A 247415-nucleotide genomic window follows, 5' to 3' on the forward strand; every position below is an offset into this window, starting at 1 on the left:
AATATAAACCATACATGTATTTGCTTACATATATAAAATATATAATATTTATAATGTGATATAAACTATACATTTTTCTGAATATAAATATATATATTTCTCCTCACTAGTAGCTTAAATTTTTGGAAAAAATTCTCTGTACATTATATATAATATTTATGGTTAATTGTTACACATCAATGAGAAATTAGTAAATTTTTCAATAAAAAGTCCTAAAAATATTTATGGTTAATTGTTACACATTCATATAAGATCAATGAGAAATTAGTAAATTTTTCAATAAATAGTCCTAAAAATATTTTCGAGGACGATGCCTCCGAACCCCTACCAACTTTTCCCCCCCTCAGAAAAATTACTGGCTTCGCTTCTACCATTTAAATCAACATGTAAACATATATACTACTTTTAAAATTCTACTCCAAACAAATCCCATAGTAAGTTCAAGTAATATTAAGAGACTATTTGGTAGAGCGTAAAGATTGATTTTCAATGCTAGTAGAAAAGATATGAAAAAAAGCTGAACTTAAAGTTGCGTGATATGTTGTGAGGTGTTTGACGAACTAAAAACTGACGCTAGAGGAAAAACTATTAAATTAAAGTATTATAATTTAGATATTATGATTTTTATATTAAATTTTGTTATTAAATTTAATATTAGATTTAGGGTGCGTTTGGTATGGGGGTAAGAATTTAGAGGTATAATTTGTTACCCATGTAAATGTTACAAGGGTAATAATAATTATGGAGAATAAGTGTTACCCTTGTTTAGTAAAGAAGGGTAAAATTTACCCTAGTATTCATTACTCTTATTTGTTACGATTATACATGACTGGTGTAATACCATTACCCTTGTTTGTTATTGTTGTAATGAACCAAACTAGAAAAAAGTGAGATTATGTTATTTTTTTATTGTTACGGCTATCATGTACCAAAATTTTAAAAATATAGATACATATGCATATATATACACACACAGCCAGACATATATATATAATAACAATTGTTAACAATTTCAACAAAATAATCTGATAACATTCAAATCCATGACAAAGATGCAACACAAGAGTAGGGGTCACCATTTGGCTCGCGGGCCTAGGTCCGAGCCCGGCCAGGCCCGACCCCTTAGGCGGGCATGGGCTCCATTTTTGGGTTGGGCGCGACCTGAAGCCCGACACCTCGGGCCAATTTTGGCCCAGCCCGAGCCCGACCCAAGCCCGACATTATATATATATATATATATATATATATATATATATATATATATATAAACAGACAGTGCATGCACTATCTGTGTATATGTATACTATATATATATATAATATATAATATTTATTTTTATATATATATAAAATATGTTTATATATATATATATGTATGTATAATACACACACATACACAGACAATGCATGCACTGTCTATGTATATGTATATATATATACCCAATATATATATATATATATATAACTTACGGGCTTTTAAAATTTTTTATTTAAAGGGGTAATAGGTTGGAATAAAACTTCTTATTACTTTTTATTACCCAGGTCCCCCACTAGTAAACTTTATGTATAAAAAATAAGCTCAATTACTAAAATTTATTACAGGAGTAAAAGTCATACTGACATAACAAACACAACTAAACTTAAAATTTAATTACCCTTGTAACTATTACACCGCTTTACCCCTGTACCAAACGCACCATTAGTATAAATTTCAGGCACAATAATTTTTATTAATAAATTTAATAAAATAATAATTTTTATTTTTATGATTTATAATAATTTTTTCATAATGTGTTAAATAATATTTAAGTAAAAAAATGTTCAGTCAAAACGTGAGCCCTATGTATTATTAATAATGTTTATAATAATAAAAAATGTTAAGATATAAGAATTATTAAATTTATAAGTATAATAATTAATTTACAGTAAATACTAGTTGGGCCCCATCATTTTTAATAAAGTCTTAACTGTAAAGCAGCTTTTACAGGTGGAGCTCAGTGAAAAAAATTAAAAAAAATATATAAATAAAAGGGCTGACGCCTGACGCCCTGGAAATAGGAGGGGGAAGCCAAACATGGCAGCTGGTTCTCCAATGTTTTTGAATGCTTGGCTGTCATTCTACCTGAATTGATATAAGTCGGCCTAAAAATATATGTCTAATAGTGAGACACGTAAGCCACGTTAGAATCCACAATGATTTTTTTATTGGGATTATCAGTAATATGTGAGTATTTGTGTTTTTTTATATGATTATATTAATGATAATGCTAGAGATCCCTAAAATTTGATCCCCAAAAATTTCTCAAATTTATGTGACATTAAAATAGCCATTGATTAAAAACATTGATATGATGGGGGTATTTTGTGGTCACTTTTTAGGGGTCTCAAGCATTATTCTTATATTAAGGGATGAGTTTTGTTGTTGTGATTGGGCCAACAAAATATATTGATATGATGTAAATTTATTGACTTTATTTTTTATGTAACAGAAATGAAACATAATATTAATTTTGATGTAAATATATTGTTATAAAGTAAAATGAAACCCAAACAAACCAATATATAAGTATGACAACCCCCACACCATATCAATTGGCCGAATAAAAATGTGGTGTTGTAGAATCATTTTTTTTATTTATCCATCAAGACCCACTTTTACACCATCCTGCCCCCATAAATGCAATCCATTTGCAATGCAATCCAGTGTCAGTGCTGTAATTATTATTTGAACGACTCTAACTAGAGTTGTATTTCAAAGGTTTTTTAGGGTTCTGTCAGTGTGTGTCGTATCTCATGTAGGTAAGTTAAAACACACAAAGCTGGAGAAAAAAAGAGAGTCAAAAACGTCTCCTGACGTGACAGAGTGTGGTGGGGCTCTCTGCAATTAATGGACAAATGTCGCGCCATCTCTAATGTTATTTGCAACGATGAAGCCGAAATTGATTGTCCTTTCCAATATTTAATAATTCACGATTCACGTGTAGTATAAGTGCACATTAACTTTTCAAAAAGACAAAAATAAAAAAGTGCACATCAACTGTTCGAGTTTTTGCCCGACCGAAACACAACAGAGTCAATATTCGATACCCATAACCAATCACGCAGTTTTCGCATTCGATTTCTATACCCATTCCGTGGCTTTCAAGTTGGTGGAGCACAAAATGGCTTTTTCATCTACATATTTTCCGTACACGAAAGTTGAAACTCTCATTCATCGTCCCTTCCTCATCCTTTTCTTTGCCGGGTTATTGTCTTTTGCCGATCTTGGAAAGGTGAACAACCATTGCATCGCTGTCATTGCTGTGACGTGTGCAGTGATGTCTTGTCATGGCCACAAGTTGATCCGCACACTTTTGTCATTGTGTATGTGCTTCAAATTGCATCATAATAAAAGAATAAACCAGCGTTTTCGAGTATGCTTCTTGGCCCTTTTATTCGAATCTTTGTTAAGTCCTGCATAAGGATTTGATTTGGTAGAGGAAGAGACTAGAGAGCTACCAAACATGGCACAGGAGAGCAGCAAGAAGCCGCTGTTGGAGAAACATTACTATGAGAATTGCCCTGGCTGTAAGACTGATCTACTCAAGCAATCAAGAACAGGCTTACCTATTCGAGAGCTTTTTTCAATATGGATTGTTGTGCTTTGCACTGGTATGTTGTCCACAAATATTAAGATATTGTGGTTAGGACGTAGTTTTCAAGTGCTTATGTGTGTTTATTGAAATCGGTGGCGAGAAAATTATTTTATGTTAAAAACCACTAGAATGTAATCGGAAGATTGGAGATTTTGTGCAAATGGTTTATACATTATTCGGAGATTCATCTTAAATTGTGTATATAAGTATATTTGTTCTGTGATCGTAAAAAAGTGCTGATTTTTGTATTGATTCTCTATGTGTATTGGACTGCTTGTATGACTTGCAAATTTACTTTGCCTTATCATGTTATTATTTCCATGCAAACTAACTTTGATATCTACACTATGTCAAAATTTTGCAGCTCTTCCAATATCATCTCTCTTCCCATTTCTTTATTTCATGGTGAGTATAAGCAAATTGAATTTCTGACCTTTTACCAGCCATATTGTTCTGAATGTTAAAGGTCAAGATGTACGCAAAGCCAAGTTTAATATGTACTGGAGTTTGTGCTTCTTTCTTACATTTGGTGCTGAGCATGATTAAAAACTTAGTGTTGGTTAATATTCTGTATACACAGGCTCTTCAAATTTGAAGAGTTGCATTCTCTATTGCTAGTACAAAATCTGTGTTCTGTACTTCCACCACTAAACTAAAAACTAGTTGCAGCAGTTCATGCAGAATAGCTGAGATGCTGAGAAGTGCGGGTTTCAATAGTTAGCGATACAATCATACAACACTCTTTGTGAAACATTGAAGACTGATTTATTAATATATTTTTATTTTATAAGGTGGAACTTTGCTACCGGGTTCAAAAGTGTGAAAGATAAACTCTTAATGCATACCCATTTACACTTATTATCACTTTTACATAATGAACTAATCGGAAATGGATGGGAAACAGCTTCCTAGCTTGATGGACCAGCAGTGGTTATCTAAGCGACATTCCACCCAATAATGGTTACCCATTGTTTCACATTCGTGCTTCTTCCCAAGTGGGGTGATTAGGAATCCCTTATTATATTTCTTTGTTTCATGGTGAGTATCAGCACATTAAATTCTGACTTTTTACCAGCCATATTGTTCTGAAATTTAAAGGTGAAGATGTATGCAAAGCCAAGTTTCATATGTACTAGATTTGTGCTTCTTTCTTACCCTTGGTGCAGAGCATGAGTGTTGGTTAATGTTCTGGATACACGGGCTCTTGAGGCCGAGTATGAAGAGTTGCGCTATGAATCCCTTTTTATACGCCTCTGAATTAATAACCTCTATGGGATTTAGGATTTGCCTTCCACATTTTTTTTCAGTCAGGCTTTTAAAGGGCATCATGCCTACTGTTAACTTGAAGCCCTTCCAACAATACTAGTGTGTCTATCTTAATGTATCTTTCTCTATTTCTCTTTTCAAAGAATTCATGGTAGGATTGTCTTTTGTTTATCCTTTTGTGGAAAGAAGAAGCAAATGTTAGATTGGACATTTGATGAGTGTGCTTGTCCTTGTCTCTTGTCTCCTATCCCTCTTCATTCTTGTTCCATTTTTAGTTCTCTTATATCAATAGGTTATGTCTTGAACGGAGGTCATGAACAGTATAATTTGGGATATTTTCATTTACCTAACCAAATTTAATTTTAGCAGCTTAATTCTTGTCATCTTATCTAAAGAATATTTTCTTTACAAATTTCACTCAATTCTACCTATTTTATTGCTTAGTTAATAACGGCACATCCTTTTATGGGGTTTAATACTGCGTTCTCCCTCTTATTAGTAACCTTACACAATTGAAACAGTAACCTCTTATATAGCAGGTTGCATTGCTTTCTCATGGAATCCCTCTGTCAGTGCTTTGATCAAATGAGAAATTGACTACACCCTTTCTACAGTATTTTCCATGCTTAAAACATCTAGCATAGCTCATAAGCTGGAATTTATGTTGAGCTGTTGGATAAATCTCATGTGCATCCTCAATTGGGAACATAAAACTTTTTGAATCGAAGAGTTGCATCCTTGAAAAAGACCACCAATTAGTTATACAACTTGAATTATGCTGACCACTTTTTGGGATTCTTTTTAGTGTAATGGGTATAGGTCAAACCTCTGTTTTTGTTCTTTATAGTATAATGGGTATAGATTAAACCTCATTCCTGTCACTTGATTCTTTCTGGGTTTGTTATGTTTCTCTTGCGGTACACAGTATCCAAGACCTTAGACCCTCCTTTAAGTAAACCTTTTTGTGACTAGCAAATCTCGGGATTCAATAGATAATATTTTCTGATTAATATTTCAGACAGTGATGTGCTCATCAGTTGTATGTTGTAAAAAAATCATCAAAGGCCGTGGGTGTAATGGTAACTAAAAGGGTACAGAATATAAGCATGATATTATCTTTTTCTTTCCTGTTTACAAAACATAGCTCTAGGTTTCTGCTTCTTTTCTTTTCCTTATTTATTTATGTCGATGTTATAACCTTTTCTTGTGAAATGTATCACATAGTAGTAAGAGTTGGGAAGTGATAAATATATCATTTTTGTTCTTTTTGAATGGAAAGAGAATCTAAAGCACGAAGAAGGAGCAAAGAAGAACTACTAGGAGACTAGGCGAATGGCATCTTAAAAGTTTAAAGTTGTCACAAAGAGAAGGCCAAACTTTTAAAATTCAGCTATAACTTTTGATCAAGATCAACAATTATGGAAATTTGGATTAGTTGGATGATTATTTTTTTGCATTAGTAAGTGGTTGGAGAAAGATATATTTTTCAAGCCTAATTGTTTATTCTTTGGTCTACATTCTTTTCTGAGTACAAAAAATATCAAACCCTGATTTGACTACCCAGTTACAATAAAGAATTTCATTCGATGTACTTGCATAATACCTTTAAATTATGCATTGCATATTCTTTCTCATAAAGTTAACAATTTCTTGTCAATAATTTATACTTACAGATAAGGGATTTCCAAATTGCAAAAAGGGAGGAAGATATAGGTTACTATGCGGGCTATGTGGGTGAGCTTATTTTTTCTACATAATACTTTTTCAAGCAACCTTAAAATTTTTGCTCAAGCAGTGATCCTATGTCCTAACAAATCCCTTCTTATCTTGAAGGATCATCATTTATGTTTGGCAGAGCATTGACATCTCTATTTTGGGGTGTCGTTGCGGACCGCTATGGTCGTAAACCTGTAATAATTATGGGAACTCTCTCAGTGTGAGTTACTACTTCTTACGGATTTTATGTTAATTCTTCTGAAATCAAGTTTGGATGTTATATATAGTTTTTCTTAATTATTTGAATCATTGATTGGTGTCAGGACTATTTTCAACGATCTCTTTGGCCTTAGCCTTAACTTTTGGATTAGCTAATTATCTGAATCATTGTTTGGTGACAGGGTTATTTTCAACACTCTCTTTGGCTTTAGTCTTAACTATTGGATGGCTATTGGTACACGGTTTCTTCTTGGGAGTTGTAATGGTTTACTTGGTCCAATAAAGGTACTGTTTTGTACCAAATGTCATAAACATCATAATCATCATCCTTTGAGGATTTGGCGGAAAATATGCAAAGCATCTAATATTCTTGTTTCTTATGCTTTCTTTTGCTCCACTTGAACTGATATATCAAAGAGAATATTATTTATTCGATGACCAGGCTTATGCAGTTGAGATTTTCCGTGAAGAACATCAAGCTTTAGGAATCTCGACGGTGAGGTTACTTATATCTGAAAGCTCTTTGAATTGTTCTGCAGCATCAGAATTGAGTATTCTGAATTAATTTCAGGTCAGTACATCTTGGGGTATTGGCCTGATCATTGGTCCGGCACTAGGAGGGTTCTTGGCCCAGGTAATCTTTTTTTGGCATCTTAAGCTCGGAATATACAAGGACAACTTCCTCATCGTAGTGTTTGAACATGGCCATAAAAGTTTCTTATATTGTGTCAAATTTTTGGGCCGTTGCTTTGATATGTTAGAACATCCAACAAATTTTATTACAAAAGGCATAATATATTCTTCCATCGACCTTGATGGAACTGCATCCACACTAGTGGAATGCACGATATTCTTATTGGGGGAGGTGTCAAAAAAGTTGTATTGCATATGCATGAATAGTTTGGTATAACAAATTATGTCAAATCTTTAAATTGCTTTATTAATGAAACTTTGAATTTTATTAATTTTTTACTCAAGTACATGGTTTGACATGGTAAAGGGGTGGTAGCTTCAAAATTCTTTGTTCTCGCCTTTATATGTGTGTGTGTGTTGAACTATTTTTTTTTTCAATAGATACAAAATATGAATATACTCGACTAGCCTGCTTTCAGGTCTTCAAGGTCGGACAAAAATGTAATCTCTGTACCTTAGATATCTTTATTTGTATATTGTTTTGTCAATTCTCATAAAGACTTGATATTTGGTTTCTGCTGGCTTATCTGTATTTTGAGGAGTTTTGTTGTTGTTTTCTTACAATCTTAGACACACCATACGAACTATGTCTGTGGGAATTCTATTTTGTTACAAGTGAATGTCGGATATTTCTTGATGGGTTGTTTGCTTGTAAATTTTGCTAGTTTAATGAGTTCTAGGGTTTGCTTTTTGATATGTACTTCAGTATACTACAATACCTCTTGTATTCATATAATGGCATAGATATCTGATATTTAAAATACAGGGGAGTAAATCCTTGGTAAAACTTGAGGTAGAACAACGACCTAGTCTCATATGTAAAATATAAAGAAATTATGGCAGCTACTCGTGTAGGATTAACTGCAGTGGTTGGAGAAACATATATATGTCATCTTTAGCTTCAAGCAGTAATCAAAGGTTAATGATGGGCTTGTTTGCAACTTTCATGCTAAATTATATAATTTTCAAAGTTGAATCTGAAAACTTTTGCAAATGCATTCACATTCAGAGATTTTTCTCTTCAGATAGTTTACAGATATCATGTCTCTCTCTCTCTCTCTTTCCTATCTTTTAACATTTTTTGGATGATTTGGTATCTCAGCCAGCAGATAAATATCCAAGTATATTCTCTAAAGAATCTTTGTTTGGGAGGTAGGTTGGCTTTTACTGGTTAAATTTGGATTGTTTTGTGGCTTGAGTATCATACATTTGTATTTTTTGTTAGCACTAAAATTATGATGGTTTCCAAATCTCAAAATCAATGCAGGTTTCCATACTTATTACCGTGTTTGTGCATCTCACTCTTTGCGTTGGGAGTAACCATTGCTTCCTGTTGGCTGCCGGTATATATTTTACTTACTTTGGGAATGATGCAATTCTTTTTACTCTTTTGAATGACTTTGATTATGTAATCAACATTATCTTTAGTTTGCTGCTAGTTCTTTGTGGGTACTAACTGTCATCAACGGAGTACAACGTCTAACATTTCATTTTAAGCATTATAGCAATGATCTATCTCCCTTGTTTTCACATAATGACAAATTTATCCTTGTAGAGTGCTATTTCTATGAAAAGACATGGCAAAACTACAACACTACATTATCATGGTTTGTCTGTCGAGCCGACTTAACCATGTAAATTGAAATTAGTACATGACTATTGCCAAATAGGGAAAGAAAGTCACATCTATTTTAAATCGGATTTACAAAATTAAACCAGTGATTTTTGGATCAGTACTCTTTAGGTAGAGTTGCAGGGGTGCAACCTATAAGTTACAGGTTCAATTTTGGAAAACAATCTCTCCATATATTATGTGGGGGTAAGGTATGCGTATATCATGCTTGTCCACAACCTCGCCCACTGCCATAGCCTTGTACACATGAGTTGTTTACCTTTTTACAAGTGAACATGCTAGTGGTTAAGTTGTGGAGGTGCAACTTAGAGATCACGGGTCCAAACCCCGGAAACAGCCTCTTTGCATATTATGCGAGGAGAAAATTGCGTACATCTTGCCAGTCCCGATCCTGCCCACTGTGGGAGCTATATGCATGAGAGTTGTTTACCTTTTTTTTTCCCTCAAACTAACGACATTATGCGAATAGATACAGTATTCCTGGAACAGAATATGCCAATGGAACTCAAAGGTTTTTTTTTTTTTCCACGCATTAAATCATTGATATACTGTAATCTAAATACACTTACACACTTGTCTATTGTTCACTTAGATTTTAAGGGATCAAAGGGACCTGTAGTGGCAAAGCTCTGCAGGACTGTATAGTATTTAAATGAGCGGTTTAAAACTTTTTACTTTATGTTGTCCCCCAAAGAATTCAAAAAAATTTCACCACCATCCAAGAGCTAAATAGGCACTACCTCCTGTAGTCCAATACAAGCCTCCCATCTGATTTTATGTTTCTCCTGCCTCTGTTACTGGGTTATCCTATGTTATCCTATTGTGGTTACCTTTTGTTTTTAGAATTTCATTTGATAATTAATCTATCCATGTACCGAGTTCCCTTAGCACACTTTTTTCTTCTAGTTTAGTAAGTTCAAAAGTAACTCTAAGCATCCTGATGGGATGATGGAGTTTTTATTAAAGGAATATATGACATTACCGTAGATGTTGTGTTCTTTCATTATTATTTTGATATGTGTGAGCATGGGAGCATATGTAATGCTTTCTTTGGTTATTTACTGCAATTTTTGGTGCCCAAAATTTTCATTTCAATCATTCCAGGAAACATTGCACATTCACAATGAAAGCAAGATGTCTCAGGACGATTTATGTGCTGATCTGGAAACTTCATCACATTGGAGTAATGAAAATGAGAAAGATGATGAAATTGAAAATAATGAATCAATGTCCAAAGGGAGTCTCATAAGAAATTGGCCGCTGATGTCATCTATCATTGTTTATTGTGTTTTCTCGCTCCATGATATGGCGTACACAGAGGTACATTCTGTATATAATTTTGAATTCTTTTAGTTTATATTTTACTGTATTATTTTATATAGATTAATATGTTTTGAGTAGATTAATTTTGAATCCTTTAATTTACATTTTTCTGTATGCTTTAAATATGTTTTAGTGTACATTTCCTAAAAAACTTTCCGCCGGCATTTTTCTTTGCGATGATCATAATCTTAGTGTCTCCAAAGTCTACTGCTGAGCAATTTCCTTTTTGCAAGTTACTATTACAAAGACGACCAGGTTGGAAAACATACTAAATCAACAATCGAGAGGAGACACTAATGAAATAGATCCCTCTTATGACATTAAGAATTGAATAAGTGAAGATATTTTCACAATTTCTCCCAATTCATGGCGTAGTTGTCCTATGTTACATATAGTATGTGACTTACGCATGTAATTTATTATTCCCTGTGTATATGCTAATACATGAACCTAAGTGTGTGATTCAATATTTTTCACTAAATGAATTTATTTATTACTCCTATAATTATTATGTAGTTGGAGAAAAAATGGAACTTGTGAAATCATGGTCTGTGCTTTATATCAAATTTTATCAATAATCTGCAAAATCAAAATATCAAATTTGTAGTTTGAGCTATAAGAATAATACATGAGTGGTGCACTCTTTTCCCAGATCTGTTGTCCTGGTCAAGCAACAACCTCAAGGGAAAGTTGGATTTATTGAGTCTTTTGCGTAAATGTGACAACTATATATTTCGTTTGATCATAAAGCCCTCAACTAAATTTCCTTTGCTTTGACTAAGTTAATTTGAATTGCTATGACATACAGAGGCAACTTGATTTTATTTTTGACATTTATGATTGTTCTATTTTCTACTAATCTAATTGGCAATTTATAACGCAATCAAATTTATTTTATTTGTTCAGATATTTTCTTTATGGGCCGAGAGTCCTAAGAAGTTTGGGGGTTTGAGCTATTCGACTGAAAATGTCGGACAAGTCCTTGCAATATCAGGTACAAAGTAGATTCTTACATTGTTATGTATATACCTAATGATTTTAACCATGCTATGCATTTTAAAATTGTCTTGTTTATATCTATCAATGCTCTTTCTAAAGCTTCTGAACCGCATTCTTTGATAAATGAGTTCTTTATAAGCATATGGCAACTGACTGCAGGGAATTCTCTTTCTTATTCTTTCTTTAGTTCAGATCTATAGAACAAATAAACGATATAGACTTTGTTAGATTAAATATGCAGATAAAGATTTGCCATTCATAGCAGCTTTAGCTTTAGGAAAAGTTGTTGGTTTACAACATGGTATCAATGCTTTAGGCAAATATACCATTGTCACACAGCCAATTGAGTTATAAAAAACTGATTATTATTATATTGAGAGGCTTGAGATGGCTTTCCAGAATTTACAACAAGTCCTTTAGGAGGATTGTCTGGTTGCTTCATGACGGTAGATAACATTGATAAAGCTACTGTCTACTGAGGGTGGAAACCACCATCTTGCCCACTCAACCTTACTATTTTGACTACCTCCCGTGGAATGTAAACAGCTAAATCTAAGCCAAGCTCTACCATGTTCAAGCTTTTCAATAAGAAACTTGTTTAGCGCAAGCTGTTATTGAGATTTGGAAATCCTATTCAAGATCTTTTGTTGAGAATTAATTGAGATCTAGCTCGTTTGTGGGCGCAAGTTTCTTATCAAGCCTCGAACGCTTAATAAACTCATTTTTATCACCCGTTGTAAAACACTCGCTCTCTATTTCAACATTCTGAGGATTGATGCAGTTGATGATAGAGGATGCTCTTATGTGACCAGATGATGCTCTGTGTATTGGTTTTATAATTGATCTTTCATTAAAATATTGGTTCTATCTTCCTTTTCTTTTACTTTTTTCGAATTTTAAAGAAGAAGGGCACCTTAAGAATTAATAAATATTAGTTGGTTTAGTGCGGCTTCACTTCTCCCACCAGCAAAGGAATATGCTTATATTTGGAAATCCTGGGCAGCTGGGCTCTACTAATAACTGGGGAAACTTTTTTTCCGGCACTGAATGCTTGTTAAGATTGTAAAAATTGTCTGATCTAAATAAGATGAATCCATACATTATGTTCTTATCCATATCTGCAGTCTGCATTTTTAGTATAGACAGGTTATGCTTATAGTTTAAATAAAACTTTTATTAGGCTTATCCTTTCTCCTAAATTGATTACTTGTTTTTTCTTTATTTTTTTATTCTCTAGCGATGAGCATTTTTTCATTTTCTTTGCTTAAACAATGTCAATTATTGTTCAAATGAATAAACCTATTAACATAATTCATTCCATGAAGAATTTCTTAACTCGGCTTTCTTATAGGATTGAGGCGATGTTGCGTGTTATAGTATTAAAGTCAATTGACATAATCATCTCCTTTTCGTTTCCTCAACTCATTCAAGAAAATTCAATTTGATTTTTACCAAAGTATAGTATGAGTTGTTGTGATAATTTTTTCTGAGAGTGAATCTTTTGCGATTATTCACATCACTCGCGAAATATGCTAGCACTGAACAATCATTCAACTATTAGGTTTCAGCCTTCTTGTCTTTCAATTTTCGCTATATCCATACGTGGAGAGGATTCTGGGCCCATTAGTGGTATCTCGCATAGCAGGGGTAAAATTCAACTCTTGATACTTCAATGGTCTTTCTATTCCACATATATGTATATATACATATTGTTCTGTTTGATTACTCACTTCTCTTTATGCAGATTTTATCCATCCCATTGCTGACAAGTTACCCGCTCTTAGCCATGTTGTCGGGGTTCAGCCTTGCCCTGCTGTTAAATTGTGTATCAGCGATTAAGAATGTTTTGTCAGTAAGTTCATATCACTTTAAAGTTGTTTTTAAATTATGGAACTGTGCGCAGGAATGTTCTACTCGTAAGTAATTATCAGTCCTGTGCTTTTTTTTAAAAAAAAAAAAAAAAAACTGGTTCTGACATGTAATTGCATGGTTTGTAAGTTGAATGCTAAATATTATGGTTCTCTTGTATCTGATATCTAATAACCTAGTATAGACATTCGCGATTATCCAGAAGAAAACCGTGATGAAATCAATTTTTATGGCATGACAATTTTTTTTCGTGTTTGTGCTTAGAAAGAAGCTATTCCTTAATGTTCCGATTTATCTTTTGTATGTTGCATCACTTTTTATACTTATGCATTAACACTATACAAAAATTGCAGATTATGGACCATGATGCATTGGTTTTAGTAAATCTTGTGGGGATGTACATTTATAGGTAGTCGATTACAATTAATATTATCCCCAAATCTTAGTAGATTAAATTTCTCTATTTGTTTTTTGGTTCTCATTGTCTTGTGTCTTTCTTTCTTTCTTTTTTTGTCTTGCTTTTGACTTGCTACTGAGGTTCAGATGATGAGAAGCAACACAGATTCCTATTGTCACTTTCTTAACTGTTTTTCAACTTGCAGTTCTTGTTTTGGGATTAGGATTTTGTTGGGTAGGACTTGTTCACTTTCATTATTCCTTGTGGCTAGTGGGAAACGAGCCATTGGCTATTGATGTTGTTGCATGATAATAAAGTGACAACCTTAGAAACTGTTTTCCATATGTTCTACTGTATGACTATTTCAACACTTATTTTCTTTTGTATCTACGAGTGTCGAAAAATCTGCCACTAACATAAAATTCATACATCAAGCAGTACTTCTGGGATTTATGTTCTTTAGAAAGAAGTATAAGTTAGTTTATATTTTAACTGTTGTAATTCATTCACACGCCATATTTTGTAAACCATAGTCTTCATAGCATATTTTCTGGATTATAATTTCTCCTGATTAATGTATTTTTCCTTAATTAGGTGTCTATAATAACTGGAATGTTCATTCTGCAAAACAACGCGGTGGTAAATTTCTTTTCCTGGACCACTTTGTATGATTTCCCTTTTTACTTCTTTCCGTCCGTTTTTTTCCCTCTCCGTAGATCATGAACTCATCATTCTTCAATTAAGTAATTCTTAACTAATTTAATTGAACATGGAATAACAGGAGCAACACCAAAGAGGAGCTGCCAATGGCATTGCTATGACTGCAATGTCTTTGTTCAAAGCAGCTGGTCCTGCCGGCGGAGGCGCCATGTAAGTATTTTCTTGATCTCCATATTTTTTTTCTTCATTTAAGATGGTTTGAATTGAAGATATCACAGTAGGCATTAATCAAATGAGTGCTAGGGTTATGATGAATTGAAACTCCAAAGTACAATTACACTGATATGAAGAGTAGCCAATTCTACTGTTGTACTTGTACCTCTCTTTCTTTTTGGTTATAAACATCAATAAGTAAACATTTCCACTTTCCACTTTCTATATTTTCTTTGGAAACTACCCCTTATACATCTTCTCTATTTTAATCTTAATACTTAAATGCTTTCAAGTACTACTGTGGCAATAATGGCATTAAATTTCCACATACGTTGCTAATGGGTGGAGGATTTCTAACTGTGTTCACCTACAACCGAGGCTTTTGTACCTTGCCCTTTGAGGTGATGATATGTCAATGGAGTGAACCCAAAAATGGGAGTGGCAAATTAACATGCTACATTTGTAGGAATTTTGCAATTGTATAGCAGCGAGTATGAGTGTCTCAAAGATTTAGGTATTGTCCTTGTGAAAGAAGTTTTATTGATTTTTGTTGAACATTCATGGATCTACTACTAATTTTCAATGAAAAAGGGCCAGGCTGTGCGGGCTCCTAGGCTCGATGAAAATATTGGGGATCACTTTTGATATGGGTCATTGAGAATGATATTGTTCTTGTTTGAGTTTATTGATGGTGGAAGCTAATGCGCTCTTGCATGGCCTATCAATTTATATTGCTCTGCCAACACTTGCCAAATGATTTTTTTAATGCTCATAATGATGCGAACGAAAGATAGATTGGCTCCTTATACTACTGGCCTAGAGTTTCGAAGCATATGTAATGATGCTGTGGTTAGCAGTATCACTATTATAAACCACATGAAATGAAAACAAAGAAAGATTTTACATATGGACACAATTTTTGTAACAGCTTACCCTATTTTATGCTTTGATTCTTATTGAAGTTCTATATTCTGGCATTATGACTGGGCTTTGCAGATTTTCTTGGGCACAAAAGCGTCAAGATGCTGCCTTTCTTCCAGGTAGGATCTTCACCTACATTTGTTATTCTAGGTGTACATTGGCTCGACTATAAATGTAGAAATATATTCCAATGTTTGGTTTTTCTGGATATGTCTGTATCATTCAATCAGTCTGTAGTATGGATTTATAGTACTAAGGTAAAGGGAAAAGAGCCTCGTTTTAAAATGTTAGATTACTATACAATAGCAAAAAACGCTATAAATTCCTTTTATGATTGACTCATGTTGTTGATCTTGTGTTGGGGGCAACACTGTTATGTTAGGACGATATTTATCTGTGAGACCTGAAATTAAATCCCTTTGGAATAAGAGAGTAGGGTTTGTTAGATGGGGCCCAAGCTGTAAAGTCTCTGGCTGGTAGACTTCTGTATGGAAAAACTATATGGTATAAAACGTAGTTTGAATCTCAGAAAACCAGTTGGACAAATATTTATTGTTTCTTTGCAGCATGCAAGCTAGGAAACTTAATCATGTGGATGCTACAAATGTATTGAGAACCAATTTACGCCCAGTGCCATTTTGCACTCTCTTGTTTTTTTGAGTACTTAAGATGGGTTTTAAGGGATGAAGTCTTCTTATGTAGGCTTTGAGGCTTTCCAACTGTCTTTATTTTCATTAGATCTTGAACTAGGGCATATCGAAAGGATACTAAGCTACAAGCTCAAGAATCACACTAATTTTCTTTAAACAATGCCTACCAGTTGGAGGTGTAAAATGCCATATTAACACATCAAAGAGAAAATGTTTCATAAGGCACTGAAAATTTCAGAAAATGGACTAAGATTCAGAAAGCATTCTTGTTTTCCTCTTCTTTTTTTCAAATTTGAAGCTGTTTTCGTGTTGTCATCATAGTTTCAAGAGTTCACAGCCCTAAACAGTTAACTTGTATTATTTCCCAAAACAGTTGAAGTTCTTTAGCTCTTCTGATTTTAGCCAATAATAAAAAAAAATGCTATGATTTATCTGTGATTTCAAATATGAAAATTGCCTTCAAAAGACTAGCCCTCAAATAGTGAACTTTACTCTTATATTATAGTTGAGAATATACTTGGTGAGATGAAACTTGAAAGCATCATATTGCATGGAGATGAATATGTGGTGATATGAAATTGAATAATTCATGGGTATTATGTATGCCTTCTCTTTATTTATCTATGTGTGTACTTGTGTTTTTTGACTTGATTGTTCTCTTTATTTATCTATGTGTGTACTTACGTTTTTTTTAACTTGATTGTCATGATTGTTGTGAATATACTTGGTTAAGCGTTTGGATCGAGAAGTACCGAAATAAATTAGTAATCAATGCCTCACAAGTTCTACCATAGAGGAATTTTTTGGCAGATCAGCACATTTATTCACAGATTGTTCATATATATGCACTTCCTTTTATAAGGGTAATACGATTGAAAGTATTCATATGACAATTCTAGTTGATTCTATTTAGGGTTTGAGAGTGGAAAACCAGCAGCCTCCTTTTTGAATTAGCTGCTTTTTATCATTGTGAGTTTGTGATATGTTCTTTAACTCAAATGATTAAAAAATGTGTGTACTGAGTGTTATCTTGGAGTTTAAGAACCTCTGATGCATGATCTTAGGTTCACATGTTGAATCTTGGTATATGCTGGACAACCACTTACGTTCTTCTTGTGGTTATTTATGGTCAAAAGTTCATTACTGAAATCCAGTGTGACGTACATAGGCCCAGAAACTCTGGTTTTCACCCTTTTTTATTTTATTTGAAAGTGAACTCGCCTTTTTCCTTATATTTAACTTCCTCAGTTCTGGTTTCAATAATGTATGTGCAATCACCAAATTTTATCTTCCATCATCGTTATTAGTTCAGCCTTTACTTGTATACTTTTTATTACGTATTGTTTCTAAGTTTGTTTCTGCCAAACCTATTCGTATATTTGCAACGCGCAGAAAGGAATTATTAGGACAATTGTGGAGCCTCCACAATACTCTTTTGTTGTGATTGCTTAACATAACGGAGATTGAAGACAAATAAGAATAATAACACTAAAAGGGCAGCTGGATAGTGTTTTTGGATGAAGAAGACATTTTGTGAGATGCAGAAACTTAGCAGCTACTGTTTTTGTAAATGCAGGTGACCATATGGTTTTCTTCATCCTGAACGTGGTCGAAGCCATTGGAGTGTTGGTGACTTTCAAACCATTTTTAAGGCAACGGCACAAGTAGAGAAGATGGATTGAATTGTTGTATTGCAAAAGCCGAGACATGTAATGTAACCTCGTCATTCTTTCCTGAGCAGAGCCTACATATAGCATTATGCATAAGAGGAGTTGAGTTAATTTGCTCTGTATTCAGGTCCATTGTTAGTGATCATCATATTATTCAATAAGAGAATTTCCGGGATAGCTTTTGTTGCTCCATTGAATTGGCAAATTAGAATATAGCTTATTTTCTTTTCTTTTCTTTTCTTTGTCGCGAGAATTTTTAGTTATTGGTCTTTTGATTTTACACTGAATAAACTCTTTTAGCGTTTTTAAAAAATATATTTTAGTTGAAATTGTTAATCAGTGGAATCTTGAAAAAGTAGAATTGAAAAATCAGAATTGGACCAAATAAGTAGATGGTGGTCATGACTCATTCTTAGTCAGCTGGACTTGTAATTCTGAGTCTCTTATAATTTTCTATTTCTTTTTCGTTGTAATTAATTTTATTTTTATTTGTTTGCTTAGTTTTTTTTATTAGCATATGTTGATTATAATGTGTGTTAATTTAGCTTGTGTAAGATTTGAATACTTAAGCTGCACAAAATTCTAAAGAGTGGCTACCGTTTGTTTATTCTGTTAGGAGCCAAAAAGACAAAGGAAAAGTAGTGATTTGAAGAAAATTTTTATTTCCTTGGGTTATTTGGAGGCGAAGTGTTATAGAATCACTTTAGATAGTGGAGCCTTAAAAGTGTTTTTGGTTCACTAGTATTAATTAGAGGCAGTATGAGAAACAATTTGTATCCTCTAATCAAATGAGGAAGCAGGAATCGCGATAGCAGGTCTGTCACTCGAGCGAGTTATGGAGCCACTTGAGTGACCCATGCAATGTGTCATCGCCTAGAGACCAATGAGCTTGTCGCTCAAGCGAACACGCGTGCTGATGACAGACCTGAGACTAGAGAGATTGTTGCTCAAGATAAATCGTAATTAGCGTGAATTTCAGGGCTGTTATGGATAGAAGTTGTGAGGGTTTCTTTTTGTAGTGGAATTCGATCTATGCTGCTCGTGGACACAAACCATTGTCGAACCGTATAAATCTCTTATATTCTTTACCATGTTTGCTTGATTTTATATTTTATATTTGTCTTGATATTTGATTTCATTTAGTCAATCGATATTGGGCTTCATATGTGGATTGATTTGAGCATAACAATCTTGTGTTCTCGAAGTAGTATGCATGAACTCTGCCAGTGGCGGAGCCACATGGGGACCAAAGGGCCTAGGCTCCCCTGATTTTTAAAAAATGATGTATAATATTAAGTCATTTACATTAATATAAGGTATACCATAATATCAAAGTAGCTCAAAGGCCAAAGGCCTAGCTCAAGCCTAGAGATATATATATCTAGTGTCCCTATCAAATCTACTCTGTCAGTCGCCATTGCTATATGTCGAACAAGAACAAAACGAGGGTATTCGGGAGAAGAAATGAGAAGCAGGGATTCGATTGGATTTGTTTGTCATTATTCAATTGCGTTTATGTTTTTAATGTCTTATTCATTTCTAAAGCATCTGGTTCTTTGTTCTAAAGTATATACTCTTTTATGTTATGAATTTGTTCTTTGTTCATTCGTTATCCGCTATTCCCAATTAATCTCTCAATTCATGTTGTAAAAACTTCAATATATGAATTAAGTTACTTGGATATTATTTTGTTACATATCCTCGAGATATAAGCTTTTACATGATAGTTTGGTAGTGTATATTGAGAAGAACAACTAAATGAAATAAGTAATGAAAGTATTGCTCCACGTTTTGAGAAAATGAAAAGACATCGTGCGTAGTAGTAAAATTAACTCAAATAAATTGAACTTTCACATTTTTCTTATTAAGTCAAGTTTTGTGCTGTTCGATTTTACTCTTTTTGTTTATGTCTAACACTTTATGAATTATTTCTGCAGGTACATGATGTGGATCAATGCATTCAAAATATCATGTGTGTAGTATAAACCATATGGTGGTTATGTATTTCTTGTAAGTACATGCTCTTTTATGCATTTAGTGACACTGATACTTTTGTTTTTTCACTTTGATTTTGCTATAATCAATGAGAACTTGGATAATTTTTCATTAAATAGCACTAAAAATTTTTACAAGGGCAGAACCCTGTCAACCTTTAGTCCCTTCTCATATGAATTCTTGGCTCCGTTCCAAAGTAGTTTTGATTTTGATCAGTCTCTTGAGTTGCATCCAAACTTGTGTTAAGCCAAGTAGAGACTAGAATATAATCTTCGGTTAGAGTAAAGCTACCACCTAGTTGGGACTTGTTTCAACTTGGATTGGCCAAATTTCATGAATGGCTGAGATGGAGAGTCTTCCAAGACTAATTGTTTCCCAAAATATCGACAATTAATGCTTCCCATTCGATTTCAAAACGTTGACTATGAATGCTTTTGCGACATGTTCGTCGCAATTAAGATTGTTCATTATTATCTTTGTTACTCCCACTCGGATCAAGATTCATTCCCATTGACTGATGGCTCAATCAAAAGATATAAGACTCTGCCTTGTGGCGGAAAGATATTCTGAACATGAAAGAATTGATTATGAGGAAGCCTTTTGTCCTATAGTGGATTTACTTTGATTAGCCTAATTCTGACTATAATTGAAAGTTTGGAAATTTGGGGCCGTTTAGTTGACAATTTCTGTCAACAATATATTGTTATTGAATCACAAGTTGTTGATACCAACCAAACATCAATTTTCTATCCCAAAAACCAAGACAATAAAATTATTTCAAGAGATCATTCAAATAAATTATTTTCTCTTACATAAGAGCGAATATCAAGAAAATTCTTGAAAGATTTCTATGCAAGATTGTAAAATCGTAGACAATCCTATTGCAAAAACGAAGGGTTAAGATATCGATTGTGTCCAAAGACTCCACAAGAACAAGAGCAAATGAAAATAGTTACATACTCTAATGCAGCTGGAAGCTTAATGTATGCAATAATGTGTACAAGGTTTGATTGTGCTACCAATGAATAATCCGTATTTTAAAGGGTATATCGACAATGACTAGGGAGGAGATTCTGGAGTCCACCTGTCAATTATACAATTATTTTGGTGTTTTTCACTCACACTCAAACAATCTCTCACCCACTTATACATTTGATCTAACACTCAAGAATACGAGAGAGCACAATATGAAACGGAAACATGAAGCTCAATCAATGATCTTGTATTTTTTTCTCAATAGCTTCAATGATGATCTTGAAGAGACACTTGTGGTATTTATACAAAATCCTGTTTTCCAGGTATAATATTATTGAGAAAATAATGTGTTTATCAATAAGTCAATCTCATCAATACCAAATTTGGTTAATCTCTTGGTAAACAATCATTCACCATACCTAAGTGATAAGCTTTATCTGAGATAAAGATGACCATCAATAGGAGATTAAATCAAATAGAAACACAACCTAACTTATTGACTTACACATCCTAAGCCAATAATCATCCACATGATAATTTAGACCTCACATAGTTGATAACACAGTCATATCTCATAGATAAGATGAATGTAGAATGAGATGATAATAATTAAATTAATCTTATCGATTGGTTTGTTAAATCTCATGATAATGATCATTGATTTTTTTTTTTCATTTGTCAAATACCAAGTGATAAATATATCTGTCTATGATAAATCCATTTATCTTTTGGTGAGATAATAATGACAAACCTGTAAATAAGAGATAAGAAAATGAAAACATTTGTTTCATGTTTTATCCAAATGACTAAATACTTCCATGCACAACAATTTAGACAAAATCTGATTGATCATGCAAATGTCATAATCACAAAGATTAAAAATTCTACATTTTTTTTTTAAAATTTTGGATACGGCATAGTATGGCTGTGATACTTCTAAAATACTCCTGGGCCAATAACTTTTAAAGTTTTTTTTAATAAATTTGGGCTGAAACAGTTAAGAGAATATGCTATGTACCCATTTAACACTTAATTAAAAGACACAAAGCCCATACCCATTCAAATAAGGGCTTCGTCATCTTCACTGCAAGATAGACAGAGAGAGTTAGCGGACAGACGCTAAATTCTTTCATTCACCTTTGCTGCCGCCGGAGGCGCTACTCTCCTGTCGTCCGACACTCCTGTCTGGTCGGATACGACTCCCCGACGCCGTCTCCAGCTCTCCACCCTCCCCTCCAATCTTCACTCCATTCTCAAGGGTATTGATTTCCCTAACTCGACTCTATTACAGTGAACCGATGATGCTTTTGTTGAATGTATGTATATAAATATATAAAAAATATATTTATATAGGCTGTATCCAGCTGCACCCGTATCCTAGTTTTTGGAAGAAATGACAAATGTCTCGTATCGAGTATCCCCGCACGGCCGCACCTGTATTGGTGCTTCTTAGATAAGAACTGTAAACGTGTATGCTTGATTATTATCATTGTTAAGTGTGAACAAAGTTTTCCAACTGCCATTCAACCTGTTAGATTGCTCAAGAGATCAAAACTTGTAAATATATGTTAAAACTGGTTCTGCATACGTAAGTGAAATACACTCATGCCATGCGTTTTTCTTGAACAGGATGAACCACCCTGTTTATAGTAAATCGCCTGGGCTTTATTATGGTACCAAAATCTTGAGTGAGTCCTTGATCTTGAACCTTATGCCAAAAACACCATTATTTATTATAGATAAAAATACTGTCATCTTTTGTAAAAATAGAGAGCCCTTTCTAGCTGAATTGCCAGAGGCCTCTATATTTTGTCATAATTTCAAAAATATTTACCCAATTCTCAACCAAAAAGTACATATCCAGATTGCCTTCCTCAATCCCTGTTACTGTCCTGAACGAATTCATTGCACTATTGAAAATTGTTACTGCAGACCGAGAGCTTCAAAGGGTATGTAACGAAAGTTTTGATAATTTGATGGATGGGTTTTTTGCTGTTAAAGGGAGACAGGAAATATGATATTGAATTAATGCAAGTGTCTCTCAATCTCTTTTGAAACGACCATTTTTTTTTTGTAATATTTGGGCTTGTCTTGGTTAAGTTTGTGCATTTAGAATCCTCATCTCTTCTCTGAACTTTTCGTTTGTGTATTTGTTGAGCCTCATAATTCCATTTATTTTTGTTTAAAATTACGTAATTTATAATAATAATTGGTTAGTAATTCAGGCAGGGTAGTACATATACCGCTAAAAGCTTTTGTTCTGATTCAATTTGTTTTGGTAGCCATTATTGGAGAATTACATGTTGCGAACTTGTGTTTTCCTGTTACCATTTTTTAAATTTTATTTTTGCTACATTCATTATGTCATTGTATTCCAATTATCTTTTTTCTGTTGAAACATGAAAATATAATTTGTGTTCATTCCTGGATAAACATTTTTGTAGCTTTGTCATTGGGGATTGGAATTGCTGTCTTATGTCATGGGAACTGAAGAATCAAAAGATCCATTGAAAGGGGTTGATTGGAAAACCATTGGTGGTGAATTGCAGAAAGACCCCAGTGCAGGCAGTAAACCAGTTATAAGGAAGCGGCTTCCCAAAAAAATTAGGGACATTCCTGATTTTTATTTTCTTCCTCGAAAATCCCTTCCCTATAACATTGCCTTCTTTGGAGCATGTATTGCTGGTGGAGTTGGTGCTGGGATGCTGACAGAGATATGGATAAACAAGAAAGTTAGAGGTATACCCTTGACCTTCTGAGTTTTTTTCTTTTTGTTATGGAGTAGGAATTAGAGAACGTCCCACCTACGTGGTGTTAAGAATTGATGGTTGGTTACTAATAACAAAAAAAACGCATTTAACTACGTCCCCAAAATACGTCAATTCTTAACACCATGCGGGACATTCTCTAATTCTTGCTCCATAGGACCATAACACAAAGAAATAAACTCGGGATTATTAGACTCATGGATCACACTTTTAAGTACATGCCTATTTTATTTCAGTAAATCTTATATTTACTTGCAATCTGAACTGCATTCAGGATTTTCTTTAGTAACTTGTATCTGAAAAGCAAAAAGCATATTGCTACCACATGGTGGTAACATCATTGTAACAATGCCCGTCTATCTCTATGAGATGGGCACTCGTAGCTTGATAGCAAGTTTCTTGACCCCCTGACTAAGCTACCTTTACTTTGGTATTTCAGAGGATGGAGGTATCATTTGGGAGTTTGACAAATAGAGCCTGATCGCAGTTGGTGGTTTATTTGGAATCATATATGCTTTAGATGAAGCTTGTAAAGAATCTGAAGACATCCTTGTTGCTCTTTGTTTTAACTTTCTTTTATGGGCTCCCCCCCAAATCATCTTTAGGCAAGTAAAACTGAAAGTATGCAACTAATAATGTTCGTCCATAATTTTTTGGATGTGGTTCCACATTCTGTTGGTAGATTTCGGGAAGTTATGATCAAATAAGCAGTCTGCATAGTGATTGCTCTGTTCTGCTAATTTCTCCTTTGGATAGCTCTGTTCTGCTAATTTCTTGCATTGAGGAGGAGAGCCAAGTCTTGCGTGTTGTTTGACTGTGTCTCGTTGTTCTCCCCTCCCATCTTATATGTTAAACTATGATTGCCATGCATCTCTCTCATGTGGAAAGGAATTCCTGATTTGCCATTTGTAGAAATATACATGGATTTGGAAGGTTTCAGGAGTTCCAGAAAGAATCTAATGGCAGCCTTAACTTGAAATATAAGAGAACCCTCTTGATAGATTAGTACCAAGTGTTTGGAAGCAGTAGCAGAGTATCTCCCTATTTGATTTATTTTTTTATTTTTAGCAGTCGATACATGGCAAGTGTGACTGTTCCGGTGGAGCCCTATGCCAATGGAATCAATTAAAATATTCGGGTTCGACTCTTGATAGTGGAGAATAGAAAATCTTAAAAATAAAAATACAATATAAAAAATCGTAAATATAAAATAGGAGAATATAAACTAAATAGATAAAGAATAACAAAAAAAGGGAGAGCAGAAAATCGAGAGATAAATTTAAAATGAGCAGACTATAAAAATAAGAGAGAGAAATTATTATAGTAATCTTAACTAGGGATGAAAATGGGCCGGGCTGGGCCGAGCCGGGCTTTGACAGGCCCTAGGCTCGGCCCGTTCCCATTAAATAAGGCCCGAGCTCTGCCCGAGCCTTAAAGGGCTCCAAAAACTCGAGCTCGGACTCGGCTCGTTAGAAAAGAGCTCGGCCCTAGGCTCGGCCCGTCGAGCCCGGCCCGTTTGTAGGCTTAATCATAAATATAAAAAAAAAAACCTGTAAAAATGCCTTAAATAAAATCCAACATTAATACAAGTAAAATTATTACAATAGCAGTCAACATTACATAAAATCCGTAAGTAAACTCTAAAATAATATACGAGTCAAATACTTCATAAACAATATTGCTCCAAATCCATAGTCATACCCACGGGCTGTTCTTCTGTGGTAATCACACCATCAACTTCCATCCTGAAATGGAAGAGTATCAAAAAATAGCTAGGCAAATGGCCAAGGAAGAGCTATACAAAAGAAAATAACTAATAGTCTAACATGAACAAATAGTTGCAACTTTTTTTAGTCATTCGTTAAGTACTATGAGGATGCAAAAGAAAATTATAACTAACATGAGCAATATTGTCATCACAATCTGAAAGATTAAAATAGTATAGAAACATGGAATCACAACTAAAACAGGTATAAAAAGAGCAATGGAAAGAGAGAAACTATTTGTTAGCTTCTTAAGCTTATAATTGAGCGAGTATGAAAGGCCAATAGGCCATATACATGTCGCTTCAGACCAGCATGTGTTCCTTCAATGGAGTAGCGAAACAGATCGAGTCAAATACAAGTGATAAGCACAGTTAGCAAGGATTGCATGTTCAAAAAATAAACCCAGCCTAAAACAAAATTAAACCACCCCCAATAAGCCATCAAGAGAAGAGATCACAACACACAAAAAGAATGATTAAGCAAAATTAATCAATAGCAATTTCTGGAAATCCTCTTAGGAGATCAAAGCCCTATTGAACAATGTAAAGAAAGTAAATGAAGTGCTGCAAGTAGAGTAAAATGCTCGGTCAACAGACTCAACACATGCAATGACTCACCTTGCACTTCCCTCAGAATGTAGAAAAGCAAGATAAGAACCTCTTTCATACTAATGTTATATGAAGTTCTATGTAATTTTTTTGTAGAATTATCTATAAACTATCTTTCCTGCTACTACTTGATAGCTTTAAGCGCTTAAGTATGTAAGCTGAAAGAGGCTTGGGGTGATGACTACAATGACATTAAGGGATAATTTTAAGCCGTGGGTTAATATTATTTCCAGTCATTCTTAAATGTATATAAGCAGAAACCAACGATATCGCATATATAAAATCTATAACTACAATTATTTCAGGCAAGAAAACCATAACACGTCTTTTTCCACATAGAAAAGTAGCAAACAATATTATCACTCCAATATAAAAGCATTTTAGGCATTATAAAAAGCAGTAATCAAAATAATCACCCTTCCTTTGTTTACTTTAGGGTCCTAATCAAGGGTTTATAAAGTGAACACTCTTCGCCACCATCCCTAAGACCTAGAGCTGCTTGGAAATCAAAATTCCACCTTCGTTTCCTACTCTCGGATTCTAGGAATTTTTGTTCAACGCAAAAGTACCAAAATTAAAAAACGGATTTAAGATCGAGAGAAAAAATACCTGATAAAAGGCGAGAAATGAGAGCTCAAAACTACTAATAGATGCAGATGATGATCATGCTAGTTCTTCTGGTATGGCCGCTTCTCTGCCCATTAGAGAAGACTCACAAAAGCAACGTTTCAGGAAGAAAATCGAGACTCAAGAAGACGTTTTAGGGTTCCTTTGCTCTCTCGGCTCTCGTTCTCTCTGCTACAATTTTTCCGTATAGGAGCAAGGTAAAGAGATTATGGATTTAGGGAATTAGGGCTTCTTGAATGGGCTTAAACAATGAGGAGTCTATTTGGGTTGAATATAGGATATATAAATATACATATGTGTATATACATACATGCCCGAGGGCCTACGGGCCGGACTTCTCCAAGCTCTGGCTTGGCCCTAAATATCAAATGAGCTTCCCATTAGGCCCGAGCTCGGCCCCTTCCTCTTAAGTAATGGTAGAAACGGTTATCCAAATGTAGAAAATCACTAGGGTTATGCAAAATAGGTACACAGATAATCTGATTAATGTGAAGACTATATGTTTTTGACTAATTCTCTATATCTGTTCTCGAAAATAGATAGGGTTTATCATGGATCAGTTTTATCGATCAACCGACTCATTACCAACCAACAGATAATCCACTATCAACAGATCCATACAGTCGGGTCGATAATTTCATCTAACCCAAAAGTCAATAATTATCGGCCAATTGATTTTCATAATTAAACAAGGTTGCAAAAATCTCTAGTCGGTCGTTAGGCGGTTCACGGGGACTAGGGATTAATCGAATTAATGGGGGACTAGTCGGGGATTAATCGGATTAATCGTTTTGAGTTTTTTTAATTAATATATATATGTATATCATATATAAATGTGTAAAAAAGTAAAAAAACAATATAAATGAATCAACCAAGTGCTCTTCATTGTTTCAGTTTTGTATATAATTAAATTTAGATATAATAAACTGCATCAAAGCAACCCGATGACAGTTAGCCTAGCCATGCAATCCAAGCAAAAATCCATTCATCGGACTCAAAAATCATCACAAATAAATTGCAATCCAAGCAAAAATAAACTGCATCAAAGCAAAGATCCATTCAATCCATTCAATTAGTGTAAGACTAAATCATAATCAAAAATCCATTCAAATCCAATAGTACACACACAAATTACAAAAACAAAAGGAGAAACATCACTCATCAATAATCATTCTCAAAAATATCATCTTGCTCCTCCACTAGAGGCACATCTACTCAAAGTCATATCCATCATCTTCTTCGGACGACTCCTCCGAGACAAACTCTTCCTCATCAAGTTCTCTTATATTCCTAGTGCTCCTCTAGGTTGAAATCATCCGCTTGAAGGACATCTTTATCATTACTCACTCTTTGCTTCTTGCAGAGAAGTTTTGCATTGAATTGAACATACACCAAGTTGTTCAATCTTTTTGAGTCAAGTCTGTTTCTCTTTTTAGTGTGCACCTACAAGATAATGCGATTGCCAATTAGATGAAAAAAATACCAAAAACAATTATATAAAAAAAGGTCAAAGTTGCTTACCCCTTCAAATGTACTCCAATTCCTCTCACAACCTGATGAATTTGTGGTCAATGAGAGAATCCTAATTGTTATCTTCTTCGAGTTTGATGTACTACCACCATAGTTACTCCACCACCCAACTAACATTCATTATGATAAAAAAAATAATACTAATCAATTCTCCTTTATGAAGAAAAAATTTAAAAAATGATCTAGGAGTTTAGGAGTTAAGACTTACCGGGATTGAACTCATTGGCACCTTTTCTTTCATAAGAAAAAAGGGCTTGTTTTCTTCCAAACTTTCCCTCTAATTTCTTATACCTGATCAATTCATCATCATACACTATCCCTTCAGTGGTCAAATCATCGGAGAAGAACTTCTCTACACAATAAAGAAATGCTTCCATTATAGTTGCATCATCTCCTATATTTACCCTATTCTTTGCAAAGTGGTACGGATTAAGCAAGTAACCCACCAAGTGCAAAGAGGAATCAAGTCTTCCTTTGGATTTACTCTCAATTATGTCAATTATCGGTTTATAATTCTTTTCAAGTCCACTAGATACGTCTTCCTTGATCTCTCTTATCACCGCTTGAAGTTCTCCATACAACCATGGCATAGATGGTCTGTCACTATCAACAAACTGAAGTACTTTCACCAATGGACGAAAAATGAGCAAGTACGAGTTCACGGACTTCCAAAAGGAGATGCTAACAACTGTCGCATATGCCACTTTTCCCTTCGCACTCTTAGAATGTGAATTCCGGGCCCATTCTTCTGAAGCAAACATAAGTCTTAGTTGCTCATTTTTCTCCACTAAGCTTTGCAAACAAAGGTAATTAGTAGCAAAGCGTGTAACACCCGGCCGTACTATGTCACGCTTCTTCGTCATCTTTCTCATCATGCTTAGGGTTGAGTGATGTGCATATATGAATCTGGTTAAAGCCCTTGCCTTATCAATTGCATTCTTGAACCTTGGAAGTTTACCAATTGCCTCAAGCATAAGATTCACCATATGTGTGGCACAAGAAGTCCAAAATAAATTGGGTCTCTTCTTTTCCATCAAACTTGCAGCTGCCATGTTATTAGAAGCGTTATCCGTCACAACTTGCACTACCTTTTTTGGTCCTACATCTTCAATGCATTTGTCGACATAGTCAAATATGTAGGTTCCCGTATGGGATGCATCAGAATCCTCCATTGAGGAAATGAAAGAGATCCCTTCCCTACAATGAACACACAAGTTCATAATGCTCATTCTTTTACGGTCAGCCCAAGCATCAGTCCTAATGGAACAACCAGATATGACCCACTCATCTTCATGCTTCTTTAGGGCTCACAACCTCTACTTTCAAACATGGACCACCCAAGCGATATCGATTCGGTGTAGGTAGTCTTGGACCAAACTGCCTAATAACCTCTATCATTAGCTTGAAACTGTCACTTTGAATGACATTGAAAGCAATATCATTCTCAATGGCCCACCGTGCTATGTATTATTGCGTATCAATCACCTTCTTCTTGTCCATTAATGCAACCAAACTAGCTTACTTTGTAAACTTTGTAGAATCAGTGTTTGGTTGTGAATTAATCTCCACAAATCTACCCATAAGCTCGTGATCACATTTTCTTCTCCTTGATCCCATGACTTCCATATCCTCATCCATCTCCGTAGCTCCACCAGATATCGAAACTTCATTTCTAAGTTCAGACTCTTCAATTTGCTTCTCGGTCTTTTTCTTCTTCTTACCATCTAGTGCCTCAACAAGTTCCTTTATTGCCTCTTTACTGGCCTTATGACAAGCCCTCACATTGCTTGACCTACCGGCTACATGACATTTGAGTCGATAGATGCCTTCGGACATAACTTTCGAACAGAACTTGCATTTGATTTAATCTAATGCACTAACATCAACAAGTTCACCAAACTCCCAACCAATATCACCGGATGCAAGTTTCAATGCATTTTGAATGTTCACATCATTTGTGGCTTCATTCACCAACATTGGAATTAGAAGCGGCTAATGAAGTAGCCATATCCCTAAAAAATAAAAATAGACAACCAGAATAGCAAAACCAAAAAAATCTATCAATTCAGATTATCAGACTTCAATATATTTTGCTTCAGTTCACATAAAAAGTTAAAAACCGTTCTTCATTCAATTCAGTTTTGAGTAAAATATATGCAATTGCACTATGTAATAAATTCCCTAATATCAAGGCACAACTAGCATAAAAGCAACAAAATGACAGATTGTACACTTACCCTTGCATCATACCTTTCTTCGACAAAATTAAACAAAGGCCGATTAAAACAACATGTAAATGTAATTGACATATGCTATATTATGAACTCAATGGTCGAGATACCTGATTGAAGACGAAAATTGGAGCACTCAGAAGATGCCGTGACCTTGTTGAAGATTCAATCGAGCACTGGGAGCTAGTGCTCGCTATCTATCTACGAATTACTGCATTTATCTCATCGGAAATGTTTGATACTTGTTGGGGCTTCTTTGGCAATCGTGGCATGAAGTCACTGGATGAAATTACCGATGACGAAAATTAGGGTCTGTGTTGCTGTTGCAGATAGCAGCGTTTGATGTCAGGGATGGCCTTCTGCAATTGCATATATTTTTTAAAACAAATCTCACCAAAACGACGTCGTTTTGGTGGAGCTCAGGCAAAAAAAAATCGACTAGCGCCGATTTGGCCGATTAGTCGGTGCATAATCGGGTCACCGATTATGTGACCCGATTAGGCCCTAATCGAAGCGGCCACCTCTGCTTGGCGACTAGTCACCGACTAGGCCGCTTTTTACAACATTGTAATTAAATATTAAAGTATTTGCTAATTGTTAACAACTATGGACCCAAACTAGGCTAAGCCCAAAGATTTACCCACCCGAAAACCCAAACCCAAATTAGGCTAACTCTCAAGAAGACCCAAACCCAAATATTTACACATCCCAAAGCCCAAATCAACTAATCAAGGTAAAGTGGGTAATAAATAAAAAGGTTGGGTGTACCCATCACCCGACCCATAAACCAACCAACAATGTCGATTGGCAACCATTACCCCGACCCATAAAGTTGGGTAAGGTAATGGTTTTGCATTTTAATCAAAGTCGGTTGGTTAGATATTATCGGCCGATAATCAATCGACCCGACCCATGGTAAACCCTAAAAATAGGGGAAGGAAAGAATCATGTCTAACTAATCTGATGTGAGTGGTCTAAATAGTAACTCGTGACTGGAAGGTAAAGAAAATATGTAACAATTCTTCATGAAGGGATTAAAAAATGTTTAATGTGAAGTTTTTGGACATAAATATTTTTGTGCCTACCGTTTTGAAATTTGACAGTCAATCCCTTTACTTTTCAAATCTCCAATTGACACCACTAGCAATATATCATTAGTTGACAAATAGAATTTGTGTATGACGTGCATTTTTCCTTTCTCATGTGTAAGCAGGGCATTCACATGCCATATACTAGGTAAAAGAACCATAATATAACATACTAGAATGCTGACACATGGCACGGAGGAAACATAAGTGATATGAGGAGTCAAGCTAATTCGAGGTACGAAGGAGGCACTTATTGAGCTACCAAACGAGGCACTGTAGAGGTGCCAAACCAAGCAATGGTATTAAAAGTAACACCAGACAACATGACATAATTAATCTGATTCAATCACAGGAGCATTTCACCCAACTATTGCAACAGGTGCAGGCCTTGGTGGAAAGGCCGAATGATCCTCCATAGCAACAACCTCTATAGGAGAGAATCCAACTCCTCTCAATGGGAATGAAGAAAGACACTCCTATTTAGGAAGCTCAAAACCAGATGCCCGAGGTGACATTCAAGATAAGATCTTGATTAGGAGCACTCGGAGAGACCACCTTTGAAGACAAGTAATCTCATTTTCCATGTATGCTAGTTGTGCAGAAAGGTGTAAACTAACCGTGTCAGGTTTCATTATAAATGAGTTTTCTCTCTTGGTCAGGGAGTCCTCAAATAGTGTCATTTGGGTGGTAGCCAAGTAAGATACCTCCTTTTAAAATGAAATCAAAAGGAAGAATGATGGATGATATGATCTTTTAAAGTGTAGACAATTGTAGGGTAATATCTTCTTTGTTTCCCCTTCTCTACCGTCAAAATTTATGTCCATCATTGCTAAGACATCCATAAAAGCAAAATTTGAATTTTTTTCACTCATGTTAAGTATCTCCAACAATAGCTAGGAGAACTCTTCTCACATATTCCTAAAGAATACCTATACAAGTAAGGTGAAGTAACTTACCTCGTGCCTCATCTTCGACATTCTCCCATGACAAAGTTCTTAATTGCTTCTTAATTTTCACCTTGAAATTGTTTGACATGTCGAGGGTACAACTACGCCATGACAACGTAGCAATTTCTTAAAGATAAAGTGGAATGGTTCGATGAAAAGCTAAACCGTCCCTCAAACCCACAGTGTCGAAGTAGAGCTCCAGGTTTCATGAGAAGTGACCAACCTCCATAGCAGACTCTGAACTAAGACTTCTCTTTGCTACGCCAACCTTCACACTTGGTTGCAAACAACGCATCATCTCTCTCGTGCAACTCTCCCGCGATGGAGTTCAAGGTCGTCAGCATCTCTCTAAGAAACTCACTGGACCCCTCCATCTTCTTTATGTTTTCCTCTTGATGCCACCCTGTCACTTGTTATGGGCTCAAGGTGAACAGCTCCCAATATGTCGTGAACCATAAGCTACCTAACTTATCCTTGCAACCTTGGATAACTAAGTTCAACATTCACTCTGGTTGAACACTTGAACTAAAAGAACTAGCAACAACACCAAAAGAATACAATAATGCTCGGAGAATGGAGGAATAACCTCTATATATACGTCTCAAACTTCATCCAATGGTAGAGATTAATCCAATTGGATGGCTAAGATCAACTCTCCAAAATCTTCCTAAGGAATATCTATAAAATATTCTCCTAGTATTCTACAATACTCTATAAGACTTCACAAGGTTCTAGAATTCTATGAAATGCTCTGTCATGCAAGCGCCATTAAACCTTTGATGGGGCAGCTCGTGATACTAGCCACCATTGCACGTTCGTTGGCAATGGCGTGACTTGGCCTAGGCACCACTGCGCATCCAACAACCATGCGTGGGATGGCCAACATTCATGGCTTGACCTATGCGCCACTATACGTCCAACAATCATTACTTGGCTAAGGTAGCGTGGCTTGGCTTAGTGTCACAGCCTACCAAATTAAGGCTTACTGAATGCCAAATTTGCGCTTGCAAGGCATGGAGCATTCATTATGTAGGATTTTGATAAACACAGTGTAATACCCCATCTCTATAAAAGAAGGAAAAAATTAATAATAATAAAAATAAAAATAAAATGAATAAATGAGACTTAGTTGTCAAAAGAATAAAAAAATTGTGTGATGAAATTGGATTGTCATATGGGCCGAAAAGAAATTGTGAAATAATCTTGCGTCAAAGTAAGAAAAAGGAAAAGAAAAGAAAGATTTTAAAAAAAATAATACTAGAAGAGAAGGGTGTCGGCATCACCCGATTCTTTTTTTTTTCAAAAAGAAAAAAAAGATTGACTTTCCCTTTTCTCTCCAAACACATACCCATAATCGACAGCCACTATTCCAGCAAGTTTCCCGTGAAGCTCCGACCGACAAGGGTCCTTCTTAGGTGGAGTCACACACATACTTTAAATTTTCTACAAGAAAAGAGAAGGATTAAGGTAAATTCTTGGCTCTAGGGTTTGTGGGTTTTGGGTATTTTGATTCAATGAGAATTTTATTTGTCCAATAACACAAAATTAGGTTCTAATCTTCTAATATTGCTAGATTCAAGTGTGGTCCTCAAGCCAATTCAAGAGGAGACTTTACTTTCTTGATTTGGTGGCACTAACAAGTTTCAAGGTATGGTTTATTGACTCAAATTGTTTTAATTAAGGTTGGGTTGTGATAAGCTCATATATTCTCTCATTTTAGTACTCTCTAAACTTGATTTTTGTTAGAGGATTGGCTTTAAAAAGGACTTATTACTTTGTTTTCCTCATTTTCAGTTTTCTCGAGCACTTGGATGGTTTTTGATGAAAAAATGTATATTTTGAGTATTTTTGAAGAACCATCAATTGGAGAATAAAGCTAAGACCTTGACGAATGTTGGAGAATATTTTGGGAATTTTTGGTGAAGCCAATTGACCCAGATGTTGAAGACAAGTTGAGCTAAAATATGATCTCTGCAGAACTGCGCTATCTGTGAAGAAGTGGTCTAGAAGATTCTACAGAATTTTGCTAGATAAGTGTGAGATGGCCCTGGAAAGCTAAGAGATCAAGCTTCAATTTACATATTTTTGGAGATTTTTATGAAGGGCAGAACATGGGAAAACGTCCAAGACATCCAGCAGTGCAGTTTCCTAATCATAGAAGAAGTCAACCTCTTCCCTTTTTGTTGGGTTTATTGTTTTGAAAACCAAGGGTAAATTTCCTTGGAATTTTAGTATTTGTTGTAGAGGAAGTCTAGGGTTTGAGAGAGCTATTAAGGAGGACTTCATAGGATTCTGAGGAACTTTCGAAGGTTCAAACACTCAGATATTCAGTCAACTTTTCTAGGGTGTTCTCCAACCTTTCTTGTGGTTTTCATTCTTGACTATGTGTAACTAAACGCTTTTGCTAGGGCGTGATGAAATCTTCATATGATTCTCTAGTTTGTTTATTATTCTTATCTTTGATTGCCCTTTTGATGTTGGATTTCTAATCACTGTGCTATATACTTGTTTGATTGCTTGGATGATTGACCAACAACTAAGTTTTCAACTAAGTAATTTGATGCAATTTCACGTAGATACCATACGGGGTTTGGGACCAGCTTCTTGTGATTAGGAATTGGGAACGCCTAGGGTAGATACAATACTCCTAGGGTTTACATGGCATGTTAATGAATTCTTGAACTTAAGGACATCTTGCATGTTCATATTTGAGTTAGATACTATAACCAAATTGCATGTTAAGATAAAGGAATTAGCCTAGATACCATAGATAATTCATGCCTTAGTGGATTCGCCAACAACATCGATTGAGTGGATTAAAGGTGAGGTAATCAACAACTAGAGAGGATTATTAAGATGGATTCATTGTCCTAGTGCTTTCAGAAATTTGCTTTCACAACCAAAATCAACAAGTTTGTGTTTTCTTTACTTCGTTGCTTTAATTTCGTTGCTTGCTATCCAAAATCAATCATCTCCTAATAATTATTTCTTTTGCTAAGTTTAGTATAGTAGTTAATCGTATTGTTTATCCAATCCTTGTGGTTCGACCTCGTTCTTGCATAACCTATTCTACTATGGTCTTGTGCGCTTGCGAGTATTTTAATTTGGGATTTTTGTTTGCTTATTTTAAGGGATCGAAAATTGCTATCAGGTTGGGATGAAAAATAATATTGTGATAGGATTTTTATTGTTTAACCTTAGAGAATTAAGATAGAGAATTGCGAGTTCAAGTGTGGAGTAGACGTTGCTTTCTTGGTGAGAATTACAAGTTCACTTCGAGGTAAAGATTTCTTATCCTTCTATTTCGAAACACTTTCAAGCCATCAAATTGCTCGAATAGTAAACTTTGGTTTCCGCCTTGATTTATTCCGAGGGGAAATACGCTTTGATAGTTTACCATTATTTCTTCTATCATTTTTGTTTATGTTGTGATTCTATTGTACAAAAGAATGACCCTTGGAAAGCTTGGTCAAAAACCGAGCTTTGTATGACTCTTCATGCATCTTGATGTGTGTTTGTATATACATATATTTTTGTTGCACTTATGGCATGTTTCTTTTAAAGATTGCATAATATATGCATGGTACATTCCAAGTATGGACTTGGGGCTTATGTTAGGGGGTGGATGTTATTTGGGCACATGCCTTGATGATGGATATGAGCCTTGTGATGGTCCTAGTCCATAGGATTCTTGTAGCGGTATTTATTACTGCACGCTGGCTAGCTCTCCCATGCTAGGTCAAGCGTGACAGGTTGAGATATCACTGTTGGGCCAGTAGTAAGTGGTTGCAACCACATATGTGTTGACCTTCTCTCTAATGGTTTGAGATTGATGTTGATGGGATGATTGATGTTCGTTTCTTGGTATTGGTTGGATGCTAGAGAGAGGTAGCGCAGGTGGATTCTCATCGGCTTATCGTCGTAGGGTGGGAATCTGATCCATCGACTTGGGTGTCATTAGAGGTAGATATAGAGGTTCAGTTGGATAGATCGGGTGCATTTGTTATATTGCATTGCATATTGTTACATCGATTACACGTTGTTACTATTTCAGCCTTATTATTCTTTACTTGTGCTCTACTATTTTGTCCCTACTGAGCCTTCTGCTCATCCTATCTACTTTCTCATTCGTACATGTGAGAAGGATCTAGTGCATAGACTACGGATCAACAGGAGAGCGTGTGATGGTGGTGGCCTAGATGACTATTTTATTGTGTGTCTAAATATGTATATAGATAAATATGGATGTATGTGTCTGACTTGTTGGTTGCATGCCACCGTTGTGTGAATACGTTGTTGTTACGGGGAGTTTTGTTTATGCTTTGGATATGGATTGTGTTTGGTTGGCCAGGAGTGGTGTCTCGTGACTACTGTGTGTCAGATCACTATGATGGGATATGTGCTTGACTGTGGACCCTGAGGGTCAGTTGACTTTTAATAGTGTTAGATGTTATTCGGCTTGTTGTGTGTTCTGTTTACAAGTTGGGTTCCCCAATTTATAGGGAGATGTTGCTGAAATTTTGAATGAAATCATAATGGGTTGTGATGTACATATGAGGTGCACATTTGTGTTGTCCTTTTCTTCAGTCTCTGCGAATCGGGGTGTGACACATAAAATATATTTAATAGAAACAAGATGGAAACAGAGATATATTCAAATATTCTTGGTGATATTACTGATTCAGAGAACGATCTCATACAACTGGAAATAAGGGAAACATGTCAAAAGGAAAGATAAACCCTAGTATTCGAGGGACTAAAACCTCCCACCCTCTTTGCAGAGAAACTCAGCAATAACCAAGATGTCTTTCACCTCTACAGCCTACACCTATAAGTAACACAATTTACAAAGGATAACCAATAGAGTCACAACACATGGACCACTCAAACACTGACACGTGTCCACTTCTTTTATTCTTACACTACTTTACCATTGGTCCATCAGACCAAGTACTCAAAACTTCAAGCAACCCATGAACTCCATCATTAAGCTGACATGCCATTACAATATATAAAAATAGAATACACCCTCACTGGGTGTAACCTACCGGTAGGATACAATTAAAATCATAACCTACCGGTAGGATAGGTTGGTCTCTTTGATATGTTTTACAGGTGCCTAGGATAAAAAGTTCAGGGTTCGTGAACCCTTGACCGTAGCACTTTAGTTATCATACAATATATAAAAATAGAATACACCCTTACTGGGCGTAACCTACCTGTAGGATATAGTAAAAAGCATAACCTACCGGTAGGATAGGTTGAAAAATATGTCTAATTTTTTAAAACCGGTGTCAACCTTGTAAGACACAAGCTTTATCAAAAACTAGACAATTATATTTTCTTAAAAGCCATAATTGTATGTGATTCGAACGTGAATATCCTTCAAATGACCGTGGCACTTTAGTTATCATGCAATATATAGAAATAGAATACACCCTCACTGGGCGTAACCTATCGGTAGGATACAGTTAAAATAATAACCTACCTATAGGATAGGTTGAAAAATATGTCTGAGACTTTCTGCAACGACAAGATTGTTGGTCTCTTTGATATGTTTTACAGGTGCCTAGGGTAAAAAGTTCAGGGTTTGTGAAGCCTTGACCGTGGCACTTTAGTTATCATACAATATATAAAAATAGAATGCACCCTCACTGGGCGTATCCTACTGATAGGATACAATTAAAATCATAACCTACCGGTAGGATAGGTTGAAAAATATGTCTAATTTTTCAAAACCGGTGTCAACCTTGTAAAACACAATCTTTATCAAAAATTGGGCAATTATATTTTCTTAAAAGCCATAATTGTTTGTGATTCGAACCTGAATATCCTTTAAATGACCGTGGCACTTTAGTTATCATACAATATATAAAAATAGAATACACCCTCACTTGGCGTATTCTATTTTTATATATTGCATGAAAGTGCCACGGTCAAGGCTTCACAAACCATGAACTTTTTACCCTAGGCACCTGTAAAACATATCAAAGAGACCAACCATCTTGTCATTGTAGAAAGTCTCAGAAGTCTCAATACAGCCGAGCTCCAACCTTTTCGTAGGCTACCTCATTTATATCTGTTACTTCATGTAACTTCAATGCAGCCTACATTATCAGTCAGTTGCATGTAAGGCCAGTTGAAAGCCACCGATTGAGTGAAGGACAGAGAGAGAAAACTGTAGATGACACAAATGTAGTTAAGTCTTTTTGCTGGACAGCTTATCAAATAAAACCATTACATTTTCATACATTTTTTACGTGTTTCTGTTTGCATTCATGTAACCTTTCTGTAGGCTATCTCATTCATATCTATTACTTCATGTAACTTCCATGCAGCCAATATTATCAGTCAGTTGCAAGTAACGCCAGTTGAAAGTCGCAGATTGAGTGAAGGACAGAGAGAGAAACAATTGTAGATGACATAGTGTGGTTAAGTATTTTTGCTGGACTGCTTATCAAATAAAACCATCACATTTTCATACATTTTAATGTGTGTTTCTTTTTTGCATGCATGTAACCTTTCTATAAGCTACCTCATTCATATCTGTTACTTCATTTAACTTCCATGCAGCCTACATTCTTAGTCAGTTGCAGGTAAGGATAGTTGAAAGCCGTAGATTGAATGAATGACAAAGAGTGAAAAAATTGTAGATGACATAAGTGTAGTTAAGTCTTTTTGCTGGACAGCTTATCAAATATAACCACCGCATTTTCAAACATTTTTTTACGTGTTTCTGTTTGCATGCATGTAACCTTTCTGTAGGCTACCTCATGCATATCTGTTACTTCATGTAACTTCCATGCAGCCTACATTATCAATCAGTTGCAATTAAGGCCAGTTGAAAGCTGCATATTGAGTGAAGGACTGAGAGTGAAACTACTGTAGATAACATAAGTGTAGTTGAGTCTTTTTACTGGACAACTTAAGAAATAAAACCACCACATTTTCATACATTTTATTGCGTGTTTCTTTTTGCATGCATGTAACTTTTTTGTAGGCTACCTCATTCATATCTGTTACTTCATGTAACTTCCATGCTGCCTACATTCTCAGTCCGTTGCAAGTAAGGATAGTTGAAAGCCGCAAATTGAGTGAAGGACAGACAGTGAAAGAACTATAGATGGCATAAGTGTAGTTGTGTATTTTTGCTGGACAACTTATGAAATAAAACCGCCACACTTTCATACATTTTTTTGTGAGTTTATGTTTGCATGCATGTAACCTTTTTGTAGGCTACCTCATTCATATCTGTTACTTTATATGACTTTCATGCGGCTTCCATTGTCAGTCAGTTGCAATTAAGGCAAGTTGAAAGCCGTAGATTGAGTGAACGACTGAGAGTGAAACAACTGTAGATGACGTCAGTGTAGTTGTTTATTTTTGTTGGATAGCATATCAAATAAACCACCACATTTTAATACATCTTTTTACGTGTTTCTGTTTGCATGCATGTAACCTTTTTGTAGCCTACCTTAGTCATATCTGTTACTTAATGTGACTTCCATGAGGCCTACATTAGTTGAAAGCCACAGATTGAGTGAAGGACAGAGAGAAAAACAACTGTAGATAACATAAGTGTAGTTAAGTCTTTTTGCTGGACAGCTTATCAAATATAACCACCGTATTTTCAAATATTTTTTTGTGTGTTTCTGTTTGCATTCATATAACCTTTCTGTAGGCTACCTCATGCATATTTGTGACTTCATGTAACTTCCATGCAGCATACATTATCAGTCAGTTGCAATTAAGGCAAGTTGAAAGCCATAGATTGAGTGAAGGACTGAGAGTGAAACAACTGTAGATGACATAAGTGTAGTTGTGTCTTTTTGCTGGACAACTTATGAAATAAAACTACCACATTTTCATACATTTTTTTACGAGTTTATGTTTGCATGCATGTAACTTTTCTGTAAGCTACCTCATTCATATTTATTACTTCATATGACTTCTATGCAGCTTCATTAGTTGAAAGCCGCAGATTGCGTGAAGGACAGAGAGAGAAACAATTGTAGATGACATAAGTGTAGTTAAGTCTTTTTGCTGGACAACTTATCAAATAAAGCTCAATACTACTTATCTAGACCCTAACATTGATAAAAATTGTGTTTTACAAGGTTGACACCAGTTTTGAAAAATTAGACATATTTTTCAACCTATCCTACTGGTAGGTTACACCCTGTGAGGGTGTATTCTATTTTTATATATTGTATGATAACTAAAGTACCACAGTCATCTGAAAGATATTCACGTTCGAATCACATACAATTATGGCTTTTAAGAAAATATAATTGCTTAGTTTTTGATAAAGATTTTTTTTACAAGGTTGACAACGGTTTTGAAAAATTAGACATATTTTTAATCCTATCCTACCGGTAGGTTGTGATTTTACCTGTATCCTACCGGTAGGTTACGTCCAATGAGGGTGTATTCAATTTTGATATATTGTATGAAAGTGTCACAATCAAAGCTTCACAAACCCTGAACTTTTTACTCTAGGCACTTGTAAAACATATTAAAGAGACCAACCATCTTGTCGTTGCAGAAAGTCTCAGAAGTGGCAATACAGTTGAGCTCCAACCTTTTTGTAGGCTACCTCATTCATATTTGTTACTTCATGTAACTTCAGTGCAGCCTACATTATCAGTCAGTTGCAAGTAAGGCCAGTTGAAAGCCGCAGATTGAGTGAAGAACGGAGAGAGAAACAACTGTAGATGACATAAGTGTAGTTAAGTCTTTTTGCTGGACAGCTTATGAAATAAAGCCACCACATTTTCATACATGTTTTTGCGTGTTTCTGTTGGCATTCATGTAGCCTTTCTGTAGGCTACCTTATTTATATATGTTACTTCATGTGACTTCCATGCAGCCTACATTATCAGTCATTTGCAAGTAAGGCCAGTTGAAAGCCGTAAATTGAGTAAAGGACAGAGAGAGAGGGGTTTGCAGAGAGTGAAGCATAGAGAGAGGAAAGCATTTTGACATAAAACGAAAATAAAGGGCTATCCATAGAAATTGAGTATTTTTACTGGACAGCTTATCAAATAAAACCACCACATTTTCATACATTTTTTGCGTGTTTCTGTTTGCATGCATGTAACCTTTCTATAGGCTACCTCATTCATATCTGTTATTTCATGTAACTTTCATGCAGCCTATATTATCAGTCAGTTGCAAGTAAAGCCAGTTGAAAGCCGCAAATTGAGTGAAGGACTAATAGTGAAACAACTGTAGATGGCATAAGTATAGTTGAGTCTTTTTGCTGGACAGCTTATCAAATAAAACCACCACATTTTCATACATTTTTTTGCGTGTTTATGTTGGCATTTATGTAACCTTTCTGTAGCAAATCTCATTCATATCTGTTACTTCATGTGACTTCTATGCAGCCTACATAATCAGTCATTCGCAAGTAAGGCTAGTTGAAAGCCGTAAATTGAGTGAAGAACAGAGAGAGAGGGTTTTGCAGAGAGTGAAGCATAGAGAGAGGAAAGCATTTTGACATAAAACGAAAATAAAGGGCTATCTATAGAAATTGACAATGAGCAAACAAAATGAACAAAGTACCAAGTTGAAAATCAAGGCCTCGAGAACATTTTTACAATGGCCTCATCAGTTAAAATTTCTCTTAACGATGCATAACAACAAGCTTTATTAGTTTAAATTTTGATCCATTTATTAGATGAGCATTCTTCGGTTGAGGGAGAGCGAGCCACAACTTCAAATTTCCCTCCTATGCCCTCTACTCAAGGGAATTTTGTAAAAATGACGTCCTTAGAAGACATAATTTTATAAACCGGATAAATGACATAATTTTTTGTTGCAAAGACCAAATTATCCTTCGAAGACATAACCCACCATTTGGCTTTTCCCTTTCCCACGAAAACCCATTTCTTTCAAACCCATTTTGCTCGACAGATTGCTCGACATTACCAGACAACCACCGATCATCAATTTTCGGCAACAAATAAGGGATTTTCCCCCTCTGAAGTCAGTATCTTACTGGCTTAGTTTTCTGCAGATTATATGCTCGATTTTAACTTAGTATTACACGGAAAAAGTTTGCATTCCGTTACATACCTGTTGTCGGCTTGGGTTTTTGGTGAAACTCTATTTAATTGGGTGACATTGTAAGTGAAGTATTGGGTTTTTGGTGTTGCTTGCATGCAGGTGGTCGGGCATTATATAGTCTAGTATTTTGTGTAGGTCGAGCATTAGTCGAGTAGTTTTATTTAGGGGTCGGGCATTATGTGTGTTCCAGTATTATTAACTTCGTAGTCGAGCATAGCATAATTGTTGTAGTCGAGCATTATATTTAGTCGGTAATTACATGGAGGTGGAGGATGAGGTTCTAAGTGATGAGATTGAACCTCAAAAACAAGGAGTTGGAGATTTCAGAGTTGCCAGAGAAGGAGGAGGAGGTGGAGAATGTAGTCGAGCTTATGTTTTTTGTAGTCGAGCATATGTTTTTTGTAGTGAGCATTTGTTTCCTTAGTCAAGCATGTGTTTTTTGTAGTCGAAAGCATTTGTTTTTTGTAGTCGAGCATATGTTTCCTTAGTCGAGCATGTGTTTTCTGTAGTCAAAAGCATTTATTTCCTTAGTCGAGCATTTGTTTTCCATAGTTGAGCATTTGTTTTCTTTAGTTGAGCATCAATTTTTTGATATACAACTTTGTAGGTCGAGCATTCGTTTCCTTGTCGAGCATGTATTTTCTTCTATTTTTGTTGTCGAGCAATATGTTTTTAAGGAATTGATTATATGTAAATTTTATGTCTTCTTCTTTTTTTCCACTGTATATGTAAATATGTTTTCACACCTGCCCAGTTAACATGCACGAACTTCCTCACTAAAAAGCCTGCACAAACCTGCACAATTCCATACTTATACTTATTGAGAAGTGAATAAAATGAAGTCATAGATTTAGTTTAGTTTGACATACAATATAGAGTTATTATTATCAAAGCAAGAAATATAAGATACATTATGTTACATAGAAATTATTTAAGTTGTTGATGTTGGATGCAACGCTATTGGCTCCTTGCAAGTTTGACGATTATGTCCATGTTGCTTACGTCGTTCACAAAGTCTAACTACCATTGTTTCACTAGCTGATGGTATTCTTCGCTCTCTTGGTCTCCCTCTCGATCGTCTTATATCTGGTGGCAATAAAACTATATCTTAGCTTTATTATGTGTTGATTTTCAAGAGTTACTGTGTATATCGGTTCTGCATAAGCCACCATAATAGCTTCATTGGTGTAATACTGTGAACACAAAGAATGTACAACGACATTTCTAAATCGACAAGTAGCCAATGCATGAACGCACGACAATTGTTGCATTTTAAACTTCCTGCACGTGCATGTTTTGTCGTGCAAGTTCACCTTGCCATCCCGTACATAGAACTTGATATGACTTATTTGTTCAACCAACATATGCAAAGCCCTTTCATTCTGCTTTGTCATTTTTTTCTCAACATTCTTGCACAATTGGGATGTTATGGATGCCGCTTTTGTACAATGCTCATAAAATCACCTTTGAATTAAGGATCTCAATTGCTCAACCACTTATCTAATCCTGCATCCTCTAGACATTTATGTGCCTTGCCACCTTCAAAACCACGGATCTGTGTCATTAGATGCTCAAAATCTGAAATACGGCAAGCCTTTGCTGGCTTGAGAAACACGACATCATCAATTTTTTTAGCCTTCATGTTCTGTTTGATATGGTGCATGCAGTGCCCATGATAAGATTCCAAAAAGACAAGTGAAACTGCTCTCTCAATACTTGTATGCCTATTCGATATCAATGATAGTTCTGAGAAATCTTCAAGTGCAAGTGCAACTCGTAGTTTCTAGAAAAACCATTCCCAAGATGCATTATTCTCCGAATCTCCAACCCCAAAAGCCACTAAATAAATTTCTTGTTGCCATCTTGAGTAGCGGCAACAAAGAGTGTGCCCATGTACTTGCCCTTTAGGTGAGTACCATCAACGGCGATGACAGGTCGCATTGCACTCCAAAATCCTCGTAACGAAGCATTGAGAGTAATGAAAAAATATTTAAACTTATTCTCGTGATCGAACTCTATATAAGTTATCGTACCAGGATTATTCTTCTCTAACTCGGCACAATAGTGTGGCAGGTAAGAAAATGAATCTTCAAGTGTCCCTCACACTGATTCCAAGGCAGCTTCCCTAACCCTTCAAGCTTTATCATAGCTAATATTAACACCAAATTCCTGCCGCACATCCTGTATTATGTCTTTTGGCCGGTAAATATGACTAACACCATTATATTTTGACTTAATGCATTCTCCAATAACCTTTCCTAATGCTTGCCTATGACTTCGATTAATAAAGTCCAAAGAGTATTTGTGATTGTCATTAAGCCTCGTCACCTTGAACAACTTGAGATCCTTAATTCTTATCGATCGCATACGCCACTCGCACCCATTAGCAGCACATTAAATCATAAAAAGAGTTTTGGTCTACTTAATAACGTGAAATTGGAAGTTTTTGCTCATAGCATACATAGCAATATATTTTTGTAACTCTTTTTTGTCTAAATAAATCTGCCCAATCACAACTTTACCACCCCAACAGCTATTGCTACTATTACTCCCAACAAGGTTTGATGTGCCAAGCGAATTTGAGCCAATGTTATTGTTGCTAAGAGGCTCATCCACTAAGTTACCGCCCGCACATGGAGGTGGGTGTCGATGAAGTACTGAACTTTCAATCCCATTATTATCCATTTGAAAGTCATCAACCCCAATATTTTCTTGATAGTCATCAGCCCCATCATCAATACCTGCATTATCTTTATTGTATTGGCTTGCAGACTAATCGGATCGTCGTCAAAATCAACATGTGAAGGGAATTCACTGCCACAATGTCACGGCTGCTGCGTATTAGGAACAAAGCCCACATCTTATGAATGAAATTGTTCCCGCTGGGGTGGAACGAAGCTTACATCTTGAGAAACAAACTCTCTCTGATGCATTGTTACACGAAGTGGAGTTCCAGGTCTTCGAGGATCATCATTTTGCCTAAGAAAGAACTGCAAGTTACGATCGTTACATAGCACCATCGATTCCATATCAAAATGTGTATTATAAGCAAATTTCATCAACAATTCACCAACACTACAATCCATTTCAATCAACTCATATATCAAATCCATAAATTCTACAAAAGAAATTGCTTTGGACACTATTACAGCTTGGCTTTTCCCACCTTTGTATTTGTAAATCCCTCGACAAATTTCCCACTGGCCACCATAAATGATCACAAAATCAACATGTCATTCCTAAAAATAACAAAAAACCACAAAAAACGTAAGTAGGTATGAAATGAGAAAATAAAAATATGCTCGACCAACAAATTAAATAATTGCTCAACCACAATTCAAAAAACTCAACCATCAAAACCTTTGCTCGACCAAAACAACTTTGCTCGACCATAAACAACTTTGCTCGACCATAGAAACACAAATACTCGACTACATATACATTTGCTTGACTACAAACTCATTATGCTTGACTACACAGATGCTATGAGTAGAAAATGTGTTTGTTCAAAACTTCATATACAGTTGAGAAATGTATGGAACAAAATTACTCAGAATATAGATGTACTCACCTGCCAAAAGTGGTATGAAATGTTTGCCAACAGAACCTCTCTTCAGACTTGCGATAACGAAGATCACAAATAACTCAGAAGCCAATCTTGCTTTTCCAAGCTCTATAGAACAAGTTCTGACAGAAATGTTTAAGTGCAGAGAAGATGATGAGAAATAGGGTGCGCAGGAGGAAAGCCGTTAGGAGGGTTATGTGTATTCTGGTATTGTGAGTGGAAAAAAGGGTATTTTCAACTTTAGGGGTATTTGGGTCCAAAAAAAGCTAAAGTAGGTCATTTCTACGATTTTGAAAAAACTAGGTCGTTTCACTTGTTTGACTTTTTAACTAGGTCATTTTTACAAAATTCCCTCTACTCAAGGGATGCCTTCTTGCAATGTTTCTATGGACCTTTCACAAATCCTTGCAGCTCTTACAGCTATGGATACAAGACTGCACAACAGAATGGATGAAGGTGCTAGAGCAAGAGGTCAAACCTGAGTCAAAAATGACTCGTCACCAGCAAAGTTATCACAGTCCAAATAATAATAGATTTAATGATACGTGAAAAGTTCATGAGTCTTTATTTTTTCAGTGAGGAAAGAAATAATATAAAAATATAAAAATAAACAAAAAAAGGGGAGGACAATGCGGCATCATAAACACAAATAGAAGTATCTCACTTGCTATTTCTTTGTGAAGAAGATAGAAAGGTGTATAAAGCAGCACAAATTACCACCTGTGGGAAATAAAAAGCTGTCATAGCTTAGAAAGTATCACATTACCAAAGTATCACATGGAAAACAAGTTGAACTTAAAAACTAACGTAAATATCTTACCTAATGAATGATCTTGAGTGTCTGTGGACTTGAAAGAATCTACGAATATCGATGTGTGTGGCTGAGTGAGGAAATTGTGCCGACTGTTGTCGGAATTGCCCTTTGAACCCTTCAATTCGTCAAGAGAATTGAAGCTTCCGGGCTCAAAAATATTGTCTTGATCGTCAAAGAAGTTGATGTATTTGACGGTGAGTTTCTCCTCTTCAAATACAAGCTGCACAGTGTACCAAGCATCGTCCGGGTAGATTCGAAATTCCACATTGTATCCATCGAAAAAGAGTCTCCAGAGCTGGAGTTTGAGGGACAAGTTGAGGTTTCGAAAGAGAGATCAATCCTCAAACTCAAGTTCTGGACTCTTTCTCGATGGATTATGAAGTGGAATTTCGATCCTACCTAGACGATGCTTGGTATAGTGTGCGGCTTGTACTCGATGGGGAGAAACACACCGTCAAGGATAACAACATCTCTGACGATCAAGACAACATTTTTCAAGTTCAGAAGCTTCAATTTCTCGAAGAATTAAAGGAGTTTTGAAGGCAATTCTAGCCACTGTCGGCATAGCTGTAGGACAATGAGTGCAAGAAAGTGGTCAAAAGAATGGTGGTTTGCGTTGCCTACACCTTCAAACCCAATGATGTCCGCTTCTTCGATGCCGTCACCGATGAGGTACTTATTTATGATTGATTGTGTACAAAGTTTATATCGATCATTACACATACATGTTCACTTTGTGTCCATTTTGTAAGTGATCGATGGTCACCTTTACATATGAATATTGCATATTTCCAGAGAGTAACTAACAAAAATAAGAAACCAAGACTTATCATAACTAACAAAAAGTGTAAGAGAGGCAATTTTACAATAAGTGACTTTGTCGATATCTCACAAACACGCGTTGAACAACAAAAAGGAAGAAAAAAACATTCAATCGCACACCAACAAATAGAGGAACAATGCCTATGGCGATGTAGTGTAGATCGGTGAATTAGGGCGGACTTTATGTACACAGCAAAACAAAATCACCTACCCACAAGAACCATAATCATCGTATCACGGTCATAACAGTAAGAAAGAGTGAGGGAGAAGAGAAAGTGATTATGATTCTTTAGATGCATGTACCTAATAGAGTAGGCAGCACCAGACACAAATTTGTGAGTCCCCCACAAAATCAACCACCGACGGTGCGAAATCTGAAGAAAGACCCGTCGCCAACCCTTGGGAAGTATCTATAAGAGTAATTATGAGAGATTGCTGGAGTGATCGAGCCGAGGGGAAGTCGAAGGAACACAAAACGGAAAAACCAGTTACCACCGACTACGTTGGATCTTAAAATTGTTGCTTATCCTTTTTCCAATTGTTGAGAAGAAAAAGAGGGGTAGGAATACGTTTATATTATGAGATACAATTCGACGGGCCTCATTTATTGAAGAAGAGAAACAGATAGACGCAACAAGAGAGATGAAGGAGTAAATAACATACGTGAAGGCAAAATCAAAGAGTCGGAGATGAACCTAGGAAATTAGGGCAAATGACCCGATCCATTCCAAATTTGATCGGGAGATCCTTTATATTTAGTTTGATTGATGTGTGTTCTCTTAGGAGTTTGTTTCACTTGAAAATCAAGCTCTTTTGCTTAACACTTAAAGCCTTAGGGTTTAACGCCTATCCTACCGGTAGGCCACAATTGAAATCTATAATTTGCACAAAGTGCGAACCTTCTGTGTCATAACCTACCGGTAGGATAAGGTTAAAGTATGTAATTTGCACAACATAAATTATTTGAGGAAGTTTTGAATCAGGCTTGCCCTATTGCATCTTTTTCATTCTTCTGTCCATATGTTGAGTTCGCCAAAATTTTATGACTATAAAAATTCAAATTCTTGTCTGTCCTGGTTATTGTCGGTTGCCCAAATGGATGTTGTCGAACATAGTCTTGGACATTTGAAGCATTGACTAAATCTTTTAAATACATTCGAAGATCACCATTATCGCCTATATTTAACCATAGTTGACATTAAATTAGTACAATAATAAATAAAGGAATGGAAACATTACTTTAGTTAAGCTATAACTTACCTAACGAAAAATCATTGACATCCATATGGTTGTACGACTTTGGAAATATAACTGTATGTGCCTAAACCAGATCAAGAGTATAGAACAAATGTTATTCCAGAAATGGAAAGAAACAACCATGGATGAAGTTTAAAACTTACTGGATTCTTTAGCGCTTTATATGGTGAATCATCAACCAACAAGGTGTTGGTGGCATTGTATTCCTCAAAAGCATTCCACATTTCTTTTCTCTCTTTTAGAAAGAGTGGTTTATCCTCATTCTCTAATGTTTTCAATCCAGTGTTCGTACAATGAGTTTGATCTTGTGTATATTATAGAAATCATAATCTGTAAGCAACATTTCCGGATTATGAAACCTTGTAGTAAAATTATCAATATCGTAGCCAAGTGGCATTGAAGAGGGTTAAGAAATGCTTACAAAAATGAAAAGCAACTTCCCTTTAGAGTTTTTATCAAAAAGAGCATCAATAACTGACAACAAATTATGCCTATAAGGAATCAATGTGAACAAATGAGAATATACCATTCAAAGACTACTACAAAGAGAAAGAACTATAATTAATCAAAGTTTGAAGATCACCTTTTTCTACTTGACCAAACTCCTATCTCAAATGTTGCAAAGCAGAATTTGAGAAACTAAGCACAAGAGGGTCTCATGAACATTGAATATGACATTTTAAAATCAAATTAGACTTGATGTATGATAAGAGGAACAAATTCAAACATTTTAATTAGAAAAAAAAATATATATCTACAAAATCTGTTTTTACCCATTTTTTGGCCTACTATCTTTATATAGTTTTTCTTCGAAGAATGAGAAACGATGTCAGCAAGAATGCCATTGACATCAAGCACAAGAAGCTTCTTTTTAGAGGAGGCACTTTCAGGGAAATGATACACTGGTGGCAGCAAGTTTTCTTCACCTGAGGAGTAGATTTGTGCCACAGTTGACACATTGAGCAAAATAAACATAAAGATATATATATATATATATATATCAGTATATCACTCTTCTAAAGCATACCTCCGAGCTCTGAAACTTGAGAGGGGTCTTCTGAAGCTATTTCAGTGGGACCCTCCACTTGTGCCATCGAGTCCATAATCATCTACTACAAAACTTTGTGATCAGTTGCCAACAATTAAACAACTTCACTATCAACATCATTTATATATGATTCCATCGAAGAAGGAGATACCTTTTTCCCCTTCTTTTGTGGAGGTGGTGCTATGTAGCACGGACACTCTGTTTTGGTCAGATTGTCGATGTCCGACACGTGTCGGACACGGACACGTCCCGACACGCTCAAAATACGTTTGGGACACGTGAAATTGAGTATCCGATTTTATTTTATTTTTTGAATATTGGACACGTTTTTGACACTTTGAGGACACGTTGGGGGACACCTTTTTGTCTTTTATTTTTAATTTACTAAAGGATTCTTTAATTTGTTATAAGATATTTGATTTTTTAAGTACTTTAATGTGTCTTATAACATAAAACGACAATCTATCTTCTATCGTCTTCTACTCTTACCCTATTTTATAGACGACTACCCTATTTCGACGACTGCCGAAGAAGATAATCGAAGAAAACTATACCACTACGACTGTTGACAGAGATCGACGACCAAATAGAGATAGAAATGTACGACGAAGGCTGTTGTTCTACACTACAGATATCGAAGACCATCAAAGGTTAGGGTCTTTGATTTGATTTGCAGTGAACACCTACAGCTGTTAGGTTTTTGATTTGATACACCTACACTTGCTAGGTTTTCGATTTGATTTACAGTGAAGTAGTGAACACCTGCACCTATTTTCGATTTGAATGGAGAGTTTATGTTTGTATTGTAGCATACCTACCGTGACTTTCCGAAACATATCTACCGTGACTTTCCGAAACATAGTCCCTTAAATTTCAAGGCGAATGAAATTAGTGGAATAATTTTTAAAAAATAAAAGACTTGCAAATTGACAAGCATATGCCAAACTGAAATTAGAAAAGCACACTAACATGTTATTGTTATTGTCACTTGGCGAAGGCATGGTCAAGTCGTTAGCATTCTCCTGCATGATTGGCTGGTTGTTGGATGCTACAACCAAACAACAAACCATCAAAATTTTATTCAAAATTTTTCTTCCTTGCAATGGCTTCATGCAAGGTATAGGATTGTTGAGGACACTTGAAATAAAACTTAAACTTGCTGCTGCACAAGATGGCTAGAAAGCTCTGTATTTCTTATTTTTTTTAAAGCTGAATACCAATACAACTTAAATAGAGAGTTAATTTTGAATACAAAGAGCACAACCAGCACAATGCAGATTTTGTGGAACCATATCCCATGACACAACAACTTGAAACAACTTAACCATGACTCCTACAATTTAGGCATTCTCCCATAGACTAGGTCTAACTACATACCACTAACATAATTTGAAAAAATAAGCAACATAGTTAATAAACCTAACTCTTAACACCCTCCCTTAAACTGATTTCTGCAGAAAACAGTTTAAGATTAGACTTCAACTTCACTTCTGTGCGACAACATTCTCCAAGGAACAAACTCCAAGTATGCTTCTGAGCTTTTCGAATACTGGTTGTTTGAGAGGTTTTGTCATGATATCAGCAGCTTGATCTTCACTCTTACAAAATTTCAACTCAATCATACCATCCTTGCATAGATCACGCAAGAAATGGTATCTAACATCAATATGTTTACTTCTTTCGTGCATAACTGGATTCCTTGAAAGCCTGATTGCAGAAACATTATCACAATAAATTGTTGTTGAATCTTGCTGCTGGTTACCAAGAACTTCTAGCATCCTTCTTAGCCAAATAGCTTGACATGAGCACGAAGCAGCTGCCACAAACTTAGCTTCAGTTGTGGATAATGTCACAATTGGCTGCTTCTTTGAGGACCATGAAATAACACCTGAACTCATCAAAAACACATTTCCAGAAGTGCTTTTACGATCATTAATATCACCTGCATAATCACTATCAGTATAACCAAGTAAACTTGATTTTCTTCCTTTTTTATAAAGGATTCCAAAATCAGTGGTTCCCTTCAAGTAACGAAAGATTCTCTTGGCTGCCCTGAGATGCAACTCAGTAGGATTTTCCACAAATCGACTTATCACGCTCACAGATTGCATGATATCAAGCCTTGTTGAAGTCAAGTACATCAGACTTCCAACTATCTGCTTGAAATAAGTGTTGTCAACTTTCTCCCCATCAGGATCTTTACTCAATTTCAATCCTATCTCAGCTGGTGTTCCAACTATATTGCAATTCAGCATCTGAAACCTTTCCAACACATCCAGAACATATTTCTTTTGACAAATAAAAATCCCAGCAGCTGATTGTACTACTATGCCAAGAAAGTAGTGCATCAGTCCCAAATCACTCATATCAAATTCTTTCATCATAGAATTCTTAAAGTCATTAAACATATCACCATCACTTCCAGTATAAATCAGATCATCAACATAAAGACACACAATAAGCATTTTACCTTCTTTACCAACCTTAACATACAAAGTATGTTCATATGGACATTTTTGAAAGCCCTGTTTGACAAAGTATGCATCTATGCGGCTGTACCAAGCACGTGGTGCTTGCTTCAGCCCATAGAGTGCCTTCTTCAATTTGAGGACCTTTTTCTCCCGGCCTTGCTGTTCATAGCCTGGAGGTTGATCTACAAACACTTGTTCTTGCAATTCACCATGTAGGAAGGCAGATTTCACATCTAATTGAAAAATAGGCCAAGAGTTTTGAGCAGCTAGAGATATTACCAAACGAATTGTGTCTTGTCTTGCGACTGGGGCAAACACCTCTTTGTAATCAATACCATACACTTGCTTGTATCCCTTTGCTACCAAACGAGCCTTGTGTTTGTCCACCTCGCCTTTCTCATTTAGTTTGGTTTTAAAAATCCACTTCACACCAATGGTCTTCTGACCTTTAGGCAAGTCAGTTAACTCCCATGTATCATTCTTCTCAATGGACTTAATTTCAGCATCCATTGCCTCTTGCCATTTTGAGTCCTTTACTGCTTCCTCAAATGTGAGAGGAGTAGAATCTGCAAACAAAGTAAAGTGAGCAGTAGTATCATCATCAGAGAGTTCATCTCCACTTACATAATCAATCATCCAAGTTGGTCTCTTCCTTGGATGTTGATTTTGAGGTGGTTGATCATCTTCAGGTGGAATTTCTTCAAAGGATTGCTGCTGCATTTCAGTTCTACTGTCTGTTGCATCAAAATCCACTGAAATTTGCTGATGCTACTTGTCTTTTTCAGACCAATTCCATGTCTTTCCTTCATCAAAAACCACATCTCTGCTCACCTTCTCAGTAATTGGGTTAAACAACTTGTAGGCCTTGGAGTGTTCACTAACTCCAAGAAAGACACACTTTTCACCCTTATCATCTAGCTTTTTCCTCTTTTCATTTGGTATGTGTGCATATGCTATGCACCCAAACACTTTGAGGTGATCCACTGCTGGTTCTCGTCCACTCCAAGCTTCCTCAGGAGTCATGTTTTTAACAGAAAAGGTAGGACATCTGTTCAAAACATGAATGGACCACAAAACTGCTTCAGGCCAAAAACTTTTGGGAACTCCTCCCTTAACCAGCAAGCTTCTAACCATATTGAGAATTGTTCGATTCTTTCTCTCGGATACACCGTTTTGCTGGGGTGTATATGAAGCTGTGAGTTGTCTTAGAATGCCTTTCTCATCACAGAAGGCTTCAAACTCCTTTGAACAATACTCACCACCACGATCAGTTCGAAGGGTTTTGATCATTCTTCCACTTTCATTTTCAACAAGTGCCTTAAAGCTTTTAAATGCATTAAAAGCCTCTGATTTTTCCTGCAAGAAATACACCCATGCCTTTCTACTAAAGTCATCAATAAAAGAGACAAAATATTTCTTTTTACCATTTGACATTGGATTGATTGGGCCACATATATCTGAATGCACCAAATCCAGTAGATTTTGAGCTCTCCATGCTTTTCCTTTGGGAAATTGATCACGGTGTTGTTTGCTAACGACACACTCTTCACAAACTTCTGATGGAGGTGTGATCATGGGAAGGCCAGTCACCATTTGCTTCTGGTACAGTGTCCTCAAACCATTAAAATTCAAGTGGCCATATCAAAAGTGCCATAGCCACGATGAATCATCTTCCTTAGCCATCAAACAAGTCTGGACAGTCTTTATTTTCAGCGGAAATAATCTATTTTGGCTCATCTGTACCACAGCAATAGCACCTCTGACAGGATCATAAATCTCACATGTACCTTTCTGAAGAGTTATTATATAACCCTTTTCTTGCAATTGTCCAGCACTCAACAAATTAGTTTTCAAACTAGGCACATAAAACACATTCGAAATTGTTTCTACAAAATCATTCTTAGTTCTAATTTGAATATCACCCTTTCCCATCACATCCACACTTGACAAATCCCCAAAACTCACTGTAGTCTTAAAATCTTCATTTAAAGACGAAAAAGATGACTTACTTCCACTCATATGGTTGCTGCAACCTGTATCTACATACCATACTTCTGAATTGTTCTCCTCCTTGACGTGGAAAGCCATCAAAAGTGTCTCCTCATCCTTCTTTTCAGCAAAGTTGGACTTCTCTCCCTTTTCTTTGTCTTTTGGCAGCTTGGTATAGCATTCATTACGGTAATGACCATAGTTGTGGCAACGGTAACACTCGATGTTTGACTTGTCGAAGTGTTGATCACGACCTTTGTTTCTTACTTGAGAACCTGAGGAATAAAAGTCTTCATGCTTGAAACTTGGCTGTTGCCTTCCTCTATCTTGATTACCACGACCTCCTCTTCCTCTTCCTCTACCTCTACCTCGGCCTCTTCCTCTTGAGCTTGAGGATTCAGCGAAGGTAGAAGCTTTCAAAGCTTGTTCTTCGGTGTTGCTTCGTTCTGTGGTACCACGATTCAGCTGCTGTTCATGGAGTAGCAGGGAGCTTTGAAGCTCATCAATTGACATCTCCTCAGTGTTATTTGATTCCTCAATAGAGCATACAATGTAGGTGAATTTTGGAGACATAGATCTCAGAATCTTCTCTACAATGGAGCCATCATCAAGCTTGTCACCATGGATTCGCATTTTGTTTGCAATCCCCATGATCCTTCCAAAAAACTCATTGACAGACTCTCCATTTTTCATTTGAAGAGTCTCAAAGTCTCTTCTTAAGGCTTGAAGCTGTGCACGCTTCACTTTTGTTGAACCTTGGTACTTCTTTTTCATGGAGTCCCAAATATGCTTGGACGTTTCCTTTTAGAGAATGGTCTCCAAAATTGCACGATCAATGGATTGGAATAGGTAATTCTTTACCTTCAAATCCTTCAACTTTAGTTCTGCGAGCACAGTTTCACCTTCTTCTGGTATAGCATATCCTGTTTCCACAAGATCCCAATACTCTTTGGACCTTAGGAAATTTTCCATCAACATGCTCCAATGATCGTAATGACCATCGAAGCGTGGAATGGCCGGCTGAACAAAGTTCTCAACTGGTTTGTCAGTTGCCATGGATGCTTGCTGTTGCAAGAACAAAAGCTGCTGCTTCTTGGTAGGATTTTCGACTCAGGCCCAGTGGGGGCTTCGACACCAGATGTTGAGGACACTTGAAATAAAACTTAAACTTGCTGCTGCACAAGATGGCTAGAAAGCTCTGTATTTCTTTTTTTTTTTTAAAGCTGAATACCAACACAACTTAAATAGAGAGTTAATTTTGAATACAAAGAGCACAACCAGCACAATGTAGATTTTGTGGAACCATATCCCATGACACAACAACTTGAAACAACTTAACCATGACTCCTACAATTTAGGCATTCTCCCATAGACTAGGTCTAACTACATACCACTAACATAATTTGAAAAAATAGTGGTGCTTGCATCGGCAGCCAACTATTCAAGTCTTCATCTGTCCCCCCATTCACTGCACCGGTCATCAAAAATCTTAAGGCCTTGGGGATTCTTTCAACTGCAAAATACTACAAATAAACAAAATTGATGATTAATTTAATAAAACATGCAAAATTAATGATTAATTTAATTAAAAATAATAATAAGTTCAATAAAAAAAATAGTACTAACGATGAGAGGAGTAACGAAACCAGAAATATTGACTTGCTCTCTGGTCTTGCACTTTTTTAAATGCACATGCAAGTGCGCATAAAGGGCTGCCCCCCATGCATAGGAATTAATCTCTTCGACGTCATTGAGGAGAGGCAAATAATAAGCCGGCACATATGACGGTGTTGGTTCAGCAAAAATAGAAACACCAATTGTATACAAAATATATGCCCCAGCATGAATCAGTAACTGATGATCATCTGCTTCTGCAGGAACTACCTCAAATCGGGTTTTTAACCATTGGATGGCTATAGTTTTATTTTTTCCGATAAATGCACCATCACTCGTACCCAAGTAGGCTTCACACACTGCCTGTGGATCCTTATCCTCCCCCGTTACTGGTTTCCCATCTATGGGAAGACCAGTAATCACCAATATATCTTCTAAACTAAATAATAATTTAAAGTTACCAAAATAAAAAAAATGCATATCAACGTCATATAACCTAAGTAAACTATTAAGCAGAGAAAGATGACATGTCATGGGGAATTTAGCTCCCCTAAATGTACCGAAACAAGTTCGGTCAACTAAGCTTTCAACTCTCTCATCAAGAGTCCACCTAGACAATGAATTCAAATGTTCCTTTGTAGTGTGAACAAGTTTTGTCGCTAGTGCCATTTTTATAGCCAAAGAACCTGAAAATTGAACAAAAAACAAACTCTTTTGAGATATATATCATCTAACCAAATAACCGAACAAAATGACCCCCAATTCATACCGGTGGATGCGGGTTCCCGTAAATTAACAAGGACGCACCTGTCCCAGTCACAAACAGGTAGCAAGTAATCAAAATAGTTCCTGATCTCTCCTTAATCAAAATGGATTCTGGGTTCACTAAGGCATTTCAGCAAACAGATGGTAGGCAAACAAAAAAGGCTGACTGGTTTTCAGAAGTAACCCTGAACTTCAGTGCTTAATGATGGCAGGAAGCAGCCTGGAAAGAGAAGTGGGTTTGAGTTGCAGATTTGTGGTGGTGTGAGAGGTGGAGAGTCAGGGGCAGAAATGCGATATCTTACCGGCCTTCGAATTGATGGAAGACCCGTAAATTGTAGTGGGGCGAGGAAGGGAATGGAACCATGATGCCGCATTGTCCTCCCCTTTTTTTTAAAATTTTTATATTTATATTTATATTTTATTATTTTTCCTGATTGAAAAAAATAAAGCCTCATGAACTTTTCACGTATTTTTTCCCCTTCTTTTAGTTCCCACTACCCTCTGTTGTATTATATCCCCATTTAGACTAGATTGCAGAATATGATTGAGGATTTGCTTAAAATATAGGGGAGGTGATATTCCCAATAAAACCCTTTATAATTGGAGAAGGTCACGTGGCAGAACAAGTGCCAGCACGGCCTGGGTGGTAGAAGAACCGAAGGGTACAAAGCGAAGTATGCACCTCGGTACAAAAAGGAAGAAGACACTTCAATGCACAAACAGAATACCCCACCTCGATGTATAACAGAAGGGGGTACTTCAATAACAACACTATAGAAGCGAGTATATACAAGGTTCAGCCAGAGAAGAGTTCTCATAGGACGTCAATTCTCAATAGAGTCCTACTCCCTTTTGGATGAGCGCATCAAAGTAATTTACCCTCCGAAAAGCCCTCCAGAAAATCAATGAGAGAGAGTTTGACTCCTACTATAACTCAAACACTTCAAACTCATATAAAAGGGGAACCTCTGCCCTCAGGTAAGCTCTCTAACTCCTGCACTCTAAAATACTTACTCAGTAAGAGGCAACGCTCGAAGCATCGAGCCATCCTCCCAAGTTTAGTATTGTACTGACTTAAGCATCAGAGAGGTCCCCCCGAGTACACCCTCGGGGCCCTATCGAAGCTTACATTCGCTTCTTGTGCGGGAAGGAAGGGATCACATTCCAACAAAGGAGAAATAGGTTGTTCTTACTCAGTCTGACTTGACTGATTCATTTGATTGGGTGAACCTGTTTTAGATATCATCAGTTTCGCGTCGTCTGTGGGAAGGAAAATAAACTTCCCCAAAGAATAGAGGGATCATCCCCCTCTTGGGGAAGCTGGACACCAAGGGGAAGGAGCTAGAAGAACCGAACTACTGAACCCCCAGGCTAGACAGCCAGACGTATCTTGCACTCAGGCGCAGTTCCAGCAACTCTCTCAGTAGGTACAAATGTTGACAGAATTGATCTTGAATCAGCAGTCATATACTAATCAAGCTGCGGGTCGACATGAAGTACCCCCACCGAATCAGGGAGTTCGGAATAATGAGAAGGTACGAAGTTCATACTCTGGAAGCTCTTAAGGAATTGACCCAAAAAGGTAACCAGGAAGGTACTGTTGGAGAAAATACTAAGAAGGGGATAACCTATAATGAAGATGTAGGTCGTCACCGAGACGAGATGAACAAAAAGATTACCACTCTACAAGGGATAACCCCTATGGAGGGAGTATGGGACAGTACACTTACCCCCTAGCACCTGAAATTTTGGAAGTTGAAATGCCTCGTCACATCGTTGTTCCAAAATTAGAGAAGTATGAAGGGTTGACCAACCCATGTGACCACATTCAGGGTTTCAAGTCAATAATGGAGTGTCGGGGGGCAAGTGCCTTAATAATGTGTAAGATCTTCCCTTCAACTCTCTTTGGGCCAGCAAGAACTCGGTTTAATCAACTGCCAAGACACAATGTGACCAACTTCGGAGACCTATCTGAGAAGCTCGCACTTCACTTCTCCTCTGCACAAAGGAAGACGAAGACTAGTTTAGACTTGATGAACCTGGATCATGAGCTTGGAGAGTCACTTCGATCGTTCCTTGCAAGATTCAATAGAGCATGCCTTGAGATCACATATGTCCAGGTAGAAGTAGCCATTTCATCACTAGTAATAACTGTAAGAGATGAAGCGTATGTATGCTCATTAACCAAGAAACGCCCAAAGACTATGGGAGAACTCTATGTAATGGGAGATAAGTTCATGCAGTCAGAAGACATGATGAAGATCTCCCAGTTCTCTTCTTCCTCGGCCCCGGCCAAGAAAGGCTAGAGCGCCCCGGGAAGAACTAAGAGAGATCTACCTCTACTAAACAAGAAGCAAGAAAGAACTGAAGTAAGAGGTTATAGGAGAAGGGAGGAACAATCTAGTAAGAAGACTGACTAGGGTCCAATCCCTCAGTATAGTTCTTACACTACACTCAACAATTCATTGCATTATATCCTCCTAGAAGTTGGCAATAGGGATATAGTGAAGTTGCCTAAGAAAATGAGAGCCCCGGCTGCAAAACGTACTTCACATAAATACTGTCTGTTCCACAAAGACCATGGTCACGACACTGAAGATTGTAGACATCTAAAGGATGAGATTGAAGGTCTAATTAGACGAGGCTACCTAAAGCAGTTCACTTCAGATAAATGAGAGAAAAGGAGGAGAACCGATGGTGATGATAGGGATAATGACCGAAGGAGGCAGAGAAGAAGAGATAGGTCTCCTCGCCACCAGAAGGGAACCACTGGAACGATTGGAGTAATTATGGGAGGTTTGGCGACAGGAGGAGAAAGCTCCTCAGCAAGAAGGGCTCACGCCCGGATTAGTGAAGTGGTGAAGAAAGAAAGAAGGCAAGAAGGGATGAAGAGAAGATAACCTTCTCAGAATGAGATGCATAAGATATCTAAGACCCACATGATGACGCCCTTGTATTAGAGGCTGTCATCGCTAACTTCACAGTAAATAAGGTTCTGGTGGATAATGGTAGTGCGGTCGATATATTTTTCTAATATGCTTTCAAGAAGATAGATATCTCAGAGGACAAATTGAAGAACTTCTCGGTTCTTCTATATGGATTCGTCGAGGAATACATAATACCTAAAGGAGTCATATCCCTACCAGTTACTCTGGGAACCTATCCCAGAACGGTTATGCATATGATCGATCTTTTGGTGGTGGATGTGCAGTCCCCCTACAACGCTATCATCGGCCGACCATTGTTACATAAGGTTCGGGCGGTGGTCTCTACTTACCACCTCAAAATGAAGTTCACAACTCCTAATGAGATAGGAGAAGTGAAGAGGGACCAGAAGTTAGCTCAAATGATGTACTATACTGATTTGAAGTATAATAAGAAACCTCCATCTCAGTTGGAAGCCTAGATGTTCGGGAAGAAGAAAAGATACTAAAGTCAACACCGGCTGAAGTGCTTCTTCCAATAACTATGGAAAAAAAGAAAGTATTCCTTGGGTCTCAATTAAATAAAGAGTTAGCTAAGGAGGTAACCAAGCTCCTCCTTTCTAACATTAAAAACTTTGCATGGAGTGCGCACAAGATGCTAGGGATTAGCAGGGAAGTTATCTCCCACAGTTTGAGCATCATACCGGGGACTAAACCGGTCAAGCAGAAGAAACGTAACTTCACCCCAGAGAGATAAATTGCTATCAAGGAAAAAGTGGAGAAGTTACTTGAAGCTAGCTTCATTCGAGAGGTTTAGTACCCAGATTGGTTGGTCAACGTGGTCATGGTGAAGAAGGCTAATGGGAGGTGGCGTATGTGTGTTGATTTTACAACTTTAAACAAGGCCTGTCCCAAGGACAGTTATCCTTTTCCCAAGATTGATCAATTGATGGATGCAACTTTGGGCCAGGAACTCCTTAGCTTATTGGATGCTTATTCAGGGTACCACCAAATTAAGATGAACCAATGAGATGAGGAGAGTACCTCATTCATAACTCCAGAATCATCCCCCTCCTCGGTGTAGTGAGTTAGTTCCTCTACTTTAGCGAGTTCAGCGTATATCTCCTCCTTAGATTCCTCTAAACCATCATTCCCGATCAAAACCGGGCAAAGCTTGTCAAGAATACTGGGGTCTTGTCCTGCATCAATCAAAGCCCTTCGGGCCATCTTAAAGGCACCTCGATCGCTGAAGTAACCCTCTTGACAAAGAGTAAATTTGAACTCCTCTAAAGCTTTGAAGGCTTCAACCCCCAGAGCCTTGCCTTCGGCGATCGCCTTCACTCGTTCAACCTCAACAGCTTGTGAAAGCTTAGTGACCTCACCTTCAAGCCTTGATTTCTCTTTACGGTACTTCAACTCTTTGACATTAGTAGCGTTTAGAGCTTCAGTTCTTTCAGTTAGTTCGGCCCAAAATGTCTCTAGCTTGGCTTCGGCCTTCGCTTTTGCCAATGCAGCTGCTTCGGCCAACTCAATTGTCGCTGTTTCATTGTGAGCCAAGTTTGCAATATCTCCAGGCAATGTGGCAAGAACAAAAATGACCTACACAGGTAAGAAGGTGAACTTTACTACTTCGAGACCATTTCCATTCATAAAAATGGCCGAAGATAAAAAGACGGAACCGAAGTTAAATGAAATTGAACATACCTTCATAGCTGCCACGTTCAGCTCAGACACTTTGTCTGATAAAACAAAAGCCTCATATCGGCTAAATTCAACAGGAGTCGGATCCTTCGCAACCATCATACCCGCGATAGTTGGGTTATTGGCATAGTCACTCACTAGAACATCCCAATTCAGTGTATGAATGGTGAGGTCTCCTATGTCCATCCTTTGGGGGGGGTTAGGTCACTGGAAGAGGAACGTTGGCAAAATCTGGGGTCCGAGAGGGGTTGAGCCCAGTTGGGTCACCCTAACCAAATCACGAATAGTGGTAGGGGCGTTGAGTACATTTGTTGCAGCTGAAGTCTCTTTTGTTGTATTTTTTCAGGAACAATTTGGGTTCGATTTCTTTCGGTTTCCCTTACCAATGCCATGCTTCTTGCCCTTAGAAGCCCCAACACTAAACATGTTCACATAATCTTCCATGCTCGCCATATCTGCAAAGGAAGTTACTGAACTTATTAGTAAGGTAGTAACAGAAAGAAAATGAATTTTTTCTAAGTCTAAAATGGATTTACCGAAGCAGACCTCTCTGAAGAATAACTGAAGAGCAGGCGTACGCAGAGTCAACTCTACTAAAAATAGTTGGATAGAAGGGTTGGGAGGAAGGTAGGACTTCAGTCGGTCCAATAAATCCCTATCTATCTCATGCCTAAGTTCACGAGGATTATTGAAATAAAATACGTGTGGAATGTCGAAGTTTGTTCGAAAAGGGAGGTGTTCTCCAGGTTGAAGGGGTGCCTTCACAAAGAAGTAGCCCTTCTTCCAGTCCTTAATGGAAGCTTGATAACGAGGAGCTTCAATTGGTGGCCGAAATTGGAAGTAGTATAGTCCGGCCTCCCTCCCGTGACAACTTATTCTAAGAACATGTTGGATAACAAAAGAATTGAAGGGTATTTTGTACTTGGCACAAAGGTTAATAATAGTGTTAAGGAAGAGCCAGGAGTTCGGGGTAAGAAGGGCCGGACAAATACCAAAGAGGCAGAAGAAGCTGGAAAGTGCAAGTGGATAAGGAATCCTAGCACCGTATTTCAAAGAGTGCAGAGAAATGGCGAACTCTCCCTCCTTAGGATGAAGGGGGTGTTCATCTGAAGGTATGCATTGACACGGCCAAGGAATACCGTAGCCTCTCTTTATGTTGGCTACACTATGATCATCTAGGCCTGAACTAGACAGACAGGTCAGTTCATCATCATCCTCATCTCCTCCCTCTCATAGGTTCGGGGGCATCTCACTTGGATCAACAAATTCAGGATCGGCTGACTGAAGTATCGAAGTTCACTAAGGCCGTGTTAGGCGAATTGATGATGTTCACTTCGGAGTTGGAAGCAGTCCGTTCACTCGAAGTAGAGGAAGAAGACGCATCCTCCGAAGAGGAGGATGAAGTGGAGGAACTTAAAGACATAAATTTTAAAGAAGAAGGAAGTAAATACTGACCTGATGGAAATTGAGGGAACTGGAAATGAGTATGTTCAGTTGAGAGAAGTAAGGCTTTAGTCGGTCAATCGGGCGGAACACTCTCAATAGTGAAATAGACGAGTGAAAGTCGAAGAGACCAATAGATCCCCTATTTACATGAGGTGAAAAATCTGATCTAACGGTCCAAAAATTCACATCCTTCGATCTCAACCGTAAAGATGAACCGAAACATAACATTATTACACTCATACCCAGTTCCTCATTAAGGTGTCTCGGTACAAGTGTGGGGGGCAATTGATATTCCCAAAATAGCCCTTTATAATTAGAGAAGGCCACGTGGTAGAATAAGTGCCAGCAAGGCCTGGATGGTAGAAGAACCGAAGGGTACAAACCGAAGTATACACCTCGATACAAAATGGAAGAAGGCACTTCGGTGCACAAATCGAAGGCCCCACCTCGATGTATAACAGAAGGGGGTACTTCGGTAACAACACTACAGAAGCAAGTATATACAAGGTTCAGTCGGAAAGAGTCCTCATAGGACGCCAATTCTCAACAGAGTCCTAATCCCTTTTGGAGCAGGGCACATAAGTAATTTACCCTCTGAAAAGCCCTCCAGGAAACCAATGAGAGAGAGTCTGACTCCTACTACAACTCAAACACTTCAAACTCATATAAAAGGGGAACCTCTGCCCTCAGGTAAGCTCTCTAACTTCTGCACTCTAAAATACTTACTAAGCAAGAGACAACGCTGGAAGCATCGAGCCATCCTCCCAAGTTTAGTACTGTATTGACTTGAGCGTCGAAGAGGTCCCCCCGAGTACACCCTCGGGGCCCTATCGAAGCTTACGTTCGCTTCTTGCGTAGGAAGGAAGGGATCACATTCCAGCAAAGGAGAAATAGGTTGTTCTTACTCAGTCTGACTTGACTGATTCGTCTAATTGGGTGAACCTGTTTTACACATCATCAGGAGGTATTTAGTTTTATTTGTTTCAAGGAATAATTTGTGATACAAGATAAATTTTTACGTTCCTCTATTTTGCGCAAAAGTTCACAAGTTTTGGAAAAGAAAGTAGTGAAATGAAACTATTCATGACTTGAGAAGGTGACACATTGGGCCCGTTTGGGGCTCCGTTTCACACCCCAAAAATGGAGTTTGATCCAGTCGCAACGCTCCATTTCGCAGATCACGTGTTTGGCGAACAGTTTCGTCGCAACTGAACGGCAAGATTCACGTTTTCAGTCGAAGCTCGCGAGAGCTACTTCGGGTGAGACCTCCGTTCTGCAAAACAGAGTTCCACTTACAAAAACACGGAGGTCCGAGTTTTGGCGTAAAAAAAAACACTGGTAATTTCACAGTTGCCACTGATCTTCTCCAAGAAAATCTGTCTAAGAAAATCATCAGAGTTTCATCCCAAGAAAATCGTCCTCAAATCTTCTGCTCCATTGAGTTCCATGGTCGACTCATCAAACCCACCAAAATCTGTCCAAGAAAATCGTCATAAGGCTCAAAGTTTCATCCCAAGAAAATCGTCCTCAGATCTGCCCCCCCTCTGAGTTGCATGGCCGACTAGTCCAAGAAAGATCGATTTCTGGAATAGTTTTGATTTTTTTGTTTTAATTTTTCTAGTTAATCATGAGCATCTGGAAAGATCGATTTTGATTTTTTAAATTTTTTGGTTTTAATTTTTCTAGTTGATCGGGTTTTAAAATTGTTCCTATATAGAAATCAAGTTTTTTTGTTAATCAATTTTTTAAAAACTAGTATTTAGACTCGTGCGATGCACGAATAATAATTTTTTTTTTTTACATTTGCTCATAGAAGAATCAATACAAAGTAGGTTTTAGAAAAATATATGCATAATTGTTTTTGCTATAGAATATTGATTTACAAAGATATTGCTAATAAAGATTGGATTATGGGTATATACTATATAGTTTTTTTGAACACCTAACATAAAAATTTCAAGGAAAAGAAACAAAAACAAACACAAATATAGTTGTTAATATATATATATATAAATATTTGCAAATGTAAATAAATGTATAAACTTTTACGGGACAGATGTTGGGAATGAAGAGGCATAAATTGGGTAAATGAAGTTCAAATAATATATTTTTAGAATGCTACATTCAAGTTTATAGTAAAAGAATATTCCCTATAACTAAAAATAAATAATCTTAACAAAGACTTAAAACGGAAAAAAAATTTGCATGAGAAGACAAATATGTTTGAATCAACATAATACTCCATGAGGTTAATCTTATTTTGTTTCATGCAAAATATCATGTAACTTAACTTTACTTTTTTTAAGGGTATAACACATGAATCTAAATCAATAAACATGATCAATTTCTTGGCTTTGTCATATGAAGTACAATCAGATAGATATGTAGCATATAAAATAAACTCGGGCTTATAGAATGTGTATTTCCTAACCTTTTGTTAAGAACCCCAACTACAATGCCAAGTTAAAATTTGATAAACCCTTGTACAAAAACTTGCAAGTAGAGCAAAAATAAGAATTTATTGATATTGATATTGATAAAACCAATGCAAAAAAAAAAGCGAGGAGAAAAATGATCGTAATTTACCTTTTTTTTAATATATTATCATATTCTTACTAAATTCAACAAATATAATAAAGATAATTGAGTAACTTATATATAATCGTAAAAATACATATATTCAACAAAATTTTGTAGATACACTATTGACATTAACTTTAAATTTACAGTAAGAAATTGAAGTTGATGATAATAAAAAATTGACAAAAGTGTGGCATCCTATGTTTATTCTGAAACACCTTTTTGAATATTAAATTACTTTTAGTATTACGTAGTCGCTATTCATCATTAACAATCAATATCTTCAGCTCATTCATACTTTTTACCCTAGAGACTGCAACATATAGTGACCATGACTGAAAATTAGCCTTGACAAATACAAACTCATATGAGAAAGTAATTGTCCTTTACTTTTGTTTATTTTCATTGAAAACAAATAGTTAATGTATATTGTCTTCGTTGAAATTTAAATAATAACTGAGAATCTGATTGATGTCTGATCATTCAAGTAATAAATACCTTGTAACCCACCTTAATCTCTGAAATAACCTTAGCTTCTATAATGTATTTTTCCAGTTGTGTTATTATCAATATGGTTCTATTGCATAAACTAAATTCTGATCAATAATTTTAAGCAGCATGCCTGAAACGCCAATCTTCAATTTGAATTAATGGTTTGGAAGACCAAAAGACGTAATTCTAAATATTTTTCTGCGTTTCGCACAACATTAATTAATTGTCCGGTTTAAATTAATTAATTTTTGTAATTTGTATCGGAGATTGTTTCAATAGGATTATATAATTAACATTGATCATATTAATATAATATCATGTTTTGATTGAGAGATCAAATCAAATTCGTATCACAGAGCCTAGTGGAGCATTCCAAAGAGTTTATTAATAAGTTAAGAAAATCTATTGGTGCAACCAAAATCTTTCTTACTTGTTGAAATATTAAAAAAAAAAAAAAAGCTTAAGCAATATTTTTGTCCTTGATGGCTCCTCTTCGACGACTCCCCTTCATATCCTTCCTTGGCTTTGGATGTCTTTTTTGGTGAGCTTGTGAAATCAAAGTCTGAAAGGAACGCACATAGAAGGGCAATGATTACAATTTTACATTTAAATCATTTATTCAATTATGAAGTACCACAATAACAAATCAAAGGACGCTAAACCAATACCAAAAATAATTCCAAGCATTTTCGGCAGTCGAAATTGAAGTAGACATTATCATTCATTAAAAAAATATGGGATGTAAAAGAATTTATATGTGACATATAGCAAAAATAATATACAAACCACTATCGATGAACCCAACTGATTGCATAGCCGGTAAATAGGTCTGCAGACCACTATCGATATATAATAACTCACCGGACAATAAAAAATCCTTCAATTAGAACTACATAACCGGATCCATATTATTTCTCAGCAATATTATTTCTTATCCGCATAGTGTCTGTCAGCAAAAGGATCATGCACAGTAATAAGCTTCAGACCTAAACTCAGGCAATCAAAAGGCAAAGCTCATATTCAAATTCAGAAGGTTGATTAATTCCAATAATGGTAGTAATTATCACAACCAAACCACGTAAAATATTAGACATTTATTTAAGTTATACATTATAATATTATATGAGTGTGTGTGTATATATATATATATATTTTCCAATTACCTGTGTTTCAATATTAATCATGGATACTGAAGAAATCTTGGTACCAAGATAGAACGGATGTTCAATGTAGCAAAAGTTACCTTTCAAATCTGTTAATGATTTCACCAACCTGGAAAACTTATGTTCATAAGAAAAAAATTGTACGTACACTGATTTGGTCAATTTGCCATCTTTATTAAGGCAAGCAATCTTTAGTGTTCGATCACCTTCAACATTCAAACCTGCAAAAAAAGGTGAAAGTAAAAAATTAAATCCATGCCCATAGTACTTTAATGCACTACATCACAATCCATTAAACATAAAATCTATGAATCAAAGTTAATATAGATCAAATAATAAATAATCACTTTGAAATCTACATCACTATTTCTTCTGAAAGAGGAAAAAAGACGACGAAATTATGAATTATAAAAGAAAGAAAAAGAAAAAAAATCATTACCTGTCATCTCTGAGTTTATCAACATGAGAGGAAATTTGAAATCCGACGAAACCATCTTGACTGAAGCAATTTGACTCCGCTTCTCATTCTTTACCATAGGCCCTATCAGAGTTGTTTCTCTTCTCCTTTCTCTTTTCTGCCTCAACAAAGCTAAATAAAACTGTTCATGAGAAAGCTAAATATATAAATATATAGTGGGAGTAAGAGTGAGAGTAGGAGAGACAGAGAAAAGCGGGAGGTAACTTTCAAAATTACCTTGTGGTTACTATTGAGGAAAAGAAAAATAATGTTGCAGAGAAAATACATAACAGACAAACTTGCTAGGTATTTATTGTTGCTGCAACACAAATATGTTATAACTATTATCCTATTTTAAAAATTATATCTTTGAGGTGTTGATTATCTACGTTTAAATATGTTTGAATTGTTAGTTATCACAATCATTTTGAATATATTTAAATATATTTGAAAAATCTTATTGATTATCACAATCTTTTTTAGTGATAAAGGATAAAGGATAATTTTAAATGGTTGTTAGAAAAAAAAGATAAAAATTCAAAAAAAATTACGGTTATAGCTAAGAACACGTCAACAATTGTTCTATTATAATGATGATTAAAATATCAATAAATAGTAAATAAAAAAATATCTAAAACATATCTTGAAAGTTTGGGAGGGAAAAAAAAGCTTAAGTGTATCCTACTTTTATATATATATAGATTGTAGATATTATTATTAATATCTATAAAAATAGCTTAATAGTTATATTAAATACACTAATAAATCCACAAAATAATTTATAATAAAAATTTGATAAATTTGATAATTTAATATGTTCATCCAAACACTCCAAAGACTACAGACTAACTCACCTCACCACGGTTTTCTTTTTAACACGCCAAACTCTTTTTGTTAGCACAACTCATCTCACATCACCACAACTTTTTATCTAAGAGTACCACACCTCACAACACCAAAATACAAAACACTCCTATACAGACCCATTTAGAACCTGATGGTTACGTTTAATCTTTAATCTATTATTATTTGGGTTGTGATAACTGTGCTGGTGACGAGGCATTTTCGACTCAGGTATAAAACCTTTCACTAACCTGTATCTATATATAGTGGAGTCATGTTCATGGATATTGGTTTGTTGGGAACGGCGCAAGAAACAGAAGAACTATTTTATTTTGGGGTCCTAAATGCTACCTCATAATTGACCAGTACTACTAAAATTTGATTTGAATTTCTTGGCAACTCTGTGTTAGATCTGCTTATTACATGACATCTCTATCAGGATTATTTCTTGGCCACTCAAAAAATTTGACGAAGGTTACTTGTGGTTACCTTGTTGGCCAATGGTCCGACCGATCATCATAACGGTACCTTCCTAATTAGTAACGGTATGAGAAACTGCTAAAAAATACGCCCTTTAAATTTTTAATTTATTAAAATACTAGAAAACACCCACCGGGTATGAGTCAAAATAATATATATGTATAAATGTATCATAAAATATATAAAAGTAGCATACACAAGGATTTTTTTCCCTCCTCAACTTGCAAATTCTTTTTTAGGTTTATTTATTTATTCTCTTTAGGATATAGTAAAAAAGATAAATCAATCATTTTATTATTTTGAAAATAAGTTAAAGTAATCCCTCTTGCAAGTTCAATTTTAGGTATTTTTTAATTTATTCTCTCAATATTTTGAAAGTTTAGGATAAGCAAAAAGGATAAATCAATCATTTTATTATTTCGAAAATAAGTTAAAGCAATCCCTCTTGCAAGTCCAATTTTAGGTTTTTTTTTAATTTTTTCTCTCAATATTTTGAAAGTTTAGGATATAGCAAAAAGGATAAATCAATCCTTTTATTATTTTGAAAATAAGTTAAAGCAATCCCTCTTGCAACTCCTATTTTACATTTTTTTTTTATTTATTCTCTAAATATTTTGAAAGTTTAGGATATAACACAAAAGATAAAGCAATCTTTTTATTATTTTGAAAGTAAGTTAAAGCAATCCTTCTTGCAAGTTATTTTTTATTTATTTATTCTCTCAATATTTTAGAAGTTTAGGATATAATAAAAAAATAAAGCAATCCTTTTATTATTATTATTTTGTAAATAAGTTAAAGCAATCCCTTTAGTCTAACAACCTAGAATTGATAATGCCTTATCAATTTTAAAGTTTCGAAACGATTATCAAAATTTTGGAAACTATTTCAAAAAAAAAATATTACACTCCTAAAATCCTATAAACTAAAGCCTATTAATTGATAATATAATTTTAATTTTTAATCCTTTTAGCATTTTGAAAATTAGTTAAAACAATCTTTTTAGTCTTCTAATAACCTATAAATGATAATGTTTTATCAATTTTAACGTTTTGAAAATGATTATCAGAGTTTTGAAAACGATTTTAAATTTCTGGATATGATAGCATTCTCTTTAAATTGTTAAAATTATATATTCATTGATCACTTCCCATTGTCTTCATTTTCTTTCATTTCATATCTATTTTGTGCTACGAATGGCTCCAAAACTTGACATTATTGATTCTATTACTCATGAGAGACATGATTGTAAGTTGAAGGTTCGAGTTCTATGTTTATGGACGGTTCCAAACTTTGTGAGGCCTGATTAAACAAACACAATTAAGATGACCCTTATGGATGAAATCTCGATTCAAAATTTTCATTTATTATAAATTAATAATGAAATATTGATGTTTCATTTGATTGTTCATAATAGGGTGGAATGATTCATGTCTCTATAAAAACTTCTTTAATTATAAGGTTTTAAGGATCTGTTGATTGAGGGCTATGGCTATGATATGTGACCAATTTCATAGTTGGTTACAACAATGGGAAATTCATATCTACAAGACATAAGTATAAGTTGAATCTTATATTATGGCAATCACTAATGTTTCCGCACCAATAAAGTTGAACAATCCAAATGAATCTTTCCTTTTTGTTTTTTTTTTTTTTTTTTTTTTTTTTTGCTGAGATAATTTCAAAGAAGAATAAAACATTATTAATTGGTATGAAATTATGATCAATTTATCATTTTAAATTTATTTTCTATCATTGGAGTTGCGGTTGACATATCTAATTGAGTTTATTGTTTCAGATGTTATTGGCAAAATTATTGAATATGGTGATATCATTCAGAGTTTAAAGGATGAAAATTTTACTAAACGATTGGATATTGTCTTGGAAGACTTGGAGTAAGTATATAATGTAACTGACACATAATTACTAACCTGTTTCAACTATATTCTAGTATTAAATTCTCTAACATGCCATCTAAACCAACTAATTTGTACACCGTGGGGTAATTTTATTGAAGAGTTTAACTCAAATCTGTCATTCATGAACGTAGTATACTCATACTTGCAAAGTTTTGAGCAACAAGGTAAGAATCAAAGTTAAGAGAATCATATGTTCGTGTATATAAGATAGTGTTTATGATTGAAATTATATATGATCGTGTATATATATATATATATATATATACACACACACACACAGAGCAAGATTTATATATATAAGTAAAAAAATAATTAAATGATTATCTGTAAAAAAAGTTGAATGTCTTAGTTCTTTTAGTGTTTTGAAAATAATTAAAGCACATGTTTTTAATGTAAAAATATGATAATAATTAGTAGAATTTTTAGTTATGTGAATACACCTTATAAAATGATTATCCTTTATCACTTTCTAAATAATAGTCTAGCAATTTTAAACTACGATGGATATTTTAAAACTTTTCCCGAAAATATTAGTAGAATTAGTAGAATTTTTAGTTATGTGAATACACCTTATAAATCTGTCATCCTTTATCACTTTAAACTACAATGGATATTAACCGCGTTGGTCACGATTCACGAACACAACATTCTGAATTCAAATTATTTTGCCCTTTGGGTTGGTCACGAACGCACCACCTCTCCCCCTAACAAACGCTTCAAGCTTCACCATCAGTCACAGCAGAAGCAGCGCTGCAGCAACACGCCTAAGCCTTCGATCTCCACTGAGCTAGACGCGGACTACACCTCCATCAGAGCCAGGGTTGAGTATATCTATTCTCTTCTCTTTTTACTTTTATGGCATATATCTTCTCTTTTGACAACTTGGAAGGGTGGGGGGAAGTGTTGAGTTGTTAATTAGCAGTGAAACAACATTAGCAGATGTTTGAGTGTTGGTTGTTCGATTTTATTTTTATGGCATATCTCTTCTCTTTTGACAGCTAGGGTTGAGTATGGGTTGTTCGATTTTACTTTTATGGCATATCTCCTCTTTTCATTACATTTTAATCAAAAAATTATATATATATATATATATAATTAGTTAATTGCGTGGAAATCTTGCCCAGTGACTGTCTGTGAAAATCTGATGAATAATGATGTTGAATTTGAAAGGACACTAGTATTCTTAAATCTTAATTACGTGGTATTCTTAATCTGATTCCACTTATTTTGTGCAGAATATCAGAAAATATGACTTCAACCTTCACTCTGGTTGAACACTTGAACTAAAAGAACTAGCAACAACATCAAAAGAATACAATAATGCTCGAAGAATGGAGGAATACGCTCTATATTTACGTCGCAAACTTCATCCAATGGTAGAGATTAATCCAATTGGATGGCTAAGATCAACTCTCCAAAATCTTCCTAAGGAATATCTACAAAATATTCTCCTAGTATCCTACAATACTCTATAAGACTTCATAGGGTTCTAGAATCCTATGAAATGCTCTGTCATACAAGCGCCATTAAACATTTGATTGGGCGGCTCGTGACACTAGCCACCATTGCAAGTTCGTTGGCCATGGCATGACTTGGCCTAGGCACCACTGCGCATCCAGCAACCACGCGTGGGATGGCCAGCATTCGTGGCTTGACCTATGCGCCACTACACGTCCAACAATCATTACTTGGCTAAGGCAGCGTGGCTTGGCTTAGTGTCACAGCCTACCAAATTAAGGCTTATTGAACGCCAAATTGGCGCTTGCAAGGCATAGAGCATTCATTACGTAGGATTCTGATAGACAGTGTAATACCCTATCTCTATAAAAGAAGGAAAAAAAATTGATAATAATAAAAAGAAAAATAAAATGAATAAATGAGATTTAGTTGTGAAAAGAATAAAAAATTGTGGAATGAAATTGGAATATCAAATGGGCTTAAAAGAAATCGTGAAATAATCTTGGGTCAAAGTAAGAAAAAGGAAAAGAAAAGAAAGATTTAAAAAAAAAAATATTAGAAGAGAAGGGTGTCGGCATCACCCGATTCTTTTTTTTTCATAAAGGAATAAAAGATTGACTTTCCTTTTTCTCTCCAAACACATACCCATAATCGGCAGCCACTATTCGGGCAAATTTCCGAAGAAGCTTCATTCGGCAAGGGTCCTTCTTAGGTGGAGTCACACATATACTTTAACTTTTCTACAAGAAAAGAGAATGATTAAGGTAAATTCTTGGCTCTAGGGTTTGTGGGTTTTGGGGATTTTGATTCAATGAGAATTTTATTTTTCCAATAACTTAAAATTAGATTCTAATCTGCTTATATCACTAGATTCAAGTGTGGTCCTTGAACCAATTCAAGAGGAGACTTTGCTTTCTTGATTTGGTGACACTAACAAGTTTCAAGGTAAGGTTTATTGACTCAAATTGTTCTAATTACAGTTGGGTTGGGATAAAAATAATATTGTGATAGGATTTTAATTGTTTAACCATAGAGAATTAAGGTAGTATATGGATTTTGTGGAAATTGGTAGATTGTTGAGTATGGACATTTAGTGGAGTTTATTTTATTGAATAGATTAGTGAATTATTGTGGAGTAGACGTTGCTTTCTTGGTGAGAATTGCGAGTTCACTTCGAGGTAGAGATTTCTTATCGTTCTATTTCAAAACACTTTCAAGCCACTGAATTGCTCGAATAGTAAACTTTGGTTTTTGCCTTGATTTATTCGGAGGGGAAACAAGCTTTGATAGTTTACCACTATTTCTTCTATCATTTTTGCTCATGTTGTGATTCTATTGTACAAAAGAATGACTCTTGGAAAGCTGGTAAAAAACCGAGCTTTGTATGACTCTTCATGCATCTTGATGTGTGTGTTTGTATATACATATATTTTTGTTGCACTTATGGCATGTTTCTTTTAAAGATTGCATAATATATGTTGTAATACCCCGAACTTCTTTTTTCTTTTTGAAATTATGTAGGGCCAACATGTGTTGAGTATATATATATTTAAAACCATTAGAAATAAATACCGAAGGAGTTGGGAGTATACAAGTAGTTTAAAAACTGAAAATTTGGTTTGCAGGTATAACTGTCCGAACAGCTTGTTAAAACTGTTCGGACAGCCATAGTAAAATGGTGCAGATCTGCCAAATAGGCATAGGTGTCTGGACAGCCATCCAGGGTGTCCGGATACCTCTTTAAAAATCAGCCCCGTGAATTGTTTTAAAAACACTCATTTCGTGATTTCTCCTTAAATACCCGACCTAAACAAACCCTAAACCCCATTTTCTCTCAAATTTCCTCCCTTCCATCAATCTAAGATCATCAACCAAGGTAAGATTGTCCTCTTTCAAGTTGATTCAAGATGGATTAGGAATTCTCGCTCTAGATTACATATTCCTAAATTTCTCTCTTTGTTCTAATCTTTCAAGGTTTGAACCCAAACTCAAATCCATGAGTTCCTACATCATTTGAGGCCTAAAGTAAGCTTGAATCCCTTCCTTCTACTTGTCTCTACAACCTTGGTAAGTTTTCTTAAACCTAAAAGCTAGTATCTAGAGATTGGGTGATTTGGGATTCTAGGGTTTTATGGGTTTTGTAGATTTGGGGGAAAATCTTTAAATTAGATGAAATTAGTGATTTAATAGGTTGATTTAGACTTATTTATGGTCGTATTTCTAGATTCTATTGTTAATTGGAGTAGCAAGCTTGAGTAGGTGAAGTTCAAGAACTTGGAAAGTTTTGGGTAAGAGAAGGTAATGGTTTCTTGATTTATTGGGCTAGTTTGTGTGCGATATGTGAAATTGAAGTTGTATATTGATTAGACGATGGGCTTACCGAATAATAGGTTGATTGAGACAGGAGAATTCAAGGTTGAGTATTGGTTTACATAGCTAATTTTTGGAATGCGAGGTAGGGAAATTTTACCCCTTTGCTATTTTCTTTGAATATGTCCTCCTATTAAGAACGTTTATCTTTTCTCAATGTTCATTATGATTTTGTTCTCGCCTTAATTGTCCCTAAGGGAGAATAACCCCATTGTGATTACTTTATTGTATGACTTGAGTTATATTGTATACCCTACATGTTCAGTCTTTTATTGAGATGGATTATTCTTGAACATGCATCATATATTCATATAATATGTATATTTCATTACTTAACCATGTTGAGCATGCATGGTAGTTGCACAGTAGATGTTGGGTATGGACCCGTACATTTCTTAGGTTTGATTGATGTGAAATGTGGAATGTCGGTGGGCTGTTCAGGGTTCCTATGAGTATGGGAACGCCATTGGGCCGAGTTAGGATTTCACATGTACTTGAGGCACCATGCAGTGATGTCGTTGGGCTATTCAGGGTCCCGATAAGTATAGAGATACCGATAGGCCAAGTTAGGATCTTGTGTAGTGTTGTTATCTACTTGTGCTTTGGATGTACATGATGTTAGTTATCATATTGTTGCATTTATGCTTTTCCTTAATATTTCAGCCATATATTATTCATTCATTCTTTATTATTCCCTACTGAGCCTTTCGCTCACCCTTTCTTTTCCTTATTCCCTCCTCGCATGTGAGTCTAGTTCCGGTACCAGGGTTACTGATCGGGAGGAGCGTGCGTGACACGGATAGGCCCCTAGAGAGTAATAGGACTAAACGGTTCTAAAATTTGATTATGTTATTAGTATTTTGTCTTACTTGTTTTCTCGATTGAGACATGTTGTGTGATACCTTAATTAGATGGTTGGATGGACGGTTGGGAGGGTGCTCCATGTGATTGGGACTCCCGAATCGGGTTTGTGGGCTTCATGTCCTGATGATTGATTTTGCATGCAAGATTGCTCTTTACATTGGTCGTTTGATTATATATGTTATTGTGTGTGGAGAATTTATATGTGATTGTTAGGTGGCCTGACGCCCTGCCTAGATTTGAAAATTTATTGATGATATGATTTGTTAGGTGGCCTGAGGCCCTGCTTAGATTTGAGAATGTATTTGTGATATGAATTGTTAGATGGCCTGAGGCCCGACCTAGGTCTGAGGATGTAATTGTGATATTTGCTGCTTATTGACTCTAGGTTGGCATTCTCCGTACTAGGGGAGGTGCTGTCGAAATTTTCGATGATTAATGATTGAATTAATTAGTAGATTGATTAAGATGATACCAAAAGTAGCGCATTCCGGGTCGGGCCGTTACATATGCATGATACGTTCCAAGTATGGACTTGGGGCTTATGTTAGGTGGTGGATGTTATTTGGGCATGTGCGTGGATGATGGATATGAGTCTTGTGATGGTCCTAATCCATAGGATTCCCGTAGTGGTATTTATTACTGCACGCTGGCTAGTTATCCGATGCTAGGCTAGGCGTGGCAGGTTGAGATATCGCTATTGGGCCAACAGTAAGTGGTTGCAACCACATATGTGTCGACCTTTTCTCTAGTGGTTTGAGATTGACATTGATGGGATGATTGGTGTTCGTTTCTTACTATTGGTTGGATGCTAGAAAGAGAGGTAACGCAAGTGGCTTCTCATCGGCTAATCGTAGTAGGGTGGGAATCTGATCAGCCGACTTGGGTGTCATTGGAGGCGGATATGGAGGTTTAGTTGGGTTGATCGGATGCATTTGTTATATTGCATTGCTTATTGTTGCATCGATTACACGTTGTTACTATTTTAGCCTTATTATTCTTTACTTGTGCTCTACTGTTTTGTCCCTACTGAGCCTTCTGCTCACCCTATCTACTTTCTCTCCCCAACAGGTGAGAAGGATCTAGTGCACAAGCTACGGATCAGTAGGAGAGCGCGTGATGGTGGTGGCCTAGATTACTATTTTGCTGTGTGTGTCTGAATATATATATATATATATATATATATATATGGATGTATATGTATGACTTGTTGGTTGCATGCCACCGTTGTGTGAATACGTTGTTGTTATGGGGAGTTTTGTTTAGGCTTTGGATGTGGATTGTGTTTGGTTGGCCTGGAGTGGTGTCCCGTGACTATTGTGTGTCGGATGACTATGATGGTGTTAGATGTTATTTGGCTTGTTGTGTGTTCTGTTTACAAGTTGGGTTCCCCAATTTATGGGGAGATGTTGCTGAAATTTTGAGTGAAATCATAAAGGGTTGTGATGTAGCATATGAGGTGCACGTTTGTGTTGTCATTTTCTTCACGCTCCGCGAATTGGGGTGTGACACATAAAATATATTTAATAGAAACTAGATAGAAATAGAGATGTATTCAAATATTCTTAGTGATATTACTGATTCAGAGAACGATCTCATACAACTGGAAATAAGGGAAATATGACAGAAAGAAAGATAAACTCAACAATAACCAAGATGTCTTTCACCTCTACAGCGTGCACCTATAAGTAACACAATTTAGAAAAGATAACCAATAGAGCCACAACACATGGACCACTTAAGCACTATCACGTGTCCACTTCTTTTATTCTTATACTACTTTACCATGGATATATCAGACCAAGTACTCACAACTTCAAGAAACCCATGAGCTCCACCATTAAGCTAACATGCCATTACAATATATACCTTTTTTCCATCTCCCTCGAAAGCAATCTTGTCCTCAAGGTTGTAGCCTTTAAAAATATCATGAAAAAAGGCATACTTCCGTTCAAATGGAAAATGCTCGCTCACACAATGATGAAGGATAGTTAAGGAATGCACGAGCCATAAAATGCACCATTTAAGTGCAAGTAGAATGCCACTACCCAAAGTTTCATGGCCAATAACCTGCATGTAAATTTTCATATGGTCCTGTACATGATTGAATGCAAAAGAACCATTTTGGATCTGAAGTTTATGTTTTATAATGGCTTGAATTTTACTTGAGGAAGCTATTAGCATCACTACTGAGCCAACTTCCTCACAAACATACTTCTTGAAATGCACAACCCTAGGAAGAGAATTGATGAATACAAGGGCTCATATACTTAGACCTCCATTTTTCATTACCACAACCACTACTATTGACGCATCTAACTGGTATGTTTCTTTATATATACTGATTCCTCTATATCCCACCTCCTCCAAAAGCAATTTTGTCCTCAAAATTGTCGAAACAAACATGCCTAACAAACGACCTTTTCGTCTCCATTTTCATGAAACAATTCCTCAAGCAGGGTAGTCGATAAGTCATCGAAAGGTTTGTGTGAATAATGGAATGGTAAGTATTACTCATTTGAAAGTGTCCCACGGCTATTTAACATCGTTTCAAGAAAATGACGCAAGAATCCACGGTGAAGAAATAAGGAGATCTGACACTATTAGAAGCCAAGATGTTAACTATAACATGGCTTATAACAATCCCAACATATGAACATAGTACCGAGATACGCTTAAGGATGACCAAGGTGGAGTGTGACAAGTGAGTTAATTATGTTTGGATTAATACCTGGATCCCATTTCTTATCTAGATGTCCCATAGCATTCACAGAAGCAACCATTGATGATCCATAATGCACCAGAAGCAATATACATGTTGAGTGTGACATTTCATCAAACAACTTGAACACTAGCACTTCCCTAAAAATTATATCCTCCGTGACTCCGTGAGATGTCTAGAATTTTCTGGTCGGAACTCACACTTCCCCCTCGCACCACCCATCTCTGCTGGCTTCTCTATAGGACGACCATAAACGACCTTCGCCCAGTGGATGAACTTGCCATTGACTCCCTGTCGGGTAAGGAAACCCATGTTGGAGGTCTGCAGAGAAAGTTCTCTAGTGCTTTTTGGCTTATCAGGATAAAGTTCTCCAAGGCCTTTTGGCTTATCAGGCCCATGTGACTCAACTGGTAATGTGCCAAATATATACATACATTTGCACATCCTTTACACATGAGTTGATCCCATTTTGAGTTGATTAAGAGTTGATATTGCCTAAGAAAACTATATTTGCATATTGTAGGTGCCAAGGCAAGAAAGGGAGGAAAATAGTGCAAAATGAAGATTTGGAGTCCAGAACTGATTTTCGATCGATCGGAGCCATTCCCGATCGATCAGACCTGCCAAAACACTAAAAAACTTATGGAGGCAGATTGTATTTCCAATCGATCGGAAATATTCTCGATCAATCGGAGGTACTATTCACAGCACGCGCAGTTTCGCGAAAAAGTTCTGAATTCACCTGTTTTTAAGCCAAAACGACCCCAACTTGTTTTGGAAACGACATAAGAGTTTGAGGAACTATAAAAGGGGATAAAATAGGGTTTTGGGGGACTTCTTGGAGCTGGATTTCATTCTACCACCATTGGAGAGCTTGGAGGCCACCGTTAGAGCTTGGAGAAGAAGACGGTCTACAAGGGGATTTTCTCTCTCCTTTTCTATCCTAGTTTCTATGGTTGATTTCCGTTGTTTAATGATGTATTTTGCTTCCATGAGGGGCTAGATTTCTTACTAGGGTCTTAATGTAACCAAACCTTGAAGATTCAATAAACGTGGTTTCCTTAGTTCTTGATTTCTCTCTCTCTATTGATTGTCTATGGGTGTGATTAATGTTGTTGAATGTTTGGCCATCATTCAATTGATTTGCTGCCTAGATTGAGACCGGAAGGAGATATCTAGGGTTTTGCCTCAAGCCGTAGATGACATAGGGTGCATGAACCATAGGAATTTAGGTTTGTGACTTATGTAATCGTTAAATGATTTTCATAGTTTTTAATGGGTTTTTGATATATTAATCCGATTGTTAGGAATAACAGAGATTTATATTGAAAATACTTTGATGTATCTAGGAATAGAACATTGAATAGGTTGGAAAATCGATTGTCATTATAGAGAGAGGAATTAGGGATTAAGGGACCAAGGGAATTGGATTGGATAGGTGAGGTGACGTTAAGTACCCTAGTGCTTTCCATCCTTGATTTCACACTTGTGTTTGATTTGTCTTTGTTCTTTTTAATTAGTTTAGTTAAAAATCAAAATAAACCGCAAGACCTTTCCCCAATTTGCATAGTTGTTACTAGTTTGACATTGATTTCTATTGCCAACACATCCCTAGTGGAAACGATAATTTACTCACCTCTTTATTACTTGTGCGATTTGTGCGCTTGCAATTAAATCCATATCAAGTTTTTGGCGCCGTTGCCAGGGATTGAGGTAATTGTTTTTTTTGTGTCAAATTAGGTTTTCAGTTGTGTTAATTGGTTTTTATTTTTTTGCAGAAATTATTTCTCTTGTATGAGCTTGGGAAGACGTTCTATTAATCTGGAATTAATTGCTATTGATTTAGAGATTGAAATGACTCTTCACAATCTTAGACGGGAGCTTATTAATAATCAAATGGAAGGCATGGGAGCCAATCAAGGAAGGGGGAATGTTGGTGATCTTGGTGGAGCTTTAAATGTGAATGATGGTGATGGTGGAGGTGCTAATGGAAGAAATGGTGATGATGTGGTTGAAAACCCTCCTAGGCAATTTGATCCTCGCTCTCTTGAGGATTGTGCTAAGCCTACTTGGGACACAAATCCTTCAAGCATCCGCTATCCTCCTATCAATGCTACTAATTTTGAGATCAAGCCGGCTATCATCAACATTATCTCTAATTCGGTGGTTTTCTATGGTCTTTCTAATGAAGAGCCCAATGTCCATTTTCGCTCTTTCTTGCATGTGTGCACTACTTTTGGGATTAACGGAGCTTCTAAAGATGCTATCTTGTTGAGGTTATTCCCATTTTCTTTGAGGGACAAGGCTAAAGGGTGGTTGATGTCCTTGCCTCCCAATTCTATCACCACTTGGGATGAGATGGCAGAACGATTCTTGATGAAATTCTTTCCTCCGGGCAAAGCTGTGCAAATTAGGGTGGATATCATGTCCTTTGCCCAAAAGGATCTTGAATCATTTTATGAGGCTTGGGAGCGCTGTAAAGGAATTATTCGAAGTTGCCCAAATCATGGTCTTCCGGAATGGGTGGTGTACCAAGCTTTCTATAATGGGTTGTGCATGCATACTAAGGAGACTATCGATGCGGCTGCGGGAGGTTCTTTTATGACCAAAAATCAAGAGGAGACTCGGGAGTTACTTGATAAAAGTGGCCAAGACCACTAACTCTTGGTCCTCGATAAGGGGGAATCCAATGCAAGGGGGAAGTTGTAGAGATGATGAAGTTATGTCTACCTTGGCTATTATGGCAAAGAAGATTGATGCATTGACGCTAAATCAAGCTCAAGGGGTACATGCTATGCAAAACACACATTCTCATATGTCTTGTGCTTATTGTTATGGACATCATCCTACGGGGGAGTGCCTTATTGCTTCTTCCTCTAACTCTAGTGAGCAAGTGAATGCCATTAGTGGAGGCAACTTCAATCAACCCCGCAATGATCCTTATTCCAACTTCTACAATCCGGGATTTAGGAATCACCCCAACTTCTCTTGGAGCAATACTCAAAATGTGCAAAATCCTCAACATCTAGTGCAGCCCGAAGAGAAGAAGAGGGATATTGATGAGATGTTTTCAAAGCGAGTCGTAGGCCTAGATACACTTACAACTCATACCTCCCAATTTATGACAAGGACGGAGCAATACATGAGCAAAACCAATGCCACTCTACAAGCTCAAGCAAATTTGATGCAAAATTATGGAGCTTCCATTCGGAATCTTGAGGTACAATTGGGGTAAATAGCTAACAATTTGTCATTTAGAGAAAGAGGTTCATTGCCAAGCCAACCGCAATTGAATCCAAAAGGGAAGGACAAAGAGCAATGCATGGCAATCACTCTTCGGACTGGTAAGGTAGTTCAAAATGCTACTGATCTTGATGTCGAAAAGGCGAAAATTTTACAAGAGGAGGAGAAGTGCAGGAAAACAGGGGAGAACGAAGCTGAAAAATGTCCAGAGACAATTTTTGATCGATCGGAGGGGGTTCCCGATCGATCCGGCCTCTTTGATGAAATTTCACCCGAGGCTAATTCTGATCGATCGGAGCCCCAACCAATTGATCGGCCTGTTCCAGCTCCTGTGAAAGTGAAAGATGTGCAGCCACGCTATGCAATTGAGCCCGATTGGCCCGATAGTTCTCTCCCTGCACCTCCAGTCAAGCTTATGTGCCTCCAATTCCATTTCCTCATAGGTTAAAAAGCAACAAGAAGAATGATGATCAATTCTCTAAATTTTTGGAGGTATTCAAGAAGCTTCAAGTGAACATCCCCTTTGCCGAAGCTTTAGAGCAAATTCCTTGCTATGCCAAGTTTATGAAGGAGATCTTATCCAAGAAGCGGAGATTGAAGGAGCATGAAAAGATACAATTAACTGAAGAGTGTAGTGCCATTGTGCAAAGGAAGCTCCCAATTAAGTAAGATGATCCGGGAAGTTTCACAATCCCGTGTACTATAGGTAACACCTTGATTGAGAGATCTTTGTGTGATCTTGGTGCTAGCATAAATTTGATGCCATTGTCGGTTGCTAAGCAAATAGGCGTGAAAGAGATTAGTCCAACTACGGTGTCCTTTCAAATGGCGGATAGATCTATAAAGTACCCTTTTGGCATAGTGGAGGATGTATTAGTAAAGGTGGGTGAGCTCATGTTCCCGGTTGATTTTCTTATTTTGGATATGGAGGTCAACCTTACTACTCCCATAATCTTGGGAAGGCCATTCTTGAGCACCGGGAGAGCTTTGATAGATGTTGAAAAAGGGAAGCTTACTTTGAGAGGTGCGGGAGGTGATCAAATCACTTTTAAAGTATTTGGCAATACAAGTCAAGAGGAGGTTTCTCAACAATGCCTCCAAGTGAAGCATATTGGCATGGTCATCCCTGACACTCTTGAGAAAAAAGCTCCATATATTCCGGTGGAAGTTCTTCTAGGCAAAAATGCCAAGGTTGAGCATGAAGTTCTCAAGGTAGCCTCCCAAGCTGAAATTAAAGTTCAAAAGTCTCAAGTTGAAGATCCCAAGGAGAAGAAAAAGAAAAGCAAGAAAAAGAAGAAGAGGAATACCAAGAAAATGAAGAAAAATGCCTATCCTAAGGAAATGGTGGTGATGAAAGCTTATGCTCCTTGCATGGCACCTAAGCAATCAAATGTCAATCTCAAGAAGCCATCAAGGGGAGTCTACACCACAACCCTCAAGAATCCCGGTTGAATTCACAAAGGGAAGTCGGGCTGAAAACTTTAAACCAAGTGCTTTGGGGAGGCAACCCAGGTTTTATTATTCTATCTCTATCTTTTTATTTATATTTTCATCTATTCCATGCATTGAGGACATTGCATATTTTAAGTGTGGGGGTGGGAATTTAGGTTTCTAGTTTTTGTAAAAATAAAATAAAATTTTTGACTTCAAATGCCTTATGCCATGTCACTCTTGAGTGTATTTGGATGAATTTTGTGATCTTTGAAGCATTGATGGATCTTGCTATGGACATTTTTCCAATTGAGTTTTCCTATCTTGACAATTGTTTTGTCCATTGTGCTTTTGTGAATATGGAACACTTGATTGTGGGGTATGAAATATGACTTGACTTTGGAATTTGTGGTTGTCTGAGATCAATTTGATTCTAAGTAGCACTACTTGAGCAATGAAAAAGAAAAAAAATATAGAAAAGAAAAGAATAGAAAAGAGAAAAAAAAATTGTGTTTATGAATAAATGGTTTCTTTCATAAGTTTTCTGCTGAGTAACCGGACCTCTTGCCTAGCAAGCAATGAGTTTCGCGTAAAAAGGTAGGAAATGAATGTTAGAGTACCTTGGTGATTAGTTTAACCTCGTAGCCTTTTTGACTCGGGTAATCATTGGGGTGTCTTAACACCTAGTGCCCTAAGCCAACTGGATTGGGAGTCATTGGTCAAAAGCTCGTTACATGAGTCATTTAGAAAGCTTAAGGAGGTTAAACATTGCCCAAGTCACCTTTGAGAAGAAAAAGGAAAGAAAAAAAATGTGAATAAGAATGAAGTTTGAATAAATGCTCATTGTATTTGCTTTTTGATTCTTATTGTTCTTGGAAGACTTCATGGTCATTGTTTATGTCACTTTGAAGCCAAATATGAAGTGAAATCCATTATGTGCATCATTTCTTGAATTTATAAGCAAAGTGGATGAGATAAGATTCTTGAAGAAATGCTTTTATTGATTTGAATGCCCTAATGCTTGGTTTGTTAGTATGGATAGGGTTGCAATTGTGAGTTCATTTTATACTCTTGTTGATGGCATGAATTTTGGCATTGAAGTTGTTTAATGTTTGTGGGTATCATTCTGGTAAACCCTCAGGAGACACAACTCCTCCTACTAGGGGCACCTAGGGGTTTAAAGGCTTGTGACACATGCTAAGTGTCATCGTGAGCCCTACGAAAGTGGCATAGATTAGTTGCTTATTTAGAGTAGATCTTAGTTGTTTTATTTTTCATTTGAGCTTAACGGAAAATACTCTTTCCCTTCTTCATTCATTCTAAATTTGCTCGAGGACGAGCAAAGGTAAAGTGTGGGGGTGTTTGATGTGTCAAATATATACATACATTTGCACATCCTTTACACATGAGTTCATCCCATTTTGAGTTGATTAAGAGTTGATATTGCCTAAGAAAAGTATATTTGCATATTGTAGGTGCCAAGGCAAGAAAGGGTGAAAAAGAGTGAAAAATGAAGATTTGGAGTCCAGAACTGATTTTCGATCGATCAGAGCCATTCCCGATCGATCGGACCTGCCAAAACACTAAAAAACTCCATGAGGCATATTGTATTCCCGATCAATCGGAAATATTCCTGATCGATCGGAGGTACTATTCACAACACGCGCAGTTTCACGAAAATGTTTCGAATTCACCTGTTTTTAAGCCAAAACGACCCCAACTTGTTTTGGAAACGACATAAGAGTTTGGGGAAGTATAAAAGGGTATAAAATAGGGTTTTGGGGGACTTCTTGGAGCTGGATTTCATTCTACCACCATTGGAGAGCTTGGAGGCCACCATTGGAGCTTGGAGAAGAAGAGGGTCTATAAGGGGGTTTTCTCTCTCCTTTTCTATCCTAGTTTCTATGGTTGATTTCCTTTATTTAATGATGTATTTTGCTTCCATGAGTGGCTAGATTTCTTACTAGGGTCTTAATGTAACCAAACCTTGAAGATTCAATAAACTTGGTTTCCTTATTTCTTGATTTCTCTCTCTCTATTGATTGTCTATGGGTGTGATTAATGCTTTTGAATGTTTGGCCATCATTCAATTGATTTGCTGCCTAGATTGAGACCAGAAGGAGATATCTAGGGTTTTGCCTCAAGCCATAGATGACATAGGGTGCATGAACCATAGGAATATAAGTTTGTGACTTATGCAATCGTTAAATGATTTTCATAGTTCTTAATGGGTTTTTGATATATTAATCCGATTGTTAGGAATAACAGGGATTTATATTGAAAATACGTTTGATGTATCTAGGAATAGAACATTGAATAGGTTGGAAAATCGATTGCCATTATAGAGAGAGGAATTAGGGATTAATGGACCAATGGACAAGGGAATTGGATTGGATAGATGAGGTGACATTAAGTACCCTAGTGCTTTCCATCCTTGATTTCACACTTGTGTTTGATTTGTCTTTGTTCTTTTAATTAGTTTAGTTAAAAATCAAAACAAACCGCAAGACCTTTCCCCAATTTGCATAGTTGTTACTAGTTTGACATTGATTTCTATTGCCAACACATCCCTAGTGGAAACGATAATTTACTCACCTCTTTATTACTTGTGCGATTTGTGCACTTGCAATTAAATCCATATCAATTGGCCCAAGAGATATGACCCAGTTTCAGCTTTCAGCTACAACTTCTTCCAGAACCTGGGTTTCTTCTTCTTCCAGTTGCGTCATCTCCATACAACAAAATGAGATGCAGGTCATATCAAAGGTTCGCTCTCCTGTCTTTTGGAATTACCTTCACCAGCCATAGGCACCTTCTGTGCATCACTTCTTCCCTTACATTGTCTTCACATCCACTTCATCATCTCTACCAACCTCTCCTTCACCAATGCGCACATACTTTCATATTGATCATGTCCTTCTTCCATGATTCTTTACGCTCTTCTATTCTGATCTTAACCATACCGAGGATAGACCGCTCTGATACCAATGATAGACACATAATATATTTAATAGAAACAAGATGGAAATAGAGATGTATTCAAATACTATTGGCGATATTACTAATTCAGATAACGATATCTTACACTTGGAAATAAGGGAAATATGAAGAAAAGAAAGATAAATCCTAGTCTTCAAGGGACTACAACCTCCCACACTCTTTGTAGAGAAACCCAGCAATAACCTGGCTCCGATATCATTGATAGAGTCACACTAAAAATAGGAGAATTACAACCCTAATGAATATGAGATGGCAATGATGATCAATTCGACTTTGATCGGCCTCCCAGGTTCTACCATTCGAGAGGGTAGTCTCTCCTTAATTTTTTTTCTTACCAAAAAGACTGCTACCTCTCTTGATTGATCTCATACTTAACCCTAAAAGTCATTAAAATGACAAAAATATCATCCACTAATACAAGTAATAAGTAATAACATATATATCAATACCTATCTAGAAAACATCAACCTTGTCCTCAAGGTTGTATACAAGAAAAACACAATAAGTCAATTCCTACTTTCTTCATAACCAATTCCCAACCAACAGATTTCTGATCTGACATCCGCCCAAAATTTTCAGTGAACTCACATTGCATCTCTAGTTGTTGTGCATGTTCTAAGGTCAAATTGATATCCTCCAAGTGATGGGTCAAGTTTGGTGACAAAAAAGTGGGTTGTAAAGCTCCAGGTCCTTTTCTTTTAGCAGGCCCAAAGGAGTCATTAGGCCTAATAAGAGAATTGGTGACCAAAATAGAATTTTCTCTAAGCCTTTCCAGTACATATGGCGCAATCAACTTAACAAGCCCAAAAGATGTGGCCCAATTCTCACCTCTAACCCTTACTTTTTTCAGAAGCTTCTTTGTTTCTTCTTCCTCCTACTCCATCTCCATGGCACCACCAAGAGTTGCGGGAACAACAGAACTCACCATACAGACCTCAACCTGCACCTCTTTTTGACATAAACTACCTTGTCCACCGTACTTCAGTCACACCAAATCTCTCAGCTCCATCATCAGATCTTTCACCAATGCGAACTCCACCTTCATATCTACCATTTTCGTCGCGAAGGAGTCAGTAGGCTCCGCCATGCTTGTCTTGACCTTGCCAAGGATAACCTGACTCCGATACCAATGATAGACACATAATATATTAAAATACTCTTGATGATATTACTGATTCAGAGAACGATCTCTTACAACTAGAAATAAGCGAGATATGACAGAAAGAAAGATAGACCCTAGTCTTTGAGGGACTAGGATCTCCCACCCTCTTTGCAGAGAAAACCAACAATAACCAAGATGCATTTCACCTCTGTAGCCTGCACCTATAAGTAACACAAAACAGAAAAGATAACCAATAGAGACACAACACAGAAATCACTCAAGCACTGACACATGTCCGCTTCTTTTATTCTTATACTACTTTACCAAGTGTCTATCAGATTCTAAAACTATGTATAGCCTTATAGAGTATTTTTGAATATTTTGTAGTTATTCTTGTAAGAGGAATATCATGTAGATTTTCTATAGAATAATTCGGAAGGGAATAGTCTGTAGATATTCCTTAGGAATATTCTGGAGAGTTGATCACAACTACCCAAGTGGATTAATGTTCGACATTACACACCTAGAAGGGAGGATGGAAATCAAAGGCTGGATCTCAACCTCCAGTTTCTCTTTTTCCTCTGAAAGTATTGAGAATTCAGCGTCTAACGAACTGAGCTGTTTGTGTCCTTGAACCAGACTGGCATCAAGGTCAGCGGATTTGATGTTCTTTGAGCTTGAGCAGTTTCTATTAGGGTCATGGTATTAGGGACATTCTCTCCTCTCGTAGCTCTGCCAAGCGAGACATTAGATATTCTCTCAACATTCAACAGAAGGAAACTTCGAACTTCGCTATCCAACGTTGCAATGATTAGCTAGGTTGAGATCGGGGAGGAACACATCAAGAAGCTGAAGGAAGGCTCTGACAAGCTTCGTGGAGAGATGCTACAACCTTAAGGGGATGATGCGTTTGCAGACAAACTGAGGTTGTAACCAACCACATAACCAAACTTGAAGGGAGCTCAACATTTGTCGCTTTGTGCTAGCTAATTTGTGAAGGTTGATATGTCGAAGCCCAAGTCTTATTTCGGAATGTGACTGCGGAACACACTTGGGAGCTGACAATTTCCTATGGAACGTGTGGCGCTACTTCAAAGCCATGGGTTAAAGGGACGATGCAGTCAAACGACACATCGTTCCTTTACAATGTTATGGCGTAGGATGGGCAAAGAAATGCACAAGGGATCTCGCACCATCGACACGTGAGAAGATTTTAGAGGGTTCATCTCAACCATCCAATGGATTAATCTCAACCGTAGGAAAGAATTGGGGACTTTGATATATGAAGTGTGTTTCTCATTTGTATCAAGCAATTGTAATCAAACAAACGTTTTAGATCATTCGCAAGTATTGTTGTGTTCTGTGTGCATTGCTTGGCTTAAACACCACTCCACGTCCAACGATCATGTTTTGTGGGTGAAAAAGGGGCACATAACCAAGGTATGCCTTGAACAAATAGGGGATTGTACTAGAGATGAAGACAGACAATGTCTATCCATGTACGTTGCCCGTGATCATGGAAAAAATTAAAAATGGCTTTAAACTAATATCCTAGGAACAATATTGTCTTGCAAAGAGACTGCAACTGACCATATAAAGCCCCATTGTTAACTTTGAACTACCTATCAATCATACCCAAATAAATAAGAAAATGCATTTGGCCCGCTTATCTTCCAAATTCATATAAAAATTTGATAATATGAAAAACACTCTTTCATTTAAAAAAAAATAAATAACCTGCACTAGATAGAAAGTTTGAAGGATACCCGCTTAACATTAAGCTTAAATTGTTTCAAGCAAACTGTTCCTCATTCACCACGTACTGTCTTTCTTTTACATTTAAACTTACCATCTGATGTCGTTGGGCCAAAGAGACAAATACGCAAATCACCTTGGAGTAGTCGTTGGTGGAAGTAGTTTTTGTATAGGTCCCAGAATTCATCTCTGCCAAAAAGAAGACCCATTGTCAGAGGCATTCAGTTCATTAAACATGAGTATTTAAGTACCATTCAGAAAAAAAGTAAAAAAATAAAAAATAAAAAGCATAATGATGATCGATATAAATTTACTCATAGTCTCACCTGACTTGCGGTAGTGTAAACAGGGAATAACCCTTGACATCTACATGCATGTCAAGCACAATTACTGTTAATCGAGAAAGGCCCAACGCCTCAATATCAATTAGCTTCTTTATCCTGGAATTGAAATGAGATGATCTCAGAAAAATGGATCATTGACTGCATATATTCTGAACTTGAAGCAGAAAACCAAAAAAAATTGGCTACCTAAAAATTCAAAAGTAATGAAAAGATAGCACATCAAAACTAGTTTTTTTTTTTTTTCCTAGCTGCGATTAATGCTCTTCTGCCTCTTTTTTTTAGGCATATGTTATCCACACATACAAAATACAATAGAGGTGGCAAGTCATGCAAGATGAGCACACAAGGCAATTGTTTAAATGGTAGAACTAGCAATTAACATTTAGGTGGTTGTTTCCTAGCCCTGGGCGATACCCTTCAAAGCAGTGGCGAATAAAGAATGATCAAATGATAAGTTGTCCTCTCTTGCCAGTCTCTTTGTTTGATTGGTCTTAACGTCTTTGCCTTGAAAACGATAGTTCAAATGGTAAGAAAAAGTGAAAAGGAGGTGACAAGAGTCTGTTGAGCCTTTCATATTTGTTACTTGAAGCTTCAAAGTATTACCAACTTTTGAATTCAAACTTCCTCTCCAGTCCTTGTATTTCTGAAGCGGTATATCCGAAGCCAACACAGGACACATGTTTAGAGGAATTCATAGAGTCAAAATTTCATTGACTATATTTTCTTGTAACTTTTTCTCAAGTTCCAAGGACCTCTATTTCTGAAGCAGCATTCTAAGCCAACAAAGGAGACAAGTACAGTGGGATTCGTAGCAAGTCAAAATTCATTGAGAATATTTCTTTAGTTTTTGACCTATTTTCAGCTCATATATTTTCCCTCCAACTCTTTTAATATATTTTCCAGAGACCCTAGCTTCCAGCTTCGTAACCTCCTCTCATTCAATAACCTCCTCTAATACATTTTTCCCAAATTTCATTCACAAATTTTTATTTATTTATTTATTTTGAATGTTAGTAGACAGTAGAAACGCTATAGGGACACCATAATGGCAGCAAACAAATAATCAACTACTATGCAGTTAACACCCCTGCACACTCTCAACATTAAGTAATGGCCTGTCACTATCAGCAACCACTCACCAGCAAATTGATCTACCGACTTCCTTAACCTAATCAACTGACCACCACCCCCTCATTTTACCCATAACAAGGATTCTCAAAAACTCTATCCAGTTGGCCAAGCCTCTTATCTTACGGCCCATGACTCAAAGAGGTAATGGGTCCAAATCCCCCCTCTCCCACTTGCCAATAGAGAAAAAAAATTTAATTATTTTTTCAGTTAAGATCATGTCTACCTGCCAGATCCAACTAACACATGACTAGGGGAACCCAGGAAAAAAAAAGGGATAAAATCAGACTGAAATATCAAAAAACAACACTTTGCCATCTCACACCTAATATTTTAAGCAAAAGAACTAACAAAAAAAAAAAGATGAGCACTATATGCACACCATTTTTAACCAAGTACACCCCATTAACCCTTTAAAAATGCACTAGAGTGGGGTGTACTTTGTTAAAAATGGGGTGCATATAGTGCTCATCAAAAAAAATTCTTGAACATATTGCTTTCTGAAATGAAAACATTACATATTAACATACCCTCAAGGACAGAGTTCACTACATCACAGTCATGATCACTAAAAAATGATACAACCTAGGGAAATGTGTTATTTCTAAAATGAGTTCAAAAGGCATGTAACAAGTATCTGCATTTACTGCTTCAATGATTTTTGACGATTTAAAATTTTGAAATCCTCACTAAAGTAACCACTATCACATAAAATTAGTAGAAATCTTTTATCACTTTTAAGTTAAGTGATCCCAAAATTGGCCCAAGCTCTTAAATTTGAGAAAAAAATGTCCTAGGAAGGACAAAACTCTGGAATGGAATACTATATTAAACTGTCAATAATCGATAACTGACCTGCTTGGCGTGCCACTAGCAAAATTAACACGATTCTTTAATAAGGACACCTGCATCAAACATGAAAATATAAATAAACAATCACATATAAAATTCAAAGAAAAATGAAGTACACGAAATTAAGAGGTCAAGTAACTTGAATGAATGACTGGAACAGTGGAATGGTATGCAGTTCCATAAAATTGTATTTACATGCATTTCCAGGCAGAGGTCTCCATCATGGCACCATATATTCAGAAAAAGACAAATGTGTTTTTTTTTTTGTATAACAAATGTTTCTTCTTTTTTCTCCGGGACCAGGGAAACCATGTGCTTTGCAGTTTTCACAAATATACCCAATAAAATGTGAAGTAAATACAATCATAATCTTAGAGGAGACATTTAGAGCCTACTGTTGGGTGTAAAATACACCTACTTTTACGGGCTTAAAATTACTATTTTTCTATGTTGTTTAGTGCAAAATACTACCCACATTGGTGTTTTTATGCACAGGTACTGCGGGAGAATAAATTCATTACTGGACAGAATTTGTAACCTGTTTTGCAACTTGTCGCGGCCGCAGAACGTGGGAACCAGACTTGTGTTAATTAAGTTGCTGACGTGGCAAGGACAATTGGGCCAGTTTAGGGCTTGCTAAAGACTATATAAGGCGTGTTAAGCTGAGAAAAAAAGGGAGACTTTTACTCTGCGCAGCCGAAGACCAAAGATTGAGGAAGTGGGTGTCGGCAGGAAGGAGGGGAAGCAACATCAAAGCTGGGCACATCAATTCTTCAGCAAATTTCTACTCTTCCATTGATTTGAACATTGTCTATGAGTATTTATATGGTTTTAGTTATGAGCATGTGTAGCTAAACTCTTTTCTAGCTAGGGTTTGGTAATTCTTCTACCATAAACCTTGTGCACAGATTTAATTGACAATCAGACTAAGTTTAATTTTTTGTTCTCTGGATTGATTGCTTATTTCCTATTGTTATGCATGCCTGATCAACATCATAGTTTTAGGAATTGTTAGTTAAACATATTCGGCTGACCATGACCCGGTGTTTGACGAAGTAACGAGAACTTGCGTAAGATCCAAGTTTTGGGAACATAGGACATAATTGATTGGGTAATAGACCATTATCCTAAATTGTGCAACTGTCGATTTCCTAGTGCTTATGCTTGTCTTAGGAAACTCTTAGGGTAGACCAACCAAGACTCCTTTGATAAGAAAAGATCTTGCAACTGGACCAAAGTCAGGATCGTTGTTTAGGGAAATCTAATTGACTGCAGCTGGACCAAGGCCTTTCAATTGACATTGTTAAACTTTTAAATTGTGTGATTGCATATTAATTTGTGTGCACAGGTGGAGGTAGTTGGCAAGCCAAACCCAAGCTAGTTTTTCATCCATTGATATTTATCTAAATTTTATTGCTAGTTAATATTAGAAGCATCCGAATTTAATTTGCACTATTGTTAGTAGTTATAGTTGGTAATTAATACAGTCCTCGTGGATTCGACCCCTTTCACTATTATACTGTCAGTTGGCACGTACACTTGCGATTGGGATAAACCCGTCGGTGTTGAGTTGCAAGTATTTCTTGCAATAAAAAGTATCGATCAAGTTTTTGGCGCCGTTGCCGGGGACTGTTAAGTTTATTATCAGTTGTTTCTTACGGCAATAGTGTGTAGTTAAGTATTTAGTTGATTTATCCTACTGAAACTTACTTTAAAAAAAAAAAAAAAAAAAAAAAAAAATTTCTTGTGCAGGTCCAGAATTGTCTCTTACATTGTATGGTCAACACTCGTTCTCAACATCAACCATTAGAAGAATTTGACCCAGAAATTGAGAGAACAACTAGAGCTTTGAGACAAAGAAACATGGCTGAAAACCCACACAATCATGAGATTCAAATTGCTGGTGGTGCTGGGAATGCAGCGGGTAATGCAAGGATACCCATGATGAACAGATACATCCCGCAGAACATTACCCAGCCATCATGTATTACATATCAACCTACGGGAGCTGCTAATGTCAGCCTGTCACCTCAATTGCTGAACTCTGTACCACATTATGAGGGGCGGTTTGATGAAGATCCACACCAACATCTGAAGGATTTTACTGATCTTTGTCGTACTCAACACATGACAGGGATATCTACTGATAATCTGAAATTGGTGCTCTTTCCATTCACTCTTAGAGGAGGAGCCAAGATGTGGTACAACTCTATTGAAGCAGGTACTATTGGCACGTGGGAGCAGATGGCAACTAAGTTTTTAAGGGAATTTTTCCCAGCCCATAGAACTAAGCAGCTGGTGCGAGAAATTCAAAATTTTCAGCAAAAAGAAGGTGATTTATTCTATGAGGCTTGGAAAGATTTCAAGAGCCGCTTAACTCGTTGCCCAACTCATAATCTGCATAAGGATGATGTTGTGCTGCACTTTTATGAAGGGTTGAATGAGATTAATAGGATGAAGGTTGACTCAGCTTGTAATGGAGTGTTGATGCGAAAAAGTAGTGAGGAAGCGATGGAGCTATTCGAAGAATTGAGTGAAGATTCTCAACAATTTTCTACACGGGGTAGAAGCTCAACAAGGAAGCAAGGCATGTACGAAGTAAGTGCTGACACTATGGTACAAGCTGAGATGGGAAATATCAATCGAAAAATTGACATGATTGTGGAAGCCATGAAGGGAATGAATATGAAAACTTCGGTGCCAGCAAAGCCAGTTATTGTGTGTGCTATTTGTTCAAATAATGACCATGTGACTGAAGCCTGTCCATTGACTTCTATGACAGACCAAGAACAAGCCAATTACTTGGGGCAAGGAAATTTCAACATGAGAAATCAATCTTACCCATGGCGAAATCACCCAAATTTCTCGTGGAGGAATGAACAGAATTCTACTGAAACAACAGCTCCTGCACAGCAAACATCAAAGAGGAGTGACTTGAAGACCACAATGATGCAATTCATGCAGCAAACAACTCAAGCCATCCAAAAATTGGAGACTCAAGTGGGACAAATGGCTAAGGAGATGAGTGAACGAAAGAAGGGAGAATTACCTTCGCAGCCCTTGAATAACCCAGCTGGGCAACCAGAACAATTGAAAGCTATCACAACTCTCAGAAGTGGCAAGCAAATCAACAAGACAGAGCAGTTGAAAACAGAGTCTACAAATTGCAGTAAAGCTACAGACAGGGTACAAATGGGCCGCAAAACTGCACCAGTGGAGACACAGGAATGGGAAAGAGATCCTCCACCTTTCCCGCAAAGGTTTGCCAAAAAGAACACTGATTCTAAAGCAGTTGATATTTTTGAGAATTTGCGGAAGGTTGAAATTAATATTCCATTGCTTGATGCTATTAAACAAATTCCATCTTACGCTAAATTTCTTAAAGAATGTTGCACTAAAAAGAGAAAATTTGCTGCTCATGAAAAAATTGCTTTGAAAGAAGAGGTCAGTGCTGTGTTGTTAAACAAACTCCCACCAAAACTCAAAGATCCTGGTAGTTTTACTATACCATGTAAAGTGGGAAATCAATTTTTTGAAAAGGCATTGCTAGACTTAGGGGCTAGCATTAATTTGTTACCTTACTCTGTTTATGAAAAACTTGGGTTAGGAGAGCTTCAAGAGACTTCTATCACACTGCAATTAGCTGACCGTAGTGTCAAAAGACCCAAGGGGATTTTAGAGGATGTTCTGGTGACTGTAAATGACTTGATCTTGCCTGCTGATTTTGTTGTGTTGGATATGGAGGATAGTCCTAGATCAGCATCTTTGCCTATCATACTTGGACGACCTTTTATGGTTACTGCTGACATGAATATTAATGTGAGAAAAGGGACTGTAACTATGCAAGTAAATGACAAAGAATTGGAATTTCGTGTGTTTGATGCACTTAAATCTCATGATGATCATAGTGATTGTTTTAATGTTGACACTACACATGATCTTGTCAGTGAGGTTTTTCAGGTTACTAGAGTGGATCCAATTGAAGCAGTGGTGGCGTATGGTTTGAATGAGAAGACAATTTTGGAGGGAGAGTTGGAGGATGACCGTATAGAGGAGGCCATCCAAGCATTCCAGTTGGACCGGCCTTATGGTGGTAAGAATACTCCTCCATTTGAGCAACTGACGCCTACTAATGCATCTCTTGTTCCTTCCACAGTTAAAGCACCCAAGTTGGAGCTGAAGCAGCTGCCAAGTCACTTGAAATACATCTACTTGGGTGAACATAGCACTTTACCAGTGATAGTGGCTGCAAATCTAAGTTTGGGGGAGGAGGGAAAGTTGATCCGAATTTTGAGACAGCACAAAACAGCTCTTGGTTGGACCATTGCGGACATAAAAGGCATCAGCCCGTCAAGATGTATGCATCAGATTTTTCTGGAAAATAATGCAAAGCCTACCCGAGAAGCACAAAGGAGGTTGAATCCACATATGAAGGAGGTTGTCAAAGCTGAAGTTCTAAAGCTACTTGATGTGGGGGTAATTTATCCGATTTCAGATAGCAAGTGGGTCAGTCCAATTCATGTAGTACCGAAGAAAAGTGGCATTACTGTAGTGAAGAATGAAAATAATGAATTGATACCTACACGAATGACCACGGGATGGAGAGTGTGTATTGATTATAGGAAGTTGAACAACGAAACTCGAAAAGACCACTTTCCGCTACCATTCATCGATCAGATGTTGGAGAGACTAGCTGGGCATAGTCATTATTGCTTTCTTGACGGCTATAGTGGATACAATCAGATTGCCATAGCACCTGAGGACCAAGAGAAGACTACGTTCACATGTCCATATGGCACTTTTGCATACCGAAGGATGCCGTTTGGGTTGTGCAACGCACCAGCTACATTCCAAAGATGTATGATGAGTATTTTCTCTGACATGGTAGAGAAGTTTATTGAAGTTTTCATGGATGATTTCAGTGTATTTGGAGCTGATTTTGATGAATGTCTTGAGCATTTGAGGTTGGTGTTAGAGAGGTGTGAAGAAACCAACCTTGTTTTGAATTGGGAAAAATGTCACTTCATGATGCAAGAGGGAATTGTGTTAGGTCATTTGATTTCCAGCCGTGGCATTGAAGTGGACAAGGCGAAAATCGAAGTCATTTCAAAGCTGCCCCATCCTACAACAGTAAAAGGTGTGCGGAGTTTTCTTGGTCATGCGGGATTCTACCGGAGATTTATTAAAGACTTTTCCAAGATTTCCCAACCTTTGTGTGTATTGCTGACAAAGGATGCTGATTTTGTATGGACAAATGAGTGCAGAACAGCTTTTGACAAATTAAAGGAAGCACTCACCTCAGCTCCTATTATGCAAGTACCTGATTGGGAGTTGCCATTTGAGTTAATGTGCGATGCAAGCGATTACTCCTTGGGGGCTGTTCTGGGGCAGCGGAAAAATAAGACACCATATGCCATCTATTATGCTTCTCGCACCATGAATGATGCTCAGCTGAATTACTCAACAACGGAAAAAGAATTATTGGCGGTGATTTTTGCATTGGAAAAATTCAGATCTTACCTCATTGGCTCCCGAGTTATTGTGTATACGGACCATGCTGCGTTGAGGTATTTAATGACTAAAAAGGATGCCAAGCCTAGGTTAATACGCTGGGTACTTCTTTTGCAGGAGTTCGACTTGGAGATTAAAGATAAAAAGGGAAGTGAGAATGTAGTTGCCGATCATCTTTCTCGGCTGCTACCTGACAATGAACATGACGAACTTCCTTTGGGTGACTCTTTTCCAGATGAACAGCTCCTGTCTATAAACACACTGCCATGGTATGCCGACATTGTGAATTATCTTGTTACTAATTCTTTTCCTACTGACTTGTCTTATCAGGAAAGGAAGCGGATAATTTCACGGGCTAGAGATTACATATGGGATGATCCTTACCTCTTCAAGATATGCCCGGATCAAATTATTCGTAGATGTGTAGCACAATGTGAACAACAAGAGATCTTGACTCATTGTCATGCCTATGCATGTGGAGGCCACTTTGGGCCTAAAAAGACTGCACTTAAGGTATTCCACGCTGGATTTTATTGGCCTACTATTTTTAAAGATGCTTGGAGTTTTTGTAAGACTTGTGACAGATGCCAAAGGACCGGTAACATAGCTGCCAGAGATCAAATGCCTTTAACAAGTATTCAAGTCCTTGAACTTTTTGATGTATGGGGAATTGACTTCATGGGCCCTTTTCCTAACTCTTTTGGCTTTGAATATATTTTAGTTGGTGTTGATTATGTGTCCAAATGGGTCGAGGCTGTCCCCTCACGAACTAATGATCATCGAGTGGTTGTGAAGTTTTTGCAGGACAATATTTTCTCTCGTTTTGGGATGCCACGAGCAATCATTAGTGATGGTGGCAGGCACTTCAATAATTATGCATGTTCGGCCCTAATGAAGAAATATGGGATCACTCACCGTGTGGGAACCCCATATCATCCTCAGACGAGTGGGCAAGTGGAGATAAGCAATAGAGAAATCAAGGCCATTCTTGAGAAGACGGTGAATCCAAATAGAAAAGATTGGTCTCTTCGTTTGACTGATGCTTTGTGGGCCTACAGGACTGCATACAAAACACCCATTGGGATGTCTCCATTCCGGTTGGTTTATGGGAAAGAGTGTCACTTGCCAGTTGAATTAGAGCATCGAGCTTATTGGGCTATTAAAAAGCTAAATTTTGACATAAAGGCAGCTGGAGACAGGCGTCGTTTGCAACTGAACGAGCTTGAAGAATTACGGCATGAAGCCTATGAGAATGCCAAATTATACAAGGAGCGCGCGAAGCAGTACCATGACAAGAAGCTTGTACGGAAAATTTTTTCTGTAGGACAGAAGGTGCTGGTGTATAACTCTCGTTTGAAATTGTTTCCGGGAAAACTCAAATCAAAGTGGCATGGCCCATATGTGATACAAGCTGTGTTCCCTCATGGTGCATTAGAGTTAAAACATCAAGATTCTGATCACACATTTAAGGTTAATGGCCATCGAGTGAAGCCTTATTGGGAGAATGTACAAGTTACTGTGGATGAAGTGGTATATCTCCACTCTATTGATGTCTGACCGAATCTAAGGCTATGTCCGGCTGAAGACAATAAATTTAGCACTTCATGGGAGGTAACCCATGTGGAAGAGAAGCATATTTTTGACAACTTAAATCAGCTAAGTCTCTCTTCCTTTTCCTTCACTTATTTGTGTTCGTTGGTTTCGTCATTGCAAAATTTCTGTTTGTTTTTCTTTTTAAACATTGAGGACAATGTCAATTTCAAGTTTGGGGGAGAGGGAATTTGCTTTTGCCGAAAATTTCTGAAAAAGAAAAATTTTGAAAGTGTTTTGAGAAGAGAATTGGCATACTTGTGCTTAATTGTTAGGCAGTGCTTTTGAGACTGATGGTGTGATTATTTGCATAACCTTTTGCAATGAATGTCTGCTTAGTTTACACATTATTTACAGCACCAATTAGCTTGTGAGGAGCCTTCAGAAAATTTTGTGTGCTATGAATTTCATGACTTTGTATAGCTAGAACTTGCATTAGACCATCTGAAGTAAATACTATGTTTTTGTTCTTTGAAAGTGATGAAGGCATTCTTTGTTAATTTTTGGCCTACCTTGAACCCAGCTGTTGCTTCCAATTCTTTCATTGAATTTCTCTGCTCTTGTGATAAACCTTCCCATCTATGTGATGTGTTATGCCTGTGTCATAAGTCATAAAATAGTATCCATCATGAGGCTATGGTCAAGGTGTTTGGAAGGTTATGAGGAGTCTAAGTGTGGTGTTGAATGGAGAAATCTGAACAGTGGAGAGAAGTGTATAAGTAAAGTGCTGGGGACTTTGTAGCCTTTGTGCAGCCTAAGTGTGGCCTGAAGTATATACAATTAAGCGGTGACCCATGCCAACCAAAAAAAAAAACAAAAAAAAAAAAAAAAAAAAAAAGATAAATATATATATGGAGTAGGGTTGGTGCCAGGCCCTACAGCCGCCGCAACCCCTAATTTTCTCTTCTACCTCTTGCACCTAAAGACAGGGGAGATTACCTTTCTAAAAAGAAAAAAAATTGGGTTAATTCTCTCAATTTTGGCAACAATACCGAGTTCATTAATGGCTACAAGAAGTGCAAAGAGGAAGAAGGAGTTAGCAAGCAAGAAGAAGGGAAAGGTGGTTGAGAGTGCGGATGTCCCTGTGGAGGAAGAAGAGGGTTTTGACCGATTCATATCCCCGGCAGTGCAAATCGAGTGTGAGGAAGTGTGGTCGAAGCGGGCTTTGCATGTGGAACGCCATGTTGTGGTGGAGCACTTCCAACGGGTTAACTGGTATTACAAATTGAAAGAGAGGGGATGGCTCGGCATCACCAGTGTTCCAGGTGTGGCTATTCGGCAACTGGTTTATGAGTTTTATGCCAATTTGATAGTTAATGATAACCACTGTATGGCATATGTGCGAGGTAAGCAGTTCTTTTTCAACCCAAGAAGGGTTTCATCTGTTTTGAGCTTACCCGAACCATTGAAGAAACCTAGCTTTAAATTTAGGGATTTTGGAACTTCGAATGTTGATATTGTGTGGCCTGATTGGAGGATTGTGGTTGAAACTCTGACTGGGAATAGTAGTGATGAGCCGAACAAAAATGTGATTTTATATGTAGATTTGATGCAACCTTATAGACTGTTAGCTCAGATAGTGACCAGGAATGTGATACCTGTGACTCATCTCTCCACTGTCAATGCAAAGTCTTGCTATTTGATGTATGCCATTATTTGTGATTTGGATTTTTGCATGGCAAGTACTATATATGATCACATTGTTAAAGTGAAAGAGGACAATAAACCTGGTCAGGTGCTGCCGTTTGGAGTGCTAATCACTACTTTGTGTCTTGCTGAAAGTGTGGAAAAGGAGCTGGGTGATGTTCAGGAGAAAAGGAAAGCACCTCTTAACAGGTTTTGGTTTGATAGAAGTGAAGTGCAGCTTGTTAGGCAGCAGCAGAAAACTTATGGGACAGCTGAGGAGTCTCGGGTGCATAATACTGAAGAAGGAACTGTTGGTGCAGGTTGTGGTAATTTGGACGAAAGGTTGGAGGCTGTTGAGGAGAAAGTGACTGATTTGGGTGTCGAAGTTGAGCAAGTTGGGAGTTTGCAGGGGCAGGTTATAACCCGGTTGGAGCATCTTGAATCAACAGTTGAGTCACTTCAAATGAGTATTGGGACACATATGCATGAGATGAAGGAGGCAATGCAGAGGTTTGAGGCTCAACAGAGGGAGATGTTTGATTTGATTCGTGATGGAAGCCTACCCTGAAGTTATGTGGATGTGTGCTGGTGTTCTGGTTAGGTTGCTGACAATCTTATTTGTTATTTTGGAGTAGGGGAGTTCTCTTTTGGTACTTTATTATGTTGGGATGGTTAGATGGTGTTAGGATTAGTCGTATGATGGATGCCTATTTTTGAGACTGTGTGATATATGGCATGATCATCACATATTTTGTTAAACCATACCCGTATCTAACCTATGTATTCATTGACGCTTATCCTTGTTGCATTGTGCCTGCTTGTGATTGGATCATGATAACTTTGGTTTGAATCCAGTTTATATTTATTTTGTTCATTTTTTTAGCCTTCCTTAGCCAAATTTCTTGCCCCAATAAAGTCCTTCTGATTTATTGAATGAAAATTTTAGTGTGAAGTAAGATTGGTGGACATGTGAGCATATGGCTGCAGGTTATGAATTCATAAGAGAGTAAACACTACCCTTATACACTTGAGTGAAAATTCTCTTCTATATATTATGTGCGTACCTTGGTGAGGGTGTGTGAGAATAATTGTGTAAACCAAAGTGGTTGTGAGCAGAGTTAGGGCTGTGCAATTTTCTACTGGATGTCAATATTGCATTGCAATAATGAGAGAGTGCTTGTAGTGCCAATTCTTGATTGCAGATTTTCAACTGATGCTTAAATGGTTTAAACTTTTTCTTGATTACTTGCTTGAGGACAAGCAAGAGTGAAGTTTGGGGGATTTTGTTGGGTGTAAAATACACCTACTTTTACGGGCTTAAAATTACTATTTTTCTATGTTGTTTAGTGCAAAATACTACCCACATTGGTGTTTTTATGCACAGGTACTGCGGGAGAATAAATTCATTACTGGACAGAATTTGTAACCTGTTTTGCAACTTGTCGCGGCCGCAGAACGTGGGAACCAGACTTGTGTTAATTAAGTTGCTGACGTGGCAAGGACAATTGGGCCAGTTTAGGGCTTGCTAAAGACTATATAAGGCGTGTTAAGCTGAGAAAAAAAGGGAGACTTTTACTCTGCGCAGCCGAAGACCAAAGATTGAGGAAGTGGGTGTCGGCAGGAAGGAGGGGAAGCAACATCAAAGCTGGGCACATCAATTCTTCAGCAAATTTCTACTCTTCCATTGATTTGAACATTGTCTATGAGTATTTATATGGTTTTAGTTATGAGCATGTGTAGCTAAACTCTTTTCTAGCTAGGGTTTGGTAATTCTTCTACCATAAACCTTGTGCACAGATTTAATTGACAATCAGACTAAGTTTAATTTTTTGTTCTCTGGATTGATTGCTTATTTCCTATTGTTATGCATGCCTGATCAACATCATAGTTTTAGGAATTGTTAGTTAAACATATTCGGCTGACCATGACCCGGTGTTTGACGAAGTAACGAGAACTTGCGTAAGATCCAAGTTTTGGGAACATAGGACATAATTGATTGGGTAATAGACCATTATCCTAAATTGTGCAACTGTCGATTTCCTAGTGCTTATGCTTGTCTTAGGAAACTCTTAGGGTAGACCAACCAAGACTCCTTTGATAAGAAAAGATCTTGCAACTGGACCAAAGTCAGGATCGTTGTTTAGGGAAATCTAATTGACTGCAGCTGGACCAAGGCCTTTCAATTGACATTGTTAAACTTTTAAATTGTGTGATTGCATATTAATTTGTGTGCACAGGTGGAGGTAGTTGGCAAGCCAAACCCAAGCTAGTTTTTCATCCATTGATATTTATCTAAATTTTATTGCTAGTTAATATTAGAAGCATCCGAATTTAATTTGCACTATTGTTAGTAGTTATAGTTGGTAATTAATACAGTCCTCGTGGATTCGACCCCTTTCACTATTATACTGTCAGTTGGCACGTACACTTGCGATTGGGATAAACCCGTCGGTGTTGAGTTGCAAGTATTTCTTGCAATAAAAAGTATCGATCACCTACCTCCATGCAAATATAAGCACAGAAGACAAGATAGTTATATCTAAACTGAAGAGAGAGGTAGAACAAGCCACATTCATCATTTGACAATTTGAGACACTTTGTGGTGTCCAGAAAATTTAAAAAGTACACAAACAATAGCACGAAAAAAAATTTTGTGCTTTTAATAATGCTTGGGGAGAGGGCCACTTCAATTGTCTGGGGTTTGCCCACCTAAAGCACAACATCTCCCTTATTTCAAAAAATATATATATATTAAAGGCCTAAGAAATTTTCACAACGAACCCTTTATGATAAAATTGTCACATACTAGCCAACCTATGACAGACAATGACATGACGACTGAGGTCATGATAAATGATAACTGGTGCATGCTCAAAACAACATAAGGGCCCATGAGAAGGTGGACGAGTGAAGAATTTGGATCTGACTCGCATGGAAAAACTTTTCAACAAACCCATACCTTGTTGGCATAGCAAATTATTTTTCATTTCAAACCTATAAATGTCATTCATAAAAAGAATTGGAACCATTCATAGAAGAAAAGAAACAATCAGAGCTTGTGGATTCAGGATCATACTGACATGCAAATAAATTAGATCAGCACAGCTAATGCCTCTGATAAACTATCAGTGCCCACATCATTTTCAGAATTTCACAACTAACAACAATTCAATAAAATTGACTTGAACCTGAAAAACAACCATAGGTCCATCAGAACCTACCATCAAGTAGAAGTTTCTTTTAAAAAACAGAGGGAATAGCGATTTTCAAAATATAATGCATAGAAAGAAGCCAAAACCATGAGAGCGGTATCAGACTTACACGACAAATACTCCCCATCATGTCTATATTATAAAAGTCACAACAGCTGAAAGCCAACATTTAACCATCTATATTATGGGCAATATTAAACCACTGGCAGAACTAAGCAATAAGCATGCATGATGCATCCATATTTCAAACAGAAACATGCATATCAGCAGAATAAGCATGAATTACAAACAGCAAAAAATATTGCATGAAAATCTGTTATAATAAACACAGGGAAACTACCTGCTCTTCAACCTTCATATGCTTTGAGAACAGCTTCACAGCTCGGCATTCTTTTGTCAATGATCGCACACCCCTAATTGATGAAAATCAATCACTCAATAATTTCACACAAATCATGAAATTATTTTTATCAACTTAATCCAACTGTATGTTAAATGAAAGAAAATCTACCACACCTTAAAAGTTCTATGGATCTCAAAGCAGAAGTACTAATAAAAATAACAGCTGGACTCCCAGGCTCCACTTTCCCTTCCAAAAGCTGCTGTTCACATAGGGTCTTTTTCCACGTTGGGCCAAAAGCTGCCTTCATGTGTTTCCCTAGGGACTCAACATCTTGACCCAAGTCTTGTGACAACTCCATGACGCGTGCATCTACATGTTATTCAAGACTCATAACTCAGAAAAATAAAAGGGAAATTGAAATAGTGGTACATTTCGATGGCAGCTTCAGATGACAACAATAACAATCCCAAAAATAATATCAGTAGACCAATGAAGCAATACTAAAATCAAAACCGAGAAAGTAATTCCTATGAAGCAATCATAAACCCAGATTTCAAATCAAGATTTAAATTTTCTCCTACTCTACAGGCCAAATATGTAAGATACCCATAAGTAAACTGAAATAGCTACCGTTGAGTGATTCTAGCTCGAGAGATGAAAGCTGGACGCCATTGGCAGATTGTAATTGATTTATGAAAAACTGAAGCGGGCTGGAGGCTGATGCCGCCTGTACCTCGTTGTTGACGGTATCATTGGTTTTGATTTGGGAACCCCCATCTTTGTTCTTCTTGGTTTTGTTAATGAGCAACTTCTCATTCTTCTTCTTCGTCTGTTTGGTATCGGCTCTGTTTGGGGAGAGGCGTTTAGGCTTGACTTTAGGGTTTTTGAGAGAGGCTCTGTCTTCTCTACCGCTCCCCATTCCCTTTTTTTTTTCATTTGGGGGTTAGCTGCTGTAAGCCTATATGTACGTATTTTATTGCTGCGTGGAAGGGAATAAGGGAATAGGGTTCTTTTTATTATTACTGTTATTTTTAAGAGTTAGGATTTCTTTTATTATTATTATTAAAACCAGGAAATGCTATAAGCTAATCAATTCTTCGCCTAATTGACTACGAGGAAGTATTTTCTTTTTAAAGTTTGTGGGTTCGGTACTTGCCGAGACTAGGAGTGTCCTGTTCATAACTGATCCGCAATGGACAATCGATCCGTAATCGTGGTTATTTGGTTTTTTTGGATATAGTTATGATTTTAGTAAAATTTTGAATATTTTTTCGGTTAGGTTTATTTTGGTTATGATTATAACCGAAAAATATTAATATATATTATATACTATATTATGTAATATAATATATCTTATATTATATATTTCTTCTGGTTATAGTAACGTGGAGTTGGAAGGAGATTCTTAGATTATTGTAAGTGCAGTCCGTGAAGGCGGGGGGTACTTTCAGAGTTGGCAAAGTGTTATTGAGGAAGTCGTTTCTCTTTTGCACTCAGTGGAGAGGTTCTATTACTCATGTTAGTCGTATGTTTAATCAATATGCTCATCATCGATCGAGGTATGCTCTTTGTGAGTCCCCCTCTACTTGGATTGGGTCTCCTCCATCGTTTCCGCAAGAATGGCTTGCTTTGGATACTCCATAGATTGCGTTTTGATATTGGTTCTAGCATGCATGTCTTGGTGGTTATTGTTTGTAGTATAATTGTTTTCAATGTGAAACTCTGATTATATCTCTATAAAAAATTATAAATTAAGATACCAATTAACTTAATCATTACACAAATTATAAATTAAGGTTGATTAATTGAAAGTCATGGTGGCTATCATGTAAACTGTGATGAGATAATATATTTATTATCATGTACTATTTTCTCCCTCTATTTAAGATTTATTAATACTTCTTCAATTTCTTCAAAAACCGAAAAATATGGTTATTCCGGTTTGGTTATCCGAACATATATGGTCCGGTTATGGATTCTAAAATATCATAATCGAAACAATTCAGACATTTCAGTTTCGATTAAAAATCGAGTCGAAAACTGAATGGACACCCCTAGTCGAGACTATGTGTTTTTAAAAAAGAGGTTAGGGATAATTATTATCTTTTTTTAATTTTTGAGTTTGTGGGATGGGGGTTGGAATGGTTTTGCTAGAATTGTTTAGAATTTATTTAATTTTCGTCATCCATCTAATCTAATGGTTGAGATTCAACATCATAAAATCAAAGCTCAAATTACTCTCTTCTCAAAAATCAAAATCGGTCCATACCCTCTTCCTCATTCTTATCGATTCCCTCTCAAAATCGATTCTCCACCAGAAAAAGACGACGACGGCGAACACTCTCATAGACGATGACTCCGCTCATGGACGTAGACGACTCTCAGGTCCGACATTTCGATCTTTTTAAATAGTTTCAGCAAAGCGACGACCACTCTCTAGTAGGGATGTCAATTTTATCCGTACCCGGTGGATATCCGCTTATCCGCACCATTGGGTACGGATACGGGTGCGGATAAATGAGTAAAACTAGTGGATATGGATATGAAGATCTTTATCCAAGCGGGTGCGGGTGCGGGTATGGGGGAGCACTCCATTTACCCACTACCCGTTTACCCGTCACAGGAACACTTTTATGCAATAAATGGACTACCCGTTTACCCGTAAAAGGAACATAGTACCCGTTTACCCGCCACAGGAACACTTTTATGCAATAAATGGACTACCCGTTTACCCACAAAAGGAACATAGTACCCGTTTACCCGCCTTCAAATCATTAGATAAAAAAAATGCTTCAACAAATTGAGCAATTTAATCCAACAAATTGAGCCATTTAATCCAACAAATTGAGCCATTGAAAATAAACTCCTCTGCTAGTCTTGTGATTGGGCATGCTTGTCAGTAGCTTCATCCTAATAAAAGTAACATTCAAAGGTTAGCAAATAACGATCAATCAATAAGCAAAAAGAGTAAATATATTTAATTCTAACAAATAATATAAATAGCATTACCCCTTCAATATCATAATCATACTCAACAGTTTGATAAGATGCATCCATTGGGCCCTTTGAACAAACATCTGGTGACAAAAAGGAAACTAATCAAATGGTGAACATAAATTTCATATTTCACAAATCATAATTCATAAATAAAGTTTCATTACCTTGGACTTGGAGGCTATTTAGTAACCAAGATTTGCCACAAGTCAATGCTTCTATAGTGTTCGAATGAAGTCGACTTCTGTGCTTACTCACCACTCTTCCTCCCATGCTGAAAGCTGACTCTGAAGCTACACTGGAGATGGGGATAGCAAGAATGCCCCTAGCAATCTTTTGCAATATTGGATATTTAAGTCCATTGCTTTTCCACCAAGCTAAGATTTCAAACTCATTCATAAGGGGCAAGTTTTTCTCACTCAAGTAATTATCCAACTCATTTCTTCCAAGTTCATCCTCATTTTGTGAAATAAAAGCTTCAAAACCAGGATCACTCCAAGAAGATTTGCCAGAGTCTCTGACCTTATTAAATGAGGATGAAGATTCACCAAGCCCATGATTATGATCTTCTATGTCTTTCATATATCTACTGTGATACTCATAAAACAAATCATAACAAAGGGTTCGAATCCTAGAAATCTCTTCTGAAGCTGATTCTTTGTAAAACTTAGGAAAATAATATTCCATTAACTTCAACTTGTATCTAGGATCCAACACAGTAGCCACACTCATGACATCATGGACAACATTCCAATATTTATCAAACTTTTCAGTCATGGAGGAAGCCATATTTTTAATAATAGCATTTGGAGACTCATACCATTCACCCAAAGAAATCTTTATCCCACACACTATTGGAAAAAACATATTTGCAGTTGGATATTTTTTCCCAGAAAACATCTCAGTGGCGTTATGAAAGATCTTCAATTTTTCACAAATAATTTTTGCCAAATCCCAATCACTCTCACTAGGCAAACATTTATAAAGAGACTCTTTCTTTTTCAAGCGAGTGAAGACATCCTTATAACCAATAGCAACAGTAAGCATCAAATATATGGAGTTCCATCTAGTCTTGCAGTCAAGTACTAATTGTTTAGTACTTGTGATATGCAATTGACGTGCGGCCTCTCTAAAAGTTTGCTCTCGTTTAGGTGACGCAGTCCAAAATGAAACACTGTTTCTAACATTTTCAATGCAATCCTCAATCTCCGACAAGCCACGTTGAACAATCAAATTCAAAATATGAGCACAACATCGCATGTGAAATATCCTTCCATCTAAAATAAGTGAACATGCATCAAGCTTACCCAACAATTTCTCAATGATTGCATCATTAGTTGAACAATTGTCCAAAGTCAACGTAGATAATTTTCTGTCAATGTTCATTTCTAGCATGCATTCTATAAGAACCTCGGAGAGAACTTGAGCAGTATGTGGACAAGGAACATACACAAACCTAGACAAACAATTACAAAATAATTAACAAAGAATGCATGCTCTGAAATTAACAATATACAAACCTAGACAAACAATAAAATTGTACCTTAAAATTATGAAATGATTAAAAGAAATAATCAATAAAATTGTACCTTAAGATGCAACTCTGCATCTCCCAATTATCATCGATAAAGTGAGCCGTGATAGCCATGTATCCTTTTTTCTGGTTGGAAGAAGTCCACATATCTGAAGTTAAAGCAATTCTGCTACTGTTATTTTCCAGTATCTTCAAACAATTCTTTTTCTCATGATCATAGACCTTGAATAGATCAGATCTTTCTGTACTTCGAGAAGGAACCTTAAACAATGGTTGAAGACCAGCTGAAAATCGTCGGAATCCAATGTGTTCCACCATTGAAATAGGATATTCATGCAGCATAATCATATGAGCAAGGTCTCTCCTGGAAGCATTTTCATCAAAAGAATAGTTTCCCACCGTAAAATTTGCATCCCCCTTTTTCTGATTATAAGCCAACAATTGCTGCTTTAAATCTTTAGTTGTCCTGAAAGCACAATTCTTAGTATGTGCACTCAAATGAGAAGTCCCATTCTTCGCATTGCCTGAAAGCCTCTTCTTACAATAATTACACTCAGCCTTTTCAACTCCGTTTATCGTAAGTTGAGTAAAATGGCTCCTAGCTTCTGATGTGAATCTTCTTTTTTTCACAATTTGAACTCCACCCGCCTAAACATCAACATTACTAGTTCCTGAATTACTTTGCCGAGAAGAATTCTCATCAACATTTATTGGTGTTTGAGATGGTTGCCCACCTACACTATCAACAATAGGTTCTTGTCCTACTGGATTGTTTTGTTGATCAACCATTTTCTGTATTTCACATCAAAAAATAAGAAAAAAAGCTTTGGGGCTAAACTGAATGTAATTAGTAATTACTAATTAGACTATTCGAGGATCGAATGATCGATGGGTTACCTTGTTAGCAGCTAGCAGCACTGCAGCACGTGCGTAGCCTGTCGGAGATGGACGACAAAGAGAGGTGGAGATTGGGACAAGGCAGAGTGGTGGTCCTGGTGGAGGTGTGGTCCGTGTGGAGCCAAGCAGAGAGATGGAAGACTGAACTCTAAAGAGTGAAGATTGAGGAGCGGCTGTAGCCTGTACGTAGGAGATTGAGGGCTTCAAAAGTCATGGGTTTTTTTTTTAAACTTTACAAGCTTTGACCTTTGAATAATAATTTAATTACTAATTGTTTTGGTACAAGATTCAAGATATACCTAAAGGAACTAAATGTATTATGGGTTAATTTGGTAACTAGAATATTAGATTGCGTATGAATGTATGATTAATAATTAATAATTAATAATTTATGTTACTTGCAAATAGTGACCGAGTTAGTGAATAGTGAGTAACCATTAAATAATTAACTATTAATGGTTTAGGGTCAATAAACTCGAAGTATTAGCGTGTTAATGGTTTAGGGTTCAATTCTTCAATATACCCTAAACCCTAAACAAAGCAACTAATAGTTACTCCTTTTGGGTTCCCTAAACTCCATAAACAAAGCAACTAGTTGTTAATGGTTTCATAAACCCTAAACCCTAAACAAAGCAACTAATAATTACTCTTTTAGGGTTCCCTAAACTCCATAAGGAATTAAGGATCAATACCCTAAACAAAGCAACTAGGTGTTAATGGTTTCATAAACCCTAAACCCTAAACAAAGCAACTAATAGTTACTCTTTTAGTGTTCCCTAAACTCCATAAGGATCAATACCCTAAACAAAGCAACTAATTGTTAATGGTTTAGGGTTCCACAAACCCTAAACCCTTAACAAAGCAACTAATAGTTACTCTTTTAGGGTTCCCTTGGGACCAATAGGATAAATAGTTCAATACCCTAAAGAAAACAATAAGTTGATATGCTATCATACATTCATAATTTCATAATAGAATACTAATTACTAAAGGAAGCAATTAGTTATTGATAGATTATTAGATTACTCAAATATGAACATATGATGATATAATTGTTTATAAATGGATTAATTGTATTAGCGTAATATATTTTATAATGGATTAATAAGTCAATAGATGGATTAATAGTTCAATAAAAAAATAGATGGATTAATATCATATTAGGCTATTGATGGCCAAATATAATTGGTATGATACCCCTAAGTCCTTCTCCTTGGGAGTGCAAGGGGCGCAGAAGTCTGATTCTAGGTAGTTCCTCTCGGTTCTGTCTAATTCATATCATACTAGGAGCAGTCGGCCAATAAAGCTAATTACTCTAGTTCTCGTGTTGTCAGTTGTAATAAATAGACAGGGTGTAATCCTTTTGAGTTGTTATTATTTTATTGGCTTTCAAGATTACATATCCTGACTTGGCAAAATGTAATTGGTTAAATAGATATGTTGTTGATAAGATGGTAACTTATTCTTATCTCTTAGGGTTTTGCAGCTTTTGTTGGAGGCAATAAATATAAAAGCAAAACCATTGAAAGTTGAAACGACAAGTCCAAAGCTAGTAAGCTACCCTCAAAAATCGAAACCAAAAGATTGAGTTGTCGTCTGACTCGTCTCTCAGTGAAACGTGTTTGACACTTAATCTTCCCAACTCTTTTTAAATTTTTGCATTTACTAATATTTCTCTTTCTCTGTATCTCATATTCTCATCTCCAAGTCTCCAACTTCCAAGACTAACTCTCCCATATATAGTTAAATCCGATTCTTCCACTCTTCAGATCTCCTCGTTTACTTCTCTAGTTCTCTAATTTGTAGATCTCCTCTTTCACTTCTCCTATTCTGCCACTTTGTAGCTCTACTGGTTATTAGTCAATTTCCTTTTTGATTTCTCTGCTAACCTTGAGCCAATATGGAGCCGGCGGTGCTTTCCAGCTTTCCACCCCTTTGTGGCGGAGATCTTTGAAGTTCATCCTTGATGAAACTATAGGAATCATGATCTCCGCCCTAGGGGTGGAAGGCAAGCTTGTACCACCCAAAGCCAAAGGGTTCTTTGTTGTTCCTGTACGTTTAAGAATTGGTTAACTTTATTTGCACCTAAAAGTGTGGCAATTAATTAGGTGCAAATAACATTTATCTTAAGAATTTTGTATTGTTGGTTACTTCAATTTGTTTGTTTGATTTCTCTTCATGGGAAATAATAGAAAAATATCATAAATCTATTTTAGTTCAAATGTCTGTTTGAAATTGTCTATTGTCATTTGTCCGTTTGATTTCTCTGCTGATTTGTATGGTGTCCATTGTCCATACTCCATATTCAGGATTAGTATATTCTATTTGCGGTTGTGGAGGCCGACTTGCTGAGGTCCTGTTCAATGGATGGCTTGGACACAGTTCTGGACCTTTTGGTTCGCATGCATTTGAGGTCTACAAGAACAAGGTTGTATGGATTGATCTATTGCACGTTGTCAATTGCTGATAAACATCTTGTACTAGATCAATGATCCATTTGTAAATTGTGGTTGTAGAAAATTTGGTAGAATCCATTTTGGAATTACTATTGATCTAGTTCACTTTTGTTCAGGAGCAATCTTGTTTGAAGAAATTTGTTCTTTAAAAACCATTTATCTTCTTTGTTAATTGTCAGTCAACTGAAATTAGTTTTTAACTACTCACATGCAAACTAATATTAAAATGCTTATACCAATTAAGATAATCATAGTCCTACCTAATTAATTGGTGGTATTGAGGTATTCTCATGCACTGATCTTATTCAAAACCGGAAACCCTATTGGCCGGGTAAGTGGGTGTGGGTACTGGTATTTGGCGGTTATTATCCGCCCGTTAACCGTTAAATATTCATTCGTAAATGAAATTAGCGGGTACGGATGTTTGGCGGTTATTACCCGTGCCCGGCGGGTACGGATATGAAGGGTATTTTACAAAATATTAGCGGGTAAATGGCGGGTACGGATTTGGACAAAATTTTTGCGGGTAGTATATGGATATCAAATATCCGTCCGCTACCCTACCCGCTGCCATCCCTACTCTCTAGCGACGACGACGACAATTCTGTGGATGATGACGACAGGCGATTCCATTGACAACGACCACTCTTCTAGCATATCAACCTCGTAAATCGAGAGAACCCTTTCTCTTCCCATGCAAGCGATCGATTTCACACAACCTTGTCCTTAATTAGTTCATCTAGGACATTTTTGGGGATCGCCCCTAGACCTGTTTGGTTTTTGGGGCACAAACTGTGTATATAGTTTCTAACTGTATATGATTTTATTGATACTCTGAAATCTAGGCATATGGTTTGTCCGGCTCCAATGTGTAATTTAGACAGTTTTGCTTTCATTCCATTCTGTTAGCACTTATGATTTTGTTGCTAAACTATGTGAAATCTACATATACTTTCTAGATAATGAAGCAAGATATTGGAGGATAAATGTGTTCTGTGATGTATGCAACTAGGTTATATACTTGTTTTTAAGAGACAAATTTAACACAATAATCAGAACTTTATATATACATAAGGTTCCAATACTTTCTAGAAAAAGAAAACAAATGAATGCAAAATAACAACACCATAATTTCAATTGTCAATCTTCATCTTTACCGGAACAAGTCTTTTGCTTAATCCAACATCACCATAATCCTTTAGTGTTTGACACAACTTAATAACAAAAGGCAATCCATTATAGTTTGACACAACTTAGAAGAAAAGGCCATGAAACCATGCTTGCATCTTCGTGAACTCATTATTTGTACTGAAAAGTTCCAAAATTCATCCTTTGCATGCTTTGTTGGTTGATAGAATAACCAAGATGAGGCTTCCCCATTAGATTTGATGGCACCTAACATTGACAACAATTAGAAGAAAATACTTAAAAGTTAGATCATTAATATGAATGATAAAAAAAATACAAATGAATATTACCAATCCTTGAACATTATGTTGGGGACTATAACCATAAAATGGTAAACCATTAGGGCTTGGAATATCCTACAAGAACAAAAACCAGTAGTAGCTCGGTTAAGTGCAGAGGCCGAATATCGAGAAATGACGAATGGGATATGTGAAATGTTGTGGCTTAGAAAAATGATGCGTGAATTACGGCTTGCACATGTACATCCTATGAGATTATGTTGTGATAACAAAGCAACATGTCATATGGCACACAATTCAGTTCAACATGATCGAACTAATTACATTGAAATCGACAAACATTTTATCAAGGAGAAACTTGAAGCAAAGATCATTGAAATCCCTCACGTTCGATCTCGAGACCAATTTACTGATGTACTCACTAAGGCAGTTCCAACTCAAGTGTTCAACCGTTATCTCAACAAGTTGATCATGAATGACATCTATGTACTAACTTGAGGGGATGTGTTACAGATTATTGTGATTAACATAAGTTATTGCATACTATTCACCGTGATTGATTAGATAGAGTAGGACTCCTACAATTATGGGATTGTATATGGCTAGTTATGGTATACCTAAATTAAGATAAATTTGAGAATATAATATTGAGAAGGCTTTTTTTTTTTATCTTTCTCATTCAATCGTTAGACTTAAATAGCTAGAGTACAACAACTTGCTCCTAAAGTCTAGGAGATAAATAACACTAATTTAGGTATACAATAACTAGCCATATACAATCTCATAATTGTAGGAGTCCTATTCTATCTAATTAATCATGGAGAATAGTATGCAGTAATTTATGCTAATTACAATAATCTGTAACTTGTATTAAGTTAAGTTAGGTATCATAATTAGACTATACTTGTCTCTATCAGATTCATCCTCGTACTTGTATTATCTATACTATTTCAGTCAATCGTGCACTTGCGAGAATTTATTACAACACTAGGTCACAACAGTCTATTGGGCTCATTTGAGATCCAACACCATAATTGAAAGCCATTTGGCCTAACCTACGAGGAACCCGAATCTCCTTAAGCCACACCTTCTGATGTTTTATTATTCAAGGTAAGCTTATTGGTTATGAATTTCTTGATTCTTTCATGTGATTGATTTATAGTTTTGATTGGGAAGTCGAGGCCACAATGCATGAGTACATTCAGATGTTTCACTACAACCTATCCGAATACATTATGATGTCACCATCAATTGAAGTTTAGAGATGCAATTGGACTTCTAATAGTCAAGGCATGGTTCAGGGTTCTTACAGAGATCTGTATAGGTTCAGGGGATCTATTACGTGCAAGGAAGGTGTTACGCACCCCACAACATTTGTCCAAATAATACAATTACCACTTAAGAATCAGGGTTTCATGTACTACCATTTGTCAGAGAGATCACACATATATACATGACATGCACCATGTGAACAGATATTATAGATCGGTTGGTTGATTGCACCCTAAATTGAGGTTTCAGTGTCATTTGATTAGGGTGTTATAGCATCTAGCTAATGTATCTTAGTGTGTTTTAACTTATGTTTGCGTTTACAAGTTTTTTCCATTGGTTTCGTAGGAAATGAGAGCAATGTGACAATAAACGAGTATGCTAATGTGATTGATTGATAGTTTTGATTGGGTAACTATAAACGAGTACGCTAATGTTATGATTATGAGATTTGGAATATGAAATTAGTTTGACAACCAAGTCAAGCCTTGATTGGAATATTTATTTATAATATGTGATGTGTTGTATTCTAAGCTTTTATCGATAGTCTTTCGACTTGGTGTCTTAACATAATTGTATGAAAGTCCTCAAAATCCAATATTTTTATATTTCATTGATTGGATATTTGGTGATTGTATAAGTTGATAATTGGACGTTGTTTGGTGCTCATGAAATGGATATGGTAATGTTATGATGAATTGATTTTTGAGTGTGAAACTAGGATGTTAGCAAAGTCGTGTCATTGGGAACAATAATTTATAAGATTAGGTGAGCTGCCTTGAAGCTTTCACCTTGAGCTACCTTAAAATATCTTACATTTTAACTGATAAAATAAACAATGCTCTTCTCATTTGAAGAACAATTGTATTGTCTAGATAACGACACTTTCTATTTCTTTTATGATAGTTAAAAAGCATCGTTAAATATCGCTATCACATGACGTTTTACATAAAGCTTCGCGTTATCATTAACAACATGAATATTAACGGTGCTTGTGTGGCGTTTCACAAAAAGCCAAGAAATACCTTTAACGATGATTTTTTTTATTAATGGCGCTTTAAAAGCATCGTGAAAGACGTCACTGTTGTAGTGACAATAGGTCCATTCATACTGTGTATTGTGACCTAAATACCCAACAACACTAGTCGATATTGTCTGAGCCACAATTGGTGGTTAGAATCAGTGTTTTCTAGACATGCCAAGGATCTATCCACGAAGCCATGTAAACCATAACCAAGTAATATATTGGTCATCTGTGACTTCTATGAGGCATAGTTCCCTCTTCTTTTAGGAAACTTGAATGAAATCTGAGATTAATCATTAAAAGAGATCATATTACCATTGAAAAAACTAAAGTTATATATGTCTATTGGATTGGAAGCAAGTGTGATAACCACAGGACTTCCATGAAGTCGTCGACCCAATCTTTGGTGATGATGGGTATGACAGCCATGTTGATAAGAGAAAAACAAAAAAAAAGATGTAAAACGCTAGAGGAGAAAGGATGTTATTCGAGACATCAAGAGCTCTGTAACCATGAACAATTTTCGAGATTGTGTGGAATCGTGTTTTCTGTTAATACAAAGCTTGAAATATATACAAGTGTATGTGTGATTAGTTTCTATATCTAAAGAGGAAGACGATAAATGAAATAATTACAGACAAATAATTATTGATATTACAATCAAATATGCATATTGGAAAGTCATAGTCTCAATCAAAATCCACCATCTTCATCAAAGAAATCTTATAACAATATATCTGTGAATTTGAAAAAATTAACCTTTTGCTCAGACCATGCCCCATAGGTTTCAAAATACTACTTTAGAGTAGTTACTTCACCCTGATATAGCTTTGCTGAAAAAGATAGCATCATCTGCCTGAAGTAGATGAGAAAGCACTAGGAGATTTGAACAAAAGATAAGAGAGAACATCGGATCGCATAATAAAGATGATAGTAGATAGAGGATCCCTTGGTGGAGACCTCTTTGATTTCTGAACCAAGAGGACCTCCATTAACTTGGAAAGAAAAGGAAGTAGTTGAAGCGCACTCGCTCGCTAATTGATTGAATGTTCTAAGAGTCGAACACCAACCCTTTAGAATGTGTAAAAGAAAACCCCACTCAAATCCCAATTATTGGCCATGTCAAACTTAACTGCCATTAGACCATGCCTCCCTCTCTTCTGCTTAAGGCAATGAAACACCTTATGAGCTAAAATGATATTAGCTTTTATTTTGATTAAAAACCTATAAATTTTAGTTGGACAAATAAACTTTTGCAAGAGCCTTTAGTTCATCAGCTAAAATCTTAGAGGTTGTTGCAATGGTGTTATATAAAGTGACTCGTCATCAAAGTATATATGGAAGTAGAGCTTCCTCAAAGCAATTCCCAAGTCCTTAGGAAATAACTTATCACACCAACCTCCATCCAATCCACCATTCCGTGTTAGCACATGACCACAACGGCGTCTACTATCAACCTTAGAATCCATCAGCCAACACAATCCACCAGCATCAAACAGAACGCACCTCCATCTACTGCCTAGCACGGCCTCAACAAATACATCACCCCACCATCCGCAAAAACATCTATCAAAGACCTCTTCACAACCTCTATTACCTTTCCACATGCTAATTCCTTTTGCCCATACCCCTAATCCAAAATACTCAACAAAAATGCAATGCAAAAAACCACATCTCAAAATTGTCGAGTTCATCTTCAATCACTCCAGCCACCACAACAACATGCCTAACACCAAACGACAAATATATCATACCAGCTATCAAATAACCAAACAAGCATCCATCTTAGAAAAATTTTAACGATCATCCCAACGCTCAGAACATGAGTTTGCAATTTTGTTTCCTACTATAGAACCATATGGTTTTGTGCTGAGTTTATAAATCACATGGTTTTCTCTTTACCAAAGATGTGAGACTTTATAAATCTTAACACTTCTCTCACTTTTCAGTTGGATAATTCAAAACTCAACAAGTGGATTAAATGGGATAGAATCCTCTCACTTACGGGCTGACCCATCTACAATGACATGTGAAAGGCACACCAAATTATCCAAACGGGATTGAAGCTTTCACGCCCCCGATTAGCGGAGCGTGAAGAAGAGAACAAAGACACAACAACCAACACACCAAACACAACCACGTGTATCTCATGTGTTACATCTCAAATCAACCTAAAATTTTTTCAAAAATTTCGGTAGCATCTCCCCATAAATTGGGGAAACCAACCTGTAAACAGATCACACACAAAGAAAAAACACTTCTAATACCATCAAAATCAATTGACCCGTAGGTCCACCGTCAAACACATACCCCATCATCATCATCCAACACACAGTAGTCACGGCCCATCACTCCCGGCCAACAAAACAACACCATACATCAATCCAGCCATAACCATAGTACATCAATGTACTTAAACAACTAAAACATGTCAACATCACACCATATATATATATATATCCACACACACGTGTCAAATAAACACAAAAGTCCAAGCCACCTCCGTCACGCGTCCTCCTGCTGATCCACAACCTGTGCACTAGATCTTGTCTCACCTGTGGAGAGGGAAAATGGATAGGGTGAGCAAAAGACTCAGTAGGGATAAATAATAGATCACATGAATAATAGTACGGCTGGAAATTTATAACTAATCATGAATGCAACAATATGTAATGCAAAGCTAATGCACCCGATCAACCCAACCGAACCTCCATATCCTCCACCAATGACACCCAAGCCGACAGATCAGATTCCCGCCCTGCGGCGATAAGCTGACGAGAATCCACCGCACTACCTCTCTCTCTAGCATCCAACCAATACCGCAATCGCATATCCGTCCATCTCAAACCACTAGGGAGAAGGTTGGCACACATGTGGTCGCAACCACTCACTGCTGGCCCCACATTGATATCTCAACCTGTCACGCCTGGCATAGCATCACATACTAGCCAGCGTGCAGTGACAAATTCAGCTACGGGAATCCTCTGGCCTAGGACCATCACAAGGCTCCTAACCATCATCCACGCACGTGCCCAAATCATCCAACACCTAACATGATCCCCGGGTCCATCCTCGGGACACACCATGCATCTAATGTAATTCCTACAATTCATGTCATTCACGCAACAAATATAAATACAACATCCATTCATCATGATGCACGAAGATTACATAATGCCCGATTTATGACCAAACATTTCAAGGTTATATAATCACCAAAATAAATCACATATAGGCTCCGTTTGGTGCACCATATATTGTATTTTGACAATAAATTGTCTTCAAACCCCACTTCTTACTTTACCTTAAAAGTTGGCATAAATTACAATTATACCAGTTATGTATTTGTGGATAAATTTTTTTCTTAATTTACGTTTTAATAAATATGTATGATATATTTGATTATTAAAAAATAATATAATTATATTATAAATATTTTTTTGCTTATTAATGCTATAATCAGTTTATAAAGTATTTACAGTTTTTTTTGCTTATTAAATGCATAATACCCCTTAACGTGCACACTAATTACAACACTATATATGCTACTAGCAAAACTTACACCAAACACATACCAGCATTTCAGAAATCATTTATGCCACCATTTATTACCACCATTTATCATCTACAATATATGCTATTGACAAAATTGTGCACCAAACGGAGCCATAATATGTCATTGACAAGTAGGTAAAGAAACAATGGTAAGCTCTCAAGGCTTGTTTCCTCTCGGAGAAAATTGAAACGGAAATCAAAAATTACCATTTAAGCAATTCGGTGGCTTGAAAATATTTCGAGATAAAAGGGTGAGAAATTCATACCTCGAAGTGGACTCGAAATTCTCACCAATAAGCAATGTATGCTCCACGCCAATTCACAAACCTATTTAATAAAATAAACTCCACTTAGTTCCCATATTCATCAACCCATTCAAATCCCACATTCCATACTCCACAATATCCTCATTTCCACTAAATTTATATTCTACCTTAAGTCTCTAAGGTTAAGCAATTAAAATCATATCACAATATTATTTTTCATTCTAACACAACCTTAATTAAAACAATTGGAGTCAAAAATCCTTACCTTGAAGCCTGGTAATTCCACCAAATCAAGATAACAAAAGATTCTCTTGAAGTGGTTCAAAAACCTCACTTGAACCTAGGAATATAACAAAATTAGAACCGAATTTGAAGTTATTGAATAAAGAAACTCTCATTGAGCCAAAAACCTCAAAACCCATTTAACTCTCAAACCCCAAAAACCAAAACTTTACCTCAATCCAACTCTTTTCTTGTAGAAAATCAAAGCATGTGTGTGTGTTCATCTAAGAATGACCCTTGCCGGCCAGAGCTTCGTCGGAGAGTCGCCAGATATGGCTGCCGTAAGTGGGTGGTTGCAGCAAACAAAGAAAAGTCTTTAACTTTACTTTTTTTAAAATAACTCGGGTGAGGGTTGTGATGCACCCTCACCCATTTATGTTTTTTTTTTTTAAAAAAAAAAACTCAATTATTTATTTTTTTCTCTCTTCTAACTTTTTGCCCAAAAAATCATTTCCTATATTCTTTAAATCCTCCCAATAATTCTTTTTACCCTACAATTTTATTCTTTTTATAACTAAAGCCAATTTATTAATTTTATTTTTATTATTCTATATTTTATTTATTTTTACTTTGAGATGGGGTATTATAGAAGCACCCCTCATACTAATGGGCTAATCTATCTATTGGGATATTCAAAAAGCCCAAACCAAACAGGATCGAGATTTGCTATGATAACATGTCAATAGTTCATATAGTCCCATTAAGAGTGTGTTTGGATTGAGGGATATGGAAGGAAGAGAAAGGAAGGGAAATAAAGTTTCATTCCAATTCCCTTGTTTGGATAGTTTATTAAAAATTACAGGGAGGGATTTGAGGGGATTTGAAGGGAAGATTTCATTAAATTTTTGTTAAAATTCTCTCTCTCCAAAATGGAGTCATTTGGAGGGAAGTGATTACTAATTAAGTCATTTGTAAGTTAAATATCTATTTTACCCTTGTACATAATATTTTAACATAAAAATAAGGATAAATTAGAAAATTAAACAAATTTTCTTGCCTTTTTTTTTATCTATCCAAACATGGGAGAGGGAAAAATAGTTCCCCTTCCCTCAAATCTCTCAATTCAAACACACTCTAAAACATCTTCTCAGGAAGAGAAGAAGGTATCATATAAAATAATAGATATATATATCCTTGAAAGAGCAAAAACAAGTGTTGAGGGTGCTGCCATTGCCCTTACAAGCAGTTGAGGGCGGCGGTGTAACATAAATTGTATTTTTTGAATTAAGAAAAAGTACTCTCTATTTGATACCATATTAAGCAAGTCCCATCCAAATTCACTTGGGTATTATTGGCTCTGGGTAGAAAATTTGCACCATTATGCACTACTAAAAAATGGCGTCTGAAATTTTTAAGAGGCTATATATATATAGATATAGATATAGATATTCTCCTATGAGATTTTAAAGTGAAATCTTAAAATGAGGTATTAACTTTTAGGGTTCAAAATATTTTTGTAAAAACTTGAAAAAATATATTTGTATTTTGATCGGTCTTATGAATCCAACGATATATCTTTTGTTCGAAACAAAAATCAAATTCAACATGAAAAGTGCACGATAATTCTGGATCGTTGGATATAAAACAAAAGACATTTCATATATATTTCATATTGTATTTGATTTTTGTTTAGAATAAAATATATATCGTTGGGTATGTAAGACCGATCAAAATATAAATATATTTTTTTCAAATTTTAAAAAAAAAATTTGAACCCTCAAAATGAATTTTAAAAATTAGGACCTCATTTTCGAACATCATAAGAGAATTCCTATATATATATATATATATATATATATATATATATATATATTCAAAAGAAAAATAGATATGAGAGAGAAATTAAGGCCACCTCATGAGCTAATGGAGACAGATATGGGTCCTAAATATATGGCTTGAGTGGGTTACACTAACCAGAGTTGTCTCTTTTGTGTGGAGCATAGTCAACCCATTAATTAAATGCTTGGTATTATTGATATGTATGCAAAGATATTAAGGCAGAAGCATATGCACAACATAAGTTGCAAACAAGATGACATTGGCCCTTATTTATATATCTACCAGAATTCCAATTTAATACTCACAACATGTATCATGTCCACCAGGCTAAGTCAACTCAACCATACAAGTGAACCCTTTTTCTCCTGTCAAGATTCCAGTCTTGGCACTTAAAAAGCCTGAGAAACATTTATAGTCCATCTCTTCTAATATTGTATATATGGGCTTCACTACTTGAAACTCAGAAATTTATCGAAGACAGAAGATTATGGGTTTGACTCTTATGATCTGCTGATTTCTTTGGACTCAGAGGTGAGGTTCAAAGGTCTCGTGATTGCCTAGTGCATATGGGACGGAGTACTAATCATGATTTACTGTATATATATATATATATATAAGAAGGGTTTAATATGACCATATTTTTGGTTGATTTGTCACTATTAAGGGTACTTTTTGTCTTAGTAGATCCGTATCTTCATCATGAGTGATTTGTCTACCAATTATAGTCGATAATTCATCAATCACAATACTAATTAATTATTTAATAATGTGAAAGAACAAGACGTTTTAGCTGTACAAGCGCGTTAAAATTAACCTTTTGAGAAAGGAAGCAAACATAAAGAAAACTAATAAATTAATGGGACTGCAGGATATATATTATTATATAGAGGTAGCAGTTGGTGTCTCAGCCCTCAAGCTCACGCACCCACCCAATTCGAGTTAAGTTAACCTTTGATCACTGAAATATATTTAAAGTTTTACTTTCGTCATCCAAAAATCAAACGTTACAAGTTGGTTACTCAAAGATTTTTTTTTAATACAATTTGGCCATTCAAAGGGCTGAGATTTCCGATGATGGAGGGCTGAGATTTCCGATGATGGAGGCGGCTGACAGAGAACTAAGATAATGTCGCCTTATTTGTTCTTTGACTTCTTTCTAGGGTTAGGAATAAATTGGGGCTTTTTTGATTTGTGTTTTTCTAATTTGTAATTATGTTTTTGTTTTTCACACATCACAGTTGGTTTTTAAAATTTTTATTCAAGTTTTTTATTAAAGTTTTCCATATCACCAACGTTAAACTCTCATTGACGTCGTCAAGCCACATAAGCAAAATTAAACGGTTTATTAACGGTCAACGTGTCATATAGGACCCTTGATTGCTCAGAATTCACCAAATCGGCCCGAGTGGCCAAATTATATGAAAAAAAAATCTTTGAGTAAGCAACTCGGAACGTTTGATCTTTAGGTGATCAAAGTGAAACTTTGAGTATCTTTCAGTTACCAAAAGTTGACTTAATCCCACCCAATTCAATTGATCGCAGTCCTTGTTTGTACAAGTTAGAACGTCGAGTCGTCGAGCAATTGGTGTAAATCAGGGTTTGGAGAAGACGTTTTTTAGTAGCTGGACAAAAAAACTTGGTAGTAAAGTCATACGAGTGAGCTACAGCACTTACGACCTTGAAGTTTGATCATCACTAGGTTAAAAGTGGATATGCTATAGTGAGTGTAATATAGCTGGACAACTTGATTACCCAAAATCAATCTTGTTTACTTTGTAAAGCCAACTGGCAACCATTGTCAGTGAGTGTATCCCCTCTAACCATATATAATCATATAATTGTTTCTTTTTTCTCCCTCAATTAGTGCTGACACATGTTGCACCTATATATACAGGGTTTGGAACAACACTTGTTTGGGACTTTCGTTATTTTTTTTAGGGTAAAAGTTGAATCCTACTGTTTGTAATTGTAAGATTCATCAAGCCAACTCAATCACTCTTGAATATTTTCCAATATTAATTAAATATTCTAAACTTTTTATATAAGCCTAAGCCTATATCCCGCAATTAAATAATGAATTTTCAATTATGCAAATGAGTTGTGAATCATAGAAAACATAGATATTCCAATTTAGCTTCAAAATTTGAATAATTTGTTTATGAGTTTGTTAACGAGTGTCTTAAAGGTGATGGTTTAAAATTTATCATAATATGACATGTTTGATTAACACTCTATCATCTAATCTTTTAAATTTAAAATACATATTTTAATATAGCTTTTTCAAACTGCAAAACACTTTTATATCATTTATCTAATATCTTAAGAACACCTGATAACATTTCCCTTAGTTTATTTATTAGTCTCTCTTGGACACATAACAAAATTTGACACTAATTATCATCATGGTAGTAATTATTGGTAACCCAACTTGTCACCACGTGGCACCACCCCACCATTCACGCGTTGATAGCCGTTCAAGTGGTCACTCTCAACCGGCCATGTTCCTTGGCGCTTTACAGTCTCCAACGTCTCTCTTGTCTTCAGATCCGTTATCAACGGTCCATTTTTTTTTTTTTGAACTTTATGTAGAAAAGTGATGGTAATGAAGGGAAATGATGAAGATCCAACACCAAATACACATTATTATGCTTCTGTGTTACACAAAAGTCACACCAAATACCAAACGACACAACGCGTATTTGACATTGTTGTTAATCATTAAAAGTTAAGGGACAAAGGCCCCACAAGCCAGCTTTGAAGAGTCTCCAACTCTTCATGGATCCAATGCCAAGTTCGTGTATATAAACAAAGCCAATTTGGCTCTGAACTTCTGTCAGCCAAATTAACAAACACCTTCCGCGCACTCTTTTCTCTCTCAAATGCCAAGCATTCTACTGAGGATTTTTCTTCTCTATAACCTTATTAATTCCTTCCTCCTCACTCTTGTTCCCAAGAAGTTCAGAGTCTTCTTACCCACTTCTTGGTACCCACAACAAATCAACAGTCCGCAATTGTTGCCAGCCCAGAAAAGAATGGAGATGACAGAGTTGAAGAGGGTGTTTCAAATGTTCGATCGCAACGGCGATGGGCGTATAACGAAGAAGGAACTAAATGAATCATTGGAGAACATGGGCATCTTTATCCCGGACAAGGAGCTAGCCCAGATGATCGAAAAGATCGATGTTAATGGAGATGGGTGTGTGGATATTGAGGAGTTTGGGGTGTTGTACCAGTCAATCATGGATGAGAGGGATCACGAAGAGGACATGATGGAGGCATTCAATGTGTTTGATCAAAATGGAGATGGGTTTATTACAGTTGATGAATTGAGGTCTGTGTTGGGATCTCTTGGGCTTAAGCAAGGGAAGTGTGTAGAGAATTGCAAGAAGATGATAATGAAAGTTGATGTGGATGGAGATGGAATGGTTAACTATAAGGAGTTCAAGCAAATGATGAAAGCAGGTGATTTCAGTGCTATGTCTTGAGAAAGTCTCAAGGGTTTTGTACATAAGTCTAGAATTTTTTTGACTTGTTTTTTTGAGTTTATGTACTTTTTGACATCTTTTAAGATTGTTTTTTTCTGAACATTTTGGTTTTGTTTATGATTTATTGCTAGAGATGAATCCTAGCAGAGCGAGAGCCATTCTTGTGTAAGAACTTTTCTAAAGGCAATGTCTTGTTTATGGATTATCATGTCCCAAATTTGCAACTTCAAAGTCGACATATTTGTACTAATTCACTAATTCCTATACATAGAGATTACAAAAGATTAAAAAAAAACAAAAAGAAAGAAGAAGAAGAATATTGTTGGAATTCATGTATTTGAGCATGATTATTTGGGAGTTTTAATACATTAAAATCATGTGTATGAACTTAAATCTAAAGATTTCCATGTTGACAATAAAGTCAAGCATTTACTAAATCAAATACATGATAAATGTGATTGGAAAGTAGCTTCAAAGTGTGATGCTTGGACATGGGAAAAAAAATGGTGCTGTCAGAGTGAAAGTTGCGTAAGTGACTTTTGGAATTGCTTGAACAAAAACATAAACATTTCAAGTTGATGGTCGCTTATGCGACTCCAGTAGTCACTTGAGCGACAACATATGTTTGAAATTGCTTTATTACCAAGACAGTAAGTCTCTTGAGCAACTTTGTCAACAAACACACCTTTTGACAGAGTTTTTTCCAACAAACATGTCTTTTGTTCAATACATTGTGAACAATAGACGTGTTGATTTGTCAACAACCCTATACATACTTGTTTTCATATACATTTGAGAGACACTAGACATATAGAAGAGAAAACAAAAGTTTTTGTTGCTATATTGTATGTGATACCATCTTCCTCTTTACCAGATTCCTCTGTAGTTATGGAAAGTCGCACACATCTAACCAGATTTTGTAAGATGTGTGCTGACTTTCCATAACTAAAGAGGTTATGGGTTATAACTTTAAGTGTGTAAAAAGTCTCACATCTAAAGATGTGGGCACTCATGCCTTGTTTATAAGGTTAAGCCCACCTCTTACCACCAACAAAGCCTTTTCCTAGGCTTGAGTGGGTTGGGCCTAGCCCACCTACTTGGGCCTAAGGAGAAACAAAGCCGTGCGGACCCGATGTATCCATGGGAACCGGACAACCCAAAGCGAACAATATTGTTGGTGTATAGGGGTGTGGATTTACAACATGGTATCGAAGCAATTCGTTCCTGTTGGACATGACCTCTACTACACTTGTTGGGTCTGGCATAACCCAGCCCACAAGTGCGGGGGAGTGTAAAAAGTCTGAGTACCAATCATTAATAAGATGATTGATACCAAGAAGGTAATCAATCAAGTACAAGAACTTCAAGTTATTATCCATGAAATTCGTGCTGAAAATATGATTCTTATTAATTTACTCCAAGTTGTTAAAATCATTAAAAAGTTGCCTCCAACTTGGAAATATTTGAAGAACTATCTTAAACATAAACACAAGGAGATAAACTTGAAGATTCGGTTGTACGTTTGAGGATAGAGAGAGATAATCGTAATTCTTTCTAAAAAAGAATCAAGGTACAATGAAGCGAAAGCTAACATTGTGGAGCAACCTAATGATTCTGAAAAGAAGAAAAGGAAGTACAATGGTGAAGGATCTAAAAGTGAAAACTTCAAAAAGTTTAGAGGCAAGTGTTACAAGTGTGACAAAGGGACATCGTGCCCAAAATTGTTTTTCGTGTAAAGGCAAACAGACCGATAAGAAGATGTCACAAGCCAATATTAGTCGAAGTGGAGAAATAATTTGTTGACATCAGTCTTGCTACAGTGATGTCTCAAGTTAACTTAGTTCACAATTCCAAAGAATTATGGGTGGATACATTAGCCACTTGCTATGTGTGTGCCAACAAGTGGATGTTTTCATCTTATACACCTATGGGAATGGATGGTGAAAACTGAAAACTATACATGAGAAATTATGCAACTTTTAAAGTTGAAGAAATTAGAAAGGTGGTGTTGAAAATGACTTCGGGAAAGGAATTTACTCTCATTCATGTGCATATGTGTCTGACATTCGTAAGAATTTGGTTTCGGGGTCTTTGTTGAGTTAGAGACGCTTCAAGTTGGCATTTGAGTCCGACAAATTTGTACTTACTAAAAGTGAGATTATGTGGGGAAAGGTACTGGGCCAATAACCTCTTTTAGATGAATGTAATGACCATAGATCATTCTATTAATAATAATGCTTCTACTTCTTCTTATTTGATTGAGTCTTGTGATGTGTAGTATATTATGAGATGTTAATTATGGTACAATGCGTAGATTAATTAATATGAGTTTAGTTCCTAAATTTAGCTTTGACATAAATAAAAAATGTGAAACATGTGTAGAAGCTAAATCAGTAAAAGTACCCTTTCACTCAATTGAAAGAAGCGGTGAACCACTAGAGTTAATACACACAAATATTTGTGATTTAAAGTATGTACAAACTCGAGGTGGTAATTTGTTTTTTATTTTTATTGATGATTGCACTAGATATTGTTATGTGTATTTGTAAAGAAGTAAAGATAAAGTTTTGAAAAGGGTTTATACAACACAAAATCGAGGTTGAGAATCAACTTAGCAAAAAGATAAAAATGCTAAGAAGTGATACATGTCGTGAATATGTGTCATCATTTGAAAACTTTTGTGCCGAATATGGAATCATTCATCAAACTATCACACCATACATGTCTCAACAAAATGGCATTGCGGAACGTAAAAATCAAACATTAAAGGAAATCCTCAAAGCATTATCTAGTGCACCTTAACACTTGGTTGTGCAGCTTATCATGAAAATCCTCAAAGCAAACATGTATAGCAAATCTCTCTCAGCCAAACACCATAGGATGCACGAACACTACAGGCCAATACTCTTGATTAGTGCTCATGCGCCATAACTTGTAACTCCATTAGTGCGTAAGCGCTCCACCATGACAATAAACATAGCGCGTGAGAACTCCTACATGTGTAAGATTACAGAGAACAACTTGAGCCACCATTGACATATCTCCACCTTGTATCATGGTTGATCTAAAACAACTTAACACCTCAAGATCATAAAGCAGACTCTATCTACTAAGGGCTTAATGGGTAGATAACGATCTTAGTTTCGATGTAATTATTTAAGTTCCAATCATCAAAAGAGGTAGATTTGTACCCAAATTTCAATGTATACGTAGAGTGTTGGGTCTATATTAGGATAAGTAAATAATATTAAGTGTATTAAAAATATTTATGTTAAGTATATTTGAAAAAAAAAATTGCACTAAGCTACAACCCACTGCAGTCCCCTTCCCTCTGCCCCTATTGAAAACAGTGAGTGTCATCAAATAAAACATCTGGTGTCATCGATTTTTTTTTTCTTTTATATTTTTAAAAATACACATGGGCGGGATAGCCTACATATATACCCAACCACTCTCTCAACCCAAACGTAGTGTAATCTGTTGGAGCAAATAAAACTTTATTTTCCTTGAGGTCAAACTCTATTTGAAAATTCACTTGGGCCAAACTTCCAAAAATTGAAAGGTGATCATATGGGATTATCATCATACATTTAAAATCTTCATATATCATAAATGTGTTTCTAGGTAGTAACTGAAGTTATGCACCATCAAAATAAACAATCATTACAGGAATAAGAACATTTTTAATGGAGCTTGAATCATAGCATAATTTTAATTTATATGAAGAAATGATATTAGGCCTACACCAATAGCTTCTTTGACGATAACTTCTAAATCATTGTAAAGGCTTGGTTAATGTAATGTAGTAAGAAGCGCTCCATAATCGATATGGATACTACCTAGGATTTGACTAATTCCTGTTTTATTATTTTCAATGCTAAATCTTTCAAGGCTATGAAAGTACAAGGTAGAAGGCTTTTGGATACAAGTTTGGGTGAAATAATTCCTGATCTAGTCATCACCATGTAGAACTACTGTTGGCACAATTATTTTCTCTTTGATATGCATAGACGAATTGAAAAAGTTTGCTTTATCCAGAGAACACAAAATAACACCTTTGATGGGTTCTGATGGAGTGCTAGAACTGTTATAAATAGGGATTTTGACAAATTCGGATGAATAAGTTTAACACTGAAAATCATTTTCTTTTTTTATCTAGAGATTGAATATATAGATGAAATAAAATGAGAACAAAAATAAAAATAAATTGATGCATTGTAATTAATGTGGGAAGATTGTTTCATTTTGCTCTTTTAGGGACAATTGAATTCATTTGTGACAATGTCACTGTTATCTTCCACAACTGCCAAATATTTGCCAAAAGAACACCATCACGACCCATGGATGCAAAGACCCAAATGAGCCCACTAGGTTCCTTTTAGTTTTGCAACTTCATTGGCAATGCGGACCTCTTACCTTTCGCCAACTCAAAAGAAACATAACTGGCCATACCATGGAAGTTGTATTCATGGATTTTTATATATATTGCAGCCTTACATGAATGATGTTATAAGGTCCAAAGGATGGCTTGTGTGGATTGAGGACTTCGCATTGGGCACTTTATACTATGATGAGTTCCGGAATGATAGGCCTAGTAGTCGCGTTAATTGATCGGGCGACCATGCGTTTAATGACTAGGCCTAGTCGCCCTAGTTAGAGCACTTGCAATGTTACAAGTTTTGCTGGGCCAACAAAACTGTATGGGATTTTGTGTTTTGCTGATGTGGCTGTATTAGGAGACGCGTTTTGTTGATATGGCTATATTGGGAGATGGTGTTCTGGCGTAATTTTGTTGTGGACAATGGGGTATTGTTGGCCTCCATGTTGGATGGGAAGGAATTTATGTTTTGCTAATGTAGTTGTATTGGGAGACGTGTTTGGCTTGACTTTTTGTGTAATAGAGGTGAAACCCAATGTTGATTTTTGTTGGCTTAGCAAAACTTACACCATTGCAAGTGCTCTTATTGAAGGGAACTCGTAGTTACCTTCAACAAGGGTTACATACATAGCTGGATTCACTGTTTAAGCATAAAGATGTAAATTCTTATACTACTTACCTTACTTACTGAAGCGAATGTGGTGTGTTTTTAACTGCTATAGGTAATAGTAGTTTTCTTGTTTTCATTTTTTTGTTGATCGTTCAATTTTTGTTTTAGAAACAACTGTTCAGTGTTCACTAATCAAAATATATATTTGGCCTCTTTTATAGTGGATAAATAAATTGATAGGTAGTGTTAATTCCAAAATTATTCATGAGCTTCCAAAAGTAAGTTAAAAGAAATTTACAGATACTCTCTATAAAAAAAACTCCTATAGTTTCGTAAAAAATTCAAACAAGCCCATATACAAAATTGCAAGTTAAACAAGTCCCTCTACTTTTGATTATAGGTCTTCGTAAACCCTTATACTAGATTTCCAATAAAACGACGATGACATGGCAAAGACGTGCCGTTAAGTATCTAACATGATTTTATGATTATTTTATACTTGTTGACGTGGATGATACATTTCTTTGACTAATAAAATCATGATAAGTAAACATACAAACCGACAACCAAATTCTCAAATAAAAAATAAAAACGATGAAATTTAGGGCATGAAAGTTCACTTTCACTCAATTCACACTAAAAACTACCAAACTAAACGCAAAGAAGAAGATGTGAACACCGGAAAGCATCAAGCTTGAGATCAAAACCAAAATGTGTAGTGCTAGAAAGGACAAATGAACCCGTTGTCGAAATCATGACGAATCTAGACAAGTTCGTTCAATCTTACGCCCTCTCACACACAAATACACTCTCTCTTGTAATGTATGTTTCTCCGGCCAGCTATTATCAATCCATCAAGCTATTATCTATTGATTTTTGATTTCAAGGAAGATGTAGGTTATATTTTGAGGAAGAACTAGGTTTGATTTTTATTTTAGTCTGTTTTGGGTTTAGGTTTGCAGTATGCTGTAAAAGCCTAAATTTTTCACTTAAATAATATTATGCAAATAATACAAGGGCGTAATTGAAATCAAAGCTAGGGATAAAAAATTAAAGGACGCAAAAATACAGTAGAGAAAAGGAGGATTTAGTGAGACTTCAAGAGGCAAAGTATAATTTTGAATAAACTGATAAAAACTCATAAAACCCTTTTCTTCTCCTTCTCTCTCACATCTACCCTAAACCTACAAATCTGATGCAAGTATAAGGCGGAACTCACAACAAGACTATTGTGGAACCAGCTAGACGGATATCTATATATACAAGTAACACCACAAGAGAACCATAAACACAAGCACTCCAGTACAACCAGGATACTATATATGGGAATCACTCCCAAGAAACTACAGAGATTCACTCTTGAAGGAAATCTAAAACAAACAAATCATAGAAATTCTCTAGAATCCAAAAGTACCCTAAACACCAAACACGCGAGCCAATATAACCAAGAGATGGGCTTAGATAAGTAGGCCTCAAAGTTGAGGCTCAATGGGCTTGGTTGTTGGTATTACAAAGTTCCCCCTTTGGGATAGTGCCACCCGCTTTAAGAATAGCCTAGACAATAGTGAAATCCACATTAGAGTCATATTGTGCAGGGAATTGCTTAAAACCTGTCACAGTAGCACTGAAAGTCACATGGATATAAGCACACCTACTGAGCGCGTCCGCGATGCAGTTATCCTTGCTCAACTTATGCTTGATCACAAAATTAAACTGCTAAAGGAAGTCCAACTATCGGGCACGGCGGGTATTAAGTTTTCATTGAGAATGGAGGTGCTTGAGGGAGTCATGGTCCGTGAATAGAACGAACTCGCGGTAGACCAATTAATGCTTCCAGTGCTTTATAGTTTGTACAAGCGCATAGTGTTCAACGTCATATGTTGCATACCTCTTGCGACAATCATTAAGCTTCTCACTAAAGAAAGCCATTGGATGCCCGCCTTGACTGAGAATAGCGCCAATGCTCACATGCGAAGCATTACAAGCAACCTCAAACACTTGATTAAAATTAGGCATACGAAGAAGTGGCACATTCATCATACGATCCTTGATGTCAACAAAAGTTGTTCCAGCCTCGGCAGTCCATTGAAAGGTCTCGCCCTTCAAGCATTCCATTAGAGGGGTAAGAATGGACCAAACTTGTGGATGAACACAAGAATGGAGCTGAACCCATGGATGAACTATCGATAGAAAGTGGCTAGGCCATGGAAACTCCGAACGTCATGGAACTGGATGGGGTTAAGCATGGATTTTCTCTAGATCCACCTCTACCCCAAGCTCCGAGATGAAAAAGCCAATAATATAACACGCGACTGAAGGAATAGGCACTTTTGCGGATTGACGTAGAGCTCTTCCACCTGTGAAATTTGAAACACAACTCGAAGGTGTTTAATATGGTCAATAACAATGGTGCTAAATATCAACATGTCGTCAAAATAAATCACAAAAAACTTCCCTATATGGGCCCAAAAAGTATGTGTCATAAGCCGCATAAAAGTACTCGGGGTGTTGGATAATCCGAAGGGCATGATCATCCATTCAAACAAGCCATCGTGGATTTTGAAAGCCATATTCCACTCATCACCAGGGCATGTCCGCACTTGGTGATACCTACTCTTAAGATCGATTTTTGAAAAGCCATTGGCACCACAAAGTTAATCAATAAGGTCATCAAGTCGGGGAATAGGGAACCGATACTTGATAGTAAGTTTATTGATCGCGCGACTATCTACACACGTGTACCAATACCGTGTAGTAAGGAGGGCAGACATTGCTCAAAGATTAATACTTTCCCGGATAAATCCCTTGTTCAGAAGATCTCCCACTTGACTTCTCATTTCATCATACTCTTTTGGGCTTATTCTGTATGCTGGTAGATCTGGTAAACTGGATCCCAACACAAGGTCAATTGCGTGCCGTAAAGAGCACATAGGTGACAACTGGTCAGGTAACTTTGCTGACATTATCTACGTTGTGTCAAATTGGGCCATGATAAGGAATTGTGGCTAACTCTGTAGAGTGCTAGGTGGGAAACTTATGCCCTGCTGTTTCAAAGAAAATTGCAACAAGTCCCTTTCACAAACAATGGTCACCTTTTGATTTTTGGTGGGACATAGGGCGTCATAGTGCCCCCTGCCATTGCATTAGTAACACTGCAGGCCTAACCCATCGATTGGCCTTTTGAAGGTCGTCACTGAGTTGGTTGTGCAGGAACTTTAAGATTTTTCATGCAAGGTTCACAGATAAGTGGTCCTCTCTTTAAAAGAGTGAGGAGCTTGAGTTGGGTTTTGATTTCCTTTGCAATCTGGTGTGCTTTTTCAAGGGTAGTGATGGACAGTTGCATAGATAACATGTGTCGTTTAATTTCTTCATTCATACCATTAATGAAACGGGTGAGGCTCTGTTCCTCGTCTACGATAATGCTACTACGGACACTCAGATCGTGGAATTGGTAGGAATCAATCTAAAATTTATCCTGGCACAAATTGATGAGTGCCCAGAATTTAAGGCCCAATAATTCTAGAAAAGGTACTTCTTTGTCAACATTGCCTTCATTACTTCTCAATCCGTGACTGTTGGTTGGTGAAGGCAGTACAATTGCTCTTCCATGTTCAACTACCATCCCTTGGCAACCCCCATTAGTTTTGCTTTAACTAGGTATACTTTTGCATAAGCCGACATATTGTACCACTATAAGTACTCCTCCAAGGTCGTGAGCCAATCCGTGAACTCATTGGCCTCCATGTTACCCATAAAATGGGGCACTTCCAGTTTGACTCACCTAGAAATATCTGTCTGATGATCATAGCCTCGTTGATATCCATTCGATTCGACATAGTAACGGGTAGGGTAACCAATATCATGCGTGTCCCCATAGGAGATTGGTAAGGGTTGAGGGTAGGAAGGATATGGGCGTTGGATAGGTGGGTACTGGCGAGGGGGAGGTGGATCCGGAAAAGGGGGAACCCGTGGGGTGGGAGCACGAGGGAAAGTATGGATCACTGGTGGTCGTGGTAAAGGTCGGACATTTGGGGGGTTGTGAGGTCTGTAGTATTGATGGAGGTTGTTTGGGCCTGGAACTGGTAGTGGCAGTTGGGGTGGTTGATTTTGTGGTGGTGGGCTATTTAGTGGTGGGGGACTTTGTGTTTAGTTGGCTTGGGGGGTAGGGGAGTATCCATCGGGTTTGCCTCATCTAAGTCCTTTAGATTGGCAAGGTCATCAACTCTGCTGCCATGGTCATGGGCGCTATGTTCACTGTCAGACACATTAGTTGCCACCAGAGGAAAGGGACCAAGGTCAGTCTCATGTTGAACCGCTGGAAAATTATGCTCCCACATAGCATCCATCTTGTCTGACATTAGATCTAGATGACGAACCACAATATCCAATAGTTGCTTCAAATAGGAGTCGACACCATAATATCGACTACTACGTGTGATGCTCATGATGATCACATGCACGCGCTCTGATACCAAAATTGATGCAAGTATAAGACAGAATTCACAACAAAACTATTGTGGAACCAACAAGACGGATATCTATATACATAAGCAAAACCACAAGAGAACCATAAACACAAGCACTCCAGTATAACCAGGATACTATAGCAAGTACTCTCAAGAAACTACAGAGATTCACTCTCGAAGGAAATCTAAAACAAAAAAAGCATAGAAATTCTCTAGAATCCAAAAGTACCCTAAAAACCAAACACGCGAGCCAATATAACCAGGAGATGAGCTTAGATAAGTATGCCTCAAAGTTGAGGCTCAGTGGGTTTGGTTGCTGGTTCTTGGGCTGCATCAAAATGTAAATAGTAGTTGCAATGGATCAAGACCCCAATCAACATAGGTTGAACCAGGGCAAACACTGGATATCACAGGTCTTCGATTTCCATTACCGGAAGGGAGAGTAGTGGATAGGTAAAGTATGCCTTCTATTTTTTTCCTCTCTTTCTTCAAGGTTCGAAACCAAACTAATCATGGTCCCATTATTAAAGAACCAGTAGCCTCTAGGTGTAAGAGACGATCGTCAGAGCCATCTAAGGATCTAATGTAGTTGGTAGTAGCATTGAATTAGCTACCATGATACTAAGTATCTAATGTAGTGGATGAGTCTCTCTCCATGATGCATAGATGTCATACCATTGGTTACCATGACACTATATGGGTGGATAGACATCACTAATGTTATGTCCGAGATGGCAACAACTTTAGGAAGATCAAAGTAGTAGGAGGAGATCCATGGTTCTCCGGGAAAGGGGTGCAAGACCATACATCACCCTCTCCATTCCAACCACCCTATATAAGGGTATATCTGGGTTAAGTCAAGTCGTACAACTGCCACCATGGTGGTCGTCGGCCTGAGTCAAACACAACTCCACCAACAGCAATGCAAATCATTGCCGTTGGTGAAGCTGCAAAGGCAATCTAAGTCGCGGGCATGGTGACTCAAGTAGCACCTAGTTCATGTAACTCGAGTGCCATGGCTTTGACCCAGAATATGGGCATGACCATGAGGGGCTTTTGGGCCACCTCTTATTCACCCATGACCAAGTGTATTAATTTTTCTTCTAATTTTTAATTCACTTGATAATACTTGGGCTACATTTGATGGGTTTGTACAAGGGAAAATTCCAGGGCGAAAATCACTTTATGATTTTTGGACATCTAAATTTAACAAGAAAATTGTTGGACACTTAAGTGACATTTAAGTGACCGCACTTCTTGTCAATCACTTTTTTGCCTTGCAAATTAATTCATAGACATTTAAGTGACCGTATTTTTTATCACTGGTGGGGAGTGGTGACCGTTGTCCCGCCTTTCATAGACGGAAGCTGCTTTTTTATTTATTATTATTATTTAAAAATGAGTTGGAAACGTAACAACAATTTAGTTAACGTGGCAAGCATTTAATGATTATTTATTAACAACAGTCTTTTCTTTCAAACGTTAATTTTCTGTTAATAATTTTTAAATACCTTTTCTTTTAATAATCTTATTCAGTGTTTCTACCTTTTGGTCTTCTACGCTTGTCATTAATATATGCCTTGTAATGAATACACATATTACAGTAAATATATCATTGTATACATTTTCAGAATTTAGTAGTTTACCTCACACCTCACCATAATTTTTTAAGGTTAGAATAAAAAAATATTAGGAAAGCTAATCTCATGGATAAACCTTCTAAATGATGATACATGTTCTTGGATGTAAAAATATAAACCACCCGAACAGAGGAAAGACGCAAAGAGATTCTTGTCTGAATTTGAGAGTTGTTGCCATTTTCCAATTAATGGTGATGGTTTTGGTTTTATGATAGAAACTGTTAAATTCGTTAAAGAAAGAAGTTCAAAAAAAAAGTAGAACAACAGATGATGTCTTCATGTCTTCATATCTAATCTTCTCCTTTATCTTCATATCTAACCTTCTTAGCTTGAATGCCAAGTGAATCTATAGAAATGCTAGTATAATGTTACTGTTTCAAACAGTAACATTAAACTATGTCATTACATATGAGTATAATGCTAATATTTTTTTTTAAAACCAGAACATTATAATGTGAGTAAATATTAGTATAATGTTATATTTTTAAAAGAGTAACATTAATCTAATGTCACTATTTAAAATAGTAACATTATAACTATGTCATTACATGTGTGTATAATGCTAATATTTTTATTTTTGAAAAAAGTGGTATTTTCATGTAGGTAAATATTAGTTTAATGTTACTTTTTTCAAAACAAAATCATCATAAATATAGGTAAATATTAATCTATTGTTATCTTTTTCAAAACAGTAACATTAGTAACAATACCTTGCCATGTTTGGATGGCTGCTCTTAATTTTTATAGGTCTGATTTTGGAATGTTTTTATATTTGGACTTCTGCCTTTTGGTTCTTGTTCTTGGGATATCTGTTGGGAGCTGAGGGTGGTTGGCTTTGTGTCAACTGAATCTAACATCCCCAGATTTTGGAAATTCAGAAATTTCGTACGATCGTAATATTTATAAAAAATAATAATATAAAAGCGATGTTTTCTGCTCTTGTGGAATTATCAAAAAATTGAGTTTTTATGTCAAACTTTGATTTGCAGTGCTTGCAATCCAACATATGTCTATATATAAGACAGAAAGATGAAGAAGCTCCTAAAAAATAAAATTATTAAAGATTGATATGGCTAGAGTTTCATGCAAACTATTGTTTTAGTGGTTTTCATCATGCTTTGTTTGATCTCCATAACTGCTAAAGGTAGATACTATTTATCAAAAAAAAAAAAGATCCTAGAGAACCAAGAAAAAATAAGAAGAATAAAGAACAAAGAACAAAAAATTAGAGGAAAAAAATAAGAAAGAAGAAAAAAGAAAAAAGAAACAAATAAGAAGAAAAAACATAAGAGGATGTCAGATACACTCTTTTAGAATACGGGCATTTTTGATATTATATAATTCTTAATTGTGGAAAATAGGTACTTGTGCGGGAAACAAGTACTTATGAGGAAGAAAGAAATTTAGCTGGACCTATTTGTCTAACCTTAATCAAATGAGTACTAATGTGACATTTGTTAGTTAAATAATTTGACCAAATTTTTATAAAGAGTGACCATACTATATAGTTGACAATTTGACCAAATAAATAAGTGGGCCAATGTAGGCCAAATAAATAATTAGACTATTGAAAAAAATTTATTTTAGATAGTCTAGTAAATTTGAATGAATTAATATCCCGTGATATGCCGGTAAATATGTGTAAGTGATCGAGGTAGGGTTCTTGTATTTTTTGGAATCTAGAGCCGGACTTCAATATGCAGACCTCTTACCTTTCGCAAATTCGTTAGAAACATATCTAGGTAGGCCATTGAAGTTGTATTCACGGACTATCATATTTCTTTCTTACATGATTGAGGCCCAAGGATTGCTCGAGTAGAATGCAGACTTTGTATTGGAGACCCTATACTACGGTGAGCTAAAGAATTATGGGGTTGGAGCCGGGCCTGGTAATCACGTCAATTGGCCGGCCTACCATGTGTTTAATGACTCGGGCCCAGACTAGTAGGGTTGAAATGGTCGGTTTCAATCGAACTTTTAGATTTTTTAACATAAATTTAATTGACCGGTCCGTCTGTTATTGTCGATTTTCGGTTGATTCTTTAATGAAATATGCAAATTTTTTATTGAAAACCAACCGTTCAGTTAGTTAACAGTTCGATCGATTTACCATTCGATTTTATTTTTTTGGTAAATTTTGACAACCTTATATGCTAGTAACTATATAGTGGCCCTTTTTATTGAAAGAAACTTGTGGTTGCCGTCAACATGAGTTACATACATGGCTCGATTGGTAGTTTAAGCAAAACGATGTAAATTCTCATACTACTTTCCTCACTTGCTGAAGCTAATGTGGTGGTGGTGTTTTGAACTGCTTGTAGATAAATAACCACCTATTGATAAAGTTGTATGGGTGCAACACAGATCTCACATATTCAACTCATAAAAACCACCTCTTCACATATTATATGCGAGTAGGATTTGCATACATCTCATCCCTATAAGATCACGATGAGTTGTTGTGTCTAAAAAAAGCAAGGATAGAGCCAATATAAATTCTCATGATATAGTCAGCATCATAGGGAATCAGCCACTGTTTTCTCTTTGATATGCATAGATGAATGGATAAATTTAGTCTATTAAAAGAACGCATAATAGCATCATCGATGAGCTGTGATGACGTAAAACAACTGTCATAAAACGAGATATTTAGTTGCTCATAGTACAAGTTGCATAAAAACCACACACATAATATCTGGTTTCACATGAATCAAAATTATGTAGGCCCCATTGTTTTAGTTCCTCCGTCCGCATGTGAGAATGGCACGATATATATAATCAAACTTGGATATTATCTTTAAATGTGGCAGTTATTGCATTCAAAAATATATATTTAGATGATGCTTTGTCGTATTGCCTCTTTACTATTGTGAAAATTATTTTTATTCATAGTATATATTTTATATGGAATTTTTAGTAGATTAAATAGCCGTAAGTCGTCACATTCAACATTTTGTCCAGTTGGTTTTTGTTTGGTACATCATTTTTGTGCAGTTTATTTGGCTTATTAGCTTTGGCCTTTGATAAGTGAGCATCGACATATTCTTTGCTACCCAAGTAAATCATTTTTTCACTCTTTCACGTCACAACAAAGTACAATTATACTCGTTCTTTTTTTCATACTAAAAACTATGTTTTTCACTCGATGATTGTTGGCTAATTTTTAGATTTGTAGTTGATTATTTAGATACAAATTACTCAATATTTTATATTATTACTAATACCAAGTTGTATTCGCAGTATTTTTTGTTAATTCAGTGAAAGGATACAAAGTCATAATTATATTATTATTAGACTTAAAGTAGTCTGTAGAAATTACATCCAAAACAACTTGGTGCAATTGGTTTTATTTTCCCTTCACAATATGCCCATATGGGGCAATTATCCCAAACCCTACAGATAAACTTCTACCCTAACATTTGGTGTAAGATTAGAATTCAAGACCACAAGGTCATGGATAGGGTAGCCAACATACCCAGCTAGTCTCTCAACCCAAATACAATGCAATCTGCTCGAGCAAATGAAACTTGCTTTTCCTTGAGGTCGAACTCCATTTGGAAATTCACTCGTGCCATACTTCCAAAAATCGAAAGGTTATCATATGAGATTATCATCACACATTTCAAACCTTTATATTTCATAAATGTATTTCTAGGTTGTAATAGAAGGTCTCCACCATCAAAATGAAATATCATTTCTGGAAGAAAACCATCTTCAATGAATCTTGATTCGTTGCACAATTTTAATTTTTGCGGTGGATTTGATATTGGGTCCCAATCAATAACATCTTTGACTATAAGTTCTAGATCATTGTAAAGACTTGAATGCAACGTGGTAAGGGTTGTTCCAGAATCGATTATGATATTACCTGGGATTTGACTAATTCTTGTTTCATTATTTCCAATGCTAATACTTTTAAGGCTGACGAAGTAAAAGGTGGAAGGATCTTTGGTTACAAGTTTAGATGAAATTGATGTGCTAATTATATACATATATACATTTAGAGTCAATTTAGGATTGATATTGCCTAAGAGATTGTTATTTGTGCATTGCAGGTGTTGAGGCATGCATTGGAGAAAAGGAGCGAGATTGGATCAAAATCAGGACAATTTAGAGATAGAGCTGAATTCCGATCGATCGGAGGTAAATCCCGATCGATTGATCGAACAACTTTATGGAAGAAGAGTCAGAAAACAAATCCGATCAATCGGAGGACATTCCCGATCGTTCGGCCAAAACCAGATCGCGATTTTGAAGATTTCTGAATGCCCGAAAATATTTCAAACTCATGTGGGTCCAATTCAAAACGATACCAATGGGTATTCTAAAAGACATTCACGTAAAGTGAGTATAAAAAGGTAGATTTTTAGGGTTTTAGGGATTCTACAACTTTTGGCAATAAATAAAGGTTTTAGAGTCTCTCTCTACAGCAACCATTGAAGCTTGAGCAAGGGAATTCAGGGGTTTCTCTTTACTTCTCTCTTGTTATTGTATTTAATGACTGATATTTTAGATCTTGTTTTGTATTCCTTGGTTATGAGGAACTAATCCTCTAACTAGGGGTCCTAATGGAACCCCTTTTTGAAGATTGAATGAAATTAGTCTATTGTTCTTGAATCTCTCTCTATTGTTGATTTTCTGTGGATGTGGTTATTGCTTTCAAATGCTTGATCACTATTTGGATGATATTATGCCTAGGTTGAGACCGGAAGGAGATACCTAGGGTTACAAGAATCCATAAAGAACATAGGTTGCATGAACCATAAGAATATAGGTATATGACCTATGCAATCGCTAAATGATTTCCACCGCTCTTGGGTTTTTAATACATTAATTCGATTGTTAGGAATAGCAGAGATTTGTATTGAAAATACTTTTGATATATCTAGGACATTGAATAGGTTGAGAAATCGGTTGTCAACATTTGGATTGAGAATTGGGGATTAATGGAGTTCAATTGCATAAGAGGAGGTGAAATTAGGAACCATAATGTTTGACTCTCTTGAAAACTCTCTTTTGTGTTCGTTTGCTTGGTTGATTGAATCAATTGCGAAATTTCTAATTAGTTGTTAATCTCTTTAAATACTTGCTTTAGTGTTAGATAAATCAAACCTAAACAATTCGTTTTCCCATTTTAGTGTGTTAATTGCTTAGATTGATACTAATTGAATTTGTCAATACATCCTCGTGGGAACGATAATTTATTTACTCTTTATTACTTGTGCGATTTGTGCACTTGCAAATATTTCACATCAGAAACAATTCTTGCCCTAGTGATCTTTGCTCTCACTCCAAATTTAATTTTATTACTAACATTTTTTTCCCAGGGAATCAAGCAATAGGAGAATCTTTCTTCAATATTTTGAGATTTTAATTGAGAAACTAATGACGATAACCCACGACCAAGGCCAACGAAACCTTGAGCATAAGTACTCTTATAAGGCAAGTGATTTGTGTGACCACATCCAAACACTAATTGAGGAAAAGAATTAGCTCTACCATTGGTAGTAGTGTCATTTAAGTAGAATTAAAGTTTCATTGCTCAACATTCCTAATGAAGATGACCCACCTAGGTAAGTATAATTGTACATACAATAGGGTGTGTTCCTCCATATCGGCATGTCCAAAGAGGCATAGTAGTGGTGCCTTATTGAAAAAAAAATTCGCAAATAAGACGCTACTCGTACAATTCTTATATCAAAAGCGATCAATAAATTTACACCAAAATTTAAATATAAAATTTGGTCTTGGTGATTTGTAGGTAGAAAATTTTTTTGTTGCTTTTTTTAGCATGACCAAAATCCTCTTTAGGCATCTTCAAATTTCAATATCTAGACATAATTAAAAATAAAAAAATTAGAATTAATCAATCAATTAACAAACATCACATTGCGTGTTGTTAGGAATTTTTTTGGGCTTATTTTCAGGGTGAGGCTGAGTGAGAGGAAATGGAGAAGGCAAGAGAAATGGTTAGTTTTTGGACTTATTTTCAAGTTAGACTGATTTTAAAATATTGGACTAATATAGGGTGTAGACAATCCTACGTCATCAAAGTTGAATTGTCAACAATTGTAGATTCTGGCTAATATAGTGGATGACACGTTTCTTTGACCAATAAAGTCATGATACGTAAACAAACAAAGCAACAACCAAAATTTTGAAATAAAAAATTAAAGATTAAGGGTCTGTTTGGTATCACTTTTGTTTCTTGTTTTTTGTTTTAGTTTTCAAAAAATAAAAAACAAAAACAAAAAATATTGTTTCCAAAACTTTCAAAAACTTTTTTTTTGTTTTCAAAAGTTTTGAAAACTTGTTTTTGGTCATAAAACCAAAACAGAAAATACAAACAAACAATATTTTTTTTGTTTCTATTTTTATTTTTTGAAAACTAAAACAAAAAACAAGAAACAAAAGTGATACCAAACAGACCCTAAATTTTGGGATATGAAAGTTCACTTACACTTAATTCACACTCAAAATTACACAACAAAATTTCTCAAATCAAAACACAAAGAAGACAATGTGAACATAGTAACAGAAAGCACCAAGCTTGAGATCAAAACCAAAATGTGTACTTCTAGAAAAGATGGACAAATCCACTGTCAGAATCATGAGGAATTTAGACAAGTTTGTTCCTCTTGTCCGATCCTACCACCATACGTCCTCTTTAAAACCCCATATTTTTGTGAGTTCGTAAAAAAAAGTGACAACTATTATTAATACTAGTACCATCTGTTGGGTCACATAGTGGTATACGGTACGAATAAATATATGGGCGCACATAGTTATAGAGGTAACTAAGGGCGTGTTTGGCACACCATTTTGGGTAGCATTTAGGTTACCTGGTAGTATAAATGCTACCTGTTTGCCAAACAGCCATTTGACAAGTAACATTTCAGGTACAATTTTATTACAATTTTAGAGTCATTTCGAAATTGTGGTCTGATGGACCATTATAACACAATTCAATTTTTCTTTCCCATATTATCCTTACCTTTTTGTTGTCATGACCATCATACCCTCTCAAATTTAGGGCTCCACTAGTTTACCCATTTCTTCAAGCACGCAACATTGGACTGTCACTCTCTCTATCATGACGCTCCATCTATGCTTGCATCTGAACTTCGTCGTCCATCACTGCTCTCCAGTTGAGTTGCGAGTCCGACCTAGGTAAGATCATCTTTTTCGTTGAATGTCTTGTGTTCTTCTTGTTGATTGTTTGATTTAAGATTTTTCTGAATAAAAGTTGAAATGAAAGTCTATTGGCCCTTTTTCATGCACATGCCTCGATCCAGAATTGATTCAAAAAATTCTTGTCAATTATTGATTCATCTAGTATATAAAGATATGATTCATTTATAAAATTATTAAATGTTCGATTCTCTGCATCTGAACTTCTCAAATGGGAGATATGCCATTTCTTGCATTTCTCCATTGTTCTATTTGTGAGTAGTGAAGTTCTTGTTGGCGTATTAATTACTAGGGTCAAACGAACCCCTGATGTATCTTTTAGCAGAGAACTTTTTTTTTTTGTTTCTTGTGTTTCATACTTGGGAGTCTAATGTTTTACATTGTTATTGCCTCTTTCTTATGTTGTTATTAGTTTAGTCCACAACACGACTAGGAAAGGGAAGGGAATTGTAGTGGATGCTGATTTTGATTTGATAAAATGGGACATTGTGAATACAAAAATGTTTCTGGATATGCTATCAAAGTGGAAGAAGAAAAACATGGGTATGTTAAAGTGGGATAAAATTGCTGATGAGTTCAAGAAAGTTAGTGGTTACACCTGCACAGCACAAAAATTGAAATCCAAGCATGACAATTTGAAACAAAATTGGCAACTATTCAATAGGCTCATGACTGTAGAGACTGGATTGGGTTTCAATTTTGAGACAGGCAAGGTGGAGGCAACCGATGACTGGTGGACTGCTAGAATACAGGTATATATGGTTTTTAATATTGAAATTTCAGATTTTGGTTTGAGGGTACTAAAATATGTGTTTCTTTCATTTGCAGGAGAATCCGAACGTCAAAAAGTTCTGCAATAACGGATTGCCATTGCGTCAAGAGCAAGCTAAGCTGTGGGGTGGCAACACTGCCACTGGAGATGATTGTATTTCTCCAGCTATAGCTAATGAATCTGGATGTGGGTCTACATTTGATGATGATTGTTATACCCCACAGCCTGTGCAAGCAGATTTAGAGAACATACCTGAAGAGATATCAACTGGTACATCTCCTGTGAAAGCAAGGACACCATATCAACATTCTACTTCTATCGGAAAAGGCCGGAAGAGGAAGAAGGTTGTTGAAGAGATTAATGACCTGAATTTAAAAAATTGTGTCTAGATTTGAAGGTGACAAGTGCAGCTGAGCGTGAGTATTTATGTGCCAAGAAATTGTACTATGATAAGAAGAACATGGAACATGATGTGCAGCTTGTGGACAAAACTTATTAACAAGCTGTGAAGGCTTTGGTGGATTTAAACATCGAGGAATCACATCCCAATGTTTTCTTCTATAGTGCTGATTTGTTCAGCTATAGTAATCATAGGCAGGTGTTCTTGGCTCTACCCCAAAGTGCTAGATTTGGTTTTCTAGAGAGGCTTTATGTGAAGAATGGTGGGAATGCAGGCTCTAGCTAAGTTCAACATGTTTGTTGGATATTTGGGTTATTTTGGTGTTTGTTATGTTATTGGTCTGTTATCAAATTTTATGGATATTCAACTTTTATGAATATGTTATTGGTTTGTTATCAACTTTTGTTTGTTATTTGGGTTATTTTGGTGATTTAATGGATGAGGCTTTGTTTTAATGAACATTGGCTTATGTTTAAATTTTAATTGTTTTAACAGATATGTTTGCTAGTAGTAGCAGTAGTGATGACAGGAATAACAATGTTCGAATTAAGTTTCTAGCTTTAGCCTCCCCCTATGTCAATGCACGTAGAAGAAGGACAACTGTTCGAGTCAGTAATCCATGTAGAACTTGTTCTTTGAAGGGATATGATTGGGTTGTGGATGTGCTCAATGGAAACCCTGTACGATGTCATGAATCTTTTAGAATGCCTGTTGATGTTTTTAAAAAGTTATGCAGGGTGTTAAGAGATGACTATGGATTGACTTGCTCAAACAAGATTGGCATAGCTGAGATGGTTGCTATGTTTGTATATATCCTTGCGCATGCTCAATCTAATCGGGATATACAAGAGCGTTTCCAACACTCTGGAGAACCTGTAAGTCGCCTTTTCCATAAGGTATTGAAGTCTATTTTAAACATGTCAAAGGATATAATAAAACCTAGGGGCAATGCACTCCATGAAACCCCTAGGTACATTAGGGAGCATCCGAAAGTTGAATATCGCATATGTTTTAAAGATTGTATTGGGGCATTGGATGGTAGCCATGTCTCGGCTATTGTCATTGAAGAGAATAGACAGAAATTTACTGGGAGAAAAGGAGTCCCAACGCAAAATATTCTAGCCGTATGTGATTTTGATATGATGTACACATATGTTTCTGCTGGGTGGGAGGGATCGACTCATGATAGTCAAGTATTGGACCATTATCTGCGTGTTGAGAAGTTGAAGTTTTTCAAGCCACCCTCCAGGTAAGAACTTTTTATAATTTCAGATTTTGGTTTATACTGTTTATATGGAATTACACAAATGCATAAATTTGTCATTGTAGGAAAACACTATTTGGTGGATGCAAGATATGCGAACAAGACAGGTTTTCTTGCACCATACAAAGGAGAGATGTACCATGTCCCTGTATTTCAGAGTGGAATGCCTGCTTCTGGACCCCGGGAGGTTTTCAATAAAGCGCACTCAAAACTGAGAAATGTCATTGAATGGACATTTGGGGTTACAAAGAAAAGTGGCGGATATTGGGTTCAATGTCTTCTTTTGAATTTAAGACACAAGCAAAGATTGTGATTGCATGCATGACACTTCACAATTTTATTCGGCTACATGCTGGGATTGACGTAGATTTCCACGAATTTGAATTTACTTTTGTGGTCGAGAATCAAGAACTATCGGATGATGTTGATCAAAATTTAGTAAATGGGAAGAACATTTGATGATTGACGATGCAAACATGACTCAATTTCGAGATACGTTGCCGAGCAACCATTTATTGCTTCATGAGGATTTGTTTTATAATTTTAATATATGTAAAAAATATGCATGTATTTAATTGTATAATATTGTAAATACTTATATTTATATGTACAAAATATATGAAAATGTAATTATAATTATTTATATTAGTTTAAATTATTTATTAATTTAGTAAATTATTTATTATTTACTTCAATATTTAATTACATATCTTACAACTTAAATACATAATACCCCTGTAATTTGTCATTACAATTTTAACAGCTTTATGCTACCACCATAATTGCAATCAAACACTATCAACATTTCAGACACCATATAATCTACCACCATATATGCTACCACAATATATTCTACCATATATGCTACTCTCAAAATTGTTTACCAAGCGTACCCTAAATCTTACCACACCAGAATTTATGTTCCAAATATATATATATTAATCGGTAAAATTTATTGTGGAATTTTAGGTTCTGTGAATATATTCAATGAAGGTGTAATGGCATAATTGTAAATTCTGAAAATTTATGGACAAAATAGACTTTTGATAACATAAAAAGCCTAATATACATGTGCGCGCGTGTGTGTATATATTATATACGAGAAAAAGAAAGGGGAAAAAAACCCTAGCCTCCTTTTGGTTTAGCTCTTCTCAAAGTTGGTGCCGCTTGGACTTTTCCTAGTTTTGCTATTTCATTCTTGAAAGATTTGACAGAAGCAAAACTGATTTGTTTCTTGGGTTGGGATGGTTTAATGTTTTGAGTAACTAGATTCAATGAAGTGGGTTTCTATCGAGGATGTGCCTGAGTCTACACGTTGAGCAATTTGGAAGGTATTTGAAGTTTTCGCTATAAAGGACCTTGAATTATGGGCAGAGGTAGAGGTAAAGGAGAGAATCAAACTGTTATTTCTTCTTGCGAAGATACTGAAAGATGGCGGTGGAAGCTAGAAGCTAAGCCAACTAGGTATCAAGAACTGTTGATGTTCTTGGTATATTTAAAAGAAATTTTATGTGTTATACATATAAAGATTGAAGGGTAGTAGAATGGTAATAGTTTTGGATTACCATAAGCTTGTGTTTGGTATCACTTCCAAATATTTTGAAAACAAAAATAAAAATGAAAAATATAAAACATAAAATATAAAATGAAAACATAAAATTGAAACTTATTTGGTTGAACACTTAAAACTTAAAGCATAAAACTGAAAAAAAAAAGAAGGTGTATTTATGCTTTTATTTTCATAATAATGGAATATATCCACACCACTATATTTTTCATAACTGCAGCCTTTGCCATGTCTATTGCAACGTAATTCACCATTGAAAACATCAACAGAAAAAAAAGAAGATAAGAAATAAAACAATAACCCAAAGTATATTTGATCATTGTCTTCATATCTCTATGCAATTTACAATCTGAAATCTTAAAGAAAGTACAATCTATAATAAGTGTAACTAGTTCTGTTTTCAAAACTTCTAAAAACTTTTTTTTCTTGTTTTCAAAAATTTTGAAAACCCCTGTTTTTGGTTTTTATAAAAACCAAAACAAAAAATACAAACAAACAATATTTTTTGTTTTTATTTTCTATTTTTTGAAAACTAAAACAAAAAACAAGAAACAAAAGTGATACCAAACAGACCCTAAGGACAACCCAAGTTCAAGTCCTACTACTTACAAGACATAATATATAGGTCAAAGATGGGCCTTCGGCCTTGGGGCTCTTGAGCTCTCTTTGATATAATTTCCTAACTTGTGTTTATGTTTTTTCTAATTTTTGACTTTGTCAATAACTGAAACACGTTCTCCCTGATTCACTGCTTAATGATAAACGTAATCACGTTCTCCTGATTTTATTGGAAAAAAATATCTCAACGTTAATTTCTTTTCTTGTATAATAATTGACAAAGCTCTGGTTTTGATGTATGTAATTTTTTGAGAAAGAAAGACAAAAAAGAAACACAGCAAATTTCGAAGAGTGTTCTGAGTGTGCAAAGAACGTTAATACAGAGAGAGTTTTGGGCTTGTTTTATCCTGGGGACGATGTAGCCGATTTACTGCTAGCACACAAGAGGCAGAGTCACGAATCGTCTTAAAAAGAGCGACCTAGTTCATGACTCAAGCCACCGGTTTTGATTTCTTGTCGAATCTCCTTATTTTGCAAACTTTGAGGTAATATCTTTACAAGAACAATGCCAAATATTCTTGTGAGTCGGGTCTTTGTTAACAAGGGAAAGTTATTGAACGAAAGTTGATGGCCGAGGAGGAGCGTCTTGTAGAGTAACTCGAGTCAAAGCCGCTACTGGTGAACTAGCTCAAAGACATGCTGATGGTTTAATGCCAGATTCGAGACTGGTAGATGGGCTATAATCATGGGTAACATGAATCATAAGATTTTGTGCACTGCTATCAAGGTAGGACTTCTACATTTATTGGTCTCTAGTACTCGATATTCTTATTTGTATGATTCCGTGAATCGCTCCTTTCACTTGACTAGTACTTGATAATCGTTCTCAATCGTTCCGTGTTTCATTCTTGGAAATTGTAGTCATTACTTGTTTTCGTCTTATCGTTTCGTGATCTCTATTCATTGATCTCACAATAGTGCACCCGTTGATAAATTCATTTTGGTATTGCTTATTGTTTTTGATTGTAATGTGTTTTGATACTTGATTGGTTATTTGGATATGATTATCCTTGTTTTGTCGTCTTGAGTGATTGAATCTCTCGACATGTAGACTTCGCGTGAAATCGTTTTGGTACTTTGGATTGCGAGAAAATGTCTTAAATAAACAAGTTTTATTCTAAAACATTTTTGCCTTAAAATAAAATATTAAAAATATTTTTTTCTCTATAAATTTATGTGTAAATCACATAAAAATATTTTTAATTTTATCAGGTTCATCGTAGACCCTTGCATCATATTTAGAAAATAAAATATGTTTTCTAAACGAAGATTGAATCGTTTTGGGGGCATGAAAATTTTCTATTGAAGACATGCATCATGATTGACTTGGTTGGTTTGGATCAGTGTCAATGTAGTAGTTGACATAAATGTGATAGTGTTGTTGTTCCATGGAATGGTGTAAATTACATTTACTTTCCCATGAATTGGAGAAATATCCATTGGGTTGCAATTGAGGTAGAAGTTGCCAACAAATGGATCAATGTATATGATCCCAAAATTTCAATCACCAGCAAGGAGGATTGCAATAATCATATGAAACCCTTAAGCACTATGTTGCCCTACATCCTACGGTTGGGTGAGATTGATGCAGGAGTCTCCCCATGGCCTGTTCAGAGATGGCAAGATGTTCCTCAGCATGAGACCGGATAAATGTTTCCAGTGTTAGATAACTTTTTTATGGGAGTTAATTAAGGGAATTAAGAGTGCATTTGGCTTGTTTTTTGTTTTCTATTTCTATTTCCATTTTCCATTTTCCGTTTTCCATTTCCTGTTTCCTGTTTTTATTTTCTAAAAAATAAAAGAACAGAAAACATGTTTGGTTTGAATAGTAGAAATTTTTTTCTAAAACATAAAATAGAAAAAAGAAAGGAAGAGATGAAGAACACTTAATAACAACCACACTTCCATTGGAAGTCTTTTTGATTAGAAATACAACACCAAATTAGAATTCATGGTACCTAAAATTGGGATCCATGGACCATAAAATAATATTTGAATCATATCCAAAAAAAAAAAAGGGTGTTGCTATATAAACCCATCTTATATACCTAGCTATACCTATTTTTATCACTTTTGACTTTTGAGCACGGATTGCAATTAGAAGGACAAAAAAATCTCATCATTTCTTCTCTCTACTTCCCTTGCTCTCTCTTCCTCTCAATCTCTCACTTCTCCTTCAAATCCTATTCTTCCTCAGCCTTGCTTATCTCTATGCGTGTGACTCTAAGATCTTGGTGTAATGGTGTTCATTAAGAGTATCTGGTCAATTCATTAAAATTGATTCAAATCAGATTCATTGTTAAAAAGAAAAAAATGAAAAGCCCCAATCCATAACTTCGGTCATAAGAAAGTTAGCATAATTCTTGGTCATTTTATCCCCAATCCATAACTTCGGTCATAAAAAATGAAGAGAAGCTGGTGCAACCAATGGCAAATAGGTAGGGGGGGCCACGTAAGTGTCAGAATTATTGACTCAAGGGTTTAGGTTTAGGGTAGGGTGGGTTTATATAGTAAATAGAGTGGGAATGTTTAGAAAAACCCAAAAAAAAGAGAGCTATGAGCTGGCTTTCTTTGGCTGATAAGGCAGCTTCTTTGGAAGCAGTCTTTTGTCATTGAAGGAGTTCAAGTTCCTTTTGTAGTGTCACCATAGCTTGGAGCTTTGGTTGAAATTCTGCAACATCAACCTGTCCATCCCAGATGTAGTAGTCAGTATTCCCAATTGCAGCCCTAGCGCCACTTCCACTCAAAGAGAACTAGTATTCATGTTTGGTCTACTCCATGGATACCTAGCCCAGCTCATTTCCTTTCTCATTCTATCTCTTGCAGCAACACAAGAAGTAGATCCCAGTATCACTCATACCCAACAAATAAACAATGTCTAGTTAAAAAATTGACATTCATCATCCAATCAAAAAGTGACAATCTCAGCAAATATTGGACTGTGTAGACCATTTAGGTATTTACACATTACAGAATGCACTGTGTAGACCAAACTTAATTTATGGTAATCAAAAAGTGGATTTCTCTAACACCCAACCCAACCTGGGGTATCTCTTTGCCTAACAAACCTAACAATCAAAGTGTAAGCCACTCTTACCATTTGCATCATTATTAAAACAAGTAGAATATCCATCACGTGACAAAACTAACAAGAGCAAAAAATTGTTGAGTTGATGCACGGTAGTAGAATTCCCATATCCATTTAATATTCAACAACGCAAGTTTGAAGATAATTATAAGTCCTCTAAGGTATTGAGATATAAATATTTGTTCATCTCTAATTAGGGAACAATAAGAAAAAGAAAAAATCAAAAAACATGAAATTCAGAACAACCCAGAAAGACTTACCAGTGCTCCTATCTTTATTCAAATCAGAACCCTTTTGCCTTGTATTATGCACATTCTTTTTAGCTAACCAGTGCTCCTCTCCTTGTTCAAACCTAAACCCTTTTCCTTTGTATTATGCACATTTTTTTTTAGCCAATGCTGGGGTATTTGAAACCACATCCTTCTTGGAACGAGCAGCTAATTAAAAACAACTTGGAGAATGCAAAAGGTCTGTATTCATACATTGGCATGGCAAACAAAATTTGGCATTTGTGCAAACTCTGTGACTAGATCAATTTATACTGTTTGCTAGGCGGCCAGGTCCAATTGGTTTTAATTTAGATACAATCAAAATTTCATACTAAGAGACCACCATTTCTATAACTCTATGTATCCAAACACCATCATAACTTGAAAGGCTAAGCAGATTATCAAAAACAACATAATCGGGGAGAGAAAGAGTATGGAGTGCTTACATAGGTTGAGTTGGCGGACAAAGCTGAGAAGTTGTTGCTTGAGGGAGTAAATCCTTAGCGAAATTGGCGTTCTTCCACTCCACGAAAGTTGTGCTGCTCTCGTTCCACGAAATCACGTCTCCGTGCTCAAACCATCCACCAGCTCATACGTCTTCCGGTTTTAGTCAAAAACGGTGTCGGAACCGAACTTTTCCCTATTTCTTCCCGATCTACCCCTCACCAACCCCCTCCCCAAACCATCAATCACTACCCCTAAAAAACGAACATAAAATCTGCACTACAAAGAAATTAAGGATTTGTGTTTGTTTGTTTATCTGTTGCGCTTCGATTCGATTCAACAAATAAAGAGCAAGAGAGCGGTCAAGAATTCTTTAGTACCCTTGGGATATTACGATTCGACAACTTCGTTCGATACATCAGCTACACAGCTACCAACCTTGGAGGAAACAACCATGGCGTTTTGGAGGAATTAGGTTGCAAAGAGATAGAAGGAGAGGGTTTAGGGAGGGAGAGTGCTATCACTAAATCGATTCTGGATTTCTTCAACTTTGCACATTCTCAACGAAGACGGAATGAGGAACGATGACGAAGACCCGTGTTTTCAAGAGTTAGAAAACGTCTTTTTTTTTTTTCATTTTCTATTTTTAAGCCATTTTCTATTTCCAGTATTTTCTATTTCGTTGTTTTCTGTTGGAAATAATACACATATACATACATATGTATCATTACGCAGCGGAATACTTGTTGTAGCGCAGATTAACGGATCGAGCTGCTTAGTTCCACGTCGCTTATCGTTGGCACGTTAGTGACTAACACGAATCTACGAACACGTCTGGACTCGGGGATCGCTACCAGAGTCCTCCCACTATTCACACCCTAACTAGCCTTGATCACGCAGGTGGAAGATAGGAGTTTGAGAGAGAGCGTTTACGTATATTATTTTTGGTGTGTAAAATACAAAGGACTGACCCTCTATTTATAGGCTCGTAAGGGATAAGAATTGATGTCTTCTAATTTGATTAGAAGTCTATCAAATCTCTCAGGATAATACCATTCAAAATCAAATACTTAATTTGATTAATATCCAACTAGATATTATCCTTATTTATTAATTAAACAAATTAATTGATAATGTGGACGTTTATCCACATTTTCAATAAACCAAACGCGTTTTCAAAACATTTTCTGTTTTCTGGAAAAGGAAAATAGAAAACACTTGGAAAACAATTAAACCAAAAAGACTCTCAATTATACAAAAAAGATTCATCGTTTCCTCATATATATATTCTAACCATTTGTTTCAAGTCTTTCTTCCCTTCTAGCATACCCTTCTAGCATAATCTCTAAATTCAACATTACTCAGCCGCCATGAACGACTCTGATGATTCACTAGATAGGCTCTCCTCCAATACTGGTGATACAGGACGCACCTGTTCTATATGCCAAAAGAAATTTACCTCCTTCAATGTTTTTTTTAGGCATCTCCGAGTCCACATGGTGGATCCGAGGGATACTCTTTTCCAATCAAATTTCACTTATGAGATTTCAACAGAGGTCGTCAAAGAAACCACCCTGGAACAACAATCCACTCCCACACTACTGAATATGGCGTGGGAGTCTCTACTAAAAACGACTCAAGCTGGTACTTCTAGTGTGGCTAACGAAGAAAAGATTGAAGACAGAAAACAAGCGAGCTCATCAAGTACAACACTTGGTTTTGATTTAAACCTTCATCCGCCGGAAGTATCACCGCCGCATCCGCATGGTTCTTCGCTCACAAGTGGGAGGGGCGTGATTAAGAATTTCGATCTCAATATGCCTTAATAGTATATGGCATGCTTCAATTGGTATGAAAGCATCTCACAAGTTACAAGAAGACAAACGAGTTTGGAGGAGGTGCCTGTAAGGGAGGATGCGGTCCTAGATAAACGCATAGAGTGGATGGAATGGCAATGTAAAGCAGGACTTAGAGTCCTATAGTAAAATTTTTATGCATATGAGGTTCAAATTTGGCATGTAACTAATGTCATATTGAGATAAAGCGTATTGGGTATGAAATAAATAAGTTAGCTTGTTTATTGTGATTTTGTTGTGAAAATTGAAGTTATAAAGAGACATTCAAGCATATGTATGTGTCTATCCACCTATTTGACAAGGCGTCGACCAGGGTGTCTCCGCTAAGCTGGCCGCTAGCGTTGACCGCCTTGCCAACGGCACAGCCGAATCGCTGTCTATATGGCAGCGGTTCCGCTGCCAGAAAATAAGCTCGGTAAATGAGCTTCTTATGCAGCGAAAAGGGCGTTTTGTAATTTTTTTTTTTCATAAAAGATTACGTGGCTCCATTGTTGACTCTGAAGCTTGATTTCACATTGACAAATTTGCAAGATATTTCATTTCACACTGACACGTAGCAGATTTATATTTATAAGTTTATATTTTACTCCAAACAATAATTAGTTACTGTGACACATTTTTTAACAATAATAAATATTAATAAAAATAATTATTTAAGGAAACAATTTTTTTTTTAATTTTTACTTAAAAATATAATTTGTATTATTATTCCCACTTGATCATATTTAATAAAATATTATAAAATAAAACTATTAAATTTAATAATTTATGCTTAAAATTAATTTGAATAAAAATTATATTTATTATATTAAAATTTTTTATTAAATTTAATATAAAAATCATAAAATGTAATATTATAATACTTTAATTCAACAGCTTTTTTGCTAGCGTCAGCTTTTACTCCACCATACACTTAATAGCATACGCTTGGTTTTTTTTCCACAACTTTTCCATTAACATTGGAAATCAATCGAATAACTCTACCAAACGGACCCTATATATAATGCATATGAGGTCCAAATTTGGCATGCAACTAATGTCATATTGAGATCAAGCGTATTGGATATGAAATAAATAAATTCGCTTGTTTATTTGTGATTTTGTTGTGAAAATTGAAGATATAAAGAGACATTCATCATATGTATGTGTCTATACATAATGTATATGAGGTCCAAATTTGGCATGAAACTAATGTCATACTGAGAATCTGAGATAAAACGTATTGGGTATGAAATAAATAAATTAGTTTTTTTTTATTGTGATTTTTTGTGAAAAATGAAGAGATATATATACGTTCATTCATATGTATGTGTCTATATATACATATATATGTATATTACTAATTAAAAACTACCTTAAGTTTTGGTGGGGAAGTGAGGATAAAAGATCCATCCATTGGCTAAATTGGAAGGAGTTGTGTAGGGCTTAAAGCTGAGGGAGGGTTGGGTTTTCGAGATCTGAATTCTTTTAATATGGCTTTACTAGCCAAACAAGGGTGGAGATTGATTTAGAATCCAATATCACTTGCGGCTAGGGTTTTGCGAGCCAAATATTATGTCACTGGCTCCTTCCTCGATGCCCCCGGTAAAAAATTCTTGTAGCTTCCTCTAGAGAAGCTTGCTGATGGGCAGAGGTTCTGAAAAAAGGGCTGAGTTGGAGGGTAGGTAACGGATTGAGTATTTCTATATGGGGTGATAGTTGGTTATCGGGTCGTCCTGAAGAGCTAGTCAGGTCCCCGTGTCATGTTCTCCATCACACAACTAAGGTGAGCGAGCTGATTAACGTGGATAATGGGAGATGGAACGAGGCTTTAGTAAATAATATTTTTATGCCTACGGAAGCAATTGCTATTGTGAGGATTCCACCTTCTGATTCATGGCCTTTGGTTTTAGCCATTTGGGGGCCTTCAGAGTCAGGTATGTTCTCAATTAGAAATGCTTATCATGTGGCGTTGGGTTTAAGAAGTGAAGTGCATACCTCCTCCCCTAACAACCGAAAATTATGGTCTTCTATTTGGGGTTTACCTATCCAAAATAAGATCAAAAACTTGGTTTGGCGGGCTTGCAAGAGTGGTCTTCCAACTCGGGTTGGCCTTGTGCATAGGGGGGTTGATGTTGATCCGGCCTATGCGATTTGTGGGTTGGCTAATGAGACGATAGATCATGTCTTGATGGACTATGTTTTGGCTAGTGAGTGCTGGTCTATATTAGGATTATTGCCCCATCTATCGAGTGGTACTGGAAGATCTTTTTTGGAGGCTTTTCAACGAGTTTGCAATATGTATGATGAGGAGAAGATTGCTCTTATTGTCACAGTGTTTTGGTTTTTATGGTTCAATAGGAATAGAGTCATATGGGAAGAGGTGTGCTTTATGCCTAAGAAAATAGTCCAAATGGCCGAATCCTCTAGGCAGGAGTTTCTTTTGGTACTTCGGACCCCTCACGCCAGAGCTCTTTCTGGGAGTTTATCTAATGCAGTGTGGAGTCCTCCTCCTAGAGGCACTTTAAAGCTTAACAGTGATGCAGCAGTGTCTACTCATTCATATGGATATGGGGCGATTATTAGAGACTCGAATGGGAGAATTTTGGGTTCAGGCTTTGGGGGTCTTTCACGCTGAAGATGGAGCCCTTCTTTTTGGTTTGAAGTTTGCTATCACTTTAAGGGTGACAAATATTCTGGTGGAAAGTGACTCGTTGGAGGTGATTTCGGCTGTAAAGGATCCGACTCCTTCTATGCACCCATGTGGAGTGGTGGTTCATGATATTCAGGCCCAAGCTAGGTGCTTCCATAGCTATTTATTTTCTCATGTTAAAAGATCAGCCAACTGTGTGGCTCATCACATAGCTAGATTGGCTTTTTCTTCATCTGACGATGTTTTTTTGGTTGAGGAATGTCCTCTATCTGTTCTACAGTATGTGGTGTATGACTTTCCTTAATGAAATCAATATTTCTTCTCAAAAAAAAAACTACCTTAATTTGGATCATTAATTTTCTTGGATACATATATTGATGATGTTGTAAATAGGAACGACTCTAGCAGACGAATCTACTAGTTAGACCAAGCTTGAATGGCTGATATCCTTCCTGTTGGATAAGTGTTTTCCTTCTTTCCTGCACAGAGAACGAACGTAGGCTAAGGAAGTGCCCTGAGGGTGTGCTCGGAGTAATCTTTCCGATGCTCAAATCAATACGAAACTTTACTAGGGAGGATGGCTTGGTGCTCAGAGTTCTGCCTCTCTCTCAGTAAGTAACTGAAAGTGTAGGAGTAAAAATATTTACAAGACACTTGAGATTCCCTTTTTATATGAGATAAAGTATTATTGTTGTAGTAGGAGTATGACTCTCTCTCATTGGTCTTTAGGAGAATTTCTTGGAGGGTAAATTTCATCCATATTCCTCTCCGAATGGGAGTTAAACTCTATCCAGAGTTGGTGTCCTATTTGGACATTAATTCCTTAAAAGCACTTCTTCCTTAGATTGAGGCATCTACCTCGATGCCGTAGCCGGAGTCACGATACACTGATGTACTTAGGCATGTCATAATAATCCATCCCAGCACGTTTGAAGTCGCTACTAATTGATATTTAAAGATGCAATTGGACATCTGACAATCAATCCCTGATATGCATATATATACCTAAGATTCATGAGGGTTTGCGGGTTTGATTATGTGCAGGGAATGTGTCAAGCACCCCAATACCTCTCCTAAATGGACTATTACCATCCGAGATCTTGGGAGTTCCAAATGGTGTCTTTGCTGTAGAACATAATGATACATATATTTACAGTGTAAAGCATGCAGGGAAAATGAGTTAGGAGTCGTTGGGACCGAATGTGCCACTCATAATCTGTGCAACGTTATGAAAAAATACATGTGACTTACGAGTGATGGTGTAAAATCTTGCTATTAGGAAAATGATGTGGTGTAATAGAATGAAAGTGAAAAAGGTTCATGGCGTGCAGTTGGTGCCAAAAACACAAATGCATGTAGAAAGCATGAGACATTGTCTATCTTCGAAATAATAGATAGGGGACACAAACCAATACATGATACATTACTGATGTGTGAAGCAGTGTCTCCCAAACCCCGTCCATGGGAGTGTTATACATGGGGATGAAATTGAATGATATAAACCTTCAAAATGTAAATTTTAGTGAACAGTTAGTCTTCTGTTTCATGAATTTTATGCATGAAGAGGAAATTGCCTCTAAATTTCAATACTACCAAAGAAAAATGAATCATACGCATAGACATGGCGGATTAGATTTTCATTCTCCATAATTGACCTGATTATATGAAGTCGCTGTCATCTTCTCACCTACGTCTACAAGATTTCTATAGCTACGCTAGATGCCATCTTTAACTACACCATTCATAATAGTTGGCTCATTTGTTACTCTCCAGATTGCTTCTACTTCATCAGTATGGAACCGTTGGGTGAATGTAGATTCCTCTAGCGGAGTCGAGGAGCCATGGGAAAAAGCAAGGAGACCAGTATATGCAATCATTGCTCTATTATCAATGCAATACATGTCATCAGTAGCAAACAACTTTCCACCTCGCTCCGAACACATTACTCTCATCATCTCTAGCAAACGCTCATTGCAACCCACACCACCGACAATGAGAACGTCTTTTGTGTCGCAACAGGCCATTGCCCATTCTGTTATCTCCATGAGCATTGCAAAAACAGTTTCCTACAACATATTACAATTTACCATCGAATCAAAGAGTGATTTTACTTACAAATAACAACCGCTTGGCATAGGAAAAACGTTCATATCAAAATTACAATTTTTTACTATTCAGAATGAGCAAATGGAGATCACGTATCTAGACAATCCAAATGCAACTTACCTGTAGAGAGTAGCACAAGTCTGCAGGTGTACATTCATTATTTTGAAGCCTCTCGGTAGTAGTGGCTTCAATATAACTCAATATCCCACTGAATAAAACATCCATCCCTTTTACGACATAAGGGAGATCGATAAACTGTTGCCCTTTCTTAGCAAGCTGGGGAAGCAGAACATATATCATGTAAAATCAAGAAGACAATTATGTATCAACTTAGGTTACAAAAACTTGTGCCTTCGTATGATTAGCTTTAGAAAGACCTTTAATCAATAGCCTTAAACCATATTAAGAACTAAAAAATGCATAAAAAGGATTATGCACTTAAAGGAAAGCTCTTACAAAGCACTTGAATGAAGTCTCACTGCCAAACACTCAGTTCAACAATTTCTAGACTACCTGCAAGAAATGATTTGAAGTCGTCGGAATTCTTCAGCAGCCCTTTTTCATATATTAACATTATTGAAACAAAACAACCCCTATATACTAGCTTCTAAATGACCTTATTACTATGAATAATCCTTTCTCTAAATTTTCTTAATTTTTATAATAAAAAATAAAATATAGAAATAAATCTGAAGTTCAGATTATCCTTATTCTCAAAGTTGTAAGCAATGTCTCATCTCATGCGTAACATCTAGTGGGTGAGATGTTCTATCCATAAGCAAATTTCCCTTATGTGCCAACCATGGAAGCTCATATCTACAGGACAAATATTGCATTAAAAGACTAAGTGACTAACCAAAAGAAGGCAATAATTATATCTTGGCACCATAAACCTTACCATTTATATGGACCAATCCCTATGTCAATTACTCGGGAATTCTGAAAAAAAAAAAAGACAAGAATATTGTGAAAAGCATGAACACCAACCACCATCAGTCCATTAACCATTAGCCATGCATGATTTTGAGCAATGATGCACATAAATACTGCTTTCCAGCAGCCCCAGTAAAAGGATATTGACTAAAGTGACATATTTCGGCTGCAGGGCTTTCCTAATAAACCCATGAGTGAGCTCTTTATTGCAGAGCACATATAAAAAGATCAAGTAGAAGTGCATAAAATAATTATCCACAAAATCAGGCTACAACAGCAACGAGCAACCATTTTAAACCACAGAGTTCCAAATTTTGATGGATTCCACAAACTACCTAAACAGATATGGACATCTAATGGAGAGGTAAACAACTCACGTGCACAAATCACCTACTGTGGGCGGGTCGGAGACAAATAGAATATACCCAGACCTTACCCCCATATATTACGCGGAGCGGTTGTTTCCATTAATTGAATGTGTGACCTATGGACATCTAATGGATATGTAGGAAAAATAAATAGTAAAAGACAAACCCTCAAGTACCAATAGATTGCATCTTGTATATAATAATCAAAGGATAAAGAAACAAGCTATTTAGTAATGATAGAAAAGGCATTTTGATCTTTGAAATTCTCGAACGATATTGAAATACACTTGAGAGTATGTAAAGACCTCCTATGGCTATGGGTATAAGTGTGGCACTAAAAGAGGGGTCGAGGGAAGAAAATAAAAGGAAATCAGAAAAATAAATATTGTATTAAGACAGAACGGATTCGCTTTAATTCATTATAATCATGGAATTGATCAACTGACACAGTATCAAGTCTCAACCGCATGATGACTGATTCATGGTCATATGATGCATAAAGATGCTGAAAAAAGCATAGACCAGAATACAAACATGATTCATTTCAGTACTTCTCAAGAATTAAAAATGGAAAAGAAATTATTTATGTCCAACTGAACCCCAATGAAAATTACGGGAAGTAACCTCTATCGGACGTATTGATAGAAAGGTGGTGTGTGGTGTGGGGAGCCACTAATGGAAACTTTCAATTGTAAAACATACTTAATATTGAACTAAATAAAGCAGCAAAACTCGCTTAAATTGACATACTTGCTCAATGTTGTATCCAGGGCTTGGATCATTGGAGAGTGTCAAGACTCTAGCAGACCGATCTAAGCAATTCCCAACAGCAATATCAATAGTCTCTCCAAAGATACGATATCTTCCTTCACTATACGCAATCACTTGTGTATTTCCACCACTTACATACAACACAACTGGGTCATCTGCCCCAGTCACAATCCTTCCCATCTCAATATGCGCAACAAAGTGATTTACAGCAACAATCGGCTTCTTCCACAGCTGTGAAAGAATCCTAACAACAACAACAGATACCTGCAGTGGCGCTCCCATGCCAGGGCCCTTCGTGTAACAAAGGCAATCAACTTCATCTGGGGTTATCTGTGCAGCTTCTAGGGCAGACTTAACGAGAGGAAGGACATGCTGAAGATGGTGTTGGGCAGTTTCTCAAGGAAGGAATTGTTGGAAAAATTATTCGCAAGCGCAAGAAATCGTAAACAAGTAATACAGTGATCAAATATCGGATATCGAACCCTCAAGAACTATCTCATTCAATCAACTAAGGCTATCAATTTAATCACAAACAGTACATGGATACCAAATTGAGTTTGAATATCAAAAGAACAAAAGAACGAACACTAATTAATAGCAAACTAGTAAGTGGGATAAAAGTCAAGATTTAAAAGGCACTAGAGCATATGATTTCACCGTATCTATCTCAATTGAATCTCAGTTTGAATAAACCTTGGACAATTATTCTTGTTATCAATGGGTTTCCCTAACTTACTTCATACACCCTTTCAGGCTGTATCAAACTACTTCTAATCAACACCCGTCTCTTTCAAGCATGATTTAGGAAATCAGAAGCACATTAAGATCATAGGAGAACCATTAAAACACTGCATAAATCATGGATCCATGTCTGGCATCCATCCAATTTATGGTATTCATGACACGATCACTACCATATTCTTCCTTCCAGACAAAACAATGATAAATCAATCAATCAAACATTGGCCAGATGTTTAATAGCATTAAGAACAGTCATGAACACATAACAATGAATAATTTTCAGGAATTTATTGAAACGTCGACTTCAATTGAGAAAACCGGGCTACATCATAGCCCTAGCAAAAGAGTTTAGTTACAATTCATTCTCTGAGTAATGCAATCAGGAATCCATGGCCAGGTGGGGTAATATATGTGTGACGTGGGTTTGACAAAATAGTGCCACCTAAGGTAACCACTCCAACACCGATCTTGTTGGCTGAACCCTCAAACCCTAGTGCTATCATTCTCTTCATCATATAACAGAGCAATATTAACAAAGCCCTGAAATTTGAATTCCAAAACAGATGGATTAAGTAGTTAAAAATTCAAAAAAAGAAGAAGATTTAGAGCAATGACTACAGCACGCATAACACCATAACGGACCAAAAAATCAAGAGAATTGAGCAAATTTAAGAATTCACAGAAATGCAATTCCAGAAGATTCAACACAAATCATTTCACCGACTGAAAAAACATCAATTAAAAATGTGTTCAAGTGCGAGAGAGAAGGGTACCTCCGGCAGCTGAGAGGAGGTTAGAGTAGTAATGATAACTGTAACGAATTGACAATTAGGGTTTTGCTTCAAAAGATGCCAAGACAATTAGGGTTTTGAAATATGTTCTATTCTTTTTTTTTAAACAATATTATAGACTCTCAATTTATGATCCTAAATCCTAATTTTACCCCTAATCCAACATCAGATTGGGGCACGCAGCTATTCATCTAAAATAACAGTTCCTCCACTTCTTTTAATTCCACATGCGATTGGGGTTTGAACCACACATTTTTTAGATAATTTATTTTATTTATAAATATAGTATAATAAATCAAATACTTACTTAATTAGTTATTATATATATAGTTGTGTTGTGTGATTTTTTCCCAAATACCAACTAGCAAATATGAAATTACTAATCACAAAGAAAAATCCTTCGGGAAATCAAACTTATTATGAAGAAAAAAATGAGAACACAGTTCTTTGTTTTCCTTCTTTAATACAAGAATGAATTTGACTGCAGTTAAGGCAAAAGTTTTGTACTATTGACACCTTTAATTTATTCTCACGAACACAATGACGCTACTTCACCAAATGAAAATAGGCTCAAAGGGAAATATAAATTCTACCAGACACATAAAACGAAACTAAGAGGGAAAGAAAAAATACATAAATATTTGTGTCTAGAACAAAATTTCATCTGTTACACTCCTTACCAGTAGTGTAACAAATATGCAAAGTACCAAAGTTTATTATAGAAAAATTAGGTGCAATTTGTAATCAAAATCTATCGACAACACACAGGAGCAACACAAAAGGATCATCACTTCTGTTATTATCAAGGTACAAAAGTAGATGGAGAGTATAGCTTGACCCAAGTAAATTCTTCCTTATAAGCCACACTTGCCTCACAAAGTCACAAGAGGATTGACATGTATATACAACTATAGTGGCCCAATCATGAGAATCTGCATCATTTTTCACATTGAAAAAATAAAGCAGAAATATTTCAGTAATGTCATCAAGGTATACTACTCAAAGAGTGTTGTTAAAAGGATTCAAACCTATGTTGTAGGTATCCACCTAAGTTGAAGGAATGTTCAAGGAATCAATACATAGTGTATACTCTTCAAAAATCAATTCCAGGAGTTGACTTGAAACTTGGAAGGATATTCAAGAGAAGATAATTTTGTATATTGATTGATTGATTACACAGTATACAGAGGTAGTAGTCATTTATACATAAGTGAGGAGCTATTCTAGGTAACTGAATCACAGATTGAATCAGTGATTGATTATCCTACAATCACTCTTATACAATTGATTACCCTACAATTACTCCTATACAAATTATACAAATCATTGACTTTGTAACACTTCCCCTCAAGTTGGTGCATAGATGTCATGCATTCCCAACTTGCCCAAAAATCTTGAGAACGCCTGATTTGAAACAGCCTTCGTGAGAATATCGGCCAGCTGATCTTCGGATCGTATCTCAAGTACCTCTGCAATTTTCTCATCTAACTTCTCCTTGATAAAGAATCTGTCTATCTCCACGTGCTTGGTACGATCATGTTGAACCGGATTATGAGCAATATCACGTGTGGCTTTATTGTCGCAATATAACTGAATTGGTTTGCTAGGTGGATATCCCAAATCACTCAGGAGAAATTGTAACCATAATGCTTCACATATTCCGAGCGCCATTCCTCTATATTCAGCTTCCGCACTTGAGCGTGCAACAACATTCTGTTTCTTGCTTCTCCATGTAACAAGATTACCCCCAACAAAGGTGAAGTAACCTGAAGTGGACCGCCTGTCATCTACTCCTCCAGCCCAATCAGCGTCAGTATATACATTTATGCTTCGATGGTCTTCATTTTTAGTGAATAAAATACCCTTTCCAGGAGCAGCCTTTAAGTACCTCAACACACGCATCACTGCATTCATATGTTGCTCTCCAGGGTTATGCATAAATTGACTGATAATGCTTAATGCATATGCAAGATCTGGTCTTGTATGTGCTAAGTACATCAATCTTCCTACAAGTCTTTGATATCTCATTTTGTCAACAGGTACTTGATTAGGCTCAATGCACAACTTTAATCCTTCTTCCACCGGTGTATCAGCCGGCTGGCATGCTGACATACCAGTTTCCTGTAGTAGATCTAAGGCATATTTTCTTTGTGACAGAAAAATTCCGTTGTTAGATCGAGACACTTCAATCCCCAGAAAATATTTCAAGGGACCAAGGTCTTTCATTTCAAACTCTTTGGACAAGTAACATTGCAGAGCCTTTCTTTCCTCAGGATCATTTCCTGTAACTACCATATCATCCACATATACGATCAGTGCAGTAATATTACCTTGTCGTCTCTTTAAGAATAGAGTGTGATCTGAATTGCTCTGTCGATACCCAAACTTCCTCATAGACTTAGTGAATCTTCCAAACCATGCTCTTGGAGATTGCTTCAACCCATACAATGATTTCTTTAATCGGCACACCTTTTTACTATGTTCTTCTGGCATCATGTATCCTGGTGGGAAGTCCATATAGACTTCTTCAGTCAACTCTCCATGTACAAAGGCATTCTTCACATCAAACTGTTGTAATGGCCAATCCAAATTTGCAGCGAGAGATAATAGGACTCTGACTGTATTGATTTTGGCTACTGGTGCAAATGTTTCAGTATAATCAATCCCATAGGTTTGGGTATATCCTTTTGCCACTAATCTTGCCTTAAAACGTTCAATAGTACCATCTGCTTTATACTTCACAGTATAAATCCATCGGCATCCAACCAATTTTTTTCCTTGGGGACGATCAACAAGCTCCCAAGTTTTATTTTTCTGTAATGATTTCATCTCCTCATTCATCGCGAATTTCCACCTTGGATCGGCTAAGGCTTCCTGCACACTGTTAGGAATAGATACAGTAGATAATTGATTTACAAATGACTTATTTGATTCCGACATACGATGAATAGACACATAATGACTCATGGGATATTTAACTCGACTAGAAAGTTCAGGTTCATATGTGGGTTTAGGAATACCTCTTGTGTGACGGAGTGGTAGTTGTTTTTTTTTTTTTGGTTGTTCAGACAAGTTCTTAGGAATACCTGAAGCAAGAGATTGGTCTGGTGATTTGAGGGAGTCCATATCATGGCTTTGGTCCAAAAGTGTATCACCACTTCCACTAATATCCAAGTCACCCGTAGTACTACTAATATCCAAGTCACTCATATCACCACTTTCAATTGTCCCACTAATATTCATGTCACCCATAGTAGACTTATCACTTGTATCAGTAGCTGCATCCACACTAACATCCAAATTCTTATTACTCTTATCTGTAGTTGTATCCTTGTTATCATCTAAACTCAAGCCACCCTTTTGGTTATCAATGACAGAAGATTCCTCCTCATTTCGCATGCGAATATCATAGTTTAATGTCTGGACTTCTTATTTGTACTTCCCCTGAAGGTCAGACTTAGATGAGAAATACATAGAGTCTTCATGGAATCGAACATCCAGTGTAATAAACATTTGCTGAGTTGGAGGGTGATAACATCGGTACCCCTTTTGTTGTGATGCGTAACCAAGAAATACACATCGTAAAGCACGAGGTGTCAACTTGCTACGCTGATGTTGTTGTAGGTGGACGAAAACAATACAGCCAAAAACATGTGGAGGTAAGTTGATACGGCTTCAAAAAGAGTCTCTGATGGAGTTCGAAATTCAAGAGTACTTGAGGGTACTCTATTAATCAAATAAGCTACCGAGGTGAGAGCTTCTCCCCAATAAGACAAAGGCATATGGGCTTCAATTAATGAGGCACGGACAATCTCCAACAAGTGACGGTTCTTCCGTTCAGCTACCCCATTTTGTTGGGGTGTATGGGGACAGGTACGTTGATGAACGATGCCGTGAGTTGCTAAATATTGTTGAAGTTCAGAACTCATGTATTCGCCGCCATTATCACTACGGAGAACCTTGACCTGTGCATTATACTGTGTATGAATCATTTTATGAAACTTTTGGAATAGCAAATTCACTTCACCTTTGGTTTTCATCAAGCACACCCACGTCATCCGAGTGCAATCATCAATGAATGTAACAAACCAACGGGATCCACCCAAGGTAGTAACTTTGGAAGGACCCCAAACATCAGAGTGTATGATCATAAACGGAACTGAACTTTTATTGAAACTAGATGGATAATAGCCACGATGGCTCTTTGCAAGTTCACAAACATCACAACGAAAACTAGATATATCAAGTTTTGAAAACAAACTAGGAAATAATTTCTTTAGGTAACCAAAGGAAGCATGCCCAAGACGACGATGCCATAACCATACGTCAGAGTTCTTTCTCTAGTCCTTAGAGCTATCCACTATCAAAGAGTGACGCAACTTATCTGAACTTGTTGACACCAAATTCAAGTAATATAGCTTCCCTCGCCTAACACCATAACCAATCGTTTGCTTTGTTCGGATATCCTTAAAAACACAAAAGTTAGGCCAAAAAATCACAACACAAAATAGGGCAGCGGTTATTTGTGCAACTGACAATAGATTGTAATCCAAAGACGGCACTATTAGAACAGAATCTAAATTCATGGAATCAGTAAGAGACAAAGATCCTTCCCCGATAACGGGGGCAGGAGTACCATTGGCAGTGGATACAAACTTTTGGGAGGATGGTTTGAAAGGTGAGATTTGTTCAGAATCAAATGTCATATGATCTGTAACACCAGAATCAATTATCCATGTACTATTAGAAACAGATGCAGAAATATTTAAAACCTTACCATCATTACCTGCTGCTGCTATTAGTGCTGAGGCCTTTGTATCAACATTCTTGTCATCATCTGGGTGTGTTTCAACTAGTGCAGTGGTTGAAGTTCTTTTAGGATTCACCTTCCTTGAGTCACGTGTGCGATCCCACCATTCTGGATATCCCACAATTTCATAGCAACGGCTTTTGGTGTGACCTGATGCTCCGCAACGAGTGCACTTGTAGCTAGACTTGTCGGCACCATTGATGCCCTTTGGATGGTTGGACCGGGATCGATCTGGTCGACTTTGATGAGGTCGATTTCGTGCCACCATGGCAGAGGCTTCGGAATTTTTGGGTTCTCCATTCATAGTTGCACGGCGGTATGATTCACGGTGAACCAGAGCATAACATTCTTCTAATTCTGGAATAGGAAACTTCCTCAAAATTTCACCACGGATTTGGTCATATTCACCATCTAATCCGGCAAGAAAGATGTGTACCCTTTGTCGCTGAACGGATTTCCTATAAGATTCAATGTCCTTCTCACTTTCCATAATCACCTTATCACGATGATCCAACTCACCAAAGATTTCAAGTTAAGTCTCCATAATACAACGAAAGTGCTCTACCATTTTGTTTGGCAGAGAAAGCCTTTTGGTGTAAGGAGAAAACTTGTAACTCGTCAGTTCCATCAAAAAAAGCTTTAGACAAAGCTTTCCAAATTTCTCGAGCAGTAGGCAAACGAATGTAGCGTTTCATGATTTCAGGAGACATGGACATCAATAGCCATCTCTTAACCTTCTGATTATCTGCATACCATCGCTCGTACCCATCATCAGATTCATTCGGGGTTGTGGTGTTTCCACGGATATAGGAGAGTTTCTCCCTTTCGGCAATATGCATCTCTATCAATTGAGACCATACATCATAATTTGATTCAGTGAGAGTAATTCCAATGTTGAAATTACCATCGGATTGGACAATCACTTGAGGGGATTTGAATCCAGCTAATTCAAGGGATTTTGATCCAGATGATTCAATCTTCTCGGCCATTATTCGGTAGTGGTGGTGAACGGATTTAATGGTGGTTTCGGTATTCTTTTCGAGTGGCTTCGATACCAACTTGAAAGGAATATTCAAGAGAAGATAATTTCGTATATTGATTGATTGATTACACAGTATACAGAGGTAGTAGTCATTTATACATAAGTGAGGAGCTATTCTAGGTAACTGAATCACAGATTGAATCAGTGATTGATTATCCTACAATCACTCTTATACAATTGATTACCCTACAATTACTCCTATGCAAATTATACAAATCATTGACTTTGTAACAAGAAAGAGAGATGTCAATCACAATGAAACACAATCACTTGCCTCTAATGCCACCAAACTATATCTAGCTTCTAATGCTACCTCTAATGCTCGAAATCAAATGGAGATTCTACAAATACATATTCTACATCATTCCATTACAGTAGAAATATAGCAATAAGTAGAATTTCTAACTTGAAAGTTATACGACCCAAAATGACCAAATTGATGAAATCTAACTAAATCGTTTATTGAGAAAAAAATACATACGACAGTGGTCTTCTCGTGTCCACTGCTAAAGAAACCTTCAAGAGTGTCGTAGCTCCTCAACATAATCCCTCAGTTGTGCATATTTTCTCACACAACAACCAGTCAATTCATATAATACACTATTCCTCACCCTTTTACATTGCCCCAAACTAACATCTAATTCCAAAGATTGGTACATAAAGGGCTTTAGATATTTTAATTTTTATGTCAGGGTGTGCTGCAATGAAATCATATTTCATAGCTAAATACTTTGAAGTTAATCCTCCTCAACCCCCCCTTTGGCTCACAAGAGTGTTCACTCGTATGTCTTCACTTCAAAACTATCTATTTCTCTGTTATATGATGCAAATATCAACCATGGATAATCTGTAACTCCCTTACATTTAGCTCGGCATCTACTAGGTTAATTTTTAGTGAAGTGAATATCATGCCTAGTCATTATAGCATAAATGCTCACAACATCCATGAAATCATCATTATTATTGAACAACATGCTAAACTCGAATTTAGAGATACCTTTATGTTTTTGTATGCTGGAAATATAATTCTCTTCCTAATTGCGTCATTCATCAGCTTTGGGTCCTCATCTATACTATCTCTATAATTTCTTGGATCAAAAGCGTCTAAATAGTAACTATGAACCCCTTTCTCACTCTCCCCAACATTAAAATCAGTTTCAACATGATCCCCATCATCAACATGATCACCAGCTTGTTTATCAACATCAAACCCTTCTTTGTGACTTTCTTGTAGTAGAGAAACATCCCTCCTATAATTTTTCACTTTTTCTCTAGCAACTAGTACTTCCTCATCGTCCTCAGAAGAAGTATCTTCAGGGACAACTTCTTCTTCAGTGCTATACCCACTTGTCTAAGCTACTGAAAAAATTATAAAACAACAAAATCATCTAAGTGAGTAGAAAGATAAGGGCAACCCAAAATTGGCCAAATGCACAGTTTACAAAACTCAGCTACTCCTCTGTTAGGCTTGACCGAATAGCCCTAGTCTTCTCTAGAGGCATTTCAAAACACTATAGAATATCAAAACCAAATAGATGAGATTTAAACCCCAAATGGAACCCGTAACCCCAAATAGAACCCTAAACCCTAAACTATAGAATATCAAAACCTAAACATGAAATTGAAACCCCTTATAGAACTCGTAATCCCAACTTCAAATTCAAAAAACAAAAACCCTAACTCAATTTTTGATTTAAAATCCCTAAATTTATAACTTAGATATAAACCCTACTGAAATAATGAAAGCATAAACCATAACTTAATCTTAACCGGAAATGACAACCGAAATAGAACCTAGAACCGGACAATACTCAGCAATGACGAGCGTCTCTCACAAGGGCACAACTCTATGGTCAACTTTCTCGTCTTCGTGTTTTTGCGAGCTTAGAGTTCTTTTTCCTTGTTTTGATTTTTTTGAATTTTTTTAAAAATTTTCATCATGTTTATTGGCTATAATGGGTTGAGTCCATGCCACATCATATTTAACAACTCATTCTTTATTTTCCTCAAAAAGGCCACATGAAAAATTGTTGTCACATAAGATGATTTTAATGTCTAAATGATTGAAGGACTAACAGAGCCTATTGTTCAAAGTACAAGAGCTTGTCTAGCCTGAAAAAAAAAAATTACAAGATCTCAATTGATCGATTTTGCAAAGTAGAAGGGTCATTTTGGGACTTACCCCTAAATTCCATCGAAGTTCAAATCCCTTGCCTGCCCTTGTACAAAGTTGTACCAAAATACAAAAGCAGTGATGTTACATTGGGATATAGGGTTTGTAATTATACACATTATTCTTGGATTCAATCCCTTCTTGAATCTTTGCTTCTCACAAGCCAGTGGGTACGGCAAAATGGCATTCGATTAGATAACATAAAAGAGTCAAATTACTTCCAAGTCCCGACACCAAAAGTAACCGTCCAGCCAGCAGTAAACAAACTCCAGAAACCCTAGAGTCAAAAAAATTCCGAGAGGAATCATAAGTAAAATTCTACATCAAAGAGAGTGCTGATTATAAGTTAACCTCCTTGGGCATCTTGATTAAAAGCTATTGACTTTGAGCATAGCTGCACAGAGGCGGGTTATAGTAAAAACTATACACTGCCTCACTATTTCTCCTACTACCCATATGCTGCAATCAGAGCAGGAACATACGTATACAGAGTACTCAAATGAATGCCATTGATCCAGACACTTATCACATGGTACAACATTAAATCGACTTGATACCTAAAGAACTGGACCGACTCAACAAGCAATATCTAAGCCGATAATTATTTTAATGTTCTGTACAACGACATTCCCTATGCTGTTACTGATTTGGTATCCTGTCTAATAATGGAGCTAATATTGCTAAAACTATAGACAGCTTTCCTGCTCTTCGTTTTCTACCTCTCTCACAGCATGTACTATATGCTGGATCTTCTTTGACAGACTTTCATTGTGCTCCTCGATTTGTTCAAAAATCATTTCCAGATGCCTTTTATAACTTGCAGCTCTTTTCTTCTCTAAGGCCAGCTGCTGGGTTAGTTCCCGAATCTTATCATGTTCGTTCTGCAAAATGAAGATTCAAAAAGATCAGTTGTGATAAGACAGTAAATATATTTGAAGTCCAAGACTTATGGAGAGAATAAGCACAAATTCAAACTCACAACCAAATGCCATCAATAATATTTCAATAGATGACCATATGTTCTATAATGGTCTAGAAAGAAAGCTTAACAATGACAAAGCATGGTGGACAAGTCCAATAAGCTGGGAAGACCGGCAAAGACCCAAACAAAGCATTACAAAGTCACTTAAAAGTAGAAAAGGAAAAATGAAGACATTAAAGTTAGTTAAGAGCCGAAGTATCAACCCAATGCCCAAGGAAGGAGAACAACAATAACATTTACACCTTGTGTGTTTGTAAAAGAATCTATACTGATATTAAAGTTCTACACACTCAAAAGTTTGCCACAAAACTTGGTCAATCTTCAATATCATGCTCAAGTTACACTTTCGCAGCCCTTAATGAATTATGGATATCATGTAAGATATCATGCGATCATTGGTTGCAGTGGATGCAACTTAGAGGTTACAAGTTCAATTCTTGGAAACAACCCCTCCATATATTACGTGGGATAAGATCTGCGTACATCCCGTCTGTCCCCAACCCCACCCACTGTGGGAGCTTGTGCACGAGAGTTGTTTACCTTCACCTTTTTATAAAGCCAGATGTTGCAACAATATGAGAACAGTATGTGTATCACATATCAAGGGCAATTATAGTCATAATATCATACATCTTGCACACGAGAAAACAGGCCCTGAAGAGCAGTAACATGGATATGAGCACTAAAGTGAATAATGGTTTTGTAATTAAATACACTAAATATTTGGACTCCAAAGGTTCTCGTACTTGATTACACTCCATCCGGTTTAAATCCTATACAAAAGTCACACAGCTTCTATTTTTCATAAAATACAATGGCAAAAGTTTGAGAACGCAAAAACATTGATTTACAATTGACAGACCATTTCACATTCATTGTTATTTAAACTATTATAATGCAGCAATACCATATAACTCATTCAAATAAAACTCAATTTTCAGTTTCGAAAATCACAAATCAAACATTAGAGATTCATTCTAACAATTGCTCACAACCATAATGCACATATATTCTGTACGGAAAATATTTTCAGAGAGTTTCCAGAAGTAAAGTATAGGAGAAGAAAGACATCTACGTATTTGATTCCCATTAACGAGAGTTTATGATTCCCATGGATTTGGTCTACACTCCCACAAAAGATTATCCAAACTTAATATATGCGGGATTTCACAGTATATGTCTTTGAAGATAAATCAATATATCAAATACAAAAAATATATATTCCACCTTCACAACCTATATAGTTCACCACTTGTATCGATTCACAATTACCTTTCCCTACAAATCATGAAAGACAAACACCATACTACGTCAGAGGTAAGGTAAACAACTCTTGTGCACATACATTGAGGATCTTACATAATATTTTATAATTCAAAACCTAGTTATAGAATTTGGGCATAGTAATTAGGTGTATTCAAAACCTAGATATAGAATTTAGGCATAGGAATTACAGTAGTAACAGTTCCAATCTATAGACATAGCAATTGTACTACCAATATAGGCCACAAAATCGACAAATGCTATGTTTAGATTTTTTTTCAATAGAAATTAAGCATCATTGTCAGTAAAATTCATTCTTCTATTTATGTCAGCACATATATGTACGCACCTAAAGACATCTGTTAATAGATACAAGAAGCAAGCAGGCATGCATGCATGCAATCACAGATTTGAACAGCACAGGGAACGCTATCTTTGCAAAAAAATTGTCTGTCTTGTCTATTTATTGGAATGCACACTGCCTAGAAAACTCTTGAAGCAAGGTCAGTTTTGAGCAATCACTGTACCAATCCCTCAGATAGTTTACTTTTCTGACTCATTTATTAAGTCAATACTCATGAAGAAATCCAAAGTTCATGAAGAAAATCAATGAACCCATTACTTAGCAAGACAATAATGAGTTTTTCCACCTCCCCTACTTCCTTCCCAAACTACTAATACCAAATTGTCACCAGACAAAAACTATCCAGAAATAAAGTAAATAAAATAAAAAGATTTGACATTACATCTAGTTAGTTAGACAAAAAAGAATCATAAGACTTTGAAAATTTTCCATATTAAACATTATTTCAACAACTTTATATGTCAATTAAGAAAGACTAATTCTAACAGCTGACTTCCTAAACCTCATGTTCACTTTGTTCAGGACTTTACTAAATATCATTGACCCAGCTAATGGCCCCTTTATAGTTCTACAATCATCTATATATCTTTAACAATTTCCTTTCATACTCTACTATGTTGCTTTAATTCGCACCCAAAAAATAATTCTCACAACTTCTAATGAAAAACACAATGAACGGAACACGATATTTTTTTCATTTAACCACTAAGGATCCAGATGATTCTACTTCGAGTTGAGCACACTACTAGTCTAGAGGAAACAATCACTTAAGTCACAGGTCACCAACATATTTTTAAATTTCCAGGACTCGATGTAAATTCACTGGGTTGCACCCCTTTGGTGCTTTACTAGCCATTAGGAGAAAAAATAATAAAGATAGTATTATATATATATTAAAAGTGGCATTAGGGGGGTAGCCTCCAAAGTAAAAATATAAGGATTTTAATAAGAAATTATGTTTAAAACACCAAGAAATACATTTTCATTTGCATCATAAGAGCTATTAAACCAACGGGTACTGATAAGAATTTCATTCCCTCCACCCCAGCCAGCCTCCCCCAAAAACATGGAATCTTCAACATTGAGGTTTGATTTATTCTTGTCAATAGCCTTAAAAAAAATTACAAAAGCTCTACCTCCCATTCCACTGCATCCCTAATAAAGAAGACTTTACAGGTATTTCATCATCTCACAAATGAAACTTTCTGGGCTCCTTTACATCTTTAATTCTAGCTAACACGTATGACGTAGAAGATTTCCCACAGCACATATCACTCCAAAAGTCAATTCTATTTCTCCTTCCACCACAGGTGCTCCAAAATTTTCCCAACCATATCAAATCTTACAGCATAACCCCACACCACATGGCTCCATATTCTTTTTGCTGATCACTGTCATATTCAAACCCATATTTAATTCCGCACCCCTCCACCACAAGGTCTCATATTATTGTCTCTTTTGAGCTGCCACTATAATGGCTAGTGACAAGCAGCTATTCAGTCAAGGTGCAGATTCGCAACCCAAAATGCTAGCCAAGAACTCTGCATCTACGCCCTCCCTGACTTAAGCTCAAATTCTTTAGAGCTCAAATTCTTTAGAGCCCCTAGTGGCTTCAAAGCAAAGGAAAAGGCACACAAGTTAAGGATTTATTCAATTTTTGCCTCACAAAGGATTTCAGTATCAACCGCGTAGAGAAGATGTGTGATTCCAAATCCCAGTTGTACCTACCTATATCAAAGCCATGAAGTAGACTTTTTTCCTACACTTACAAAATCATCATACCATGCACCTCCATTGAGCATTTATAAACCAAAATGCAATTCTGCAATCAAAAAGAACATATAAAGCTCTAAGTTGGTTGTTCCAGATATGTGAGGGTATGTGTTATTCATTATTGACAAGCCAAGTAATGCTTTACTAGGAAAAAAATATATTTGATAGCATTAAATTTGAAACAGCGGCAAAGAAATGTGTTCTAAGAAGATTTAATTAAAAGAACTAAATTTGAAAGAGCACCACGGGTCCTATGAGTAATATGGGCTTTAGCATGGGTCAGCAATCTCCTTGATGCCATATCCATAGACAAATATGAATAAGAACTTCACTATGATGATCATTTTTTGTTAGATAACACTAAACATATATGAGGTAAAAAAAATTTTAAACAACTTCGTGCACAAGGCTCCGCAGTGGGCAGAGTCGGGGACAGGCAAGATGTACGCAAACCTTATTGCTACATAATATGTGGAGAAACTGTTTCCAAGACTTGAACTTGTGACCTCTAAGTTACACCCCTGCAACTCTACCACTAGGCCATATGTTCGCTTGTAAAAGGTAAAGAACTACCGGCAATCAACCCTAAGATTAAAGAACTTCTTTATCTCCACTTAATTTATATATAACCAAAAAAAGAGATATGGATAGAAGTAATAGAAAAGGGCATGGAATTTATCAAATTAATGGAGCATTTAGCTTTTAGATAAGAAGGAAACGGGAATCCACATAATGCACTCCAACTAATTACTCTTATGGATTACTTGACTGACCACAAATTGTTTGAGTTAAAAGCTTTGATAAAGATGATGATCAATACCAATAAATGTGCATTAAGAGTGTGGATTGAAACAACCAAACATCTTCTTCGTTGCTCTTTGGCCAGTCATCTTAGAGTGTGTTTGGATTGAGGGATTTTGGGGGAAGGGAGGGGAGGGAGGGGAGGGGAGGGAAGGGAGGGGGAGGGGAAGGGGAAGGGGAAGGGGGAATATTATTCCCTCTCCCATGTTTGGATAAATAAAAAAAAGAGGAAGGAAAGAAAATTTGTTTAATTTACTAATTTATCATTATTTTTATGTTAAAATATTATGTACAAGGGTAAAAATAAATATTTACCTTATAAATGACTTAATTAGTAATCCCTTCCCTCCAGATGACTCCATTTTGGAGAGGAAGAATTTTGACAAAAAATTTAATGAAATCTTCCCTCCAAATCCCTCATCTTAATTTTTTATAAGCTATCCAAACAAGAGAATTGGAAGGAACCTCTCTTTCCCTTCCCATCCTTTCCCTCCCCTCCCCTCCAAATCCCTCAATCCAAACACACTCTTAGCGAGATTGCCCATGAGACCATAGGAATCAAATGGGTGGTTGAAAATTTGTTAAGGATGAACTTAAGGGCTGGTGTAATTTGGAAACCAAGAATACTATTCATCCCCACTATTCCTCCAGACGAGCTTCCGGATTTTTTGGAAAGAGAGAAACTTGAGGGCCTTCTAAAAGAAGGAACGCAGCTTCAATATGGTGAAAGATAGATGTTTCGATACTATCTTATGATTTAACAAGATAACTCCCTAAAATTACTAAACAAATACGAATGACAGATACGCAAAGAACCAAAACCACTGTCTCTCCAGACTAGTCTAGACACCCAGCACCATGCAATTAAAAGTTGTCAAGGTCATAAACATGCCTACACACTCAATTAGTATATTTTGGAAGCATTTGCTGCCATCCTTCCATGAAAAGATGTATCACTTGTCCAGCGAAGTTCCTAAAATTAATCAAAATAAGAACAATTTTAAAAAAAGCAACCCTCTACAAGAGAAGCATGAAAGAGAACATGAGTCTCTATGGGCAGTTTCAAGTTCCAGAAGACACCAGCAAAGTGCCAAACTCCATGGTTAAATCAACAAATTCAATGTCCACTTTTTCTTTCCCACCCTTCTTTTCTTTGACCTGAAGTGGGAGCAATTTCTGAGGTCTTCTCTGAGCAATGTTTTTTAATCTATTGATTGAAAACTAGAAACTAGCTTCCGAGAAGAGGTAGTTGTCCTCAGTCAAATCATGTTCCATTACAAACAATTCATCAAATAAATTCATTCCAAGAAATTAGGCGGACATGAACCGCTTTATGACACAACTGATGGCACATTCTTTGTCAAACTTAAGAATTCAGTTCAAGTAACAATAGTTGTAAATGAAGGATATCAAACATCACCATATCTGCATACTAAAACTACGCTTCTTTCAATTTCTTTAAAAAGGGCCAAATGGTACCAACACGGTGCAACCAATTACAATCATTCACAAGAAATGAGATCTATTACGTCAAGAAGAATCGTCTTCATCTATGTAGCAACATCCTCTACACCAAACAAACATCATTCTCCATATTTTAAAGTGAGTTGCTTTCAGCACCTTTAAACAGGTCACAAAATACTTGACTAGGTAGTGATACCAAATAGTTTTTCATTACGATCCATGTAGCTACTAGCCAACCTCAGATATTCAGGATTAAGGGCCTTCTTGCTGTCATCGAGCTAGTTGCCAGTGACATCAGTCATCAATTATCAATTTTGTCATGAGATACAATATCTCATACCAAAACCTGTTTACAAAGTACCTGGCCAATTTTGTTTCATTTGAATCATTTTTCCCCTTAACAAATATACATGGTTGACTAGAATTCAAAGGCAAAATCTTTCTTTTCTTTTTAGGCCCCTATGAATTCTCCGTCCAATCCGAACCTCCAAAAAACCAAAAATAGCATAAAATCTTTCAGAGTTTCATACTATCTACTAGGTTCATCTGCTACCAGCACTGATTTCCTACGGTCCTACCAACTTTCTTTTTTGTAATTTTGCTAATTCTACAATATACACAATGTCCTTGCATCTCCAAGGTTTAAGAACATAGAAAGACAAAGTTTATTTGACAGTTATCACTGAGTTTATGTAAATTAACCTATTGATGATCAAAATCTACAATTGAGGAAAGCATCTTTCCTGAAGTATAATTCACCATAGATATCGATACAATTACATGATCACGGTTCAAAATCAAGAAATTCCATTTTTAGAGTATGACCTAAGAGCATGTGCTAGGTAGCTCGGGTAATTATGCCATTGTAGAGGATCTGCAGCACTGAAAGGGAAAGCTCTACTTCTCATCCCTCTAGCTACAATCCAGTCTATCTTGAAGAAAAGAAATGATCGGGATTTCAATGGCAATGAATCGTTGGTAGATACTATCTTTGATAACTGGCTTTGTTTGTTTCAATTTTGGTTTTCCAAAGTCAAATATATGTAACAGTGGTGGCTTCAAAGAGACTATTGATGTCTCTCAACTGTAATGCCCCTTTCTGGGCTGCACATCCTTGGTGCTTGTTCAATAAACTTCTTTTACACTCCAAAAAAAGAAAAGGACAGAAACAAGGTGGCACAAGACCGTCTCAGCCTGCCCTTGCAAGGGGCAAGAGAAGATTCTTGACTGTTGCAACCTGGATATGAGGATATAGTCATATGCAGTCTAAGGAGGTAACAAAGTAGTCCCTCAATTGAGTAAAGGAAGTTTTTATTAGTCAAACATACAACAACTAGAACACAACAGAGCAGCCTCACAACTACGCATGCATACACGCACAAGTGACAATGTATTTCATTCTTTAAAGAACAGAGAATAAATTAAAATCGAGCAAAGAAAGGACGAAACTAATTTCAATTTTCGAAACCATATTGAATGCCTAATCTAATGTTTTACAGATATGAGTCGCATAATTTTCAAAATTACAAACATAGTAAACTAATAAACTCAACTGGATGGGGAGAGACAAGAAGGGAAGTAGTTAGAAATCTCCCACTTCTACAAACTTTTACACTCATAGAAGGGACTACTTGAGATTTCGACATAAAAACTTGTTGATAGACCAATATATCTCTAGCAAATTCCCATAATTTATTAGAAGAAACATACAATAATTTGCAACCTGGACACATTTGTTATGGTCAAAGTACAAGTCAAAGACAGGTGGTCATGTACTTTGTCATCCAGATGCAAAAACCAAATACATGATGAAATTTGAAAATATAAGATAAAATAAAAAGACTAACAGTAGCACAGAAAATGGTGAATGAATTGATCACAGCATGTCATATAATTTCAAGATGAAATATTTAGGGCAACAAACCGTTGAGTATGACTATGCACTGGTTACATAGAGCATATCCACAATAGTTTCCAAAAAACACATAACCTTGAGACAAATATTCTACCTGGCAATTATGCTATCACTACAATTATCTATACCATTAGATAAAATCCACAGAAAGTAAAAGCATATCCCAGTCTTTTCCCAATCAAGACAAAAGAGGTTTAGCTACCAATTAACTTGGTATGGTCAACCATCCAATGAAATATCACATGATTGCTTCTTGGAAGCTTAAAGTATAAAAAACCTTAAATAAACTGGGGTAAGTACTCACCGGATACTGGCTATAAATGCAATCCCTTCGACCTTTACCAGGTGTCAAGGGATGAGTATGCTCCATCACAAACTTTGTCACAACCCATTTACCAGAACTCACTTTTCTGACCAAAATCATTGCCCTGCAACCCACTCTGGTTTCAGCCCTCTGTCTTAAAATTTTTTCACGCTTGTCAGGCATTCTGTATCCCTCTCTGTTACACACAAGTGCCCGACCGATTGCAGTTCCATCACGCCTTGATCGAGATAGTTTGCTAACACGGATGACAAATCCCACTCGAGTGGCATATGCATTATAAAATGCATGAGCCGCTGCTTCAGATTCAAACTCTTGTCCCACATAGGGCTCATCGGCTTGAGGTCCTGATACGGCTGGAATTGCATCCGGGATACTGTCTTCAGAACAATCTTGCTCAATCTTCTCCTCATGATTCTGATGCAAGGGAACTTCAATTGTATTTTCAACCAATTCAATTCCATCGTCTCCCCTATTCTCCTCCAATGCAATGCAATTAGTCACCATTTCACCATTAAAATCTCCGTCAACCCGGAACTCCACTGCAGTTTAAAATAAACTGATTTAATGAATTTCCACGGCAAAGCTATATACCAGTATACCAAACCAAAACACATAAAAATCAAAACATGTTAGCGTACCCGCTTGCTCTTTCTAATTTCCAACACACCTTAGGAGAAAAGCAGCGGGGAAACCAGGGGCAGTGTTATTTAATCTCATTTCTCACACTCTCACCAAGCACACAAGAACCCAACTACCGGGTACTCCAGAAAGTCCATCGAACCTATTGCTTGGCAGCAGTATCGTATCCAAGAATAAATATACATACAAATTGAAGGATCTAATCAAACAAAAAATATTCAAAATTTTTCCTTCCCTCTCCTGCATTCTCTCTGCAACCAAACAGAGATTCAATTCATAATTTACTTTAAAATCATCAAGTTCTGCCCCAATTTGGATCGAGGATGTATTCACAAACCTAAAAAAGTTTTAGGTAAACTCTGTGACTCAGAGAAAGAATTGTATATATGAAATTAAGATTCGACAAAAGAAAAACTTACTTGAAATTTATTCTGTACTAGTTGTTCATACGATCTTGGGGGAGATCATCGAATCAGGACTTGCTCGAAGAGAGAGCGGATTTCGAGTGCGAGTTCAGGCTGAAAAAGATGAGGACGCGAGTGTCTGCGACGTGGCAAGACTCTATTGGGTCAGTGAGTAATAGAAGTCAATACTTTCGTTCAGATCGTATACTCTCTGTTGACGCGTGGTAAATGGAGTGCGCTTCAACACGTAAGATCGGCACTTGCCTGGTATGTTATCGGGTCTAGTACTACTAATCAACGGGTAAAGTTTGGGATGACACTATAAAGCAACCATAAAGAATAAATGCAATAGGGTATATTTGTTGGGCCAACAAATATTTCATCTTTATTATATAAAAAATCAAGTCAATATAGTCACATCAATAAAACATATCTTTCAATACAGTCACATCAACAAAACACAAATTTTTATACATTATCTACATTATCTCTTTCCCACACAACATGGAGGCCAACAACAAAATTATTCCAAAACACATAATCTCAATACAACTACATCAGCAAAACACATCTCTAGACACAACCACATCAACAAAACACGTATTTCAATACAGTCACATCAACAAAACATAAAATTCAATACATTTTGTTGGCCCAGCAAAATTTTACCATTATAGCTGCTCTAAGGTAGGTTTTTGATGGGGACAACAAAATGTATTAGATGACGTATTTTACTTATGTGGATGGACCAACAAAATATATTGATATAATAATGTAAATTCGTTGGCTTTATTTTTGGAGTAATAGAAGTGGGGTACAACATTGATTTTGGTGTAGATGTGAATGTGTTTTATTATGGGACTCACTTGGAGAGCAAACATGGGAGCCAACCAACCTCCATGTCTCCTTGGTTGACCCAAGAAAATAGGGCCAACAAATTGATATTGTTGTGTGCATCATTTCACCCGTAACCCATTAGATTTTCCAAAAAGTAAACCCATGGGCCAACAAAATTGCATTGCTGCAATTGCTTTGATAGTTTTTTTGCGGAAAACTAGAGCATCCACAATGGGCTCTTGAAAACAAAAATCTGAAGAACCAGATATACCATTATGCAGTGCTACTTCACTACAATGGAATAAAAATGACACTTGTGTTTAACTTGAAACTGAGATATCCGGCGCCATTGTGGATATTATTTGGACCCACAATACCAATAATGAGACACATGTTTAACGAATTCTAAATCATTTTTTATCTTCCTAAATACGCGCGTTTCCATCCATATTCCTCTTTCAATCTTTAACTTTTTTGGGTTTCTTCCGTCGCCATTCTCACTTTCCAAGTTCGTTCCATATCCCGCGGTTGTGCCCCCCATCATTTAAACCAGAGCAAGAAAAACCTCATCATCACTTCGTCAAGGTATGGGCACAATAATTTTGTCTAATTTCCTTCATATGCTTATCACTTAATTAGATCTTAAACTACGTGTGATTTGTCTCGATGTTGGTTGCTCGTATTGATTTAGGCATGTGTGTAGGTTCTATTTCGTCGATTTCAGTCTAGATTTAGGTCAAAAGTTGTTGATGTATGAAGTTGTCTGCTTCAAATTTTCTGTTTACTTTACTTATTTATGATTCCCATCATTTCCACAATGATAAATTTGGAACTTTTAGTGTTTATGGGTGTCGTGTTTATGCAATGATTGAACTCTATAGTGTAATGTGTTTCTTTTGCAAAACAAAATTATATATGCTTTGTGTTATTCAAATATGAATTTCTTCTGTTTATATTTATATATTTGTCGACATTTATTCATTGTTGTCAGTTTTGTGGGAACCGGACTGTGCTGGCCGATCGGACCGGAAAACCAGTGAATCGGCCACCAAGCCAACACTATCTTGCAAGAATACCTGTTATGCAATAGACCCGAGAAAAGCCGTTTGAATCCGGCGGAATTCCGTTGACCGCAAACCCGGTCGATTTTGATTGAACCATTGCATTTTATTGAAAAAAGGAAATCAATTAAATAATTAATAAAAATGAATTATTCAAGTATTAACTATTAACATTAAACACAGTAATACAACACTAACATGTCTAATTGTAACATTAACATCATTACATCAATAAAAGACAAATTCTAATTCTAAGAATCTTAAGTAGTAAGTTCTAACGGGTTGACTAAAACTAAAACTAAAAGTCTAAAACAGTAAAATACTAAAATCTAAGAATAAACAAAAATCCCTAAAAGGTAAAAAATCAAAATCCCTAGGTGGAGGCTGGATTCGCTTGATTGAAAGTGAAACGGCGAAGTGAGACTAAACACCAAAGTCGCGGACGAAATTGCTTCCACCAGTCCACTGTCGTCGTCTTCTCTACTATCCACTTCACAATCCCTACTTTGGTGCTTCCCCTTCCATTGTCTATCATCGTCTCCAGAGTTCAATCTCCACTTCGCGCGACTTCCTCTGCCACTTCTCTTTTCATTGCCCGTAAGTTCACTTCTGTAACTTTGTATTTGCTTAAATTAGTCAATTGTTGTGTTGGTAGTTGTTAATAATGCAGTTTTGTTTCTGTTATTTGTTTTGTTCAAGCAGTAACCTATAAGAATGTTCAAGTCTTGAAGAGTTGAAGTGGTCGATCTGCTCCAGCCTCCAACTCTGTCAACAATAGGTAACTTCTTAATTCCTAAATGGATTCCTCTGCTACACCCTCAACCAATGAATCCATTCCATCAACAAATGCTTCTGTTAGTAATACATCTAGTGCTAGTAGAGGGAAAATTGATCCAGTATGGGGGCAATGTAAAAAAATTGTTGAAGTAGGGGGTAAAAAGTTGATGTGCTTGATTGCAATAATTTCTATGGGGGTGGTGGTATTAGTAGATCTAAGAAACATTTGGCGGGGATAAAAGAGAAGTTGAGGTTTGTAGGAAAGTACCAACTGATGTACGCTTTCAAATTTAGTAGTATATTGATGGTTTTGCATCAACAAAAAATAAGGGTGCAAGAAATATATGAAGAGAATAATCCATATGGGCAGGAAGAACACATGTGTTTAGATGATGATGTCCAAGAAATTGATCATCCTCACATACTTCCATCTACTTCTACGAGCAAGGGTAAAAGAAATGGATTAATAGCACATTTGGTCATTGAAAGATATCTCATTTTTCAATTTGCACATTAAAAGATTTTTTGTGTCAATCTGGTACATCAAAGTTTCAATTTGTGTCAAATTACACTCGGTCAAAATTGCCTAGTTTAGGGCAGTCAACGTGTTCATGTGGCATGTTTACCGTTAACTAGGGATTACACCATGGAAAATGATTTTTCACGTGTAAATATTGCATTTTTCTAAAATAAAATAAAATAAACATGTGGTGAAAAATCTAATTCAATCATTTATGGTCTGCTCTGATGAGGGATTTCGATCTCTAGAAACTCAATGTTGCCAATGTCGAGACTTGTGACAGTTCACCTCCGAAGCCGAAGCCCAACAGGTGGAGCCGAAAGCTCGTCCGAGCACAAATCTCAATCGTACCGTGAGGGAATCTATGGCTTGTGTTTCAGATGCCAGTGAGGAGCTAAACTACTTGCTTGAAATTTGTTGAGTCTGCTTGAACAAAAGTGGTTGTGTATGGATTGGTTTCATCAGATCTGGATATTGGTATTGGAGGCAATGATGGTGTGTGGATTTGTATTTGTTGACCAACACCACTACTGCCATTGCTGTTTGGAGAGGTTACTGGAAATGGGTTTCTGTTAATTTTTTGAATTATATCGCGTTTGGATCAACCCATAAACTTTATGTTCGTGATTAAGGATTTGGTGGTGGTGGTGGTGGTGGTGGCGGCGGTGGTGACCGTGGCTTAAGAGAAAGAGTCTGGCGTCGAGTCCTGGGAAGGAATTCTTGGCCCACAGATTTATGTTGTTGACACTTTTGTTTTCTTTCTTTTTTTATTAAATGTAGTTTTAGTTTAGTGTTTTAACTTAATCTGGTTTAAAATTTTAATTGTATTAATTTATTTATTTTTTTACTTAACTACACAGACCTTTGTTTTTTGTTAGCCACATCATTAACTCCGTCAAATTTGGACGGTTTATTAACAGTCAACATGCCACATAAGTACGTTGACTGCCCTAAACTGGGCAAATCTGACCGATTGTGTAATTTGGAACAAATTGAAACTTTGGTGTATCAAATTGACACAAAAAATCTTTGGGTGTGCAAATTGAACATGGAAAATCTTTCAGTGACCAAAAGTGATATTAACCCTAAAAGAAATAGTGATAGGAATATATCAATAGGTAGTAAGCATGGTATAGGAGCTTATTTCATGCCAAGAACAACTCCTGGAACTTAGCCTACTATTAAAAGTGTTTTACAGAGTAAGGATGTCAAAGAGAGGTGTGATATTGCTATATCAAAGTGGCTTATTGATTCATGTATTCCATTTAATTCACAACATTTTCAACCAATGATTGATGCTATTGCTAATATGGGCGCTGGTTATAAGGGTCCTAATTATAATGTTGTTCGTGGTTATCTACTTAGCAAGAATGTTGAAGAAGTTAAAAAAGAGGTTGAATGTTATCATGAAACATAGTAGGGTACTAGATGTACCATCATGGCTGATGGATGGTCAGATCAATGCCTGAGAACTTTGATTGATTTTCTGGTTTATTGTCCAAATGGAATGGGTTTTTTGAAATTTGTGGATGCATCTGATACTTCAAAAATAGCTGATTTATCGTTCAAGTTGTTTAAAGAGGTGATATTATATGTTGGGGCTGAAAATGTGGTTCACATTGTCACAAATAATGTTGCAAATTATGTAGCTGCAAAAAAGTTATTAGGAAAAAAGTTCTCTCTCTTTATTACGTGGAAGAGAAATACTTCGTCTTGCCAAAACTCGTTTTGCCACTAACTTCATAGCTTTGCAAAGCATTTTAAGCCAAAAAGATGCTTTAAGAGCAATGGTTACATCGAGAGAATGGGTCATTGCTGCTTATGCCAAGGAAAGTAAAGGGAAAAAGTTTGTTGATGAAGTCTTTTCTTCTATTTTTTGGAAGGAGTGTACTATAATTGTCAAAATTACCGAACCACTCATTCGTGTTCCATGCATTGTTGATAGCGATAATAGGCCATTGATGGGCTATTTATATATGGTTATCCATAATGCAAGGGAGGAAATGATCTAAAGATTTCAGAGAAAGAAAAAAAGGATAGAGCCTTATTTGGAAATTCTAGATGGTCAATGGGATATGCAATTACACAAAGATCTTCACGCTTCGTATTTTTGGTTAAATCCTAGTTACCAATATAATGGTGACATAATGATGAAAGACAAGGAAACTATTTATGGGTTGTTAGATGTCATTGAGAGATATTCTCATAACAATCCAACTTTGCGTAGCAAGTTGACAAATGAAATGAGAACTTTTAAGATGGCAAATGGAGACTTTGGGAGAAATACTGCTATAAGTGATCGCAACATCATGCGGCCAGGTAAAATGATCTCTCTTTTATTTTTTGCAAACATATATTATCGATATTTCTATGTGTATATTTTAAATGTATGAAATAATTAAAAAAATTATTGTAGATGAATGGTGGGATAACTACGGATGTAGTGCTCCAAATTTGTAAAAGTTAGCTATTAGAGTGTTGAACCAAACTTGTAGTTCTTTGGGCTATGAGCGTAACTGGAGTGTGTTTGAGCGCATTCATACGAAGAAGAGAAATAGATTGGAACATCAAAGGTTAAATGATCTTGTTTTTGTGCACTACAACTTGAGATTACGACAAAGGTATATGAATATTATATGTTTCTTTCAATTCTTTTGAAGCATGAATTTAGTTTTCTTTAATCTTTATTGTTATACTTTTATTATTTTTTACGATTTAACTACTATTATGTTATGTAATTTGTGTAGGAATATTTTGAAAAGTCGGAATTACAATCCCATTGACTTGGAAATATTTGAAGAGAATGGTAGTTGGGTGCTAGAAGAAGAGCCACCAAGCTTAACACCGGAGGAGTTGGAGAACTTTCATCAAAAAGTAGCATCTTTTACTATCCAAAATAATTCAAATGGTAATGGTTAGCTTGATAATTTGTACTATATTATATTTTATGAGTTTGTTTCTTTGTTTTCATGAGATTCTAATTTAAGATTAATAACTTGTAGATAGCTTGAATCTTGAGGAATTGGTTGCTGGCAATGATGTTGATGATGGTGGAATTGTTGGCCACCAAAGTGAAGTTGGAGGAGGGAGAAGTAAAGTTGGAGGAGGTGGTATTTAGTGTTTCAAAATACCGATTGGGCCGGCCGGTTGAACCAGAAATGGAGGCCCCATCGGTTTGATATGCTAAAATACCAGTCAAATACCGGACCAATCAAATACCGGTCAAATACCGGTAATACCGGTGGTATACCGGTTTGCATACCGGGTGTCCGGTTCAATTAACCCACAAAATAAAAATTAGAATTTGAAAATTTATAAAATAAATTAAATAATGAAACATTAAGTCATTAGACTCATTACTCATTGACTCATTAGTCATTAAGAGTATTTAAGTCATTAACAAATTAATTAAAAAAAATGTTGTAGTACCCGGTTTTCGTCCGGCCCAAAAAAAAAATATATAGAAAAAATTAAAAAATTGAAAAATACAAGAATAATAATAATAATTCAAAAGCCCGTTCTGGAGCCCGTAATCTCACAAAAAATTCAAAGCTTATTTCTTGGACCCACAAACATGCGAAAATCCTAAAGCCCATTTCTTGGGTCATAAGCCCATAAAAATTCAAACTCAAACCCAATACAACAAAACCCTAGAAAATATCTAAAAAATAGGAGAATTAAATAAAATAATAAATAAAACCTTTAAAAAGGAAAGGTGACACCTTTAAGGTTTTTGCAAAAACATTGGAAAATACCAAAATATTAGTTTCTTAGGAGAAAATAAATAGGGTTTGGGGGGACATTTTGGTAAAATGATGAAATGGGGTTTTATAGGGATATGGTATAAAAGAAAGAGAGATTGTGGGAGAGAGGAGGAGCCGCACAAAAAAACAAAGAAAAAGGGGCCAACAATAGTGAGAGCCGCACAACACACAAAGGGAAAAGGAGAACCGGGAGTAGAAGAGAAAGGGAGAATCGGGAGAAGAAGAGGATTTTGCTTCCACCAGTGTCGTTGATCTGAGAAGGTAGTAATGAGCTTACCCTTTGATTTGATTCCACTTCTTGTTTTTGTTCTCCTAGTTCTATTCGTGTATTTGTCGGGTTCCATCTTTGAAATAACATTAATCTAAACATATTTTTGGTCACTTTTCTGGTTTCGTTTCTTTGATCATACTTAGCATCTCTTCTGGTTGTATGTTCTGTTTTTATCTCCGCATCTTCTGGTCCTCTTCATGAGAAGGCAGATATATACTCTCTGGTTGATGCTTGAACTTAATATGTTGTGCCGCTGTTTGGTTGCTTTGATCGGGTTAATCTGCTATGTTAATATACTGCATATATCTGGTTAATATACATGCTGATGTCTATATATGCTGATGTTTATATATGTTTATTTGATGACCGGTATATATATATATATATATATGTATGGTGTGCGTGGTATGTATATGGTGTGTGTGTATATATATACATTGTGTGTATATGTGTGTGCAGAGTGTGTGTGTATGTATAGATTTGTTTATGTGTATACACATATATATATAGTGTGTGTGTATGTATATGCGGTTTGTGTATACGTGGTGCGTTTATATATATATACATTGTGTCCGAGTGAGTACATATATATCGTGTCTGTGTGTAAATATATGTGTTATATGTGTACAGATTTCTTTGTGTGCATATACATATAGTGTATATATTTGTGTGTAAATATTGTGTGCTTGTGTATGTATATACATTCTGTCTATATATGTTGTATGTGTATATATGGATATGTTTGTGTGTATATACCGTAGGTTTGTGTGTATATTTGTACATGTGTTTATATATGTATAGGTAGGTATACATGGGTTGGTGATGATTGTGTATTATATTGCATATGTTTATATATATAAATGAATCTTTAAATATGGATTTGGTTTGATATTATATTTGACCCCATTTTTTGTGTGTTTGCTTGTTGGATTTGGACCGGGTTTGATCCCACTTTGGCCGAAGGGAATACTTAGAGGATTTGGGCTGGATTGAAGCAATGGGCCTCTCGGGTGAAATTGGATTTTTATACATTTTATTATTTGTCATGTATAATTGTAAAGTGTAAATCTTGTAATAGTGTAACAAAAATAGTGGATGTAAAATAGAAAATGCATACATAATATTCTAGGATGCTAGAAGCATATAGACATTAGGAAATGATTTTTGTGAATGATGATTGCATTAGGATGCATGCTTAGGACTTTGATCTCTCACACTATGCCATGATGCTTAGATGTATGCTAGAATTGTTTGAATGCAATGAAAATGAATGCAACGCGTTAGTCATTAGAATTAATCCAAGCCGTCTCACCTTAATAAACACACCAAGATTAACTTATGGAACCTTTATGTTTTGTTTAAATACCAAGGAGCCTTCAAGATATTGGGGTTCCATCGGCATTCATCCAAAACATTTGGATTTCGTGGACCCGGAAAGCAAATATGTTTTTAGGGATTAGGAGAATTTATTTAAGGACCCAAAGGGGGTTTAAAGATATTTGGCCCGTCTGATGGGCCTTAAATGGATTCTTTCTTTTCTCATGAAGAATATAATTGTGAGTAAGGCTTGAATTGAACCTTTTTCATTGATTATGGGCCTTTTTGGTGCATCAACCAAGTTCCCAAAAAATCTCTTCTCCAAAACCATCAAAACCCATTCCCATGTTTCTATCCAAACAGCCTTTTTTCCCACATCATCCAAAACATCAAAGCCCACTCCGATATGGATTTTTCATCCAAGACCAAGTAAAACATTTTCGGCCAAGCCGGGAATGGCCGTAGTGATCCCGTGCATCTTTTTATCCAGAACCACTTCAAGTGGAGTCTTTTATTAAATATTTTCGGCCAAGCCGGGAATGGCCGTAGTGATCCCGTGCATCTTTTTATCCAGAACCACTTCAAGTGGAATTTTTATTAAATGTTTTCGGCCAAGCCGGGAATGGCCGTAGTGATCCCGTGCACCTTTTTTTTTATCAAAGACCACTTCAAGTGGAGTTTTTTTTTAAAAATATTTTTGGCCAAGCCGGGAATGGCCATAGTGATCCCGTGCACCTTTTTTCCTTCTTTTTATCAAAACCCATAAAAATAGGATTTTTAAAGTCAAATCTTGGTCTAACATTAATGAAATATTTCCACCCATTTGATAATACATGATTTTCCGGGCATATGGAAAACTCATTAAAACATTTGGGACATACAATCATTCCTCAAAACGAAGTAGAGCCAAATAGGAAAACATTTTTGAAGGCAACCGTTTTCGGGAGTTGTGGGGTGCCTAACACCTTCCCCATGCTCAATAGACCTCCTTACCCACTTTTCTCGTAGACCAAAATGGATGTCCAATTGCATCCTAAAAATCAATTGGTGGCGACTTCATTGCTTTTCAAGCCGGTTGCTTCAAATGTATCTGTGAAAGGAAAGACGGAAACATTAGAAAGTGGAAGTCGTAGTAAACTAGTAATCAAAATCAAAAATTAGAAGGAAAAAAAAAAGCACAGACCTAGGTCGACTTTCCTTTCTCCACTACCAGTGCCGGCGCTGCCCATCTCCTCTGTTCTAAGTGTTCTCCAGTTCTCCTCCCTCTCTCTGCCGTGGTCACAGACTCGCCATGCTTGGGTGCTGCCCGACCCAGTGACCAAACTTGCCGCTTGCGACGATCTCTCACACTCCCACTCTGGCATACCACAACTGAATACTCAGGTCTTTGTCTCTCTCGATCTATTTCACTACTGCAATCAGTATATTAAATCCAATGTCATATAATTATAATAGTCTTCCTGAGACAGACTCATTAGTCTTCTTCATCCCGCCTCACTCGATTCTCTCTCTACAACCCTTCTCTATCTCTCTCTAATTTTCTTGTGATTTCTTGAGATTTCTCACCATTTTCGTCAAGATCTTACGATTTCTTACAATTTATTGAGAAAGTGATAGAGTTTTCACCAAACCAGCATTGATTTGCAAACCAATTTGTTTGAACTTTCGTTTACACTTACATTTGTCATGAATTCTTACTAATTCTGGTTTACAATTACAAATAAATAATAAACTTTCTGGTTTTGATGGTTGTGTATATGCTCTGAATGTTTGATTTTGTATATGCCATGCTCTGTTTGTTGGGTACAGAAGATGGAAAACTCACGTGATACTCTAACATCTACACCAAATGCATCAACAGCAAGTAATTCGCAATCACACACTCGTGTTAAAAAGGATATTGCTTGGGAGTATTGCACTGAAGCAGTGGGAATTGATGGTAAAAAGTTTTTGATCTGTAGCATTTGTAGAAAAAATAGGCATTACAAGAATGAAGAAGCATCTTGCAGGGGTAAAGGGTGATGTAGGACCTTGTATGAAAGTTAGCGCTGATGTTCATTTTAGGATTAAGGAGAGTTTGAATGAGGTTAAGGAAAGGAGGGAGACTCAAGCTTCTTTTGGTATAGTAGTAATCCAATTGAGTTAGATAATGAATTTGATGATGGGGGCCATGGGACTAGCAGTGCATCAAATAGAAATAAGAGAATGAGGCCTGAGATTGGTATGAAGTGATACTTTCCTAGTGGTACCACTGTAGGATCTCAACCATCCATTAAGGCCAGTATGCAAAGTAAGGAAAGGTTATATGAAGTTGACATGGCAATGGCACGTTTCTTCTATGATGCGTGCATTCTGATGAATGCAATCAATTCCTATTACCTACAACCTTGGGTAGATGCTATAGCCTCTGTTGGATTTGGGTATAAAGTTCCTACTTATCATAAACTAAGAGTCAATCTTCTAGCTGATGCAAAAAAAGTGTTCAATTGTTGATGGATGGAAGGATAGCAGACAACGACCATTGATCAATTTTCTAGTATATTGTCCCAGAGGTCTATCATTTATTAAATCTGTTGATGCTTCCAATTTTGTGTGTGATACTGCAACTTTATCAAGTTTGTTCTGTGAAATTGTGGAGATTGTTGGTCCGAAAAATGTTGTGCACATGATCACTGATAATGCTAGCAATTATAAAGCTGCAGGAGATTTGTTGAGTGAAAAATATCCTACCATTAGTTGGTCACCTTGTGCAGCTCATTGTCTCAATCTAATTCTTAAAGACATTGCTAAATTCTCAAATGTAGCAACTTTGGCACAACATGCATCTCGTGTTACTGTATTTGTTTACAATCACAAATGGACTTTGGGTTGGTTGAGAAGGAGAGATTGGTAGAAAGAAATTTTAAGGCCCGGTGAGACTCGTTTTGCTACCACTTTTATTGCCTTGAAAAGTATAAGCGAACACAAACTAGATTTGTAAAATATGGTGGTATCTAAGGAGTACTGTGATTGGAGTGGGTCTCGGACAGTGAAAGCTAAACAAATGCAAGATGTAGTGCTTGATAGCAAGTTTTGGAATGATTGCTTGGTAGTGCGTAAAATTGTGGAGCCATTGTTACGTTTGTTGAGAATTGTTGATTCTGATGACAGGTCAGCTTTGGGATATGTTTAGGAGGGCATGGATAGGGCACGTAAGGGAATCAAGGATATATTCAAAAATAAGAAATCACTCTATAAGTCCTATACTAGTGTAATTAAAAATAGATGGGATAAACAGTTGCATAAAGATATCCATGTTGCTGCTTATTGGTTGAACCATGCTTTTCAATATGATCAAAAAAATTTATGCACCAAACCAGAAATTATGCGTGGGCTAACGAAGGTCATTGAGCACAAATGCGTGGATCCTCAAAATGAGATGGTGAATGAGAATAGTATATTTAGGAATTGACAAATGGGTTCAATTCTAGACTTGCCTTTGACACAAGCAAAACTACTTGACCAGGTAATTAATCAATACAATATTCTATTTATAATTTCATTGTTTCATATAATTTTTGTTAATGTAATTATTTTTCCAATTTTCTTTATTAGATGAATGGTGGAGAACATTTGGATACGATATTCCAAATCTTCAAAAGTTGATTGTACATCTTCTTAGCCAAACTGCCTCATCTTCTGGTTGTGAAAGGAATTGGAGTGTGTTTGAGAGGGTACATACAAAGAAGAGGAATAGGTTAGCCCATGAAAGACTAAGTGATCTTGTCTTTGTTCACTACAATCTTCGTTTGCAAAAGAGGTATGATTTATTGAACTATTTATTCATCTTTTTTATTTAACTTTTTTTTCTTAAGTAATGATTGAGTAGCTTGTTTTTTTTTAAGAGGGTTTACAACAAGAATAAACTATTTGATCCCTTGGATTATGAAAACATTGACAAAATAGATTGTTGGGTCATACCTGAAGAAGATTTACCCGATCTTAACATGGAAGATTTGGAGGAAATGGCATCTCGACCGGAACCAACCTCTTCTCAAGCACATGGGAGTACTGGTGGTGATGGTAGCGGTAGTGGTGTTGGTGTTGGTAGTACTGGTGGTGATGGTACTGGTAGTGGTGTTGGTGTTGGTAGTATTGGTGGTGATGGTAGCGGTGGTGGTGGTGGTGGTGGCAATGATGATGATGATGATATACAAGTATGTCGAGAATATGACCTTGATTTCACTAACTTTGAATATCAATTGTAATTTGTGAAGTGTTTATGATTTTATTCTTATTAGTATGTCTGAGTTCTATGACTTTAGTTTGTTAATTTGGAAATGGTTATGTTGGACTTGGATTGTGAAATTCTTGTTAATTTGAGATTATGTTGGACTTGGAGTCTTGTACTTTAAAATTTTAATGGTTATGTTGGAGTTTCTTTAATATGATGTTTGTTAATTTGAGATGGATAATATTGTGTTTATTAATTTATTTGAATGAATTTTAATATGTAGTAATTTTCTAAATTTTCTAGCATTTTTCTAATAATTTACAGATTTTTTTATTTTTTATGAATTTTTTATTTTTTAATTAATTTAATCAAACCGGTAGACCGGTTGAACCGACTGTCGGTGACCTAACCGGCACGATTCAAAATCTGGTTTTTAAAACATTGGTGGTATTTCTACCAATGAAGAAAGAGGTTTTCGTGATGATATGATTTATGATATGAGTAGAGTTATGACTAGAGGTGTAGGAGAATGACTACATTTGATAGCAACCTATGGGGTTAGAAACATGTGATGCTAAAGGTCCAAAGTTGATGATGTGACTTATGATATGGCATTTGAAATTATTTTGTTTGTTAATTATGTTTTATTTTATTAACTGTTAAACTTTGACATATGTATTGGCTATTTGACTTAGTTATTTGCGATTTTGGATCATTGTTGGATATTTGGATGTAAACTTTGCCATTTTGGATCATTCAATTTGAATATTTGAATCATTTTGGATCATTGGATATTTCATTATTTTGGATCATTTGGAATTCTGAATGTAAACTCATGTTTTAGATTTTTTTTTAGAGTATCATATTTTTCATTTTTGTTTTTATTTTTATTTTTTAGTATTAAATTTAATTATAATATCTTTATTTATTTATTAATTGAATATGCGGTTAAACCGTTGACCCATTGGTTGAACCAATGACTCAGTCCCTTATCCGGCTCGATGTCTGGGTCTGTTCTCACAACATTGATTGTTGTGCTGCATTTATTTGTTAATCTGCCACTAGGGGTCACCATTTGGCCCGCGGGCCTAGGCTCGACTCGGGCCTGCTGCCAAAGCCTGGCCCGCCCCGAAATTTGACTAGGCCTGGGCAAACCTGTCCGACACCTTGGGGGCCTGGGCTCCATCAACCCGAAGCCTGACACCTCGTGCCAATTTTGGCTCGACCCGAGCCCGACACAAGCTCGACTAGGCAACATACATTATTTATTTATATATGTGTGTGTGTGTATATATATATATATATAATTGCAATGTATGTGTCTATATATATATATATACATAATACATATATATAATACATTTTCCTCAAAAAAATACATATATAAATATTATATAGTCAAAAATTCGGGCCCGGCACGAGCCTTAAGGACATGGGCCTCATTTTGAAAGCCAAGGCAGGCCCGGCCCGGCCCGACCCGAAGCTCGATTCTCAAAATAGGTCCCTGGCCTGGGCCTCATATTTTTGGGCTGGTCCAACCCGATGCCGAGCCCTATCTGCGACCATTTTCAATTTATTATTGCTCTCAATACAAAGAACTTCAATGGATCTTCTCCCTTCTGTCAATGAACAACCTCCTACCCCATACCTTTTTCAATGGCCAGCCGATATGCAATTTCCCCCATCCTCAATGCAAGCTACACAAGCAACAACTTTTGCTACATATTTTCAATAGCATTTACTCCCCCAACAGACTCCCAGCCCTATGCTTTTTGGGTCTTCGGCTTAGGCATCCAATTAGGCATCTCATTGAAGAAATGATGATTGGTGCCTAATACATACAGTAGCACTGGTGAAGATCGATGCCACCATTGCTTTATCTGATAGATTGTGATCAAGGTAACCAACAATTAAATATGTTGATACAATAATATTTTTATAAGCATAAAATCATTCTTTGCAAACATGATTCTTACATGATCATAAATCCAAGTCTTCGGTGATTACTTAACATAACATAGTTTTATAAGCATTACAACATTCTTATCAAACTCTGCATCAATAATACAAATGACTATTCTCTCCCTCGAAACTCGTCCACAGATGGTCCATTAAGTCATGCCTTAGCATACCGTTAATTGACTTATCCCTAACCTATTGCATATGTGAATGGATATAAGTTTCCAACCATTCCTCATTATGGTGAAACAAATTCTCTAGAGTACTTTCCCCACCAATTGGTTGCCACGGTTCTATTCCAATGTGTCGCTCATCCTCCATTATCATGTTATGCAATATAATGCAGTATTGCATAATGTTCTTTATGGTTTTTGTATCCCAAAACCTTATTGGACTTTGCGTGATTGCCCATTTAGCTTGTAAAACCCCAAAAGCTCTCTCAAGAATCAATGTGGGCTTGTTCGTGTGGCCGACGAACTGTCCTTGCCAAGCAATTGGACAACTACGTCATTCCCAATGTATGCTATCTAGAGAATCGATCATCCTAGGAAAACCACGAGCCTCATTTTGAGCTAATAGCCGAGTGAGGTCCACTTTGTTAGATGCTAATGATGTACTCATAATAAATATACATATGAATTGAAGGATCAATCTAAAGTCTATGATCTACAATGGAGAATTTTCATACTCATTCAAAATTTTTAGGCATGTAGTCACTAGGAATAACATCAGCGTTGTGAAGATAAAGAAACAAAGGAAAAGAAGACTCAATGATAGGTCATAGTTTTTAAATTCGGACAGGCCCATCGGTTTTGATTGCCAAACCCGTGAATCGGTGACCTTCATGGGTTGTTACTTGTTGTCTCCATATGAATTTTGTTAGGATTCGACATTGAGAGAGAAAAACATAGAACAATTTAATCTGAAAAACTATACATAGTATATTTGATTAACCTTATTCATGAAACTATTACCTTGTTAGGTCTCAAAAGCAAGTAATTCACCATGGATAGGCACATATATGACTAAGAAGAAGAAGAAATCCATTGTGGGTAAACAATGCATGCCATTTGCACAACGAACTGTACAAAAGCATCCTCCAAACAAAAGGTTTTAAATTAATTAGTTTCAATCAGCATGAATACGTGACCACCAAAATTTACAATAAAAAATTTAGAAAATGAAAGAGAGATACTCAAATCGAAATTACTCACCGGCCTAAGTTACATGTCTCAGTTCAAATCCATGGCTTCACCGCACGCTCTCTCCCTTTCTCTCTCTCACCCATGATATGTAGACCTCACAATTTAAAGAAAATATTATCATAATCAAAATTCAAAAGACTATATTATCATAATGTATTTGAATATTAAAGAAAATATTAGCTACCTAAACGCATAAAGACCAAACAACTTTCGAAAGTCCACTTTGTATTTTTATTGTTCTAGCAACATTCAATGTGTTGGTGCTTTCTTTCCACCACTCCCTTTTGCTGTGGAATGTATGGACAAGAAATTTGATATTGAATTCCTTCATTTAAGAAAAATTCTTGCATTTTGAATTCTAATTTATTATCTGACCTAATAATTTTTAACCTCTTGTCAAATTGAGTTTTCACATAATTCACAAATCCTTGAATGTATGTCATTGCCTGGGACTTGGAGTGCATGAGATACACCCAAGTCATCCTAGAGTAGTCATCATCTAGAGTTAGAAAGAATCTATGTCCATCTAATGGTGTTATTGAGTTTGGACCCCATATGTCCATGTGTAAAAGTTCAAAACAATCATTTGTAGCAGTTTTACTAATACTAAAAGATTTTCTATTCATTTTTTCCACAGAACATTCTTTACAATTGTCCAAAACATTATTGAAACTACTCCTCTGTATCAGTTCAGATACATTCTTAGATGGGTGGCCCAATCTCCAATTCCAGATCTTTGAACTAACAACAACATTTACAAAAGTTCCGTTCTTGAAATCTATTTTCTATTCCTTATGAAATAGATAAAGGTCTTCATTCTCCACCCCCATGACAATCTTTCTTGTAGTTACCATGTCCTACATGAAACATTTTCCTTTTGTAAATACAACAAAATAATTTCCATGTCTTGTTAATTTACTGACAGATATCAAGTTGAAGGTAAAAGCTAGGGACACACATGACACTCCTTAGAATTATTCCTTCAGTCAATCTAACTTCTCCTATATGAGATATGACCTGTTTTCACCATTTGGTAGGCTTATATATGCAAGATGCACATTTTAACATGATGCAAATAAAATTTAATGAAAAACAACATGGTCATTGACTCCACCGTCAATGAGCTAATTATGCAAATAGTTTTTGCCTTTATGCAAATTGTTACCTGCCATTGAGGCCATTGTAGAAGAAGCAGTTTCCATTTGAAATTGTTTCTCTGTGTTCTTCTCATAACTGATTTTGTTATGAAGTAAAGCAAGGATATGTTAGATTCCTGCGACAGCTTGATCATTATTGTTCCTAGTCACTTGACTCACTATGTAGGATTTTTTGTTTGAATATCCTTGATTATTTTATATTTGCTTCATGAAAGATTATTTAGGATAACCAAGAACCCTGTAACACTTATCCATTGTGTGGTTTGTTAATTTATAATGACTGCAAAAGATACTTTTTTTGCTGGTTTGTTGGAACCTGTTTGAAGTTTTCATTTCTCTTTTCCCTCGATTGTTCTTGTAGTAGGGCTTTGATGAGTTATTGTTTGCATTGAAATTTCCTTTGCTTATGGCCATTGTCGTTCCCTCTTATGAGACATTATAGGTTACTGGCTTAAAGAAGGCAAAGTAGAAGTTAACGAAATTGTATTAATTTCTAATGATATTCCAACAATTGTAAGAGGTAACGTATGTGCGTTCCTTAAGAAATTTATTGCTTCTACCACGGCTTTTGAAATGTCTTGCATGTTGTTGATTCTATTTTAGGAAGAGTCATTTGTTCTGATACCATGATGATTTTCGTATAGTTGAAATTTCAAAAAAAGGATTGAAGAAGAAGATCAAGGTTGGGAAGGAGGAGAAGAAGAAAGAAGATGAGAGCAACAAGAAATACTTTTATTCATGTATTCAAGTTGTACATATAATGGCTGAGATACCCTGGCTTAAACAAAGAGATAATTTTGAATACAATGGCTACTATTATGATAGTGATAGGAGATGTCAAATCAAGCGTCAAACAAAACTGTATCGTATTGGACTAAACTATATAGAGATAACATGGATTGAATAGAAAGCCCATTGAGCTAAAAAAGATATTAGGTCCAAGATGAAAAAGAACAATATAACTAAAAGGAAAACCCAATTCTTGAAGACCAATATTAGGGCAATGAAGCTCGAAGAAAGCCAAGCTTCTCTCCATCGGGGATAGACCAGAAAGTTCGCAACTATGTCGATCCACTTTTTAACATAAAGCCCTAACCAAGTCCCCTTCCATGCAATTTCATGCACATATATATCTTGTAGGGACCAAATTGAATTTTTTGCACAACTATTTACAAAGGTCAATCTTAACAACGTGGAACTTCTGAGACAGTTTTTGAAAATAAATTTTTTTTTGGACAATCTCGGTTTAGACGTATAATGATAGTTTTGTTTGGGTACAATATAAAGCTCAAACTTTCAAATTGGCTTTTCATAAATGAATTTAGCCCACACATTTATTATTCTTTTCCTGAAAGGGTATTACCACCCTAAACTTCCAATAGAAAGAAATATCAACCCAAATTACAAACATAGACTAGTGATTACATGCAAATCACCTCCATAATAAGCAACAAACAAACAATCTTACCAATTCTAAACAAAAATACACATTTTTAGGGTCTGCTTCGTAAACAATATTGACAATAGTATATATTGTGCTAGTATATATGGTGATAAAAAAATGATAGCAGATATGGTTCTTGATTGATATACTGGTAGCGTTTGGTTGTACTTTTGCTGATAGCATATATGCTGTTAAAATTATTGTGAAAATTACATATAGAGGTATTGTACATTTAATGTTGTAATTGATTAAAATAAATATTAAATAAAATTAGAAACTATTTATAAGATTAATAAAAATATTTTAATAAATATAAAACATAAACATATAATGCAGATATGTTTTTTTAATTTAAAACCTAACATTTAAATAATTTACATATAAATTTCAGACTTTAATTTAATATATTTCAAAATATGAGTAAAATTCTTCATCTTGCGGTCCATAGTTGATCGGCAAACATATCCCGAAATTGAGCCATATTTGCATCATCAATGAGCAATCCATCATCTTCATTTTCCACATATTGAGAATCAGTGTTGGGCATGATACCTTTTTCTACCGTAGACGTTGAATCAAGCTCATTAAAATCAACGTCAACAACATAATGTAACAGATAAAATTGTGAAGTGTCATGCATGCAATCATGATCTTCACTTGTGCCTTTATATTAAAAGATGTCATTGAAGTCAAAACCATTAAAATGACCAGAAGTGGAAAACAAACCAACATTGATCCAAATGAACATAAGTTCCAAACAAGAATAGGCATATTATCCCAGTCAATTATAACATTCAACAAATAAAACATCCAAAGAAGTTTTGAAATAAACAGTTATTGAAGATACCCAAAAGTGGTTATTGAAGATAATAGTTATCAAAAATCAATTACAAGAAATCATATGGTACTTTCGTTGTAGACATAAACCAATTTGATAAACAAATCCACTTTTGGGACTGGACAAATCGAACTGAACCCATTTCAAGGTCAGAGACTCGAGTCGATGTCATCATTCAGAAGATAGATCATAAAAGTTTAAAATGAATGTCACAAACGCTTACCGATGTTGACGAAGAAAGGTCTTACGATGGAGGGAGAAGACTCTTGGAAGGCAGAACACCGGTTGCGCAGCTAGTAGTACAAAAGAGCAAGGTATCTCGTTCCATTCTTGACCTAATTATCTCTTAAGGGCAATCTAGGCACTGCAAAGAATATGTGGGACAAAAATAAAAAAATTGTTGGACAAATGTTTGAGAATTGTCCATTTAGCCACAATATTAAAAGTGCAATAATATTGTGGTGAAATGGTCTAGGATTTCGAACCCAAATAAAACTGTTTGGTGTAGCACCACATTATATGTTGCAAGTAGCATATATTGTGCACCAAACAGACCCTGATTATTCTTTTTTTGAAAGGGTATAGCCACCCTAAACTTCCAATAGAAAGAAATATCAACCCAGATTACAGACATAGACCAGTGATCACATGCAGATCACCTTCATAATAAGCAACAAACAAAACAACCTAAACAATTTTTATTATTCTGAACTAAAACATAAATTTTTATTATTCTTTTTTTTGAAAGGGTATAACCACCCTAAACTTTCAATAAAAAGGAATATCAACCCATATTACATACATGGAACAATAATCAAGTACATATCACGTCCATAATAAGCAACAAACAAACAATCTGAACAATTCTAAATCAAAACACATATTTTTATTATTTCTTAGTATATTTTTGCCGGTTAAATTTTAAAAAATGAAAGGACAAGTAAGTACTCGGTCCAAATATAAACAGAACAAAGTTAAATAGTTAGTTATAGGACATATTACAAACCAATTGAATTTTTTTGTTTGTTATTTCTTTTTTTATTTTATCTATTTATTTATTTTATAGTTATAGATGGCATTGCAAATTGTCATAAGATGATGAAGTTGATGGAAATTTCTTTTGTTTAATTCTCTGGCCAAAGTATTATTAAGTATTAACAACATTTTGTAAAGCATTATGTACACAGTGACAAAGTAAAATACTAAAAAAGGTCCAACTTCACTAACGAGAGGTGGCTGGATTGGTAATCGGTTGGGTTAGACATGTGTGTGTTCAAGATTCGATTTCAACCGTAAACATTTATAAATAAAAAAAGAGGGTCAAACGTCCATGAAAACAAGATGATCACTAGTAATTATCAATTGAAGAAAAACGTGTAGGGAATAACATGAACGAAGGAACTTCCCCACTTTAATAGTGACTTTCTATCATTCTATGACTAAAATCTTTATACACATCTCTATGTATCTTTACTGGAGATTCCTCCTCAAGGAATCAATGCTGGAAACTGGAAATTATAGAGAGAAGGAGTCTCAGGGAAACTGATTCCATTGATTCAAAAGGATCCAAGATCATGAGAATGAGATTCTGGATATAAAAGTCTTATGTGATTTTGATAAAACTGATTCCATTGATTTATAAGGTAAGGCACAATTTGGGCACAAGAGGTGTAGTACTGAACTTGATAGGGATTAGGGAAGGAATATTTCACATTCAAATATGAGTGAGGTTATATTATATTTTGTTTTATGATATAAATTTTTGATTAATGGAAAAAGATAGGTGTAAACTTGCATGATGATCCCATATATACCTTGCCTTCAAAGCAAAGCAAAGCAAAGCAAAAGTAATGACTAATGAGTTTGAAGACTCAACAACTCTCCAGGATGTGTCCTTGCAAAAGCAACCATGCTTAGTTGGATATGATTTAGTGTTACAACTACCAAACAAAATATCCTCTATAATAAATGAGTAATGTTACGAGTCCAGATCCCTACAGTGGAAACTGCAGAGAACCCATGTAGTTTCTCGTAGATCCGTTGGATTTGTTTTACCGTGTGGGACTCACACTGGTTTTTTAAATTTAAAAACAGATCGGACGGTGGATGCAGAAACTACCTACAATTTTGATTTCGGGTACCCCATCTAGTAATGTTACGGACTTCAAAATATGATCTTTATTTTAATCCCAAATCTATGTGACATGTTCATATTCATTTATTATAAACACACATGGAAGGTTCACTTAGCATCCTCCAACATTCTACCATTAATTCAAGATAAAATGAGGGTCTTATTTTGGGGGTCTTGAACATTATTGATAATCAAGTACTTCATTTTCAATGTGAGTAAAAAACTTAAGGGAAAAAAGTTACGTGGGTAGATTAAAAATTATATGGTAATATTAATTGATTAATTAATTTATCTTTTATGTATTTAATTAATTGAAGATTTTTTATTTCCGGATATATTTTATTGTTCTTTCTGAGTCAATGTCTTTGTGTCACATTTGCTTTTCAAGCTATGTGATATATGAACAGAAAGATAAATACATTTAATCAAATGTGATAACAATGTAATATAAGTTTTTAGATATATTAGATTATTTCATCACGCCAGGCATGTGTACATTATTTATGATCTTATATAGTTCTTTATAAAATAAAAATAAAACAAGAACACTTAGAAAATAATGTAAAGGGAGCATATATTCCAAAACCTTTTATTTTTCTTTACAGTATCATCCAAATGCCTTTAATTTTGTCACACAGACACTTATATATATATATATATATATATTCCTACACTTGTCAACTAAAGTGGAAGTATTTAATTAGTTCTCTTTTATCAGAAGGGATAAAAAGAAAAGTCCACAAAAAGATATTATTGTTCCGTTTGACAGACAATTTTATCATTAGCATATATACTAGCAGATATAGTGATAATAGATACGTTGCATAATAATAGTAGTAGATATGTTGTCTGAATGGTTAGTAGTGTTTGATTCAACTTTTGCTGATAACATATATGTTGGGTAATATTATGAGGCAAATTATGCATAGGGGTATTAAGCATTTTAGTTATAGCATATGCATATAAATGTCAGAATAAATAACAATTAATTTATAAAATGAAGATAATTAATTAAAATATTCTTAAAGCCGTCATACAAATATAAAAATAAATTCAAATAAGTCCATACATTTTTTCATAAATTAAAAATAAATGTGCATCATATGACTGGAGAGATGCACTCATCACCAATGGCACTATAGTGCCACCCCAAAGTCTATCATGTTCCTCACGCAAAGGTAATACAATTGAGCGAAATTTTTTGAAGTTTATATTCTTCTGTATATGATCAATAACCCAACAAATAAATAAGTTAAACAATGCATCAAGTAGTGTGTTACATAAATAATTTAGTAAGTAACAACAAACCTTAATCCTGGCAGCCCACCATTCATCACTAGCCTCTACCTTCCCTGTCTTAGAATTGAATCCCAATCCAGTTTCTGCATTCATCGGCCTATTTAACAGATGCCAATTCTTTTTCATGTTGTCGTGTTTTGTCTCCAACTTCAGTGATGGGCAAGTGAAGCCACTAACTTTCTTAAATTCTTCAGCAATTGACTCCCATTTAAGCAAACCAATGTTTTTCTTCTTCCTCACATGAGCATGTCAAGATACATTTTGGCATTCATATTATCCCATTTAAACCTTGCAACCCCAGCATCAACTACAGTTTCCTTGCCTTTCCTACTCATTCTTTCAACTTAACTAATAACAAGATAGACATTCGTAATACATATCAAAATCTACGAATAATTCAAGAAGCATTAACGAACCAGGAAAACGCACAATGAAGACTCAAATCACTGTCGATTTTCGTCTCAACATTTCTTACCAATCAAAGTTGGTTTATCAGAGACAATAAAATTTCCCCAATAACCCAGAAGTATGTAAGACATCATTTTTGTACCAAATGAAAACAAATATGTAATAAAAGTAGAAATCGAATAACAGAAGTACATAAGACATCATTTTTGTACCAAAAATTCCCAAATCAAAAAACAAAGAACCCTAAATCGCACATCAAGAACACTGTCGATTAACAATGTCAGATCCAAAAAATGAAAAGAAATTGAGAAGAAAGAGTGGAGATGTGAGAATGAGGCAAAGATGAATGAAATCTCACCAATTGTTTTTGGTCGATGGTCGGCAACGGCGCACGGAGGTATGCAAGCTTGGTGCCCTAAAATCTAGAATTGAGAACAACACGAGAGTGTGAGAGATTCATAACGTGATGTTACAATAAATAACTGGGGACATTCTCGGTAGAAAAATCGAAATGGTATCAAAATTGTATGAAAAATGGATCATTTTCAAAAAACAATATTATTACCTCAAAATTGCCTCGGTTTTAGGGCTGTAAAATGATTGTTTGTTTGCATCAGACAATATATTGTCTAGATCAACATACATTGCCTCCATAATGGTCTCCCAAACGGGACCTAGCTATATGATATTATATATCGCATATTAATTTCTGAAAAACAGTATCTTCACGTATTATTATGATATTATGTGGGCAAGGTAATCTTCACCACGCGAATTGTTTACCTTTCTTCCATTAATTGATTATTTATTTTGGGTACATATTAAATAAACACCCACTTGATTAAACTGTGGATGAAGGTTACCCACAATAAGGAAACAACGGGTGTCAGAACTCAGAAGTATTATCCTCTGTGGTTTACCATAAATAAAGAATAGAAAGAAAAGTTAGTTTTATTTATTTATTTATTCCTCTAAAATTATTTTTAAAGATCTAGATTTGTTCTACTTCTACAGCCAATAATTGATGATAGAGAGTGTGTGTGTGTGTTTGGAAGCATCTCCTTAACAAAAGAGTTTGGCAAGTTCAAAAGAATTCCATATTGACATAATTTCATAAAGAGAATAAAAAGAATGTCATTGAAAATTAAAAAGGACAAAAAGAATCACTATTGTTTTTGTTTAATTTGCATAAAGAAATTGTTCAGTCATCAATGATTAATTGCACGGTCCAAAAAGAAAATTACTTTGATCTTTCTTTAAGAGATCCCTACTCAAGGAAAAGAAATTCAAAACTTTAAAGATAGGCATCTCTTGTTAAATGGTATATTTATATTTAAAATAAAAATTGGCTACCATTTCTTTTTTCGTTTTTGGTATCTTAAAAAACTTAGTGAATTCTTGGAATAACCATTTGGAATTCTTCATATTCTTTCACTTTCATCGTTATAAGGTCTTTTTTTTCTATTTTTTTTTATCTTAACCCAATTTCTTTCATATATTGAGCTAACAATCATTTTTTTTTAGTATGCATAAATTCTTAAATATTTGCAGCATTCTATTTTCTTTAAACACTTAAAAAGAGATGGGGTTACAATTCCCTTCAAAACCATGTTATATCATGATTCAAAATGTGTAATTGAGTATTATGATTGCTCACAATGTTATAATATAATATATTTTGAAGAGAAAATTTCAAAATCATAAATCTTAAACCCTAAATATATCCTAAACCCTAAATCATAATTGCAACTCTAATACGTTAGTTCCGAGAAAAAAAGGGATAAATATGACTTCTAGTGAAAATTAGGAGTGTTAACGATCGGTTTCGGTCGATTTTTTGACATAAATTTAACAAATCAAAAGTTCAATTTTGTCGATTTTTGGTTGGTTTTTTCAGTTCGGTCCGATTTTTAGTGGAGAAATGTGTAAAAGGATGTAACCAATAATATTCGATCAATTTCGATTTTCACCATTTTTTTTAACAGCCCTAGTGAAAATTGTAGTCAATTTTAAATAAAATAATTGTAGTCCTCAACTCACCCATAGTGTAATTTCTTTCTAAATATTGATGAAGTGGTAAAAAAAAGAGTAAATAACACCAGTTACATGAGCAAGATAAGGTTTGGGCCTTGAAAACCATTACAAGGACGAGTGCCGGGGGTCTGCTGTAATTTTTTTTACAACAGATTTCACCTTAACAAATAAGAAGTGCTTAAAATTTTTCTGAAAATAAAATAAAATTATGAATATGTTTTGAGTGTGTTTACGAATCTATCGGTATAATTTTCATCCCAAACAAAAATCAAATTCATCTCAAGATAGACATATAATGTTACGGGTTTATATTCAACGGTGCATAATTTTCATCTCTTTTTCATGTTCAATTTAATTTTTGTATGGGACAAAAAAATACTGTTACACTCGTCAACTTGATCAAAACACATCCATAATTTTTTTAAAGTAAAATAAATTTTTTTAATATCTTTACAATCATTACAGCGAGACCTGCTGTAAATTTAGCCACCTCCCTCCAAGTACAGACGGTTCATAGATTGTAATTATGTCCGCCAATAGGGATCATGATACTTTTATAGCGAGATTAACGGCCAAGATCCCTACAGTGTCCACAGCTTGATATTAATTTAATCCCCTGTGGACCACGTTTACCATAATAAATTCAGCAGTTACTGTTTTTATCTTACTTACTTTGTTTTTATCCTAACCAATTATATTAACCAACCAATATTTACTTTTTATTAATTTATATTTTATAGGAATACAAATTTATACTAGTCCGAATTTCAATATCCCTATGAGTCAATTATCACATAATTCAACCCAAAATAAAATACAATCACTCCATTTTCATCTCAATATAAACCCCCTTCCATACCCAGATTTGGCTCTCTCCCCATCCTCCTCTCTATTATCTCTCTCTATTAAGAATTATCAAATCAATGGATTCAAAGGCGGTTCACAACGGCGAGTCCACTGGTCCTCTGATCGTCAGCTTCGGCGAGATGCTCATCGACTTCGTGCCCACGGTTTCCGGCGTGTCGTTGGCGGAGGCTCCGGGATTTCTCAAGGCCCCCGGCGGTGCACCGGCTAATGTTGCAATCGCAGTCGCCAGACTCGGAGGCCATGCGGCGTTCGTCGGCAAGCTAGGCGATGACGAGTTTGGTCACATGCTCGCCGGGATCCTCGGTGAGAACGGCGTCAGCACCAAAGGGATCAACTTCGATCTAGGCGCTCGCACTGCCTTGGCGTTCGTGACTCTACGCGCCGACGGGGAGCGTGAGTTCATGTTCTACAGGAATCCTAGCGCCGACATGCTTTTGACGCCCGAAGAGCTCAATCTCGAGCTCATTAGATCCGTAAGTCACTCACTCTGATGTTATTCTACTCTTGATCAGTCAATCCTTGTTGTATGATGTTGTGATTTACTGATCGTGCGGTCTGTGACCTTGCCACGTCATTGATATTGGGTCCCATATTACTCAGATCTGTTAGTATTCACTGTTGAAACAAAGTGCCGGATCTCTTTGATCGTGTAAAACAGATCTGACCGGTGGTGGATGCTAATCTCACTCACCGGTAGTCCTCCGAGTACGATATCTGATCACATCTCGTGGGGTCCACCACCGGAAACCCGATTGGTCGGCCGTGAATCACGGGGAGGCAAGTACTACCGTCACCGCCTCCAAATTCCCGCCAATCTGCTATCTGCCACGTCCGCTATTCGTGTTGGTTCCTTCCCGTGACGTGGCGGAACCTGAAAGATCTGAGTCTCTTGGTCTTTTGTTGTCTAGTATTCTTTTTTATTTGGATTAGTTGATTTGGTCTATGGTTATCACGTGCGGGATAGATTTATTTTAGACTCCCACGCGCATTCTGCAGCGTGACTGACACGCGTTCAAATTATGTTAATTTTTGTGGTTTTGATTGAATCTTTGGATGCAGGCGAAAGTGTTTCATTACGGATCGATAAGCTTGATTGTGGAGCCCTGCAGATCAGCACATCTGAAGGCAATGGAAGCAGCAAAAGAGGCCGGTGCCCTGCTCTCGTACGACCCGAACCTGAGGCTGCCGCTGTGGCCCTCACCTGCGGAGGCGCGTGAGCAGATAATGAGCATCTGGGACAAGGCGGAGGTGATCAAGGTCAGTGACAATGAGCTGGAGTTCTTGACAGGGAGTGACAAAATTGATGATGCAGCTGCTTTGTCACTGTGGCATCCCAACTTGAAGCTTCTTTTGGTCACTCTTGGTGAGAAGGGTTGCAGATACTACACCAAGGTATGTCATCAATTCAATTCCTCTGTTTTCTTCTACTCTTTTTCTTCATTTTTAGGTAGACTATCGATTTTACTGCTATATTCTTTGATTGGTTACCTTTCATTTTAATTTCTTGATGTTGATTTCTGACCAAACCCTTATTTAGAATTGCTGTTGTAAATTGCTCATTTGATTGCATAAAACTGTATTAAACTATTTTTTCAAAGATTTGTATGTTGGCACAAAATATGCACCTATATATAATAATACACATAATATTAGTTTATAAAATGGCTATTTTATTGGTGGCTTAGGTGTTTCTCATAATTTATATTTCACAGTCGCTACTCTTCATTTTTTTAATGATATCTGGGAGTACATGATGCCAAGAAGGAGTGTCATATTGCATGCTATACAAAAATTTTCAACTTCAGTAATTTTTTTTTCTTGCTTCACAATTGGTGTGCGTACGACGTGCGTGTGTGTTTTTTTGTTGCTTTACAATTTGGACCAAGTGGGTCGGTGCATATTTTCCTATCTGCCACCTACTCTGTTTTGCTTCCATTTTTATGTAGGATTTATAGGTTTAGTTGACATTTACTTTACACTAATTTTCAACATAATATTGATTATGAAGGTGGGTGGGTAGGTAGGTGGGTGTCTTCCCACCAATTCTAACCTCTATCTTACTAAGCAAAAGATTAAAAAAAATAAATAGTTAAGTAGAGTTAAGGGATGGAGTGTATGTAAGTGAGGGGGAGTTATGGAGAGACCTTTTGTTGCTATATACATGGTTCAGTTTTTTTTTTCACAATGTGAAATTCTATTAAAATTTTCTGATTCTCATTGTTACTTTCTTGCAAACACAGAACTTCCATGGGCAAGTGGATGCTTTCAATGTCAAAGCTGTAGATACAACAGGAGCAGGTGATGCCTTCGTTGGAGCCTTATTGTCCAAGATAGTTGATGACCAATCTGTAATTGAGGTAATTTTGATTAATCATTGTGATCGATCAATAGCCACACATAAAAGGACCAGATTAATAATCATGCTATATATAAATAATAATGACTGATACATAACCTAAATTGATTTGATTTCAGGACGAACCAAGGCTGAGGGAAGTACTCAAGTTTTCAAATGCATGTGGTGCCATTACAACCATCAAGAAGGGAGCCATTCCTGCTCTCCCAACCACATCCGAGGTCCTCACTTTTGTCAAAGGGGCTTAAGAGGCTTTTTCCTTTTTTTTTTTTTTTTAAAAGTTACTCTTCTTAAGCCTCGTCTTCTCTCTGCTCGTGCTTTGAGTTTCCATATATACGGAGTTCTCCTCTGGCTATTCAATGGGGTTTTTCAAGTGTCTCGTGATGATTGAAAACTTGTGGTTTTATTTTTAACTAAATAAATTTTGATTGGCATTTCTGAAAAAGGTCAATTGCCCAGTATTCTATGTTGCCATACATAATTTAATGGACAACAAAAATCAAATAAGAATAAATTGGAAGAAGTCTTCTACTTCAACTACAAGCTTTTATTCCATACAAAAAAAAAAAAAAAAAAACACTACAAGCTTTTATCTGAGGTGAGTTGCCAAATAGGAGTCAGGGAACCTTAATTGAATTATAATCTGTGGACCAACCGCATCGTTGATATATTCTTTCTCCATCTTTTCTTGATAATCTCTTAGCTCGTCAGCAGAGGAATCACTGAGAACCTCCTCAGAGATTTTTTACTGGGTTTTCATTTCTCACAAAAACCCAGAAATCAAAAGCCTTTGACAAAAAACTTGAGAATCCCAAACAAAACACAAAAGAAGCAAAAGAAGAATACTTGGTCTACATGTTGTGGATAGTTGGGTGACAATAGAGACACATAAGCTTTAAAGTTGATAGGCGTACTTGAGAACCATATCTAATGAATCCATATAAAAAGAATCGGAATATTTCCATATATCTATCAAAACAAACAAAAAGGAAGATAAATTTAGGTCATGGATCAGAAAGCCCTCTGGTTATAATGTGTCTCGTCATGATGTTGATATTATTATCTTCATGCTTTCCAATAGATTAGCAGTCTCAAGTCTTTATCTCGCAAAACTCAGTATTCAGTATTTCGAATCACTACAAAGATCACACATACAACGTGTGGGGGGTTTTTGTCAACCAACTACCAGTGTAAAACTCTTTCATGCTCTGATTATTGCACAGAAAAACTACATGTTCATGAAAATGCTCGCCTCTCTATAGTTTAACGATTTCATACTCCATATCTACCTCAACCTCATTTGTTGTCTAAATCAAATAGGTGCGACTGCAAAACATATCTGCAGTTTATATACCTACATGTACGTAAATTTTCTACAATTAAGACAAACACAAATGGGGAAAATTTATAACAAAAAAGAATATTTAGTAATAGGAAAGAAAAATAGATACATTCGAATGTCTTTTTTTCGTGTGACACTTTACGATAGGACCACGCTAAGAGCTTTTCCCCCTGAATTTACGGGACATTTGGATCATAATTAAATGAGCACAAGTGTAAGGTAAGTATGAGATGTTTGTAATTGAGTGACAGTGAATGTGAGATGAACATGACCATGTTTGACAGGAAATAAAGAGCCAGAATAACTGGGAGAATTTTAATTTGTAATAAGGATATAATAGTATTTTGCATATTAAAACTTTCTCCTCAAATTACAATCGTCATTTTTTGATGAGCTTGGCAATGGTGGAATGAGTGTGAGTTTCCACCCACCCAAAATCCAACCAAACAAGGTAATGAATGATTCTCACCCTCATCCCACCTTCTAAATGCTAACCAAATGTCTCCTTAGATAAGGGATCTTCAGCCACCAATTTATCGGATATGCCTGGAACAATAAACAGCCCAATACAGACAAACTGAGAGCAGTTTAATCTATCACTATTCCAAGTGAAAATATGCAGAAGACTTCTAGAGTACTTAAATCTATATTTAGTAAATAGTTCACGATCTCACATATCTTCACTCTTAACCAATTCATATATAAACAACCCATTCCTTCTTTAGTTCTAAGTTCAGTATTAAAGACAGAAGCAATTGGAGGTATTAGTGAAAGAGGAATTGAACGTTGAAAAGGAAAGGAAAAATGGTTTGGAGTTCAATTGACCAGGGCAGAACCAAATGGAAACTTTTCCTAACCATTTCAATGACTACTTGCTAGTTGATATGATTGGAGAGAGACATACTTGGATAATAGCTGGTAGTACTCCATGACCAAACTCTGGTTGTCAAAACAGAGCAGCAATCTCTTTGAAAACCTTAGTCCCGATGCTGGTTTCTCAATGTAAACTCTTTTGGGCAGCACTTTAGCACCCCTTAGTAAAAATATGCTTTTGCATTAAAAAAACCGTGACTGTTTCCCAAAATTCAGAAAGAAACTCTTACAAATTGCTGTTCGGATCTCAAATAAAAAATGACAGTGTGTTATGGAAGCAACTTAAACATGCTCACCTGGTTGGCAGGTAGAACATTAGCTATCATTGTTAAGGAATCTAGAGAGAATTTTGAAAAACTTGCAGGAATCTAGATAGAATTTTGAAAACTTGCCTGAACAGTTCGAGCTCAACTTCTTAGGCCATGACCTTGAACACATTGAGAACACAAATCAAATGTCTACTTACTGGACGACTATGAAAATTTCCATAAACATGTGGCAAGTATAATAAGAATTTCACAACAGAAAATGGTTGTACATGGAGAAAAATGTGAGCATACGTTAATCTTGTTCATCAAATCCCACAAACAATAGCAGCAAACTAGAATGAGCAATGCCTAGCTACTGGCGCTAGAAAGGATATTCCTAATAGTTAGTAGCTTATATAATAAGCCAAAGCAGAAAAAATAATTCATTTCAATCATGGACAATATCAGTTGCCAAAAACCTTATGGTTCTATCATGTTCTTTCACTAATTTCTATGAGTGACATACTCACTACTCAGTTTTACATGATCTTACGGTTTTATAGCTAAACAACTCTAAGTGAACTACACTCTCTTTGAGAAGCCAATGAGACGTAAATTCGTTTTGTAACGCATACATATTGGATGGTGACAATTGAGATACCCAATCCAAGAACTTCTCGATTGAAAACAGCATAGATATCCAAGTGTTGATAAGGAATTTAAAAAACACTCAGGTCAATTCCCAGTGCTTTTTCCTAAGAGAAGAAACCGCATAAATCATGCATGAATGTAATACCCAATGCACCTAAATTATGCAAGAATCTAGTTATGTTAACAAAGCAAGAGAGTTTCAAGAGTGAAATTACATTGGAGTTATTATGGTTTATTAATCTGCTACCATTATTCGCAAATAGTCGAAGAAGATAAGAGTTCTGATTTACGAATAGGAAAGAGGATGTGCTGCCTCTTTCATAATAAGTACATTCAAAGCCTGAACTGAGCACATATTAGAAGATAAAACAATAACAACTATCCTTAGCTCTGCCATTTCTTCATGCATTGCCCAATCCCAAATAGTCAAATAGACAACCAGGAATTCCTAAACCACAGAAGCATCAAATCCCATGAGAACCCAGATGCAAATTATTAAAGCACCAGTGCACCACCCAAATAAATTGGATCAAAATCTTCTCAAACATATTCCAGATCATGTCAATGAAAGAGAGAGATGATTAGAAAGTACCTTTAATTCATGGAGATGATGCCGAGGATTGAATGTGAAGGTTGGGGAATGGGGGTTCATCTCTGGTCATAGAGTGACCACAGCTTGTTAACAGCGGATGTTATCCTCCCCCATTTATGTTTATTTTTTCCTTTATTTTCCTCAACTTTACCAGTTTCCCAAAATCAGGTTAAAAAAAAAAAAATGTTGACAAATCGTCATTTTCAGCAAAACAAACAGAGCATTAACAAGCATGCCAAATCGTCTTATTGATTTAGTTATGAACTTATGATGCTGAAACAATGATAATCTGAGTGATGTTCTACTTATGATGTTGATGTTATGATCTTAATGCTCTCCAAATTAGATTAGCCATCTCCAGAACTAGATGCCAGTGTGAAATGAATAGAATTTATAGACAATTTTGGTTTGCATACCACATTCATCACTAGTTTTTTTTTTTTCTTTTTATCTCACCAATTAAGCAATTCGGAATTAATGGAAAGATTCCCCACACACCTCCTTCCTAGCAGAAATGAATGTGTAAAAATTTTTAAATTGAAGGCAAATTCATCTGTCATAATTCTGGATGCATATCATCAAGCAAATAACAAAAAGTGGTAGAAGGCCACGAGCCAACAACATAATAATTTACTAACACAATGTATCTTATTAAAGCACTCTTATTCCTCCTATTGCCAAAATATAGTTCACTCTATCTAGACGAGAAGAGCAAATATAGATTACACACTAACACCATCCAAACACTGGAGGATGTACAAGAAAGAAACCTGGATGATGCTCCGTTGACATTACAATATCATTTGACATGGATTGCAAGGGTGGCTGCCTCCCTTGTACAAATGCTTAGCTTTAACCTTTCAGTCAATCAGTGCTGCGTCCATTGTATCTTCTTGATATCAATACCTTCCTTTACCATTTCATAGAGTGGGCTCATCTCTCTCAACTTCTCCACCTGCTTCACAGTGAGCTCAACTGCCCTATCAATCTCCTGCTCCGTGGTGAACCTCCCAATCCCGAACCTAATTGAGGTATGGGCCATATCCTCATCCACTCCAAGAGCCCTCAACACATATGAGGGCTCCAAACTCGCACTGGTACATGCACTCCCACTAGACACAGCCACTTCCTTCAGCCCCATTAACAGGCTCTCTCCTTCCACATATGCGAATGATATGTTCGCATTACCTGCATATCGACTCTCAGTGCTCCCATTTACAATAACTCCATCGAGCTTAGCCCTAATTCCATTCAACAGCCTCTCCTGCAAGGCCCCAATCCTTTTGCCATCATACTCCATCTCCTTCGCCGCAAGCTCGCAGGCAGCACCAAACCCGACAACCAGCGGGGTAGGCACAGTGCCACTCCTTAACCCTCTCTCTTGTCCTCCTCCGTTCATTTGAGGCTCAACCCGAACACGAGGTCGCCGCCTTATATACAGTGCACCAACGCCTTTCGGACCGTATATCTTGTGGCCGCTCAAGGACATCAAGCTAACATTCCACTTGTCAACATCAACTGGGATTTTTCCCAAAGCTTGAGCAGCATCAGTGTGGAAGGGAATTTTGAATTCCTTGCAGATGTTTCCGATTTCTTCAAGCGGTTGAATTACGCCAATCTCGTTGTTCACTGCCATCACGGAAACCAGACCGGTGTCAGGCCTGATTGCCTCCCGTAGTTTCTGCAAGTCAACAAGGCCATCGCTGCCAACAGGAAGGTAGGTGATCTCGAAGCCCTCTTGCTGGAGATGGCGGCAGGAATCAAGGACGCACTTGTGCTCCGTCTGAGTGGTGATGACGTGGCGCTTCTTGTCCTTGTAGAAGTGCATCACTCCTTTGACGGAGATGTTATTGGACTCGGTAGCGCCGGAGGTGAAGATGATCTCCTTAGGAGAGGCGCCAATTAGGGCGGCGACCTGCGAGCGGGCGGTCTCGACGGCAGTCTCTGACTCCCATCCGTAGAGGTGAGTTCGGGAGTGTGGATTGCCATAGCGGGAGACATAGTACGGAAGCATGGCGTCGAGAACCCGCGGGTCAACAGGCGAAGTGGCCTGCATGTCGAGGTAGAGTGGCCGCCCGGAGATTTGCACCCCTTTCATTACGATGGCGGTCCTGGTAGAGTCCTCTTGAGGCTCCACCGTTGCAGCTGCTGCAGCAGTAGAGAGAGGACGGAGGCAACATGGCCTGGTGGTGGTGGGTCGGAGAGAGCGGTGGAGAGCGGCAGCAAAAAGCTTGGAGGCCATGGCGACCCGTTGATTGTGAGACAGACGTTGATGGTGTTTATGCTTTGTACAGGGGCATGGGTGAGGGTTTATAAATTTGGGGTGGTAGGAATCACGCAGCGGGACACGTGGAAGGCTTAGGGGCCTAGTGGACCAAAAGGCTTTCTTAATAGACAAACGCGACTATATTCTATTTGGAAAACGTTATATATCCATAATTCTTGATATCTATATAACATCCATAATCTATCTAACATGTTACATAGATTTCTTCACACAAAACCCTAACGAACAAGAGAGATTTTCCGCTTCTCTCTCCTTCGTCCCCTCCTTCTCTATTTTTCGATTTTTGTAAAATTGGTGTTGTTTTGTTGCTTCTCTTTTGTACATCTTTCTTCTCTTTCCAGCTTTCTTGTCATCTCCTCATCTCTCTCCAGCTTTCATGTTCTCTATCATCATATCTCTCTTCTCACTCAAGCTCACCACCACTACTCATATGGCATATTTGCCGTCCGACCACCATTCGTGATGTGGCTAGTCCCAAAAGAACCACAAAGAGATGAGGATCAAAACCGAACAAACCCCAACGAGTTTCGTCCACCACAATTGTCGGAATCATCCTCGAAAGTTCACGGCCACCATGGGAAAGATCATTAGATCTGGACAATCCGACCACTTTTGGAGGAAACCGACACTACCAATGGACTCATCTCGACGAGAAGTATCTTACACACCCTTTTCCCGACCGAAAATGTCATCGGAATGGATTGTATAATAAGGCATTGTGTTCATTTGTGAGAGTGTAATAATACATTATTTTCATTTGTTTTCAATATTTTGTAAGCATTTAACATGTTGTTTTTTGATTGAAAGACATTGATTATGGGCAGTCTATTTGTTCCAGTGGGTTATTACATTGTGTCTTTTGGCTGTGTATTTTCTCCCATTGGGTTATTACACTCTACAATTGACAGTGATTTAGCCCAATGGGTTATTATACTGTGCATTTGACAGTGTTAACTTTTTATCATACAGTGTTTTATTACACAGTGTAGTCATGACAGTGTATTTGTAGATGTGTAATTGATGGTGGCTTATTATATAGATCAATAAAGATTTGTATTAATCATATTGATTGGAAATTTTGTTGTAAGAGCACTTGCAATGGTGTTATTTTGTCTAGGTCAACAAATATGTATGGGGTTTTGTGTTTTGCTGATGTGGTTGTATTGAGTTTTGTGTTTTGCTTATGTGGCTGTATTGGGAGATGTGTTTTGTTGGTGTGGTTGTATTGGAAAATTGTGTTTTGGTGTAGTTTTATTGTGGACAATATGGAGGGAATGAGAATTTGTTGGCCTCCATGTTGGGTGGGAAGGAAAAATGTATAGGAATTTGTATTTTGCTGATGTGGCTATATTGAGAGATGTGTTTTGTTGATGTGGTTGTATTGAGATACGTGTTTGGCTTGACTTTTTATGTAATAGAGATGAGACCCAGTCTTGATTTTTGCTGGCCCAGCAAATTGTTCCCATTGCAATTGCTCTAAGCACTCATATAATACTATCATGATATTACACTATATTTCTTATGAAAAACTTGACAAAACCATTTTCTCATTTATATAAAAAAAAACCAATTACATTGTCTATCAGTAACAATGTAATTACCTAATTTAAGAGGTACCGGAACAAATTATGAATTAGGAAGTTGACTCATCGAAAGCTTGTTCATTTTGCTCTCAATTTCTCTATATATATAGATGTGGTTCTCATGTGTTTTGTTTTGATATTTTAAAATGTAGTATTAAAGGCACATATCATAGTGTATTTGGTTCCAGTGATTTATTACGCTTACATTTTTGTAGTATATGGTTATAGTGGTGTATTATACTTTAATCACGGAAAGTGTAATAAGCATTCTATTATGAGAAAAATCCTGCTTCAAAATATATTCATATCATGTTCACCTGATAAATACATAATATTTTATAGTTGTTTAACCATCATACATAACAAACGAACACATTCTAACTGACTTATAGTTTCTTAAACAATAAAAGTTAACAAAATTGATAACGTCTTTGACACTTTTCAATACAATCAATGTCAACAAAAACAAAATCCTTGAGGTGTAGTTTTCACGTGTTTCTTATCCATGAACACCTTGAACAAATTCCAAAAAGGTGTCTTTTGCATACTCCTTTTATGTTTCTTCTTCAAGCATACGCTCCTTATTAGTGACGTTATCCCTTGCAAATTAGACCAATATTGCAATGAGATGGGTTTCTTCTTTGTGTCTTTGGTTTTGGCCATCCTGAAAAAGAAGGTTCAATTACATCATGCACTAGTGCACAACAGCCTTCAACAACAAATTAGGTTGTGCAAAATGAGAGGGTATCGAAATATAGAAAATCATTCGAAAAATAATTACGTATCAAAATGTCAGTGTATTGAACGAGTGTGTTGTGCATAATTTATAATGTTCTAAATAAAATATACATTGCTCGAGACCCCAATGACCACATCTCCATTTCTATAGTGTCTAAAAGGAGCTTAGAATTTGATGTATCTATCAAGGTTGCTAAATTTTTGAGACAATACCCAACAATCTTTGGGATAATTACATTGTGCACAAACAGTGCAATAAAGCACTGGGCTAAATACACTACCAAATGCATAGTGTAATAACCTCCTGGGCTAAATACACAACCATATTTCATTGTGTAATAAACCACTGGGGTAAACACACTAGGAGAAATACACTACCATAAATCACAACATACATAAACAATGCGAACAAGTACACTACCAAAATAGCAAAGTGTAATATTCAGAGTTTGCACCAATGAGCTATAATATTAGGACAACACATTAAAATGAAGATGTAACTCATTAGGAAAGAAAATAAGCATAAAAATAATTAATTCCAAGCAATGGATAGAGAAGAATGTGCAAAAACAATCAAATCAACACAAAAACCACACGTTTAGAAATAGAATTCATCCTTTATAATACAACTGGGATCTTGAACACAGCAAGCCAAAACAATCAAATCAACAAAAACCATCGTAGATCTTGAACATGTGAAACCTAATAATAACAATGCCATAACAAATTCAAACAATGAAACCTAATAATACACTATATTATGACATTGAACTTCATTATCACCAAACAAACTTGAACTCAACTCTCCATCTTGATAATTAAGTTTTTTTTCTTAAAAGTGTAATTAATTTGGGACAATGTAATAACGCACTGGAGCATACCTTCGACGTGGGTCTCCATTTTTTGGTGGTCATTTCGGTCGACGAAGGGCTGGGCTAGGTGCTCCTCACCTAGGGGAGTCCATTGGTGTGTCGGGTTGCCAAACAGACATCGAAATCAACTGGATATGTGATTTTTGTCTGGTGATTACCCATGGCTTCATGGTGGATGATTTTTGTCTGATGGTTACCCATGGCTTCATGGTGGATTTTTGGCAAAATCAGTGATCGTTGACTACAAATGGGGGCCGCGTGTTGCTCATGGGGGCTAGACGCTTCTTTTGACGGTAGTGGTGGTCATATTGGTGGTCGGACGGTGGAGATCCATCGTTGGCCGTGAGGGAGTGATGTGCATATATTTTATCACATTTTTGTGCATAAGTTCATTATGTTCTCGGTAATTTTTGATGGAATTGGGTTGATGCTATTCATGTTCCTTGTTTTTTTATTGTAGGAGGAGTTGGAGCAAAGATCAAATAGAGGAGTAAATTGCAATTGGAATCCTATATAGGACTATTGGAGCACTAATGGCCGCTCGAGCACAAATGACCGCTCAAGCAGCCTAGTAGTTTGCTCAAGCGCCCCAGAGAGATCAAGTGAAGCATAACAGAGCTGCTGGACCAGAAGCTGATTTTTCCACGGCTTGAGCGGCCATTACCGCTCGAGCGGGACCCGACGGAGCTGTTTTCCGAGATTGACTAAAATTAGGTTTCTTTGGACACCTAAATTGATTATAAAAAGGGGGCCATGAGTTTAGAAAAAGTACATTCTTTTCTTGGGTTTTCAGGTAGCAAAACTCCGTCTCTTCAAGTTGTTGCGAGGATTCAAGGATCTTCCATCAAATCAAGGGGATTTTCTTCAACTCTTTTCCATGATTTCTCTTCTTAGATTTATTTTTGATACTTGGAAGATGAGTTGTAACTAAACCTCTTTGCTAGGGCTTGATGTAGGCTAGTATGAATATTGCAAGTATTTCAATTTAATGGATGCATAATTTTGGTTCCATGATTCATGTCTTTAATTACCGTGCTTATAGTCTATTGTTTGTTTGATTGCCTGATCACCAATTGAATGCTCAATTAGGCTCATCTAGCTAGGAATAAGGAACGAATCGAATTCACATGTCTTAGTGGAACCAAAATTAAAGAAATCAATTGTCGACTACCATGAACAAGGTTAGGGGATTGATTTGTTTTTATAGTTCTTTAGATCGTAATGAGTTATTAGCCTTAGGTTAACGACTGCAAACCGAACAGGATTAATCCATTGTTAATAATATTTGTTGGCACCGCGAACGAACGAACCAGCATATTTAAGAAAGAGTCAACCCTTGAATTGGAACCATAATTGTGTGTTTGCTAATTGAATACTTGTGATAGGATTGCTAGGTGAAATCATTACCTAGTGTTCTTCTCTTATTGGATGCAAAATCTGAATTTTATTTCTTTGCTCGTTTATTTTCTTTACATCAATCAATCTTTCATTCTCCTGCCTTTTCTCAATCATTCATCAAGTTAGGTATCATAATTAGATTATACTAGTCTCCGTGGGATCGACCTCGTTACTTGCATACACTGTGCTATTCGTAGACTCTTGTGCACTTGCAAGAATTTATTACATCAAGTTTTTGGTGTCATTGCCGGGGACTAGTTTTAATTTAATTGTGTACTTAGCTTTCTTTTTCTTTCAATTGTTTTTTTTTTCAGGTTGTAAGCAATGACGGTGGTTGTGCAAGCTGAGACGATGGGTGATCTTGACATCCCCACTATTCCAGAGTCCCCATCATGCATTGTACTTCCAACAGCAGCTAGAACTACGAGCTTAAGACCATACACTTTAATATGATGCCTTCTTTTCATGGTCTAAGTTCGGAAGATCCACTTAGTCACATTCGTGAAATTTTTAATATGGTTTCTAGCATGTCTCTGTCTACAAGAGTTATTGAGGAGCACTTGAGGTTGAATATATTCCCTTACACTATGAAAGATAAAGCAAGGACGTGGCTTAACGGTTTGAGGCCGGGTTCACTGGCGATATGGACTGAGGTACAAAATAAATATTTAGAAAATTTTTTCTCAACTCAGAAAACTGATGCTCTTAGGGATAAGATCATGCAATTTGAACAACAACTTGATGAGTCGTTTTCTGAGGCATGGGAGAGATTTAATAATTTGTTGACTCAGTGTCCCCATCATGCTTTGCCTTTATTAGCATTTTTTATAAAGCACTGATAGTTCCTAGTAAGGCTGCAGTCAATAATTATGCAGGGGAATCGATTAGGAATATGACTCCAACCGAATGTCAAACTTTATTTGAGAGATTAGCTATTGAGACGCAACATTCGGAAGTAAGAGGTAAGCGAGCTGGTGTTTTTGAACTTAATAATTTTGATACTTTTGCACCAAGATTGCAGGTTGATGCCATTGCTAGTAAGTTGGACATGCTTCTAGCAATGAATGGACATACGACTCAAGGAGTGGATTTCCCAGAGTTTGTGCAAGAACAAGCAAATATGATGAACTCCTATAATCGAAATCCAAGGTTCGATCCCTACTCTAACTCCTATAATCCAGGTTTTCGGGCACATCCAAACTTTTCTTGGAAGAACACCCAGAATCAAGCCAATCCACCTACCACTACATTAGAGGATATGGTGCGATAATTGGCAATTAACCATCAGAAACTGGAGGCACAAGTGGGTCAAATCGCTGAAGCATTGAGTCAAAGGGAGGCTGGAAAGTTTCCAAGCCAAATTGAGATAAATCCGAATAATAGGGAGCATGCCATGGCTATCACACTTTGTGGTGAGCAACAAGGCCGAGTTGCTACAAAGTTGGAAGAGCATAAAGTTCAAGCACAAGAGCAGCTGTTTCAGCAGTCACATCGTGCAATCATGTATGGGTTGCCTGACCCCGATAAACCTGCTCCACTTGTGAGACCTTATGTTCCTCCAATCCCATTTCTAGGGCGTCTTAGGAGAAATAAAGAAGAAGTGTCATCATTGCAAAAGACAACCCCAAAGTCGGATGTGGAACCCTCTATTGCGCAAGAAGAGAAGAAAGTAGATGAGAATGAGGCGGTTCAACGACTGAAAAGTGTAGTGTCATATCACAAAAGAAGTTTTTGCCAAAGCTTAAGGATTCAGGGAGTTTCACTATACCTTGTTGCATAGCCAATAAAAATTTTGAACATGCTTTATTGGATTTGGGAGCATCAATTAATCTAATGTCTCTTTCTGTCTTTGAATCTTTGAATGTAGGAGCACTCAAAAAGACCTCTGTGGGCATCCAATTAGCTGATCGTTCTATTCGATATCCTAAGGGGGTACTAGAAGACGTTTTCATTGAGGTACATGGACTAATTTTTCTAGTTGACTTTCTAGTACTTGATATGCAGGGTTGCCAAGGTCAAGGAGAAGAGCTTCCGTTGATTTTGGGGAAACCATTCATGAAGACTGCAAGGATGACAATTGATGTGTATGAAAGCACACTGACAATGACAAATAATGAAGAAACAGTGACCTTCAAGCCCAAGGCAGCTCAAGGTGAGAAATCAACGGATAAGAAGCTCACTATTAAAGATTACATTGTGGAGAAAGAAGGACATCCAACTGAGGTTGAGTCTAAAATGTACTGAGAGTCGTTCTACACGAGAGAGGTAAGCATTCTCCCGCCTTTGAGTCCTTTCCTTTATCCACTAACAAGTTGTTCCCCTTCATTGTGAAAGTACCGCAAGATAAAATCCTCCAACAAGTGGTTTTTGGAAAAAGGGAAAAGAGATATTCCAATTTCTTGAGGACCCAATTGTTCGTGCAAAAATGAGGGTCAGAAGGAATGAGAGAGGTGTTGATATGAGTGTGGCTTCCAAGTTCACTAATTTGGCTACTTGAAGAGTTACGTCTTGCCTTGACGTTAAATAAAGCGCTTGGTGGGAGGCAACCCACCTAGGTTAATTAGTTCCTTTAATTTTATATTGTTTTATAGTTCATTACGGAAGAGCACTCATCCCACGCTGAATTGCATTACTTATTTGTGCATCAAATGCAGGAAGAGAAAAACTGTGCCAAAGCGCTGGATTGAAAATTTTTCTGGGAACCTCTCAGGAAGAACCAGTGTGCGAGCCATATATGTGTAGAAAGCTCCGGCTGTCTAGTTGCTGCAGAATTTTACGGTTCGTCAATCAGAGATCAGATGAAGGAGAAATTGATAATTCTTTGACTACTGTGCAGTGCTGGAGTTTACACCGGAATTCCGTCCCGAATGGCTTCTTTTTCAGGTTGTGTTACCCTAACTCAGCATGGTTTCTTTATTCTATGCACTGAGTACATTGCATGATTCAAGTGTGGGGGTGGGATCTCATTCTTTTAAATGTCAAAGAAAAAAAAAGCCAAAAATATTGTGATGTTTGTGGGTATTGTCCTAGTAAGCCCTCACGGGACTATAACTCGTCCATTAGGGACACCTAGAGGTTTAAAGGCTTGTTGTACGCGCTAAATACCATTGTGATTTCCTACGACAAAGGGCTGTTAGGATTAGTTAGAGTATTTGTTTGTGAGTTTTGGGTTCGATGCTTCTTCACAATGATGAAATTAATTTGTGCCACTTAATTACTTTAAAGATGGTTTGCTTGAATTTTTGATTTGGAGATTAAATATGTCGTGAATCATTAACATGCATGTGAAGTCGAGAAATTACATGGTGTCGTTCATCACATACAAATTGTGGAGACTTATACCCGGTGAGATTTTGAGCCAATCGTTTATTCTGAGGGATTTTGTTCTACTCCATAATTTCTTTCGTGCTTAAACTTTCTTGAAATAGATCTCATATTCCTTGTTTTGATTGCTTGCCAAGAATACATCGTTCTGAATTTATGTCTTGATGAACTTTTCCTATGATGATCATGTGGATCTTGAGAGATGAAAGTAGGCCTTCTTTGATTCGTTTGTTTATCTTTCCAACCTACCCTTACATATATTTATCGCTCGTACCCTCTTTTAGCCTAAACACAAACCTTTTTGTCATGGCCAATCAACCTTACCCTATTTAATTTGAGGTTCTCTTGATCAATGAAAACTGAATTTCCTATCTCCTTTTGAGAACCATTGAGTTGAATGAATAATTGAACAAGAGTTGATTGTTTGATGTGTTTTGATAAATGTACTGGAGTTGTGCTTTGGTTATGAAAGAAGAGAGTTCAGTGTGGGGGTATTGCAAGGAAGTGAAGAAAAAGAAAAAAAAAGTTGAATGCGGAATTGAGAAAAAAAACAAGAATCAAAGAGGAAGAAAAGAGCATGCGTTCGAAAAAAAATTCAAAAGAATTATTATTGGTAGCTCTTATATTGTTGATGTAGGGTGATAAGTTTCAAAGAGTTGAAAAGTGTGGGTGTTTTGTGAATTGGTTGGGAATTAAATATTTGGAGAAGGGTTTGGATTGCTATATGGAAATTTTGATGATTCTCTTGAATTTTATGTATTTTCTTACCTTTGCTTTTACCTACACTATACCCCTAGCCTTACGTTATAAGCCTGAAAAGTCCTACTTGATCTTGAGAATGACTTGGTTTGATTTTGAGAAGTGATTCGAGATATTGTTCACGATTCTTAATAAGTGATATCCGTTGCCGAGATCTAATTTTTATTTTCTTTCATAGCGTTCTTCTTGACTAGTATGTGGGATTTTGTTATCTTCTTACATTATTCCACCTACATACGCTTCTTTTGAGAGTACTTAGCCAACTTCGGTGTGAATTTTTATTCTGAGTGAATTATATGTGAGGTTTGAAGTTGAAGCTAAGCGTTATGTGATGGATGACTACTTATGTGAATTTAGAGATGGATATGACGGTTCCTGATTCTGATTTTATTGAAGTCTTTGAGTTAAGATTTGAGTAAGTTGTTTTGGATGTGATTATAGTGGTATCAATTTTTGAGATTAACGAAGGGGTATAAAAACCTATTTTGTCCTTTTTTTCCTCTTGTTTTACTCAAGGACGAGCAAAAAATAAGTGTGGGGGTATTTGATGTGCATATATTTTACCACATTTTTGTGCTTAAGTTCATTATGTTCTCGGTAATTTTTGATGGAATTAGGTTGATGCTATTCATGTTCCTTGTTTTTTTATTGTAGGAGGAGTTGGACCAAAGATACGGGTCAAATAGAGGAGTAAATTGCAATTGGAATCATATATAGGACTATTGGAGCACTAATGGTTGCTCAAGCACAAAGGACAGCTCAAGCGCCCCAGAGAGATCAAGCGAAGCATAACAGAGCTGCTGGACCAGAAGCTGATTTTTCCACCGCTTGAGCGGCCATTACCGCTCGAGCGGGACCCGACGGAGCTGTTTTCCGAGATTGACTAAAATTAGGTATCTTTGGACTCTTAAATTGATTATATAAAGGGGGCCACGAGTTTGGAAAAAGTACATTCTTTTCTTGTGCTTTCAGGTAGCAAAACTCCGTCTCTTCAAGTTGTTGCGAGGATTCAAGGATCTAAAGGCTTTCTACCCAACAACAATTCCATCAAATCAAGGGGATTTTCTTCAACTCTTTTCCACGATTTCTCTTCTTAGATTTATTTTTGATACTTGAAAGATGAGTTGTAACTAAATCTCTTTTCTAGGGCTTGATGTAGCCTAGTATGAATATTGCAAGTATTTCAATTTAATGGATGCATAATTTTGGTTCAATGATTCATGTCTTTAATTACCATGCTTATAGTCTATTGTTTGTTTGATTGTCTGATCACCAATTGAATGCTCAATTAGGCTCATCTAGCTAGGACTAAGGAACAAACCGAATTCACATGTCTTAGTGGAACCGGAATTAAAGAAACCAATTGTCGACTGCCATGAATAAGGTTTACGGGATTGATTGATTGTTATAGTTCTTTAGATCGTAATGAGTTATTAGCCTTGGGTTAACGACTGCGAATCGAACAAGATTAATCCATTGTTAATAACATTTGTTGGCACCGCGAACGAACGAACCAGCATATTTAAGAAAGAATCAACCCTTGAATTGGAACCATAATTGTGTGTTTGCTAATTGAATACTTGTGATAGGATTGTTAGGTGAAATCATTGCCCTAGTGTTCTTCTCTTATTGGATACAAAATCTGAATTTTATTTCTTTACTTGTTTATTTTCTTTACATCAATCAATCTTTCATTTTCCTGCCTTTTCTCAATCATTCATCAAGTTAGGTATCATAATTAGATTATACTAGTCTTCGTGGGATCGACCTCGTTACTTGCATACACTGTGCTATTCGTAGACTCTTGTGCACTTACGAGAATTTATTACATCAGGGAGGAAGAGAGAATTCGCATGAGAGAGAGGAGAGGGAGAGACAGAGGAGAGAGAGAAGTGAAATCTAAGGAGAGATAAAAGTGAAATTTAAGGAGAGATTAAAGTGATTTTAGGGATTTGATTTTTGATTTTTGATTTTTGAATTTTGAATTTTGAATTTGCTTAGTCAACTGTTTACATGGCTTGCCATGTCATTATGTGGGGTTATGGATACCAAACTTATGTATGTGTATCACTACTAATTCTATTTTGAAAGATAAGCACTAGTTGCATGGTTGCACTTCATTTTTAATCAGTTACATCTCAATCCAAATAAATCTCAAATAAAAATATAACAATTATGAGTACACCCCAATTTATATTTTTTTGTGTTTTTTCAATCTGCACGCCTATAGTGTTCCTCTACCTCCTTTCGTCTCTCTGTCAATTTCACCGTAAACAAAATCAATTTCGACGACTAATTCTATGCTTGAAACGTCAATTTACCTTGAATGGTGCAATTGACTTTTCTCTTTAATTGAAACCTCCCTCTTTTTTTCCCTTTACGCCATTGCTCTTAAACTGGTGAGGCTCTTCAAATGCTCAACCTCCACTCCCCTCTTCAGATTGTCCACCGCAACCTCGTACGATGCCACCACTTCCCTCAACAATCCATCGCCACCACTCCCAATCTTCCACTCTCGATGATTTCTCCAGAATCATGCCTCTTGGTTACAAGTGGGTGCAGCAAGCATGAAGTTGTCACTCTCTAATTTGAGTGAAACAGAGACAACCAATGGTTGTTCTTTCCGAATCGAAAAGCGAGTAGTGTTTGTTTTGGCATTGGATATCTGTTGAACGAGATGGAATAGAAATAGTGTAGGTCATTGACCTTCTCTTTTGCTTCACTACTACTCTAGAGTTGAGGTTGAGCTGGAGGAGGGAGAGAGTTTGGTGAATTTGGGGCAAAATGGTTGGGTTAAGTGGGGGTGTTGATAGATGAGGGTTTTTTTTTTTGTGATTAATGGAGTGTACTAAGTTAAGTGGGGAGTGCAAATAATGCTTATCATTTTGGGAAAGAAGTAGTTAATAGAATTAGTGGTCACTGAAAGATGACCCGCGTTCCAATTTGGTCATTGACTTTCAAATTGTGTCAATCTGACCACCAAAACTTTAATTTGTTCTAATTTAGTCACCCGAGTAGATTTTGAGCATTTTCACCCAGTCTTCCTACTAACATGGCAGGTTGACCATTAACCATTGCCCACATGGCAAAAAGTGTTGCACAGCTGGCTAACATTGTTGATGCGTAAAAAAAACTTAAATGTTTAAAAAACAATTTCACCCAAATGCCTCAAAAAATGCTCCAAGTTCATAAATACGCGTTTCTAGCCATTGACGCCCATCAACTGTGCGATTCGAACCAACTAGGCATCATCTTTGCTTTTGGAGCCATTTTCGTATAATCTTTACTTTTGGAGTCATCAGCACACCATCTCTGCGATTTTTGGTAAGTTACGTTTTGTGGGTAAATTTTCAATCCTGTTGATTTTTTCTTCTCCTCTGGTGCTTTCTATGATAAATGAGAACTCTTTTTCTATTTTGTGTGTGATTCGTTGTGAATAAGAAGAAAATGTGGTCATTGAAAGACCTTGAAAACCTTAAATTCTATTTTCTTCTCGATTTGTCGAGTTTGCTTGTTTTTCTATTCAACTTAGTGTTCAATCTATCATTTTTGCTTGTTGTTGTTGATTCCTTTTTCAATAGGTGTTATGGATAAGCCAAAATTTGTAACAAGGAGACCTTTTGTCACACCCTGACTCTCGAAGCGTGAGGGAAGAAGGAAATGACACAACAAACACTACATGCAATGATAAATCAAATAGAAAATTGAACAATATCTCCCCTTAAATTGGAGAATGCCACCCTGCATATATAAAGAAATTAGAATACAATATCCAAAAAGGAATCCAACCCAAGGACCCTCAGGGCCCACATCCATCTCCATGCTATCCGACATAGGAGTCTCGATCACAAGAAGCACCCTTCTGGTCATCTAACATAAATCCAGAGATACAATCCCATAATATTTAAACATAGATCCAAATCAAATAAAAATGACACATCCAATGCCCAAAAACATGTGAGTCATCAACACAGACCACCACGGTCATGCACGCCCCAATCATACTGATCCGAAGGACCTACATCAGAAATGGACTCACCTGAAAGGATAACAAAGGAGGGTATGAGCCGAATGCTCAGTAAGGATAGACAAAGTATAAATAAAGGTTGAGATTCAAAGAAAGTAAATCAACAACATGTGAATGAAATATGCACCCGGTCTACCTAACCGAACCTCCAATGATCAATCGCTAGGCCGTGAGTTCATTTTGCGACAAAAGGCCAATAAGTCACTGATATACTTGATAATTTCATTGTTTTATACTTATAATTGCACTTGTTTTTGTCCTGTTTGGGTTGAATTGAAATATCATAGTGCCTAAAGCACACATTTTACCTGAATTTCAGGTTTGGGATGGAAAGCTAATGATTTGTGCAACAAAAAAGAGATAAACCATATTGCCCTTCCTGGATTCCCTTACTCGAAGAAGGCGTGCTTTTAGCAAAAATTGAATCTCACGTTTGATTAAAAGAAAACGTGCCTAAGGGCAAAAAAATCGAGACTTCAAAGAAGTAATTTTGGATTAGGAAAGGGGGGAGACTATTTCAATACAACTCTTAATTATTTTAGGGTTAGACAGAAAAGAGACAGTGAGACTTACACCGAAGTAGAGGGAAGTTGGAGGCGTAAGCCATCGTGATTGTTTGATTGTATAATAAGGAACTAATCCTCCTTGCTAGGGCTCTAATGTAGACTAGCCATGAATATTCGATAACTTTGGTTTATGTTAATTTGTAGTTATTATTCCATGATTGGGTGTCTATTGGTGTTCTTAATGCTTTTGAATATCTGGCCAATATTTGAATGTTGTGATGCTAAACTGAGACTGAAAGGTGATGTTTAGGGTTTGCATCTAGCAATAGATACTTTAGGTTGAATGCTTCACAAACATGTAGGAGTATTACTTGTGTGGTCGTTACATAATTTTTCATAGTTCTTAATGGGTTCTTGATATTTTGATTCGAATGTTAGACATAACATAGATTGATAGCTTGAATACTTTTGATATCTGCCAAATATGGAGTATTGAATAGGTTAGGGAAAATTGATTGTCACCATGGTTAATAATTGTGATTAACAGGGCAAAGGATTCCAATATGATTGGTTATGGTGAAATTAGACGTCTTAGTGCTTTCTTACATGGAATTAATCAACTGCAATTTATGTATTATTTTCTAGTCATTAGTTCAATAGTCTTAGTTTAGTTAATTGAAAATAAAAATTTGATTGTTCAAATAGCGTTAGAATTAGTCATAATCGGTACTCCGTAAATTTAGACAATTCTCATGGGATCGATACTCTATTCATCATTATATTACTTATGCGATCCGTACACTTGTGGATTTTGCGCAACAAGTTTATGGCGCCGTTGCTGGGGATTAGTTTAATTTTTGTTGATATCGATACAGGTTAATTCTAGTTCTAATTTGGATTTTTTTTTGTTTTAATCAGGTACTCTGTGTTCGTTTATGAGTCTTGGGAGACACTCGCTGAGTTTGGACCTTACTACACTTGATTCTGAAATCAAACGAACTCTTCGAAGGATTCCTAATGAGCAAGTAGGGGAACCAAGAAGTGATCGCTGAACAAGATTCAACAAAGCCCGTGAGGGATTATGCTATCACGACTATGGAGGCCTCACCGTCAAGCATTCGTCGTCCTACAATAGCAGCTAACAACTTCGAGCTCAAAAGCCGAGTGTCATCACAATGCTCCAAAATTGTTCTACCTTCTGTGATATGGCACATAAAGACTCGAACGCTCACTAGATAATATTCTTGGAGATCTGTGATACTGTCAAAGCGAATGGAGTCAATGATGATGCTATTAGACTGAGATTGTTCCCCTTCTCACTAAAGGATAAAGCAAGGGCATGGTTGAACTCGCTACCCCCAAACTCAATTTTGACATGGGACGAATTATCTAAGAAGTTCTTATCCAAGTTTTTCCCAGTTGCAAAGTCTACGAAACTCATACATGAGATAATTTCCTTTACACAATTTGATACTGAGCCCCTCTTGGTAGCTCGGGAAAGATTCAATGATTCATTGAGAAAGTGTCTCTATCACTCCATACCAGTCTGGATGCAAGTTCAAATGTTTTACAATGGTTTGAACAATTTAAGTAAGATGATGATTGATGCTACTACTGGTGGAGCGTTGCTAGCAAAACCAGAGAGAAAAACCTACAGTCTACTGGAAGAAGTCGTCTCCAATAGTGATCAATGGCCTAGTGAGCGATCGATGCAGCAAAACAATCCATACAACAACACTTACAACCCAGGGTGGAGGAATCATCCTAACTTCTCTTGGAGCAATTAGCTAGAATGTCCAGAATAAGCCGACGAACTTTCAAACACAAGAGAAGAAAAGTGGGTTGGAGGAGATGATGGTGCGCAGATGGCTGCACACACAAATCAATTCATGTCCAAGACTGACCAATTCATGGCGAAGAGTAAAACAAATTTCCCCAACCAGGCTGCTGCAATTTGGAAGTCCAGATGGGTTAACTAGCCAACGTGTTGGATAAGCGAGAAAGAGGTGCATTACCTCGCCAGACTAAAGTGAATCCAAGAAATCAAGAGCAAGATTTTGCAATACATTTCGGAATGGACGCCTAGTTAAAACGATGGTTGATTTGGATGAAGAAATGATAGAAAATCAAAAGGAAGCGGAGGAGTTGCAAAAATTTGAAGAAAAATCAGACCAGATCGGCCTTACTAGAGGAAGCCACGAAGGCTTACTCGAGGAAGCTTCACAAAAAACTACACCAGTTCGTCCTTCCTCGAGTAAGGATCTGGACCTTCCTCGAGGAAGGGAAGACGAAGAATATGAGAAATCTTTTTTAGAGCGGAAGAAAAAAGAGCTCTAGCGAAAACGAATTGCAATTGAATACGATTGGCCTGATCTTGACAAATCAGCTCCTCCAGTCAAACCATATGTTCCTCCTATTACATTCCCACAAAGGATTCGCAGGAACAAGATGGATAATAATTGTGATTAACAGGGCAAAGGATTCGAATAGGATTGGTTATGGTGAAATTAGACATCCTAGTGCTTTCTTTCTTGGAATTAATAAGCTACAATCTATGGGTTCTTTTCTAGTCATTAGTTCAATAGTCTTAGTTTATTTAATTGAAAATTAAAATTCGATTGTGCAAATAGCGTTAGAATTAGTCATAATCGGTACTTTGCAAATTTAGATAATCCTCATGGGATCGATACTGTATTCATCATTATATTACTTGTGCGATCCATACACTTGTGGATTTTGCGTAACAGTCACTCCTGTCCCATTCTCTGGCATCTAGTAAATACTAGGGAATGTCAACAATAAGGCCAGAACCATGTCACTAGAGCCAATATCTGAATCCATTAGCAACATTTTCATGTACATACGGTTAGAACCACGTCACTAGAGCTAATATCTGGATCCACTAGCAACACGTTCACTTACATACGAAATCACTGTAATCCACATCCACCAACGCCTGACATGAATCCTCGAGTCCATACCCGGTAATCCACCATGCTACTAATAATGCACAAAATAGAATCTAATATCCACATACATCAAGATTTCATGAAGAACATTTAAATGTGTCAGTCAAGCTTGATATTTCCAAGGTTTAATGCATAGTCAAATAAGTAATTGTAAGCTTAATAATAACGAGAGTATGAAATATGCACTTTGGCCCTATTTGGAATAAGCAAAGAGTGGCCCAAACGAACTTACCAAGCCAAACGAATTTACCAAGCCAAACGAATAATATTTGAGGGAAGGAATATTTAAGGCTTTTTCTGAAGTTCACAGATAACAAAAATAGGGAATATCCCTACCTCAAAGCGGAGTCGCAAATTCTCACCACAAACGCGACATATACTCCACACAAGTTCACTAACCTATTCGATGAAATAAGCTCTATTAAATTTTCATGTTCACCTATCCATTCAAATGTCACATTCCATAGTCTACAATCTAGCCATTTCTTAGAAATCCACATTCTACCTTAATTTTCAAGGTTAAACAATTTAATCCCACTATATACTATTTCTATTTCTCATGCTAACCCAACCTTAATTAGAACAATTTAAAATCAATAACCTTTACCTTGAAGCTTGTTAGTGCCACCAAATCAAGAAATCAAACTCTCCTCTTAAATTGGCTCACAACCCACACTTGAACCTAGTAATACAATAGGATTAGAGTCTAATTTGAGCTATTAGGTAAAGAAAAACCTCAATTTGAACCAAAACCCCCACGACCCATTTGACCCACAAATCCTAGATTCAAAGATTTATCTTAATCCTTTCTTTTTGTAAGCAAATGAAGTAGAGATGTAGATTCGCCTAAGGAAAACCTTCGCCAGCAGAAAAGCTCATCGGAGCTTCGCCGAAAAAGCAGTTGTTGTGTGTGTGGTTTGAGAGTGGGTGGAGTAGAGAAGCTAAAGCTTCTCTTTATTTTTTAGAAGAGTTTTTGGGTGAGGACTGCGATGCACCTTCACCTATTTATTTATTTATTTTTAAATCCTATTCTTTTCTCTCTTTATACTTTTGACCTCAAAATCATTTTCAATATTCTTTTATGCCTTTTTGATGTTTCTTTTCAACCTCCATTTTTACTCATTTCGTAAACTAAGTCCTATTTATATATTATATTTTTTCTTTTATGGGTTTTACACCCTTTACTAGGTCAAGTAATAAGTTGAAAAAGGTTGGCAAAATGATGGTTTTAGTGGTATTATGACATTAGATGATGAAGACGATTAGGTGTTGGATTCATATATGGCTAGTTTGGAAAAAATTAATAACATTGTGGAAACTGATAAAGCTGTGGATGGGGTTGATGATCAAAGGGGTGTTGATCAAGATAGTGATGATGAACATGCTTGTTATGAAGAAGGGGATGATGCATAGGATGGTGTTGAAGAGGGGGATGATGATGGAAAGGGCGATGAAGTCTTTGTGGAGATTCCTGTTGGGGATCAAATTGGTGGAAAAAAGTGAAGATGAAGATGAAAATTTTAGATTAGAATATGAGTCTGACAATAAAGACATTTTGTTGTATAAGGCTAACAATGATGGTGAGTAGAAAGAGTTCTATGAGGAATCCAAAGTTTGTAGACGAGTCAAAATTTGAATTGGGTATGGAATTCACCATTTTGAAAAGAGTTTAAGAATGTAGTGGGAACTTATGCAATTGAATGTGGATACCAAATTTGTTTTGTTACGAATGAGAAGCATAGATACCAAGCTAAATGTGATGAATGATGCCCTTGGATGATATGGTGTTTTCAAATTGATTCTAAGAACACTTGTCAGGTCAAGACTTATGTGATGAAACATATGTGTAATAGAAGACTTGATAATAAACAAGCCAACGATGACTAGCTTAGAGTGAAGTTTGTGGACAAGCTTAGAGGTGATCCAAAAGCAGGGGCTGCAAAGTTGGTTAGCTATGCAAAAGAACACGTCTTTGGACATTTCTAGGATTCATGCCTCTAGGACAAAGAAGAAAGCTTTGGAAATCATTGATGGGAAATATGTAGAACAGTATGGCCAAATAAAGAGTTACATGGCAGATGTGATTAGGACTAATGGAGGAAGCACTTGCAGTATTGCTGTGGAAAGGCCTATACTTGAGAACGTTGTTGTTTTCAAAAGGGCATATATGTGCTTAGCACCACTGAGAGATGGGTTCCTAACAGGTTGTAGGCCTTTTATTGGCTTGGATGGATGCTTTTTGAAAACAACATATGGTGTGTCACGCCCCGAACCGTAGAGCGTGAAGGAAAGAACAACACAAACATGCACCTCATATGCTACATCACAAACCATTATGATTTCACTCAAAATTTTGGCAGTATCTCCCCATATGTTGGGGAACCTAACCTGTAAACAAAACACACAATAAACTAAATAGCATCTGACACTATCAAAAGTCAATCGACCCTTAGGGTCCGCAATCAAGCATATATCCCATCATCGTCATCAGACACATAGTAGTCACGGGACACCACTTCCGGCCAACCAAACACAATCCACATCCAAAACATAAACAAAACTCCTAGTACAGCAACCTACGCACCCAACTGTAACATGCAAACAATAAGACATCCATATATATATAAACACATGTATTCAGACACAAACAACAAAATAGTAATCTAGGCCACCACCATCACGCGCCTTTTTACTGATCTGCACCCTGTGCATTAGATCCTATCTCACCTGTGGGGAGAAAAAATAGATAAGGTGAGTAGAAAGCTCAATAGGGACAAAACAATAAAGCACAAGAAAAGAATAATAAGGCCGAAAGAGTAATAACGTGTAATCGATGCAACAATATGCAATGCAATATAACAAATGCACCCAATCAACCCAACCAAACCTCCATATCTGCCTCCAATGACACCCAAGCTAGCGGATCAAATTCCCACCCTGTGGCGATAAGCTTACGAGAATCCACCTGTGCTACCTATCCCTCTAGCATCCAACCAATACCAAGAAACGAATACCAATCATCCCATCAACTTCAATCTCAAACAGTTAGAGAGAAGGTCAGCATGTATATGGTTGTAACCACTCACTGCTGGTCCCATAATGATATCTTAGCTTGCCACGCCTGGAATCACAAAGCTCTCGATTTTTGACCAAACTTTCCAAGGGTTATTCATTTGAACAATAGAATCATAACATGAACAATAATTGAAGAAGAGATAATGGTAAACTATCAAGGCTTGTTTCCCCTCAGAATAAATCAAGGCGGAAACCAAAGTTTACCATTCTAGCAATTTGGTGGCTTGAAAGTGTTTCGAAATAAAAAGGGTAAGAAATCCTTACCTCGAAGTGAACTCGCAATTCTCACCAAGAAAACAACGTACACTCCACACCAATTCACTAACATATTCAATGAAATAAACTCCATTAAGTTTTCATATTCATCCCAACCCAACCTTAATTAAAAAAATTTGAGTCTATTACCTTACCTTTAAACTTGTTAGTACCACCAAATCAAGAAAGCAAAGCTCCTCAAGAACCACACTTGAATCGGTTCAAGAATTACACTTGAATCTAGTAATATAAGAAGGTTAGAACCTAATTTTGAGTTATTGAACAAATAAAACTCTCATTGAATCAAAATCCCCAAACCCTATTTAACTCCCTAACCCTAGAACCAAAGATTTACCTCAATCCCTCCCTTTTCTTTGAGTAAGTGAAGTGGGGGTGTATGTTCCAACTAAAGAAGACTCTTAGCTGGCCGGAAAGCTCGCTGGAATGTCGTCGGAAGTGTTGCCGTGAGTTGTGGGGAGAGTGAGCAAAAGGGCACAATCCCCTTTTGTTTTAAAATTCTTCTTTTTTGGGTGAAGGTCTGCACCCATTCTATTTTTTTTAATTTTCTTTTAAAATCATTACTGTTTTGTTCTTTTACTCATTTGACCCTAACTTTAATTCAAATATTCTTTAAGCCCTTATGACATTCCAATTTCATTCCACACCTTTTATTCATTTCATAACTAAGTCCCATCAATTTATTTTATTTGTACTTTTATTTATTTGTTATTTTTTTTTCTTTTCTAGAGATAGGGTATTACATGGTGGACAACTTCTAACTACTGTTTCACAGGATGGTTGTAATGGTATCTTTCCAATAGCATGGGTAATTGTTGAGAGAGACAATGGAGATTCATGGAAATTGCTATCGGATATAGGAGGATTGAAGATGGTGCTTTGTATCTGATAGGTAGAAGGTATGGGTGTATTTTGGATGTATTTGGACATAATAGTGTAGTTATTTTGCTAGATGGAACAAAAACACTCTTAAGTGATTGATTTGGAACATATATATTTGTGCTAAACGGTGACTACATTTATATTTGTTTCATTGGTCCACTTATGAAATTTTTAAATTTTTATTTAAATAATATCCACCTAGGATATTATGAACTAAGTGGAAACAATGGTTAACAATCAATCTACCACATCAAGAGGCTGACTAACCGAAAATGGGCAATTTATGCCCGAATGACTAAATTGGAACAAATTAAAGTTTCAGTGGTCAAATTGACACAATTTGAGAGTCAGTGACCAAATTGGAACACATGCCATCTTTCAGTGGCCATAAATTCTATTAACCTGGGAAAAAAAATACATCCATATGGGTTTAGTCGATTTTAGATTTAGAATGTGATTTAAAAGTATTGACATTCATCTCCTCTGGCTATAACTATAAATTGGACCGGCCCGAACCACCTGAAATGATCCACAAGCGGCCAACAAAGTTCGCAGGCTAGGTCGTCCAGCTCATTTGAGATTCGCGAGTCGATCTGACAATCTCACAACCCTTAGGTCAGTCCGCTTAGTACCCTAAGGTCAGGCCTAGCGTGACGGGCTCGACCCTTTTGGTTTTTATTTTATTTTTATAAAAATAATTAGTGTTTTATGTACTTAATAATTTAATATTGATAAATTAATGTGATAAATTAACAATTGAATGAATATTTTCCCATAAAAATATCATATTTAAACTTATGACAATTGCATTAAGCTTTTAACACAACATCTTCGTAAAAATTATTAGAAACAACAATCTCTGTTTAAGTTTCTAAATAATCACATTCATCAGCTCACCCTTATCCTTCACCTCCTTTGCGAAAGACTCGATCCGAGAAACTAAAATCTCGAGATATACAAGCCATTAAAGCACTGACTCTTCGCTGAGAAACTAAAATCTTGAGATATTCCGTCATGAAACAATCGAGAGTATTTAGATCCATAATCTGTTTCGACCAGATAATCAGTGACACCAAGATCTAGTATCTCAGAATTCAACGATGATTTACAGGAAGAGTTCAAATTTGCTACAAAGATGGCATCAAAGGTCACTGTAGATTAGGTGTTGGAGGTTGAGCAAGTTTCTCAGAAACCACAACAACACATTTTTTGCCATTTATAATTTTTTAAGCAGTTATTTTCCACGTGAGCAAGTGTTGGACTACACAAGAAAAAACAGAGTTGGAGATGACGGATAATGCGCCTCGTAAGTGCATTGAGTGACCGAAAATATGAAAATATGACCGAGTTACCATACTGAAATAAATACAAAATTCTTCTAGTAACTAGGTTGAAACATATGAACTTTAAGGGCAAAAATACACATTTCGTCCCTGAACTATACCCCATGTTTCAATTTCGTCCCTAAACTTTTTGTGGTCTTAAAATCATCCTTGAACTATCCAAAAGTACATGTTTTGTCCCTCAAGTCTTATTGATGCCGAAAAAAGCCAACGTGGTGCCTAGCTGGCATACTAGAATGATCCCTATTGGCAAACTGTGTTAAATCACAATTTTTTGTCATTAAACTATCATTTTGTAACACTTTTCATCCTTCAACTGAAAAAAAAAACCTAAAGAAATTGTCCACATCCATACACAAACCACATCGAAGACAGGTTCGCAATGCTGTCAACTAAATCATCTAAGGATTCTACTTTTAGATCTTTCCATGACCCTGACCGATCGAATGCTGGTATTGATCGAGAGGAACCTTTTGAAAGGGCATTTTTCAACTATTTGAGAAGCTCGTCTTCCTCATCTAGAATTTCCATATCCCAGACGTCGAATATATCCTCAGTTGATGGCTCCAACTCATACGATGAAAATCCCAAGTCAAATCCCAAATAAGTGATTTTGCTAGCAATCTGAGCTTCCTTATATGTAGGCAGAAATGCAGATCTCAAAGTTTCTTTAGAGGGGTCTTCCTCTAAATTTTTTGAGAGTGAAATGTTTGTCCCTTCATTTCTAGGACCATAATTGGTTGCTTATGCTATTTTATTGTATGGAACAACATAGTCAAAATAATTTCACTAGGAAACTCCGTATTTTCTACATTTGCAGCAGAGGGAAGGATCCCTATGTCGGTTACTCCAGGAATACTGTTAAGAGAAAAAGAGTTGAATGATTCAGGTTGGGAACTGATCAGGCAAGAATCAGCCCAAGCTATATCTTCAGGGGAAAGCGCATCTCCATTTCGATAACAAAAATCCATGACTTTGCTAACTGTAAAAAAAATATACCACGTGGTTAGCCACGTATGTTTTTTTCTGTCGCCGAAATGACCTGAGGGACAAACAAGAAATTTTTGGATAGTTTAAAGATGATTTTAAGACCAAAATTGAAACCTGAGGTATAGTTTAGGAACAAAATGTATATTTTTGCCGAACTTTAAGGGACAAAATGATTTATATTATTTATAAATTATTTTTATTTTATGGTATCTCTTTTTTATTTTTTAAGGTATTTTCTCATAATAATAATAATATTACTATTTTAACATCATAAATATTCTCAAAACGGCTCTGATCTTTTTGTTTGTGAAAGTATTAGGGACAAGTAACGATAAACCCCTATACTTTTAAAAATGAATCAATTAAGTCCCTAAACTTTCTTTTCTGTCAATGAAGCCCTTCAACTTTTTGGATAAACCCCTATACTTTTAAAAATGGATCAATTAAATCCCTAAACTTTCTTTTCTGTCAATGAAGCCCTTCAACTTTTTGGATAGCGGACCACGTTAGCCTTCCGTGTCATTTTGATCGACCTTCCTTCCGGCGACATGCAGATCTTCCCTCTCTTTCTCTCTCCAGTTCTTCTCACACTTGCCGCAGACGCAGGAGTTCTAGCCGTAATCCAAGAACTTTCTGGGCTTTTGTTTGCTTCCTTGTCATCTCCTTAAGAACAGTTGCGCCCTCCCACTCTCAAGTGTGTATGCTATCTTCATCTTCCAATTTTGGGCGATTTGTTGTTAGGATATGGCATTATGCATGTATTATTTTTATTATCATTTGTCTTTCATTGTAATTTCTATTTTGCCCTTAAGACTATTTAGGGTTGTTTGGGATGTTTAGGATGGTTATCGAATGAAAAGGTTGGCTTTGGCTATTGGAGGTGGATCCCCTCGAAGCGATCTTGGTTCCTTTTCTTAGAAATTCTCTTATTGTTTTGCAGAAGCCTTCAAGTTCCTATCAGTTGGTATCGAAGCAACGATCTTTGAGCGTGGATGCCCTTGACCCGTAGACAGAAGAACAAGCACGGTATTCTCAATTTGACGGAGTACGCAATGGCTCCCGGCGGTTCCACTCAGCAGTTACCCGATGAATCCCAGTTAGAGGCGAAACTGTTATCCAGGCTTGACTCCAGATTTGACCAATTACGAGTGGCTTTGCAAGCTACCATCTCTCAGGTTTTAGGAGAGCGATCTCAGCTCGATACGGGCACTGGGTCCGTCACTGGGGCCAGAAATCCAGCACCTGCTGATGACAAAGACGCTCACCGGAACCAGGGCGATGCACGTGGGGGTAGGTATGGCGGTGACCATGGTTTTCCGTGGATGAAGGTGGAGTTCCCACGTTGGGAAGGTGGAGACCCCACGGGTTGGATATCCCGGGCAGAAAAATTCTTTCATTTTCACAGAACTCTCAAAGAACAAAAAGTTGAACTGGCTGTTATTAGTCTCGACGGGGATGCGATTCAGTGGTACGATTGGTATGAATCCTTTCGAGGTGTTCCTACATGGACTGAATTTGTGGAAGGATTACTGGTGCGATTTGGTCCGTCAGAATTTGAGAATGTTGATGGGGAGTTAGCAAATTTTGAGTGCCTCGCTAACAGAGCAAGAGATTGGACTGAGAAACAACTAGTTGGGACTTTTGTTATTGGGCTGCGGAAAGACATTTGTCGAGAGGTTAAGGCATGTAAGCCTCGTACCATGGCAGCAGCAATCTCTTATGCCCGACTTCATGAAGAGCGATTAAATGAGGAGAATCGTCGTCAAACCAAGACGGTGGGTAGACAACCTTTTGAGCAAAGTGGTTCTGCAAATACTTAAAATCGCAATAGGAATACTCGAAAGCTCACCCAGGAGGAGATTAAGGAGCGCATGGCGAAGGGTTTGTGCTGGCACTGTGATGAGAAGTGGCATTGCGGCCATGTGTGCAAGCAGAAGCGTATTTTAATGATTGAGCCAACTGAAAGTGACCATCTTAGTGAGGAAAGCGATCTGGCTCCCAGTAGTATTACTGAGGACAATGATGTGGGTGCAGCAAATGAGGAAGGTAGTGGTGGCGATACTGTCACAATTTCAGTTCATGCCCTGGCTGGGCGTATGACTCCTCAAACAATGCGAGTCAACGGGTTTATTAAACGCCAGAAGGTGACAATTTTGATTGACTCTGGCAGCACCAACAATTTCATGGATGAGAGATTGGCAGGTAGGCTCTCTTATCAGGTGGAACAGTCAGAAAAGTTTGCTGTGAGAGTGGCAGATGGTAGATCCTTGACTAGCTCTGGGAAGTGTTCAAATGTTAAGATTGTGGTGCAAGATCAGGAGCTGGAAACTGATTTATTCTTGTTGCCCTTAGATCGGTGTGACCTGGTTTTAGGGGCCCAGTGGTTGCGTACCTTAGGAGATATCACTTGGAATTTTTCACGGCTCGTTATGAGGTTTTCTTTGGATGGAAAGGAGATTATAATCAAAGGAAGGGGCAGTGGGGATGTTACTACGGTTAGCAATCATCGAATGGAGAGAATTCTTCAGAAGGAGCGATATGGAGTTGTATTGCAGTTGTTGTGTAAGGAGAATGAGTCTCATGAAGAGGAGGAGAGTGGTAGAATCATCGAGCTTTTATCTGAGTTTTCTGATGTTTTTGCTGAACCTGAAGGGTTACCTCCCCTACGGTCACATGATCACCATATCCCTTTGTTGCCTGGTAGTGCACCTGCCAACGTGAGGCCTTATCGTTATCCCTACGTGCAGAAGGAAGAGATTGAAAAAATTGTACAGGAGATGCTTAAATCTGGAATTATTCAGCCCAGTACAAGTCCCTATTCTTCACTGGTTCTACTGGTTCATAAAAAAGACGGTTCTTGGCATATGTGCATTGATTATAGGGCCTTAAATAGCATCACAGTTAAAGATAAGTACCCTATACCGATGATAGATGAGCTAATGGATGAGTTAGGAGGTGCACAGTTTTATTCTAAGCTTGATTTGCGCTCCGGATTCCACCAGATTCGAGTATGTAAGGAGGATGTCCATAAGACCACCTTTAGGACCCATGACGGACACTATGAATTCCTCGTAATGTCGTTCGGTCTCACTAATGCACCATCAACGTTCCAGAGTTTAATGAATGATGTTTTCTGGCCACATTTGCGTAAGTTCATCCTAGTATTCTTTGACAATATACTCGTTTACAGCCCCACAATTGAGGATCATTTATTGCATCTACGTCAAACTCTCACTCTTCTTCGAGATCATTGTTTATTTGTGAAACAGTCCAAATGCAGTTTTGGTTCATTGAAAGTGGAGTATTTGGGCCATATTATCTCCGACGAGGGAGTGGCGGCGGACCCCGTAAAAATCCGAGCAATGACTGAGTGGCCTAGACCGAAACATATTAAAGCTCTACGTGGATTTCTGGGACTTAATGGTTATTATCGCAAGTTCGTCAAAGATTATGGGAAAATTAGTGCTCCACTTACTGCATTATTAAGGAAGGATGCTTTTCAATGGGGTCCCCTGGCTGAAAATGCTTTTGTTGAGTTGAAGGTGGCAATGTCGACAACGCCAGTGTTGGCCTTACCTAATTTTGACAAGATCTTTGTTGTTGAATGTGATGCTTCGGGTGTAGGAATTGGCGCAGTGCTAATGCAAGAAGGTCGACCATTAGTTTTTACTAGTAAGGCTTTGTCCCCTACCCACCGTGCAATGTCTGTGTATGAGAAAGAAATGATGGCCCTTGTTCATGCTGTTACCAAATGGAGGCCTTATCTGATTGGGCGACGATTCCAGATTCGGACCGATCATAAAAGCCTACGTTACCTGCTAGAGCAAAGAATTTCTTCCATGGAGCAACAAAAATGGGTCACTAAGCTATTGGGCTATGATTACAAAATTATTTATAAAAAGGGGGTTGAAAACGTGGCCGCGAATGCACTATCAAGAATTCCAGAGCATGCTGAATTGGTAGCCATTTCAATTCTCCAATGTACGAATCTTGAAGAAATAAGGAGAGAGTTGTTGGATGACACTGGAGCGCAAAATGTTATCCAAAAAATTGCTAGGGAATCCTACCTCAGTGCCTAATTATACGTGGGATGGTAAGGATTTGCGTTGTAAAGGGAGACTCATTCTTGCAGCAAATTCAGCACAAAAGGCTGTTATACTCAGAGAGTATCATGCATCTTCAGCTGCAGGACATTCAGGGTTCCTTCGTACCTATAAACGGATCTCAATGGGGTTCTTTTGGATAGGCATGGTAAAGGAAATCAAGCGGTTTGTAACGGAATGTGAAATCTGCCAGCGCAATAAAGGAGAAACCGTGGCCAGCCCTGGCCTACTTCAGCCGATGTCCATCCCCAATGAGGTGTGGTCTGATATCTCAATGGACTTTGTAGAGGGATTACCAGTTTCCCAAGGTAAGACTACAATTTTTGTTGTGGTAGATCATCTCTCCAAGTATGCGCATTTCTGTCCGTTATCTCATCCTTATACATCATCTTCTGTGGCACAAGTCTTTATTGATTATGTTGTTAAGTTGCACGGGCTGCCAAGGTCTATTGTCAGCGACAGAGATAAGGTGTTTACCAGCAAATTCTGGAAGGAGCTCTTTCGCTTACAAGGGACACACCTAAATCTAAGCACTTCCTATCACCCGCAGTCTGATGGGCAGACGGAGGTAGTTAATCGATGTTTGGAGAATTATTTGCGATGCTTCGCTAGTGAATGACCCAAAGAGTGGATGCACTGGCTTGCTTGGGCAGAGTGGTGGTATAATACTACATATCATTCAGGTACCAAGCTTACTCCATTTGAAGTTGTCTATGGACAAGCTCCTCCTGTGATCCCTGCCTACCTTTGGGGTACTTCGAATGTGCATGAAGTAGACCGTTCCTTGTACAATAGGGATCGCGTTTTGCAATTGCTTAAACAAAATTTACAAGAGGCCCAAGCTTGAATGAAACAGCAAGCTGACAAACATCGCAGTGAAAGGAATTTCGTGGTAGGTGACTGGGTGTTCCTTCGTCTTCAGCCTTATCGACAAGCTTCTGTGAATGTTCGCGCATCTGCCAAATTATCCCCTAGATTTTACGAGTCTTACCAAGTTCTGGAGTGTGTAGGTCCAGTTGCATACAAACTTGCCCTTCCTGATGGGGCCAAGATACATCCTGTTTTCCATGTCTCCTGCTTAAAGAAGAAACTGGGTGAACATGTCCTTGCACAGAAGCACCTACCAGAGCTTACTTCTGAAGGAGAGATAAGGTTTTTACCCGAAGCTATTTTGGATCGCAAGATGGTCAAGTATAAAAATCATGCTGTAACTCAGGTTCTAATTCAGTGGGCTAATCTACCACCTGAGGATGCTACTTGGGAGTTTTATGGTTCTATCCAGGAGCGTTTTCCAGAATTCTTGGCAGCACAGCCTTGAGGACAAGGCTTCTTTTAAGGATGGGAGAATGTTAGGATTTGGCATTATGCATGTATTATTTTTATTATCATTTGTCTTTCATTGTAATTTCTATTTTGCCCTTAAGACTATTTAGGGTTGTTTGGGATGTTTAGGATGGTTATCGAATGAAAAGGTTGGCTTTGGCTATTGGAGGTGGATCCCCTCGAAGCGATCTTGGTTCCTTTTCTTAGAAATTATTTGATTGTTTTGCAGCAGCCTTCAAGTTCCTATCATTTGTTTACAAATGTGTCAACGCTTGAGAGCTTTCTGAGTATTGCGTGATTCGTTTATTTCTCTGTTAATAATCGCAACCAAAATCTTGTGTCCTACAATACGAATCTGATATTAACGACTATGAATAAACGTCTGATCTAAAAACTGATTACAAGAGAATTAGTTTGGATCCTTGTAATCTTAAGTTGACTACAAGAACACTCCCTTGGGGCCACGTTAATCAGTTTTTTTTTTTTTTTTAGGGTAACCAAATGTTCATCTTATCGTTTGTTCAAAATTTCTGATTAAAGTTGCTGATGATGGTGATAGTTTAATTTGAGTTAGAAGAATTGGAATGCATTCTTGCAAAAACTGAATGATTTAATTGAAGTTAAACACGTAACATGTTAAAGTGAAGTTTTATGTTCTGACTATATATGCATTTCATCTCATTGGAATGACAGCAATGTACGATAGTGTTGGGGACCAGCCTGGGGTGCCAAGACCACAGACAAACAATCAGCCTAATCCATTTGGGAATGCTTTTTATGGAGCTGGTTCAGGACTCATCAAAGGTGGATTGGGTGCTTATGGAGAAAAGATTTTAGGATCTAGTTCTGAGTATGTGCAAAGCAATGTAAGTAGCATGCTAACTTTGAAACCTATATATGTTCCTGCATACAAGAGATATGCATGCAGGCACATTCCAACAAACGGCAAGTTAGAAAACACCATGAAGGGGTACTGTCATAGCAGCATTCCTCTATATGGATGGATCTTTTGGTTTGATTTTTTTGTATAATGGTAACTTTGTAAGTTTTGATGTTGTTTAAGGAGACAATTGCGGAGCCCTCATGGTTTCATGTTCATAGATCATAATGTCACGAAAGGCTGAAACGATATTGAGTGATGACTCTGGGAAATCCTGAGCATGTTGTCATGCCTGAACTGGAACCTCATTTTGTAGACAAAGTATTTAGGTTAGGGGAGTATTTGAATTTGACATCTAATGTAAGTAATGTCATTTAAGAACGGTTTTATGTTCATTGCACGGGTTTTGTTTGTGGTTTGACTAATTAACTGGCTTATTGATTTGAAATGAACAGATAAGTAGGTATTTCTCTGATCCCCAGTATTATTTCCAAGTGAATGACCACTATGTAAGGAACAAATTGAAGGTTGTTCTATTTCTGTTCTTTCATCGGGTAAGTGCTGGTTACAAAATTCTTCTCCTTGTCGAAGTATTTAATTGTTACCATTCTGTTCATTTTTGTTGGATTCCTTTATCATTCCTTCAGGGACATTGGACACGCATAACCGAGCCAGTGGGGGGCAGGCTATCATGTAAACCCCCTATTTATGACATCAATGCATCAGATCTATCCATCCCGTTCATGGCATTTGGCACTTACATTGTTCTTGCCGGCTTGTCTTTGGGACTTAACTGAAAGTAAGCTTACTCAATATCCACTTTAAACCCAACTAAAGTCTCATTTCTACTACATGAAGCATTTTGTGCCTTTCTGTGCAATCTAGGTTTGGTTTATAATGTGTACTTCTAGCTATTCATTAAAACATCTTCTTCTTTCACAAAATTTTCAGTCATGGCTTTCTTGTATTTAAAAACGATTCACTATTACAATTCACCATAATGATTTGTTTCACCACAATGGTTTATGTTGTCTAGATACAGGCGGAAAAAACAAATGATTATACAGTCTCTCTGTATGTAGTGAAAATGACATTTTACTGTGCTTACTCTTGAAATTTGAAATGTCCTTTCTTTTTTTAAAAATTAGTTAGATAGACAGGGAATGAAAAAAAGAAACAGAATATGTGCACCATGACAGTTTTTCGTGTTTAGTTAGAACAATGCATAGAATATCCTGCTTCCAGTAGTGTCGATGCTTCGATTTGATCGTAAATGAGCAATATGGCTATTTCAGAAATCCGGCTGTGGAAGGATGGAGTTCTTTTGACTTCTGTTGCTAACTTGAATACTGCTCCAGTCATTCTCCTTTTTTGGTTGGTTCTTGAGCGGCCATTCTCTTGGTGTTGCATCGCCTTTTATTTATTCTTTTGATATTTGATAGTGATTTTATCAAATCCATAGAACCAAAGAGAACCAGAAAGAAAAATTGTCATCAAAATAGTTGAGTGCAAGAAAAAACAGCAGAACAAATTATTGCAGATATACAAGTATTCTAGCCTGCTGCCATGGACTCAACCCAATCCTCCTCTGTTTCTAGAACAACAGAATCATGAGGAGCAAAGAGAACAAAATACGCTTTTCAAGTTAATTGCCGCCCCTGAGTTTGGCTCTAATTGAGCCATAGATTATGAGATGGTACTTTAACTCTCATGATATGCCCATTATTTGGCGCTATAACACGTTTTAATTATTTCTGGAGTATCTTGCTTTGTTACAAAAACATGTCTACAAAAATTCATTTGATGCCACTAAGGCTATGTTCTACATGATCAAAAGAGTAGCTTCTATTACTCTGCTCTGACATTACTTTTTCTATGGCATCTCTACTCCAGCAAAGATGGTATGCCATTATTCTTTACAGCGTCGCAATGAATTAGAAAATAGTTCACATCCTTGCTGCTTATTCTCAATAATCAATCATTTACATTATTCACCTTCTCCTATGCTCATCCCCAGTTAAAATTGCCCCCTATGCTTATCCCAACTGAAGATCATACTGATGTCTTCAGTTGTCCTCTCTCCTACTGTATTTTTAAAAGATGTTGTTAGACTAAAACTTAAATAATTAAATGTCTTCACCCTCTTATCCTTTTGGACAATGAATTGTAGGCTCAGCTAGAAACCTGCATTCATACCCTTAGTTTCTGTTGGCTTCCTGAAAATAAAGAAAGTGCTTACAGAATGGAACTCAAGTTGATGATTTCTAATTTGTTGCTAAGATCTCAAGAATTTTTTCTTGCTCCCCAGAACGCATTTATTCTCTCTTCTACATCAGGTCACCCATTTGAATGTTGTGAATTTGATTTTAATTATTAATCAAATGAGAATATGATAACCAAGTGGCTTATAAGGACATCATATTTCTGTTCTGTTTATTTGAGTGGACCTTGTTGCACAAGTGGCCCTAGAGGCTAAACCGACTGTAAATTTTGTGTCCTGCACATAGATGGAGTCATTTTTCCTTTGTGATTTGTATTCTATTTTTTTTTGTTGGATTTTGAAATTGCTACATCTTGTGTTGCACATATGTTTCACAATATCATAAGATGAAAACTAACCAGAAGGGAAAGCACGGCATAGGTTTTTTGCCACTGACATAGCTCTACTCATCTCTGTCCACGCATACTTAAAGTTTCCATATTACTAATTTACCATAGTATTTCATTATGTCTCTGTCACTCTAATGTAGGAATGTCTTATGAATTTGGATTTCAGGTTTAGTCCAGAAGCTCTTAATTGGTTGTTTGTCAAGGGGTTGCTTGGCTGGTTTATGCAACTGATGTTGCTAAAAGTGGCATTACTTTCGTTGGGCGGTGGAGAAGCTCTCTTGTTGGACATTGTGGCATATGCTGGGTACGCTTTCACCAGGTTGTGTTTTGCTGTTCTTGGAAAAATTACATGGAGATACTCGTACTACTTTGTGATGCCATGGACATGCTTATACATGGGTATTTTCTTGGTGAAGACAATGAAGAGAGTCCTCTTTGCAGAGGTTAGGAGGTATGATTCAAGCAAGCAACACTATATGTTGCTATTCACATTGCCTTGGCACAGTTGCCACTTTTCGTGTGGCTTGGCAATATTACTACTGTTAAGTGGCTTTTCTAAACTGTATCCTTTTTCTTGTAGTAAGAAAAAAGAAGAAATTTGTATTCATACAGTGCTTCGGAATATTGTAGAAATTTTTGGCTCTTTCAGTTTATTTGTGTAGTGGTTTACATATGGTTTCTGATATTTCATTACCCAGCCACCGGTTTCGTCTTTGTTCTTGAATTTTATGGTGTTTGATTTTTGGCTAACATCCCACGATTATATAGGGGATAGAGGTGTGGGTGCCTTGGTAGTACCTTCAATGTTGGTATTGCATCAATGAATGCTAGAATTTGTAGTCTCCATATATTATACTAACTGAATTTTTTTTGACAATAAACCAGAGTCTCGTTGACTGCCCATCACTCTGACTAAAGCATTCTGAAGTTGGTCTTTGCCCTCCGGCTCAGGAGCAGGGTGGGATGGTAGGTGCACAACTTAAGTAGTTGTTCACGAGGCTGCCCCTTGGTTGCGATACTTTCACTGAAACGCGGTGGAAGATTTCCGGTTGGAAAGTCCAAGAACAAAGTAAACCGTGGCTACAATGGGAGTAATCAAAATGAGTAACAAAAACAATCATTTGATTACATTATTTTGATACCTCTTCGATTTCCCAAAATGTTATCACCTCCAACTTAAGTAATCAAATGAATAATCATTTTTCAAACTCATTTTAAAAAATCATCATGATATAACAAACATCACAATTCATTGTCAACTGCAGTTAGATCTTGTTGAACATTTGTGGAATTTACAACGTAGAATGAGAGGATATAATTTCAATATGTGTCTTTTTTAATGTACTATGTTAATGTTGTTTTAATATTGTTACGTTAATCTTGTTTTCTAGTGACACATTTTAACTAAAATTCTAATTTTAAATCTACTATCTCGTTATTTAGATTGCAACACTATCTAAATATAAAAACAATTTGTTTGTTGAAAATGACCCGACAGTATCAAGCCCAATAAGAAACGAAGGTAAACCCCAAACTGATAAGTCAAACCTCTATCCTTCACCTTGAATAACATACGAGATATGACTCAAAAGCTGGTTCTCTACCGATGAGGGATGGCCACTATAGAGCATGAGTAATGACCAAATCGTAGAGTAAAGAACTGTTCTTTTTTCAGTTTTTATACTCTTCATTTATCTGTCTCCCCTCAATCCCTTCCTTCATCTCCTCGTCTTTCCCCATTTTTCTTTGATTGATTCTGTTCGACACAATTTCACAAAAAAAAAAAGAGAGAGAATTTCACTAGAGAATAATGTTTGAGACAAGTAGTTCAAATTCAATCCAACTAGGGCTGCCAAGGAGCGTAACCACTCGATCAGGGGAGAAGATAGAATTAGGCATTCCAGATTGTAGAGAGACGAGGGAAGATTCCAAAGATAGAATTTCTCTCTCCTCCCATTGATGAAACCGTTGAGTTAGGAAAGAGTACCTGTCATTTTGCATCCTCCCATTTCTCTCTCATCCAGAATAATTTTTGCATCCAAATATCTGGATCACTATATTTGCATCCCCACTTGGTTCATGCATTGGAGACTCTATTTGTTGGGTTGGGGATG

At 36.5% G+C, this 247415-nt stretch overlaps 14 protein-coding genes, 3 long non-coding RNA genes, 2 other non-coding genes and 1 pseudogene across 26 annotated transcripts; 11 read left to right on the forward strand and 9 right to left on the reverse strand.

The window, feature by feature from the left end:
• Positions 1-3258: 3258 nt before the first annotated feature.
• Positions 3259-18095, forward strand: LOC120004891 (protein ZINC INDUCED FACILITATOR-LIKE 1-like). Of its 2 annotated transcripts, XM_038854230.1 has the most exons (17): positions 3273-3650; positions 3999-4039; positions 6574-6634; positions 6734-6836; positions 7018-7120; positions 7278-7331; positions 7407-7469; positions 8631-8680; positions 8796-8871; positions 10266-10481; positions 11391-11478; positions 13045-13130; positions 13228-13335; positions 14344-14388; positions 14531-14619; positions 15619-15662; positions 17770-18095. In XM_038854230.1, exons 1-17 carry the CDS (start codon positions 3503-3505, stop codon positions 17859-17861), a joined length of 1467 nt encoding a protein of 488 aa, XP_038710158.1. In that variant the 5' UTR covers positions 3273-3502; the 3' UTR covers positions 17862-18095. The 2 variants fall into 2 exon arrangements, with proteins under 2 accessions (XP_038710159.1, XP_038710158.1); XM_038854231.1 differs by lacking the exons at positions 15619-15662; positions 17770-18095 and adding an exon at positions 13706-13761 and having other exon boundaries at positions 3259-3650; positions 14531-14625.
• A 3821-nt stretch (positions 18096-21916) lies between these two features.
• LOC120005256 lies at positions 21917-24341 on the forward strand. Its single transcript, XM_038854792.1, has 3 exons — positions 21917-22092; positions 23278-23572; positions 24041-24341. The coding sequence occupies exons 2-3, from the start codon at positions 23314-23316 to the stop codon at positions 24073-24075; spliced, it is 294 nt and encodes a 97-aa protein (XP_038710720.1). The 5' UTR covers positions 21917-22092; positions 23278-23313; the 3' UTR covers positions 24076-24341.
• Positions 24342-26077: 1736 nt separating this feature from the next.
• Positions 26078-29968, reverse strand: LOC120005997. Its single transcript, XM_038855875.1, has 7 exons — positions 29655-29968; positions 28341-29329; positions 28124-28242; positions 27946-28045; positions 26407-26515; positions 26241-26300; positions 26078-26156 (listed from the first exon to the last, which is right to left on the reverse strand). The coding sequence occupies exons 1-7, from the start codon at positions 29966-29968 to the stop codon at positions 26078-26080; spliced, it is 1770 nt and encodes a 589-aa protein (XP_038711803.1).
• Positions 29969-33726: 3758 nt separating this feature from the next.
• LOC120004821 lies at positions 33727-43321 on the forward strand. The gene is made up of 4 exons (XR_005469649.1): positions 33727-33865; positions 33972-34046; positions 35613-35678; positions 43077-43321. It is a non-coding gene; the product is annotated as an uncharacterized LOC120004821 (long non-coding RNA).
• Positions 43322-55567: 12246 nt separating this feature from the next.
• Positions 55568-57179, reverse strand: LOC120004819 (protein MAIN-LIKE 2-like). 2 transcript variants are annotated; one of them, XM_038854132.1, is made up of 3 exons: positions 56857-57179; positions 56062-56735; positions 55568-55958 (listed from the first exon to the last, which is right to left on the reverse strand). In XM_038854132.1, exons 2-3 carry the CDS (start codon positions 56716-56718, stop codon positions 55815-55817), a joined length of 801 nt encoding a protein of 266 aa, XP_038710060.1. In that variant the 5' UTR covers positions 56719-56735; positions 56857-57179; the 3' UTR covers positions 55568-55814. The 2 variants fall into 2 exon arrangements, with proteins under 2 accessions (XP_038710060.1, XP_038710058.1); XM_038854130.1 differs by having other exon boundaries at positions 55569-55958; positions 56819-57179.
• A 1395-nt stretch (positions 57180-58574) lies between these two features.
• LOC120005998 lies at positions 58575-59489 on the forward strand. Its single transcript, XM_038855876.1, has 2 exons — positions 58575-59115; positions 59299-59489. The coding sequence occupies exons 1-2, from the start codon at positions 58575-58577 to the stop codon at positions 59487-59489; spliced, it is 732 nt and encodes a 243-aa protein (XP_038711804.1).
• A 13372-nt stretch (positions 59490-72861) lies between these two features.
• On the forward strand, positions 72862-76979 carry LOC120004820. The gene is made up of 3 exons (XR_005469648.1): positions 72862-73038; positions 73145-73219; positions 76577-76979. It is a non-coding gene; the product is annotated as an uncharacterized LOC120004820 (long non-coding RNA).
• A 9101-nt stretch (positions 76980-86080) lies between these two features.
• Positions 86081-87829, reverse strand: LOC120004784. Its single transcript, XR_005469643.1, has 3 exons — positions 87527-87829; positions 87097-87224; positions 86081-87015 (listed from the first exon to the last, which is right to left on the reverse strand). It is a non-coding gene; the product is annotated as an uncharacterized LOC120004784 (long non-coding RNA).
• An 819-nt stretch (positions 87830-88648) lies between these two features.
• On the reverse strand, positions 88649-104319 carry LOC120004783 (uncharacterized protein C3orf26 homolog). 2 transcript variants are annotated; one of them, XM_038854080.1, is made up of 6 exons: positions 103971-104319; positions 103538-103733; positions 103362-103434; positions 91086-91135; positions 89085-89198; positions 88649-88947 (listed from the first exon to the last, which is right to left on the reverse strand). In XM_038854080.1, the coding sequence occupies exons 1-6, from the start codon at positions 104281-104283 to the stop codon at positions 88812-88814; spliced, it is 882 nt and encodes a 293-aa protein (XP_038710008.1). In that variant the 5' UTR covers positions 104284-104319; the 3' UTR covers positions 88649-88811. The 2 variants fall into 2 exon arrangements, with proteins under 2 accessions (XP_038710008.1, XP_038710009.1); XM_038854081.1 differs by having other exon boundaries at positions 103995-104318.
• On the reverse strand, positions 102873-102958 carry LOC120006764. Its single transcript, XR_005470102.1, has one exon. It is a non-coding gene; the product is annotated as a small nucleolar RNA Z122 (small nucleolar RNA).
• A 19343-nt stretch (positions 104320-123662) lies between the features above and the next one.
• On the forward strand, positions 123663-124556 carry LOC120005085 (calmodulin-like protein 3). The gene has a single exon (XM_038854537.1). It carries the CDS (start codon positions 123727-123729, stop codon positions 124330-124332), a length of 606 nt encoding a protein of 201 aa, XP_038710465.1. The 5' UTR covers positions 123663-123726; the 3' UTR covers positions 124333-124556.
• Positions 124557-142465: 17909 nt separating this feature from the next.
• On the forward strand, positions 142466-144188 carry LOC120005134. The gene is made up of 3 exons (XM_038854605.1): positions 142466-142596; positions 143030-143369; positions 143446-144188. The coding sequence occupies exons 1-3, from the start codon at positions 142520-142522 to the stop codon at positions 143776-143778; spliced, it is 750 nt and encodes a 249-aa protein (XP_038710533.1). The 5' UTR covers positions 142466-142519; the 3' UTR covers positions 143779-144188.
• On the forward strand, positions 144049-145366 carry LOC120005999. Its single transcript, XM_038855877.1, has 3 exons — positions 144049-144127; positions 144285-145038; positions 145144-145366. The coding sequence occupies exons 1-3, from the start codon at positions 144049-144051 to the stop codon at positions 145364-145366; spliced, it is 1056 nt and encodes a 351-aa protein (XP_038711805.1).
• A 7043-nt stretch (positions 145367-152409) lies between these two features.
• Positions 152410-152865, forward strand: LOC120006001. Its single transcript, XM_038855878.1, has one exon. It carries the CDS (start codon positions 152410-152412, stop codon positions 152863-152865), a length of 456 nt encoding a protein of 151 aa, XP_038711806.1.
• Positions 152866-156965: 4100 nt separating this feature from the next.
• LOC120005329 lies at positions 156966-162364 on the reverse strand (annotated as a pseudogene).
• A 7156-nt stretch (positions 162365-169520) lies between these two features.
• LOC120006392 (protein FAR1-RELATED SEQUENCE 5-like) lies at positions 169521-179362 on the reverse strand. 5 transcript variants are annotated; one of them, XM_038856417.1, is made up of 4 exons: positions 179208-179311; positions 178817-178930; positions 178129-178688; positions 169521-170143 (listed from the first exon to the last, which is right to left on the reverse strand). In XM_038856417.1, exons 3-4 carry the CDS (start codon positions 178651-178653, stop codon positions 169949-169951), a joined length of 720 nt encoding a protein of 239 aa, XP_038712345.1. In that variant the 5' UTR covers positions 178654-178688; positions 178817-178930; positions 179208-179311; the 3' UTR covers positions 169521-169948. The 5 variants fall into 5 exon arrangements, with proteins under 5 accessions (XP_038712345.1, XP_038712344.1, XP_038712343.1 ...); XM_038856416.1 differs by having other exon boundaries at positions 178788-178930; positions 179208-179310; XM_038856415.1 differs by lacking the exon at positions 178817-178930 and having other exon boundaries at positions 179208-179361.
• Positions 179363-190722: 11360 nt separating this feature from the next.
• Positions 190723-192485, forward strand: LOC120006002. Its single transcript, XM_038855879.1, has 5 exons — positions 190723-190889; positions 191004-191173; positions 191334-191538; positions 191626-191867; positions 192418-192485. The coding sequence occupies exons 1-5, from the start codon at positions 190723-190725 to the stop codon at positions 192483-192485; spliced, it is 852 nt and encodes a 283-aa protein (XP_038711807.1).
• A 12762-nt stretch (positions 192486-205247) lies between these two features.
• On the forward strand, positions 205248-208114 carry LOC120004752 (probable fructokinase-4). Its single transcript, XM_038854041.1, has 4 exons — positions 205248-205770; positions 206357-206689; positions 207538-207654; positions 207773-208114. The coding sequence occupies exons 1-4, from the start codon at positions 205354-205356 to the stop codon at positions 207899-207901; spliced, it is 996 nt and encodes a 331-aa protein (XP_038709969.1). The 5' UTR covers positions 205248-205353; the 3' UTR covers positions 207902-208114.
• Positions 208115-211909: 3795 nt separating this feature from the next.
• Positions 211910-213655, reverse strand: LOC120006381 (cysteine desulfurase, mitochondrial-like). The gene has a single exon (XM_038856403.1). It carries the CDS (start codon positions 213599-213601, stop codon positions 212228-212230), a length of 1374 nt encoding a protein of 457 aa, XP_038712331.1. The 5' UTR covers positions 213602-213655; the 3' UTR covers positions 211910-212227.
• A 5281-nt stretch (positions 213656-218936) lies between these two features.
• Positions 218937-219044, reverse strand: LOC120006739. The gene has a single exon (XR_005470082.1). It is a non-coding gene; the product is annotated as a small nucleolar RNA R71 (small nucleolar RNA).
• Positions 219045-247415: the final 28371 nt, after the last annotated feature.

The sequence above is a fragment of the Tripterygium wilfordii genome, chromosome 9 (assembly GCF_013401445.1).
Source record: "Tripterygium wilfordii isolate XIE 37 chromosome 9, ASM1340144v1, whole genome shotgun sequence".
Lineage (NCBI taxonomy): Eukaryota > Viridiplantae > Streptophyta > Magnoliopsida > Celastrales > Celastraceae > Tripterygium > Tripterygium wilfordii.

Bases quoted from the DNA above. Each gene is read 5' to 3' on its own strand.
- LOC120005085 (XM_038854537.1), top strand. From the start codon at position 123,727: ATGCCAAGCATTCTACTGAGGATTTTTCTTCTCTATAACCTTATTAAT.
- LOC120005256 (XM_038854792.1), top strand. From the start codon at position 23,314: ATGGGAACTGAAGAATCAAAAGATCCATTGAAAGGGGTTGATTGGAAA. The intron at 23,573-24,040 runs GTATACCCTTGA...TTGGTATTTCAG, and splicing joins GATAAACAAGAAAGTTAGAG to AGGATGGAGGTATCATTTGG.
- LOC120005998 (XM_038855876.1), top strand. From the start codon at position 58,575: ATGCCTCGTCACATCGTTGTTCCAAAATTAGAGAAGTATGAAGGGTTG. The intron at 59,116-59,298 runs GCTAGAGCGCCC...ATATCCTCCTAG, and splicing joins CTCGGCCCCGGCCAAGAAAG to AAGTTGGCAATAGGGATATA.
- LOC120005997 (XM_038855875.1), bottom strand. From the start codon at position 29,968: ATGTCCGAAGGCATCTATCGACTCAAATGTCATGTAGCCGGTAGGTCA. The intron at 29,330-29,654 runs GTAAGCTAGTTT...TGTTCATTGTAG, and splicing joins GATTCTACAAAGTTTACAAA to GGAAGGGATCTCTTTCATTT. The intron at 28,046-28,123 runs GTAAGCAACTTT...ATTATCTTGTAG, and splicing joins ATTGGAGTACATTTGAAGGG to GTGCACACTAAAAAGAGAAA.
- LOC120005134 (XM_038854605.1), top strand. From the start codon at position 142,520: ATGACGCTCCATCTATGCTTGCATCTGAACTTCGTCGTCCATCACTGC. The intron at 142,597-143,029 runs GTAAGATCATCT...TGTTGTTATTAG, and splicing joins GAGTTGCGAGTCCGACCTAG to TTTAGTCCACAACACGACTA. The intron at 143,370-143,445 runs GTATATATGGTT...TTTCATTTGCAG, and splicing joins GGTGGACTGCTAGAATACAG to GAGAATCCGAACGTCAAAAA.
- LOC120006001 (XM_038855878.1), top strand. From the start codon at position 152,410: ATGAACGACTCTGATGATTCACTAGATAGGCTCTCCTCCAATACTGGT.
- LOC120006381 (XM_038856403.1), bottom strand. From the start codon at position 213,601: ATGGCCTCCAAGCTTTTTGCTGCCGCTCTCCACCGCTCTCTCCGACCC.
- LOC120004891 (XM_038854230.1), top strand. From the start codon at position 3,503: ATGGCACAGGAGAGCAGCAAGAAGCCGCTGTTGGAGAAACATTACTAT. The intron at 4,040-6,573 runs GTGAGTATAAGC...TTATACTTACAG, and splicing joins TCCCATTTCTTTATTTCATG to ATAAGGGATTTCCAAATTGC. The intron at 7,121-7,277 runs GTACTGTTTTGT...TTCGATGACCAG, and splicing joins GTTTACTTGGTCCAATAAAG to GCTTATGCAGTTGAGATTTT.
- LOC120006002 (XM_038855879.1), top strand. From the start codon at position 190,723: ATGGTGGTATCTAAGGAGTACTGTGATTGGAGTGGGTCTCGGACAGTG. The intron at 191,174-191,333 runs GTATATTTAGGA...TTTCTTTATTAG, and splicing joins TGAGATGGTGAATGAGAATA to ATGAATGGTGGAGAACATTT. The intron at 191,868-192,417 runs GTAGTATTGGTG...CTACCAATGAAG, and splicing joins TGGTAGTGGTGTTGGTGTTG to AAAGAGGTTTTCGTGATGAT.
- LOC120004783 (XM_038854080.1), bottom strand. From the start codon at position 104,283: ATGGGGAGCGGTAGAGAAGACAGAGCCTCTCTCAAAAACCCTAAAGTC. The intron at 103,734-103,970 runs GTATCTTACATA...AATAACATGTAG, and splicing joins CTATTTCAGTTTACTTATGG to ATGCACGCGTCATGGAGTTG. The intron at 89,199-91,085 runs GTCAGTTATCGA...TTTCAATTCCAG, and splicing joins GCTAGTGGCACGCCAAGCAG to GATAAAGAAGCTAATTGATA.
- LOC120005999 (XM_038855877.1), top strand. From the start codon at position 144,049: ATGGTGGGAATGCAGGCTCTAGCTAAGTTCAACATGTTTGTTGGATAT. The intron at 144,128-144,284 runs GTCTGTTATCAA...TTGTTTTAACAG, and splicing joins TGGTGTTTGTTATGTTATTG to ATATGTTTGCTAGTAGTAGC. The intron at 145,039-145,143 runs GTAAGAACTTTT...GGTGGATGCAAG, and splicing joins TTTTTCAAGCCACCCTCCAG to ATATGCGAACAAGACAGGTT.
- LOC120004819 (XM_038854132.1), bottom strand. From the start codon at position 56,718: ATGGCACTAGCGACAAAACTTGTTCACACTACAAAGGAACATTTGAAT. The intron at 55,959-56,061 runs GTTAGTACTATT...GTTTATTTGTAG, and splicing joins GTTTCGTTACTCCTCTCATC to TATTTTGCAGTTGAAAGAAT.
- LOC120006392 (XM_038856415.1), bottom strand. The intron at 170,144-178,128 runs GTGAGTACTTAC...TTCATTTTGCAG, and splicing joins GCATTTATAGCCAGTATCCG to AACGAACATGATAAGATTCG.
- LOC120004752 (XM_038854041.1), top strand. From the start codon at position 205,354: ATGGATTCAAAGGCGGTTCACAACGGCGAGTCCACTGGTCCTCTGATC. The intron at 206,690-207,537 runs GTATGTCATCAA...TTGCAAACACAG, and splicing joins GTTGCAGATACTACACCAAG to AACTTCCATGGGCAAGTGGA. The intron at 207,655-207,772 runs GTAATTTTGATT...ATTTGATTTCAG, and splicing joins ATGACCAATCTGTAATTGAG to GACGAACCAAGGCTGAGGGA.